Source organism: Salmo salar, chromosome 24, assembly GCF_965601325.2.
Source record: "Salmo salar chromosome 24, fSalSal1, whole genome shotgun sequence".
Lineage (NCBI taxonomy): Eukaryota > Metazoa > Chordata > Actinopteri > Salmoniformes > Salmonidae > Salmo > Salmo salar.
In genome coordinates, this window is record NC_138314.1 from 2,616,687 (window position 1) to 2,905,044 (window position 288,358).

General features: G+C 42.1%; 4 protein-coding genes, 1 long non-coding RNA gene and 1 pseudogene across 58 annotated transcripts; 4 read left to right on the forward strand and 2 right to left on the reverse strand.

Moving 5' to 3' along the window:
• Positions 1–13,674: 13,674 nt before the first annotated feature.
• On the forward strand, positions 13,675–28,943 carry LOC106584895 (histone H2A.V). The gene is made up of 5 exons (XM_014170525.3): positions 13,675–13,828; positions 15,317–15,394; positions 26,916–27,029; positions 27,206–27,335; positions 27,513–28,943. Exons 1-5 carry the CDS (start codon positions 13,700–13,702, stop codon positions 27,572–27,574), a joined length of 513 nt encoding a protein of 170 aa, XP_014026000.1. The 5' UTR covers positions 13,675–13,699; the 3' UTR covers positions 27,575–28,943.
• Positions 28,944–45,546: 16,603 nt separating this feature from the next.
• LOC106584896 (heparan sulfate glucosamine 3-O-sulfotransferase 1) lies at positions 45,547–67,907 on the reverse strand. The gene is made up of 5 exons (XM_014170527.3): positions 67,591–67,907; positions 50,212–50,612; positions 49,728–49,992; positions 49,274–49,448; positions 45,547–47,144 (listed from the first exon to the last, which is right to left on the reverse strand). Exons 2-5 carry the CDS (start codon positions 50,446–50,448, stop codon positions 46,916–46,918), a joined length of 906 nt encoding a protein of 301 aa, XP_014026002.1. The 5' UTR covers positions 50,449–50,612; positions 67,591–67,907; the 3' UTR covers positions 45,547–46,915.
• Positions 67,908–95,475: 27,568 nt separating this feature from the next.
• Positions 95,476–96,880, forward strand: LOC106584878 (E3 ubiquitin-protein ligase TRIM39-like; annotated as a pseudogene).
• Positions 96,881–116,528: 19,648 nt separating this feature from the next.
• On the forward strand, positions 116,529–216,902 carry LOC106584897 (calcium/calmodulin-dependent protein kinase type II subunit beta). Of its 50 annotated transcripts, none has more exons than XM_082968393.1 (26): positions 116,529–116,900; positions 133,083–133,177; positions 153,308–153,367; positions 153,623–153,664; positions 154,188–154,242; positions 154,594–154,659; positions 167,442–167,514; positions 172,019–172,121; positions 172,296–172,379; positions 172,624–172,718; positions 173,738–173,860; positions 174,121–174,204; positions 174,584–174,626; positions 177,228–177,320; positions 186,548–186,585; positions 189,941–189,973; positions 192,136–192,213; positions 194,905–194,949; positions 198,928–198,973; positions 202,522–202,608; positions 207,164–207,310; positions 207,660–207,842; positions 208,938–209,013; positions 209,159–209,253; positions 209,507–209,740; positions 209,879–216,902. In XM_082968393.1, exons 1-25 carry the CDS (start codon positions 116,839–116,841, stop codon positions 209,737–209,739), a joined length of 2,139 nt encoding a protein of 712 aa, XP_082824519.1. In that variant the 5' UTR covers positions 116,529–116,838; the 3' UTR covers position 209,740; positions 209,879–216,902. The 50 variants fall into 50 exon arrangements, with proteins under 50 accessions (XP_082824519.1, XP_082824531.1, XP_082824518.1 ...); XM_082968392.1 differs by lacking the exon at positions 167,442–167,514 and adding an exon at positions 160,706–160,778 and having other exon boundaries at positions 116,530–116,900; XM_082968394.1 differs by lacking the exon at positions 167,442–167,514 and adding an exon at positions 160,706–160,778 and having other exon boundaries at positions 116,530–116,900; positions 186,551–186,585.
• A 4,276-nt stretch (positions 216,903–221,178) lies between these two features.
• Positions 221,179–229,635, reverse strand: si:dkey-174n20.1 (retinol dehydrogenase 14). 4 transcript variants are annotated; one of them, XM_045706898.1, is made up of 4 exons: positions 229,333–229,635; positions 225,673–225,915; positions 225,058–225,360; positions 221,179–221,639 (listed from the first exon to the last, which is right to left on the reverse strand). In XM_045706898.1, the coding sequence occupies exons 2-4, from the start codon at positions 225,869–225,871 to the stop codon at positions 221,380–221,382; spliced, it is 762 nt and encodes a 253-aa protein (XP_045562854.1). In that variant the 5' UTR covers positions 225,872–225,915; positions 229,333–229,635; the 3' UTR covers positions 221,179–221,379. The 4 variants fall into 4 exon arrangements, with proteins under 4 accessions (XP_045562854.1, XP_014026035.3, XP_014026037.1 ...); XM_014170560.3 differs by lacking the exon at positions 229,333–229,635 and adding an exon at positions 227,428–227,848; XM_014170562.3 differs by lacking the exon at positions 229,333–229,635 and adding an exon at positions 227,173–227,318.
• A 16,613-nt stretch (positions 229,636–246,248) lies between these two features.
• LOC145863933 (uncharacterized) lies at positions 246,249–249,577 on the forward strand. 2 transcript variants are annotated; one of them, XR_014382488.1, is made up of 6 exons: positions 246,249–247,576; positions 248,109–248,149; positions 248,321–248,591; positions 248,822–248,863; positions 248,978–249,049; positions 249,255–249,577. It is a non-coding gene; the product is annotated as an uncharacterized LOC145863933 (long non-coding RNA). The 2 variants fall into 2 exon arrangements; XR_014382487.1 differs by lacking the exon at positions 246,249–247,576 and having other exon boundaries at positions 247,585–248,149.
• The last annotated feature ends 38,781 nt before the right edge of the window (positions 249,578–288,358 follow it).

Sequence of the window (288,358 nt, forward strand, 5' to 3'; positions counted from 1 at the left end):
TTGTAAAAAATGCGGAGGGCTCCGTATTGACATGATTGGTTAACGGTAGGTGGGGCGGGAGGTCCTGTATAAATACAAACTCACTTCCTTGACAACAGCTCTACTCAACATTTTTGCACTGCTTCACAAAGTACAATAAGTATGAATGCCCTGACTTCTGCAGAGGACTTATCCCTGTAAATGCTGCACAGCCAATGCAGATGTCGGATTGACCATGCAATGCCTTTAAATTCCTAACCTGGCCCCCTCACTCTGTCATGAGCATCTAGGGTGCGTCTCAAATGGCTCCCTATGTAGTCATCCATTGCTTGACCATCACTTATCTCTCTGATATCAATGACAGTTAAAGTACATTACATTAAACGTCAAATATGACTGAATTTTATTAAACCACAACTTGATTCCACAACTTTACGGCCTTTACAGTCATCATGTCAGGAGAGGGGATGGCCCAAATGCCATCCTATTTCCTATATAGTCCACTACTTCTGACCAGAGCCATAGGGCTCTATTCAAAATAGTACACTATAGGGAATAGCATTTGGGACACAGTTATGGCCTTTCATTTATGTTCTCCCAGCAGTATCAATTCACCTTCTGTCTGCTTGACGCCTATTGAGTATATCCCAAATGGCACCCTATTCCCGACGTATTGCACTACTTTTGACCATAGCCCTATGGGACCTGGTAGGCAGTAGGGTGCCATTTGGGACGCATTGACAAAGGGAGAGGTACAGCTGCCTGCTGTTCGATTTCCTCCACACCTTAGACAACCACACACACACACACACACCTTGTCAGGCTGTGGGTAACTGGTGCATGGAATCAGGCGCAGGAGAGCAGAGATGAGTGTACAAGGTAATTTATTCCACGGACAGTACCAGTATAAAACAAATACTAAAGGTGCATGAAATAACCGGTCACTCGTAAATAACGGGCGTATTAACGAACCCGGAAAACAATACCAGCCAACAAGTAACAACCTGAACATTATATACAAACATGCACACAAACATGGGGGAAACAGAGGGTTAAATAATGAACATGTAATTGGGGAATAGAAACCAGGTGTGTAGAAAACAAAGACAAAACAAATAGAAAATGAAAAGTGGATCGGCGATGGCTAGAAAGCCGGTGACGTCGACCGCCGAATGCCGCCCGAACAAGGAGAGGGACCGACTTCGGCGGAAGTCATGACACACCCTGACAACCATTTTACACACACCCTTTGCCTCTGACACCCTGATGGTCACTATTGTTCAGAAACAACCCCTAGATGCTTCCCCCCTAGTCTAGGAACTGTAGATCTGAAATTGTTGAATAGGTATAAGCAGTGTTGAATATTCCACCTAGCCTATCAGAAGGCAAGCTGCAGCTATAACCATGTTGTTTACACCTATCAAATTATTTTTGATCTACATTAATAAAGTATGTACAGTTGAAGTTTACATACACCTTAGCCAAATACATTTAAACTCAGTTTTTCATAATTCCTGACATTTAATCCTAGTAAATATTCCCTGTCTTATGTCAGTTAGGATCACCACTGCACATGAGGACAAAGATCGTACTTTTTGGAGAAATGTCCACTGGTCTGATGAAACAAATATATAACTGTTTGGCCATAATGATTATCGTTATGTTTGGAGGAAAAAGGGGGAGGCTTGCAAGCCGAAGAACACCATCCCAACCGTGAAGCATGGGGGTGGCAGCATCATGTTGTTGGGGTGCTTTGCTGCAGGAGGGACTGGTGCACTTCACAAAATAGATGGCATCATGAGGGAGGGAAATTATGTGGATATATTGAGGCAACATCTCAAGACATCAGTCAGGAAGTTAAAGCTTAGTCGCAAATGGGTCTTCCAAATGGACAATGACCCCAAGCACACTTCCAAAGTTGTGGCAAAATGGCTTAAGGACAACAAAGTCAATGTATTGGAGTGGCCATCACAAAGCCCTGACCTCAATCATATAGAACATTTCTGGGCAGAACTGAAAAAGTGTGTGCGAGCAAGGAGGCCTACAAACCTGATTCAGTTACACCAGCTCTATCAGGAGGATTGGGCCAAAATTCACCCAACTTATTGTGGGAAGCTTGTGGAAGGCTACCTGAAACATTTGACCCAAGTTAAACAATTTAAAGGCAACGCTACCAAATACTAATTGAGTGTATGTAAACTTCTGACCCACTGGGAATGTGATGAAAGAAAGAAAAGCTGAAATAAATCATTCTCAACAATTTTTTGGACATTTCACTTTCTTAAAATAAAGTGGTGATCCTAACTGACCGAAAAGGGAATTTTTACTAGGATTAAATGTCAGGATTTTTTTCCCACCACTGAATATAACGCAATTCCCATGATAATTAAATCAACCATCCACAATGTATACCAATTTACTTTTGTCATGTGTGAATCTGCTAAGTATTTGATTGTGTCTCACAGTATATGATCACATTTTGGTACTTGTTTTTCTACGTTAACATACAATAATGTTTATGTTCTACCAAATTGAGAAATGAGCTTGAGCAAAGAGCGTGATGTGGCACGGGTGGCATTTGAGGAGGCGCTTTGAGAACGCTCATTATCGCACAGTATTACAATTTCAACATGTAGCAGCTGTAAGTGATATTTCTAACCATTTTCCCAGTATATTTTTAGGGCAGTTGAATTGTGGGTACATACCACAATGTTGTTGTGTTGTAATTTTAATCACAGAGAGATTCCCATTCTATGTTTGATTTTAATAAATACTGTAAGATCAGAAGCCGTGAGCTGCAAAGCGACAGGCACCTGCTCCTGCCACTAGCCTTGTCCCTGTCCAATGGATAGAGAGGGACAGCAGAGGCAACATAATTCACCAAAGACCTGACCTGTGTTCGAATACCCATACTAACATACTACATACTTTAATGAATATATACTATATACTAGTTCATTTACTGTAAACGAATGGTATCCTTTCAGTTGAGCGTACTAACGCTTGGCCTGTCTACAGGAAGTTGGTGCTGTTGCTATGCAACCTCTTGCTAGCTTGTTAGCATAACAAATTACTAGTTAGACATTTTACGACTTTGGGCTGCGTTTCAAACTCATAAAAGACACACCCTCGTCCACTTACCCTCGCCTTATGCCCTTGGGGGAATCCCCGCAGCCATATTTGTCTTCGGTCCAAATGATTAGCCAAGCAAGGGAAGTTTGCAACCCAAGCCCCTCAGCCCTCGTTTATAATGGGGTTTGCGTGTGTACAATTATGTTCACTTCGGGGCCTGAAACTCCCCATAATTCAATTTGCGACGATTGTACATCCGCTAAGAAAAGTCTGCAAAAACTTAACCTCAACATCAATATGGAGTCAACATACAAGTGTAAGTAAAAACGAATGTAAATAAGCTAGAAATTGTGCTACTAATGCACAAATACGTCTCGTAAAAGTAATGATGTTTTTGTTTGGTTAGCTGTTGGAAATTGTAGAAATATGTTTTTTCCTTCTTCAGAAGTAGCTAGGCAGGCTAACGTTAGTTAACTAATTCATTTGCTAGCTATCATACAATAGGTGTATATTAATTAATAATTATATAGTTAATATAAGTAGACATGCTATCATAATTGACTGTAGCGCATATAAAACACCCACAAGCTACTGGTGAAAACACAATCGTCGCGGAACGAACTAGTGACGAATTTCCGGGCACTTAATTTGAGGGCTGAGGGGAGAGGGTGTGTCTGTTAAGTGTTTGGAATGCAGCCCGGGTGTGTTATTAAATTCAATCTGGAGTGCCAGAGTGCACTCTGGGCATTGTAAATTGAGAGCGTTTCCCTCTCAGAGCGCACACTGGACGCTCTGGGTGAGGAGTAGGGTTGATCTGACAAGCACGCAAGCTAACTGGCTAACTTGCTAGCTACACCCTAGCAGAGCTGGTTAGGCTGTTTTCATGTTATCCTGAGCGTTGGTGACTGTAATTGTGCTGCTGGCAACAATTTAAGTACGCTTTTTTGACAATGTTTACTGACACTGAACATATTCAACTGGTGTAGAGCATTTGTAAATTCATCAGTAATTCTGCACTCTGGCACAGGTACACTCAGAGGAGAGTGCTCTGAATTCAGAGTAGATAGCCAGAGCGAATTTACGAACGCACCTGAATGTCCATTGAGAACGCGCAATGACTATACCACTTAGCTAAACTAAGAATGACAGGAATAATCAAGTCAATAAACGTTGGCTAGTTAGACAGCAAATTGTTAATATACTGGCAAGTTCGATGTATTAGTAGCCAACTAAGTTATGTACAGTGCCTTGCAAAAGTATTCACCCCTTTGCATTTTTCCTATTTTGTTGCATTACAACCTATAATTTAAATGGGTTTTTATTCGGATTTCATGTAATGGACATACACAAAAAAGTCAAAATTGGTGAAGTGAAATAAAATTAAAATAAAACTGAAAGTGGTGCGTGTATATGTAGCCCTAAATAAGATATGGTGCAACCAATTACCTAAATAAGATCTGCTGCAACCAATTACCTTCAGAAATCACATAATTAGTTAAATAAAGTCCACCTGTGTGCAATCTAAGTGTCACATGATCTGTCACATGATCTCAGTATATATACACCTGTTCTGAAAGGCCCCAGAGTCAGCAGGGATCTCTCCAAACAGGTCAGGGACAAAGTTGTGGAGAAGTACAGATCAGGTTTGGGTTATAAAAAAATATCTGAAACTTTGAACATCCCACAGAGCACCATTAAATCCATTATTAAAAAATGGAAAGAATATGGCCCCACAACAAACCTGCCAAGAGAGTACTGCCCACCAAAACTCACGGACCAGGCAAGGAGGGCATTAATCAGAGAGGAAACAAAGAGACCAAAGATAGCCCTGAAGGAGCTGCAAATCTCCACAGCGGAGATTGGAGTATCTGTCCATGGGACCACTTTAAGCTGTACTTTCCACAAAGCTGGGATTTACGGAAGAGTGGCCAGAAAAAAAGCCATTGCTTAAAGAAAAAAATAAGCAAACACGTTTGGTGTACGCCAAAAGGCATGTGGGAGACTTCCCAAACATATGGAAGAAGGTACTCTGGTTAGATGGGAATAAAATTGAGCTTTTTGGCCATCAAGGAAAATGCTATGTCAGACGCAAACCCAACACCTCTCATCACCCAGAGAACACCATCTCCACAGTGAAGCATGGTGGTGGCAGCATCATGCTGTGGGGATGTTTTTCATCAGCAGTAATTGGGAAACTGGTCAGAATTGAAGGAATGATGGATGGCGCTAAATACAGGGAAATTCTTGAAGGAAACCTGTTTCAATCTTCCAGAGATTTGAGACTGGGACGGAGGTTCACCTTCCAGCAGGACAATGACCCTAAGCATACTGTTAAAGCAACACTCGAGTGGTTTAAGGGGAAACATTTAAATGTCTTGGAATGGCCTAGTCAAAGCCCAGACCTCAATCCAATTGAGAATCTGTGGTATGACTTAAAGATTGCTGTACACTAGTGGAACCCATCCAACTTGAATGAGCTGGAGCAGTTTTGTTTTGAAGAATGGGCAGAAATCCCAGTGGCTAGATGTGCCAAGCTTATAGAGACATATCCCAAGAGACTTGCAGCTGTAATTGCTGCAAAAGGTGGCTCTACAAAGTATTGAGTTTTGGGGGTGAATAGTTATGCACGCTCAAGTTTTCAGTTTTTTTGTCTTATTTCTTGATTGCTTCACAATAAAAAAATATTTTGCATCTTGAAAGTGGTAGGCATGTTGTGTAAATCAAATGATACACACCCCTCAAAAATCTATTTTAATTCCAGGTTGTAAGGCAACAAAATAGGAAAAATGCCAAGGGGGGAATACTTTTGCAAGACACTGTAGCTAGTTAACATACCGGTGCATTCTGCTGTAATGCTATGCGGTTTGTAAGGATAGTGTAGCTAACAAATTGTCAGCCAACATAACGTGTTAGGTAACTTGTTTGAAAAGTCATTACTTTATTTCATTGCTCAACATTTTCTTAACATTTGGCATATTTTCTGCCATTTTCTTCAAATCTGAAAACGTGAAGCCACGTCCATGTTCTGAAGAATTGCATTATGGGCCCTAAAAGCACAGATATGGTGTCCTCTGTTTGTATACTTCATATTTTGGTGACTGTAACTATATCCATACTATTGTCCACCCCTCTAAATGTTCCACCCCTCCTTTTGTGGCATTGTAATCCATTATGATTTCAGTTTTTTTTATGTTGCTGGCCACAGATTCTCCCATTCCTATGCAGCGTACTCATGAGTACCACATTTTTGCCTTTCTATGGCACGTAGGACACTAGGGACGTGTCGGCTGTGAACACAAACTTAGCTTCCTCTTCAGGAGCTCCTTCCCCAGCTTGTGAGAATCTAAAAAAGTTATTGCATGTGATTTTGTGGCCACGGAGTCCCTGTGTCACTTCCAGGACAACCCGCATCCGTTGGTTATTCTCAGGGGCTCCTCCATCTGGATTCCTTGTATACACTTGCAAGTTCCACGTATATGATGAAGCAGCATCACAGGCAGCCCCGATCTTGATTCCATATTTTGCAGGTTTAGACGATATATACTGCCTGAAGTGGCAGTGGCCCCTAAATGGCATAAGCTGCTAATCAACAGTAACGTTGGGCCCAGGGTTGTAAAACGGGAAAGCGGAATGTATCCACTTGTCCCACACTGACCTGATTGCAGCTAGCTTGTCTCTCTGCCGCCAAGCTGGTCTGGTGTCTCGGTTATCAAAGCGGATAATCCTGGAAATAATGTGGAAGTTTTCCAGAGACATTGTTGCACTATTACGACTTCCGCCGAAGTCGGCCCCTCTCCTTGTTCGGGCGGCGTTCGGCGGTCGACGTCACCGGCTTACTAGTCGCCACCGATCCATGTTTCCTTGTTCGTTTTGTTTTGTCTTATTTATACACACCTGTTTTCAATTCCCTTATTATGTTCCCTATTTAACCCTCTGGCTTCCATTTCTGTTTTGTCCGTGATTGTTCTTTGTCAGTGGTTGTTGGAGGTGTTTCTCCTCACCCTGTTATTTTGCTGTTGGAGATTTTGACTTTGTTTTTTAAGTAAACAAGACTGTTTTGAACTCAACCTGTGTCCTGCGCCTGACTCTGCTACGTCTCCAAACCAAAAGCGTTACATGCACGTTAAAGTTATCTGCCAGTTTCTGCATCCCAAAGGGATTCTGTGGATTCCCCATTGAATCTGAAAATACCAGCAAGGATAAGAACCCCAAAGTATGCATGTAAATGTGTTTGGTCCATCTCCTTCCATCTCTCTCCAAAAACATGCCTTCCCTCCAATTAGTGCTGTCCAGAATGATTTTTTTCAATGGTTTCTGGGATGAACAGTTGAAAAGAACACTTGATGTCCTGCATATGAGTAACAGCCATCTGTGTCAGCCCAGGTTGCATTCTCATCATATTGGCAGCCATACGAGGTGGCTCATTCCTTGGGCAAGAAGACCATTCAATTTCACAATTTTTTGACATCCACATTGCTCCTCCTCCAGGCTGCTGATGCTGGGGATTGCCTAGGGCCATCTCACCCTCTTCTTCCAACTCACTGTCAGAATCCGAATTGACAGAGACATGATCCTCATATTCTGAAAATTCTTAATCTTCCAAAGTGGAAGATGCTCCTTGCACACTAGCTTCTCTCTCTGAAAAAAATATTTTTAAGGCCCTCTGAGCAGAGATTATTTTTGCCAAACTGATTGATTGTGGTAAGGAGCCACACATGCAAAGCTATTTATTTGTTGTGTCCCTCCCCCAACTTGCACCTTGCTGGGGTAGAGTGTGGGAAAATACAGATTCTTTTTTTTTTTTTTACAATGTATCGAAATAACGTATTCTAATAACATTGTGCAGGTTCCCACAAGACATTATGTTGTTTCACACGCTACAAAGGGTAAAGAGTGGGAGAAAAGCAGGATACAGGCAGACAGGCAGGGAGACAGTCAGGTTCTTGGTGCTATGTTGAAACAGCAGGCCCAGGGAAGAGGAAGACAGTGAAGGCACACAGCAAATCTTTTTGTTACATTTTTACTTGTTTTCACCTACACACACACTTTTCCACACGTTTATTAACCTACGGTTAGTGAGGTTAGTATGAGTATTCGAACACAGCTTTGGACAAAAAAATGTCTAAGAAGGCTTCAAGACACAGTAAGTGTTATGTACCTATTTACTTTGGTGTGTTTGTTGTGCATGTAAAGTGTAACCATTTTCTCTATATTGATAGCATATGCCAGTTCTGGCTGCCTCATGTTAATTGTATATTATTGTCATCAAACATCACAGCGGAGGACATTGATCTTACCGGAACAGGTGACCATATTGCAGCTAATGGCGGGGGTGCGTATTGCCCTTAACAGAGCTTTACCCTGGGGCATCTGACCCTAAAACAGGGTTTCCCAACCCTCTCCACCGGCTCCCCCAGATTTTTCACATTTTTGTTTTAACCCTATACTGCCACACTTGATTTAATTAGTCAAAGGATTGATGATTAACTAACTAATTGAACCATGTAAGCCAGTTAAAAAGGGTTAAAATAAAAATGTGAAACATCTGGAGGGGCCTGAGGAGAGGTTTGGGAAACCCTCCCCTAAAGGAACCCCAAGGGAGATGCCAAGAGCAAGATCTCCCTTGGGCGATCATTACACTACTGCCTCGGTCAGGATCGAGGGAAAGATGAACTGAGCAAAGTACAGAGAGGTCCTTGATGAAAACCTGCTCCAGAGCGCTCAGGAGCTCAGACTGGGGTGAAGGTTCACCTTCCAACAGGACAACTACCCTAAGCACACGTCCAAGACAACGCAGGAGTGGCTTTGGGACCAGTCTCTGATGTCCTTGAGTGGCCCAGCCAGAACCTGGACTTGAACCCGATCTAACATCTCTGGAGAGACCTGAAAATAGCTGTGCCGCGACGCTCCAAATCCAACCTGACAGAGCTTGAGAGGATCTGCAGAGAAGAATGGGAGAAACTCTCCAAATACAGGTGTGCCAAGCTTGTAGTGTCATACCCAAGAAGACTTTAGGGTATAATCGCTGCCAAAGGTGCTTCAACAAAGTAATAAGTAAAGGGTCTGAATACTTATGTAATATATATATATATATATATATTTTTTTTTATACATTTAAAAAAATGTCTACAAACCTGTTTTTGCTTTGTCATTATAGGATATTGTGTTTAGATTGATGAGGACACATTTTTATAAATGTTATAATGAAGCTGTAACGTAACAAAATATAGAAAAAGTCAAGCCGTCTGAATACTTTCCAAATGCACTGTATCTGTCATAGTGGATTCTCATTACTTCACCCAAAAAATGAATACCTTTAAGTTAAGTTGATTAATAAATATAACACCATTTTTATTTAATAGTTTCCATTACCAGTACCCATCCTGCTGCAGTATCAATGCTCCTGCACCTATCCCACAAGATACAGGTACAGTGTGCTAAAATGCCAAGCCAACCTTAACATTTGTTATCACTGCCAAGATATTATTTTCATTCATATTTTCATGAATCTCCATGTACAGGAGCTGATGGGTAGCACCTCCTGCAATACCAACTTTTTAGTTATGCTGCACTATTTTCAATGTGTCAGTATTTACAGTCCAAATATATAGAACAATTTTTGGTGTAACAGTTTGGTTTTTAGTTTGTCTTTTGCTAATGGCTGTGCCACAGCAGTGTGGTTGCCCCCTCAGTGCCCTAACAGTGATGAGTGGCAAGCAGGTCATCCTGATTGGGATAAATGGTAAGAATTTGGTTTTTAAAGACTTCTAGTTACATGTTTTTAAAGAATGTAATTCATTACCTTCTAATAATTACTCCTGACTCAGGGCGCTACATCCTGTCACTTCCTGCTCTGAACTGCATCCGGGTGTCTGAGACATTGGACAGTGGGGGTGGACGAACTTGCAAAGAGTGGCTACTGGCCAGCCACCATGACTCACCAGACCATCTTCACAGCGGACCTCTTCAAGTCCTTTGAAGACACGAAGGTGTTGGCCCCAAGAACAAAGCACTTTGGCAGGGTAAGTGTGTACATACTGTTAGGTTCTAAACAAACAGAGTAAAATCTCAAACGGATGACTAGGAAAAGCTCAAACCAAGTTTATTCCCCCAATGGGTCAAACAGCTGCAAAAGACAAAGACATGTTTCCACCAGCACAAGTATTTATACCATGCTATTAGGTGGAGTCAACTCCTTGCACATCTAGACATCAAATACAGCTCTGTTACTAGGCAGGAACTTAAGTGGTGACTGTTCCTTCTCACTTCATCTGACCTCGGGCTGAATTCCTCACTCCGGTCGGAGGTCCTGAGCAGGTTTTCATCAAGGATCTCTCTGTACCTTACTGCTGAAAAACATCCCCACAACATGATGCTGCCACCACTGTGGGACTGTGAGTGCATACAGGGATGGTGCCAGGTTTCCTCTAGACGTGACTCTTGGCATTCAGGCCAAAGAGTTCAATATTGGTTTCATCAGACCAGAGACAAGATAATCTTGTTTCTCATGGTCTGAGAGTCTTTAGATGCCTTTTGGCAAACTCCAAGCGGGCTATTATGTGCTTTTTACTGAGGAGTGGCTTCCATCTGGCCACTCTGCCATAAAGGCCTGATTGGTGGAGTGCTGCAGAGATGGTTGTCCTTCTGGAAGGTTCTCCCATCTCCACAGAGGAACTCTGGAGCTCTGTCAGAGTGACCATCGGGTTCTTGGTCACCTCCCCGACCATGACCCTTCTCCCCCGATTGCTCAGTTTGTCCAGGTGGCCAGCTCTAGGAAGAGTCTTGGTAATTCCAAACTTCTTCAATTTAAGAATGATGGAGGCCACTGTTCTTGGGGACTTTCAATGCTGCAGACATTTTTTGGTACCCTTCCCTAGATCTGTGCCTTGACACAATCCTCTCTCGGAGCTCTATTGACAATTCCTTTGACCTCATGGCTTGGCTTTTGCTCTGATATGCAGTCAACTGTGGGACCTTATATAAACAGGTGTGTGCCTTTCCAAATTATGTCCAATCAATTGAATTTACCACAGGTGGACTCCAATCAAGTTGTAGAAACATCTCAAGGATGATCAATGGAAACAGGATGCACCTGAGCTCAATTTCGAGTCTCATAGCAAAGGGTCTGAATACTTATGTAAATAAGGTATTTCTGTTTTTTTTTTTTTGCAATAATTTCTAAAAACCTGTTTTCACTTTGTCGTTATGGGGTATTGTGTGTAGATTAATGAGGGAAAAAATGTGAAATCCATTTTAGAATCAAGCTGTAACGTAACAAAATGTGGAAAAAGTCAAGCGATCTGAATACTTTACGAATTCACTGTAGGCCCACCCACTTGGGAGCCAGGCCAAGCCAATCAGAATGAGTTTTTCCCCACAAAAGGGCTTTATTACAGACAGAAATACTCCACAGCACCCCACTCCCCTTCCTTAAACAATCCCGCAGGTGAAGAAGCCTGATGTGGAGGTCCTGGGCTGGCGTGGTAACACATGGTCTGCGGTTGTGAGGCCGGCTGGATGTACTGCCAAATTCTCTAAAACGACATTGGCGGCGGCTTATGGTAGAGAAATAAACCTTAAATTCTCTGGCAACAGCTCTGGCGACATTCCTGCAGTCAACATGCCAATTGCACGCTCCCTTAAAATCTTGAGACATCTGTGTCACTGTGTTGTGTGACAAACTGCACATTTTAGAGTGGCCTTTTATTGCCCCCAGCACATAATGATCATGCTATTTTATCAGCTTCTTGATATGCCACATCTGTCAGGTGGATGGATTATCTCAGCAAAGGATACATTTTCACTAACAGTGATGTAAACTCATTTGTGCACAAACATTTTGAGAGAAATAAGCTTTTTGTGCATATGCAAAAATTCTGGGATATTTTATTTCACCTCATGAAACATGGGACCAACACTTTACATGTTGCGTTTATATTCATGTTCAGTATAGATTTTCTACTACTAGATTTCTCTTACAATAAATTGTGCCCTCCTAATTCTATGAAATCAAAGAAAGTAATTGAAAGGTGGTATGCATCCCACTGCTGGCTTGCTTCTGAAGCTAGGCAGGGTTGGTCGCTAGATGGGAGACCAGATGCTGCTGGAAGTGGTGTTGGAGGGCCAGTAGGAGGCACTCTTTCCTCTGGTCTAAAAAAATATCCCAATTCTCCAGGGCAGCGATTAGGGGGGCTGTCTTTCGGATGGGAGGTTAAACGGTTGTCCTGACTCTCTGTGTCCTGGCTAAATTCACAATTTGACCATCATGGTGACTTAATCATCCCCAGTTTACAATTGGCTCATTCATCTCCTCTCCCCTGTAACTATTCCTCAGGTCGGTGCTGTAAATGAGAATGTGTTCTTGGTCAATTTACCTGGTAAAAAAAAACAGCTATATTTTCAAATGCGTTGGAAAACCTGGTCTGTTTTAAAATATGATACTCAGCTAAACTAGCATATACTGCTGAGTATTGAGTTAATTGTGTACTAATTAGATACCAATTTATTTTGTGAGGCAAATGTATATTTTAGGTCACGCAGTTAGTTTGCAACTTTGCATCTATGCTAGGCAGCCGATAGTGGGCGCTAGATCTGCACTATGATTGATGTGCCCAGTAATACACGTGTCCCCCGTGGACCAGCTTGTACACAAGGCTGCAAAGGCGTCATTTCCCTCCTTAACTAGCTTTAATGGCGGGCCGTAGGAAAAAAAAACTGGAAAAAGGTGTACTGTCTTAATAAAACACAATTTTCCACCACCATTTTCGGACAATTTAGGATGTTATACAACCTTGGCTGAACGCTATGTGCAACATCATAAATTGTCCAAAAATGTATAACTAAACCAACATAGACTACAGCCTGTCGTTTCAAATGGAAACAAACGAGTCAAAGTGGGAAGATCCAAGCTCGAGCTAGCGAGATGTTATTTTCGCGTTCTAGCAACATCTGCATATTTCCCTTAGGGAAGGCCTACTTCGTGAAATGCGCGTGTGCAATAACTCAATTCGCCTTTGCACTCCTTCTAAACAACGCATTTTTAAAAACAATTTTCAAAGGGTAAATTCTACAAAACGTAGTCTACTCTATTCATAACATATTCTAGTTTGGCGAACAGAAAACTGTATTGAGATCAAATGTTTCATAGATGAGAAAATGTGCAGAATTTCGGCTCAAATCCATCTTCTCTCACTGAGTGGAAGCGCCAACTTTTATGCATCCGTGAAATATCTGTCTCATTGTTCTGTCTGCGGTATACCGGCTGGGCACATCAATACTAGATGCAGACAAAGATTTTTATAACTAACCCATTGTTATAGCTGTGGTGTAGATCTAACGCACGCTATCGGCTGCCTAGGCTACATATATGCATGCATTATCAAAGACGAGTTGTGTATGCAATCTCCAGTTATGCGCATGCACGTAGTATATTTCAAAATTGTATTAGTCAAGCAAGTGAATAATATTGAGCGTCAATTAAAAAAAAAAAAAGCATACATTATGAGTGGCATTTTCTAGCTACAGTGATCCCGCCTACTTGTTGGTCTCGTGCGCAAAGAAAGACACGCCGATTTGGGTGGGGGGGGTGGAAATCTGTACAAGCAGCGCTGTGATTGGTCATAAAAGAATATTAAAATAAACAACAGGAATGCCCATTGGTCAACGTCCATTCGCGAGGAGTCCCGGGTATAGGATTGTTAAGGGTTTTATTTTTTCTCTCGGTCTTGAACCGAAATTGTTTCCCATCTCCTCAGTTCCACAACCAAATAACGAAATGGTATGTGTTTGTTATCTGTAGCGATAGTTTTATTAACTACAGATTCGTATATAATTTGTTTGTGGTTTAATTGTACATTCGCTAGCATTACCTGCTACTTCTTCAAACTAGCGTTTACCAGCTAAGCTAGCAAGTTCACGTTTCTAGCTACTAACGTTACTGTAGCTACCTAAGAGTTACTTTTTAACTTTATTTTCTGTTTGGTAATTGCTGGTGTTACATTTCCCACGTGAATTATATATTCTGCTATTTCCGCATGCAAATCATGTGGTTGATCGGCAAGTAGGCTACTAATTTCGACAGCTAACGTTAGCCTAGCTTTTTTTTTTTTTCCTTCTAGTTGGCTGGTCTGGTTGCTCCTTGGCAGTTCTGTATCATGTCAATATTGCAATATCTGTCGAGGTTATCTAACTAGATACTAATAATTAGCATTGCAGGACATTTCAGCAAATGGCTAATTCAATGGGTTTATGAAACGCTCTACTTTGCAATAGTGTTATCCAGTTTAGTTAGCTTTCTCATTTGATGCCAGCTGAGTTGTTGCTTGTCAAGAATTGGCGGGAAACGTAAACCGAAATGGGGTGATTCGCCAGGTTTTCTAGTTAGCTAACCATCTTCATAATTAGCTTTTTATATATGGACATATGAATCAGTCTTGAGTTGTTTTGTCTAGGTAACGTTAGCTATGTCAGCCAGGCAAGTGAAGCTGATGACCTGGGACAGTCAGGTTATTTGGGCTCCCTTTGGGTCCCAAGGATTAAGAAACATTGACATTCGATGACAAACGTTGACAGATGTGCAACATGGATTGGAAGAGATTATCGCTGTACGAATTCTATGGTGTAGGAATTGATAAATAGAACAATGATTGATTCAACAGTTTTTGTATTTTAAATTATCATTCAAAAATCTTGCCACCAACAATCATTTAGATCATTTATTGTTAATCGCCAAATGTACATTGTTTTTTATCACAGGTTGAGGAATGGCTGAAAAACGCATTTAAAATGAACCCTACAAATAGCAGTGTTGGGCGATTTGGAAAGTAGTCAGTCAAATATATAATACCTTTTCTTATGAGTATCTTTAACTCACACTGGATAGATACTATGCGATTTTAAGGTTTGAACTGTGTTTAACAGTCAGAGGGTGGTCTATGGAGATAGGTGGGCTGGGATTAAAAAGCTCAACGTTATTGGTTATTACTGGTAACACTAAGACATTTATGGTATACATGTGTATATAAAAACAATTTTTGTGAATGCTGTGTGTAAAATGTATATGTAACAAAATATGTCAAAATGGTTACTTTTGTCTGAAGAGGTAATATGGGTCAATAAAAAAAATGGTGGGTCAATTAACAGAGTTTGGGGATTTGTCTGGTCATTTGGGGAAGGGGTACTTGACTAGAAACCATGTGATTTGCATGCCTTATTTTAAAAGTCCAATTTTACTGGCTAATACTTTGTCTTGCACCATCTATTCCAGGCTGGTGGTAAGGCAGGAAAAGACAGTGGCAAAGCCAAGGCGAAAGCGGTGTCGCGCTCCCAGAGAGCTGGACTGCAGGTAAGATTTGAATACCACTACAGAGATCTTATATACTGAACAAAAATATAAACGTAACTTTGAAGTATTCGTTAGCTGAGAAAAAAAAAATCCTGAAATATTCCGTATGCACAAAGCTTATTTCTCTCATTCTGTGTACAAATGTTTACATCCCTGTTGACGAGCCTTTCTCCTTTGCCACGGTAATCCACCCACCTGACAGGTGTGGCTGATTAAAAGTCATGATCATTACACAGGTGCATCTTATGCTGGGGACAATAAAAGGCCACTCTAAAATGTGCAGTTTTGTCACACAACACAATGCCACAGATGTCTCAAGTTGAGGGAGTGTGCAATTGGCATGCTGAGCTGTCCATCAGAGCTATTGCCAAAGACATGAATGTGAATTTATCTGGTGGACTTTCCTGTAGTCAGCATGCCAATTGCACGATCCCTTAAAATCTTGACATCTGTGGCAACTGCACACTTTAGTGGCCTTTTATTGTCCCTAGCTCAAGATGCACCTGTGTAATGCTGTTTAATTAGCTTCTTGATATGTAACGCGTGTCAGGTCGCTGGATTATCTTGGCAAAGGAGAAATCACTAACAGGGATGTAAACAAAATTTGAGAGCAATTTACCTTTTCATGCATATGGAACACTTCTGCGATCTTTTATTTCAGCTTGTGACACATGGGACCAGTGCTTAATTTGAGCTGGATCCTGCTGGAATAGGATCTGGCACCTCTCAGTTTGGGGCTGTTTTGTTCTGGAACATATTTGGCTGGATCAGGAACCTCTCGTTGCATGAAGAATCATTTTCACGTTTTGCAATATGTCAATTCTAACAAAAGTTATCAAAGTTAATTTGAGTTGCCTCTGTTAATTATTCCCCCACACACACAAAAAGCACTTGAGAAAGTTTTTTTTTCAGGCTGGGTCTAATATTCTGAGTTTATTTGGGTTGATTTGTGCAACATTGTAACTTATGTTTGAGACCAACGCGTGGCTGTGTGAAGCGCGCCAATATGTCTCATAACTAGAAAGAAATTAACTTTCTATGAGCTCTCGACTCTGCTAGACAACTCATCTCTTTAGCGTTGCATGTCATTTATTTCCTTATAGAATCATAGCCATGTGACGGGTTCTGAATGAACTGCAGCACCCCTGATAAATGTAAACACATTTACCGAAGTTGAAGAATTATTGCTGTCCAGAAATAAATTAAATCATTCAGAATAGCATACTACACCATGAGAAGGCCTGTAATTTAGCCACAGGGATTAGTATATATTTTTGGGGGAAATAGCCTAGCTGGATTGTAGCCCAATAACAAGGAATAGCCTACAGTCAGGAATGTGTGGAAAATCTGTCAGTGGGAGAAAAAAACATGCGGACAACAGCCCATTCGCAAGATTTGAAATACATTTAAGGGAAAACGCGTTGTAAAGCAAATGGCTCCTGCTGAAAAGGGAAGAGTACGCTGTAGGCTACCAAAATATTTGCTCAACTTCCAAATATTGTTTTACGAGAGGCTTTTGGCACGAGCGCTTTGACAATCACCAGCGAGTGAGCTGGCCGTCATTGGGTGATCCTAAAAAATGGTTTACAGTTTCATTTCCCCTTCTTGTAGCCTACAGTAGGTCTCCATACATGTAGGCTATTGATGGAATCAAGACGAGGTAGTTTTTATTGTTTTGTTTGTCAGTGTCAAAGTACCCTGCCATTCCGCTCATTTGTGTGGTATTAAAAAAGATTCTGCCAAAGTCTCCAGTCATGTAGAATTCCATGAAATGCGTTTATAATAAAAGGCCACATTTTTCCTGGACCCTAGGCTACTAAAAACACTCCCATTTGTGCCACATCTGTAAGTCCCTCTACTGATCTATACCATGACGCAAATGTGACAATATGCATGCAATGCTTTATTATAAAGCTGTCGCACATTTTACTCCCCAGGTCACACCCACGCCTCTCATGCGTACTTTGGGCCAGCAAGTCGTGATTTTACAAATTAAGCACTGCTTAACACTTTACATGTTGCAGTTCATATTTGTTCAGTATGTCTAAATTGACTGACTTCCTTTATAAACTGTAACTCAGTAAAATCTTTGAAATTGTTGCCTTTATATTGTTATCTCTGTGTACAGCGGATTCGGAAAGTATTCAGACTGACTTTATCCAAAATGGACTAAAAAAAAAATCCTCATCAATCTACACCAATCCCTAGAATGACAAAGCGAAAACAGGTTTTTAGTAATGTTTGCAAATGTGATAGATGTATATTATAAAGTTCCTTATTTACTAGGGATGCATGATATATCATAATTGGCCGATATTAGCTAAAAATACCAGCATCGGCCCGATGTCAAAGCTGACGTGCCTACCTATATAACGTAGGTAGATGATGCCATGAAAAATAGTGCTAAACAGAACAAAAGCAGTTCAAGTCAAGCAGTCATTTGAAAGAGTAAGAATTTCAGGGAGACAACTCAAAGGCGAAATCCATTAACCTCTATGGGCTAGGTGGGACGCTAGCGTCCCCCCCGTGGTGCACTCCATCAACAGCAGGTGCATTTCAAGAGCGGCAAATTTGAATCCAAATAAATGTCAAAATTCAATTTTTTCAAACATACAACTATTTTACACCCTTTGAAAGATAAACATCTCCTTAATCTAACCACGTTTTACGATTTCAAAAAGGTTTTACGGCGAAAGCATAAATTTAGAGTATGTTAGGACAGTACATTTACAAGAGTTGTGTGTAATGTTTTGTCAATTCAAAGACAGGGTCACCAAAACCATAAAACCAGCTAAAATGATGCACTAACCTTTTACAATCTCCATCAGATGACACTCCTAGGACATTATGTTAGACAATGCATGCATTTTTAGTTCTATCAAGTTCATATTTATATCCAAAAACAGCGTTTTACAATGGCATTGATGTTGAGGAAATCGTTTCGCTCCAATAACCGGCAGTCAAGTCAACGCCACAAATTAAATAATTAAAATTAGAAAACATTGGTAAAATATTATATTGTCATTTAAAGAATTATAGATTTACATCTCTTGAACGCAATCAACTTGCCAGATTTAAAAATAACCTTACTGGGAAATCACACTTTGCAATAATCTGAGCACTGCGCCCAGAAAAATACGCGTTGCGATACAGACTAGACGTCATGTTGGGGAGATCTAAAATCGAAAATACTATGTAAATAATCCATTACCTTTGATTCTCTTCATCAGATGTCACTTCCAGGTATCACAGGTCCATAACGAATGTAGTTTGTTCAAAAAAGCTCATAATTTATGTCCAAAAATCTCCGTCTTGTTAGCACATGATCTAAGCCAGCCGGACTTCTCGTCATGAACGAGGGGAAAAAATATATTTCCGTTCGTTCAAACATGTCAAACGTTGTATAGCATAAATCATTAGGGCCTTTTTTAACCAGAACATGAATAATATTCAAGGTGGACGAATGCATACTCTTTTATAACGTATTGGAACGAGGGTACCCAACATGAACTCGCGTGCCAGGTGTCTAATGGGCCATCATCGTTCCATGGCTCTTGTTCGGTCAGATCTCCCTCCAGAAGACTCAAAACACTTTGTAAAGGCTGGTGACATCTAGTGGAAGCAATAGGAAGTGCCAAAATATTCCTCAGCCCCTGTGTTTTTCAATGGGATAGGTTTAAAGGTAATACAACACATCAGGTATCCACTTCCTGTCAGAAAATGTCTCAGGGTTTTGCCTGCCAAATGAGTTCTGTTATACTCACAGACACCATTCAAACAGTTTTAGAAACTTTAGTGTTTTCTATCCATATATAATAAGTATATCCATATTCTAGTTACTGGGTAGGATTAGTAACCAGATTAAATCGGGTACATTTTTTTTATCCAGCCGTGCAAATACTGCCCCCTAGCCCTAACAGGTTAACGCCAAGATAATGGAATTCATTGCCCTTTACAATCAACTGTTCTGTCATGGATGATGTTAGCTTTCACTGACTGGTCGAGCATCTCGAGCCCCGGTACACACTACAAAGTAGGTGCTATTTTTTTTCAGATGTTTCGCTACCGGAGTTACAGTTTTGTTGAAATGCACATCTAAGTCTATATACAATGTGAGCAAAAGAGGTGAGATAAGGGAGGTAAAGGCAAAAAGGGTCATGTTGGCAAAGTAAATACAATATAGCACTGCTATTGGCTTCACGACTGAAATTTGGACCAGTGAAGTCGGCCCCATGAGCATGCTGAGTCTGACAGCACAGTGGGTCGACGAAGATTTGGTACAGAGGAGAAGGCAGTATTGCATGCTCAAGAAAGTGCTGGTTCTCATACCGCTGCTGCCATTTCAATGGCATTTGAGAACGTTTAACTTGGAAACATGAACATACTCCTAGTGCAATTTCAACAACTGACTCAAGAAATAAGCTAATCAACTGCATCTGCAGCAGATGTGATACCCTCTGTCATGGCATTGAAACGCCTACTCAATTAAACTGCTGACACTAACTTAGAAAAGTACTCAAGGCTGTGAACAAGCGACTGGCGTTTTCTGAGCCTCTTTACTGTGTCGCCACCATGCTCGACGCTAGGTACAAGGACCGCTACTTCGATGCGGATAAGAAACAGGGTTTACGTGAAATGATATGTACACAGCTGGACAAGATGGAAATGGACAGTGCGCTGAGGACAGACGGAGCCTAAACTTCACTGCGTGACATCCGGGGTGAAATGGTACGTGTGTTTTCATATTGAACCGTTCGGTTCAGGGTCCACGGTGGGGTAGGCACTGAACAATACATTAATCATATATTATAGCGGGGGGGGGGAAGTTTGTATATACCCCCCCAGCTATAATATGATTAATGTATTGTTCAGTGCCTACCCCACCGTGGACCCTGTACCGAACGGTTCAAAACGAAAACACACGTACCATTTCACCCCGGATGTCACGCAGTGAAGTTTAGGCTCCGTCTGTCCTCAGCGCACTGTCCATTTCCATCTTGTCCAGCTGTGTACATATCATTTCACGTAAACCCTGTTTCCTTCCAGGCTTTTTCATCATTGAACTTATATGGTGATTGGCATCTAAACTTTCACAGTATTGCTACACTGACTGGCAACACAGTTCGTCTTTCAACTGTCTGTTAGAGAGCTACCTTACTGTAATGGCTCATTTCATTACAGCAGAGTGGGAAATAAAAAGCCATGTCCTTCAAACACGTCCCCTTCAGAGTAGTGATGAGTGTAAACTTGAAGCGCTAAGGGAAGTAGTTGCAGTGTGGAAGTTGAGGTGTAATGTAATGATCCCTATGACAACGCTATAAATATTATAAATGCATTTACACTAGATGGATTGGGGCCACAGAGGATGCTTTGTTCACATTGCTTTTGAGACGCTAGAATAACAATGTCGGTGAATCCTGTCTCTTGCCTCCAAGCAAAGACCAGGAAGGTGGTATCCTTTAATTAAACACTTGCTGCACGTGTTTTCAAGACAAAACAGGAGATGCTGGCGCTGCCAAACCACAAATTAATCCAAGATGTCCCTACTAGATAGAATTCATGACATGGTTGAGAGACCTTAAGCGCAAAGTTGCGGTGTATTCTACACTGACTGAGCAAGCTGTGAGGAATGTCAAAGATATTGTGACTGTCTGAAAATTGACAACTTCCTCTGCTAGTCTTATCAGTGTGCAAACCTCTCTCAGTCACAACACTGAGCATTCCATCAGTTTCCATGGTCCTGCCTATGAGAACAATGATCCTGAAATCAATGGTGGCATCTGATCAATGGTGGTATCCCCGCAGTAAGGAATGTCAAGACTGCTATCAGAGTTAACCTGGAGCCTAGATATGCTGACCCTGGTGTCCAAGACTTCTTACACAGGAGCACCGCTTTGGTCTCCCGGTTCAAGTCCCTGTTAGACAAGCAGCAGCATCCAGGTGTAACAGCAGAGATTATGGCCAATATCAGGTATTGTATTTTATTTATGAAGTAATAATTTTCATAGAAATAGAAAAACAACAATCATATTTTTAATGACACTTTAAGAGTAGTAATTTTCATAATTTAATTCTGCAATATCATGCCAAACGCGCCAACCCCTCTCCAGAGACTGCAGACGACAGGGGTTCTCCTCCAGAAGAAGTCTGCCATGGCTGAGCTTTTTGGGAGTTGTTCATGACCCAGGAGAAGGGGAACCGAGCCAAAGGTCAGGGTCATAGAGGTGACCTCATACAGGGACGTGGACTCTATTCCCCTGATCTACTTACATGGTGGAAGACTGGGCTAGGTGGGACGTTTGCGTCCCACCCTAGTCAACAGCCAGTGGAATCCCGTGGCGCGATATTCAAATACCTTAGAAATGCTATTACTTCAATTTGTCAAACATATGACTATTTTACACCATTTTAAAGACAAGACTCTCGTTAATCTGACCACACTGTCCGATTTCAAAAAGGCTTTACAACGAAAGCAAAACATTAGATTATGTCAGCAGAGTACCCAGCCAGAAATGATCAGACCCATTTTTCAAGCTAGCATATAATGTCACAAAAACCCAGAAGACAGCTAAATGCAGCACTAACCTTTGATCTTCATCAGATGACACACCTAGGACATTGTTATACAATACATGCATGTTTTGTTCAATCAAGTTCATATTTATATCAAAAACCAGCTTTTTACATTAGCATGTGACGTTCAGAACTAGCATCCCCCGCACTTCAGGTGAATTTACTAAATTACTCACGATAAACGTTCACAAAGCATAACAATAATTTTAAGAATTATAGATACAGAACTCCTCTATGCACTCGATATGTCCGATTTTTAAAATAGCTTTTCGGTGAAAGCACATTTTGCAATATTCTAAGTAGATAGCCCGGCATGCACAGGGCTAGCTATTTAGACACCCAGCAAGTTTAGCACTCACCAAAGTCAGATTTTACTATAAGAAAAATGTTATTACCTTTGGTGTTCTTCGTCAGAATGCACTCCCAGGACTTCTACTTCAATAACAAATGTTGGTTTGGTCCCAAATAATCCATTGTTATATCCAAACAGCGGCGTTTTGTTCGTGCGTTCAAGACACTATCCGAAAGGGTAAAGAAGGGTGACGAGTATGGCGCATTTCTTGACAAAATTCTAAATATTCCATTACCGTACTTCAAAGCATGTCAACCGCTGTTTAAAATCAATTTTTATGCCATTTTTCTCGTAAAAAAGCGATAATATTCTGACCGGGAATCTGCATTTAGGTGAACAGACGAAAGAAAATAAAGCATGGGGTCGACTCGGGCACGCGCCTAAGCCCATTGTCCTCTGATCGGCCACTTGCCAAAAGCGATAATGTGTTTCAGCCTGGGGCTGCCTCGATATCATTCAGCTTTTTCCCGGGCTCTGAGAGCCTGTGGGAGCCGTAGGAAGTGTCACGTTACAGCAAAGATCCTCAGTCTTCAATAAAAAGAGCCAAGATGAAACAACTTGTCAGACAGGCCACTTCCTGTTCAGAATCCTCTCAGGTTTCTGCCTGCCATATGAGTTCTGTTATACTCAGACACCATTCAAACAGTTTTAGATACTTTAGGATGTTTTCTATCCAAAGCCAATAATTATATGCATATTCTAGTTACTGGGCAGGAGTAGTAACCAGATTAAATCGGGTACGTTTTTTTTATCCGGCCGTGTCAATACTACACCCAACAGGTAAACTAGGCAAGTCAGTTAAGAACAAATTCTTATTTACAATGATGGCCAAACCCGGACAACGCTAGGCCAATTGTGCGCCACCCTATGGGACTCCCAATCACGGCCCGGTTGAGATACAGCCTGGATTCGAACCAGGGACTGTAAGGAATCCTATTGCACTGCGATGCAGTGCCTTAGATGTGTCAAGCATTCTCGTACAGTTAAAAGGCTGCACATTTTTTTTTTAAACTTATTTTGGCAAGGAAATATCGGTACTGGCCAAAAAGTCATATTTGTGCATCCCTATTCACATTACTATTCAGACCCTTTGCTATGAGACTTGAAATTGAGCTCAGGTGCATCCTGGTTCCATTGATCTTTCTTGATTGGAGTCCACCTGTGGTAAATTCAATTGATTGGACATGATTTGGAAAGGCGCACAAACACCTAAGGTCCCACAGTTGACAGTGCATGTCGGCACAAAAACAAGCCATGAGGTCGACGGAATTCTCCTTCGTACTCTGAGACAGGCTTGTCAAGGCACAGATCTGGGGAAGGGTACCAAAACATTTCTGCAGCATTGAAGGTCCTCAAGAACACAATGGCCTCTATTCTTAAACAGAATAAGTTTGGAAGCACCAAGACTCTTCCTAGAATTGGCAGCCTGGCCAAACTGAGCAATCGGGGGAGAAGGGCCTTAGTCAAGGAGGTGACCAAGAACCTGACGGTTACTCTGAAAGAGCTACAGAGTTCCTCTGTGGAGATGCGGGAACTTTCCAGAAGGAGAACCATCTCTGCAGCACTCACCAATCAGGCCTTTATGGTAGTGGCCAGGTGGAAGCCACTCCTCAGCAAAAGACACATGACTGCCTGCTTGGAGTTTGCCAAAAGGCACCTCAGAAGACTGTCAGACCATGAAACCAAGATTGAACTCCGGCCTGAATGCCAAGCCTCGTGTCTGGGGGAAACCTGGCACCATCCCTACAGTAAAGCACGGTGGTGGCATCAGCATGCTGTGTGGATGTTTTTCAGCAGCAGGGTCTGGGAAACTAGTCAAGGGAAAGATGAATGGAGCGAAGTTCAGAGATCCTTGATGAAAACCTGCTCAGGACCTCAGACTGGGGCGACGGTTCACCATTCAACAGGACAACGACCCTATGCACACAGCCAAGACAACGCAGGAGTGGCTTCAGGCAAGTCTCAATGTCCTTGAGTGACCCAGTCTTGAACCCAATCGAACATCTCTGGAGAAACCTGCAAATAGCTGTGCAGCGATGCTCCCCATCAAACCAGATTTTGAGGATCTCCAGAGAATGGAGAAACTCAATACATGTGTGCCAAGCTTGTGTTCTACTCAAGAAGATTTGAGTCTGTCAAAGGTGCTTCAACTAAGTAAATTGTCAATACGTATGTGATATTTGAAATTGTTTGCGCACACAAAAAACTGAAGCTTTTGCTTTGTCATTATGGGTCTAAATACTTTTCGTATGCACCTTGTCATTCATTGTAATGGACCTTGAGTTTCTGTGCTGTTATGCTCTCTTCAAAGCAAGTAGCAATTCTATTTTGCATGTTCCTGGTAGAGGTCGACCGAATAATCGGAATAGCCGATTTAATTAGAGCCGATTTCAAGTTTTCATAACAATCGTTATTTTTGGATGCCGATTTGGGCGAATTTTTATTTTTAATAGTCCTTAACTAGGCAAGTCAGTTAAGAACACATTCTTATTTTCAATGACGGCCTAGGAACGGTGGGTTAACTGCCTTGTTCAGGGACAGAACGAGAGATTTTTACCTCGTCAGCTCGGGGATTCAATCTTGCAACCTTACGGTTAACTAGTCCAACACACTAACCACCTGCTTTACATTGCACTCCACGAGGTTACGCGAATGCAGTAAGAAGCCAAGGTAAGTTGCTAGCTAGCATTAAATGTATCTTATAAAAAACAATCAAGCATAATCACTAGTTAAACTAGTAATATCAACCATGTGTAGTTATCTAGCATTCGTTGCATATAATCGCTTAGGTACACGTTGCTCCAACCATAAACATCAATGCCTTAAAATCAATACACAAGTATATATTTTTAAACCTGCATATTTAGTTAATATTGCCTGCTAACATGAATTTCTTTTAACTAGGGAAAATGTGTCACTTCTTGCAAACAGTCAGTGTATATGCAGCAGTTTGGGCCGCCTGGCTCGTTGCGAACTGTGAAGACTATTTCTTCCTAACAAAGACAGCCGACTTCACCAAACGGGGGATGATTTAACAAAAGCGCATTTGCGAAAAATGCACAATCGTTGCACGACTGTACCTAAACATCAATGCCTTTTTAAAATCAATACACAGAAGTATGTTTTTAAACCTGCATATTTAGCTAAATGAAATCCTTGTTAGCAGGCAATATTAACCAGGTGAAATTGTGTCATTTTGCATTCATTGCACGCAGTCAGGGTATATGCAACACTTTGGGTAATTTGTCAGCGTTTTATGTAATTATGACATAACACTGAAGGTTGTGCAATGTAACGTATTGTTTTCGAGAGTTTCCGGATTCGACCATATTAATGACCTAAGGCTCGTGTTTCTGTGTTATGTTATAATTAAGTCTATGATTTGATAGAGCAGTCTGACTGAGCGATGGTAGGCAGCAGCAGGCTTGTAAGCATTCATTCAAAATAGCACTTTCGTGTGATTTGCCAGCAGCCCTTCGCAATGCTTTAAGCGTTGCTCTGTTTATGACTTCAAGCCTATCTACTCCTGAGATTAGGCTGGTGTAACCGATGTGAAATGGCTAGCTAGTTAGACGGGTGCGCGCTAATAGCGTTTCAAATGTCACTCGCTCAGACTTGGGAGTAGTTTTTTTTTCCCTTCCGCTACATGGGTAACGCTGCTTCGAGGGTGGCTGTCTGTGTTCCTGATTCGAGCCCAGAGGAGCGAGGAGAGGGACGGAAGCTATACTGTTACACTGGCAATACTAAAGTGCCTATAAGAACATCCAATAGTCAAAGGTATATGAAGTATAGAGAGAGAGTCCTATAATAACTACAACCTAAAACATCTTACCTGGAAATATTGAAGCCTCATGTTAAAAGGAACCACCAGCTTTCATATGTTCTGAGCAAGGAACTTAAACGTTAGCTTTTTTACGTGGCACATATTGCACTTTTACTTTCTTCTCCAACACTTTGTTTTTGCATTATTTAAACCAAATTGAACATTTCATTTATTTGAGGCTAAATTTATTTTATTGATGTATTATATTAAGTTAAAATAAGTGTTCATTCAGTATTGTCATTATTACAAATAAATCTAAAAATATATTTTATTTTTTTATTTTTTAATCGGCTTTTTGGGGCCTCCAATAATCGGTATCGGCGTTAAAATCATAATCGGTCGACCTCTAGTTCCTGGTATTACAAAATAACTCTTCCGTTCAACTGGCTTACATTTTTTTGTTTCTCTACATGTTTCAGTGCTCATATGTAAGGCTATTACTAGAAACCACTCATTCCACGCAGAGCCGTGGTGTAGTGGCGACACTCCCTGGCAACTGTCCAACAGACTAGATTAAATCCCTATGTCCACCCTTCTCAAGGTTTCTCCCACTTGCTTGTCTCCCCACCAAATATATATATATATATATATATATATATATATATATATATATATATATATATATATATATATATATATATATATATATATATATATATATATATATATATATATATATATATATATATATATATATATATATATATATATATATATATATTTATATATATATATATATGCCTCTCATTTGTCCCCTGGTTTCTTCCTACCAGTTCCCAGTGGGTCGTATCCACAGGCACTTGAAGACTCGTACTACCAGCCATGGCCGTGTAGGAGCCACAGCGGCCGTGTACAGTGCTGCCATCCTCGAATACCTCACCGCTGAGGTGAGTTTAACACACCATCTGACACAATACATTCTGTTGGATTAGACTATTGCTGTCATGTAAACGATGTCATTTATCCATTTGTGGGATTGGAAAGATGTCTTAAGAGTGCTATTGAATAGTAGACCTCTGAATCGTTATATTTTTAAGTTTAAGGTTTGCTGATTTGTTTCCAGGTGCTGGAGTTGGCGGGCAACGCTTCCAAAGATCTGAAGGTGAAGCGCATCACTCCTCGCCACTTGCAGCTCGCTATCCGTGGAGACGAGGAGTTGGACTCCCTCATCAAGGCCACCATTGCTGGAGGAGGTGAGTTGAGAAGGCACACTGTTATTAGATCACTTGCTCTCACACAGTTATACAAACAAACACCGCATATGCACCTGTTTTTGGACAATTTCTATTGTGTAGTACACATGGAGATTGTTAACAAGAGATTAATTTTGTAACATGCACTCAATCATTCTTGTTTGCTGCTTTTTCTAGGTGTGATCCCTCACATCCACAAGTCCTTGATCGGGAAGAAGGGCCAGCAGAAGACTGCATAGACAGACCATCTTATTGACTGTGAAGGCTTGTATTCTGACTGGACTGTGTTCGGAGACACTTGTATTCAGACTGACTTGACTGACCAGAACTTCACATTGGTATTTTATTATTAATATTATAGCTAACGATGAGTGATTAAGGTTTTTCATTATTGTAATATTTCCCATAACGAGAAACTCTAAGACCAACACATTTGTATTAGGGCTGGGCGATTATGGTCTAAAAATCAGATCTTTTTTTCTTCTAACTTATGGGTGGTTCCTAAATGTAATGACAGTCTAATTCGGGGCTTGTGAAATTATACTTAGGCTAAATATAAGCCTTCCACAACACACTAATTCATTATTTTATCAAAGTAGTTTAACATGCTTTTTTGCAATCACTGATCTAGCTTTCAAGTTTATGAAAGTTCCCTTTTCTTTCAAATTTAACCAGGAGCATGCATAATATACATTCACTAATTAACTTATTGTAGCAAGCATTATAGAAAATTAACACCGGTTTCAAGCACAAGCCCACATGCTAGTAGGTAGCCAGCTAATCTTTATATTTCAAGTTTTGCTAACTTGGATCTATTTGCTAGCTAACAAGGCAGAACAGTGGAGTTATGAACACACCCTTCTGTCTCCAACTGTTTAAACAGCATGCTATCCTGTCTACTTTGTTCAGATTTTGAAATGAAGTGCCCTACTTAATCAGAACGAGACATTTCCAATCATTATTTTATCCTTATTGCAGATTTAAAAGACTCGACTGCTAGTATACGTCTTTGATAAAATGCTGCTCGCTGTACTTGGTAGTGCAATGCTGCGTGTGACAAACTGAGCATACATTTTGTTCGTGTCTGCTCTGTGTGCAATTTCAGTAGTTCAGACAAAGGGTATCGTTACCTTTGTGTCCATATGATTTTTTTTATTTTATGGACCAAACCTTAAATGCAAATGGAGACTTTTTGTCCGATCTGTCCAAAATGAGCTCAATGGTTTGAGCTTAGATTTAAGCTTGTCACCTGCCTTTGGGACAACTCCTGTTTTTAGGGTGGAGACTTTCATCTTGTCATTATATACAGTTCTCTGGTGTTAGTGGGAAGGAGCGACTAAGTTGAGACCAAAAAGACATGAGAACAAGCAGACCATAACACAAATAAAAATGAAAATACAAACATTGATTCTTGCGATATAGGCATTTGGAATATCGCTCAAATTAATTAGATCGCTCAGCCCTAATTTGTATGCCATTTTAAGGTTGTTGGGCAGGACAGAGGAAATAATCATACCTTTGTCAGATTGTGAAAGTTGAATTTGATTGGCAGGGCTTCATAAATGTTTTATACTGAAATGGAATTAAACTCATTTTTATAAAAACGAAGCTGGTTGTGGTTTTCTGTATTTGTTTGGCTAAATTATTAGAATATCCTCTAGTGTTAAGAAACTTCGGCACATTATGCTATGGTAAGTATTGTCTTTATTTGCAAATACTTCCAACAAAGACTCAAGGCTAGGGTTGCTAAGAGTGGGTATACTACTGGAAACTTTCAAGGTTTATAAAGAATTGGCCAATTGAGTAATGTTTTTATAGACATAGATATATATCTATCTATATCCACAAAAATAGTCTGGTAAATGCAGGCTTAGGAGATCTTATGTTTTAGTCTACAAGAATCAGCTAGTCACTTATTGTGAATTTTGAAGCGTTTTATGTAATCCAAGTGAGCACGTTAAGGCTTCATCATTCATGAAGGTCATGTTAACTGATCATCTTATAGAGAAACATATGATCTCCTGCGCCTGTTAACCACGCAAACTTTTCAGCATTTATCCCAATTCCTTGCCCCCATAGGAATAGCCAAACCATAAAAGATGGACTCTACCATTATAGCGTCTGACAGCATGGGCAAAGCCATTGAGCCTACAACACAGGAATCCCCACCCGGTTGACTAATTTAAAATGGTGGAAGCCCTCAATGGCCCTGCCCATGCTAAAATTGCTTTTTGGCCACTACAGGCTACATATTAATGAACCAGAGTTGACTAATTTCTGGTTTTTTAGGACTACAAGCTGGATTTACTCTATTTGGAATTGTTTTAGATGACAGTGAAGGTGGAAAGCTTCAAGTTCCTTGGCGTACACATCACTGACAAACTGAAATTGACCACCCACACAGACAGTGTGGTAAAGGTGCAACAGAGCCTCTTCAACCTCAGGAGGCTGAAGAATTTGGCTTGTCACCTTAAACCCTAAAATGTTTAGATGCACAATTGAAAGCACCCTTTCGGTCTGTATCACCGCCTGGTACGGCAACTACACCCTCAACCGCAAGGCTCTCCAGAGGGTGGTGTGGGTCTGCTCAACGCATTACCAGGGGCAAACTACCCGTCCTCCAGGACACCTACAGTACCCGATGTCACAGGAAGGCCAAAAAGGTAAAGGATGTTTTCAATCCCCAAATTCAAGAAAGCGTACTGTATTATATAGAGCCTTAGTTGCATGGAACTTCCATCTTATATTGCTCAAATAAACTGCAAACCTGGTTTCAAAAAAACGGGTAAAGCAACACCTCGCGGCGCAATGACTCTCCCCTATTTGACCTAGATAGTTTGTATGTAGGCTACGTGTGCCTTAAACTTTTTTATTTTATTTTATAAGTCTCTAGTTCTGTCTTTGAGCTGTTCTTGTCTATTGATGTTTTGTGTGGACCCCAGGAAGAGTAGCTGCTGCTTTTGCAACAGCTAATGGGGATCCTAAAATACCAAACCACCCGAACCCCTGCCTGTTAACCTCGCTATCTATTGGTTAGCATTGTTCCAGTAACCGGAAGGTTGCTGCATCGAATCCCTGAGCTGACAAGGTAAAAATCAGTCGTTGTGCTGTTAACCCACTGTTCCCCGGGCACCGACGATGTCGATTTAAGGTAGCCAGCCCCCTGCACCTCTTATTCAGAGCGGTTGGATTAAATGCGTTAGACACATTTCAGTTGAATTCATTTGGTTGGACAACTGACTAGGTATCCCCCTTTCCCTATCATCCAGAAGGTGAGGTTATTACTGGTGCATCAAAGCTGGGACCAAGAGACTGAAACTGCTATCTCAAGGCAGTTAGACTGTTAATTAGCATTCACTAACACAGAGAGGATGCTGCCTAGAGACAGACTAGAAATACCTGGCCACTTTAAGAAATGGAACACTAGTCACTTTGATAATGTTTACATATCTTGCATTACTTAAGTATGTACTGGTATCGATACTATTCTACTATCTTAGTCATTTTAATGTTTACAAATCTTGCATTAATCATGTGTATATGTAGTATTCTACTGTGTCTTAGTCCATGCCGCTCTGACATCACTCATCCATTTAAACTCAGCAACAAAAAAAAAGAAACGTCCTCTCACTGTTAACTGCGTTAATTTTCAGCAAACTTAACATGTGTAAATATTTGTATGAACACAAGATTCAACTGAGACATACACTGAACAAGTTCCACAGACGTGACTAATATAAATGGAATGTGTCCCTGAACAAAGGGGGGGTCAAAATCAAAAGTAACAGTCAGTATCTGGTGTGGCCACTAGCTGCATTAATTACTGCAGTGCATTTCCTCCTCATGGACTGCACCAGATTTGCTAGTTCGTGCTCAAATCCCTGAGCTGACAAGGTAAAAATCTGTAGTTCTGCCCCTGAACAAGGCAGTTAACCCACTGTTCCCCGGTAGGCTGTCATTGTAAATAAGAATTAGTTCTTAACTGACTTGCCTATGTAACCGATGTGAAATGGCTAGTTAGTTAGCGGTGGTGCGCGCTAATAGGTATATCTTAACACTACAGCATACAAAGACATTCTAGACGATTCTGTGCTTACAACTTTGGGGAAGTCCCTTTCCTTTTTCAGGATGACAATTCCCCCATGCACAAAGCAAGGTCCATATAGAAGTTGTTTGTTGAGATCAGTGTGGAAGAACTTGATTGGCCTGCACAGAGCCCTGACCTCAACCCCATCCAACACCTTTGGGATGAATTGGAACGCAGACTGCGAGCCAGGCCTAATTGCCCAACATCAGTGCCCGACCTCACGAATGCTCTTGTGGCTGAATGGAAGCAAGTCCCCGACGCAATGTTCCAAAATCTAGTGGAACGCCTTCCAAGAAGAGTGGAGGCTGTTATAGCAGCAAAGGGGAGACCAACTCCATATTAATGCCCATGATTTTGGAATGAGATGTTCATACTGTTGGTCATGTATTGTATATGCACTGCTAAACATACTGCAGCTGCAACTAACTCCAAGTAAACCTCATTGTCTTCTAAAATCCCACCCACAAAGGATCATTTGTTCTCTTTTTTTGTCAATGTACCTCATCAGTGTCATTCCGTCTTTTTTTTATCCCTTGATGCTGCTTGAATGGACTCATTCCCTTCTCTCACTTCCTTGGCTGCTCTCTCAAGAACTTCAAGGGGGGGGCTAGACCCCTGCTTGTTTTACGTTTGTAAACACAGGGCATGATTATGTCTGCTCTGTACCAATAAAAATGCTATCTTGAGTTCATATTCATGACACATTGCAAAAATACTGTGTAAAACTGACAAAATCTAATGAATCATAATTTGTATGGGGTTGGTGGCCATTGACTCAGGCAAATGTTTTGGCTATATTAACCCACACAGCTACAAGGATGCAGTTTCATGCTGAGTTTAGGACATATCGTAGCTTATATTTTATTTATTTAACCTTTATTTAAGTAGGCAAGTCTGTTAAGAACAAATTCTTATTTACAATGACGGCCTACCAAAAGGCAAAAGGCCTTTTGGCAAGAGAGACAACACAGCACTACATAAAGAGAGACCTAAGACAACAACATAGCATGGCAGCAACACATGACAATACAGCATGGTAGAAACACAACATGGTAGCAGCACAAAACAGGGTACAAACATTATTGGGCACTGACAACAGCACAAAGGGCAAGAAGGTAGAGACAACAATACAAAGCAGCCACAACTGCTTTGCAGAATTGCATCTTGCCTATGCGGCTTGGTCATTGCTCATCCATATATTTATATGTACATATTCTTGTTCCATCACTTTACTTAGATTTGTGTGTATTAGGTAGTTGTTGTGGAATTGTTAGATTACTTGTTAGATATTGCTGCACTGTCGGAACTAGAAGCACAAGCATTTCACTACACTCCAATAACATCTGCTAACCATGTCTATGTGACCAATAAAAATGTATTTTATTTTTAACTGTCAGTAAAAGTGTCCATGATTGAGTCTTTGAATGAAGAGATGGAGATAAAACGTTCAGTTTGAGTGTTTTTTGCAGCTCGTTACGGTCGCTAGCTGCAGCAAACTGGAAAGTGGAGCGACCCAGGGATATGTGTGCTTTGGGGACCTTTAACAGAATGTGACTGGCAGAACGGGTGTTGTATGTGGAGGATGAGGGCTGCAGTAGGTATCTCAGATATTGGGGAATGAGGCCTAAGAGAGTTTTATAAATAAGCATCAACCGGTGGATCTTGCAATGGGTATATAGAGATGACCAGTTTACAGAGTAGTATAGAGTGCAGTGATGTGTCCAATAAGGAGCATTGGTGGCAAATCTTATGGCCGAATGGTAAAGACAATCTAGCCACTCGAGAGTACCCTACCTGCCAATCTATAAATTACATCTCCGTAATCTAGCATGGGTAGGATGCTCATTTGAATCAGGGTTAGTTTGGCAGCTGTGGTGAAAGGAGTATTACGATAGAGGAAACCAAGTCTAGATTTAACCTTAGCCTGCAGCTTTGATATGTGCTGAGAGAAGGACAGTGTACCGTCTAGCCATACTCCCAAGTACTTGTATGAGGTGACTACCTCAAGCTCTAAACCCTCAGAGGTAGTAATCACACCGGTGGGGAGATGGGCATTCTCCTTACCAAACCACATGACCTTTTGTTTTGGAGGTGTTCAGAACAAGGTTAAGGGCAGAGAAAGCTTGTTGTAGAGCATTTAACACAAAATCCGGGGAGGAGCCAGCTGAGTATAAGACTGTATCATCTGCATATAAATGGATGAGAGAACTTCCTACTGCTTGAGCTATGTTGTTGATGTAAATTGAGAAGAGTGTGGGGCCTAGGATTGAGCCTTGGCGTACTCCCTTGGTGACAGGCAGTGACTGAGACAGCAGAGATTCTGACTATACACTGCATTCTTTGGGAGAGGTGGTTAGCAAATCAGGCCAAAGACCCCTCAGAGACACCAATACTGCTTTGCCGGAATGGAATGGTCTACCGCGTCAAAAGCTTTGGCCAAGTCAATAAAAATAGCCGCACAACATTGTTTAGAATCAAGGGCAATGGTGACATCATTTAGGACCTTTAAGGTTGTAGTGAGGCATCCATAACCTGAGCGGAAACCAGATTGCATACCCGAAATAATACTATAGACGTCAAGAAAGCCAGTCAGTTGATTATTTTCTTGTTTTTCCAACACTTTTGATAAACAGGGCAACATAGAAATTGGCCTATAACAGTTAGGATCAGCTTGATCTCCCCCTTTGAATAAAGGACACCGTGGCTTCCTTCCAAGCAATGTGAACCTCACCAGAGAAGAGAGACAGGCTAAAAAGGTCTGAGATAGGCTCGGCGATGATAGGGGCAGCAACCTTAAAGAAGAAAGGCTCTAAACCATCTGACCCAGATGTTTATTGGGGGTCATGTTTAAGGAGCTCCTTTCGCACCTCGGACTCAGTGACCGCTTGTAGGTAGAAACTTTGTAGCGGGCAGGGGAAAAATATTGAGGAGCATTGGGGATAGTCGCATTAGAAGGGGTAGTAGATGAGGAAATGTTGGACGTGCAAGGAGGCATGGCAGAGTCAAATAGGAATCCTGACTTAATGAAGTGGTGATTGAAGAGCTCAGCCATGTGCTCATTGTCAGTAATCACCACATCATCAACATTAAGGGACATGGGCAGCTGTGAGGAGGAGGGTTTATTCACCAGTTCTTTAACCATTTTCCAGAACTTCTTGGGGTTAGACCCACAGTAAGAGAACTGTTCCTTAAGGATAGGGGGCAGTATTTTCACGGCCGGATAAAAAACATACCCGATTTAATCTGGTTATTACTCCTGCCCAGAAACTAGAATATGCATATAATTAGTAGATTTGGATAGAAAACACCCTAAAGTTTCTAAAACTGTTTGAATAGTGTCTGTGAGTATAACAGAACTCATATGGCAGGCCAAAACCTGAGAAGATTCTATATGGGAAGTGCCCTGTCTGACCATTTCTTGTCCTTCTATAGCCTCTTTATCGAAAATACAGGATCTCTGCTGTAACGTGACATTTTCTAAGGCTTTCATTGGCTCTAGGAAGGCGCCAGAACGTTGAATGATAGCTCTGCAGTCTCTGGGCGAAAAACAGCAGGGGTTTTGGTGAGTGGTCCTTCTGAGAACAATGGCACTGGTGCGCGTGTGCATATGACGACTCCATGTTTTACTTTCAGTGTTTGAACGGATACAACGTCTCCCGGTTGGAATATTATCGCTATTTTACGAGAAAAATCGCTTGATTTTAAACAGCGTTTGACATGCTTCGAAGTACGGTAATGGAATATTTTGAAATATTTTGTCACGAAACGCGCCGGCGCGTCACCCTTCGGATAGTGACTTGAACGCACGAACAAAACGGAGCTATTTGGATATAACTATGGATTATTTGGAACCAAAACAACATTGGTTGTTGAAGTAGAAGTCCTGGGAGTGCATTCTGATGAAGAACAGCAAAGGTAATCCAATTTTTCTTATAGTAAATCTGAATTTGGTGAGTGCTAAACTTGGTTGGTGTCAAAATAGCTAGCCATGATGGCCGGGCTATCTACTCAGAATATTGCAAAATGTGCTTTCACCGAAAAGCTATTTTAAAATCGGACATATCGAGTGCATAGAGGAGTTCTGTATCTATAATTCTTAAAATAATTGTTATGTTTTTTGTGAACGTTTATCGTGAGTAATTTAGTAAATTCACCGGCAGTGTTCGGTCGGAATGCTAGTCACATGCTAGTCACATGCTAATGTAAAAAGCTGGTTTTTGATATAAATATGAACTTGATTGAACAAAACATGCATGTATTGTATAACATAATGTCCTAGGGTTGTCATCTGATGAAGATCATCAAAGGTTAGTTCTGCATTTAGCTGTGGTTTGGGTTTATGTGACATTATATGCTAGCTTGAAAAATGGGTGTCTGATTATTTCTGGCTGGGTACTCTGCTGACATAATCTAATGTTTTGCTTTCGTTGTAAAGCCTTTTTGAAATCGGACAGTGTGGTTAGATTAACGAGAGTCTTGTCTTTAAATAGCTGTAAAATAGTCATATGTTTGAAAAATTTACGTTTTTGCATTTTTGAGGTATTTGAATATCGCGCCACGGGATTACACTGGCTGTTGAGTAGGTGGGACGCAAGCGTCCCACCTAGCCCATAGAGGTTAAGCCCACACTACTACACTGTCTGAGTCAAGGACTACATGCTTTCTGGTAAGTTCTGATTACAATACTGGGTGGGGTGAATATATTTTACATGACATACATTATTTTTTGCTAACTAGTAAACAGTAGCTTACAGCAAAGTGTGTTTAAATCATTTCTAACTTGTTAACAATTTCTGCTAGTTAGTTTTTGCTACATGTGGGTTTTTGCTTGCTTGAGCCTGCTAACTGAGGAGTGTTAATTCACCTGTTTCCATACATGATTCATTTTAAAACATTTATTTTACAAAGGAGTTGTTTAATCTAACTGCTTAACTATTTATCTGTACATGGAATTGTATTTTATTTTTTTACTCATTTACTCAAAATTATTAATCGGACACCTTATCAATAGCAACAGCTCATGGTCCACCTGGAATCCAAAGTTTTTTTGACTCAATGGAGGAACGTAGTCAGAGAAATTATGAAGAATGTCTTGCTCGAGCTGTGTATGCCACTGGTTCACCTCTGATGCTCACAGGCAACGTGTATTGGAAGAGATTTCTGAATGTTCTTCGCATAGCATACACCCCTCCAACCAGACGTGCTTTATCTACTCATTTGCTGGATGCTGAGTTCAACAGAGTTCAAGCAAATCATAGAGAAAGCAGACTGTATTGCAATCATCTGATGGGTGGTCGAATGTTCGTGGGCTAGGAATAATTAACTACATCATCTCCACCCTTCAACCAGTATTCTACAAGAGCACAGACACAAGGGACAACATACACACTTGTCTCTACATTGCAGATGAGCTGAAGACAGTTATTAATGACCTTGGACCACAGAAGGTATTTGCACTGGTGACAGGCAATGCTACGAACGTGAAGGCTGCTTGGTCTAAAGTCCTACCCTCACATCACACCCATTGGCTGTGCTGCTCATGCATTGAATCTGCTCCTCAAGGACATCATGGCACTGAAAACAATGGATACGCTTTACAAGAGAGCCAAGTAAATGGTTAGGTATGTGAAGGGTCATCAAGTTATAGCAGCAATCTACCTCACGAAGCAAAGTAAGAAGAAAAAGAGCACCACATTGAAGCTGCCCAGCAACACCCATTGGGGTGGTGTTGTCATCATGTTTGACAGTCTCCTGGAGGGGAAGGAGTCTCCAAAAAATTGCCATATCACAGTCTGCTGATATAGACAGCCCCATCAAGAGGATCCTCCTGGATGTATTTTGGGAGAGTGGCAAGCAGCCTGAAACTCCTGAAACCTATAGCAGTAGCCATTGCACGGATTGAGGGAGACAATGCCATCCTGTTTGATGTTCAGACTCTGCTTGCAGATGTAAGAGAAGAAATCCGTACTGCCCTGCCCACTTCACTGTTGCTCCAAGCAGAGGAAACTGCAGTTCTGAAATACATGAAAGCGTGAAGACTTCTACCTGAAGACCATACACGCCGCAACGTACATGTTGGAGCCCAAGTATGCTGGCAAGAGCATCCTGTCTGGTGCAGAGATCAACAAGGCCTATGGTGTCATTACCGTGTCTCGCCACCTTGGCCTGGATGAGGGTAAGGTTCTTGGCAGTCTGGCAAAGTACACCTCCAAGCAAGGATTTTGGGATGGAGATGCTATATGGCAGTCGTGCCAACATATCTCATCAGCCACCTAGTGGAAGGGACTTTGTGGATCTGAGGCTCTTTCCCCTGTTGCCTCCATCATCCTCCAAATCCCACCAACATCAGCCACCTCAGAGCGCAACTGGTCCTTGTTTGGGAACACACAAAGCACGCAACAGGCTGACCAATACAAGGGTTAAAAAATTGGTGGCCATCCAGGCAAATGTTAGGCTTTTTGACCTTGACGACGAACCATCCTCAACAAGGTTGGAAAGTGACAGTGAAGATGATCCTCAGTGTCTGATGTGCAAGAGGTGGACATTGAGGAGGTTCAGGGAGAAGACATGGAAGCCTGAGAGGAAGACAACCAAAGCTTTAGTTTTTAGACTATCATTTGTTGGTTCCGTTTTCTGTGCTGCATTTTATTTACTTAACAAATAAGGAACACTCAAAATGTGCACTTATAAACCATAACAGTTTTTATCAAAATACAGCTGTACACAGAAGTCAAACATCACACATACAACTGATGTCTCTCATGAGTTCTGCCCCATAGGAAAAGTCCAAGTTGCTTTTATCATGCTTGTAGTCAACCCCCTGTGCTGTCACTACATACATCATTACCTGCTACTCCTCAGACCAAGCCCATGCATACACAGCTATACTAACTTGCAAGAGATACAATAGTTCCAGTGTTTTCTAAGGCCTCAGGAGTAAATGTCCACTCCCCCAAGTTGATTTATAGAGGTATGTCTGACTAGCCTCTTATCTCTTCTACTCCCCTGCAGGGCTCTTTGTTTATATTTGTAATGCTTTCTCACAGACCCCATTTCTTTATAAGAGGCAGAGACTTAGAAAAGATTGGAACAATTCTAAAACGATACAGTGAATATATATATTGTTATTCTGTAGTCTAGGACCCTATAAATGTAGAGGAGGAGGGGTCCCATAGCACCTCCCCTTCTATTAATACAACATAAGAATAATAAATTATTATAATACATCAAACATTTGGTGCAGCCCCTATCATGACCCCAATTTGACCCCATCACATTTTACAGATGTATGTTGAAAACTTTTTGGGGAGATGCGATGGCTCAGTTGGTAGAGCATGGTGTTTGCAACGCCAGGGTTGTGGGTTCGATTCCCACGGGGGACCAGTACGGGAGAACATTTTTTTTAATGAAATGTATGCATTCACTACTGTAACTCGCTCTGGATAAGAGCGTCTGCTAAATGACTTAAATGTAAAATGATTGGGGATCATTCAATATTCCCTTTCTTTTGTTGTTCAGTGAAATCATCCCATGTGAAGAGTCAGCTCTTTTAATTAAAGTTCAATTTGTAACTAGATTGTTTTTTTTATTTCTATTGGAAGGATTTAATCATTTGCAATTATGTCTTCTTATGATAAGGTAAAAGGTTTCTGTCTCCATATTATATGGTAAATATATTCAATGCAAAAAAACATCTACATTTAAATGGTATTAATATTCATTTGCATATATTTCTGTTAATTCCCATATTACCGTTAATTCCCACGTAAAGTTTCCACCTCTGAATATTCCCCAAAATGTGCAACCCTACTTGTGATATTGATGTCTTTCTCTCTCTCTCTCTCTCTCTCTACACAAACCTAGGCAAGGTCTGTTTCTTTGTCGTCACTTGTGACCTTTACCCTACTCAAAGTGAGGTAGTGGTAAAAAAAATAGGTGGGTAAACTTCCTACACTTTCAATACATTTTTCTGCAAAAGGTGAGTAAACTGTACAGCAAAAAGTGTTTACTTGCGTTTAGCCTCCACTACACCACTGCCTCCTCGCTGTTGAGTCTGACCCAGAGATTAACTTTCTGCTGTCAACCTGCATTTACAGTCTACATGTTTATCCAGTGTTAGACTGTCACACCAAAGATAGATATCAAAGCACTTGAACAACTACAGTCAGGCTCATAATTATTGGCACCCTTGATTAAGATGTGCAAAAAAGACTTTAAAAGAATTCTACAAATACTGAGCTATATTGTATGCTTAAAACAATTGGTAAATTATATTATTTTATGTAAATATTATTCCTCATAGAAAGAGATTTTGTTCAACAAGTAAATCTCAAAAGGATAAGGGTAAAACTTATTGGCACCCATTTTCAATATCCCTTGGCTGTCACGACTTCCACCGAAGTCGGTCCCTCTCCTTGTTCGTTCGGCGGTCGACGTCAACGGCTTTCAAGCCACCGCCGATCCACTTTTCATTTTCCATTTGTTCTGTCTTTGTCTTGCACACCTGGCTTCACTCAACCAATTACTTGTTTATTATTTAACCCTCTGTTCCCCATGTTGTGTTTGTGAGTGATTGTTTATTGTAATTTCGGTCCGTCTTTGTGGGCTCGGGATGTTACTTTGTAAATTTGTCTTTTGAGTAAAGTAGGTTGATTACTCATATGCTGTCCTGCGCCTGACTCTCTACACCAGCTACACACAGGACCCTTACAGAATCACTCACCCGAAGAATGGAGTCAGCAGGAGCAGACGCCCTCCCTGTTGCAGTGGAGGAGCGCGTTCAGCAGCATGCGACCATGTTGCAACATCTGGGCACCGCCATGGATCGCGTACTGCTGACGATGGATCGTTGGGAGAGAGGAGGAGGTTTTCCAGTACCTCCACCAGCCACACTACAGCCGGTCCCACTGTCCACCCCTCCTTCACCCGGTCCCAGCAGGATTCGACTCGCGCTCCCGAGGGAGTATGATGGGACGGCTGCCGGATGCCAGGGGTTGCTACTCCAGCTGGACCTCTACCTGGCGACTGTCCACCCAGCTCCTTCGGGGCGTGAGAGCATGTCCGCCCTCGTCTCCTGCCTCTCAGGCAAAGCCCTGGAGTGGGCCAACGCCGTATGGAGTGAGGGAGACGCGGCGTTGGATCATTACGCAGAGTGAACGTCTGTTCCACCTGAGGCAGGGGACGAGGAGCGCGCAGGATTTCGCCTTGGACTGCCGGAACCTGGCCGCCAGCGCGGGATGGAACGACAGGGCCCTGATCGATCACTACCGGTGCAGTCTGCGCGAGGACGTCCGTCGGGAGTTGGCCTGCCGAGACACCACCCTCAAATTGGACCAGCTGGTGGACCTGTCCATCCGGCTGGACAACCTGCTGACTGCCCGCAGACGTCCGGCTCGGGGGCTGTCAGTTCCATCCTCCAGCACCTCCACTCCGATGCCCATGGAGCTGGGAGGTGCTGCACTTAGGGCGACCGGAGGAGGGGCCATTCCCTGCACCATCTGTGGCCGTAGAGGGCACACTGCTGGTCGGTGCTGGGGGGGGGTTCCTCAGGGAGTCGAGGCAGCAGGCAAGGCACTATCGTGTCAACCCAGGTGAGTCGGCACCAGGCTCACCCAGAGCCCCCTGTTGCTCACATGTATGTGTTTATTTAATTTCCTGAGTTTTCCCCGCATTCCCAGCATAAGGCACTAGTACATTCAGGTGCAGCTGGAAATTTTATTGACCGTTCATTTGCCCATAGCTTAGGGATCCCCCCTGTTCCTGTGGATATGCCCTTCCCTGTGCACGCCCTAGATAGTTGACCATTAGGGTCAGGGCTGATTAGGGAGGCCACCGCTCCACTAGACATGGTTACGCAGGAGGATCATAAGGAGAGAATCAGTCTCTTCCTTATTGATTCTCCTGCGTTTCCCGTGGTGCTGGGCCTACCCTGGTTGGCCTGTCATGACCCCACTATTTCGTGGCAAGGGGTGGTCACGAGAGTGCTCAGGGAGGTGTGTGGGGGTTTCCATCGGTGCGACTACGGTGGAAAGTCCAGACCAGGTCTCCACCGTGCGCATCCCCGCAGAATATGCCGATTTGGCTCTCGCCTTCTGTAAGAAGAGGGCGACTAAATGACCACCTCATCAACAGGGGGATTGTGCGATAAATCTCCTGGTAGACGCAGCACTTCCCAGGAGTCACGTGTATCCTCTGTCACAGGAGGAGACGGTGGCTATGGAAACATATGTCTCCGAATCTCTGCGGCAGGGATACATTCGGCCCTCCACTTCACCTTCCTCCTTGAGTTTCTTTTTTGTGAAGAAGGACGGGGGTCTGCGCCCGTTTATTGACTATTGAGGTATCAATCAGATCACTGAGGTACAGCTACCCGCTGCCTCTCATCGCCAGTGCGATCGAGTCAATGCACAGGGCGCGCTTCTTCACAAAATTGGATCTCGGGAGTGCTTACAACCTGGTGCTTATCCGGGAGGGGGACGAGTGGAAGACGGCATTTAGTACCACCTCAGGGCACTCTGAGTACCTCGTCATGCCGTACAGGTGTATGAATGCTCCATCAGTCTTCCAGGCCTTTGTTGATGAGATTTTCCGGGACCTGCACGGGCAGGGTGTAGTGGTGTATATCGACAACAATCTGATATACTCCGCTACACGTGCCGAGCATGTGTCCCTGGTGCGCAGGGTGCTTGGTCGACTGTTGGAACATGACCTGTACGTCAAGGCTAAGAAATGTCTGTTCTTCCAACAGTCCGTCTCCTTCCTAGGGTACCGCATTTCCACGTCAGGGTGGAGATGGAGAGTGACCGCATTTCAGCTGTGTGTAATTGGCCGACTCCCACCACGGTAAAGGAAGTGCAGCGGTTTCTAGGGTTTGCCAGCTACTACCGGAGGTTTATCCGGGGTTTTGGTCAGTTAGCAGCTCCCATTACCTCACTGCTGAAGGTGTGACCAGTGCGGCTGCAGTGGTCGGCTGAGGCGGACAGGGCTTTTGGTCACCTGAAGGCTCTGTTTACCTCGGCTCCCGTGCTGGCTCATCCGGATCCCTCTTTGGCGTTCATAGTGGAGGTGGACGCGTCCGAGGCTGGGATAGGAGCCGTGCTCTCTCAGCGCTCGGGCACGCCACCAAAGCTCCGCCCTGTGCTTTCTTTTCGAAGAAGCTCAGCCCTGCGGAGCGAAACTATGATGTGGGGGACCAGGAGCTGTTGGCTGTTGTCAAGGCTCTGAGGCCGTGGAGACATTGGCTTGTGTGGGCTAAACACCCTTTTCTCATCTGGACTGACCACCGCAATCTGGAGTACATCTGGGAGGCGAGGAGACTGAACCCTCGCCAGGCAAGGTGGGCTATGTTCTTTACTCGTTTTGTTTTCACTCTATCCTACAGACCAGGTTCCCAGAACACTAAGGCAGACGCACTGTCCCGGATGCATGACACAGAGGAGCGGTCCATGGATCACACTCCCATACTGCCGGCCTCTTGCATGGTGGTACCGATGGTGTGGGAGCTGGACGCGGACATCGAGCGGGCGTTACGCACAGAGCCCACTCCCCCCTCCGCCCCCCCCCCCCCCCCCCCCCAGTGTCCAGCTGGGCGCCTGTACGTTCCATCTGCTGTCCGCGACCGTTTGATCTATTGGGCCCATACGTCACCCTCCTCTGGTCATCCTGGCATCGGTCAGACGGTGCGTTGCCTTAGTGGGAAGTACTGGTGGTCCACCTTGGCCAAGGACGTGAGGGTTTATGTTTCCTCCTGTTTGGTGTGCGCCCAGTGCAAGGCTCCCAGGCACCTGCCCAGAGGGAAATTACAACCCCTACCCGTTCCACAACGGCCGTGGTTGCACCTGTCGGTGGACTTCCTGACGGATCTTCCTCCCTCACAGGGCAACATCTCAATCCTGGTCATTGTGGATCGTTTTTTATAAGTCGACTGTTCAGGCGGCATTTGGCCGTCGACGTCACCGGCTTTCTAACCACCGCCGATCCACTTTTCATTTTCCATTTGTTCTGTCTTTGTCTTACACACCTGGCTTCACTCAACCAATTACTTGTTTATTATTTAACCCTCTGTTCCCCATGTTGTGATTGTTTATTGTAATTTCGGTCCGTCTTTGTGAGCTCGTGATGATACTTTATAAATTTGTCTTTTTGAGTAAAGTACGTTGATTACTCATATCTGCTGTCCTGTGCCTGATTCTGTACACCAGCTACACACAGGACCCTTACATTTGCGAGGATAATAAGCCTTTTTCTTAAATGTTTTATGAGATTGGAGAACACGTTGGTAGGGATCTTAGACCATTCCTACATACAGAATCTTCCGAGATCCTTGATATCCTTCGTCTGCTTTTATGGACTGCCCTCTTCAATTCAAACAGCTTTTCAATGGGGTTCAAGTCCGGAGACTGAGATGGCCATTGCCAAATGTTGATTTTTGTGGTCAATTAACCATTTTTTTGTGGATTTTGATTAGTGCTCTGGGTTATTGTCTTGCTGGTGTTAGACATCACACTGCTTTCTAAAAAGAAAATAGCCCCATAATATCAAAGATCCACCACCATATTTTACTGTATGTATGAGGTACTTTTCTGCATATGCTTCTGTTTTTTCAACACCAAACACAGCACAACAAATAGCTCTATTTTCATGTCATCTTACCAAAGCACGGTTCCAATCCAAGTGCCAGTGCCATTTATCAAACTCCAGGCGGTGCTATGGCCAGATGACATGAAAATAGAGCTATTTGATCACGCACACCAGTGGTGGATTTGGCTTTGAAAAATGGAAGCATATCAATGAAAGTACCTCATACCTGGGGTAGCCTAGTGGCTAAGAGTGTTGGGCCAGTAACTGAAAGGTCGCTGGTTTGAATCCCTGAGCTGGCAAGGTAGAAAAAATCTGATGTTCTTCCATTGAGCAAGGCAGTTAACCCTGAATAACAACTGCTCCACAGGCACTGATGTGGATGTCAATTAAGGCAGCCCCCCACACCTCTCTGATTCAGAGGGGTTGGGTTAAATGCAGAGGACACATTTCGGTTGAATGCATTCAGTTGTGCAACTGACTAGGTATCCCCTTTCCCTTGAAATATGGTGGTGCATCTTTGTTATGGGGCTATTTTGCTTTCTCTGGTCCTGGGGCCCTTGTTAAGCATCATCAACTTGGGTGGCCAAATAAAAACACCTGCAGGCCTCCAGTTGTGCAACCCTGGTGTAAAATAATATAATTTCACTTAAAAAAAATTATATACTTTTTTGCTAATCTTTTTCAAGGGTACCAATAATTATGGACCTGATTGTACATAATAATAGAGATTGTGGTTTGACTATATTTTAGAATAGCACATACAGGGTGCTGACCTGTAACTGTTGTAAGTGTAGAACTAATACATGTATTAGACTTACTGTTAAAAGTCAACACACTGTATGTGTATTTAAAGCCCTATGTGTTATGTATTTGACCTGCTGAGATAGGACTTATGTGTAATGAACACGATGGGAGACAGAGAGCTAGTTTTAAGCGCAGGGTGCAGCAGGTGTTTATTGCAAAGAACCACAGGAGGAGGCAGGTAGCTGGGTCCAGGGGCAGGCAGAAGGTCATACACAGGGGTCCAAAAGGGCAACAGTACAGACAGGGAAAAGGCTAGTAACGTAGTCCGGGAGATCAGGAAATGGGTAGATAACAGGAAATCTGATAGTTTTTGCCTGACTCACTATCATACAAGGGAGGAGTAAATCACGGGAAAAACTGCTCCGAAAGACGTGTGTCACAAAACAAATAATACCTTACAGTGATGGGGGCAAAGAACTGAACAAAATAGTGTGTGATAATGACATACAGGTGTGTGAACAGGTGATTAGAATTCAGGTGATTGGGATCTGGAGAGTGAGCTGCGTTCAGGGGATCTAGGTTTTTGAGAGTGTGAGCTGGAAAGTGAGCTGCGCTCAGGGGATCTACGTGTTTGATGGTGTGGGTTGGAAGCAGATGTTACAATATGATCTTTACAATACGCTCTGTCTAGGTCAAGTAATGTATTTTGGTTGGTACCCTACATTATTCTTCTCTCTCCCCCTCTCTCTCACCCCTACCCCCCATCGCTATGTTCTATTAAATAATGTTATTTTCTCTGGGTTAAAGTACACCAGTACATATTTATTGAAGAAGATTTTAGAAAACATATTTACAATGCATTACAGCTCAAACACCTTAAAATCTAAATTCAACAATCCCAAAAATATACATTTCTATTGAACATTTGAAAGAATAATAACAAGATAAGTACACATGATTATCTAAATGAGGACATTATTTTAGCTCACAGGCATACTTTTTATATTGGTAATCAATTTTGTGAAAATGGTAAGCAGTCTAAATCATCAGACTCGGTTTGAAATAGCTTCATATTGGTACAGTAGATCTACAGATGGACTTACCTTTTATGCAATTAAGCATTCAGTTATAGTGCAACAATAAGCCCCATCTAATTTCAAAACATTCTTCTACCCTCTATTTTCTGTACACTTATACATTTCCTCCAATGGTATCTGCTCTGAAACTCATTTTAATGACCATCAAAATGACAAGATTTGTTTTTAACTTGATTGTTCACGATACAATTGTATGGTACAGTTTATTGTAGTTATTTTCTTACACTCGATTACATTCCAGTTTGTGCAACCAAGGCCAACGATGACAGGCACCAGCAAGAGTCATGATCAGGTGGTATTAGGACCACCAGGCATACAGTATTAGAGAATGGGCACTTCAGTTCATGTTCTCCAGCAGGTAGTACCATAAAAAAAAACAAATCATTAGAATGGACATTCCCATTCAAGTCAATGTTCCATGATGGGTGGACCGGCTGCCATATTGAATGTACCCATCATCTATTTCTATGGGTAGTTAGAAATAGTGTCCCTCAGTGAGAGTTATCTTATACAGTCTATCCTTGTTGTGCTTTTCACTCCCAGGCCTGGCTTGGTTCAGCTCATTGACAGTAAGAGAATTGAGAACATTCAAAACGTAACACCTCTAAAGATCTTTAAAATCGTCTGTGTGCATCCGTGCTTTTATCCTTTCATCTCTCAGTCAATTCATCCACCCACACCCTTCAATTAACATATCAATTAATCCATCCGCACACTCAACAGTCTGCACACCAATCTATTCGTCCATTCATCCCATCCACCCACCTACCTGACAGTCAACACACCAATCTATCTATCCGTCCAATCAATCAACAGTAACTTCACACAGGCCCATGTCCTTTCACTGTTGACCTGCTCTTAGTGTCTCTAAGCATCTCTAAGATTACATTCTAAATGGTACCCACTCTGCCCAAAAGTAGTGCACTACATAGGGAACAGGTAACCATTTCAAAGGCATCCCAAATCTTTGCTATTATGGCCAATATCTCCAGTTGGCCCTGTCTGTCCCCTCTCTCTGTCCCATTAAAGGTGGTATCAGAGCAATAAAGGGCCTTTTGTTTCTTGATGCACAGTCAGCACCAGGAGAAGAAACGTCCCACCATTTCAAAGAACAGGCGGTTGGGTTCTTTGAAGTATCGGCAGAGCTTCCTGAAGGCCCGGGAGCTGAGAGGAGCGTGGGGCCTGCCCTTGGACTCATCCAGACACTTGTCATGGCCCCCGGCAGAGAGGAGGCAGTAGAAACCTTTAGTTGTGTTGAAGTAGAAGTTGGAGGGAGTGATGCGGGGCAGCAGGTCCAGGAACCTATAGATTATTTATTTATTTTATTTAACTAGGCAAGTCAGTTAAGAACAAATTCTTATTTACAATGATGGCCTACTACAATGACGGACTACGTTAGATGAGATTAGATAAAAAAATGTTCATCTCCTCAATAAGGCAATTGAATAGCATCTTACACAATATAAGTTACATACAGACAAAAGTAATAGGTGGGCCATGAAAGGATCCTCTCTTGGAGGTCATTTTTTATTCAGGCCCCTATTTAATCAGGCAATCCAAAAGACTGTTAGGAGAGGGAAGATGGCGGAAATGGATGTTCTGTTCGAAACTGATGGCGGGTCGGATAAAGATGAGAGTGAGAATGAGTGGGCTACAGTCATGAAAAAGAAAGGAAACAAAATAAGTAAAGTTGTGATGGAAGCTAAGAAATATAATGGGTGCATTGGGTGAGGTGGCATTGGTGGCAGCCACAAATTCTGGTTTTATTTCGATTTTTTGTGTGTCCGCAGAACATACTTTGCGCCTCAAAAAGATTTTTGAATGCAGTTTTGTGTATGGATTTACGAAGCAGGGCGCCTGTCTCTGGGGTTGCTCATGAAGTGAATGCAGATGATATACCTGAGGAAGTAGATGAAGTGATTGGTGCATGTTGACTGACCTGTGTGGTGAATGGAGTAAGGAAACCCACTTCGTTCATATTTTAAAGTCTCTCCCTTCTCATGTAAAGCTAGGCTATATGAAATATCCTTTAAGAGCTGTTGTGCTTAAGCTCCTCCAGTGTAATAAATGCAAAAGATTTGGGCATGTCTCAAGTGTATGCCGATGGGGGGAAAGAATGATATGCCAGCTGAGGTTATATGCTGCAACTGTGGTGGCCATAGGAGTTTGCTGGCACCTTATTTGGGGAGGACGGGCTCGTGGTAATGGCTGGAGAGGAATAAGTGGGATGGTATCAAATACATCAAACACATGGTTTGATGCCATTCCATTTGCTCAGTTCCAGCCATTATTATGAGCCGTCCTCCCCTCAGGAGCCTCCACTGGTGGTGGCGAACATATGGCCTAGTCTCTGGATTGCGCTGTTAGGGTGAAGGAGACAGAGGTGGGGAGAATAAGGGCTGTCCAGCTTGTCTCCTATCTGGTGGCGGAGAAAATAGTAGAAGGAGCGAGTGGCGTTGAAGACGCAATGGTAATTGAGACTGCACCAGTGAATGTTTCTCGGCAATCAAGGGATCCTGATATATAACATGTAAAAAAGATGGACTTTGCAGCATTTATTACAATGGTCATAAACTGCACAGCACAAACAAAGAAGAAATCAGAGAAAATTTGAGTTATTGTGCAGCAGTACGCTTTTTGAGAATCAGTGAGTTTACAGCCGAGGCATTGCAAGAAATCTTGTCAAGGGATGCTCCGTCCTCACGTGCCCCTGATCCTGTGTAGGGATGTGATGCTATTTTTTTTTTGTGTCCATTTTTGTTTGTTTGCATGATGTCGTTTTTATCCCCCTTTAATACAATGGATATTTTTTCTATAGTTTACCACCTGTACAGTAGGTGGCGGCATGCACCTCTAACATGTGTTCGTGGACCGCCATAATAACATATAAGATGAATAAGAAGAAGACTGCTATTTCCGGGTCCTTTCAATGAACTTCCAGTTTGTTGTGTTTGGGGTGCTCATTTCTGTGAATTTGACCAACAATAGACATTAGGTTAAATGTGTTCAAAAAGCAAGGTTGGTTAAATATGTAGGCTATGTGCATGGTGATAAAGTGTAATTTAGGCCATTTTATTGAAGTATAATTCTGTGTCCCAAATTGTACCCTTTTCCTATATAGTGTACTATTTTTGACTAGCCATCCCATTATGGAATGTCATGTTGAACAACAAAGGAGCTGATTGACTGACTATCCTTCGAAAATGTCTGCTGTGGCTTTGGCTACCTAGCATCTCCATCCCTGGATTGAGGTATGTTTTCTGAGCTATATCTCATGCCGGCTCCATGGTTTCCTGGGCAGCCTGCCGTTCCGACCTTACAGGGAAGATATACTTACAGTGATCGTAAGTTCAGAATCTTATAATGTCTACTTTTGACCAGAGGGTGTGTTTTAGGAACACACCCAAAAATTACATTAGGTATAACATTACCTCTCCGCCCTCTGGAGCTCTGGGAAGGGGTCTCTGATGAGGGCCTCTCCGTCCACCACATGGACCTGCTCCCTGGGGAAGACATCCAGCCAGCGGTCCAGGTGTTGGTGGTACAGACTCCTCTGCAGGGCTTTGTAGGCCGGGACAATGTGGCCCTGGCGGAGCAGCAGCTCTTCTACAATAGAATACATAAAATAGAGTAGAATATAATATTTTATTTTAGAGCAGAAATGTATATATCCCAACTCTTGGCACACATATAGGTTAGGAGGAACAGGATCTGAGGTATGGAGCACTGGATGGATTTACACTTTTGTTGTTAACTGCATTTCTCAAGTGAACAACGGTGGTAGTAATGATCTGACAAAAGCAGCCCCCAATTATCTATCGCCTGGGACTTGAACTAGCAACCTTTCAGTTACTGGGTCACCACTCTAACCTCGGTGCCAATTACCTAGAGACTTGTAGGGCTTGTGACGGGTCACCCTATTATGGAGGACCTGGGTGTAGTCGGAGACGAGGCGCTCAGCGGGGTCCCGGACGATCAGCAGGAGTCGGACAGCAGGGTTCATCTCCCAGACCCGCTGAGGGACCTGGGGAGAGGCAAAGTAGCCAGGGGTTTTCTCCACCGTCACTTGCCCAGGCAGGGTGAAGGGCATCTGGGAACGATACCACGCCAGCCCCCGCTGGTAGTGCTCTTCCACGTTGAAGTAGTGCACCTAAAAAGAAAGTATGTAGTGTTGTTTAATACCTTATCCCCCCCAAAAATGTACTTCTGTAAAGTCTGTATTCTAGGATTTTATCTTGTTCTTTCATTCTGTTATGCTGCATGACTATTTTCATGCCATTGTGTTAAAGCTTTGAGAGTAGTCTATTGTGTGAAAGTGCTTTACAATTTAAGTTAAGATGGTCATGATGATGTTTCTATTTCTCATTACCTCTGCCTTGGCCACCTCTACGTCCGGATGGAGGTTGAGCATCTCCAGGAGGGCCCTGGTGCCACCTTTACGCACGCCAATGATGATGGCTCCAGGTAGTCGCTGCTTGGTGGCATTACGAGAGGGGGAGGATGAGGGGGAGGAATAGCCGGCAACTCTGAGCACCCGTAGACAGACACATAGCTGGGTCTGCAGTAGGAGGAGAACCAGCAGGGCTAGGAGAACAGTCCACAGCATGGTGGACTATGGGCTCTGGAGTTGGGAGGATGAGGAGGGGGGAGGTACATACACACAGGTACAGAAAGATACCCACAGGCTGTGGGGCTCGGGCGAGGAGGAGGGTGGGGGTAGGGGCTCCTAGGTGAAATGGGTTCAGGATCCAGGGGTCTTCAGTGAAGAGCCTGCAAATGAAGAGTTATTTTCCACTGTCAAAAGCAGTTTTAAATATCTGAGTTTAGGTCATTTTAGGTCATATAAATTAGCTACATTTAGGGTAGAGAACTCATGAAGACTGGAACTTCTTGTCTGTATTAGGGTTTCAAAGCTACCAGTAATTTAGAAAGTCACTGGAATTTTCAGTAATTTTGTCAATTAACAGAAAATCTATGTCAATCTATCGTAACTTTGATCCTTTATATTTTAATAACTGTATTCATATATTATAAATGTATTATATCTGTGTCCATGTTGTCCATTAGTTTCTAGTATATAGATCATATTTTTAAATACAAAATAGCCCAATTCATGTAAAACGATTCTAGTCAACAATGGCATTATTTCGAATTAACCCTGAAACTCTTCCAGCTATTGACTGTTCACAACTGCCAGGAGTGTGACGTCAAAACATCGACAACCAATACATATTGACATAGTAAAAAAATATGTAAAGGATATTTAATGCTGAAACCCTCATATTAAACACCAATGGGATTCACTTAGTTGATGGTTTATGTTTAGGATAATGTTTTGCAGTTTTGTAATTCTATTTTTTATTTAAAAATGATTTTCTTTAATTATTTCATATATTTGACATGTGATCAGTCAATCAATCAAATGTATTTATAAAGCCCTTTTTACATCAGCCGATGTGATAAGGCCACACAGAGGGCCAGAGATGATTACAGACACCTGTGATAATCTGAAGTACCCAAAAGGGCCACTAAAATCCTTGAAAGATACCAACCCTAGTGCGTATTGTCCCTGCATGTGTCAAACTCAGTTTCCCCTCTGGGGAGCAATATTGTTAATTAAATCATTAATTGAAAGAAAAAAACAAAGTATTTGGTGCAATGTCAAATGGTAAAAGTAGGCTAATGTTCAAGTTCAATTTCTCTTTTAATAACCACATGGAAGTGATGGACACTGAACTATGTGGATATGGACTAACATTAGAGAATGAACAGTTCCACACAATTTAGATGATAATTCTCCATCTTATTAATTAGGTGGAATAAGTAGGGTATCTCTCAGTCCTGGCGTGGGTGGTTCTGTCTGTCACTTGTCCTCAACAGACAGGCAACCAGTCACAGAAGGAGGACTTGTAGAGAGCGATTGCAAAGTCAAGGCACCATGTTGACATGTTGTTGCTGTGTCTGTGTTCACCAGGCCTTAACATCACTGCACAGCGGTGTCAGTACATGTAACATGATCCTTCCTCTGACATTGTCTCTCTGTTTCTATTGTTGTTATTGTGTTCAGGCCAGTTATTTATTCACTTGTCGTGTGTGTGTGTGGGTGTTGTGTGGTCCTGGAGAAGAACCTCGTCAGTGTTCGGTTCCTGTGTTCCTTTTTAATTGCACCTTAGGGGAATGTTGTTGCTCCAGCCGCCCCGAGAGTTCGTCTAGTCTCCCTGCTCGGTGTCTCTTTTGTCATCATTACCTTCATCAAGTCAGCTATCAAGGCTGAAGGGTTTGTCCTGGTGTTTCGTTTAGTTTGTCTTTGAAGAATTTACTCTGAAAGTGGTGGCTACTGGCTAGTATTTTTCTATAATGTATGATATTACAGTTTTTTTCAATCACGTTGGTGAAATTTCACAAGTATGTGGTACATTTTCACAACTATAAGCGCAAATCAAAACAGATAATCAAAATAGCTCACGTTTCAAAACGAACACATTCACAAAGTCATTTTTTCACTGCATCAAATCACTCTTTGGATTTGGATACATATTCAATCTAAGTATCTGCTTTCCAAAACACAATATTCACTTTTGATATTATTTTCTTGTCATTTGTTAACAATATAATTAACTATTACTTAAACAAACTGCTCAAAACTGATAACTACTAAACCAAAAGCATGTAGTGCCTAGTTACCCCTATAGTTTGATAACTGCTGAACACTGTAATATTGTTTACCTCATAAATGTAGCAATTTGACATCAATATATGTTGGAAATCATATATGGATAAAGCTGTAAATACTACATGATTCTCCATCAGCCAGTGTGCTTCAATAGGACAAAGTGGGAAGAATCAGTATGTGCTACCATTAGAAATTATAGTGTAGTGTACAATGCACTGCTGAAATGGGCTACCTGGGTTGTATATAACAATATATTCCACTCATGATCTACATTTCATTGATACACTGTAAGCTGATCAATTTCAAGCAGAGTTGACAAATCATGTAAAAAGGCCATCTTGTACAATGTTGCCACAAAGTTGGAAGCACAGAATCATCTAGAATGCTGTACATTTCGGGGATCTTTTTATTTCAGCGATCTTGTGCATGTTGCTTTTATATTTTTGTTCAGTATATATTGAAATGATGTGGAAATAACATTGATTCAACCATTGTGAAGAGTGACATGTCTTGTGGGGTATGCATGGGTGTCAGAGCTGTGTGCCAGTAGTTTAGACAGACAGCTCGGTGCATTCAACATGTCAATATGTCTCATAAAGTAGTGATGAAGTCAATCTCTCCTCCACTTTGAGCCAGGAGACATTGACATGCATATTTTTAATATTAGCTCTCTGTGTACATCCAAGGGCCAGCCGTGCTGCCTTTTTTGTGGCACCTGACCACACGACTGAACAGTAGTCAAGGTGCGACAAAACTAGGACCTGTAGGACCTGCCTTGTTGACAGTGTTGTTAAGAAGGCAGAGCAGTTCTTTATTATGGACATACTTCTCCCAATCTTTGCTACTATTGTATCAATATGTTTTGATCATGACAGTTTACAATGTAGTGTTACTCCAAGCAGTTTAGTCATCTTAACTTGCTCAATTTCCACGTTATTTATTACAACATTTAGTTGAGGATTAGGGTTTAGTGAATGTTTTGTCCCAAGTACAATGCTTTTAGTTTTAGAAATATTTAGGGCAAACTTATTCCTTGCCACCCACTCTGAAACTAACTGCAACTCTTTGTTAAGTGTTGCAGTCATTTCAGTTGCTGTAGTAGCTGACGTGTATAGTGTTGAGTCAACCGCATACATAGGCACTCTGGCTTTACTCAAAGTCAGTGTCAGGTCGTTGGTAAAAATTGAAAAAAGCAAGGGGCCTAAACAGCTACCCTGGGGAATTCCTGATTGTACCTGGATTATGTTTGAGAGGCTTCCATTAAAGAACACCCTCTGTATTCTGTTAGACAAGTAACTCTTTATCCACATTATAGCAGGGGGTGTAAAGCCGAAACACATACGTTTTTCCAGCAGCAGACTATGATCGATAATGTCAAAAGCTGCACTGATGTCTAACAAGACAGCACCCACAATCATTTTATCATCAATTTCTCCTAGCCTGTCATTTGCGTAAGTGCTGTGCTTGTTGAGTGCCCTTCCTTATAAGCATGCTGAAGTCTGTTGTTAATTTATTTCCTGTCAAATAGCATTGTATCTGGTCAAACACAATTTCTTCCAGAAGTTTACTACGGGTTGGTAACAGGCTGATTGGTCGGCTATTTGAGCCAGTAAAGGGGGCTTTACTATTCTTTGGTAGCGGAATTACTTTAGCTTCCTTCCAGTTCTGAGGGCACACACTTTCTAGTAGGCTATTGAAGATGTGGAAAATAGGAGTGGCAATATCGTCTGCTATTATCCTCCGTTTTTTTCCATCCAGATTGTCAGACACCGGTGGCTTGTCATTGTTGATAGACAACAATAATTGTTTCACCTCTTCCACACTGACTCTTCCACACTGACACACTGACAATTATTGTTTTTCATAATTTGGTCAGATATACTTGGATGTGTAGTGTCAGCGTTTGTTGCTGGCATGTTATCTCTAAGTTTGCTTATCTTGCCAATGAAAAAGTAATTAAAGGAGTTGGAAATATCAGTGGGCTTTGTGATGAATGAGCCATCTGATTCAATGAATGATGGAGCCGAGAGGGCTTTTTTCCCCCAAAATGTAATTTAAGGTGCCCCAAAGCTTTTTACTATCATTCTTTATATAATTTATCTTTGTTTCATAGTATAGTTTATTTTTATTTAGTTTAGTCACATGATTTCTTAATTTGCAGTACGTTTGCCAATCAGTTGGGCTGCCAGATGTCACGTCCAGACCAGTAAAGGGGTTATTTGTTATTGTAGTTTGGTCAGGACGTGGCAGGGGGTGTTTGTTTTATGTGGTTCGGGGTTTGTTGGGCTATGTGTTTATGTAGAGGGGTGTTTGTTTAGAGTGTTCCGGGGTTTTGGTTAATGTTCTATGTGAGTATATTTCTATGTTCTAGTCTTTCTATTTCTATGTTTAGTTGATGGGGTTGACCTTCAATTGGAAGCAGCTGCTCTTCAATGCTTCTAATTGAGGGTCTTATTTAAGAGGGGTGTTTTTGTCATGGGATTTGTGGGTAGTTGTCTCCTTGTTTAGTGTCTAGCACAGTGTCGTTCGTTGTGTTTGTATACGTGTTTTGTTTGGTTTTTCCTTCTTTTCACCAATTAAAGAAGATGAGTATACACGTTCCCGCTGCACCTTGGTCCAATCATTACGACACCCGTTACACCAGACGTTTTTTCCATACATTTTTCCTCATCCCTCTTAACCATACAATTTTTCAATTCCTCATCAATCCAAGGGGATTTAACCGTTTTTACAGTCATTTTCTTAATGGGTGCATGCTTATTAGTAACTGGAATAAGCAATTTCATAAATGTGTCAAGTGCAGCGTCTGGTTGCTCCTCATTACACACCATAGACCAGCAAATATTCTGTGCATCATCAACATATGAATCACAACAAAATGTATTGTTTGACCTCGTATACACTATGGAACTTTGGTTTTCCTAGATATGGCTATAATATTGTGATCGCTACATCATATGGATTTGGATACTGCTTTAAAGCAAATTTCTGCAGCATTAGTAAAGATGTGATCAATACATGTTGATGATTTAATTCCTGTGCTGTTTGTAACTACCCTGGTAGGTTGACTGACAACCTGAACCAGGTTGCAGGCACTGGTTACAGTTTGAAGTTTTTTCTTGTTTGGGCAGCTTGATCATAGCAAGTCAATATTTAAATCACCCAGAAAATATACTTATCTGTTGATATTACATACATTATCAAGCATTTCACACATATTATCCAGATACTGACTGTTAGCACCTGGTGGTCTATAGCAGCTTCCCACAAGAATGGGCTTTAGGTGAGACAGATTAACCTGTAGCCATATTACTTCAACAGTCTCTAAGCTTTACAGGAATGTGGTTCTGAATATAGACCGGAACACTGCCCCCGTTGGCATTTCTGTATTTTCGGTAGATGTTATAACCATGTATTGCTACCACTGTATCATCAAAGATATTCAGAGAGTTTCAGAGATGTCATCTGTTACAAGCAAGTTATTGACTTCATGGACCTTGTTTTTCAGGCTGCATATATGGGCTATTTATCACTTTTCTGGGATGCTTGATTGTTTTTAATGCTTTACTGGGAGCTTATCAGAAATAGACTTACTCATGTTATTTATATTGGAGCTAATAGTGCAGGGTGTGCTGCACAAAGTGGTCTTCCTACTAGGGCACACCGCCTCAGTGCTAACAGTGTAACTCTGGTTCATAGGCTCATGATTACTGCATACACTAGCTGTAGGATAAACATAAGTATTCGGTGCAATTAGGGGCACATAAATAAAGTTACTTACATTGTGTTTGCCAATGCCCCTAGGATCATGTACATTTGATGCAGCATTATGATGACTCATTGTCACAATGGTAGGGATTAACTGAGCTGGCCTTGGATCATTGAATGAACCCTCTCTCTCGCTCTCTCTTTACAAAAGCCATTTTATAAATTATTATTGTTCTCGTTCCCCATTTCTCTATATTTTCCTCTTCTCTTTCAACATTTTCTCTCTCCTCTCTCCTTTTTGTCCTATATCCCTATATATCTCTCACATGAAGATACAGACATGAATATAATATATGATAGCTGAGGAATTACCCTAAAGCCTATGGTAACGCAGAAACCTCTTATCTACTCATCAATTCATCATTCTACAATCCCACATTGCATCACACTCAGTTCCCTGAAATGTTCTAATCTCACAACTTTTTCAAAACTATTTCGGTAAGAATAGAGTGGCAGAAACCTGCTTTGGAAGCAGTCAGAAATACAGTACATCATGAATGTTGTCTTAGCACAACACTGACAGAGACGGCTGATATGAAAGGAGTTCAGAAGTAGTATGTGTATGCACATCCAGTTACTTTTAGATACTTGGTAGGAAGGGTAAAGTCATGAAAAAAGGACACCTATCATATTAATAGTGGACCTTACAGTAATGAGTGAATGGGAAGGGATTGGTGTTTCATTATAGAGTGAGAGGAGGGCCTCTAGCCCAGGCAGATCCCAGTGCTAGGCACATGTTTTTTTATTTGTTTATCCCAAACCTTAACCCTTAACCAGAATGACTGCCTCAACTTAACCTTCAAAAACCAATGTTTAACCTCCCGTGGACAAACGTTGAATTCTGAAGTCAATTTCACAATTTTGTGAGGTCTTGTTGCTCTAGCTAGCTTTTAGTTCAGCTCTGTTCAATAGGAGAGCTTCTCTCCCTCTAGCAGACAGCAGGCTACTCCTTGTGACTCCAATTTGGCACCATGCAAAAACCACAACAACAAGGCTTGGATTGTCCATGGTGTGTGGGGCTGTGAGAGCTCCATATGGACTAACAGTATTGCTAGGCTGAGAGAGGAAACTTGAATTAATCTAATTATTTTTGAAATATAGATATAATAAACTGTCACACCCTGATCTGTTTCACCTGTCTTTGTGCTTGTCTCCACCCTCCTCCAGGTGTCGCCCAACTTCCCCATTATCCCCTGTTTATTTATACATTTGTTCTCTGTTTGTCTGTTGCCAGTTCGTTCTGTTTCGTGAAACCTACCAGCATTTGTTCCCTTGCTCCTGTTTTCTAGTCCTTCCCGGTTTTGACCTTTCTGCCTGCCCTGACCCTGAGCCTGCCTGCCGTTCTGTACCTTACCCCACCTCACTGGATTATTAACCCCTGCCTACCCTGAGACTGCCTGCCGTTCCGGACCTTTTGCACCCTCTCTGGATTACTGACCTCTGCCTGCCTTTGACCCGTCGTTTGCCTGCCCCTGTACTATAAATATACTTTTGTTTCTTTGACACTGTCTGCATCTGGGTCATACCTGAAACCTGATAATATACTATATAATATAGCAGTGCTTATTCTGTTTTCTCTTTCTCCTCTTGCTCTTTCTTGGCTAGTTTATGGGTGTGTGGATTTTGTTAGTTTGAGTATTGCATGGTTTGGTGAGATGCTTCTTACTTTGTATCTAAATCTGAATGTGTTTGCACTCTTTGTGTGTGTGTGTGTGTGTGTGTGTGTGTGTGTGTGTGTGTGTGTGTGTGTGTGTGTATGAACACACGTCTCTGTTTGCCGTCCTGTGCCTTAGAACTCTCTTTTGGTGGGTGCTGGTATTTGTGGTTGGGAGTGTCGGGGATTATCCTGCACAGAGGGACAGAGGGAGGGATGGAGGGTAGGTGGGTCGGGATGGAGGGGACAGATGTAGTCTGTGTGTGTGTGTGTGTGTGTGTGTGTGTGTGTGTGTGTGTGTGTGTGTGTGTGTGTGTGTGTGTGTGTGTGTGTGTGTGTGTGTGTGTGTGTTCTCAGCGGGAGTGTGTGTGTAACACAGGCAGAGAGATTGGCCCTAGTAGGGGGTGGCATGGTGAAATCCAGTAGATTGCCAGCCTAGCCATATCACCAAGGCTGTTGGACGGTAGATAAAGTCTCTCTATGTTTTTCTCTGTTTATGTATGTTTCTTTCTCTCTATTTGTTACTGTCTCCTTCTTTCCATTTGTTTCTCTGTTGCTCTCTCTGTCTCCTCCTTTCTCTCTCCCGGTCTCCTCCTTCCTCTCTCTCGGTCTCCTCCTTTCTCTCTCAGAGAGTGGCGTTTGCAACACCAGGGTCGCGGGTTCAATTCCCGCTGGGGCCAACCTTATGAAAAATGCATGCAAGTCGCTTCGGATAAAACCGTCAGCCAAATGGCATATATTCACATTACTACTGTGAATGTGTTATCATTCTTTCAGACAACTGTCGCAACAAACCAAAACCATATCATTCAATATAATGTATTTGCACACACAAATGACAAAGAAAATCTAATGAAGGCTTCATATAGTCTCATTATATTTTCATTCCATGTGTGGATAGACAAAAATCATCCAAGGGGGATCTATAAACAAATTCAACAAGGACATGAGAGAGACAAATCTGTCATACTCATTGCATGAGTTTGGGACTACTTCAAACATTTTCTTGCTATTCGATAAACTAGCTACCACAACAAAGCTAGCTTTCGCAACAAAGACAGAACATTTTAAGCTGTAGTCAAATGTAGGATCTGGAATACTTTCTAATTGTATGACCTGACTAATTAAACATTCGTTTTTCCTGTTCACTTCACATGGTCAGGAACAACTCCTGTCACAGGCAAGCTACCCTTTCTGGGAAAGAACTGTGTGTGCGACTTTTCAGAACGCGGCGGGAAATGTGCCGAAATGACAATGTTTGTTTCATTGACAGACTGGTCACAACCTTGAAGGAGTAAGACTAATGTCTTCTTTAGCCCATGCAGCATCTGAATTTGTTAAAGTATCTGTGTGTGTTTGTGTGCCAAAGAGGCACTCCTAAAGCCTTAAGAAGCCCCTCGGAGTGTAGTCCTCCTTTACATGAACAGGCTTAAGTTTGAACATCAGATCTCTTTCTTCAGAAGAATGAGGGTAGAAAAGAGAGGGACGGGGAAAGGGAGAGAGAAGTTCTGGAGATAACCCCTGTTATCGGGGTCCAAAAAGTCTCTATTTCCTGACCCCCTCTCTTCCTCGCTCCCTCTTGCTCTTTCTGTCTCTCTCTCCTTCTCTCCAGCAAAGACACTGACTGCAGAAATCTGCCCACTGACCCCCGACTGGGTTTCAAATGAGACTCTTTACAAAAACTCCACACCAGCCGCCCAACACTCTCCCCCCTCACACACACACACGCCACCCCAGACACCATTTTCTCCCCCTCCCCAGCCATCCGCGCTTTAAGATCTGGGTCAATCGTATCAAACACTCAAAAGAGCTCTCTATAGTCTGTGTGTGTATGGCGCATTGATAATGGATGGTGATGTGTGTGTGTGTGTGTGTGTGTGTGTGTGTGTGTGTGTGTGTGTGTGTGTGTGTGTGTCAGAGAGATGAGCAGGGGGTGTCTGGGTTAAAAACAGGGTGTTTCAGGGGAGTGTGTATGTGTTTGTAAAAGAGAGCGGGAAAGTGTGTGCGTGTTTGTGTGTGTGTTTGGGATCTAATTAAAGATGCCTTTGGCATGCAAGTGTGTCTGGGCGCAGGCGTTGGCATACACCCCATGCTAATGTCTGGAGTGTGAGTTTACTGTTCATGGCAGTCTGGCACAGGGTAGTGCATGCGTGTGTGTGTGCATGTGTGTGTGCGTGTGTGTTAACATGGCAGCCTGTGCCATTTAAATTTGGAGAGGTTAAAACAGTCAGAAAGAGAAAGAGAACAGGCTGGTTGTCAGTCTGTTTAGCTGGACCAGAAGGTCCCTGGGTACAGTCTAGTGTAGTGTGGAGCGCTAACTCCTGATGCTGAATCATACACACAGTTACATGCACAGATGCAGGCTTGAAACAAATGCACAGAGGTAGAGCACACAGATGCATACAGGCACCTCCCTTCACTCACATATCAGCCAACCAATACACACACATGTGTGCGAGCACACACTCAAACACACAACCTCCCCTCACACACACACCCTTGTTTACATGCTCACAGTCCAATGTAGCACATATGTTGGTTTTCACACAGTAACGTACTGTAGCTCTGACAGCCTGCTGTCACTATCTGGCACATTACATCACAGTGGATATAAACAACCAGGTTTGACACGTGGATCACTGATGGAGTGAAAGCAGGACACGGGGGCTACTCTCTTCTCTATTTCTCTATTTGTCTCACTTCCTCTTTTACTCCTCTTTCTCATTAAGCCGTGATGGATCTTGCGTGCTTGTGTAGCTCCTGGTACCAAAATACAGTCACTCATTTCAATGGCTGTTTGTTGTCAAGAGAAAGTCAATTCTGATCTGTCTGTCTGTCTGTCTGTCTGTCTGTCTGTCTGTCTGTCTGTCTGTCTGTCTGTCTGTCTGTCTGTCTGTCTGTCTGTCTGTCTGTCTGTCTGTCTGTCTGTCTGTCTGTCTGTCTGTCTGTCTGTCTGTCTGTGCTGGGTGTGTGTGTGTGTGTGGGTCCACCGAGAGTCTGTGTCCACCGAGAGTCTGTGACAGAGTCAATTAGGATCTGTGTGTGTGGGCAGGGTGTGTGTGTATGCGTGTACTGTACTTTATATGAGCAAGGGTGTGTGTATGTGGTTTGGAGGATGTGCATATGGGTGTTTGGAATGGGGGCACGTTGACATGTGTGGGAGGTACTACTTAAGTAGTTTTTTGGGGTATCTGTACTTTACTTTACTATTTATAGTTTTTGCAACTTTTACTTTTACTTCACTACATTCCAAAAGAAGTACTCGTTACATTTCGAATGCTTAGCAGGACAGGAAAATGCTCCAATTCACACACTTATCAAGAGAACATCTCTGGTCACCACTACTGCCGCTGATCTGGCCGACCCACTAAACACAAAGGCTTCACTTGTAAATTATGAGTGTTGGAGTGTGCCCCTGGCTATCTGTAAATAAAAAAAAAATGGTTTGCATAATATAAGGAATGTGAAATTATTTATACTTTAATTTGTCCTTTTGATACTTAAGTATATTTTATCAATAACATTTACTTTTGATACTTAAGTATATTTAAACCAAATACTTTTACTCAAGTAGTATTTTACTGGGTGACTTTCACTTTCTATTAAGGTATCTTTACTTTTACTCAAGTATGACAATTGGGTACTTTTTCCACCAATGTGGGTCCTGAACTCTGCCTATCTAAATTTAATATGAGAAGAGGATACGGAAGAGATGAAGACAGGAGGAGAGAGGGAGAGAAATAAAGAAAAAGAAAGAGTAAAGAAGATGATAGGGCGGCAGGTAGCCTAGTGGTTAGAACGTTGGGCCAGTTATCGAAAGGTTGCTGGATCAAATCCTTGAGCTGACAAAGTAAAAATCTGTCGTTCTGCCTTTGAACGAGGCAGTTAACCCACTGTTCCCCTGTAGGCTGTTATTGTAAATAGGAATTTGTTCTTACTGACTTGCCTGGTTAAATAAAGTAAAAAAATGTACTGTAGGTTGGAGAGCAAAAGGAGAGGAATGAGGAGAGACCTAAAATCATTCTTTGTAACCCTCTCACCTGGGGCCATGAGACTAAAATGGAGAGAAAGAAAGAGAGGGGGAGAGAGAAGAACCGATAAAGACAAAGAAAGAGGATTGGTAGAAGTAATATACCCGGCCGGGTATGGGCCCAACGCTCCAGCGCCATACATTTTCAGGGCTAGTTGATTCAGCAGGTGAGACGAAACGGAAGAAGGTGGCTCTTTCTTTCGTTCTCTCTCTCTCTCTCTCTCTCTCTCTCTCTCTCTCTCTGCCCTTCTCTCTCACTGTCCTTCTCTCTCTGTCCCTCATATTCTCATAGTGGTTCTCTGTGACATATCTAATAGCCTGTGTGCCTCCGTGCTTCTCCAGACTGACTGACACACACACACACACACACACACACACACACACACACACACACACACACACACACACACACACACACACACACACACACACACACACACACACACACACACACACACACACACTGAGACGAGGGGGGCGGAGGTGGAAACATTAGAACATCAGGGTTTTAGCAGGGGGGTTTTGATTGACCAAGCACTTAAGACTATTAAATGACTTCATCGCCCTCCTCACCCTCTTGCTCACCACCCTCTCACCCTACCTCTCCGCCCTTCCTCTCCCCATACCCCAAGTCCTCAGGCTCTCTTTGTGACTGGAAATTAATGAGTGTAGACAGCGATGGATAACCCCCCCTCACCCGCCCTCCCTCATCCCTCACTCCCACCTTGGGCTTTCAGCTTAAACCCCTCCTGTGGTGTTTTCACCATCAAGGTCAAACCAATGCCATTTACAGTAGTACGGTATTTCCCAACAGAGATTTGCCAATGTCAATGTCTGGTGTCCTTGGTTTGTTTTTTGGGGACAGACAGTTTACAGTTGTACAAACTGATAAATAGGATACAAATTGGATTGATTGGATTTGATTGATTGACACAAAAGCATGGAAGCTCTTTCAGTCAGTGGGTGTGTTAAAGGACTTGATCTTTAGAGTCCAGTCCTGTATTGGCATTTCCTCTCCGATGCCCTTTACCCTCCACCCTTCCACCCTACTACCCTACTCCCCTGACCCTAATCCTACCCAGGGGCTTCATGACCACACAGACTAGGCCCACCCAAACAGCCAACCCAGAGCTCCCTGAGGTCCTGACTGCCCCACTTTATCCCACTTGATCTTAACCACTGCCCAGCAACCCCAAAGAGCTAACCCCAGACCCAAAGAGCCAGACCTAGCCCAACCCCAGAAACACAGTCTGTGTGTGCATCCGTCCGTCTGTCTGTTGGTGTCTGTGTAATGTGGGACCTCTCCTGCTCCCTCCATCTGGTGGTCAGTGGGTGGTCCTGTCACCTCTCCTTAAACCAACTGGAGTGTGATGGTCAAGCAAACACCGACTCTGTCTCCACAAAGATGTGTGTGTGTGTGTGTGCGTGCGTGCGTGCGTGCGTTTCTATGATGAGCTGAGGTCATTGTGCACTTGTGCCACCTGTACTGTAAGGAGAGAGGATCTTTGCCCCAACTCTGACTGACATGGTGGATGACTGCCAGATAATGAACTTTCCCACACACTGTTAGCACTCAGCTAAATCCACACTCACTTAGTTAAATAACACTCCGCTCGATGACCTCAACATTATCAACAGTTGGCTATTTCTGGTGAGAAAATAGACTGGGAAAGGTATTGTCGATTCTATCGATTTAGAATGTAAAGTAAACAAACACTTCCTGTCCCCCCTCCCACTGTAACTTTTGGAGTGTGTAGCTGTAGCATGCGCCTCATTGCCCTCCAGAGGACATGCTCTCTGCTCATAAATAATGTCCATGTATTATTCACAGCTGCTTCGCAAGCTCCCCCTGCTAATGCCTCCTAATGTGCCCAAACACACAGTTTCCACACAGCCTGGCCCTGGCCTGCACTCACACACTCACAGTGCCAGGTGACACAGTGACGGACAGAGACCCCTTATACAGCGCAGGCCAGTGCACAGGGAGGCTGGGTGACTCTGTCATGTATGTAATTATAACCACTGAAGCATACTGTAAGTATGATCTCTCTCTCTCTCTCTCTCTCTCTCTCTCTCTCTTGTTTATGTTTATCTCTCTCACTCTCTCTCTGTTTCTTTATCTCTATACCTCTCCCCCTCATCACCTATCTCTTCATTGTCCCTCTCAAACATTTTTGTCATTTAGCAGATGCTCTTATCCAGAGCGATTTACAGGATCAATTAGGGGATTCTTCAATGATCTTAAACGCTAGGCTACCTGACGCCCTCTCTATAGCTTCCATATCTCTATGTCAACGGCAGCTTTATCAATATGGGTTCAATCAATTTTCCCACACATGCATCATAGTTTCTGACTGAGCATTGACTCAGTTAGCTTGAGGACACAGTGTGACAAAGCCAGAGTACGGTATTACGACAGAGTAAACCTCATCAATATGTAACAGTGCCTTTGTGACTCTGCTTAGGAGGTGAGTGCAGTCTGAATGAAGAGAGGTTTTAATGTACAGTACACCAGGGAACATTCTGTATGACAAAAATAACTATTTTCAAAGTACAGTGCTTTTTTTTACATGACTTTCTAAGACAGCTAAAACAAAGTAATGGCATAGTAAAAAGTTTAACCCTGAATCGGTCCTAATGCACTCTTGACCTGGCCATATGAGGATTTCGTTTTGATGAGCCAGGATGTCTTGATAAAGATAAAGCCACAACTCCTCACATCACATGGTGCTGTTGTCCCGGTTAGTGACTGATTCAGACAGAGGCTCTATTCACTGTCTCTCACCGTGTCTCTCACCCTCTCTATCTCGCCCCCTCCCTATCACTCCCCCTCCCCGTTGCTCCCCCCCTTTATCGCTCCCTGCATATCTCTCTGACCACATCTACACTTTCCAAACATTACAAAGGTCAAACATTATTTGGTTAGTTTTACTTTTACTCCTGTGGCTGGTGGTTTCCTCAAGCTTGCTGGAAATGGGAAGGGGAATTCTGAAAATATACATTTTGTGAGCTCATTTGAAATTAGCATAAAAAGAGAATGACAAAACCCCCTACTTTGGCAATTGGTTTACAATGAATCTTGAATGAGTTCGAGAGGTTGGTTGGCTTACTCACAACATGATTGATATGACAGGATCAAGAACATAATATTCACATACTGAATCAGACTGTTGTGGTTGGTTTTCACTACCCTGGAGTTGTGAACTACCACTAGTACAGTGACTGTCACACATGCCAGATTAGTTAGAGAGGTTGGCTTACAACATGACGGATATGACTATCATGAATATGATGTTCAGAGTCCGAGGCAGTTGTGGTTTATACTACGCTGGAGTTGTGATTCACTATGGGTGTGTAATATATGCAGCCCACAACACATGCTGTGTGTCCACCACTACCTGTTTATCCATATACCACAAGTCCTCCACTAGCTGTTTCTTAAAAGACCATATCATAAATCTCTGTCTCTCTGTGAGCATCTATCTGTCCCCCCTCTCTCACTCTCTCTCTCTCTTCCTCTTCCTCTCTCTACCAGCATCTATATCTCGCACACACTCACACACACACGCGCGCGCGCACACACACACACACGCACACACACACACACACACACACACCAAAGTGACATTCACAGACCACTCCCACTGGCCACCGACTTCAATTAATGTCACCATGTCATTGAATTTAGGCTAACCCCTAGAGTCGATGTCCGGACCCCTTCAGTAATGTAATTAGCATAATAAAAAAATCCACCTAACAATCTGTCCGTTTTAGCTACTGATATCAGGTTTTTTGTATTGGATGCATCTCAATCCACCGCATCCGCCGATGTCGCACTTATGCATCTGTGGTGACAGAGCTAAAGCGGTGTTTGTCAGACCATGAGACATCCCAGAAACCGGTTTTCTCACAAAATCGTATGTAGCGTCCAAAAGGTTAATGACCCTTCTATGAAAAGATGAGACTCTCACGAACACGATGGTGTTCTCCGTTTTGCTCTACGACCGCCACAAGCGTCTTGGGACTCGTCTTAAGACAATACAGCCAATCTGCCAACTTCTGTCTGTAGCGTCCGAACAGTTTGGGCTACACACTAAAATGACCCCTCTGTGGAAAGGTGAGACTCTCACAAACACGTACATGCCAGTTGAAACATTTTATGGAACTATAAACTACATGGAAACTGTTTAGTGCCAAAAATAAGGGGTTAAATACATGTATAATTTGTAAATGTTTCCTGATCTTTCCTATATCTGAGAGATATAATAAAGATCAGCAAACATTTTTTATATATATATATATATATATATATATATATATATATATATATATATATATATATATTTTTTTTTTTTACATGTATTTAACCACTTATTTTTGGTATTAAACAGACACTTCAGAACAAACTTTTTGGGGACTATCTATGGTTCCATGTAGTGAATCTGTTATTCAATGCGTTTGTATGGACTAATAGCCAAATAAGTCCAAATAAAACGAATAGCCAATTAAGGCCAAATTAAACATCAAATATGTATATACATTACCTTTCAAAAGTTTGAGGTCACTTAGAAATGTCCTTGTTATTTGAAAGAGAACCACATTTTTTGTCCATTAAAATAACATCAAATTGATCAGAAATAAAGTGTAGACATTGTTAATGTTGTAAATGACTATTGTAGCTAGAAACGGCAGATTTTTTATGGAATATCTACATAGGCGTACAGAGGCCCATTATCAGCAACCATCCCTCCTGTGTTCCAATGGCACGTTGTGTTAGCTAATTCAAGTTTGCCTAGAAGGCCAGCATCCTGGAGTCGCCTCTTCACTGTTGACGTTGAGACTGGTGTTTTGCGGGTACTATTTTAATGAAGCTGCCAGTTGAGGACTTGTGAGGCGTCTGCTTCTCAAACTAGATACTCTAATGTACTTGTCCTCTTGCTCAGTTGTGCACCGGGGCCTCCCACTACTCCTTCTATTCTGATTAGAGCCAGTTTGTGCTGTTCTGTGAAGGGAGTAGTACACAGCGTTGTACGAGATCTTCAGTTTCTTGCCAATTTCTCGCATGGAATAGCCTTAATTTCTCAGAACAAGAATAGACTGACGAGTTTCAGAAAAAAGTGCTTTGTTTCTGGCAATTTTGAGCCTGTAATTGAACCCACAAATGCTGATGCTCCAGATATTCCACTAGTCTAAAGAATGCCAGTTTTATTGCTTCTTTAATCAGGACAACAGTTTTCAGCTGTGCTAACATAATTGCAAAAGGGTTTTTTAATTATCAATTAGCCTTTTAAAATTATAAACTTGGATTAGCTAACACAATGTGCCATTGGAACACAGGAGTGATGGTTGCTGATAATGGGCCTCTGTACGCCTATGTAGATATTCCATAAAAAAAATCTGCCATTTCCAGCTACAATAGTCAATTACAACATTATTTCTGATCAATTTGATGTTATTTTAATGGACAAAAAATTTGCTTTTCTTTCAAAAACAAGTACATTTCTAAGTGACCCCAAACATTTGAACGGTATTGTATATATCTTATTTTATACTTCAAAGGATCTTAATATTAAAAGTGTGTGAAAAATTCAGAGTGTAAATAAGAGAGAGAGAGAGGTCTTACCTGAGTCACTGTGACACTGGACCTGTGTCTAGGGTTGCCTCTGTCTTCCTCCTCTTTTCCTTTTCTCTCAACTCCTCTGTGTCTGTTCTCCTTTCAAAGCCTCTGAGAAAATCTAAGTGTTAGATAACTCCATTCAATGTTTTCCCTTTCTCCTCCTTTATTTCCTTCCTTTTCTTCCTCTTTCCTATTCTCTGCTGTTTGTGGTGTGCTTGCCCCGCGTTACACTGAGAGATGTGTGTGTGTCTCTGCCTCTGTTTCAAAAAGAGTGAGTGAGTGAGAGTGTGGTGTTGAGTGTGATTCCGCTGATTGTCAGAGCGACTGACAGAGAGAGAGAGAGAGAGAGAGAGAGAGAGAGAGAGAGAGAGGGAGAGAGAGCAAAGCGAGCAAACACATCGACCCCTTAGGGAAATCCCTACTCCCGCCTCCCTCTTCCACCTGCCCCCTGCTCTCTCTCTCCATCAACCCCTCTCTCCCATTCTTCTCTCTGATTTATTTATCTTTCACATACTTTCTCTGTCAATCTTTCACCCCAACACTTTGAATGGGCATAAGACTTAACATTTGAATCTTTCCCTCCTTTTTGTCACTATGCATATTTTGATGATTTCTTTCCAGCCATGACCATGCCTTAAGACGTCCTTAGACATATTTGTGAAGACATCTTGAGACATCTTACTGTGAAGATATGTCTTGGGAATTGATGACGTGTCTTTAAAGCCTCAACTTTGTGTCTCATTCAAGATGTATCCAGACATCTGAAGGTGAAGGCTGAGTATATAACAGCGTTTGATTTTACTTGAAAACAAATGTTAGTGGGTTTTTCAACCTTCACATTTCTCATACCATTCAATATAGACAGTTATTTGAGAATGAGACTTTGAGTAAAAATCTTTGACCTTTTCAGTTTATTGCTGAGAGACTGTGCGTATCACTTGACATAAAGTGGAATTAGTAGCACTTATGAATAAGCTCTGAAGGTTTTTTCTTTCCTCAATCAAGATCATAAAGGCTTTGGGAAAGGCAAGCACATCTTAGCCTTTGTGTAATTTCCTTGATTTTGTAAGGAATGTATTAGCAGTAGTAATTATTGTAGAATAGTTTCCAATGATCGAGACTTCATCACCAATGTACTTCTCAAAATGCTCAAAGTTCCACAGACAATCAATGCATCGATTATAACTTTTAGTCAGGAATGAGTGTTCTGAATGAGTTTATTGGATTCATACAATCTAGGTGAACATCGCTAATATTGTTCAGATTTGGTTGCAGGTTAGAGCATGGTGCTTTTATCAACAGAATTGTGGGTTTGATTTGGGTAACATACAAACTGTACAAACTGTATGTTGACTGTAAGCCTGAAAGCCTTTGTTAAATTACCATAGTAATATCTAAAAGTACATGCATGGCTGAAAGACGATTGAATAAGACTAAGATCCTCAAGTGACCTTTGGGATAAGACTCCCAGACAGGTGTATTGGAGGGATCTCTTGATCTCATTCCATTGGACCGATTACACTCTTCAGCTTTAGCCCCATAATCTGTTCTTCTAATACAGTGGCAAGAAAAAGTATGTGAACCCTTTGGAATTACCTGGATTTCTGCATAAATTGGTCATCAAATTTGATCTGATCTTCATCTACGTCACAACAATAGACAAACACATAGTGTGCTTAAACTAATAACACACAAATTATAGTTTTTTTGTCTATATTGAATACATCATTTAAACATTCACAGTGTAGGTTGGAAAAAGTATGTGAACCCCTAGGCTAATGACTGGACTCAGCTAACCTGGAGTCCAATCAATGAGACGAGATTGGAGATGTTGGTTAGAGCTGCCTTGTCCTATAAAAAACACTCACAAAATTAGTTTGCTACTCACAAGAAGCATTGCCTAATGTGAACCATGCCTCGAACAAAAGAGATCTCAGAAAATCTCCCCCCACACACACCTCCCCCAACCCCCACATACACACACACCCTTTATTTGCTGCATATGCCCTTTTCAACAGTTATATTAATCTCTATTTGTGTCTCTGCGCTCTCTCTCTCTGCTGTGTTTTTTTGGTGGGGTGGGCGGGTATGTAGAGGGAGGGATTTTATGCTGGATTTTTTTTCAAAAATGAGAAGCTGCACTACTGTCGAGGTTCTCCTTGGGGGGTGCACTTCACCGAGCAACCCTGCTCCTTCTCTTCTTCTAGACCCCTGGGATTCACTCCCCACCCCTCTACTCCTCCCTCTCACCCCTCGTTCTCTTCCCCTTTCCCTCTCTCCCTCATTTGTCTCATCACCCACTCCTCCCTCCCTTCTTTCCTTGTTAGTTCATCATCTCATCCGCCTCTCTTCATCTCCTTCCGATGCTCCAGCTACCTAGAGCTCTGAGCCCAGTTTCCACGAAGGCCCCCAACTTTTCTCTTCCTCTTTGTCTCCTTATCAGACTGTATCTGGGTCTGAAGTCTACCTCTCTCTTCCCAGACACTTCTTAGCTTATCTCCTTCCTCTCTCCCCGCGGCCCTCCCTCTCCTCCTCCCCCCTCCTCCTCCCTTCTTTTTTTATCTTCTTCATGATAAACACTTTTTCACATGCACACCTCTTTATTTTTGGTAACACTTTATTTGGATAGCCTGGATTTTCCATCTGTAGATGCTCTACAGATGGTCATACTATCAACAAACTGTCTGTTGATATGCAACTGCTTGCTAAGGCTACGTTTAGGGTAAGGTTTAGAATAAGGGTTAAGGTTAGGGTTAAGTTTAGGGTTAGAATAAAGGTTAAGGTTAGGGTTAGATAGTTAGTTGAAATGTTACTGATAGCCTGTAGAGCATCTAAAGATGGTCTACCAAAATAATGTGAAAGACAAGTCAACTGTGAACATCAGGAATGAATAATGCAAGACAGGAAGCAAACCCCTCAACAACAACAAAGCACGACACACAACCACTACAAGAAGCGCTCTAATTTACAACCTGCTGTTTGTGTGTAGGTGTGTGTGTGTGCGTACATGCGTCTGTGCGTGTGTGTGCGTGCTATAAAAACATCTGTAGTGATGGCACACTGTCAGACAGTAGAATAGGTGCTATAGTTGTTAAGTTGCTTCTCCACCCTGAAGTCTCGCTTCACTCGGTTTCTCTATTGCCTCCTCCAATGAAAATAACCTTCATAACTATGAAATGTAGACCTAATTTAATTATGGGCTGCATTTGGCTGTTATGGCGTGAATTTATATAGCGCCTTTTCACTGGGTCCCAAAGTGCTTTACATTGCCATTTACCTCATCCACCATCCATGTAGCAGCACCCAGCTGCTGTTAACCAATGATGAGAAGTTGGATGTGCAAATTATGAAGATTGTTTTGTTGACTTTGGCTGGTATGTTTTACGACTAGAGTAGACAAGAAATGAGTAGATGTGGAGAGAGGGAAAAGCAACCATTCAGCAACTATTTAGAAGTAATTTTAAAAGCACTCATTGTTTCATTCAGTGCCTGAACCTAGATCAGCACTCCTACTCTGAGACCCTTTATGAATACGGCCCCTGGACTCTTTTTCTCTCTTTACACTCTTAGCATTTTCTCTCCTCAGAGTATGAATGCACTAATGATCTTTTTCTCTTCTTCAATCAGAAATGAGATCATTCAACAGTCAAAAACACAAGACAAAACCCACTCTGGGAACATTTGGTCAAAGAGAGTTTGGCCCAGTCTTACAGCAGCACCGCTCCTAGTTGGGAGTCTCTTAGTTCTATGGCATATGGTTCTCTTTAGAATCATCTATGGTTCTTTTTAGAATTCAAAGGTGACCAAAGTAAGTTCATTAGCTATTGATGCGTTGTGTAGTCGCGGCCGCTGAGCCAAACTAAAAAAGAGTCCCTAATTAGGCATAGAAACAGAATTACAGAACATTGACTTAAATGGGAATGTCTGTTCTAGTAAATATATTTCTGTGTAATTAGGTAACCACTGCCAGATGGGGTGGGTGAACTCCTGCCTTCCCTCAATGGCCTGTGTTCATAAAGCATCTCAGAGTAGGAGGGTTGATCTAGGATCAGTTTTGCCTTTCAGATAATAATGAATAAGATGATATGGTCATGGGGGACCTGATCCTAGATCAGCACTCCTACTCCTCTGAGCCGCTTTATGAACACAGGCCGTGGTGTTTTTGTGTCTCCCTGTTTGTGAATGTGCCCAGGAAGTAAGTGAGGACCCACCTGTCACCATGGAGATGGGTTCCTATGGGGCTAAGGCCTGTGTGATTGCATCAAGTTAGTTGTTTGAACTTCAAGCCAAAGCACTTGTTTGGACCTTTGTCTTTGAGTATGTTCCAATGGAGGTAATGAGCTGGGAGGAAACCATATGTGAAGGGTTGCTGGAAAAAAGGGTTGGTGGTGCACAGCAAATTCTCCAGTGTTAACTCAACACTAACCACGTTCCCATCCAACCATTTCATGTGGATGAATTACCTGACACATGAAAGAAGTCACGACCAGGCTGATGGAAACATGGAATGCCGGTACAATTTTATAAATGTCGACAGACAATTTCTTCATTCGACATGGTGTTTTCTTTTTATGTCTTTAAAATGAGTTATGCAAGAAATGTCAGTGAAAACCCCTTTATGCACAAATATTGATATAATAACCATCATATCGAAGTAAACTTGGAGTCACGCGATGATATGTTGTGTGGTCCTCCCACTACGACTTTGGAAAGCATACAGTTTATTAGGCTACAGATTAAATAAATTATGATGAACCTCACAGGGTGGTAAATGTGCAAGGAGCTTGATGCTCCTTTCCAATAAATATCAAGGGTCTTATTCTGGTGAAATGATGATTTGATGCTTGGCTGCTGTTTGACAAATGCAAATAATATCGCTCTTATCCATAATAATGTCATAGTGTAGGTAACCTACCCGCACTGTATCTGCGACCTGTTGGCTAAAGCACATTTGCCAGAGTGGGCACATTTGCTATATAATGCAACTGTTTTTGTGACAAAACCATCAGTAGAGTTGAAAATGAGATGGAAACCCATTTAACTTGTATTTTGCATTCGTTACATGGGAATTTAACGGCAAAAGTTATTTTTGTGTGCACTACGTCATCACGCACAATATTTTATTCGTAAAAAGTCAGTTTGATGGAAACATCTTTGGTGGGAAAATGTGCATATTGTTCTATGCATATTTTAGAATATTTGCATGAAAATCTGTTGCATATTGGATGGAAACCTAGCTACTGACAGTGTTAAATTGGACACTGGTCCAGTGTCTATAGCATTTTTCAGTGTTACAGTGTCAGAGATATGAATGTTGCATTCATCCATTTTCATTCCTGTGGCCTTCACCAAGTAAGATCCTAAGCTAATATATAATTAAATTGTAATTATTTAACAGAATACAACAATTATTTTAAAGCCCTAGTTCTACTCTAGTACAAGGTTTTCAGGCCTGCAAGTCACATTATGATGGCTTGCAAAGTGATGTGTAATTCCTATTGGAATCCAGCCAGAGTTGGGGTATACAACAATTACAATTTTTATTCACCTGTAACCTGTTGCTACTCTCACTAGGCGTGGCCGTTCTGCAAAGATGACTGCAAGAGCACAGAGCAGAATGCTCAATTAGGTTAAGAAGAATCCTAGAGTGTCAGCTAAAGACTTACAGAAATCTCTGGAACATGCTAACATCTCTGTTGACGAGTCTACGATACGTAAAACACTAAACAAGAATTGTTTAGAGGACACCACGGAAGGAGCCACTGCTGTCCAAAAAAAACACTTCTGCACATCTGAAGTTTGCAAAAGAGCATCTGGATGTTCCACAGCGCTACTGGCAAAATATTATGTGGACAAATGAAACTGAAGATGAGTTGTTTGGAAGGAACACACAACACTGTGTGGAGAAAAAAGGCACAGCACACCAACATCAAAACCTCATCCCAACTGTAAAGTATGGTGAATGGAGCATCATGGTTTGGAGCTGCTTTGCTGCCTCGGGGCCTGGACAGCTTGCTATCATCAACGGAAGAATGAATTCCCAAGTTTATCAAGATATTTTGCAGGAGAATGTAAGGCTATCTGTCCGCCAATTGAAGCTCAACAGAAGTTGGGTGATGCAACAGGACAACGACCCAAAACACAGAAGTAAATCAACAACAGAATGGCTTCAACAGAAGAAAATGGCCCAGTCAGAGTCCTGACCTCAACCCGATTGAGATGCTGTGGTATGACCTCAAGTTAGCAGTTCACACCAAACATCCCAAGGATATTGCTGAACTGAAACAGTTTTGTAAAGAGGAATGGTCCAAAATTCCTCCTGACCATTGTGCAGGCCTGATCCGCAACTACAGAAAACGTTTGGTTGAGATTATTGCTGCCAAAGGAGGGTCAACCAGTTATTAAATCCAAGGGTTCACATACTTTTCCCAGCCTGCACTGTGAAAGTTTACACGGTGTGTACAATAAAGACATGAAAACGTATAATTGTTGTGTGTTATTAGTTTAAGCAGAGTGTGTTTGTCTATTGTTGTGACAGATAACATTTTATGACCAATTTATGCAGAAATCCAGGTAATTCTAAAGGGTTCACATACCTTTTCTTCCCACTGTACATGGAACAATATCAAGCACATCAAACATATGGAAACCACTTTTGACTCCGTTCCATTGATTCCATTCCAGCCATTACAATGAACCTGTACTCCCATAGCTCCTCCCACCAGCCTCCTCTGGTGTGTGTGTACTGCATGTGGCCAGCCAGGTGATGTAAGAAGGTGTGTGTATGTGTTTGCGGATGTCTGTGTGGATTGGGAGTCAAACTAATTACCTGCCATGTGACTCAGGAGAGGAAAAGCAATTGTTGGCAGGAAAAGTATTTTCACAAGGTCTGAGTTTGTCAGGGTGGGTAACAATTACACATGCACAATCACACAGACAGAACCCGAGGTCTCAATGTACCGTACACACACACACACACACACACACACACACACACACACACACACACACACACACACACACACACACACACACACTCCCTTTCTCTCTCTCTCTCTCTCTCTCTCTCTCTCTCTCTCTCTCGGTCTATCTGGTGTGTTGTGGCTGGAGCCCCAGGCCTGTGAGAGCACCACTGTGATGCTCATAAGAGCCAGTAGAGCAAGGTGGAGAAAAGGAGAGATCTCACATTAATTGTATTCTGTTGTAGAACAACACAACAAGTCACCTAGAATAATAGCATACACTTAATGAAAAATCTTGAACAACAAAGGGGTCAACTACCGATTTGTTCCTTGTGGTTGTTTTTATATTTTACGTTACCTTACACAGCCTTACTTAAGCTGGAAAGCATTTATGATGTGCCACTGGGGTTGAGGCCACTTTTCCATCCAGTGTCCTTTTCAAGATAAAAGCGTGTCTTTAAAATGCAAACCTTTGCTGGTAAGGAAAAACTGTGTGTGTGTGTGTGTGTGACACTGTGCGAGTATGAGTGTGAGACTGCGTGTGTGTGTGTGTGTGTGTGTGTTTCCGATCTTTAAACCTACTCTGATGGTTGCAGATTTGAGTTCAAACACAGGATGCAGCTTTTGTTGTCGTTTACCTCAGCAGCAGTAAGAGGCTTGAGTAAATGACATGGATATCCTCCCTCTTCCACATTCATTATTAGTATATTGAGGTTAGCAGCTCAGACTTAATTCTTCTCTTAATGCAGTAATGGCTATCATCCCCTCTACTCCACCTTCCTGAAGGAAGTGATCAGTGTCCTGCTGTACAGACCACATCCAAGCTAAGTAGTCAGATTAACGACTGGCGACATTCAAAATCTGGGTAAAATATCCCTTTAAAGAGACAATTCAGGATTCGAAAAACAACAAAACGACAGTCCTACCGCTTGGTTTGAAAACGGCTGTAAGTAGCCTATCGCAGAGTGAGGCTTTAAGTTTTATGTTCATTAATTAAAATGAGCTAAATCCACAGTGTGTACACAGTAGTTGCTGATGTCACTATCCATGTGTGTACACAGACAGAGTTGCTGACAGACACCCAACCAAGTGGCTTGTATTTCCCTGAGGATGGTTCTGGAATCATTAACTAACCAATGGGCCAAGATGAAATGGCACCTAATGATCCACAGTCCAATCAGCCAGCCAGACTGGCCGACAGCTGAGTATGAGGTTGAAGCTTGGCCTGATAATGATAATAGACAGCTGGTCACAAGACTGGTACTGATCCATCCCAGACAGACTCCCTGAAAGAGAGTGAGAAAGAAAAGAGAGATGGAGAGGGTGAGAAAGAAAAGAGAGATGGAGAGAGGGAGAAAGTGTGTATGCGTGCATGAGTGTGTGTGTGAGGAGTCAGCTGGGACTGCAGATCTTCTCTTGGTCTCTTTCGGCAGTAATGATGATGAAAGGATGATGTTAAGATCGCGCCCCATTACCGACTGTCCTCTAGGGTGTGTGTGTGTGTGTGTGTGTCCAGAGTTGTTGTCAAGCACTGAACTCAGTGGGGAGTCTGGACATACCAATTTCCCAATAATTGTAGCTTTTTCCAATTTATTTACAAGCTTATTCTTCATAAACACAGATTTTAAAGAAGTTGATATGTGAAGAGGACTGGGTGTTTCACTAACAGTATCAGTTTAGGTACAGATGAGGTCACAACGTATACGGGGGACACAATGTTTCAGAGAAAATTACACCTGTGTGTATGTGTGTGTATTGTCTTATACATACAGGTCAAATGTCCTTTTCCACTTCCTCTGTCGCCATGGCGAACAAATTAGCTTTTTCCTTGAGGGACCCCTATAGAGTGTGTGTGGGAGTGTGTTTGTGCAAGTGTGCGTGTCTTGTGTGTGTGTGTGGGAGTGTGTTTGTGCAAGTGTGCGTGTGTGTGTGTGTGTGTGTGTGTGTGTGTGTGGGTGTGTGTGTGTGTGTGTGTGTAGGCACAAGGTGTGTTTTCCGGATCAGAGCGTTGCCAGGTAGGTCCCTCCTCTCCTCTTTCCAGTGATTTTTTATTCCCCTGTGGCCGGAGGAGATTGTTGTTTGATTCAGGCATCTGCCATAGCCTACAGTAACAGAGCATACTGTACCACAAACCACACGCTATGCCTGCTGTCTGGATAGCAATGACTCCACCACCCAAACATGCATGGTTGTAGTTAAAGCCTTTTTCTATGGCATTCTATTAACATTCCAATAACTCTTGCTCAGTTTTCAGATTTTTGTTGTTGTTGCATTTATGACTGAAGTTTTCTGAAATGATTATGTTGGTTTCGTGTGGTTTAGAAAAATGTTATTAATAAATGTTATTTATTCTACTACGGTCAACAAGAGGCAAAACAACATTCAGACTGTGTCTATGGGTGTAGGCTTTTGTATCTCGATGTGTATATCTGTGTGTGTGTGTGTGTGTGTGTGTGTGTGTGGAGTTACCTCAAAACCATAGAGCCCTTATTTTTTTATTTAACCTTTTTTTATTGTCGTTGGCCTTGGTTTAAGCCTCCCAATGCTCCTTTAAAATGCGTCTCCAGTAACAGCCAGGGCATAATTCAGCCATGTTTAAAAAGAGCCATAATCTTCCATGAACATGACCTGGCTTTCACTGGCCCCCCTCCGGGAACTGACTCAAAATGCCTCTCCACCAATGGCGGTCAGTGCCGTTTAAGATGAGGGAGGACGATTTGTTTTTCATGACCATGCCGTTATTTCTCTTACAGCATATTGGATGACTCTCATTCATATTCCATTCAACCAGATCAATGTAACAGGTATAGGTTTAGGCTACTACATGATACTGAAATTTTCCCTATACCCATCATGAGGTTGCTACAACCTAGCCTATGAATAAAAGTTTACAACGTAGGTGCACACAGGTCGAGAGACAAATTTGAGGTAACAGGCAGTGACACATGGACAGACAATGACATTCAATACCGCTTTGCACACTCTTGCCTAGCTGATATAGGGTGTAATCATTAGTCCAACAGTTGCAAACGAGAGTTTCTATTGGACAAATTCAGGTATGTTTATCCCCTTTTGTTTCCGTGTAAGAAACGTTTTTCAACAGAATTGGCTAAATGAATACACCCCTGATCACGTGTAAACACAGATCACTTTCATAGCAGCCACATTGTATTCCTTGTCACATCTATGTGCTCTCCTCCTCTCACATCTTCCCTTCGCTTGTGGACTTCAATTCACAACACATCAGCTGTATGTGACCAGGCGAAAATCCTTTCCGAGCCACACCGCTACACACAGCCTACATCGTTGTCATTGTTAGCTAAAGTAATGTCATAGTCAGCATAGCTAATAGAACTAACAGGCTAGTAAACTCGCTACAATCATGCGGTAATGTTACAGTGTACTGTCAGCAAGCAGTCAAACCCATGCTGGCCCGGGTGGCAATAAATTAGTAATACCAAAAGCTTACCTTGACCAGGAAGAATTCCAGTGTTGTGTAGAAAAGTCATAACCAGCTAGTTAACATAGCAACCCTCTGTTTGAGCAAGGTGTTTCTGTAGGCTAAACTAGCTAGCTGCATTTCCTAGCTACGTAAGTGGAACAAAAAAAAAATGACAATCTTTCTCTCTCTCTCTTTCTCTCTTACTTCTCCTTCATTTTGGAAGAAATTAATTTGTTCAAAACTGTTCAACTATTGTCTTTCTCTGAGTCAATTACTCACCACATTTTATACACTGTAGTGCTAGCTAGCTGTAGTTTATGCTTTCAGTACTAGATTAATTCTCCGATCCTTTGATTGGGTGGACTGATAGGCTGGAGGACGTCCTCTGGAAGTTGTCATAATTACTGTATAAGTCTATGGAAGGGGGTGAGAACCATGAGCCTCCTAGGTTTTGTATTAAAGTCAATGTACCCAGAGGAGGACAGAAGCTAGCTGTCCTCCAGCTACACCATGGTGCTACCCTACCATGGTGCTGTTGAGGCTACTGTAGACCTTTTTTGCAAAAAAGTGTTTTAATCAATTATTTGGTGACGTGATGAAATTCAGTATAATTTTATCTAAAAATGACACATTTTTTAAATGTTTTACAATTAAAAATGTTATGAAATTCACTGAGGATGATGGTCCTCCTCTTCCTCCTCTGAGGAGGAGTCTCCACTGCTTTCCACCTATCCACCTCTCTCCTTCTCTCTCTATCCAACCACTCTCTCGCCCTGCCTCCTCTTCCCTGCATGTTCTCTTCATCTCTCTTCCAGGAGAGAAAGTCATTCAAAAGAACTGAAGGAGGGAGAGAGTGAGACAACTTATTGTGTTTATTATGTTTCATGTATGTCCTTGGATATACAGTATCAGAGCTATATGTATATATAGGGTTGCAAAGCTACCGGTAATTTACCAAAGTTACCAGAATCTTCAGTAATTTTGGTAATTAACAGAAAATCTATAGCAATCTATCATAACTTTGATAATTAATACTTTAATAACTGTCTATTTTTTTATTCATATATAGTATTCATTTATTATATCTCTGACCTTATTGTCCATGAGTTTCTAGTAGATAGACCATAGTTAAATAGAAAATAGCCTAATAAGGAAAGAAAGCATCTAATCAACAATGGCCTTATTTTGAATTAACTCTGCAATAGTTGGTTGACTTTTTTCACAACTGCCACCAGTTTGACGCCCAAACATTGGCTTCAAACTGGCACTCCAGTATCAAATGCCATGTGTGTCAACTATCCTATAATATAAAACAATGTTGGGGTCAACAGCAGCTGGTCATTCCCTGCTCATCCCATAAACCTTGACCGATGCTGACCCGTCAAAAGTCACTGAAGCTGTAATATGGGGTCTGTTCAGAAGGCTTGCAACGTTACAGAATGTTCAGATAGAAAGTGTGTTGTCATTCAGGAGGAAATAAAATAAAGGCCCAGTGCAGTCAAAAATATGATTTTTACGTGATATATATATATATATATATATATATATATATATATATATATACACACATATGTCCACACTATGAGGTTGGAATAATACTGTGAAAATTATAATGCCCTTTTAAATGTAAGAGCTGTTAGGAAAGTCTGCCTGAAATGTCAGCCTGTTTTGGTGGGATGGAGTTTTGGCCTTCCATGTCGACATCTCCATGCGGTAAATTAGTTAAGAGTTCCAAATCTAATTTTCTGTTTTCCCCTCCCCACTCAGACCACTCACAGAAAGTCCTAGCAAAATTCATGCTTGAGATATTGCCCTTTGCTACGAAGCTATTTTTGTTTGTTTTAATTTAAAATTGTAAACAATTATCACAGTAATGTATTTAATTGTTACCCAGAAATTATTTGATATTGCGATAAAAACGGCTGCACTGGAACTTTTACAAGCATCAAATGCAAACAAAACAGCAATTATACAAAAAAGTATATGTATTTTCAGTGACATCTGACTGTACTAAACAGAGCCAAATTATTCACATAATATCAACAAAAGAGCATTAGGCCACGGCCACATTAAGATTCTGTCCAATTTTTGGTCCTTCAATACCGCTACGTCTTTTTACTTAGCGGTATACATTGATTTATTACTTAGAATACACTTATTGTAGGTCACTCTGAACAACAGCATCTGCTGAATGAAATGTAAAGTAAGTCCTGCAGATCTAGTTTTATCCTATCTTGATTATTGTCCAGTCAAATGGTCAAATGCTGCAAAGAAAAACCTAGAACAGCTGGCCCAGAACAGAGCGGCACATCTTTCTCTTCATTGTAATCAGAGGGCTAATATTAATACTATGCATACCAGTCTCTCTTGCCTAAGAGTTGAGGAAAGACTGAGTCACTTCTTGCTTTTATAAGAAACAATGTGTCAACTTACACACAGCACTGACATACACTTACCCCACCAGACATGCCACCAGGGGTCTTTTCACAGTCCCCGGTTCGAGAACAAATTCAAGGAAAAGTACAGTATTATATAGAGCCATGAGTGCATGGAACTCCCTTCCATCTTATATAACGCAAGTGAACAGCAAACCTGTTTTCAAAGGTATGTAAATTGTAAAGTCTTTTGTCTGTAATGTCTTTTTCGTTATGAACTGTAACGAGTGCGCTGGGAGTTGGGAAGCAAGTTCAGGGAGTGCATAATTGAATAAACAAACCAAGAAACACGAACAACACACAAACAGGAAACTGAAACAGAAACAATAACGCCTGGGGAAGGAACCAAAGGGAGTGACATATATAGGGGAGGTAATCAGGGAAGTGATGGAGTCCAGGTGAGTCTGATGACACGCAGGTGCGCGTAACGATGGTGACAGGTGTGCGTCATAACGAGCAGCCTGGTGACCTAGAGGCCGGAGAGGGAGCACACGTGACATGAATAATAAATGGAAAAAATGTGTGATTGCGTGTGTGTTTGTCACAGTGTGTGTCTAACTCTTACCAAGGTGTACGTGTGGTCTCAAATAATTCTGCTTCTTTCGCTGTTCTAGTACGTTCTTATGAGGGCGGGACGGAGTCAACCAATTCACAAACTCCAAGTAATTCAGCACATGGCTGTCTACGTTAGCCAGCCTGGAACCAATCACACACAACAGAACGTATCACACACACCCACACACAACAGAACAGAACACAGAACGGACCAATCACACACTACAGAATACAGAACGTACCAACCACACACACAACGTAACACAGAACGGAACAGTCACACACACAACAGAACAATCAGTATTAGCAGACTGTTTGCCTCCACCAGCCTGGAGCATAAACAATATTGAGTGGTCCTGCAGGTGAGTGCCTAAATGCTATTCATACACAATACATGTATTTAAGCATTATCAAAAAACAGCAGCACCTTAATGAGAGTCTGTCTGTGTGTGTCTTACATGTTAGATGTGGGATGCAGAAGTAGGGAGGGCTCCAGTCCTGCCTGGAGTAGTGGGGGTAGCCAGTAGGAGGCGCAGATCACCCCACTGAGTGCCTCACACAACAGTTCACGCAACTCCTCTCGAGTTAGTGTGCTCTTATTCGGCTGCTCTGGGCTGGAGATGCTCCTGTTCGGCTGCTCTAGTCAAGGTATGCCCCTGTGTTGGAGGATGTACTTCAGCACCTCTATTGCACAGTTGGCCAGAATATAGGACCATATCCCCTCCATAAAAGTTGCCGTGCAACTACCAACAACCGGGCTGAATCACTGAGAGAAGAAATTAGGCCAGGCTGTGTGGCAATGCATAACGGTGAGTGTGTGTGAGTATGTGCAGGGCTGACTAAGGGTTAGGGGCAATGCATAGTTGTTTGTTTGTGTGTGTGTGTGTGTGTGTGTATGTGAGTATGCAGGCTACCTCAAGATTAGGGGGTCCCGATTTAGAGGGTGTAGGTGAGCGATGATGTGGGGTCCCATTGTTTAAAGATGGAGCTGCAGTCCTGGGCATCTGGCCTAAAGCCCTCTATCAACAGCAGCTCCACATACTGGCTATCACTCTCTACAGCTGAGTACAGCGGACTCACCCCATATCTCCACGGTCACACACATGGTCCGTCACAGCAATCAGCCTAGCCAGGACACTACAGACAGATACACATATTTCTAAGCCTTACATTGTACATTTAACCTCTGGATTATGGTCCTTCTATGATATATTTCAATGTGGAAAGCATTCGAACTTGTGTTGTGTGTATACCTGCTATGGCCGGATAGAATGCGTGGATAGAAAGCTGTGGCCAGCTGATGTCACAGGGCAGGTTTGGGTTGACACCATGCCTCAGGGGTACCACCACATAGCACTCATGCCCCTCTTGTGATGCAATTAGTAGTGGTGTTGCCAGGCCATTCACATTTGCATCTACAACATTTATAAAATGTATGCAACATACAAATCAAATTTTATTGGACACATACACATGTTTAGCAAATGTTATTGCTTGTGCTTCTAGTTCTGACAGTGCAGCAAAATCTATCAAGTAATATCTAACAATTTCACAACATACACACATCTAAGGAATGGAATTAAGAATATATAAATATATGGATGAGCAATGTCAGAGCAGTATAGACTAAGATACAGTAGAATAGTATAGAATACAGTATATACATATGAGATGAATAATGCAAGATATGTAAACATTATTACAATGACATTATTAAAGTGGCCAATGATTTCATATGTGTATATAGGCAGCATCCTCTCTGTGCTAGTGATGGCTATTTAACAGTCTGATGGCCATGAGATAGAAGCTGTCTTTCAGTCTCTCGGTCCCAGCTTTGATGTACTTGTACTGACCTCGCCTTCTGAATGATAGCGGGGTGAACAGGCAGCTGTCCTTGATGATCTTTTTGGCCTTCCTGTGACATCAGGTGCTGTAGGTGTCCTGGAGGGCAGGTAGTTTGCCCCCGGTGATGCATTGTGCAGACCGTACCACCCTCTGGAGAGCCCTGCGGTTGTGGGTGGTGCAGTTGCCATACAAGGCGGTGAAACAGCCGGACAGGATGCTCTCAATTGCGCATCTGTAAAGGTTTGTGAGAGTTTTAGGTGACAAGCCACATTTCTTCAGCCGCCTGAGGTTGATGAGGCGCTGTTGCGCCTTCTTCACCACACTATCTGTGTGGGTGGACCATTTCAGTTTGTTAGTGACGTGTACGCCGAGGAACTTAAAACGTTCCACTTTCTCCACTGCTGTCCAGTCGACGTGGATAGGGGAGTTCTCCCTCTGCTGTCTCCTGAAGTCCACAATCATCTCCTTTGTTTTGTTGACATTGAGTGAGAGGTTATTTTCCTGGCACCACACTCCCAGAGCCCTCACTTCCTCCCTGTAGGCTGTCTCATCGTTGTTGGTAATCAAGCCTACTACTGTTGTGTCGTCTGCAACCTTGATGATTGAGTTGTAGGCGTGCTTGGCCACGCAGTCATAGGTGAACAGGGAGTACAGGAGGGGGCTGAGCATGCACCCTTGTGGGGCCCCAGTGTTGAGGATCAGCAAACTGGAGGTGTTGTTTCCGACCTTCACCACCTGGGGGCGGCCCGTCAGAAAGTCCAGGACCCAATTGCAGAGGGCGGGGTTCAAACCCAGGGCCTCGAGCTTAATGATGAGCTTGGAGGGTACTATGGTGTTGAATGCTGAGCTATAATCAATGAGCATCATTCTTACACACACAGATGGGATAGGGCAGTGTGCAGTGTGATGGCGATTGCATTGTTTGTGGACCCATTGGGGCGGTAAGCAAATTGAAGTGGGTCTAGGGTGACAGGTAAGGTGGAGACGATATGATCCTTGACTAGTCTCTCAAATCACTTCATGATGACAGAAGTGAGTGCTACGGGGCGATAGTCATTTACTTCCATTACCAAGATGTTGGCCATCTTGAAGCATGTGGGGACAGCAGACTGGGATAGGGAGAGATTGAATATGACCGTGAGCACACCAGCCAGCTGGTCTGCGCATGCTCTGAGGACACGGCTAGGTACTATTCAACAGCCAGTGACACATCAGAGTGCCAAATTTAAAACCACAAAATGTCATAATTCAAAGTTCTGAAACATAGGACTATTTTACACCATTTGAAAGATAAGACTCTCGTTAATCTAACCACACTGTCCGATTTCAAAACGGCTTTACAGCGAAAGCAAAACATTAGATTATGTTAGGAGAGTACATAGTCAGAAATAACCACACAGCCATTTTTCAAGCTAGCATATATGTTACAAAAACCAAAAACACAGCTAAATGCAGCACTAACCTTTGATGATCTTCATCAGATGACACTCCTAGGACATTATGTTATACAATACATGCATGTTTTGTTCAATCAAGTTCATATTTATATCAAAAACCAGCTTTTTACATTAGCATGTGATGTTCAGAACTAGCAACTAGCATACACACCGCAAACTTCCGGTGAATTTACTTAATTACTCATGATTAACGTTCACAAAATACATAACAATTACTTTAAGAATTATAGATACAGAACTCCTTTATGCAATCGCGGTGTCAGATTTTAATGAACCATAATCAATTAATGAACATGCACCTGTGGAAGAGTCATTAAGACACTAACAGCTTACAGACGGTAGGCAATTAAGGTCACAGTTATGAAAACTTAGGACACTACAGAGGCCTTTCTACTGACTCTGAAAAACACAAAAAAAAAGATGCCCAGGGTCCCTGCTCATCTGCATGAACATGCCTTAGGCATGCTACAAGGAGGCATGTGGACTGCAGATGTGGCCAGGGCAATAAATTGCAATGTCCGTACTGTGAGACGCCTAAGACAGCGCTACAGGGAGACAGGATGGTCAGCTGATCGTCCTCGCAGTGGCAGACCACATGTAACAACACCTGCACAGGATCGGTACATTCGAACATCACACCTGCGGGACAGGTACAGGATGGCAACAGCAACTGCCCGAGTTACACCAGGAACACACAATCCCTCAAACAGTGCTCAGACTGTCCGCAATAGGCTGAGAGAGGCTGGACTGAGGGCTTGTAGGCCTGTTGTAAGGCAGGTCCTCACCAGACATCACCGGCAGCAACGTCGCCTATGGGCACAAACCCACCATCGCTGGACCAGACAGGACTGGCAAAAAGTACTCTTCACTGACGAGTCACGGTTCTCTCACACCAGGGGTGATGGTCGGATTTGTGTTTATCGTCGAAGGAATGAGCGTTACACCGAGGCCTGTACTCTGGAGCGGGATCGATTTGGAGGTGGAGGGTCCGTCATGGTCTGGGGCAGTGTGTCACAGCATCATCGGACTGAGCTTGTTGTCATTGCATGCAATCTCAACACTGTGCGTTACAGGGAAGACATCCTCCTTTCTCATGTGGTACCCTTCCTGCAGGCTCATCCTGACATGACCCTTCAGCATGACAATGCCACCAGCCATAATGCTCGTTCTGTGTGTGATTACCTGCAAGACAGGAATGTCATTGTTCTGCCATGGCCAGCGACGAGCCCGGATCTCAATCCCATTGAGCACGTCTGGGACCTGTTGGATCGGAGGGTGAGAGTTAGGGCCAAGGCCATTCGCCCCCAGAACTGTCCGGGAAGTTGCAGGTGCCTTGGTGGAAGAGTGGGGTAACATCTCACAGCAAGTACTGGCAAATCTGGTGCAGTCCATGAGGAGGAGATGCACTGCAGTACTTAATGCAGCTGGTGGCCACACCAGATACCTACCGACCATCACCCCTTTGTTCAGGGACACATTATTCCATTTCTGTTAGTCACATGTCTGTGGAACTTGTTCAGTTTATGTCTCAGTTGTTGAATCTTATGTTCATACAAATATTTACACATGTTAAGTTTGCTGAAAATAAACGCAGTTGACAGTGAGAGGACGTTTCTTTTTTTGCTGAGTTTACAATGGTTAATTGCTGGATGTATTCTCTGAACTCCAGTTCTAGCTGTTCTAATGTGGGTCCGTCATTTGGTCCCCTCAGCACAGGTACAAGCATGGGTCGACCCGTAAGCATTTCATGAGGTGTTAGATGCTTTGTTCTCTTAGCTTCCATGCGGTAATACATTAGTGTTAGTGGGAGTGCATCTTCACTAGTATTTATTTATGCTGATTTTAGAATATTCGCTTGAAAATATGTCACCAATTGGATGGAAAGTCTGGATGCGAAAGAAACGCACACCTGTTTAGGCGAGGTGCTAGCTAGCGGAGCAGAACACTTGAAAAAGAAAAGGAGATCCTCACACTCTAGGAGCTCAAACGCAATAATTTTATAACCAACGTTTCGACAGACAAGCTGTCTTCATCAGGGTATAATGACATTACTTCGGGTGACTAATTTAAATTGTTTGAAAGGACACACAGGTGTCCGTAATCATGGCTGGGTGTGGCTTGATTTCATTGGTTGATTTACAGATATAAATAGAACATATAAAAAAGCATGATCATAGAAACCTAGCTAGTGATGAAGAAGACGTTCATAATAATAAGAGGTTGAGGTTCAACAACTAACTATACTGAACAAAAATATAAATGCAACAGGCAACAATTTCAAAGATTTTACTGAGTTAGTTCATATAAGGAAATCAGTCAATTGAAATAAATAAATTAGGCCGTAATCTATGGATTTCACAACTGAGAATATAGACAGGCATCTGTTGGTCACAGCTATCTTTAAAAATAAGCTAGGGGTGTGGACCAGGAAACCAGTCAGTATCTGGTGTGACCATGATTTGCCTCATGCAGCGCGACACATCTCCTTCGCATAGAGCTACTGATTGTGGCCTGTGGAATGTTGTCCCACTCCTCTTCAATGGCTGTGCAAAGTTTCTGGATATTGGAAGGAACTGGAACACGCTGTCGTACATGTCAATCCAGAGCATCCCAAACTTGCTCAATGGGGGACATGTCTGGTGATTATGCAGGCCATGGAAGAACTGGGACATTTTCAGCTTAAATGAATTGTGTACAGATCCTTGCGACATGGGGCCGTGCATTATCATGCTGAAACATGAGGTGATGGCAGCAGATGAATGGCACAACAATGGGCCTCAGGTTCTCATCACGGTATCTCTGTACATTCAAATTGCCATCAATAAAATGCAATTGTCCGTAGCTTATGACTGCTATTACCATAACCCCACCGCCATCATGGGGCACTCTGTTCACAAGGTTGACATCATCAAACCTCTCATCCGCACAATGCCATACACATTGTCTGCAGTTGTGAGGCTGGTTGGACGTACTGCCAAATTCTCTAAAAGGACGTTGGAGGCGGCTTATGGTAGAGAGATTAACATCCAATTGCACACTCCCTCAACATGAGACATCTGCTGCATTGTATTGTGTGACAAAACTGTAAAAACATTTACCTGCCTGGGAAACGTGGGACGTTTGCGTCCCACCCTACTCAACAGCCAGTGGAATCGCGTCACGCGAAATACAAATACCTCTTAACCTGTTATGGCTAGGGGGCAGTATTTTCACGGCCGGATAAAAAACGTACCCGATTTAATCTGATTATTACTCCTGCCCAGAAACTAGAATATGCATATAATTATTAGCTTTGGATAGAAAACACTCCAAAGTTTCTAAAACTGTTTGAATGGTGTCTGTGAGTATAACAGAACTCATTTGGCAGGCCAAAACCTGAGAAGATTCCATGCAGGAAGTGCCCTGTCTGACAATTTCTTGCCCTTCTTGATTATCTCTATCCAATACAGGGGATCTCTGCTGTTACGTGACACTTCCTACGGCTCCCATGGGCTCTCAGAAGGCGGCAAAAAGCTGAATCGTGGCTTTGCAGGCTCTGGCTGAAAAAAAGTAGCGCGTTTGGATAGTGGCTGGTCACAGTACTATGAAACTCAGGCTCGTGCACAAGGGGATCCCATGCTTTTATTTTCTCTCTCTTTGTACGTATACACGCTTTCCCGGTCGGAATATTATCGCTTTTTTACGAGAAAAATTGCATAAAAATTGATTTTAAACAGCGGTTGACATGCTTCGAAGTACGGTAATGGAATATTTAGAAATCTTTTGTCACGAAATGCGCCGTGCTCGTGACCCTTATTTACACTTCGGATAGTGTCTTGAACGCACGAACAAAATGCCGCTATTTGGATATAACAATGGATTATTTTGAACCAAACCAAGATTTGTTATTGAAGTAGCAGTCCTGGGAGTGCATTCTGACGAAGAACACCAAAGGTAATCAAACTTTTCTAATAGTAAATCGGAGTTTGGTCAGGGCTAAACTTGGTGGGTGTCTAAATAGCTAGCCGTGATGGCTGGGCTATCTACTCAGAATATTGCAAAATGTGCTTTCACCGAAAAGCTATTTTAAAATTGGACACCTCGATTGCACAAAGGAGTTCTGTATCTATAATTCTTAAAATAATTGTTATGTTTTTTGTGAACGTTTATCATGAGTAATTTAGTAAATTCACCGGAGGTTTGCGGGGGGTATGCTAGTTCTGAAGTCACATGCTAATGTAAAAAGCTGGTTTTTGATATAAATATGAACTTGATTAAACATGCATGTATTGTATAACATAATGTCCTAGGTGTGTCATCTGATGAAGATCATCAAAGGTTAGTGCTGCATTTAGCTGTGGTTTTGTTTTTTGTGACATTATATGCTAGCTTGAAAAATGGGTGTCTGATTATTTCTGGTTGGGTACTCTGCTGACATAATCTAATGTTTTGCTTTCCCTGTAAAGCCTTTTTGAAATCGGACAGTGTGGTTAGATAAAGCAGAGTCTTGTCTTTAAAATGCTGTAAAATAGTCATATGTTTGAAAAATGGAAGTTTTTGTATTTTTGAGGAATTTGTAATTCACGCCACGCCTATCATTGGATATTGGAGCAGGTGTTCCGCTAGCGGAACATCTAGATGTAAGAGGATAAATGCTATAACTTCAATTTCTCAAACATATGACTATTTTACACCATTTTATAGATACACCTCTCCTGAATAGAACCACGTTGTCCGATTTCAAAAAGGCTTTACAGCAAAAGCAAAACATTAGATTATGTCAGGAGAGTACCTTGCCACAATTAATCACACTGCCATTTTCAAACAACTAGCATGCATCACAAATACCCAAAACACAGCTAAATGCAGCACTAACCTTTCACAATATTCATCAGATGACACCCCTAGGACATCATGTTACACAATACATGCATTTTTTGTTCGATAAAGTTCATATTTATATATAAAAACAGCATTTTACATCGGCGCGTGACGTTCAGAAAATATTTTCCCTCAAATGCTTCCGGTGAATCAGCGCTACAATTTACAAAATTACTATTCGAAAACATTGGTAAAATATAATATTGTCGTTCAAAGAATTATAGATTAACATCTCATGAATGCAACCGCATTGCCAGATTTAAAAATAACTTTACTGGGAAATTACACTTTGCAATAAACGAGGTGCTATGCTCAGAAAAATAGGCTAGGCAATACATGTTAGCGCCATCTTGGACTCATCTAAAATCAAATATACTATTGTAAATATTCACTTACCTCTGATTATCTTCACCAGAAGGCACTTCCAGGTATCCCAGGTCCACAACAAATGTAGTTTTGTTCGAAAAAGTTAATAATTTATGTCCCAAAAGCTCCTTCTTGTTAGTGCGTTCCGAAGGCTACTCATAATGCGGGACTTGTCCTCTCGAATGTGCAAAAAAAATGTATTTACGTTCATTCAAACATGTCAAACGTTGTATAACATAAATCTTTAGGGCCTTTTTCAATCAGAATTTCAATAGTATTCAAGGCGGACGATTGCATTGTCTTACTAAACGTTTCGGAATGAAAGAGTACCCACGGGCAAGCGCATCATAGTAGTAATGGCCCTCCCTCTATGACAAACTTTCCAGGCCTCTCGTTCGGTTAGTTTTTACCGGAGAAGACTCAAACCACTTTGTAAAGACTGTTGACATCTAGTGGAAGCCTTAGGAAGTGTTAAATTAATCCTAACTCACGGTGTGTTTCATAGGCAAAGAAAGGGTTGAAAGTGATTCCACGAATCAGATTTCCACTTCCTGTTAGGATTTGTCTCAGGGTTTTGACTGCCATATGAGTTCTGTTATACTCACAGACACCATTCAAACAGTTTTAGAATCTTCAGAGTGTTTTCTATCCAAATCTACTAATTATATGCATATTCTCATTTCTGGGTAAGAGAGGTAACCAGTTTAAATCAGGTACGTTTTTTATCCGGCCGTGAAAATACTGCCCCCTATCCCCAACAAGTTAATTAACCTCTTACATCTAGACGTTCCGCTAGCGGAACACCTGCTCCAATATCCAATGATAGGCGTGGCGCGAATTACAAATTCCTCAAAAATACAAAAACTTCAATTTTTCAAACATATGACCATTTCACAGTATTTTAAAGACAAGACTCTCCTTTATCTAACCACACTGTCCGATTTCAAAAAGGCTTTACAGCGAAAGCAAAACATTAGATTGTCAGCAGAGTACCAAGCCAGAAATAATCAGACACCCATTTTTCAAGCTAGCATATAATGTCACAAAACCCAGAAGACAGCTAAATGCAGCACTAACCTGATGATCTTCATCAGATGACACACCTAGGACATTATGTTATACAATACATGCATGTTTTGTTCAATCAAGTTCATATTTATATAAAAAAACAGCTTTTTACATTAGCATGTGATGTTCAGAACTAGCATACCCCCCGCAAACTTCCGGGGAATTTGCTAACAATTTACTAACCTCTCTAGGCTAGGCGGGACGAATTCGTCCCACCTACGTAACAGCCACTGCTATTCTGTGGCGCGATTTTCAAAACCTTAAAAATCCTATTACTTCAATTTCTCAAACATATGACTATTTTACAGCCATTTAAAGATAAGACTCTCGTTAATCTAACCACACTGTCCGATTTCAAAAAGGCTTTACAGCGAAAGCAAAACATTAGATTATGTCAGCAGAGTACCCAGCCAGAAATAATCAGACACCCATTTTTCAAAGCAAGCATATAATGTCACAAAAAACAAAACCACAGCTAAATGCAGCACTAACCTTTGATGATCTTCATCAGATGACACTCCTAGGACATTATGTTATACAATACATGCATGTTTTGTTCAATCAAGTTCATATTTATATCAAAAACCAGCTTTTTACATTAGCATGTGACGTTCAGAACTAGCATTCCGACTGAACACTTCCGGTGAATTTACTAAATTACTCACGATAAACGTTCACAAAAAACATAACAATTATTTTAAGAATTATAGATACAGAACTCCTTTATGTAATCGCGATGTCCGATTTTAAAATAGCTTTTTGGTGAAAGCACATTTTGCAATATTCTGAGTAGATAGCCCGGCCATCATGGGTAGCTATTTTGACACCCACCAAGTTTGGTTCTCACCAAACTCAGATTTACTATAAGAAAAATTGGATTACCTTTGCTGTTCTTCATCAGAATGCACTCCCAGGACTTCTACTTCATCACCCAATGTTGTTTTGGTTCAAAATAATCCATAGTTATATCCAAATAGCGGCGTTTTGTTCGTGCGTTCAAGACACTATCCGAAGGGTAACGAAGGGTGACGCGCCCGGTGCGTATCGTGACAAAAAAATTAAAAATATTCCATTACCGTACTTCGAAGCATGTCAAACGCTGTTTAAAATCATTTTTTATGAGATTTTTCTCGTAAAAAAGCGATAATATTCCGTCCGGGAGTCGTTGTTTTCGTTCAAAGACTGAAAATGTAAACATGGAGTCGTCTCGTGCACGTGCGCACCAGTCTCATTGTTCTCAGATTGACCACTTACCAAATGCGCTACTGTTTTTCAGCCATGGCCTGCAAAGTCATCATTCAACGTTCTGGTGCCTTCTGAGAGCCTATGGGAGCGTAGAAAATGTCACGTTACAGCAGAGATCCCCTGTTTTGGATAGAGATGGCAAAGAAGGCCAAGAAATGGTCAGACAGGGTACTTCCTGTACAGAATCTTCTCAGGTTTTGGCCTGCCATTTGAGTTCTGTTATACTCACAGACACCATTCAAACAGTTTTAGAAACTTTTGAGTGTTTTCTATCCAAAGCTAATAATTATATATTCTAGTTTCTGGGCAGGAGTAATACAAATATTAAATCGGCTACGTTTTTTTATCCGGCCGTGAAAATCCAGCCCCCTATCCATAACAAGTTAAGTCATCTGTTGTTTGGGTAAGAGATAACCTTCCTGTGGAACAATAGATAGTCGCCAGTTCACACTGAACTCAAACAGGCTGTGACCGACACAGTGGAGAAATTAGGGGCAGTTTGTACAGAATTACATGTCAATGCAACAGGTAAAAAAGATTATGATTACAACAAAGTTGTTTACCTTAAAAGGTGCCCAATTCAGCTTTATGGGACACTCTATGATCTGATGTGTCTGAAGTATAAATGTGTCTGAAGTATAATTCTGTATATGCATGGGATTGAGACTTCCTGCCCAAGATGCAGTAAACGTGATTAATGATTAAGAATTTGTAGGACTGATTAAAATGTAGCGTAGTGAAAAGTAAGTACATGTTTATTTTCTTTCTTCCAGGGCTGATGGAATGTCTGCTACCAAGTTTTTTAAAATGTTTATCAATTATTCTATATCTCTCCCTTTGAAAGGCTTCCTGAGGCAGGTGGCTTAGGAGAGCAGTTAAAAGTGCCCGGAGTTCAGCAGTTAAGGAAACTCCCAAATTAAGCAAGGCCTTGCCATTCTGTTTGTGTTTACCCTACGATTTTTGCTACACACACATCAGCACCCACACACAACCCACCTATTAATTAATATTTGTTAGTGGTTAATATTCTGTTTGATTTAGAAGTGTGGGGTCTTTTATTTTGTTTTAGTGGGTTCTTCACAGGTTAGAAAGGATGCTGTACACAAATTAAAGTTTCTATTATCAGAGTTATGGTTGCACACATGTAAATTCTCTTGATTAGAAGAAATGTACTGAAAAACCCAATGTAAACCTGATACACAAAATGTTTGAAATATCTTTAAATAATGTCTGGGGTACAGGAAAACAAACACTCACTTAATAGGGCTGACTGACCTCTGGCTTCTGTTCTGACTTCCTGGTGAGGCCTGATCACCCTCACTAGAAAGACAGCAGACATTGTTTTGTTTTTTATGGGCTGTGCAAAAACAAAAAATTAGGAAGTTTATAATTTATCAATAGTCCTATGTGTAATTTGGACCACAAGAAGGACAGAGAGAGAGAGAGAGCTGTCTCTAGTCTATTTGACCATTACCTTATGGGATACAATTATTTCCTTACGGCTATCATTATTATTTCCTTACGGTTATCAAGAGAGAATTCATTTTTTTCTTCTGATTAGTTTATTTTTTATTTAGCAAGCAGTGTTGTTGTTATTGTCGGACGTATGAATCACAATGTGAGTCATGTGTCCAAAAGGGGAATTACTGATCCCCTGGGGCCCTTTGATAAATATGCAAATTGTTTTATTCACATGCCTGCCTGTAAAAGGAAAAAAGAGATGTTGGTAATGGTTGACAGTTACTCCAAATGATTTGAGGTTTTCCCCACCTCCAGTGATATGTGTATTGCCGTTGTTGTTTTGTTTTCATTGTTTTTGTCTTGCTTTAATAACAAATCTCACCAGATTGGGTCTGCTGGATGGTCAGGATTTATTCCTAAGGATTAGCCCTCTGACTCCCTGGCATGTAACTCTGCTGTGAGATTGCCAAGATGATAGGGGAGTATAAGCCAATTACATTTTTAAAATAATAACAAAAGAAAATTCAACAGTGTGTTGTTATTCTCTAAGACATTTGTCTTAGAAGTCTGGATTTCTTGAATTAGAAAATGCCCTAAACTAAACTGTTGTTCTGGTCTGTCCTCCAGGTTATGGCGAAGGTGACCACAGATGGTGTCTAGATGCATGGAAGATAATTCGGCAGAGAACAGTGTGAACTTCAACACCCCCTCTAACTGGCTGAAAATTGTGAAAATTGTGTTCATTATGGTCCTTAACCAATTCTACCGTGAGACCTGAGTCAAAGCCAGCATACAGAAGCTATCAACTGCCTTTTGAGTATCTGGAGCATCAGCAATTCTGGGTTCGATTACAGGCTCAAAATGGCCAGAAACAGACTTTCTTCTGAAACTCATCAGTCTATTCTTGTTCTGAGAAATGAAGGCTATTCCATGTGAGAAATTGCCAAGAAACTGAAGATCTCGTACAACGCTGTGTACTACTCCCTTCACAGAACAGAGAAAACTAGCTCTAACCAGAATAGAAGGATGAGTGGGAGGCCCCAGTGCACAACTGAGTAAGAGGACAAATACATTAGAAAGTCTAGTTTGAAAAACAGACGCCTCACAAGTCTTGAACTGGCAGCTTCATTAAATAGCACATGCAAAACACCAGTCTCAACGTCAACAGTGAAGAGGTGACTCCGAGATGCTGGCCTTCTAGGCAGAGTTCCTCTGTCCAGTGTCTGTGTTCTTTTGCCCATGTTAATCTTTTATTTTTATTGGCCAGTCTGAGATATGTCTTTTTCTTTGCAACTCTTTCTAGAATGCCAGCATCCTGGAGTCACCTCTTCACTTTTGACATTGAGACTGGTGTTTTGTGGGTACTATTTAACTTCTCTGGGATATGTGGGACGCTAGCATCCTTTGAAGATCTTCTTCTGTTGGCACTCCAATATGTCCCATAACCATCACAAATGGTCCTTTTGTTCGATTAATTCCATCGTTATATATCCAAAATGTCAATTTATTTGGCGCGTTTGATCCAAAAAAACACCAGTTCCAACTCGCGCCACATGACTACAAAATATCTCATAAATTACCTGTAATCTTTGTCCAAACATTTCAAACTACTTTCCTAAAACAACTTTAGGTATTTTTTAACGTAAATAATCGATAAAATTTAAGATGGGATAAACAGCGTTCAATACCGGAGGAAAACAATGTGGAGCGTGCTTTCTGGTCACGTGCCTCTATCAAACAGTACACTTCCCTCGAGCCTCGTTCTGAACAGCCTTACTTCTTCATTACACAAAGGAAAAACATCAACCAATTTCTAAAGACTGTTGACATCCAGTGGAAGCGATAGGAACGGCAAGCAACTGCCTTAGAAATCTAGGTTCCCAAAGAAACCCCATTGAAAAGAGAGTGACCTCAAAATAAAATCCTGGTTGGTTTGTCCTCGGGGTTTCGCCTGCCAAATAAGTTCTGTTATACTCACAGACATCATTCAAACAGTTATAGAAACATCAGAGTGTTTTCTATCCAAATCTACCAATTATATGAATATCCTAGCTTCTGGGCCTGAGAAACAGGCAGTTTAATTTGGGCACACTTTTCATCCGGACGTGAAAATACTGCCCCCTATTCCAAAGAAGTTAATGAAGCTGCCAGTTGAGGACTTGTGAGGCGTCTGACCACGGACACATACTTATTTTCTTACTTTATTTTGGTCATATTTATTTTATTTTATTTCACCTTTATTTAACCAGGTAGGCCAGTTGAGAACAAGTTCTCATTTACAACTGCGACCTGGCCAAGATAAAGCAAAGCAGTGCAACAACAACAATGTAGAGTTACACAAGAGGAAATCTTCTAAGGATGCTGCAATTCATTTTTCATTAAAGGAGCTGGCTGACAAATATGCAGGGATATTGAAAGCAGGAGGGTCCAGGGAAGGGAGGAATGATAGTTATCCAAAGGATGACAGAGAGATCATTTGTAGTAAACATACATATGAACCAACGTGGTTATGTAAGGTGAAGCAGAGAGCTGTGGGTCACAAATGTGAATCTCCTGATGACCATGGACACACATTCATACCCTTACAGCAGGCAGTGCAAGACATGAAGGAAAAACGAACATCTGTTTTAGTCACTGCAGGACAAGTAGACCAAATGTGAAGACTTAGAGGAGACATGCAATGCTCCAGGAAGCAGCTGGGAGCGACAGAGAGGCAGATCAGGGGGGAGCTTGAGAAGCTTCACCAGTTGCTGAGAGAGGAAGAGGAGGCCAGACTGACTGCACGGAGGGAGGAAGAGAAGGAGAAGGGTAAGATGATCGCCAGAGAGAAAGAACATCCAGGACCAGATCACCTCTCTTACAGAAATCATCCCTGCTGTGAAACAGAACCTGCAGAAACAGAATGTGTCATTTCTCAAGAGCTACAAACACACCCAGACAAGCTCCAGAGCCCAGTTCACACTGCCAGAACCACAGCTGGTCTCAGGAGCACTGGTAGATGTGGTCAAACACCTGGGAAATCTGCAGTTCAGAGTCTGGAAGAAGATACAAGGGATTGTCAAGTACACTCCTGTGATTCTGGACCCCAATACTGCTGAATGTAGGCTCTCTCCGTCTGATGATCTGACCACTGTGAGACATTTAGAGAAAAGGCAGCAGCTCCCTGACAACCCAGAGAGGAACAAAATTTACGCCATTGTTCTGGGCTCTGAAGGGTTCAGCTCAGGAAAAGACAGCTGGGAGGTGGAGGTAGGGGACCACTCTCACTGGTATATAGGTGTGGCCAAGGAGTAAATCAACAGGAAGAAGGAAATATTTGCAACTGCAGTGTATAGATAGTGGGCCATAAATTTGAGGAGAGGTAAATATAGTGCAGGAGATAATAGTCTCACGCTGAAGAGGAGACCCCAGAGGACCAAAGTGCAGCTGGACTATGACAAGAGGGAGGTGTCTTTCTATGACCTGAAAGACATGACACACATCTACAAATACAGTGTTTACTGAGAGAATGTACCCATACTTTTCTAATGGAAGTTTGGTGATGCTGACCATCCTGATATACATATCCGCCAATCAGAGGTCTCTCTGACAGTGATGTAGTCCCGATAAGGTGAGAGTGTGAGAGTGTGAGAGTGAGAGTGAGAGAGAGAGAGAGAGAAACATTTCTTCAACAGATGATGTAATATCTGAGAGAGGAGCTGAAATAGTACTTTGTTTATACAAGCTCTCTCTACACAGGTCTGATCTGTGAATAGGATTTTCTCCCATTACCTTCATGTTGAAGGCATTTTTTTAAAATGATGCTCTCAAACTATGATCCTACTGCACAAACTGTTAATGTTAAGATTTTTTTTAAAATATTGAATCAATAAATGGGTAGTCTTATGCCTTATCTGTATATGCTTTGCTAATCACTCTGTATCAAATCTTATTTGAATAATATTTCTGACATTTTTCGACATGAATCATCTATGTACAATTATAAAGTAAAAGTTGTTATACTTGTGACATTTAAAAAAAGTGTAAATATTAAATGGTAATATATTATTTACTAATCTCTATAACAGATGTGAACTGTTCTGATTTGAATAAAACATTTCTTCTAGTCAATAAAAACACAGGAAGCATGTCTTTGATCAATAAATCTATTTTTATTTAAATTCAAATTTTATTGATAACACCTAACCATATTTCCTTAAGTTAGAGAAACACATGTAGGCCGACACACACACCAAAAAAAACATTATCTTCTACAGTATATAGTGCCAAATAAGAGTTATTTGCCTTGTAACCATAGCAGATCCCTTTTCGGTGCTATATAGAAAGAAGCTTTTTTTCATGGTTCTATAAAGAAATGTTCATAATGTTCTAAATGGAAGCTTTATGGTTCTTTAAATAACCCTTTCCTAAAGTCATATGAAGAACCATTAATAAAAGGGCATATACAGTATAGCACCAGAAAAGGGTTCTGCTGCGGTTACAACCCTTTTTAGGGCTATATAGAACTTTTTTATATGGTTCTTTATAGAATCTTTATGGAGAATGGTTCTATAAAAGAACCTAAGTCAATCTGAAAGGTTCTTTATAGATCCTTTTGAAGAACTACAGGTTTTGTTTTATTCTGGTTAGCCATATTACAGTTGAAGTCGGAAGTTTACAAACACTAAGGTTGGAGTCATTAAAACTTGTTTTTCAACCACTCCACAAATGTCTTGTTAACAAACTATAGTTTTGGCAAGTTGGTTAGGACATCTACTTTGTGCATGACACAAGTAATTTTTCCAACAATTGTTTACAGACTATTTCACTTATAATTGACTGTATCACATTTCCAGTGGGTCAGAAGTTTACATACACTAAGTTGACTGTGCTTTTAAACAGCTTGGAAAATTCCAAACAATGTCATGGCTTTAGAAGCTTTTGATAGGCTAATTGCCATAATTTGAGTCAATTGGAGGTGTACCTGTGGATATATTTCAAGGCCTACCTTCAAACTCAGTGCCTCTTTGCTTGACATGATGGGAAAATCAAAAGATATCAGCCAAGACTTCAGAAAAACAATTGTAGACCTCCACAAGTCTGGTTCACCCTTGGGAGCAATTTCAAAACACCTGAAGGTACCATGTTCATGTGTACAAACAATAGTACGCAAGTATAAACACCATGGGACCATGCAGCCATCACACAACTCAGGAAGGAGACGCATTCTGTCTCCTAGAGATGAATGTGCTTTGGTGTGAAAAGTGCAAATCAATCCCAGAACAACGGCAAAGGACCTTGTGAAGATGATGGAGGAAACAGGCACAAAGGTTTCTATAGCCACAGTAAAACGAGTCCTATATCAACAAAACCTGAAAGGCCGCTCAGCAAGGAAGCCACTGCTCCAAAATTGCCATAAAAAAGCCAGACTATGGTTTGCAACTGCAGATGGGGACAAAGATTGTACTTTTTGGAGAAATGTCCTCTGGTCTGATGAAACAAAAATAGAACTGTTTGGCCATAATGACCATCGTTATGTTTGGAGGAAAAGGGGGAGGCTTGCAAGCCGAAGAACACCATCCCAACCGTGAAGCACGGGGGTGGAAGTATCATGTTGTGGGGGTGCTTTGCTGCAGGAGGGACTGGTGCACTTCAAAAAATAGATGGCATCAAGAGGCAGGAAAATGATGTGGATATATTGAAGCAACATCTCAAGACATCAGTCAGGAAGTTAAAGCTTGGTCGCAGATAGGTCTTCCAAATGGACAATGACCCCAAGCATACTTCCAAAGTTGTTGCAAAATGGCTTAAGGACAACAAAGTCAAGGTATAGGAGTGGCCATCACAAAGCCCTGATTTCAATCCTATAGAAAATTTGTGGGCAGAACTGAAAAAGCGTGTCCAACAAGGAGGCCTACAAACCTGACTCAGTTATACCAGCTCTGTCAGGAGGAATGGGCCAAAATTCACCCAACTTATTCTGGGAAGCTTGTGGAAGGCTACCTGAAAGGTTTTACCCAAGTTAAACAATTTAAAGGCAATGCTACCAAATACTAATTGAGTGTATGTAAACTTCTGACCCACTGGGAATGTGATGAAAGAAATAAAAGCTGAAATAAATCATTCTCTATAGTATTATTCTGACATTTCACATTCTTAAAATAAAGTGGTGATCCTAACTGACCTAAGACAGGGACTTTTTGCTCGGATTAAATGTCAGAAATTGTGAAAAACTGAGTTTAAATGTATTTGGCTAACATGTATGTAAACTTCAGACTTCAACTGTATATTGTTAGAATTCCATAGGCGTTGAAAAGTTAAATCAATGTGCAGTTCGCAAACAATTCCATCTTTTGAACGACTCGAGGACTGTGCTCTCAGATGCAATGTAGCCCTGGTTTTGAGTATCATGGAGAGGCCAGAGATAGCCAGCCTAGTAAATTGGGCTAAGGAACAGAAGTTGGGTATTTGAGAATGCCATGATAGACTCAAGAGTCATGATTAATTTTTCTGAGTGACTCGTTCGTTTGACCTGCTAGTGCTGGTCGCAATGAGTACTACAGCAGGATTAATTCATGCTCCTCCGGCTCAGCGGCTCCAGAGACATGCTTTAACTGTCTGTCATATCCTTGCAGGGAAATAGATAATTTACATTTTAGTCATTTAGCAGACACTCTTATCCAGAGCAACTTACAGTAGTGAATGCATACATTTCATACGTTTTTTTTTCTTCTTTTTTTTTCTTTCATACTGGTCCCCCATGGGAATCGAACCCACAACCCTGGCATTGCAAACACCATGTCTACCAACTGAGCCACACGGGACCACGAGTATCATAAGCATATAGAAGAAAAAAACATGTTAAGAACTGATAATTGATTGGATGGTGCTAGAATGACTGCAAATGACTGATTATTGAATGATATGGACACAGCTTTGCACAACCAAAATATACACAGCCTCTGCTCAACAAACTCGAACTTGCGAACGGCATTGTGCTTATCATCTCACGGCAGTCAAGCAATGCGTTCCGCCAAGAGTTGTTCACAATGAAGTCCAGCTGCGGCCACAACTAGACCTTGTTTCAAATGTTTCAAGAAACCTTATTTGTATGGCTAGCAATCAACAACTACATCCTGCATTGTATGAAGCACACGTTTAAAAGTTTCAGTCACAAATGACAGCTCCAATAAGCCCCTTATGGTGAATGACATGTGAACGAGAGGCTTGTAGAATCATGACTCTTTTGAGTTTTCAGTTCATCGTTCACTGGTAGAGGGTCCTGCGTGCTCTGGGCATTACTGGCTCAAATGAGTCAAAAGATTTGTTATTTTGACTGAAGGAGTCAAAAAGATCTGAGTCAGTAAAAAGAGCCAAACTTCCCATCACTACTGCTGGGGTTCCCTGAGGAGAGAATTGAGAACCACTGATTTAGTCAACTGTTCTCAAATGACACAAGGCCATAAATGAGTCCCTCACAAGACACTGTCACTGGCCATAGTCATAAACAACATGTAATGACATATGTGACGATGTGAACACATCCTCACTTAATAAAAGACTGAACATTTCCCAAGTTTTGCTGTATGTGTATTTATGAATGTACTGTATATTGTGTAAATGGCCCTGTTTTCTATCACCATTTCATCTGGCTATAGAGTGATATATTTTCCACCATTTTGCCTGAATCAGTTGATTGTCTTTAATTGAACGTGTGTGTGGAATGTTGGTATGACAACACAGGTTGGCTAATTGTAGGCTCCTCCCACTAATTGAGTTGACGCACTACAGGTGTTTAAATGTTTGTGGGAGCCTGCCAGTTTGAGTGAGAGGTGAGCAAGGAAAGACCTGTTTGTTTTATTGTAGGTCTTAATTGGTTTAGGCTGTTTTGATATATTTATTCAAATAAATCTCACATTTTGAGAAGCAACTGATCCTGATTTTCAGTGAAAACCTTTTAATGTGAAGGGCATCGGCTACCATCCTGCCCAATGGCATAGTAAGTTGATGTTTAAATGTATTTAAATGTTCTGTCTTTTTGTGCAACCCGATACAATTTGGAGCAATGCTAGTGTATGTAAAATAAAGACTTGCTTTGCTAAAAGCAGCTAGGCATCAGCCAGCCTTTTCACAGCATAACACACCAGATTACATAAACTGGAATGACACTCACGGTTGCACAACAGCTGTGAGCAAGCTACACCCCAAAATATTGTAATGTGCCTCCACATTTTAATTATCACTAAAAGAGGAAAAATCCCTTTTCTGAACTGCAAAGAGCCATTTGAAGGGCTCAGTAATTTTTAGTCATTATGGTTCCACACAGAACATCACCCTTCCCGAAGAACCCTAATTTCTAAGTGCGTAGCACCTTAGAACAGAGCGAGAATCAAATATATTCTACAAAATGAAGACCCAACTGCAGAGAAATTAGGTTTTTAAATAGAGGGACTATTTAAAAACAGTGAAATTAGAAATACTAGCTCAGTGTTGTCAGCAGGTGAAGCTGGAGGCACTTTGTATTCATGTTAAACATTTTCCACATTATCTAAAGAAACGCAGTCCACTGTGTTTTCACCTCAAGTCTTCTGGAACTGATGAAACAGCTTGCATATTGGGGAGTTACTTTAGGTGCTGTAGTGCTTTACAATCTCAGGCAATTCTACCCACTTATCAGCTAGTGGTGCTTTATTACATGTGTCCTCTAGTGGGGTTACAGTGGAACTGCAGGTGTTCTTTATGCATCCTGTCGTGTAAGCCAGGATTCAATCAGATTTGTGGTAATCAGTATTAATTGACCAAGATTAAAGTACATTTTGAATTGAGACATTAGACATCTTCTGATCAACTAGAATATACCTTTATTTCATACTAGTGTTTGACCAAAAAGATAAATACAAACCCATACTGGACTAGAATTATGAGGAACAGCGTGAGTATCAAACAGGTTCAGTCTCTATTGAGAGGTCACCACAGAGCAGGGGTGCCAAACTCTATTCCTGGAAGTGTCTTGAGTTTTGCTCCTCCCTTGTACTTGATTGATCAATTAAGATAACTGATTAGTTAGGACCTCACCTGATTTGTTAGGTCATAAATGGGAACTGCCTCCTCAAACCAACTTCTGTTTATAAATGCCTATGTGTGATCAATATGAGTCAGAAACATTAATTATAGTGTCAAAACTGACTATAAAGAGTAAATGGGATCATTTTGATCAGCCTCTAATCCAAAACTAGATTTGGAAGTGAGTGCGTTATGACGGGTATGGATGAGTTTGGTATGGATTACTTGCATGACACTTTTGCCAATGATATCCAATAGAGCCCCACAGTGGAGGTATAATAAAACCTAGCGGTCAAACAGGGAAATGGTTCCAATTTTAGTTCCACCAATTTTCCCCGTAGAGGATTTTAGAAACACTTAAGGGCTGTTTTGTGTAGTATTACCCGGGCGTGACATTTTGATAACCATGTTAATCTCTCTCGGACAAGGGGACAACTAAATATTTTTGGCTCTATTTATACTCCGATTTGGAAATGCTAATTTGCATCAAAGTAGACATGCAAAACTACAAGCTCCTGCATGTAATTTCTAGCTGACACCTTTGCTACGTAACTACCTTCTCTCGCTCTCTCCGAGGACCATGCCTGATGACTCCTGGTTGTGCTGCTGATTCAGTTTCTGCTGTTGTGGCTGTGGAACCCTGACCTGTTCACCGGATGTGCTACCTTGTCCTGGACCTGCTGTTTTTGTCTCTCTCTACCACCCTATGTCTCAACCTCTGCCTTGCTATGAAAAGCCTACTGACATTTACTCCTGAGGTGCTGACCTGCTCCACCCTCTACAACCACTGTGATTATTAGTTGACCCTACTGGTTATCTATGAACGTTTGAACATCTTGAACGATCTGGCCTTAATTCAAAACACTCATATGCATGTTAGAGCTTATGCATATGGTTATGAGCCCAGGCCTGAAAAAAAAGGAAATAACCTGAATTAAAATTATAGCCTACCGCATATTACGCATGGCAGGAAAACATTACACAACCGATTTTCAAGATGTCATTGGTCTAGACTCCAAAATTAAACAAATTTGAGTAATTGCCTTTGAGTGTGGGCTGTATTATGCATCCTGGATGGACTGATTATCTTATGCTACGCTCCAAAGTGCGTATATCTATCCATGAGTCTGGGAGAGAACGTATAGCCGTAGGCCAGGGATCATCAACTAAATTCAGCCACAGCAGGATTATTATAGTTTTCTTTGAGCGGATGGTCTGGGTGCCGGAACATAATTACTAGTCACTCTTCCGCAAGTTTAGTAAATTGTTTCTTGCGAAAACATTACTATTGATGTTACCGAACAGATTTCACTTGGTTTGCCAAATTAAGCACTGGGTAGCCCATGGCATACAGAGGACTACCTACCACCTGTCGGGCAACAGGTACAGGGGAAGAGGGGTTTTGATGGTGTAAGTTTAAAGTTGTAAAACAGTTGGCTATTGTGTTGAAAGCATTGTACACTGTAATTCCAAATGGTAGCGCATAGACACTCTTCCCAGGGCTGTGGGGGCACGTGGAGTTGTGGTGGCCGGGGGTGATGTTAAACAAACTCAAATATATTTGGGTTTTGTCGGGCAGCAAAAACGTGCTCCTCAAACAGTGGTTGATGCATGGAGTGGAATATTTATTTCTCAGCTGCTCATATTAAGCACATGCTCTGCTATAACCATTGCCATGACCTACAAAACGGTCTGGCAGGGAAGCATGCAGCCTCCATTCACTATTTGAGTGCACACCGATGAAATGTATTTTTTCCTCTGCCACTGTTCCCCATTTGATAATGGGCCATTCTAAATCAAAGCTACTTTTATACATATTAGTAAAGACGAGATTAAACAAGTCTGAATGGTAAAAATATGATCACTTGAGTGAACAGCTGTGCAGCCTGAGACAAGGAACAGAGTGCAGCCTTTGCTATTTTCTCAAATGATCAATATCCTATTCATACAACGTATTCAAATACCATGAGACCGGCAGTCTTATGCATGACAATAACCAGCTGCCAAAATGTCAAGACAGCCACAGCCCCAAGATTAAACACTATAGCTGTGTTAGAATACCCATACTAACATACTGTATACTACATACTTAATGCGTGTATATACTATTAGTTTGTTTTAGTATACTGTAAACGAACCAGTATCCTTTCAGTTGAGCATACTAGCTCTTTGCCGGTTGACCGGAAGTTGATGCTGTTGCTATGCATCCTCTTGCTAGCTAGTTAGCACAAATTACTAGTTAGACATTTTACGACTTCGGGTGTGTTCTTAAATTCAATCTGGAGTGCCAGAGTGCGCTCGTAAATTCAGAACATTGTCAGATTGTAAATTCAGAGTGTTACGCTCTCAGAGCGCACACTGAATGCTTGAGCCCTTTTTCAGGACCCTGTCTTTCAAAGATAATTCATCATCTAAATAACTTCACAGATCTTCATTGTAAAGGGTTTAAACACTGTTTCCCATGCTTGTTCGATGAACCGTAAACAATTAATGTTCACCTGTGGAACAGTCGTTAAGACACTAACAGCTTACAGACGGTAGGCAATTAAGGTTATGAAACTTCACAGTTATGAAAACTTAGGACACTGAAGAGGCCTTTCTACTGACTCTGAAAAACACCAAAAGAAAGATGGCCAGGGTCCCTGCTCATCTGCGGGAATGTGCCTTAAGCACGCTGCAAGGAGACATAGCAATAAATTGCAATGTCCGTATTGTTAGACGCCTAAGACAACGCTACAGGGAGACAGGACGGGCAGCTGATCATCCTCACAGTGGCAGACCATGTGTAACAACACCTGCACAGGATCGGTATATCCAAACATCACACCTGCGAGACAGGTACAAGATGGCAACAGCAACTGCCCGAGTTGCACCAGAAACGCACAATCCCTCCATCAGTGCTCAGACTGTCCGCAATAGGCTGAGAGAGGCTGGACTGAGGGCTTGTAGGCCTGTTGTAAGGCAGGTCCTCACCAGACATCACTGGTAACAAAGTCGCCTATGGGCACAAACCCACCGTTGCTGGACTAGACAGGACTGGCAAAAAGTACGCTTCACTGACGAGTCGCGGTTTTCTCTCACCAGGGGTGATGGTTGGATTCGCGTTTATCGTCGAAGGAATGAGCGTTATACCGAGGCCTGTACTTTAGTGTGGGATCGATTGAGGTGGAGGGTCCGTCATGGTCTGGGGCAGTGTGTCACAGCATCATCGGACTGGGCTTGTTGTCATTGCAGGCAATTTCAACACTGTGCGTTACAGGGAAGACATCCTCCCCCCTCATGTGGTACCCTTCCTGCAGGCTCATCCTGACATGACCCTCCAGCATGACAATGCCACCAGCCATAATGCTCATTCTGTGTGTGATTTCCTGCAAGACAGGAATGCCAGTGTTCTGCCATGGCCAGCGAAGAGCCTGGATCTCAATCCCATTGAGCACATCTGGGACCTGTTGGATCGGAGGGTGAGGGCTAGGTCCATTCGCCCCAGAAATGTCCAGGAACTTGCAGGTGCCTTGGTGGAAGAGTGGGGTAACTCACAGCAAGAACTGGCAAATCTGGTGCAGTCCATGAGTTGGAGATGCACTGCAGTACTTAATGCAGCTGGTGGCCACACCAGATACTGACTGTTACTTTTGATTTTGACCCCCCCCCCCCCCCCCTTTTGTTCAGGGACACATTATTCCATTTATGTTAGTCACATGTCTGTGGAACTTGTTCAGTTTGTCTCACTTGTTGAATCTTGTTATGTTCATACAAATATTTACACAAGTTTGCTGAAAATAAATGCAGTTGACAGTGAGAGGGTGTTTCTTTTTTTGCTGAGTTTATAAGTAGCGAACTAACATACTGCTGTGATGATATGCTATGTGGTTCGTAAGGACAGCGTAGCTAATAAATTGTCAGCCAACTTAATGTGTAAGGTAACTTATTTGAAAAGTCATTTATTACATTGCTCAACATTATGTTAACATTTGTCATTAGTTAAAGCAACTAATTCGTTTTCTGCTATCATTGGACTTTGGCTGCATATTTTCTTCAAATCTGAAAATGTGACGCCACGCCCATTTCCTGAAAAATTGCATTATGGGCCCTAAAGTAGGGAAATATTGAATGCGGTCCAAACACTTAAAAGACACCCTATCCCCTCAGCCCTCAAATTAAGTGGACACTTCTGAAAACGTATCATGACGTTTGATGAGTATACACTTGTACGGCAAGGGGCGAAGGAGGAAGCAATTAATTTTTTTTTGTTTTAAATGGACCACCCTTGGCCGGAAATTCATCACTCGTTCATCCCGCGGTGATTGTTTTCAGCCATATGTGCTACAGTCAATTGAGTGCATGTCTACTTATTTATATAATCCTACTGTATGATAGCTAGCAAATGAATTAGCTAACTAACGTTAGCCTGCCTAGCTGGAACTTCTGAAAAAGGGAAATGTTTTATTTCTACATTTTCCAAAAGAGAACCAAACAAAATCGTATTTACTTTTTACGAAACGTTTTTGTGCATTAGTAGCACAATTTCTAACTTATTTGCATTTGTTTTAACTTACAATTGTATGTTGACTTCTCCATTGATCTTGTAAGTTTTCGCAGACTTTTCTTACCGAATGTACAATCGTCGTGAATTGAATTGTGGGAGTTTCAGGCCCCGGAGTGAACATAATTGTACATTGGCAAAGCCGACTAAAAACGAGGGCTGAGGGGCTTACGTTGCAAACTTCCCTTGCTTGGCTAATCATTTGGACCGCCCTCCAAGATGGCAACAGGGATTCCCCCAAGGGCATAAGGCGAGGTTACGTGGACGAGGGTGTGTCTTAAAACTTCTTATGGCTTGAATCCCGTTAGCGGGATCGATATGACGACAGCCAATGAAAGTGCAGTGGCAAATTCAAAACAACAAAAATCTCATAATAAAAATTTCTCAAACATACAAGTATTATACACCATTTTAAAGATAAGATTATCCTTAATCTATCCACAGTGTCCGATTTCAAAGGCTTTACGGCGAAAGCAAAACATTAGATTATGTTAGCACAGCACCTAAACAAGAAAAACCACACAGCCATTTTCCAAGCAAGGAGAGGCGTCACAAAAACCAGAAAGTCAGCTAAAATGAATTACTAACCTTTGATCTTCATCAGATGACACTCCCAGGACTCAATGTTACAAAATACATATGTTTTCTTCGATAAAGTTCATATTTATATCAATAAACCCCATTTTGCATTGGTGCGTGATGTTCAGAAAATGTATTTCCACCAAAACGTCCGGTGAATGAGCACATCAATTTACAAAAATTCACCAGTTATTGAAAGAATTATAGATATACTACTCGTTAATGCAACAGCTGTGTCAGATTTTAAAATAGCTTTTTGGCGAAAGAACATTTGTCAATATTCTGAGTACAGAGCTCAACCATCAAAGCAAGCTATACAGATACCAGCAAAGTTCTGGAGTCAACTAAACTCAGAATTAGTATTATAAATCTTCCCTTACCTTTGCTGATCTTGGTCGGAATGCACTACCAGGACTCCTAATTCCACAAGAAATGTTATTTTTGTTCGAAATACTCTGTCCAAATACCTCCGTTTTGTTTGTGTACAGATCACTATCCAAAGGCATAACGCGTGATCGTAAAACAAGGGACAAAAAGTCAAATAGTTCCATTACCGTTCGTAGAAACATGTCAAGCGATGTTTACAATCAATCCTTAGGGTCTTTTTAACATAAAACGTCGATAATATTCCAACCGGACAATAGCGTATTCATTACAGAAGAAAAAGAAGGAGCAGGGCGCCAAACGTGCCCGCACAGTAAACAACTCACTGGTCCCAGGCAGTCCACTGATAGACTGAGCTTCTATTCTCTGCCCAGTAACAGGAGACACATGAAACAAGTTTCTAAAGGCTGTTGACAGCCAATGGAAGCCTTAGGAAGTGCAAAATGACCCCACAGACACTAGTTTGAACAGCAATTAGAACTACAAATAACTTCCTGGTTGGATTTTTTTTCTCAGGTTTTTGCCTGCCATATGAGTTCTGTTATACTCACAGACATCATTCAAACAGTTTTAGAAACTTCAGAGTGTTTTCTATCCAAATCTACTAATAATATGCATATCTTAGTTTCTGGGAGTGAATAGGAGGCAGTTTACTCTGGGCACGTCAGTCATCCAAGCGACTCAATACCGCCACCATCCATAAGAAGTTAAGTGATTAGCCCGCAGCCTGTGTCTTCTGTGTGTATACTTCAGATATTGGCAAATTTAGTACGACATCCAGAAACTTTATGTATACTATGACCAATAAGCATACGATCAGCTCAATTCACGTCACAAATAGTACGGTTAGTATGAGTATTCGAACACAACTTGTGTGATGTAATGTCAGAGGAAGATTTGCATAGCTAACGTTGCACCTGCCTATAAGGTCTGCTACTAGTGCTAAAACAACATGCCTGTTCTCGGAAGTCTATTGTGTATTTTCTAGGGTAAAAAATACATGTAAAAATGGTACTCGTCTAGCCTGAGTACCAGTCTTTTTAGCTAACATGCTACAAATTAGTGTCAGCAAGCACTCAGCAATGTAATGCTGGTTGCGTAGTCACGGCGTCAGCATTACTGGCCTGAGTCTATTCTGCACTTAGTATAATTACTTCCAAACTATAGTAATTGGTTCACAGGCTACTTAAAAAACCTGGTGGATGTCACAGCTGTCGTGGAAGATAGAATGGGACCAAGGCGCAGCGGGTTGCGTGCTCAACATATTTATTATAAAAAATGCAAACACCACGGAAAAACAAACAAACGACAGGAACAGAGACGCAGGCTCAACAAAAGCAGTGCTCTCAAACAACTACCCACAAGTGACAAACAAAACACACACCTATTTATAGGACTCCCAATCAGAGGCAACTAGAAACACCTGCCTCCAATTGAGAGTCCAGCACCCAACCTACACAGAAAAACTACCCTAGAACATACACATAGAAATACAAACATAGACCAGTGACCAAAAAAAAAACGTAATACATAAATAAACTATCCTCTGCCACGTCCTGACCAAACTACAATAACAAAATATCCTCTATACTGGTCAGGATGTGACAGTGGATTTGTTATTCAGTAGGGTTGTGGGAACCCCCTACCATATCAGGAGCAAACGACTGAGGCAGTATGTGGCTAGGTACCAAACCCACTTCACGTTGGTCACATTTGAGTATGTCAAACTACAACCAGATATCAGTTGTCTGTCCTGGAATTCACCGAACAATCATTGACAATGTAATCAGTGCTGTGTGTATCAACTCTACCTTTTCTACAGATGAAGGACAGAAGAGAAAGCTTGTCATGGAGTCCCCTGACTAAAATATAGGCTGATACAGATGTCTGAACTGAGAGGCCGTGCACTCATAAAATTATTCAAGATTAGTCTTTTTGTTTTTATTGAATCGAAGGGGAACTGTCTTACAGTGAATATGGGACATCATACGAAGGGATGACAACTAACATGTACCACCAGACAAAATGCTGATGGGTACCATATCTGTATTGGCTTGTGAATGACAATAGAATAAGAATATTATGCACATCGTTACAGTACCAGTCAAAAGTTTGGACACCTACTCAGTCAAGGTTTTTTTCTTTATTTTTACTATTTTCTACATTGTAGAATAATAGTGAAGATAAACTATGAAATAGCACACATGGAATCATGTACTAACCAAAAAAGTGTTAAACAAATTAAAATATATTTTGTATTCTTCAAAGTAGCCACCCTTTGCCTTGACAGCTTTGCACACTCTTGGCATTCTCTCAACTAGCTTCACCTGGAATTCTAAATAAATCAGTGTCACCAGCAAAGCACCATCACACCTCCTCCTCTATGCTTCACGGTGGGAACCATACATGCGGAGATCATCCGTTCACCTATTCTGCATCTCACAAAGACACAGCAGTTGGAACCAAAAATCTAAAATTTGGACTCATCAGACCAAAGGACAGATTTTCACTGGTCTAATTTCCATTACTCGTGTTTCTTGGCCCAAGCAAGTCTCTTCGTCTTATTGGTGTCCTTTAGTAGTGGTTTCTTTGCAGCAATTTGACCATGAAGGCCTGATTCATGCAGTCTCCTCTGAACAGTTGATGTTGAGATGTGTCTGTTACTTGAACTCTGTGAAGCATTTATTTGTGCTGCAATCTGAGGTGCAGTTAACTCTAATGAACTTATCCTCTGCAGCAAAGGTAACTCTGGGCCTTCTTTTCCTGTGGCGGTCCTTGTGAGAGCCAGTTTCATCAAAGCTCTTGATGGTTTTTGCGACTGCAATTTAAGAAACTTTCAAAGTTCTTGAAATTTACTCACATTGCCTGACCTTCATGTCTTAAAGTAATGATGGATTGTCGTTTCTCTTTGCTTATTTGAGCTGGTCTTGCCATAATATGGAATTGGTATTTTACCAAATAGGGCCATCTTCTGTATACCAACACAACTGATTGGCTCGAACCCATTAAGAAGGAAAGAAATTCCACAAATGGACTTTTAACAAGGCACACCTAATTAATTGAAATGCATTCCACGTGTCTACCTCATGAAGCTGGTTGAGAGAATGCCAATAGTGTGCAAAGCTGTCAAGGCAAAGGGTGGCTACTTTGAAGAATACAAAATATATGTTGATTTGGTTACTACATGATTCCATATGTGTTATTTCATAGTGATGTCTTCACTATTATTCTAAAATGTAGGAAATAGTAAAAATAAAGGAACCCAGGAATGAGTAGGTGTGTCCAGACTTTTGACTGATAATGTATATTGGGGACTGGAAATTATGCAGACAATTACATTGATAGATGCCACAATATATCTGCAATATTAAAGCTGAGCTATCCTCTAAAATATCAGCTTACAATAATTGTACTTCACAATAGTGTTATCTAATTTGTCAAAGTAAGTTACATTCTGTATTTGTACAAATGATGAGCCTGTGAAAGCTGTTGCCGCTGACAGGTGAAGGTTGCTGGCTGGATACTTGGCAATACTGTACCATTCATAGGAATGCTCACAGCAAGTGCATGTCGGCATGATGCTTATAAGGGCTCCATTGCTGGTCTTCTCTATGCTGCATGTTCTGCTGCAAACTGGACATATCTTGAAAAACTGCAGCAGGCAATCTTATTAGGTGGTGTTGACTAGGAGGGACTGTGACAGGGTAATATAATAGATAGCCAAGTGGTAAATTGCATTTTGTTCTAAAGAAAGGATGAAGCTTTTTGCTAATGCACTTCACAACCAAAATGACTAGTTGTATCTGCTTGGCTGGGGAATAAGCCTACTAGTTTATCAAGCTGGGTATTTTTTAATACAATTATTCACGTAACACACTACCTGTCGTTGTTGATTAAGCCTTCTGTGTCATCAGGGCAATACCTCAGGTCAGTATCAGAGGCCTCATGATGGAGAGTCTTTTTCTTAGGAGTTGAGGGACACTGGCAAAAACGGAGGTGGCACAGGGATACTTGTGTCGCATGATACTTTTATTCTGAGGTCTTGCCTGATAAGCTGTGAAAATAACGTTTAGCAGTGAATTCAATTATTTTTGGAGGTCGCTAAACCATTGCAAACACATGGCTGGACATGGTATGATACCCACCTTTGTTCTTTCTGGTAAGTCCCGGCATCCGTTCATGACCAAACGATCAGTCTGGCATCCAACTGTGCAATTTGTCTAACAGAAAAACAGGGTCAACGATTGTCATCATCCCTCAATTTTAAACACAGCTTGAGAAATAACAATCTCGTTTGGAAGCCAATTCTATGCTTTACAGATGTAGAGTGACTCCAGATTGGATTAGATTCAGGCCGGAGACACCGTTACCCTATGCAACCAATGGTGACATGTTTTGTTATGGGTTGGGTTTGTTGCTGCTAGTTAGTGCACTGTTGGCTAATAGCTGCATCCAGTGCTATAGAAAAAAGATTGAAACCGTCGATCGAGATTATATTCCTTAAAAGCGGCAACACTTTCTTGCCATATCAGATATATCGCCTTATATCCAATATTAGTAAAGTATTTTGCTGTCCACACGACATTCAGAGTCCACTTTTCTCATTTTCGCAGCACTCATTTTTCACGTCAAAAGTCGTCAAGCAATGAAGTGGCCCTTGATCCGGCTCGAAGGAAATGTTTCGGCTGGCGGGTAGAGCGTTGGGCCAGTAACTGAAAGGTTGCTGGATCAAATCCCCGAGCTGACAAGGTAAAAACATGTCGTTCTTCCCCTCAACAAGGCAGTTAACCCACTGTTCCCCGGAGGCCGTCATTGTAAATAAGAATTTGTTCTTAACTGACTTGCCTAGTTAATTTAAGAATGTTATTACAATTTGATCTAGCTACTGGTATACTCGTACCACCATGGCTGATGTTTGGATGATTTACAGGTGGATCTTGGCAAAAGGGGGCATGAATTGTTGCCATAATTACAATCCAAACCCTACCTTAAATGACGTGGGAAGCACTTAGGTTCCAAACTCTGTTTTAGATGAGACTGACTTTATGAGTAAAATTATCCTATTTACACTTTAGTCAATTTTGACACTAGAATAAATGTTTGACTCATATCGATGCCACACAGGCTGTTTTCGAAGCGATTAGTTGGTTTTCAGGGGAAGTCATTCTTTAACAGAGAAACGTTTTCTGATCACCTGTAATAATCGACTTTTGAGAATATTCCTTTTGTTTAAGTAATATAAAGTTAGGTGGGTTTTCTATTGAGACATCCAACAGGGGGACAGGCTGCACTGAGGGAGGAAGGGAAAGACGATCGCCAGAGATGCAGAACATTCAGGACCAGATCACTAAGCATTTCTGTGGTGAAACAGGAACTCCTGAAACAGTAGGTGCCATTCCTCAAGAGCTACAAACACATCCAGACAAGCTCCAGAGCCCAGTTCACACTGCCAGGTCCTCAGCTGGTCTCAGGAGCGCTGATAGACATGGCCAAACACTTGGGAAACCTGCAGTTCAGAGTCTGGGACAAGATGCAAGGGATCATCAAATATACTCCTGTGAGTATATAACACTGCAAACCCCTGCCTCTCACTGTCTGATGATCTGAGCAGTGTGAAACACCTTACCCCAAAACATGCAGCTCCCTGACAACCCAGAGAGGAACAGGTTTAATGCCCAGGTTCTGGCATCTGAGGGGTTCAGCTGGGAGGTGGTGGGGGACCACCCTCACTGGTATATAGGCGTGGCCGAAGAGTCAATCCACAGGAATGGGGAAGGATTTACAACCTGGACTGTACAACTGAGGAATGGTAACTGTAGATTTCACTCCAAAGAAGACACCCCAGAGGATCAGAGTGCAGCTGGATTATCAGGGGGAGGTGTCCTTCTACAACACCAAACACATGACACATCTACACTCATAAAGACACGTTTACTGAGAGACTGTTCCCATACTTCTCTAATGGAAAGGCTGGTGATGCCAACCACCCTGATATGCAAATCTGTCAACCAGAGGTGTCTGACAGTAAATTCATTTTTCACGCATCATGTTCAAAACATCTATACCTGACTTTGTTGAGCTTCACAATAAATTGTAGATACTTTTGAATGATTTGGAGATGATGTGTGAAAAAATGCTAATATTGGTCTTATGACTTGAATGGGATTTGTGCCACAAATGCTGAAACGTTAGCATGTGGAAATGGTGCCAGTGAAACTAAACCAAAACATGGATTTGCTGTCATACCTTGTCCATAGACTGCTTACAGCAAAAGGAAACCAATTTGTCATTTTGTTATTTGGGTGAACTATCCCTTTAAAGATTGAATCAATACATGGGAAGCCTTTGTATGACAGCTGTCCTGATTTGCATCAAACTGATTTATACAGACATTATTTAACATAAATCAACATCAAACTATATACAGTGAGCTCCAAAAGCATTGGGACAGTGGCACATTTTTTGTTTTGGCTCTGTACTCCAGCATGTTGGATGATACAATGAGGTTAAAGTGCAGACTGTCAGCTTTAATTTGAGGGTATTTTCGTCCATATCGAGTGAACCGTTTAGAAATTACAGCACTTTTTGTACATAGTTCCCCATTTTAGGGGACCAAAAGTATTGGGAATTTCACTTATGTGTATTAAAGTTAAGTATTTGGTCCCATATTCATAGCATGCAATGACTACATCAAGCTTGTGACTCTACAAATTTGTTGGATGCATTTGCTGTTTGTTTTGGTTGTGTTTCAGATTATTTTGGGCCCAATAAAAATGAATGGTAAATATTGTATTGTCACTTTTATTGTAAATAAGAAAGAATATGTTTCTAAACACGTCTACATAAATGTGGACGCTACCATGATTACGGATAATTTTGAATGAATCGTGAGTAATGATGAGTGGCAAAATTAGACGCACAAATATCATAACCCGAAGACATGCTAACATCTCAGCATTACAATCAGAGGTTAGCATATGTGGTGGTGGGGGGTAATGATACTGTATTTCTGCATCTAACTTTCTCACTCATTAGTCACAATTCATTCAGAATGATCTGTAACCATGGTAGCATCCACATTAATGTAGAAGGTTTTAGAAACATTATTCTTATTTACAATAAAAATGAATCAAATGACACAATACATTATTTACCATTCATTTCTAACACTTTCTTTTATTTCATGTTAGCTTGAGACTCATATGGTGAGTGGAGGCTGGCTAACCACAGGGAAAAACAACTTTATAAGAATTTTGTTAGTTTTTCCCCAAAGTTACCCAATTGTGTTTTTCTCTGGGTTGGAATGGACCATGTGGATCATGCAAGTTGTCAAATATAGTAGAGTAGGAGGTTTTCTAAACTCTCTGGTTAAGGTCACTTTGGTTAGAAATGTGACAATAGAATGAAACTGTTCCAGTATTCTATCAAGTCAGACACAGCCCTTAGACCACATCCTGTAACGTGTAAAGGAAGTTATTTGACAGCAACATGATTTACTGTTTAACTGTTGCACACCACAATCACCTGTAGGCTATTCATTGACTGTAAAGACATATCTACAAAATGTTTTATGTGATATTATTTGTTTTAAAATTGCTTCATATTATAGCATGTATTATAAACTGGGTGGTTAGAGCCCTGAATGCTGATTGGCTGACAGCTGTGGTATATCAGACCTTATACCACAGGTATGACAAAACATTTATTTTTACTGCTCTAATTATGTTGATAACCAGTTTATAATAGCAAGAAGGCACCTTGGGGGTTTGTGGTGTATGGCCAATATACCAATTCTAAGAGCTGTGTCCAGGCACTCGTCTGCTTAAGAACAGCCCTTTATAACAAATATTCAGATGAAATATATTGTGCTATTTATCACACTCTACTTTGTGTCAAAGTTTAACAAGGACTCTCTCCTCACAAGTGTCATGATTAAATATATGATCAAGAGCCTCACATACAGCATATCGTTTGGTTATTGTGCTGCCACAGAATGAATTGTGATCAAGGCCTCAAAAAAGCTTCAGAGCTGCGAGAAAATGTCTATATATTATTGAAACAATGTTGCGATTGTTTGTGAGAATGCCAACAGGTGTGGTTCCCGTGGGGGAAAGATTCTATTGGGGAAAGGTTCCCGTGGGGGTTGCCATGGAAGCCAAGAAGGGGAGTGAGGGGTGTGTGTGTGTGTGTGTGTGCGTGCTCAAACACACATGCATGTGGGGGGCTGGGAGAAGAAGTGTGTCCATCTGATGAATGGGCATGTGCCTGAACTCAATTTTATACAGTAATCTCACCCATTCATTTCTAATGATCGGTCATTTTTGACCGGGAACATCACAGGTGTACAAAGGTTAAATAAAACACACAAAATGTAATGAAAATCATCCAAATGTATATTGTGTGTTCAGATGCCCTGTGTGGACAAAGTCATGGAACTTTATGACAATCAGGTTAAACGACCTACATTTTTCAGAGAGAACTTCTAATTCGACGGAACACAGCAGGAGGGTTAACATAATGTATGTATTAGGCTATTGTTTGTACTATTGTCATTACGTTTTATAGCTGTAGTGAAATCTACATTATGCGCCTTACGCAAAACACAAATAACCTAGGTCTTAAATTTGTCCCTATTTGGAAGCACTGGCGCCGCGATTACGTTACCCAGGCACGCAGTTAAACGCAGCGCCCAATCGAGGGCAGCGCTGAGCAGATCGAGCTATAGGGCTTTGGAGCGCTTCGCTTTGCACAGTCGAGTGAACTGGTGAGGAACGATACAGTACACTACAGTAGAAAAATAGTGGGGGAGACGAGAGTAAACAGCCACCTTAGACGCACACCTGCCATCCTTATCAAACCATAACCTATCGGCTGCCGTATAAGGGTGTCTTTGAGTCGCCTGCAGCGCAGAAAGAGTACTCATATTTTGAGAAAAATCTGGCTACATACCGCGCAGGAGGATCATAACAAGCAAAGGAGCAGCCGTGAGAGAAGCACGAGATACGGAGACATGGCTGTGACAACCTGTACACGATTCACGGACGAATTTCAGCTATATGAAGAGCTGGGAAAGTAAGCCTGTTTGTTTTAGTAATTTGCAGTCGCTGACTTGTCATTTGCGTGGGTGTGGATGCGGGTTTGTGTTGTTGCGGTGGTCTTTTTCGGGGTGACAGCGGCGCAAGGCAAGGGTGACAGCTCGCTCAAAATACGCTCTCTTCACACACACACACGAGATTCTTGTTCCCTGCGCTCTTAAAAATATTATGACAGTAGATGGTCAATGTGTCTGAACAAAGCTCTCCATGGGCATTGGGTAATATTGCTTTGGTTGGCGAGCTCTCTCTCCCTGGCTCCCCCCCATCACCCTATCAGCAGGCAACAACCACAGGTAGCGGTCCGGGAGACTGACATGTTGAGCTGTCTATAAATGGGGTGGCTGTTTGGTGTTTTGCTGCGCTGCGACTTTCGAGCAACCCCCGCAGAGAAAAATGTGCAGTTTTATTGCTAATCTCATGCTATTTTACACATTTTTCCATGAGGTTGAGAGAGAATGTTGCTGTTTTAGAGCAAATGTCCTGCTATTCTACACATTTTGCCATGAGGCTTAGAGAAAATGTTGCAGTTTTAAAGCTAATGTCCCAGAATTTTAAATTAATATTTTTAAGCACTTAAAAAAATTGCATGGACCAGAATGACATGCTCCCCCACTACTAATGTTTCTGCAGTGAGGTTTCACCAAATTCAGACAACGATTTTGTAATTTATTTGCAGACAATTGTTGTTTGCAGCTCAAGAAGCAGTACCTTTAGCACCCATTGATGAAGGTATGTTTTTCCCGGGGGACTTTTGTTAACCTTCATACAACCGACTGGGGTCATTTTGACCACAGAGGTATATTTGTCATCATAGCCCAATGGTGGTTTATTAAATTGACTTTGTCAATCAACTTGTTTTTAATCAATTGAACATTCTAAATCATTGTTTAGTGTTTCTGTTAGGGCTGGGAGATATGGAGAAAACATATCATTTTGATGGTATTTGATGTTTTTGAATAGTAAAAGATCTAAATATGCTTTCTGAGTATCTCCTGACCCTATTGTGGCAACACATAAATTATAAGTGATTTCAATGGGTCTTTCTCCATTTCTACTAGAGGTCGGCCGATTAATCGGAATGGCCGATTAATTAGGGACGATTTCAAGTTTTCATAACAATCGGTAATCTGTATTTTTGGACACCGATTTTGGCGATAATTAAAAAAAAAAAAAAAATGTATACACCTTTATTTAACTAGGCAAGTCAGTTATGAACACATTCTTATTTTCAATGACGGCCTAGGAACGGTGGTTAACTGCCTTGTTCAGGGGCAGAACAACAGATTTTTACCTTGTCAGCTCGGGGATTCGTTTTTGCAACCTTCTGGTTACTAATCCAACGCTCTAACTACCTGCCTTACATTGCACTCCATGAGGAGCCTGCGTGGCAGGCTGACTACCTGTTACGCGAGGGCAGGAAGAAGCCAAGGTCAGTTGCTAGCTAGCATTAAACTTATCTTATAAAAAACAATCAATCTTAACATAATCACTAGTTAACTACACATGGTTGATGATATTACTAGTTTATCTAGCGTGTCCTGCGTTGCATATAATCGATGCGGTGCCAGTTAATTTCTCATTGAATCACAGCCTACTTCGACAAACGGGTGATGATTTAACAAGCGCATTTGCGAGAAAAGCACTGTCGTTGCACCAATGTATCTAACCATAAACATCAATGCCTTTCTTTAAAATCAATACACAAGTATATATTTTTAAACCTGCATATTTAGTTAATATTGCTTGCTAACATGAATTTCTTATAACTAGGGAAATTGGGTCACTTCTCTTGCATTCCGTGCAAGCAGTCAGGGTATATGCAGCAGTTTGGGCCGCCTAGCTCATTGCAAACTGTGTGAAGTCCATTTATTCCTAACAAAGGCCGTAATTAATTATGACATAACATTGAAGGTTGTACAATGTAACAGCAATATTTAGACTTAGGGACTTAGGGATGCCATCCGTTAGATAAAATACGGAACGGTTCCGTATTTCACTGAAAGAATAAACATTTTGTTTTCGAAATGATAGTTTCCGGATTCGACCATTTTAATGACCAAAGGCTCGTATTTCTGTGTGTTATTATGTTATAATTAAGTCTATGATTTGATAGAGCAGTCTGACTGAGCGATGGTAGGCACCAGCAGGCTCGTAAGCATTCTTTCAAACAGCACTTTCATGCGTTTGCCAGCAGCTCTTCGCAATGCTTCAAGCATTGTGCTGCTTATGACTTCAAGCCTATCAACTCCCGAGATTAGGCTGATGTAACCGATGTGAAATGGCTAGCTAGTTAGCGGGGTGCGCGCTAATAGCGTTTCAAACGTCACTCGCTCTGAGACTTGGAGTAGTTTGTTCCCCTTGCTCTGCATGGGTAACGCTGCTTCGAGGGTGGCTGTTGTCGATGTGTTCCTGATTCGAGCCCAGGTAGGAGCGAGGAGAGGGACGGAAGCTATAATATTGAAGACTCATGTTAAAAGCAACCACCAGCTTTCATATGTTCTCATGTTCTGAGCAAGGAACTTTAATGTTAGCTTTTTTACATGGCACATATTGCACTTTTACTTTCTTCTCCAACACTTTGTTTTTGCATTATTTAAACCAAATTGAACATGATTCATTATTAATTTGAGGCTAAATTGATTTTATTGATGTATTATATTAAGTTAAAATAAGTGTTCATTCAGTATTGTTGTAATTGTCATTATTACAAAGACTTAAAAAAAATAAAAAATAAAAAAAATCGGGCGATTAATTGGTTTCGGCTTTTTTGGTCCTCCAATAATCGGTATCGGCGGTGAAAAAAAATCATAATCGGTCGACCTCTAATTTCTACTGTTCAATCCAACTCCAAACAAAAATAATTTTCAGCATTTTCATACATTTCTGCATTTCCTGCACTTTTATTATCATTTCCACACTGTACCATGCTGCATGATATGGGCAACAAATCTGTCACTCAAGAAGAGAGCAGTTGCAGGACTACGGAGTCACAAGCACTTTCTTACTTTCTTGACGTTCACTCTGCATGGTCAGATGGATGCAACAATGTTGGTGACATGCTGCTTTCCACAAGCGTTCTATAATTACACTATTAGTGTGTGTGTGTGTGTGTGTGTGTGTGTGTATCTTACTGTCTGCAAACTACTGTTTGCTAGTTTATTGCTAAAATAATTTGTGTTAGCCGCTAATGGTAATCTATAACGTGCTCATCTCTCTCCTTCTTGAGTGACAGGGTGCAGGGCTTGGTGTGGTTAGCGGAATGCAGCAGCAGGAGGAAGGAGAGAATGACTCAAGTAGCAAACAGAGTAAACTATAAAAACAGACATTATATGCGCTGGAGTTGTGTATCACATTTAACAAACCAAACATTGAAATATCATTATAGAAGGTAAAGTAAAAACTCAAACCAGTCCGTTCATCTATACCGGTATATAGTAAAATACGGTATACCGCCCAGCCCTAGTTTTGGTATCAATATGGACCCCAGCCAAAAACACCCAATTCCACCTATTGTAATTTGATAGATAGGACCTTTTATTTGAATCTACACCTTCTTAATATTAAGTTGAACCCCCTCCCCCCTTTTACCCTCAGAACAGCATCAATTCGTTGGGGTATGGACTCTACACGGTGTTGAAATCAATCCACAGGGAGGCTGGCCCTTGTTGACTCCAGTGCTTCACACAGTTGTGTCAAGTTGGCTGGATGGATGTCCTTTGGGTGGTGGACATTCTTGATACGGGAAACTGTTGAGCGTGAAAACCCCAGTAGCATTGCCGTTCTTGACACACTCAAACTGGTGCGCCTGGGACCTACTACCATTCCCCATTCAAAGGCTTTCAAATATTTTGTCTTGCCCATTCACCCTCTGAATGGTAGAGGCTTAAAAAAAGGCTTACAAATCCTTAACAATCTCCTCCCCTTCATCTACACTGATTGAAGTGGATTTAACAAGTGACATCAATAAGGGATCATATCTTTCACCTGGTCAGTCTGTCATGGAAAAATCTATTCTTTATGTTTTGTATACTCAGTGTATGTTTTTCTGGAGTCATAATACCAGGTTATCCAAACACTCTTAGCACCTTTTTTTCTATCTAGAACCTAAAACGGTTATTTGGCTGTCCTCATAGGAGAACCCCTTTGAATAACTATTTTTGGTTACAGGTAGAACCCTTTTGGGTTCCATGTAAAACCCTTTGCAGAGAGGGTTCTACATGGAAGCCAAAAGGGTTCTACCATTCCTATTGTTTCACTAGCAGCGACGCTAATTCTGGCTATGGGGTAAGTAAATAAAGAAAACTAAGCTATATCTTTGGTCATTTTCTTTTAGGATCAATGGACGAAATGTTAACAATCTCCTCCCCTTCATCTACACTGATGAAGGGGAGGAATCGTTTTTATCACATAAATATGACAATGTAAATTTAGGACCCCTTTAGGTATAAAAAATATATATAAATCAATTATTTGATTAAAATATTGAATTTGGCCTTTAGTACCAATTCCCATAGAAACACATTGAATAACACATTCATAAATGGCAAAAAAGACAGTCAAAAAAGAAAACATAAGAAATAAGGTTTTGAAGTATCTGTCCTATATCTAGGAGCTATAAGAAAGCTCAGGAATTTAGTTTTTTTAATACACATATTTAACCCCTTTTTTGGGGTGTGCACAAAACTACCTCCATACTTCCATTCATTTTATAAACCGGGTACCAGTAACCTTCAGACGAGTCCCGTGACACTTTTGGGGGGTCGTAGAGCAAAACGGAGACCACCATCGTGTTTGTGAGAGTCTCCCCTTTAGCCATTTTCGTGAGACAAACACTGCTGTAGCTCAACCATCTTCCACCGCAGATGTGGAAGGCCGCCATGTGGTGGATTGAGAAGCAGCCAAAACAAAAAACTGACGGATTGGTTTTATTTTTTTTATTATGTTATTTATATTGACAAATGCGTCAATAGACTCTAGGAGTTATTGCCACACTAAATCCAACATCTAAAGCATGGATGGTGTTGTAAAGCTGTCTATAGTGTATGTCTCCAACCCAGAGAATATAAAGCATTGAGCTACAGTATAAGCCCACTTAAACCTTGTCATAAAGCACAGGAGCTGCATATACCATGTGCAGCCTTTCCCTTCTCTCTCAGGTCCAGCACCTGTGGATTATTTTGGGATGTGCAATTACACAGTTGAAGCTAAATCGTAAACCACCAGACTTGCCTTCCGTAGCTCTAACTGTAGTGCTGCTGTGGGTTGTTACGTAGGCCTGCTGTAGTCATTCCACGAAATTGGAGCCTTTTGAACATGCAAACTTTTTAAGAAATTCACTTTAAAATATGTCTTCATTCAACATTCAGTTGCATGGTGGATATGTTTAGCCTACAGACTTAGAAGAAGAAAAAATATCTCAGGCATTAACCTCTTACATCTAGATGTTCCGCTAGCAGAACACCGCTCCAATATCCAATGATAGGGCGTGGTGCGAATTACAAATTCCTCGAAAATCCGAAAACTTCCATTTTTCAAACATATGACTATTTTACACCATTTTAAAGACAAGACTCTCCTTTATCTAACCACACTGTCCGATTTCAAAAAGGCTTTACAATGAAAGCAAAACATTAGATTATGTCAGGAGAGTATCCAGACAGAAATAATCAGACACCCATTTTTCAAGCTAGCATATAATGTCACAAAAACCAAAACCACAGCTAAATGCAGCACTAACCTTTGATGATCTTCATCAGATGACACTCCTAGGACATTATGTTATACAATACATGTATGTTTTGTTCAATCAAGTTCATTAGCATGTGACGTTCAGAACTAGCATTCCCACCGAACACTTCCGGTGAATTTACTAAATTACTCACGATAAACGTTCACAAAAAACATAACAATTATTTTAAGAATTATAGATACAGAACTCCTTTATGCAATCGCGGTGTCCGATTTTAAAATAGCTTTTCGGTGAAAGCACATTTTGCAATATTCTGAGTAGATAGCCTGGCCATCACAGGCTAGCTATTTTGACACCCACCAAACTCAGATTTACTATAAGAAAAATTGGATTACCTTTGCTGTTCTTCGTCAGAATGCACTCCCAGGACTTCTACAACAAATGTTGGTTTGGTCCCAAATAATCCATAGTTATATCCAAATAGCGGCGTTTTGTTCGTGCGTTCAAGACACTATCCGAAGGGTAACGAAGGGTGACGCGCCGGCGCGTATCGTGACAAAGAATTTCTAAATATTCCATTACCGTACTTCGAAGCATGTCAAACGCTGTTTAAAATCAATTTTTATGCGATTTTTCTCGTAAAATAGTGATAATATTCCGACCGGGAGACGTCATTTTCGTTCAAAGACTGAAAATGTAAAATGGACTCTTCACGTGCACGCGCGTGTAACAGCTGTCTTCAGGAATGGACCAAGGCGCAGCGGGAATGTGGATACTCATAGTTTTTTAATAAACACAAGTAAAGCATCCACAGGGAAAAACAATAAACTCTACTCACGATGACAGGAACAGTTTTGCAGGCACACAACACGCAGTGCAAAAACAACTACCCACAAACACAAAGACAAACACACCCTATTATATAGGACTCCCAATCAAAGGCAACTCAACACACCTGCCTTCAATTGGGAGTCCCATCCCAATTAACTTTACATAGAAAACGAACCTAGAACCTATACCCATAACTAACTAACTAAACATAGAAATACATAAACACAGAGCAGTACCCAAAACCCCCGGAATACATCAATAAAACGACCTACTACCTACACCACCACCCCGAACCATATAAAACAAATACCCTCTGCCACATCCTGACCAAACTCCAACAACAACTAACCCTTAACTGGTCAGGACGTGACAGCGCGCCCCCGTCTCATTGTTCTCAGATCGACCACTATCCAAATACGCTACTGTTTTTCAGCCAGTGACTGCAGAGTCATCATTCAACGTTCTGGTGCCTTCTGAGAGCCTATGGGAGCCTTAGAAACTGTCACATTACAGCAGAGATCCTCTGTTTTCAATAAAGAGGCTAAAGAAGGCCAAGAAATGGTCAGAGAGGGCACTTCCTGTTTGGAATCTTCTCAGTTTTTGGCCTGCAATATGAGTTCTGTTATACTCACACCATTCAAACAGTTTTAGAAACTTTAGGGTGTTTTCTATCCAAATCAAACAATTATATGCATATTCTAGTTTCTGGGCAGGAGTAATAAACAGATTAAATCGGGTACGTTTTTTATCCGGCCGTGAAAATACTGCCCCCTATCCATAACAGGTTAAATCCTGTGAACTAAGAATATTTTATTTGATCTGCACTTGTACAGTACCACAATATATGTCAACCCTCTAACAGACACTTACAGTTGAAGTCGGAAATTTACTAAAACTCGTTTTTCAACCACTCCATAAATTTCTTGTTAACAAACTATAGTTTTAGCACGTCGATTAGGACATCTACTTTGTGCATGACACAAGTAATTTTTCCAACAATTGTTTACAGACAGATTATTTCACTTATAATTCACTGTATCACAATTCCAGTGGGTCAGAAGTTTACATACACTAAGTTGACTGTCTTTAAACAGCTTAAATTCCAGAAAATTATGTCATAGCTGTGGAAGCTTCTGATAGGCTAATTGACATAATTTGAGTCAATTGGAGGTATTTCAAGGCCTACCTTCAAACTCAGTGCCTCTTTGCTTGACATCATGGGAAAAATCAAAAGAAATCAGCCAAGACCTCAGAGAAAAAATTGTAGACCTCCACAAGTCTGGTTCATCCTTGGGAGCAATTTCCAAATGCCTGAAGGTACCACGTTCATCTGTACAAACAATAGTACGCAAGTATAAACACCATGGGACCACGCTGCCGTCATACCACTCAGGAAGGAGACACATTTTTTCTCCTAGAGATGAATGTACTTTGGTGTGAGAAGTGCAAATCAATCCCAGAACAACAGCAAAGGACCTTGTGAAAATGCTGGAGGAAACAGGTACAAAAGTATCTATATCCACAGTAAAACAGGTCCTATATCGACATAACCTGAAAGGCCGCTCAGCAAGGAAGAAGCCACTGCTCCAAAACCGGCATAAAAAAGCCAGACTATGGTTTGCATCTGCACATGGGGACAAAGATTGTACTTTTTGGAGAAATGTCTGATGAAACAAAAATAGAAATGTTTGGCCATAATGACCATCGTTATGTTTGGAGGAAAAAGGGGGAGGCTTGCAAGCCGAAGATCGCCATCCCAACCGTGAAGCACGGGGGTGGCAGTATCATGTTGTTGGGGTGCTTGGCTGCAGGAGGGCCTGGTGCACTTCACAAAATAATGACATTATGAGGAAGGAAAATGATGTGGATATATTGAAGCAACATCTCAAGACATCAGTCAGGAAGTTAAAGCTTGGTCGCAAATGCGTCTTCCAAATGGAAAATGACCCCATGCATATTTCCAAATTTGACACCAAAGTCAAGGTATTGGAGTGGCCATCACCAAGCCCTGACCTCAATCCCAGAGAAAATTTGTGGGCAGAACTGAAAATGCATGTGCGAGCAAGGAGGCCTACAAACCTGACTCCGTTACACCAGCTCTGTCAGGAGGACTGGGCCAAAATTCATCTAACTTATTGTGGGAAACTTGTGGAAGGCTACCCAAAATGTTTGACCCAAGTTATACAATTTAAAGGCAATGCTACCAAATACTAATTGAGTGTATGTAAACTTTTGACCCACTGGGAATGTGATAAAATAAATAAAAGCTGAAATAAATCATTCTCTCTACTATTATTCTGACATTTCACATTCTTAAAATGAGTTGGTGATCCTAACTGACCTAAGACAGGGAATTTTTACTTGGATTAAATGTCAGGAATTGTGAAAAACTGAGTTTAAATGTATTTGGCTAAGGTGTATGTAGCTAAGGTGTATGTAAACTTCTGACTTCAACTGTATGTAACTTCCCAACTATTATTTAAACGCATGTTTGCGATTAAATATTTAAAAAAATATTTGTTTAAGTATGTATCCCTTGTACAATTTAAACTGACATAATGTCAACCTGATAAAGTTACCATTGGTCCTCTAACAGGGTTGACAATTAGAGGTTTTAGGTAAAGATCGGCCATTACTCATGTGGTGAAGAGCATGGGACCACATGGTGTTCATCAAATTAGGAGTTATTTATATGTTCTAGGGCTGGGCGATATGGCAAATAAATTATCCCGACATCTATATATTTTCATTCGATAACGATAATTATCACGATATTAATCAAATCATGTTTAAAAGGTGCATATCTTCTTCAAACTCAAGAATGCCTGAACAAACCGTGGTTAGAGCGTTGGGCCAGTAACCGAAAGGTTGCTAAATCGAATCCCCGAGCTGACAAGGTAAACATCTGTCGTTCTACCCCTGAACAAGGCAGTTAACCCACTGTTCCCCGATAGGCCATCATTGTAAATAAGAAGTTGTTCTTAACTGACTTGCCTAGTTAAATAAAGGTTACATTTTTTTAAATTATGTGAGCTACACATACAATTATACTTGAAGGAAAATTGTTCCATGTTTGCGGCCAGGGAGCACGTACCTGGGGTCAATTAAATTGATAAGCCTCTTGAAACCTTTCTTTTCGACTGTGCTAATTGGTAGCATGTCCTTAGCAATCCAATGCATAATAGCATTTGTGATCTCTTTGTCTTTTCGATGTTTGCTTGTAGTGCATAAACACTCTGTGTTGACTGCTTCGGGCTAACATCCCTAGATTGGCTGGTGCTTGAGGGACGTTTATCAATACCAACGCGCAAACTAAAACTTCCTCCATGTTCCAAAGAGTGATTTTGCTTCAGATGTTGAAAAAGGTTTGTCGTATTACCTGACTTCGTAGCCACCGGTCTAAGGCACAATTTGCACCGAACATTGCTCTGCTTTTTGTCGGACTTCAAAAAGCCAAACCACTTCCAAATTACTGAAACAGTTTAACCCTTTATATCAATAATTTCTTCATTGGGAGCTGCTCCTTCTCCATGGCTATCACTGCCACTGTTTTCGCCTACATCACTCATTTTTTCGTGGTTAGTTGTGGCTACTCTATCACTCGAGGTGCTAAGTGGTTTTTAGTGGGCATATACCTCTCCAGGTGCATATTGTCACTTCTCCACACGCTCCTGCTGCGTCACAGAGGTGAAATGGACTGCTGTACCTAATTAATCTATATCGACATTATCAAAAATGATTCTAAACGTTTTGATATTGTTATTGAGGGAAGTAATTACCTCTAATTATTGATATTGATTTATCGCCCAGCCCTAGTTGATGTGTTTGACCAACACAGTCAATGATGATAAAAAAAATTAAATAGACCCCAAAAAATTGAACTTACTTCATTTCCCACCATACTGTTCAGAAGACCCAAATGATGTAACCTGCTGTGAATCATTTCTCTTGTGGGAATGGTACGTTATTTTAAAGGGGTAAAATGTTTGTGCTAATCACATGAATACAAATAATAATCTTCTGAAATTACTTTGTCGAAACAGCAAAATCACTAGGCCTTTACAATGATGGTGAAATGTAGTAATCTTTGGATTAATTTGACTGAACTCTTCCTAAAAGTGATACAGGGTTGACAGAGGGACATGTCAAAATGCTGAATTTTGGCACTTTATCAACCCTTTATTTAAATAAAAAATCAGATTTATTGAATTCTCCATGTGGACTATATTAAAGTGCACTTAATTTAGTATAACAGATTTTTAATATTGGCGCATCATTTCTACTTAAAATATCAAAGGCACTCATTTCGTGGAACGGCCGAGCTGTGATTGTAGTGTTGCTTTTAATTCAATCACTTTTTGACAGCATCCCTTTTGATTTGAACTAAACCTGCCATACATATTAGAAGTGCTTAGAAAGTGACTGTTTGGACCTGAATGCCAAAACATTCAGTTCACCCATTTTGCATACCTCACCATACCATGAGACATTCATGTCTTCATCACTGGAAAAGATAAACGGTTGAGATTGATATTTTTTAAAAGCTTACAAACAGGGTGTCAAACTATTAAAAAATAACATTCATGTCCATTATCTTGTAGCTTTCTAACTGTGTTGCACTGTGTTATGGAATAGGCTAAGTAGGCCTATGCTGTTTCTCTCTTTGGTGTGTTTATGCCTCCCAAAAAGAGACCTGGCCAAGTGTGAACTTTCCAGGCGCAGTTGTTGTTGGTCGTGGTGTCTGTGAGTCTCAAATGTGTGTGTGTGTGTGTGTGTGTGTGTGTGTGTGTGTGTGTGTGTGTTTCAGTGTGTCTCTCTCCAGTCGCCATTATATGTAGGGTGTGTGTGTGCTCGTCCATGTGTCTCTACCAGGCCCCATTACGTGCATCGAGTGTGTAGCTTTCTGATTTCCCAGCAGCCTTCAGTCATTCCAGCTATGCGGGGCGAGGTGCAAGTGGCCCAGAAGAGGAGGGGAAAGGCCACATGGCCCCCCTCCCCCTTCACCCCTCCATGCCCCAGTCGGCTGACAAGATAAATCACTTTAACGTCTCTTCAGAGACATACAGTGAAGAAACAGGAAGAAATAAAGAGCACTGTGTTAAGATATTGACTCTGGTAGCTGGGAGCTCTGCCTAGCCCACCTGCACACACAAACCAGCTGTGCTCAAGGCAGGGAAGACATGCAAGGAGTGTGGGCTCCACTCGGTCGTCCTTATGGATGTTGTTGAATTGTTTGTTGAAATATGTGACAACATGAATGTGTGTGTCTGTGAAAGTGTTAATATTCATGTCTGAATAGCTGAAGTTTAACCCTTGCTTTCCCTTTTCCAAACGGTGTAATATTTTCCAAACGGTGTAATATCAGTGATAACGTCAAGCACACTCCTCATTCTCATCGACGGGGCTGCAGTGGAGCAGGTTGAGAGCTTCAAGTTCCTTGGTGTCCACATCACCAACAAACTAACATGGCCCATGCACACCAAGACAGTCGTGAAGAGGGCACAACAAAACCTATTCCCCCTCAGGAGACTGAAAAGATTTGGCATGGGTCCTCAGATCCTCAAAAGGTTCTACAGCTGCACCATCAAGAGCATCTTGACTGGTTGAATCACTGCCTGGTATGGCACTACAGAAGGTAGTGCGGACGGCCCAGTACTTCACTGGGGCCAAGCTTCCTGCCATCCAGGACCTCTATACGGTGTCAGAGGAAGGCCCTAAAAATTGTCAAAGACTCCAGCCACCCTAGTCATAAACTGTTCTCCCTGCTACCGCACAGCAACCGGTACCGGAGCGCCATGTCTAGGTCCAAGAGGCTTCTAAACAGCTTCTACCACAAAGCCATAAGACTCCTGAACATCTAATCAAATGGCTACCCAGACTATTTGCATTGCCCCCCATCTCCCCCTCTTTCACACTGCTGCTATTCTCTGTTGTTATCATCTATGCATAGTCACTTTAATAACTCTACCAACATGTACGTATTACTTCAACTAACCGATGCCCACGCACATTGACTCAGTACCGCTACCCCCCTGTATATAGTCTCACTATTGTTATTTTACTGCTGCTCTTTAAATACTTGTTACTTTTATTTCTTATTCTTATCCTTATTTTTTTAAACTGCATTGTTGGTTAGGGGCTCGTAAGTAAGCATTTCACCTGTTGTATTCAGCGCATGTGACTAATAACATTTGATTTGAAGGAGAAAGGAATGTCATGAACTGGTGCAGTTAATACAGTTTGATTTAGTTCAAACTGATAAAGCAAGTATTTGTAACTAAACTGCTCTGATTCTTTTTGAATGTGGATTTTTGTACTTCAGCAATATTGACATGAAAAGAAAGTGTTTGCAAAACAGATTTTGCAGCGGGCATACTTGGTTTAAAAAACAACAACAAACAAAACAACACATGCTTTTGTGTTTTTAACCTTCTCACGTGTCACACTCACACACTGATCTTACAGTGTTTACTGACTTTGTGGTGGGAACCTCAGGGGAACCTATTATCCAGACTCTTATAGTATATTCTATTACCACCATTAGCACGCCACCCAAGGACAGAAGGCAGACACACTGCTGTGCTGGCAGAAAATGTTATTAGAAAATACCCTTTGTATAACATTCAGAGAAACTATGGCTCCTTCATTGCAATGTTAATGTTATACACTGTCATGACGTGCCCTGGGGGGAGGATCATAGCCCCCCCCTCCCCCTCTCTCCACAGTTTTATGAGTTTACGACAGGTCATAAATACCTGGTAGAAACTGCCATGCAGTATTGAGAGAGTCTACCAGAACTAAGAGAGACTTGGCCAAACTCCTAAATCCCCAAAATGGGAGAATTAAACAATATTTCCACTTCTGAGAATGTGGGAATGGTCCGTGGACAGATAAGGGACAGTTATGATGGTGATCTCATGAAGGACAGGAAACACACATAACGGTATCTCTTAACCTCTCTGGGCTAGGTGGGACGCCAGTGGAATCCCGTGGCGCGATATTCAAATACCTTAGAAATGCTATTACTTCAATTTCTCAAACATATGACTATTTTACACCATTTTAAAGACAAGACTCTCGTTAATCTAACCACACTGTCCGATTTCAAAAAGGCTTTACAACGAAAGCAAAACATTAGATTATGTCAGCAGAGTACCCAGCCAGAAATAATCAGACACCCATTTTTCAAGCTAGCATATAATGTCACAAAAACCAAAACCACAGCTAAATGCAGCACTAACCTTTGATGATCTTCATCAGATGACAACCCTAGGACATTATGTTATACAATACATGCATGTTTTGTTCAATCAAGTTCATATTTATATCAAAAACCAGCTTTTTACATTAGCATGTGACTAGCATTCCCACCGAACACTTCCGGTGAATTTACTAAATTACTCACGATAAACGTTCACAAAAAACATAACAATTATTTTAAGAATTATAGATACAGAACTCCTTTATGCAATCGCTATGTCCGATTTTAAAATAGCTTTTCGGTGAAAGCACATTTTGCAATATTCTGAGTAGATAGCCCGGCCATCACAGGCTAGCTATTTTGACACCCACCAAGTTTGGTACTCACCAAACTCAGATTTACTATAAGAAAAATTGGATTACCTTTGCTGTTCTTCGTCAGAATGCACTCCCAGGACTTCTACTTCAATAACAAATGTTGGTTTGGTTCCAAATAATCCATAGTTATATCCAAATAGTGGCGTTTTGTTCGTGCGTTCAAGACACTATCCAAAGGGGAAAGAAGGGTGACGCGCCCGGCGCGTTTCGTGACAAAAAAATGCAAAATATTCCATTACCGTACTTCGAAGCATGTCAAACGCTGTTAAAAATCAATTTTTATGCGATTTTTCTCGTAAAAAAGCGATAATATTCCGACCGGGAAACCCTGTTTTCGTTCAAAGACTGAAAATGAAAACATGGAGTCGTCTCGTGCACGCGCGCCCCAGTCTCATTGTTCTCAGATCGACCACTTACCAAATGCGCTACTGTTTTTCAGCCAGAGACTGGAGAGTCATCATTCAACGTTCTGCCGCCTTCTGAGAGCCTATGGGAGCCGTAGAAAATGTCACGTTACAGCAGAGATCTTTTGTTTTGGATAGAGATGACAAAGGCCAAGAAATGGTCAGAGAGGGCGCTTCCTGTTTGGAATCTTCTCAGGTTTTGGCCTGCCATATGAGTTCTGTTATACTCACAGACACCATTCAAACAGTTTTAGAAACTTTGGGGTGTTTTCTATCCAAATCATACAATTATATGCATATTCTAGTTACTGGGCAGGAGTAGTAACCAGATTAAATCGGGTACGTTTTTTATCCGGCCGTGCAAATACTGCCCCCTATCCCCAACAGGTTAAAGTGTACATTTCCCAGCTGTCAGGTTTACATCTAAATATTGTGAAATGTATGTGATTAAACATGAAACTATTTGTGAAAATATGTAATGTGATATTAACCTTCTAAATGAGAGAATGGATTTTCATATAAAGATTAACTAGTCAGTGGCCACACCCCCGTAAACCCAGACATCACATTAGCCGTCATAGAACCACCCCTTCTTCGACAGCGGATAAAACCCACTCCTGAAGAAATTCGCACCAGACTAGAAAACATGCAGCTGACGCGACATGTTGAAGTAGTTGGCACTACAACTCTACCAAAGGACAAGACCATACCACGTGGAGCTTTGGCTACACGGCTGGAAATGGTTAAACTCTGAGACTATCAATCACTACAGAATAAGAGCAAATCTTAGATGTATAATTACTAGTCTGCAGCTAGACATTACGTAAGTCTAGAACGAGAATACAGACAACCGACGAAGCATCTATTCTATGAGAAACATTTCTGAATGGTACTCTGAAGCACCCATTCTAACCACCTACAACCATGAAAGACATTGTGACTTCTGGTAAAGTTAACCAGAGACTCTGATGAACCCTACAGGACAATCGAGGATTTCAACAGAAAAGACAACATCGACAGTAAATATATATACATTGCAATTATTCTCGAATGAGCGGCCGTTCATGCACAAAGGATTAGCAGTTCAATAAATATAATTCTAAACTTTGTGTAGTGAATCCATTTTGTCTTTCCCGCTCTTTCTCAGTCCCCACCCATTTCCTTTGACTACCAAGCCGTCATATCGGCTTAGCCCACTACGGGCTTTTCTATCATTGTTGGTAACTAATATCTACTGTTTGTTTGTGATGCATTTCTGTGATTATTTAGTTAGTTAGTAAATAAATCATTAAGCCAATTTGTATATTGCTGATTCGTTATGGAAACTAGGATTCGTGCAGATAACCAAGAATTTTACTACATTTGGAATGAGACTAATGAGGTAAAGATTAATAATAATTAATAGAAGACTGTACTCGATAAGATATGAAAATATCTGAAGAGTCGATTCGGGAAATAGAGACTATAAAAAAATTATGTGGTGCCCCGACTTCCTAGTTAATTAAAGTTTACATGATTAGCTTAATCACGTAATAATAATTACACCTCGAGAATTGATTTGATAAAATAAGTCTTCACATTTAATGATAGTCCAGACACGTCAACACTATGTAATATGTCTGACCGGATGTTCTGTTCCTTTTGTCTTTGTGTACAGGGGAGCCTTTTCAGTGGTGCGCAGATGTGTCAAGCTGTGTACTGGACAGGAATATGCCGCCAAAATAATCAACACCAAAAAGCTATCTGCAAGAGGTAAGCATTTTTAAGCTCTGTGCTGTCTTTTTTTAATGTTTACATTTAGGTTGCACTGCTGTATCCTACTATCCATGAACCATCTGAATAGGCCATGATCCAGTGTTGCTCAACCTTGGGGGACCCCTATTATTAAAACTATTTACAAACACCTTATATTCATCAGCATTAAAAAGATGTATCCTACAGTACAGTATACTGTATATTGTCATGAAAAAGCATTGGCCTGTATTTCCCACTTGTATTTCCCATTCGTTGTAATGTTAATCAGTATCACACATGTTGGGTAACTGTTTTAGAAAAAGCCAAGGCCAGATGCCATGGCCATGAGATCCACTCAGGGCCTTTAGGTCCACAATGACTGCAGGGTGTGTTTCACGCCTCCAGCTGCACAGTGTAAATCTCCTGCTGCCCTCTCTGCCTCGTAACTGGAGCCCTAAGGCGGCTCTGCCCTGCCAGGTGTCAGAAGACCTGGGTTCAAATACTATTTGAAATCTTTCAAATACTTTTAGCATTTGCATGAGCCTGCCTGTGGTGCCAGATGGACGGAGTTTGCAGTGTTCTTCTACAGCTATTTAATTGGGTCCATTGCACCAGGCAAACTCAATCAAGCACAGCTAAAGTATATGAAATGATTTCAAATAGTATTTGAACCCAGGTCTGACAGACAGATGAGGGCTACTTGTTATTGTGGTGAACAAACATTTCAACAGGTATTAGTGGGGGGGGGGGGGGGGGGGATCCTCCTGGAACTTGAAGAGGCCGGTGTTCTCTCTCTCTCTCTCTCTCTCTCTCTCTCTCTCTCTCTCTCTCTCTCTCTCTCTCTCTCTCTCTCTCTCTCTCTCTCTCGGCAACTGTCAGACCAGTTTTAGAATGACACAACAGGGACTTGAATCTGGGTCGTTGGGGTCAATTCCACTTTTGACTTTGGGAATTAAAATGGCTGACCCCCACTCAGCTTGACACATTTATTTTGTCCATTTTAAATGGTTGTGTTGCCTCAGGATGATCAGATGTCATAGATCTATTTTGATACAAATTATTAAGTTTGATTTGGAATCTTTTTGGTATTCATTTCCAGGTTGTTATTTATACAGTAGCTGAATTGAAGATACAAGGACTAGTTTATCTCCAATCTTTTTAGGCAACAGTTTGTTTTGAAGGCTCTGGCTGGCTGTCCTTCCACGTAGTGGGCCTGGGGATCTAGGAACACATTAGTGAATGTAATGACATTACTGCCATGACCAGATTATCCAGCCTGCATTACCATAAGGCCCCGGCTAACACTAGTCACGCAGATTGACTTGATGAGACTGTTACACACCAGAAGTTTTAATCAGGGCAGAGAAAAAGGGGGAGAGAGAGTCGAAACAGCAGGTCCAGTCTATGTTTCAACTTGTCAACTTGTCAAAGGAGTAGGCTGTCCTTGTAAATAAGAATTTGTTCTTAACTGATTCCATATGTGTTATTTCATAGTTTTGATGTCTTCACTATTATTCTACAATGTAGAAAATAGTAAAAAATATAGAAAGATTCTGGAATGAGTAGGTGTGTCCAAACTTTTGACTGGTACTTGCTGGAACGGAAAATATAACGCTGTACAACATGACGGTTGGCTGTACAATACTGGGCTATTTAGCTAAAGAATCCCCGCAGGGCACGAGGAAGGAGTAGGATGTCCTTGTAATAAGAATTTGTTCTAGTTAAATAAAGGTTGCACTAAGAGCATAACATTCCTGCACTCTAATTTTCTAATTCTTGTCTAACCAATATCCAAACAGAGATTAAGTGAAAATAAAAATCTCATTGATTTATCAAGACCAGTCCCCATGATTGCCTCAGAGGAGTGTGAAATGGTGATAAAATAGTTGTAGACTTTTGCTTCTAACTTCAATATACTCTTTAAATAAATAAGACCTACACAATTTTTAACAGCACATTACTCAACACTAGTGAGACTCATACTGTAGGCCTACCATAAGCGAAATATTGGTGTTCTCTTTTTCAATGACGTGACTCTCTGCCAATAATTACATTTAGAGGATTGGAGGACTCTAAATTAGTATTTAAGGGGCATTTTCTGTTAGGATCTGTGACAGTATGAGAATATCTAAGGGGCTTTTATATAATTCAAAATTAATGAATATGTCATGGTTGTCGTAGGAAGGAGCGGACCAAAGTGCAGCGTGTGTGTCGTTCCACATTTTATTTTCACTGTGAAACTATGCAATACATACAAATAAACTGAATAACAAAAACAACAAACCGTGACGCAGCGATGAAACATACACTAACTCAAAGACAATCTCCCACAAACCCAGGTGGGAAAAACACCTACTTAAGTATGATCTCCAATTAGAGACAATGAGGACCAGCTGCCTCTAATTGGAGATCATCCCAAACAAAACCCAACATAGAAATACAAAACTAGAACATAACATAGAAAAACTAAACTAGAAAACCCCCCTGTCACACCCTGACCTACTCTACCATAGAAAATAACAGCTTTCTATGGTCAGGTCGTGACATAATAATAATAATAGTAATAATAATCGCTTTGTTTAAAAAGTAACAATATTTTGGAGATTTCGTTTTCATTTAACATAGAGTGAGCGAGAAAAAGGCAACTCTTGAACATGGGGTGAGACATTCTCACTAATTTGTCAATAAAACCAGTTTGTTATTTAGAATTATTTATTTCTGGAGAAACCTAACTTGATTATTTAGCAGATATCACTTGCTTATATTCAGAAGATGATGAGCGATCGGCAAAGGCAATCTGTAATCTGCTGGCATCACGTCACAACATCAACATCACTCTAATTACAGTCAGAAAACAGTTGAAGAAACTTGCGTGGACTTATGGAAAGGCTCGGTAAGAAATGTTTTATATATATATATATACACTGCTCAAAAAAATAAAGGGAACACTTAAACAACACATCCTAGATCTGAATGAAAGGAGATGCCCAGCTCGGAGAGGGTGGAGAGGAGGATCTGATGGTTCACGGTATCAAAGGCAGCAGATAGGTCTAGAAGGATGAGAGCAGAGGAGAGAGAGTTAGCTTTAGCAGTGCGGAGAGCCTCCGTGACACAGAGAAGAGCAGTCTCAGTTGAATGCCCAGTCTTGAAACCTGACTGATTAGGATCAAGAAGGTCATTCTGAGAGAGATAGCAAGAGAGCTGGCCAAGGACGGCGCGTTCAAGAGTTTTGGAGAGAAAGGAAAGAAGGGATACTGGTCTGTAGTTGTTGACATCGGAGGGATCGAGTGTAGGTTTTTTCAGAAGGGGTGCAACTCTCGCTCTCTTGAAGACGGAAGGGACGTAGCCAGCGGTCAAGGATGCGTTGATGAGCGAGGTGAGGTAGGGGAGAAGGTCTCTGGAAATGGTCTGGAGAAGAGAGGAGGGGATAGGGTCAAGTGGGCAGGTTGTTGGGCGGCCGGCCGTCACAAGACGCGAGATTTCATCTGGAGAGAGAGGGGAGAAAGAGGTCAAAGCACAGGGTAGGGCAGTGTGAGCAGGACCAGCAGTGTCGTTTGACTTAGCAAACGAGGATCGGATGTCGTCAACCTTCTTTTCAAAATGGTTGACGAAGTCATCCGCAGAGAGGGAGGAGGGGGGGGGAGGGGGAGGAGGATTCAGGAGGGAGGAGAAGGTAGCAAAGAGCTTCCTAGGGTTAGAGGCAGATGCTTGGAGTTTAGAGTGGTAGAAAGTGGCTTTAGCAGCAGAGACAGAAGAGGAAAATGTAGAGAGGAGGGAGTGAAAGGATGCCAGGTCCGCAGGGAGGCGAGTTTTCCTCCATTTCCGCTCGGCTGCCCGGAGCCCTGTTCTGTGAGCTCGCAGTGAGTCGTCGAGCCACGGAGCAGGAGGGGAGGACCGAGCCGGCCTGGAGGATAGGGGACAGAGGAAATCAAAGGATGCAGAGAGGGAGGAGAGGAGGGTTGAGGAGGCAGAATCAGGAGATAGGTTGGAGAAGGTTTGAGCAGAGGGAAGAGATGATAGGATGGAAGAGGAGAGAGTAGCGGGAGAGAGAGAGCGAAGGTTGGGACGGCGCAATACCATCCGAGTAGGGGGAGAGTGAGAAGTGTTGGATGAGAGCGAGAGGGAAAAGGATACAAGGTAGTGGTCGGAGACTTGGAGGGGAGTTGCAATGAGATTAGTGGAAGAACAGCATCTAGTAAAGATGAGGTCAAGCGTATTGCCTGCCTTGTGAGTAGGGGGGGAAGGTGAGAGGGTGAGGTCGAAAGAGGAGAGGAGTGGAAAGAAGGAGGCAGAGAGGAATGAGTCGAAGGTAGACGTGGGGAGGTTAAAGTCACCCAGAACTGTGAGAGGTGAGCCATCCTCAGGAAAGGAACTTATCAAGGCGTCAAGCTCATTGATGAACTCTCCAAGGGAACCTGGAGGGCGATAAATGATAAGGATGTTAAGCTTGAAAGGGCTGGTAACTGTGACAGCATGGAATTCAAATGAGGAGATAGACAGATGGGTCAGGGGAGAAAGAGAGAATGTCCACTTGGGAGAGATGAGGATTCCAGTGCCACCACCCCGCTGGCTCGATGCTCTAGGGGTATGCGAGAACACGTAGTCAGACGAGGAGAGAGCAGTAGGAGTAGCAGTGTTATCTGTGGTAATCCATGTTTCCGTCAGCGCCAGGAAGTCTAGGGACTGGAGGGTAGCATAGGCTGAGATGAACTCAGCCTTGTTGGCCGCAGACCGGCAGTTCCAGAGGCTGCCGGAGACCTGGAACTCCACGTGGGTCGTGCGCGCTGGGACCACCAGGTTAGAGTGGCAGCGGCCACGCGGTGTGGAGCGTTTGTATGGCCTGTGCAGAGGAGAGAGAACAGGGATAGACAGACACATAGTAGACAAGCTACAGAAGAGGCTACGCTAATGCAAATGAGATTGGAGTGACAAGTGGACTACACGTCTCGAATGTTCAGGAAGTTAAGCTTACGTTGCAAAAATGTTATTGACTAAAATGATACAGTACTGCTGGCTGGTGGAGTAGGCTAGCTAGCAGTGGCTGCGTTGTTGACTTTGAACGTGTAGCTGGCTAGGTAACCTCGGTAGTTTCAGTACTACACCTTGTCATGATACAAAGCAACTTTGTAGCTAGCTAGCTAACATAACACTAATCAAGACGTTCCTTGTAGTGTATTTAGTTTCAACAATGCTGCTCATCGGTAATAGTTGGCTGGGTTAGGAAAAATGGCGTCGCGGGGGACGGAAATAGCTGGCTAGCTAACCTCGATGGCTATATTGTCTTGGAGTGAGACAGAGATGTACAGTTTGAAGTCGGAGGTTTACATACACCTTAGCCAAATACATTTAAACTCAGTTTTTCACAATTCCTGACATTTAATCATTGTAAAAATTCCCTGTCTTAGGTCAGTTAGGATCACCACTTTATTTTAAGAATGTGAAATGTCAGAATAATAGTAGAGAGAATTATTTATTTCAGCTTTTATTTCTTTAATCACATTCCCAGTGGGTCAGAAGTTTACATACACTCAATTAGTATTTGGTAACATTGCCTTTAAATTGTTTAACTTGGGTCAAACGTTTCGGGTAGTCTTCCACAAGCTTCCAAGAATAATTTGGGTGAAATTTGGCTCATTCCTCCTGACAGAGCTGGTGTAACTGATTCAGGTTTCTAGGCCTCCTTGCTAGCACACGCTTTTTCAGTTCTGCCCACAAATTTTCTCTAGGATTGAGGTCAGGGCTTTCTGATGGCACTCCAGTACCTTGACTTTGTTGTCTTTAAGCCATTTTGCCACAACTATGCTTTGGGGTCATTGTCCATTTGGAAGATCCATTTGTGACCAAGCTTTAACTTCCTGACTGATGTCTTAAGATGTTGCTTCAATATATCCACATATTTTCCTTTCCTCATGATCCCATCTATTTTGTGAAGTGCACCAGTCCCTCCTGCAGCAAAGCACCCCCACAACATGATGATGCTGCCACCCCCGTGCTTCACGGTTGGGATGGTGTTCTTCGGCTTGCAAGCCTCCCCCCTTTTCCTCCAAACATAACAATAGTCATTATGGCCAAACAGTACTATTTTTGTTTCATCAGACCAGAGGACATTTCCCCAAAAAGTACAGTCTTTGTCCCCATGTGCAGATGCAAACCGTAGTCTGGCTTTTTTATGGCAGTTTTGGAGGAGCAGCTTCTTCCTTGCTGAGCGGCCTTTCAGGTTATGCTGATATAGGACTCGTTTTACTGTGGATATAGATACTTTTGTACCTGTTTTCTCCAGCATCTTCACAAAGTCCTTTGCTGTTGTTCTGGGATTGATTTACACTTTTCGCACCAAAGTACGTCTTCTTCCTGAGCGGTATGACGGCTGCGTGGTCCCATGGTGTTTATACTTGTGTACTATTGTTTGTACAGATGAACGTGGGACCTTCAGGCATTTGGAAATTGCTCCCAAGGATGAACCAGACTTGTCGAGGGGGGGTTCACACCTATTAGACAATTCTTTAGTAAAGGTTGAATAGTCTATTGTTAAGCTAATAGCCTATCCTGCACCTTTTCCCCTTTCCACATGTTAAAGATTCCAATTCATAGTGTTTTTAGTCACAATCGGCCCCAACCCCAATTAATACATTTGGGCACAATCGATAGCGTGCTGGACAGGGCTAGAATGTTGAGGGTTCGAAACCTTCTTCCTGCTTGTTTCATTACATTATTATGCCGGTCTCAGAGCAAATATCCTGGATTGTCACTCCCATCTCGTTCCTCGCTCTTTTCCACGCATCATTCAGCACGCTTGTGGGCGTGCTGGCAGGATGGACTGTTTTTTATTCTGTATATATGAATTACAAATCAGCCTTTACTTAAATCCTGTTTCTAGTCTATTAGTTACAATGTGTAATCATTGATGTCCCAGGAGCAAGAGTGGTAAACACTGTTGAAGTGTATAATTGTAATACATACATTCAGACACAGCATCATTCAAATAATGGAGTTTGATACACCTGGAATTGGATATGACTGAAAAAAAACGTACTAAATAGGGATTTTCGTAAATTAACTTTATGACCAAAAAATATACACAGTCGTTTGTCTCTACAGTAACTAACATTTTCCTCTCAGTTGTACATTTTTTTACTTGACTCGTTATGACGTTATAACTACTTACATTTGCTTCCCCCATAATGTTTTGTCAGCCATCTTTGCTGAAGAAAGTCACCACGGACGGGTGGCTGGAGTCAATTTCGTCATTGGAACCACTCGATATGATTGGTCATATAAAAACATTGGGACCCAAATGCATAATGAGTGCTCTAACTCCCCCTTGTGGTGGTCTGGAGCAATGAAGCCCTGACCCTGGGCACCTCTAAGTCCCGCTGTGTAAGCTTGCAACTTTTAAAGGAGGAACCACTGGATTACTTTCGATTACTAGAAAGTGTTTTACTCAATTATTTAGATCAATGGTGAGCTCACGCGTGATGTGATGAATTATAAATAGTAATTGCTATTAGCTAATTCATATTGTGGTTTCTGACAGCCGAGAGTTATCTAAATACATCAATCTTTTCTCAGTTGCACTAGGACTAATGTAGCCTACATTTTCCGGTTGGTTGATTGTGTGTGCTGTCGCTACATCTGTGAATGAATGAACACTGCATACAAAAATAAACTGGTCAGGACATAACTTTGTAAGGACTATGTTTTGTGCAAAATGTTTCTGTGAAAAAACAGTGTGACTAGCTCAAATGCTGACTGTTGAAACCGAACGTCCTAAATAGCGTTCTAATCATACGGGTTTGAGTGTATGCTGCAAGGACCACTGTGGAATCATCACACCCGTTTGTTGATACATGTGAAAAGGTTCATTATAATCCACATAATAATTCACATTTCCTGTTTCTGCAGGGTTATTTTCCTGCTGTAGAAAACTGGCTCAAATTAAGTTTCTACATCTGTATATACAGTGCATTTGGAAAGTATTGAAAGTATTCACGTTTTGTTACGTTACAACCTTATTCGAAAATTGATTAAATAAATAAACATCTTCATCAATATACACACAAAACTCCATAATGACAAAGCCAAACAGTTTTGTAATTTTTTTGCAAATGTTTTAAAAATAAAAAACAGATACCTTATTTACATAACTATTCAGACCCTTTCCTATGAGACTCCAAATTGAGCTCAGGTGCGTCCTGTTTCCATGTATTGTCCTTGAGATGTTTCTACCACTTGATTGGAGTCCACCTGTGGTAAATTCAATTGATTGGACATGATTTGGAAAGGCACATACCTGTCTATATAAGGTCCCACAGTTGACAATGATTGTCAGCTCACAAACCAAGCTGTGCGGTCGAAGGAATTACCCCTAGCGCTCCGAGACAAGATTCTGTCGAGGCACAGATCTGGGGAAGAGTACCAAAACATTTCTGCGGCATTGAAGGTCCCTAAGAACACAGTGGTCTCCATCATTCTTAAATGGAAGAAGTTCGGAACCACCAAGACTTCCTAGAGCTGGCTGCCCGGCCAAACTGAGCAATCAGGGGAGAAGAGCCTTGGTCAGGGAGGTGACCAAGAACCCGATGGTCAATCAGACACAGCTCCAGAGTTCCTCTGTGGAGATGATTGTCCTTCTGCAAGGTTCTCCCATCTCTGCAGCACTCCACCAATCAGGCCATTATGGTAGAGTGGCCAGACGGAAGCCACTCCTCAGTAAAAGGCACATGACAGCCCGTTTGGACTTTGACAAAAGGTACCTAAAGGACTCTCAGGCCATGAGAAACAATATTCTCTGGTTAGCTGAAACCAAGATTGAACTCTTTGGCCTGAATGCCATGCGTCATGTCTGGAGGAAACCAGGCACTGATTATCACCTGGCCAATACCATCCCTACGGTGAAGCACGGTGGTGGCAGCATCATGCTGTGGGATTTTTTTCAGTGGCAGGGACTGGGAGACTTGTCAGGTTTGAGGGAAAGATGAATGGAGCAAAGTACAGAGAGATCCTTGGTGAAAACCTGCTCCAGAGCGCTCAGACATTTACATTTACATTTAAGTCATTTAGCAGATGCTCTTATCCAGAGCGACTTACAAATTGGTGCATTCACCTTATGATATCCAGTGGAACAACCACTTTACAATAGTGCATCTAAATCTTTTAGGAGGGGGGAGAGGTGGGGTTTCAGGTGTCTCCGGAAGGTGGTGATTGACTCCGCTGTCCTGGCGTCGTGAGGGAGCTTGTTCCACCATAGGGGTGCCAGAGCAGCGAACAGTTTTGACTGGGCTGAGCGGGAACTGTGCTTCCTCAGAGGTAGGGGGGCCAGCAGGCCAGAGGTGGATGAGCGCAGTGCCCTCGTTTGGGTGTAGGGACTGATCAGAGCCTGAAGGTATGGAGGTGCCGTTCCCCTCACGGCTCCGTAGGCAAGCACCATGGTCTTGTAGCGGATGCGAGCTTCAACTGGAAGCCAGTGGAGAGAGCGGAGGAGCGGGGTGACGTGAGAGAACTTGGGAAGGTTGAACACCAGATGGGCTGCGGCGTTCTGGATGAGTTGTAGGGGTTTAATGGCACAGGCAGGGAGCCCAGCCAACAGCGAGTTGCAGTAATCCAGACGGGAGATGACAAGTGCCTGGATTAGGACCTGCGCCGCTTCCTGTGTGGGGCAGGGTCGTACTCTGCGAATGTTGTAGAGCATGAACCTACAGGATCGGGTCACCACCTTGATGTTAGTGGAGAACGACAGGGTGTTGTCCAGGGTCACGCCAAGGTTCTTAGCACTCTGGGAGGAGGACACAATGGAGTTGTCAACCGTGATGGCGAGATCATGGAACGGGCAGTCCTTCCCCGGGAGGAAAAGCAGCTCCGTCTTGCTGAGGTTCAGCTTGAGGTGGTGATCCGTCATCCACACTGATATGTCAGCCAGACATGCAGAGATGCGATTCACCACCTGGTTATCAGAAGGGGGAAAGGAGAAGATTAATTGAGTGTCGTCTGCATAGCAATGATAGGAGAGACCATGTGAGGATATGACAGAGCCAAGTGACTTGGTGTATAGCGAGAATAGGAGAGGGCCTAGAACAGAGCCCTGGGGGACACCAGTGGTGAGAGCACGTGGTGCGGAGACAGATTCTCGCCACGCCACCTGGTAGGAGCGACCTGTCAGGTAGGACGCAATCCAAGCGTGGGCCACACCGGAGATGCCCAACTCGGAGAGGGTGGAGAGGAGGATCTGGTGGTTCACAGTATCAAAGGCAGCAGATAGGTCTAGAAGGATGAGAGCAGAGGAGAGAGAGTTAGCTTTAGCAGTGCGGAGAGCCTCCGTGACACAGAGAAGAGCAGTCTCAGTTGAATGACCAGTCTTGTAACCTGACTGATTTGGATCAAGAAGGTCATTCTGAGAGAGATAGCAAGAGAGCTGGCCAAGGACCTCAGACTGGGGCGAAGGTTCACCTTCCAACAGGACAACGACCCTAAGCACACAGCCAAGACAACACAGGATTGGCTTCGGGCCAGGTCTCTGAATGTTCTTGAGTGGCCCAGCCAGAGCCCGGACTTGAACCCAATCGAACATCTCTGGAGAGACCTGAAAATAGCTGTGCAGTGACACTCCCCATCCAACCTGACAGAGCTTGAGAGGATCTGCAGAGAAGAATGGGAGAAACTCCTCAAATACAGGTGTGCCAAGCATGTAGCGTCATACCCAAGAAGACTTGAGGCTGTAATCGCTGCCAAAGGTGCTTTAACAAAGCACAGAGTAAAGGGTCTGAATAGGTGATTTCTAACCCTGTTTTGCTTTGTCATTATGATGTATTGTGTGTACATTTGGGGGGGGGGGGGGGGTACAATTTCATCCATTCTGTAATGTAAAAAAAATTGGAAAAAGTGAAGGGGTCTGAATACTTGCTGAATGCACTGTAGTATGAAAAGAAAGGAAACATTACGTCTAGTTGTGCTGTATTGTACTACTGTGTGTACAAAACCCTCAGAACAGCCTAAATTCCTCTTGGCATGGACTCTATGAGGTGTCGAAAGCATTCCACAGGGATGCTGGCCCATATAGTGCTTCCCACGGTTGTGTCAAGTTGACTGGATGTCCTTTGGTTGGTGGACCATTCTTGAGCGTGAAAAGCCCAGCAGCGTTGCAGTTCTTGACACATTCAAAAACGGGGTAAGTGCTTTAGCAGTGCGCCTGGCACCTTACCCCGTTCAAAGGCACATCAATATTTTGTCTTGCCCATCCACCCTCTGAATGGCACACATCCACAATCCATGTCTCAATTGTCTCAAGTCTTAAAAATATTTTTTTTTAACCTGTCTCCTCCCCTTACACTGATTTTAAGTGGATTTAACAGGTGACATCAGTAAGGGATCATAGCTTTTGCCTGGATTCACCTGGTCAGTCTATGTCATGGAAAGAGCAGGTGTTCTAAATGGTTTGTATACACAGTGTATATACTCTCTACCTATATGGCAGAAGATAGCTAGCTGTGTGTTATGTATCTACTGTACCTCAATGACCTAGTATTTGAGTCGATGGGATGTAGGCTACAGGCTTAGATCAGTGGTCTCAAACAGCGGTACTAGGACCCCTGGGGGTACTTGGCCTATCCACAGGGGGTACTTGAGAAGACTCATGAGACCATAGGCTTACTGGTAAAATGCACATGAGGGGGTACTTCACGGGTACTGTTCTTGATGTTTCACTACATGGACTTTAGTCAACATATTTCCCATTCAAAGATGCATTTCCTTTTGGTGTAACAAATGGACATGAACATGATTTTGACTTGCCAAATCGTATTTATGTTTTTGTTCAAATCAAATGTTGCAAGATATGATGAAATAGGCAATAGAGTAGGAGGATTTCGAGGAAAAGAGAGTGAGATTGACAGATTAATGTGTGTGTGTGTGGGGGGGGGGGGGGGGTGTAGAGATAGAGAAGGCACCCCAGGCACTTGGAAGCTGCGGGCCATGCGTCTGTGCTTCTACATGCCTTTAGCACGGGACTCTCATCTGACACACACACACACACACACACCCACCCACTCACCCACCCACCCTAATGCTAGCATACTGGACTTCTATTGGATATAGTAGAAGATTCAGCCTGTCCCTTATTCCCTTATTCATGAGTAAGGTGGAAAATATGGTTGCCTTCCATTCCAATACCATGATGAGTCACAGTCATAAACTCTTCTCATAGACACCATTAGGTTAGAACAAACTCAGTCATACATTACAAATGCCATATCTTAATTTGAACCAGTTTCTCACCGCAGGAAAATAATTCTGCAGCAACTGGAACTGTGAATTATTATGTGGATTATAATTCATATACATTTTTTTGTAGGTGCAAATCAAGTCTGGACATGGACGATATATTAGAGATAATATTCGACAATTACTTGAAACAATTGAACATTATGAAACATCGAAGATACCAGGCCTGCTCTTCATAGCAGATTTTGAAAAGGCGTTTGATAAAGTACGACTAGAACTTATATATAAATGCCTAGATTACTTTAATTTTAATGAATCTCTTATACAATGGGTTAAAGTTATGTACATCGACCCCAGATGTAAAATAGTGGTAATGGTAAATAATGGTTATTTCTCAGAAAGTATTGAGCTTTTAAGAGGAGTAAGACAAGGCTGTCTGTTGTCTCCATATATATTTATGGCCATTGAAATACTAGCTATTAAAATTAGATCCAACAAGAACATCAAGGGGTTAGAAATCCAGGGGATAAAAACAAAAGTGTCAATGTATGCCGATGACTCTAGTTTTGTCTTAAATCCACAATATGGATCCCTGCAGTCTTGATCACTTTTCTAGCCTCTCTGGATTAAAACCAAATTATGACAAGTGTATCATATTACGTATTGGATCATTAAAAAATAGTGTTTACACTACCTTGTAGTTTACCAATAAAATGGGCGGATGGTGAATTAGACGCACTTGGTAATGATGTCTCAAAAAATATAAATGAACTTACCACAATTAATCGCAATAGTAAGTTAGCAAAAATAGATAAGATTCTGCAACCATGGAGAGGCAAATACTTGTTTATTTATGGGAAAATCACATTGATTAACTCTTTGGTCCTATCACAGTTTACTTGCTTACTAATGGCACTGCCTACTCCAGATAACTAATTTTTTAAATAATATGAGCCAAAAAATATTTCATTTTGTTTGGAATGCTAAGCCAGACAAAATTAAACGTGAATATGAGTTTGGGGGGCTAACGTTTTAAAATATTAAAGCTTTAAACCTCTCACTAAAAGCTTGACTCATACATAAGTTATACTTAAACCTAAAATGGTTCTCCAGTAGATTATTAAGAAAGGCTCATCCTTTGTTCAAAAATGGCCTTTTTGCCTTTATACAGATTACAACTTATCATTTCCGACTAATTGAAAATGACATTTTGTTTAAAGTATCGCCCTTTCTTAAACAAGCCATACAAAGCTGGTTACAATTTCAGTTTTATCCTACAGAAAAGATAGAACAAATGTTATAGTTAAACTCAAATATACTGATTAATAAAAAAACATTCTTTATGCACAAAAAAAAGTATTATATTTGTTAGTGATATTATGAATAGAAACGGAGGAGTTTTATGTCACATATGCAGTTATCGAAAATATATAAGAATATCTGTTCAATCCAAAGTTACAACCATCTGATTGCAGCACTACCACAAAAATGGAGGTGGCAAGTGGAAAAGGGAGAAGGTAGGGAACTTGTTTGCCTGTCATATATTAAAGATACAAATTCGCTGAAAGGAACTGGCATAAATATAAAAATATACCAGTTTCGTTTGAGGACAAAATATTGACCGCTGTGCCATACAGGTTGCAAAATTAATGGGAAGAGATTTTCGATGTACCAATTCCATGGCATTTGGTTTATGAACTGGTACAAAAAACTACACTTGATTCAACACTTAGAGTTTTTCAATGTAAATGATTATATAAAATTGTTGCTGCTATATATATATATATATATATATATTATATATATATATATATATATATATATATATATATATATATATATATATATATAAAGAACTAGTTTTCCTGCTCTATCCACGCTGATTGGTGAAGTAATGTAATGAGCTAAATGTAATTAAAAAAAAAAATGATTTCACAGGTTAAAAAGGAACAGAAAGGAACAATATATACCAGTACTTTTTTGGGGGGTTGAACGAGTTCAGAATTGTATTTCTCTGGTCGGAACAGTGGAATGGAATGAAAAGAATAGTGTTTCTGTTCAGAACGACACAATTGGAAAATAATTTCAGTTACAACCCTTGGTTTAAACTGTCCAGTCTAGCAGACGAACAGTTAATGTCAGCTGCCACATGTCAGGGGTAGTGGGGTGGGGCTGTTGGCACAGCCCGCAGCCAATCCGAGAGCTTGTTTATTGATGTGGAGACTGGGCAGGGTTGCAGGAGGTCAGCTATTGGGCCAATATATTCTCAATGGAAATATGAGACACTGTTTAGGAGATGATAGAGATTGGCAATGAGAGAGTGTGCGTGAGGGTGGTGTGTGTGCTGTTTCCGAATCACCTCCAATACAGTTGCAGTAGGATGACCTGTATTTAGGCCTATTTGTGTCATTATCTGGGTGTAAAATGACTGACTGACTGGGAGAAAATGGCCAAATTGTATCATCTCCCCATATGCTTCTTATGGCTATTGTGTCTTGGCATAATGAAAATGACAAGTGGTCATATTTTGGTTTGGTATTCCTTGAAACCCATGTCAATCTGGTGGAATATGAGATGTGGTGATGTGTTTGATACAAGTGTGTGTTTAATGTATTCCTTTATAGTCTTCTCCTCTTTCTTCTCCTTTCCTCAGTGACATGATGAGTCGCAGATAGTCAGTCTTCCCTCCCACACTCAAGCATGCAAAAACCTCAAACAGAGAGCACCAAAATAATGTTTACACACACTCAATATCATAGACTTACTCACAGTATCAGACATGCATGCCCACACACAGAAACACACACAAATGTATGCACACAAGGGCAAAGTCACACTTTCTGTCTCGCTCTCATTCACTCTCACATGCATATGGACGCATGAACACACACACGTACAGAGTGGAGTTCATCGATCGCTGTGGGGTTTTTGGGCAGCAGCGAGGTCGTTTCTGTGGAATTTCTCACCCAGTGAACACATTGCTCATGCTCTCTTCTCCCCCTCCGTCCCCTCAGGACCCGTCCTCCACCTCCTTCTCTCCTCCTCTCCCTCTCCTCTCATCTCTTATTTACTCTGCTGCATCACAGAAAGGGAAGGCTGGGTGGATATAGGCTAGGCTAGCTGCTTCACAGCTGAACAGAAAACAGCTACAGCTACTATGGTGACAGCGAGGTAGAGATGTACTGGACAAGCCTAGCTTACAGTTGACCGTGGTTTAACCTAAACACACATGGTTCATATAAAATTCAGCTCGCTATGGTATTTGTTTTTTTGGTGTGGAAATCTTGACCCTGCCCAGCACACCTAACCCACACTCTCAATGTACTGTCAGTCCAAAGACTAACCCATCCTGAATGTGACATTAGTCTGACACTTTACTGTATGTCTACTAGGGATGCAACGATAGTGGGCCCACGGTTCGGTATGTATCACGGTTTGTGGGCCACGGTACGGTTTCGGTATCTTTATATTTAAGAAAAGTGTGAGCTTGTATGACTCTCATACAGGGTACAAGTTTGCAACACGTAGCTCTTCATCTCCTTATCCAGTACATAGTGAACCTTCACAGTGATGTAGCTTTGAATTGCTCTGGAGGTCCAGCTATCAGTGGAGAGAGTTAGATAGGGTGTCTGTCAATTCGTTTTCAATTTCTCTCCGTGATGTTTCATAGAGTTTGGGAATTACTTTGCTGCTGACATGTGTGCTGGAGGGGACATTGTAACGCGGTTCAATTTATTTCATCAGGTGACGAAATCCCTAGTCAGTAACCGCCGAATAGGGCTGCAAATCTTTGGCTATGAATACTCCCACTGCTTTCGTTATTTCTTTATGTTTTTCTGAATTTGTCACAAATTGTTGTTGGAAGGCAGCAGCGAGTGATTGTTGTGTTTTCGCTAACGGGTGGACTCTCCTTGCTTCAGCTCCACCTGCAAGGGATACGGCTGGGTGATGGCGACGTAAATGACACATCATTTTAGAAGTGTTTCCACTCGAGTAGCCGACAGTGTCAAAGCAATGCTCGCAGACTGTACTTTGTTTGTTTACGGTCTTCTAACCCTCGTCATCGTATTGAACGCTGAATCCAAAATGTTCCCACATAGCGGGTTTGAAAGACGGCGGTACCTCTTCAAATTAGCTTCTCTCTGTCTCACTAGCTCGCCATTGTCACGTTGGAGCTGAGAATATTTGTTTTTAGTTTCCCCTCTTTTCATGGGGCCCCTTTAGGGAGGTTTCCTACTGAAATGTCATTGCAAATCTTCCATTGGTTGTTTAAGGGGGAGGGGGTTGCGCTCACTGCGGTTCCCACATTTTGAGTAAAGTTTGTCAGCCCTCAGGAGACCCCTAACGGCCTGGGGCCTCAAGCAGTTGCCTGCCAAACCTGTTCACAAGTTGCGTGTATGGTTCTGTGGACCTGAATGTACAACGTGCGTGTAGTCTGCAGCGCAATAAACAAGTTTTGGAAATTCTAGGAAAATGACAGGCATATCGTAATTCCGCGGTTCATGTGTGCGTATTGAACCATAGGGAGCGTACCGAACGGTTCGACAACATACTGTGTACCGTTGCATCCCTAATGTCTACACACAAACACCTGCTGTAGTAACACACACAACACACACAAATAATTATATAATGTATTGGTAATCCTGTGGTCCTCAGTATATCGGGATTTAGGTAGCTGGTTTCCTAACAAGTGTCTCTGTCTGTGGTAGGATCTTAATTTGATCACTCATTTGTTGCTGCGAATTTTCCTGCATAGCAGGAAATGCAAAATGTCAGGCTTGATTTGCCCTAACAAAAAATGCATCAACCCCTACAAAAAACTCCTTAAAACTCCTTAATTATAATACACATAATAAATCACATTTCCTGTTGCTGCAGGATTATTTTCCTGCTGTAGAAAACTGGCTTAAATTAAGATCCTACATCTGTATGGGCCATTTTGGAGTAAAACATGGACTATTACGAGACCAGATCTGTCTATTGATTGAACAAGCAGATTGAGTCAATGTCTGTCTGCTACAGGTTTAGCTTTCATCGATTGACAGAAGGTGGTAAAAGACAAAATAAGATCTTCCCTGTCTGAGTGGAAGTGGGCAGTGGGTAGTAGGTACACAGTGAAATTGTATTTTAGCAGTGCTTATGTGAAGAGGCTTTGCTATTGGCAAAGACCAGCTAGAAAGAAAAAGACAATCAAAATAACTTTATTTATGAGTGCTGGCTGTCTTTGGTTGGTTTGTTGCTGGTCGATGGAGAAGCTTTTGGGTACATCTCAACTTTCTTCCTCTCAGAAACTCTTGGATGCATCTCAATAATCTAATACTCTCCTCTTCTGTTTTCCTTAATCTGCACTGATTTGATATGGTGGTTGCCTACACCACCAGCCTACACGAGTTTTCACCTGTCCAGTTCTTTCACACCAATTAGGATGAAGGCAAGGAGACAAGGAGAGAGAGACAGAAACTAAAACAGGAAACGCCCGTGCTCAGGTCTGTTCAACGCTGGTCCGACCAATCTGATTCCACACTTCAAGATTGCTTCGATCACATGGACTGGGATATGTTCCGGATAGCCTCAGACAACAACATTGATGTATACGCTGATTCGGTGAGCGAGTTTATTAGCAAGTGTATCGGTGATGTTGTACCCACGGTGACTATTAAAACCTTCCCCAACCAGAAACCGTGGATTAATGGCAGCATTCGCGCAAAAATGAAAGCGCGAACCACTGCTTTTAATCATGGCAAGGCGACCGGAAACATGACCGAATACAAAGTGTAGCTATTCCCTCCTCAAGGCAATCAAACAAGCTAAGCGTCAGTATAGAGACAAAGTTGAGTCGCAATTCAACGGCTCAGACACGAGACATATGTGGCAGGGTCTAGAGTCAATCACAGATTACAAAAAGAAAACCAGCCCTGTCGTGGACACCGACGTCTTTCTCCCAGACAAACTAAACAACTTCTTTGCTCGCTTTGAGGACAATACAGTGCCACTGACACGGCCCGCTACCAAAACCTGCGGGCTCTCCTTCACCGCAGCCAACGTGAGTAAAACATTTAAATGTGTTAACCCTCGCAAGGCTGCCGGCCCAGATGGCATCCCTAGTCATGTCCTCAGAGCATGCACAGACCAGCTGGCTGGTGTGTTTACGGACATATTCAATCAATCCCTATCCCAGTCTGCTGTTCCCACATGCTTCAAGAGGGCCACCATTGTTCCTGTTCCCAAGAAAGGTAACTGAGCTAAATGACTATCGCCCCGTAGCACTCACTTCCGTCATCATGAAGTGCTTTGAGAGACTAGTCAAGAATCATATCACCTCCGCCCTACCTGACACCCAAGACCCACTCCAATTTGCTTATCGCCCCAATAGGTTCACAGATGACGCAATCGCAATCACACTGCACACTTCCCTAACCCATCTGGACAAGAGGAATACCCATGTAAGAATGCTGTTCATCGATTACAGCTCAGCATTTAACACCATAGTACCCTCCAATCTCGTCATTAAGCTTGAGACCCTGGGTCTCGACCCCGCCCTGTGCAACTGGGTTCTGGACTTCCTGATGGACTTCCTCCAGGTGGTGAGGGTAGGAAACAACATCTCCACCCCGCTGATCCTCAACACTGGGGCACCACAAGGGTGCGTTCTCAGCCCTCTCCTGTACTCCCTGTTCACCCATGACTGCGTGGTCATGCACGCCTCCAACTCAATCATCTAGTTTGCAGACGAGACTACAGTGGTAGGCTTGATTACCAACAACGACGAGACGGCCTACAGCGAGGAGGTGAGGTCCCTCGAAGTGTGGTGTCAGAAAAATAACCTCACACTCAATGTCAACAAAACAAAAGAGATGATCGTGGACTTCAGGAAACAGCAGAGGGAGCACCCACCCCCCTATTCACATCGACGGGACAGTAGTGGAGAAGGTGGAAAGTTTAAGTTCCTCGGCGTACACATCACGGACAAACTGAAATGGTCCACCCACACAGACAGCGTGGTGAAGAAGGCGCAACATTGTATAAAAGTGATAATGCTCTTGAAGCCGGTGTTTAGAGGATATAGTATATTGGCATATTTTTCCATGCCTAACAACACCCATGGCAATATGTCCTCCAAACATCGATTTCTCGGGCATTATCACTGAATTGGAACTATATCACTTTTTTTTCTCTCCACAGAACATGTTGGTATCCATTTTTTGTTTGTCCAGAGGAAACCAATCTGTCAAAATATGCTAGCTCACGTCTAAATTCTCTTGCTTACCTATTAGCTAAATGTTTATTTTTAACTTTGCTATAATTATATTTGAGGCTCAGGATGTTGTCATGGAAAATATTTATGTTATTTCCAACAACCAATGAGCAACTTCGCCATAAACCCATCTGCATATTGAACGTTGAGATTTCAGAAAAGCCAGTTTATTTTGCAATGACATGGAGTGGAAAGTTAGCTAAAAAGACTGGTACCCAGACTAGAGACATTCAATCCCCTCCTGGATCAAGATCCCCGTTGCCCCAAAAATTTGTGGGGTGCACTTCCGGTAAGACTGTATACCTCGGTATGGTACAGAAACACTATGACGATTTGAACATCTGTTTACCGCCAAACCCTAGTACAGGCTTATGTAACTTTTATGATAATCTCCAACTTGCATTTCATGGCAGTTAGTCAGTCACTAGGCAGTCTATATTTTGTCAACTCCACTCTGTTAGAAATATTTTTATGTCTGTGTCCCTCCCTAGTCCAAGCAACCAGTGGCGCTGTACTAAAGAGATGCTGGCAAACAAGTTGTATCCATTTGTTCTGTTACACTTATGTGCATTTGTGTATTACGCCAAAATAAAGTGTAGTCAATGTATATAACTTTATATTGCATCTGTTACAGTATTCAGGTCTATGTGGGTAAGTGTTTGTTATTTCCTCCTCAGATCACCAGAAGCTAGAGAGAGAGGCCCGTATTTGTCGCCTGCTCAAGCACTCCAACATCGGTGAGTCTTTCTGTAAATAACCAATGAACCAAAGCAATGTCACCTACCTACAGTATGCTGCAATATGCTGCTTCAATCTGCCATTATCAATCTCCAATATATCTATATCTATCTATATACATACATGTATACATATATTCTGTAATATAAAGTTTGCTGATTCAATGAATCTATCATCTATAATGAATCTATATGAATCTCTAAGCCGGCACAAAGTTTTGATATCTACGTCTTGTTTGACTATTCCACATTCAGTACCATGGCGACGGAAGGCTCAGGTTCCTGGGTCTGGCCTCGGTGCGTTTTGATTTATCCTTCCGGCATTATTACTGGCCAAGTATGAATAAAAGGCTTTTTAACGTTTCTACGCGTGGCGTGCGTGAGAGTGCCTTGAGTTTACATTTTGGGGAGTTTTTGCCCCCTAATGCTTTTGCAGTGTTCGCACTACCTGATTGTTCGCACTTCTTCTTGTTGCTTGTTCCAAGTCACTCTTTATCCCCCGTTTTCACAAGAACGTACAACTCTCGGACAGCTACTTTTGTATCAAAGAAGCGCTCTTCCACTGTTTCATTGAGCCTTATACTGTACACTTTAATCCAAATGCCATGATGTGTTTGAAATCAGAAGGCTATTTGGAAAAAGGTTTTACTTGCAATGATCTTGATATGTGGTTGTTTTAGCTATTTTGGTTGAATGCACCGATTGCTGATTGATGCTCTGGATAAGAGTGTCTGCTAAATAACTAAATGTGAATGTATACAGATTTCATTTGACCCCTCCATGGCTTAGTTCTCCCTCTCTTTCTCTCTCTCTCTTTCAGTTCGTCTTCATGACAGTATATCAGAGGAAGGCTTCCACTATCTCCTGTTTGACTTGTAAGTTCTCTCTCTCCTCTCCTTTTTTACAAATGTTTTACCTCTTTACACCTCTGTCATTTGTCTATCCACTCACTAAAACCCCCCTACTCTTTTACACTACTCTCCTCTCTTATACCCTCCCTCCCTCGCTCTCTCCCATGAGATTCCGCCGGTTAACCGTACTAGTTCTAGTTTCCATGGTAACGGCTTGCACTGGGGATGAGCGGATGAGAGAGAGTACGGTTGCCAAGGGTAACGGGAGTCCTGGTGTAGCAAGCCGGCGCGAGAGGGGCTTCAGACCTGACTGAGCGGAATGCTGATGAGCTGCTCTCTGATTGGTTAATGAGCTTGTCTCTGATTTGTTGGCAGGGTGACTGGAGGGGAGCTGTTCGAGGACATCGTAGCCAGAGAGTACTACAGTGAGGCTGATGCCAGGTAAGACTGGCACATACAGTACATGTCTCTCTCCCTCTCTCTTTTTCTTTCGTTCTTCTGCTCTCGCTCTCTCTTTTTCTCAGTTTCTCTCTCTTTTTCTTTCCCTCTTTCCCTCTCTCTTTCTTTCTCTATCGCTTTCTCACTCCATCTCACTTTCTTGTTCTCCTTTCACTATCCCACTCTCCTTTTGCTTCTTCCCTCCTCTTCTACCTTGTTTCTTATCCACACCCTGAATCTCAATACCCCAGTGTTTCGAAAACCAGAGGCGCAACATTGCGAGACTTCCAGGGCCACTTGCGAAGTAGACTCTGCAGACTAGACCAGGGTTTGGGGTTGGCAAGTCAATGGGAGAAGTAAAAAATCTGTACATAGTTGTTAATTTTCTCTTTTTACATATTTTTTTTTTTTTACAAGTTTTCATTTTCATCAACTTTATATCAAAGGAGTGTTTTTGATTTAACGGCTTGCACATGCGCATTTTGGGGCGACACGACCGTTAGACCCGGTGACATGTTTCTGCACATGAGTTTAGCTAGAGCTAACGCTGCCATGACATCGCCTACAAGTGTGATCAGGGATTTGAGAGGCAGTTTTTCTGCCTATCTTCAAACTGTACTGTCTTTGTCAGTACCTTGAAGCAGCTTCCTATTCTCAGGTCTGACTTGGTTTGATAAGGTGCAAGAGAAGCACTATTATCAAAGGCTCTGGGAAAGAGAAGTGGAATATCATCGCTGTCAGATATCTAGCTCTTTGAGATAAGCAATAATAAGGACATCGGACCAAGGGAAGGAAGCCAGTGGAGAGTATTGAGATTGACCCCATCTGTGTCTCTGTAGCCATACTGTCTAGTCCAGTCAGATATGAGCTATAAGCACTGATCTGGAGACTGATATTAGAACAGTGAAGCTATACACACCCTGTCCTTCTGCAGTCTCTCTCTCTGTGCTTCCTGTATCCTCCTCTCTATCTTTCTCTCTCTCTCTCTTTCTCTCTTTATTTCTCCCTCTTTCGTTGTCTTTCTCATTCTCTTTCACTTTCTCTCACTCATTTTCTCTCCCCTTATCCCACATTCTCTCATTTTCTGTCATCTCTCTCTTCCTTTCACTGACGCAGTGTGGCTACCTCTACAGCTACCCTAGCAGTAATGTAACACTCATATACACACACACCACAGGGCAGGGTGGGGCAAGGTCACTGCCTTATCTCTCCAGTGAGTGTATTCAGCCAGTCTTTCACTCCTGATATTACAACCCACACACAATGGCTGTTTGGAGGAGGCACATCACACACATTGGTTAGTGTGTGAACTGGTAAGGGAGAGTGTGTGTGTGTTTGGACCTGTGTGTGAAAGTTGGGGTGTGTGTGAAACAAAGTATGTGTGAAGACAAGTGTGCATCTGTCTATGCACTGAATGTCAATGTGTGAATATGGAGAAGATGAGAGTAGGTGTGTGTGTCAGTCATCCAGGTCAGCCTTGCCCCCTGTTTCCTAGGAGACCAGCAATAACTGGGCCTTTTAATTAGCTGACATAATTAGTCGCACACAAAAAAATGTATAGCTTAAAATTGTAGATATATTTTTTCTGTCATGTACTGGAGTTGCCATGGCAAAACACAAAACAGGATATTAATTGTTTTCTGGCATTAGACACAAGCAAAATGTTTTCGACGTTGTTAGCTCAATGAATATATGGGCAGTGTGAAGAGTGTGAGGTTTCTCTGTCCTCCGAGAGAGAGGGAGAGTGTGCGAGCGCGCCACAAAATGTAATCAGAAAATTCCCCTCTACTCACTGATTAAAAAGCACTTAAATGTCCCCTTACGGCCTATCTAATAACCACAGACCGTCTCCAATAAACTCACTGAGCTGATCCATAACAGAGCATTATTCCACTCTAGGGTTGCAAAGTCTGCGGAGGTACTGATGGGGGTCTAGGTTTTTTTTGGGGGGGGGGGTATTTTTTTATGCGAACATGTTTTATTTTATAAACCTCCCTAGCTGCAACAGAATACCATTTGTATGTCACTGCGTCCAGTATGAAGGAAGTTGGAGGTAGATTCACGAGCAAATGCTAACTAGCAATGACTGGAAGTGTACAGGAACAGTTAGTCTGCTAGCTATTCCTTGTTCATCCAACTCTGAGGAAGTACATACATGGCTTCATTTCCAAAATCTCAAACTATCCCTTTAATATGGAGGAAATTACAGTCATTGGAGACAATGACATAGTTTTTTCTGTGTAGAGAATTCTTAGGCCAGCCGTTTAAGTGCTAATTTTCGAGATGGAAAAACAGTTTGTCAATGTAAACCACCAAAACCAGAAAGGATATTGAACTATATATATATATACAGTACCAGTCAAAAGTTTGGACACGCCTACTCATTCAAGGGTTTCTCTTTATTTTTACTATTTTCTACATTGTAGAATAATAGTGAAGACCTCAAAACTATGAAATAACACGTGACCGACCGGCTCAAATTGGTCTTATGTAGCATAATTTGAAATTGTGTTTTTTACATTGGATAAAACTAGAGACTCAGAGCTACAAAATGGTATATCATACACTACAGTTGAGGAACAATGGGAAAATAATTATGCTTTGAAAGTTGATAATCTTGTAAACTCACTTTTGAGAAAATGGCCTTTGAATATTTTGGTACTACTACTGGAGAGCCCTTTGTCTACACCCATTCAGCATCGTTCACACCGTCTTAAGTTTTAGCACCAGCTATCTCTTTAAGAGTTGATCCGAGCGTTATGTACTAACAACAGCAGTCAAGCATCCAAGCTAACTTGCCAACTACTTCCAGACACAAATGAGAGAACAGCTCATGGAACATTACTCTCCCTAGCAGAGCTGGTTAGGCTGTTATGTTATCCATAGCGTTGGTGACTGCAACTGCGCTGTCAGACTGTCTGTTCGAAAAATTCAGAGCGTTTTGCGTTGAGTGCACACTGGATGCTCTGGCCGATGAGTAGGGTTAATTCGAACGTTCTGACCTCACAACGGCAATCAAGCACCCAAGCTAACTGGCTAACATTGGCTAGCTTGCTAGCTACTTCCAGACACATAATGAGAGAACACCACACTCTGACCATTTTACTCATCCTAGCAGAGCTGGTTAGGCTGTTTTCATGTTATCCAGAGCATTGGTGACTGTAACTCTGCTGCTGGCAACAATTTAATTCCGATTTTTTTGTCAATGTTTACTGACACCGGCATATTCAACGGGTGTTGAGCGTTCATAAATTCATCAGTTATTCTGTGCTCTGGCACACTCAGACCAGAGTGCTCTGAAATTGGAGTAGATGGCCAGACTGAATTTACGAACGCACCTGAAATGGTTACTTGCATAGTGTTTGTCTTTTGTTAAGACATGTGGCTAGCTAGCAAGGTAAACAATGAACCATAATCCCTACTCATGACATTACTACCCTGCATGAATCTGCAGGTAGCTAACCAACCAGGTTCAATGTTCGCTAGCTAACATTAGGCTATAGCTAGCCAAGCAAATGGCTCTGAGATATGAATAATAAAACCATACACGTAATGTTAGCTAGCGAGCCAGCCAGCTAACATTAGCTAGCTAGCTAACAGCATACTTTAACTTAAATGAAACCACATTCTGTCAATATTAGAAACGTGTAATATCTGAAAATGTAGTTAGCTAGACTATCTTACCCTTATACATCATTCATGGATGGACGCGTCTTCTGTCGGATGCCATGGTTGTCCTTAGTTTGAAGATGTAATCCAGAGACAGGTGTTTTCTCCATCTCCTTAGCTATCATACTCAAATTCCACTGATTTCAAAACTCGGTCCTCCAGAAAGTGGAGAGCAACACTTGCAGTTTTACTACACGATAAAAAATAAAAGCCGCGTTAGACAAGATTACCTAGACATACTGACCAGCTCAAATAGACAGAAGCATTCTATATGGCAGACCAATCCAAACTTATCTCTCAGCATTTCCAGCCCACTCATTATCTCAGCCAATCATGGCTTTTTCTGTGGCTAAACCAACTAGGCTTGTAATTTAAAAATGTTATTCGTATTTACAGATGGCATACAAGTTTGTTATTGAAGGCACATGAAAGTTCACATGTTCGAGAAGGCATTTCTGCCAAAAAAAAAGTTTACATTCAAATGTCTCTCCTGTGAAGTAGTGACCCGTGACATACGCCTAGTTTCCTGAAACGGGTCACATATGGAGTCATGTAGTAACCAAAAAAGTGTTAAACAAATCAAAATATATTTCATATTTGAGATTCTTCAAAGTAGCCATCGTTTGCCTTGATGACAGCTTTGCACACTCTTGGCATTCTACAATGTAGAAAATAGTAAAAATAAAGAAGAACTCTTGAATGAGTCGGTGTGTCCAAACTTTTGACTGGTATTGTATATATTTTATTTTTATACCATCTTTGAGAATCAACAATCAAATTAAAGCTAGACCGTCAGGGAGAATCTGCTTTACAACAGGAACATGTTCTTTACGCTGCCAAGATACCTTTCTAGCTAATAGACCAAGTTAGAGTTTACATTTCCGCTTCACATGAATTGGGAGGTCAAAATAATGACTGTCAACCAGTTACTTCTACTTGCCAGCATCATTCACCTGATGATGATCAGACAAGATGTGATTTTTTTTGGGGGGGTGGGGGTGGGGTCGCTAATATGATGGGGGTTCCTGGGTTGCCTGTTTGTTCCTGTGCAAGAACATTTTGAAATCCCCTGGTATAAAGTACTTTATAAACTGGGTGGTTCGAGCCCTCAATGATGATTTGGCTGATAGCCATGGTATATCAGACCGTATACCACGGGTATGATGAAACTTTTATTTTTACTGCTCTAATTACGTTGGTAACCAGTTTATCATAGCAATAAGGCACCTCGGGGGTTTGTGATATATGGCCAATATACCACGGCTAAGGGCTGTATCCAGGCAATCCACGTTGCGGCGTGCCTAAGAACAGCCCTTAGCCGTGGTATATTGTTACAGATACCTCCAAAAACGACTTAAGTAGTACTTTATTTTAACTTAAGTACTTAAGTGCTTGCCATGTCCACTTATGCGTCTGTGTGTGTCTGCATTTTCGTGTGTGTGTGTGTGTGTGTGCGTGTGTGTGTGTGTGTCCTCCCACTCAGTATCCATCCTGCAGGCTGTCTTCCTGTTCTGCTATTAGTCACATTATATCCTGCACATTTAACTCCTTCACTGCACGCCACACACACACACACACACACACACACACACACACACACACACACACACACACACACACACACACACACACACACGAGTGGTAAGGCACATTAACCCCTTCACTGCACACACAATGCAATTTTTTCCATCCACTCGTTGGTTGAAATAACAGTTACACATCAATCCACTGCTCTCCTCTATCTCTCTCTTTCTCATTTTCTATTCTCTGCCTTGTTCACTTTTCTCATGTCAGTCTCTTACTCTCCCTATCTCTCCCTCCTCTCTTGCCCTCTATCATCTCTTATTCCCTCTTTTCTCAAGCTCCATCCCTCCTTTTCTCACCGCTCTCCTCCCGTTCTCTCTCCTCCCTCTCTTCTCTTTCTCTATGTTGTGAGCACATCTGGCTGTGCTGTTGTTGGTAGTCTTGTGTCTCATCATGTTGAAAACGGTTTTGTCTCCTCACCCCTCACTGCATTCATCCACTTCCTCTCCTCATCCCTTCTCTCTCCATCTCCCCTCTCCTCTTCCTATCGCTCTCTCTCTCCATCTCCACCTCCCCTCCCTACTCTTCCTCTACCCTTCTGGCTCCAACATATCTGCCATCTCTCCTCCTCCATTTCTCTGTTCTATCCATCAAATGTGCATTCTTTTTTCACTCTTCAATATTCCGTCCATCTCACTGTTTTACTTGCTTTTCAAAATCATGTTCACCTGCCAATATTTTTCACCTGTCCACATTTCTCCTCCACCCTCCCATCCTCTCTTCTTACACCTTGCCTCCCTCCATCTCTCCCTCTCCTCCATCTCTCCCTCTCCTCCTCTCTGTTTTGTCTTCACAGTCACTGTATCACTCAGATTCTAGACAGTGTTCATCACATTCACCAACATGACATAGTGCACAGGGACCTGAAGGTCAGTATGTGTAGAGACCAGCTGCACTCCTCTTCCTCCCTTCTTCCTCTGCCCGACATCTCCACCCCTTGCACCTCTGCCTGCACTCTCGTCCCCTCCGTCTCAGTCTCCTTGTCTGTTCGTGTGTTTTTCTGTCAGTCGTTCAGTCTGTCAGTCTGTCTGTTGCTGTGTTGGTTCTCGATGTGCTTGTTTATTTTGTTCTGAGGTTCCTGCATTTGCCTTTCTATGTTGCTCTTGTTGCACTGACTGTCTGACTTCCCCCTCCATCCTCCTCCCTAAACCTTTGACCCCTCATCCCCCTCCAACCTCCTCAACCCCCTCAACCCGCCACCCCCACCAGTGCACTTGCCCAGCTTCTCAGGTTTCAGCGACCGTTTCTCACTCCCAAGAATGCGTCCCAAATGGCACCGCCTGAAAAACAGCCATCATTCACCTTTTATGGTGACAATAATGCTTTTATTTGCTGTATACTTTGGAAGTATTGGAATTAGGCCAAGACGGTATCTAAATAGCAATGGCGAACTTGATCAAATGTCTTGTTGGCAGAATGTTTTCTTTTGCAGAGACATTTGTTGGATCAGAATGTTTCCAAAAGACAAAAAAAACTATTGCAAATGATTGTGGACCTGTAAACAGATTGTTTGAATTCAATAATGTTTTGTGTTTACTTTTAATCTAACCTAAATATGCTGCACTGCCCGGGAAATCTGAAACGTTGTCTACTCTGAATTTTTTACTACAGTAGTCTACACACTTCAATGAAAATTATCAACTGTCTGTTCACCTGTTAAATTCTACTGTGTTATAAACTGTGCTCCCTTTCTAATACATGGAGCATTAACTTGAAATTATTATAGCTTATCAATAGGCCCAATTAAATGAAAGATGCGCATGGAAATCTGTTGTAATAAGTTATTCTGCAATGGTTATGATATATGTATTATGTTTACAAATGAAGTATTGTCTACTCGAGAAATTTGACGTTACAATATTCCGAGAGAGCCTACAAACGTCAATGGAAAAGGTTCTACTGTTAAACTGCGCTTTGGGATCGGATCGCATAGAGAAAAATACTTGAAATAGCTAATCTATTTACTTCTGTAAAGTGGGTCCAATTAAATGAGAGAAGGGACGAATGGAAACCTAACTTGTTGTATGCCTGGTAGGCTATTTCACAAGTATGAAACCATATCAGTCAGAAAAGGTGAGGAATTTATTCCATGATCATGGAAATGAAATAAATAATAGGAAATAGATTACTATTTAGAATTATTTTCCAATGCAAATATAAAATAAATAGATTTTTGCTCTTCTCACGAATGGCAAATGATTGCATCTTATTATATTTAACTATCAGTTTGTTTGTATGAATAAGAGTGTCAACATATATTTCACATTTGCACAAGGCTACTACTAGGCTACTTTTGCTTTCTTGCAATGCAATATTTCAGCCAGTAGAAACTGTGCGTACGCATGGTCTGAAGTTTGTGGGAGGATAAGCACATTCTCACGTCAAGTTCAGTTTTTATAAATGCCAACTTTTGCATGAAAACTGGCACACGCATGTTTTGGCACATATTTTGTGCCTACGCAGTGTTTATAAATGAGGCCCCCAGGTCTCTAAACCTTACCCTTGTTCACTCTAATCTTCCTTGATTCCCCCTCTCTTCCCCTACTCCTTCTCTCTTCTGCCCCTCCTCCTCCCCCTCCCCTCATCCCCCCCAACCCCACGTTAAGTTGTTGTTTTTGTCCATCGAACCCCTTTTGAATCGCAGGGATGAGAGATCTTTTTCACTTTAGTTTGACAAGGCTAACACAGGGTTACAGATGATAAAAAATGATTTCACATAAAAAAAGTGGTGTGTGATCGAAACAATATTTGATTTATTTTTTATTTAACCTTTATTTAACTAGACAAGTCAGTTAAGAACAAATTCTTATTTATAATGACGGCCTACCAAAAGGCAAAAGGCCTCCTGCGGGGGCGGGGGCTGGATACATTTTTTATTTTAATTTTTTAATATATAAATATAGGACAAAACACACATCACGACAAGAGAGACAACACAGCACACATAAAGATAGACCTAAGACAACAACATACAGTGAGGGAAAAATGTATTTGATCCCCTGCTGATTTTGTACGTTTGCCCACTGACAAAGAAATGATCAGTCTATGATTTTAATGGTGGGTTTATTTGAACAGTGAGAGACAGAATAACAACAAAAAAATCCTGAAAAACGCATGTCAAAAATGTTATACATTTATTTGCATTTTAATGAGGGAAATAAGTATTTGACCCCTCTGCAAAACATGAGTTAGTACTTGGTGGCAAAACCCTTGTTGGCAATCACAGAGGTCAGACGTTTCTTGTAGTTGGCCACCAGGTTTGCACACATCTCAGGAGGGATTTTGTCCCACTCCTCTTTGCAGATCTTCTCCAAGTCATTAAGGTTTCAAGGCTGACGTTTGGCAACTCAAACCTTCAGCTCCCTCCACAGATTTTCTATGGGATTAAGGTCTGGAGACTGGCTAGGCCACTCCAGGACCTTAATGTGCTTCTTCTTGAGCCACTCCTTTGTTGCCTTGGCCCTGTGTTTTGGGTCATTGTCATGCTGGAATACCCATCCACGACCCATTTTCAATGCCCTGGCTGAGGGAAGGAGGTTCTCACCCAATATTTGACAGTACCTGGCCCCGTTCATCGTCCCTTTGATGCGATGAAGTTGTCCTTTCCCCTTAGCAGAAAAACACCCCCAAAGCATAATGTTTCCACCTCCATGTTTGACGGTGGGGATGGTGTTCTTTGGGTCATAGGCAGCATTCCTCCTCCTCTAAACACGGTGAGTTGAGTTGATGCCAAATAGCTCCATTTTGGTCTCATCTGACCACAACACTTTCACCAGTTGTACTCTGAGTCATTCAGATGTTCATTGGCAAACTTCAGACGGGCATGTATATCTGATTGATTGATTGCTTCTGTGGACAGGTGTCTTTTATACAGGTAACAAGCTGAGATTAGGAGCACTCCCTTTAAGAGCCAGAAATCTTTCTGATTGAGAGGGGGTCAAATACTTATTTCCCTCATTAAAATGCAAATAAATTTATAACATTTTTGACATGCGTTTTTCTGGATTTTTTTGTTGTTATTTTGTCTCTCACTGTTCAAATAAACCTACCATTAAAATTATAGACTGATCATTTCTTTGTCAGTGGGCAAACGTACAAAACCAGCAGGGGATCAAATACTTTTTTCCCTCACTGTAGCAAGGCAGCAACATACAACAACACAGCATGGTAGAAACACAACATGACAACAACATGGTAGCAGCACAAAACATGGTACAAACATTATTGGGCACAGACAACAGCACAAAGGGCAGGAAGGTAGAGACAACAATACATCACGCAAAGCGGTCACAACTGTCAGTAAGAGTGTCCATGATTGAGTCTTTGAATGAAGAGATTGAGATAAAACTGTCCAGTTTGAGTGTTTGTTGCATCTCGTTCCAGTCGCTAGCTGCAGCGAACTGAAAAGACGAGCAACCAAGGGATGTGTGTGCTTTGGGGACCTTTAACAGAATGTGACTGGCAGAACGGGTGTTGTATGTGGAGGATGTTGTTTACTATATTCATATGTTATATACTGTACTCTACAGTGTCATATATAACGTCATATATATTGTCTTGGAGTGAGACAGAGATGTACAGTTGAAGTCGGAATTTACATACACCTTAGCCAAATACATTTAAACTCAGTTTTTCACAATTCCTGACATTTAATCCTAGTAAAAATTCCCTGTCTTAGGTCAGTTAGGATCACCACTTTATTTTAAGAATGTGAAATGTCAGAATAATAATTGAGAGAACTATTTATTTCAGATTTTATTTCTTTCATCACATTCCCAATGGGTCAGAAGTTTACATACACTCAATTAGTATTTGGTAGCATTGCCTTTAAATTGTTTAACTTGGGTCAAACGTTTCAGGTAGCCTTCCACAAGCTTCCCACAATAAGTTGGATGAATTTTGGCCCAGTCCTCCTGACAGAGCTGGTGTAACGGAGTCAGGTTTGTAGGCCTCCTTGCTCGCACCAGCTTTTTCAGTTCTGCCCACAAATGTTCTATAGGATTGAGGTCAGGGCTTTGTGATGGCCACTCCAATACCTTGACTTTGGTGTCCTTAAGCCATTTTGCCACAACTTTGGAAGTATGCTTGGGGTCATTGTCCATTTGGAAGACTCATTTGTGACCAAGTTTTAACTTCCTGACTGATGTCTTGAGATGTTGTTTCAATATATCCACATAATTTTCCTGCCTCATGATGCCATCTATTTTGTGAAGTGCACCAGTCCCTCCAGCAGCAAAGCACCCCCACAACATGATGCTGCCACGCCCGTGCTTCACGGTTGGGATGGTGTTCTTCGGCTTGCAAGCCTCCCCCTTTTTCCTCCAAACATAATGATGGTCATTATGGCCAAACTGTTCTATTTTTGTTTCATCAGACCAGAGGACATTTCTCCAAAAAGTACAATCTTCGTCCCCATGTGCAGTTGCAAACCGTAGTCTGGCTTTTTTATGGAGGTTTTGGAGCAGTGGCTTCTTCTTTGCTGAGCGGCCTTTCAGGTTATGTCGATATAGGACTCGTTTTACTGTGGATATAGATACTTTTGTTCCTGTTTCCTCCAGCATCTTCACAAGGTCCTTTGCTGTTGTTCTGGGATTGATTTGCACTTTTCGCACAAAAGTACATTCATCTCTAGGAGACAGAACACGGTATGACGGCTGCGTGGTCCCATGGTGTTTATACTTGCGTACTATTGTTTGTACATATGAACGTGGTACCTTCAGGCATTTGTAAATTGCTCCCAAGGATGAACCAGACTTGTCGAGGACTACAATAATTTTTCTGAGGTCTTGGCTGATTTTATTTCGATTTTCCCATGATGTCAAGCAAAGAGGCACTGAGTTTGAAGGTAGGCCTTGAAATACATCCACAGGTACACCTCCAATTGACTCAAATGATGTCAATTAGCGTATCAGAAGCTTCTAAAGCCATGACATAATTTTCTGGAATTTTCCAAGCTGTTTAAAGGCACAGTCAACTTAGTGTATGTAAACTTCTGACCCACTGGAATTGTGATACAGTGAATTATAAGTGAAATAATCTGTCTGTAAGCAATTGTTGGAAAGATTACTTGTGTCATGCACAAAGTAGATGTCCTAACCGACTTGCCAAAACTATAGTCTGTTAACAAGACATTTGTGGAGTGGTTGAAAAACAAGTTTTAATTACTCCAACTTAAGTCTATGTAAACTTCCGACTTCAACTGTAGGTAGATATCTTTGTCTATGTGCATAGACACACACACACACCCCTCCCCCCTACACTCGCAATAACATCTGCTAAACACGTGTATGTGACCAATAAAATTGGATTTGACACACACACGGTGCTGCCTGCGGATGTGACCTGGCTAGTATTTATTCATTGGGAGAAGACTAGGGATCGTAATATATAGCCCTGAACTTTACTGCCAGGCCAGTCCAAGCCAGAGTCAATCAGCTAGCTAGCTCACACCAAGACACTCCCATAATATCCTCTCTTTCCTTCCTTCCCTCTCTCTCTTTCTCAAACTCTATTTCTCCCTTGTTTAAGCTCTAATATTCCTCTCTTTTTGCTCTCTTCTTCTCCTCTTCTTTCTCTCTCTCTCACTTGGTGTCATTATATCTCATAGACAGTATATGATTTCTTTATTGCATTCTGAAAAGGCAATATTCTATGTACTGTATATTTTAGACACAAATAATGATTTACTGCAGTCTATTTCAACACACATCTTCTGCAGATGTCACTGCTAGATAAGTATATTGCATCAATAGATTGAAATAACTACACACTGCAGATCGTTTTACTTAGCGTTGGCTCTTAGAATTAAGTCGTTTTTACTTTTATTTGGCATTTTGCTTGACAGACAAAGAACCCAACCAACCAACCACTGAACCTTTTTTACCCTCCCTTTCCCCCGAAAAACACACACGTACGCACATGTACATGCACGCACACACACGCCTGCATCTCAACACACTCCCTCTCTCTCACACACAGCCCCTCCAACCCAACATGCGTGTGCATGCAGCAGCACACCTCCCTGTGTTGGATCATGATAATATAAATACTACCTATCTATGCACACATGTACCTGGCCTCCTACCATATATCCGTCTCCTCCCCACATAGATACATGTTCATAAATTCTCATACCTTCTCATAAAATCATCATACATTTGATGTTGACTTCTCCTTTTTACTTGAAAGTTGACCGTTGATCTTTAATTTATTGGATGGGTGAAGACCAGTTATATGGTGGGAACTCCAGTCCACAAGGCACCACCATATTGCTCACATCTATACAATTATTTTAGATTAGTGGTCACCCAATTGCTAATTGGTAGCTAATCTTTTAGATAATTGGTCACTCTTATTGCCAAACCATTGGGTGATTAAGTTGGCCATGGGTTGGATGAGGCCACAAGAAGGTGTGTCTGTGTGATAGAAGTTGACCCCCCCCCCCCCCCCCCCCCCCCCCATCCCCTGGCCTTTGCACGGGAATGTAGCAATGCTGTTCAGACTAACATGCGCCCCCTGGTGTTTGCATGCAGTCATTGCATCCAGCAGATCCTGGAGGCGGTGCTACACTGCCATCAAATGGGCGTGGTGCACCGAGACCTGAAGGTGAGTGACAGGTATCACCTTACTGCCTGTATGTTGTCTCCTGTGTGTGTCCAATGTGTATGTGTGCGTGTGTGTAACTGTTGCCCCTTCAGCGTGTGTCCAGTGTGTGTATAGGTGTGTCTATCCTCTATTTGTGTGTTGGTGTAAGTGACATTTTCCAGCATCACTGTTTGGATTGTAGCTTTAGATAAGTATTTTGTCTCATCTGTTATGCTGTAGCTTGTCAGGCCTACCCATTAGTTTGCATATTAAAAAGCAATCAAAAGCAGTCAGTTGGCCATGGTCAGTCTCCTGTTTTCAGGTCAGATTCTCCACCTACTTTAGCACCGTCTCTCTCTGCACCATGTGTTCTGTGACCTTTGGCCTATCTGGTTATGTCTTGCCAAATGCTGCTCGCTCCCCTATCTCTCTCCTGTTGTTGAAACAGCACCTTTAACCCTTGCCAAATGCAGACCCTCTCTTTCCTGTCCTCTTGTTGAAACAGCACCTCTCCTAGTCTGTGGAGAATGCCAATATGCGTGCTTGTTACGCTAGCTGACTGATGGCTCTTCTATGCTAGGCTAGGCTAGGCTATTGTACATATGAACGTGGTACCTTCAGGCACCACGCTTTGCTTTGCTTTGCTAAACTATACTATGCTATGCTGTACTATGCCAGCCCTCTCTTGGAACAGGGTTTGTTTCTCCTACTCTTCAGCCTAGGCTGCTGTATTACAATTAGCCCCATGTTATTCTGTTTCCCAATAGCCTACAGATTTGTAAATAGCAATCGCTTTGTCCAATTTATTTGTCTCTATGGTGCTTCCAATGGAGTTGTATAGCTTCCAGTGAGACTGTATTTATAGATGAAACTACTGCAACAGAAGCGGTTGCCGTTTACTGAGTCTACTGTGATTGGCTTGCGGTCAGGGCAGTCCTTTCCTGTTCTGTCCTATCCTGTGTATCTGTGTGTATGCTTGGGGGTCTGTGAGCAAGCTTGTGTGTTATTATAACAATTATTCTATTATTCTATAGTCTATGGGCAATTCCACAGTAACAGAGTGATGCTGAGACTCATTTTTCACTTTAAAATGTATGTAAAATAAAAACCAATGATTGCAAAGTTAAATAAACCATAAACCTCAACTTTTTGCACAAGGACTACTTTGAACAATTTCCGCCATTTTTTTTTTTTTTCCAAAAACACATTTACTTGAACAGTGCAGATGGTGTCAGAATTACGGCACAAACAGAAAACAACACAATTCTGTTACCAAACTTTGTTCTGCACTGTTCTTCAAGGAAATATTTTTTTGTACAATGTTTAATGGAAATTGTTAAAGAGCAACTATCCTTAAAAAACAACTTCTCATTTAGAAAACAGCCTATGTGGCATCGATATGTGTCATACACATTTATTCTACTGTCAATATTGACTACAAAGTGTAAATAGGATAATTTTGGTCATAAAGTCAGTCTCATCCAAAATTGAGTTTTGTGAGACTTGTGGTTGCGACTCCATCCCAATGTAAATTAATGTTGGATTCCATGGAATTGCCCTTTATGCTAATGCCAGTGGCATGCCCAGGCCCCCGGGCTGTGGCAGCATTCCTCTTGAAGTAGTGTTGTGTTTATCAGAACTGTTGTGGCTATTTCTTTATTTAGCGGCCACACCTATCAGGTTACAGTCTGCAGTACTGGGGCAATTCACCTAGTAGGTCATAGTGTGATATGACTGAGGACAACCTCTGAGAGTGTCTGAGTGGTGAGAAGAACACTCCCATGTTGGAAGCGCGAATCAGCAAATAACAAATCAAGTTGGGACCAGCAAACAGTTATGAATAATTGATTAGTGTGAAAAGTAAAGCACGACTACAAAGAAGGCACACTGTTCTGTTGATATGTTTCTTCTAAAGTCCCAAAACAGAGAAATTAGGCTAAATTACTTAACCCAGTCTCTGGTTTCATAATTGGAGTGCCATTTCAATGGAGGCCTGTCTGCATCTCGTCTCTCTCTCCTCTCCTCCACTCCCTCAGAAGGAATCTGAGCAGATAGAGCCATGTCTGGAATGTTGCAACAGATCCCGCTCTGCGAAAGGAAAGATGGAGAAAGAGAGAGGGAGAAAGAGAAAGAGAGAGCTGGGAATCGTTCCATCCCAAACACCCACACACAGGCCCTCACTGCTCTCCAGCGCAGCAATCTCTCACACTCGCATTCCCTCACCTAACCCACTTTATTTAGTGTGTGTGTGTGTGTGTGTGTGTGTGTGTGTGTGTGTGTGTGTGTGTGTGTGTGTGTGTGTGTGTGTGTGTGTGTGTGTGTGTGTGTGTGTGTGTGTGTGTGTGTGTGTGTGTGTGTGTGTGTGTGTGTGTGAGGGAGGGAGGGAGGGAGGGAGGGAGGGACCTAGATTTGTGTGTTGCTGCTATTATGCGATGTGCAGAGAAATATGTTTGTCTGTCTCTGTGTCTGTCTGTCTGCGCGTGGTGAATTTCTGTGTGTTTGTGCGCGTGGCCTGGACATTGTGTGTTTGTGCGCGTGGCCTGGACATTGTGTGTTTGTGCGCGTGGCCTGGACATTGTGTGTTTGTGCGCGTGGCCTGGACATTGTGTGTTTGTGCGCGTGGCCTGGACATTGTGTGTTTGTGCGCGTGGCCTGGACATTGTGTGTTTGTGCGCGTGGCCTGGACATTGTGTGTTTGTGCGCGTGGCCTGGACATTGTGTGTTTGTGCGCGTGGCCTGGACATTGTGTGTTTGTGCGCGTGGCCTGGACATTGTGTGTTTGTGCGCGTGGCCTGGACATTGTGTGTTTGTGCGCGTGGCCTGGACATTGTGTGTTTGTGCGCGTGGCCTGGACATTGTGTGTTTGTGCGCGTGGCCTGGACATTGTGTGTTCGGATATTGAAATCTATTTATTGGAACCTTGCGGTTAATCTAAATTCCACCCACAATCATAGCAGGGATTATCCTAGTGCTTGCAGTGTTGGCAAGTTTGAACTTCCTCCATACAAATGAGTAAACCCTGAATCATATGATGTGGTTGAGGGGGAGATGACACCAAGTAAGGTAACCGCCTCAGGATTACAGTTCCTCTCTCGTTCGTTCTCCCTTGCCCTCACTCTCTTTCTCTCTCTTCCCTCTCCTTCGCTCTCTCTTTTGCTGTTTCTCTCTCTCTCCCTTCACTCACTCGCTCTCTTTCTCTTCTATCTCTTTCCCTGTCTCTCTCTTTCACTCTCTTTTTCACTCTTCCTCCTCTCTCTTTTGAGGTCTTTCTTTTCCTCTCCTTCTGTTCTCTCTCACTCGCTCCTCTGCTTCCGAGCAGCGCAGAGCCCAAGTTTTGTTGTTATTGCCTCATTTGGGGCGGCGGGTAGCCTAGTGGTTAGAGTTTTGGACTAGTAACCGAAAGGTTGCAAGATCGAATCCCCGAGCTGACAAGGTAAAAATCTGCCGTTCTGCCCCTGAACAAGGCAGTTAACCCACTGTTCCTAGGCCGTCATTGAAAATAAGAATTTGTTCTTAAATGACTTGCCTAGTTAAATAAAGGTAAAATAAAAAATAAAATGCTCAAGTCAGTATTATTATGGCTCCAAACAAGTTAGGAAGAGAGGTAGAGAGAGGAGGGATGAAGGGGAGATGAGGGAGAGCGGGAGAAGAGGGGTAGAGAGGGAGGGTGTAATAATGAGACATAAAGAGGAAGACAGGCTGCAATGACATGAGCTACTGCAATGCAGGGTCAGCACTGACACTGTTAACACAGTGTTTATACCTCACACACTCTCTACAGGCGTGTGTGGGTTTGCGAGGGAAGTAACAGAGAATGTGTGTCTGAGCTAGATAGTGCCTCACTCTCTATCATACAAACTATCTAGGTGAAGTAAATATGCCAGAAGTCATCCTTTATACCAATCCAGTCCCTTCAGATCTGCAAACATCCGAGCGATGGGAACTAAGGGAAGGGAATAGGGTGACACATTTCTATTGTGTAGAGTGATGTTGGGCTACAGTAGGTCTACAGCACAGTAGCCTTGCACACACAGAGAGAGAGAGAGAGAGAGAGAGAGAGAGAGAGAGAGAGAGAGAGAGAGAGAGAGAGAGAGAGAGAGAGGAGAGAGAGAGAGAGAGAGAGAGAGAGAGAGAGAAAAAGGGGCCAGTGGGGATAGCAGCCCATTATTAGAGTCCCCCTCTGACAGAGAGTAATGAGGCTGCTCTATCTGGGACACAGAGAGAGAGGAGAGGAGGGGCGGGGCACCACCAGCTCCCCACACCACAGCCCAAACCAATATACCCTAAACCACAGCAAACTATAGGTGTTCCAGTGTGTGTGTTTTCATGTGGTACATCTATGTGTTTTTTCTGTTACTGTTTGTGTATGTGTGTAAATAAGCTGCGTGGCCATCCACTGTTACAAACACCACAAGAGTGTTTGGATGTCTGTCTGTCTGTCTTCCGTCTCTCCCCCTCCTCCTTTCTGTTATAGTTCAAAGCAGGAGTAACCTTAGCGCCCCTCTCCTCCCCCTCCTCCCCCTAGCCAGAGAACCTGCTCCTGGCCAGCAAATGCAAGAATGCTGCCGTCAAGCTGGCTGACTTTGGCCTGGCCATCGAGGTACAGGGGGATCAGCAAGCCTGGTTTGGTACGTTCTGACCCTAGATCTGTGGTTCTGACTGTACTACACCAACATGTTTCCAACATTTTATTCATCCCACTAGGGGTAACATGCTAAGCTTGGAGTGAGGAGTTGTTTGTGTTTGTGTGTGCGTGAGTGCGTGCGTGCGTGCGTGTGTGTGTGTGTATTGTCGTGCTGCAGGATTTGCTGGCACACCGGGATACCTGTCCCCTGAGGTTCTGAGAAAGGAGGCATATGGCAAACCTGTGGACATCTGGGCCTGCGGTGAGCATCTCACACATTTACGCATGCACACAGAAACACGCACACACAGAAATTATACACACATGTATACCTTCACACCCAGACACAAATGCTTGGACACAAAAGCAAAGTAAATATTCATAAAAAATGCTGATTCTGTGTTTTTCTCCATCTGTGTGTTTCCCTCTCTCTCCCGTTTTCAATCTCACTCTCTCTCTCTCTTGCGTTCTCTGTCTCTCACGCTCTCTCTGTCTCTCTTTCTCAGGGGTGATTCTGTATATCCTGCTGGTGGGCTACCCTCCCTTCTGGGACGAGGACCAGCACAAACTGTACCAACAGATAAAAGCAGGGGCATACGATGTGAGTTATACAAGATCGGACTAGGCCTGCTCTCCTCTCCATTGCTACCTGCTGTCCTCTCCTATCTTCTCTTGTCTTCTCTCCATTTTCTCTATTCTCCTCATCCCCTCACTCTATTCCTTTTCTCCTTTTCTTTCGCCGTGTCTTCTCTTTCTTTGTCCTTTCCTCGCCTCACTCCCCTCTACTTCTTAACTTTCTCACTCTTACTGCCACACTGCTCTCTGTTTGCTCTCCGGTTCTCTCTTTCTTTCTCTCTTTTGATTTTCCTCTCTTTTTGTACACCTCATCTTACATACTTGACCCTCTCCCTATTTCGGTCGTCCACTCTCTTCCCTGCAGCGCCTCCTTTCTATCTCTCCCCCCGTTTCTTTTTTAGAAGTAACTAAATCACCTCATTAATATTGTAGAGGAGCGAGAAAGTGCCCACAGTACCTTGAGCACATTAGTCCCATTTTTGGAAAGAATCTCATGGAGATTGTCATTGAGCTATGATGACGTTTAACACCCCAAAACCTATTATTAAAAGACACATTGTCCCAGATTGCTTCCTGACAATTTGCCGTCACATCCCAATGTTATATATTTATTTGTTAATACATTATTTATATAGGACATACATTATCTTAGTAAGGATGGTGCGATAGTACACTTTTACACCACATCTATAAACACAGTCTTATATAGAGAGGAGTACCCAGTATATTTACTAAGGGTATTCCGCTGGCTGTATGTCTGCTGGCTTTCTCTTCTGCCTGATACTTAGTTATATAAATGATCATTCAATGTAATTGATTGGCCAGCGAGTGTACTCACCTGGGACCTGTTCAGAGCAGTGGAAAATTTGAAACATTGCTGATTAGAATTGTATTGATTACCACTGTAATACTTTTCAATGATAGAGTATTATATAGACAAATGGAGAGTCCAGAAGCCTAGAACCTGATCAAGCCAGTGTGTGTGTCTGTGTTTGTTTGTGTCTGTGTTTGTGTATGTCTGTGTGTGTGTGTGCCTGTGTGTAGTTTCCCTCCCCAGAGTGGGACACAGTCACTCCAGAGGCTAAGAACCTGATTAACCAGATGTTGACCATCAACCCTGCCAAGAGGATCACCGCCCAGGAGGCCCTCAAACATCCATGGGTCTGCGTAAGTACACATGTCACTGTGTATTGTAATATATCCAGGAGAGATAAACACTCACTCATATACATACACACAAAGACGCAAAGATTTAACTACGTCTCTGTGACTTTTGACTCATGTGACTTACATTTCCTCTGTTTCTTTTCTCTCTCTCTCTCTCTCTCTTTCTCTATTTATCTCTCTTTCTTTCTGTCTTGTCTCTCTCTTTATCCCCCTGTCTCTCTCTCTCTCTCTCTCTCTCTCTCTCTCTCTCTCACACACAGCAACGATCTACAGTGGCATCCATGATGCACAGACAGGAGACCGTGGAGTGCCTGAAGAAATTCAACGCCAGGAGGAAACTCAAGGTCAGTGGATCACTTTGGTATTCTGTGTCTGTTTCAATTCATTTGTGAGTGGTTTTCAGACCTCAAAAGTTTTCTTAAGTCAAGACGATTCCATGCCACTTGTTCTATAGCTACAGCCTGTTATGTAGCTATTTAGCTACATTGATATTGATTATTGCATTGTTGGGTTTAGAGCATGTAAGAAAGGCATTTCACTGTCATTAAAAACTTGAAACTAGCTATATACCTGAATCTCAAATGAACGGAAAAGATTTGCACAATATCATAGTCTGAAGTGTGGCCTGTTGACATGACTCTGTCATATCAAAGCAGTCTTGGGTTGACCATCTCTTCTCTTTTCTCCTTCCCTACCCTTTCCTCTCTTCTTCTCCTCTCTCAGGGGGCCGTTCTCACGGCTATGCTGGTTTCACGGAACTTCTCTGGTAAGTGTTGCATCAACACACACACCTACTCTTTACTTCGTGTGGAACCTGCAAGGGTGTGGGGCTCTGGCTAGAAGTTGCCCTTAGGCACAGAGTCAGGATCAGCTAACCCTCCCTAAAGTCAAGGGGTAAAAGGCCACTGACAAGATGCACACAATGTGGCATCTATTTGGAGATGAGAAGTTGAGTCCAGTAGCAAATGTTGCAAAAATGTGCATTTTCAACAGTATATAACTCATTTTCCTATGCTACACAATCAGCAGTGTGTTGGTCGGTCTGTCTGTCTGTCTGGAAGGTTGGTGCTTCAGTGAACATGAGTCACTCTGATCGGTAACAGCAGGCCTTAACCCTTTCACGCGTGAGTTCCAAATATCTCTAACGGTCGCCCCAGCGTGAGTTTTTTTATGCACGTGATGTTCGAACGTTCTCTCCATTCCAGGATGTGATTGTTACATAAACAACAACACTGAATGGCTCAGAGTGGGAGTGAGAGGTTACGGTGATTGACTGCCTAAACACGCAATTTGTATCAATAAATCACTATCAGAAAATGTTTTGTGTGGTATTATTGATATATTTACTATTTTATTTACGTTTTTCAATTACCCGTGATAAATCATGCGTTCCGATTTTTGCATAAATTGTAAAGGGCGCATAGTATGTGTGTAAAATAATGTTTTGAAGGTTGTACTGATTATGATGAGCTAAGCTAATTCCAGCTTTGTGTATGGAGCCATGTTTGTTGACATACAATGCATTCTGGGTTTCACTTGATCGTCTGTCGGACCAAAGATGCTATAACAAAATGAGGTGAGTAAGGGTTCACTCATTTTTTGAGAACTTCAGGAAGTGAATGTGGGATGTGAATGATGGTAGACCACACCCCTTCAACAACTCATCTTGTCTTCTCTTATTATCTTCGGTTTCTGTGAGGTAAAAAAGCATGGCTGCGCGCTGAAACTAATCGTCGGACTACTTTCGATTTCTAGAAAGTGTTTTACTCAATTATTTTGATCAACGGTGAGCTCACCCGTGATGTGATTAATTGTACATAGTAATTGCTATTAGCTAATTCATAGTGTAGTTTATGTCAGCCGATAGTTAGAAAATATGACCGCTTGTGTTGCGTCAATCTTTCCTCAGCGCTAGGACAAATGTAGCCTACATTTTTCCGGTTAGGATGATTGTGTTATGCTATAGATACTTCTGTGAATATCTGAACATTGCATCCAAAATAATCAGCTCACATTCTGGACATAACTTTGTTAGGACTGTGTTTGTGTAAATAGTTTCTGAAAAAAGTGTGGCCAGCTCAAATTTTGATTGTTGCGTCATTCGAAACTGGCCGTTCTAAATGAGTGTTCTAAATGAGTGTTCTAATCACACGGGGTGTGATCATACGCTTCAGGGACCACTGTAGAACGATCACACCCCGTGTGATTGTACGTGTGAAAGGGTTAAATTGTAAAATGATCTGAGGTCCTCCCCTCGGTTTATCCACACACACACACAAGCACCTACAGACACAAGCACGCACACACACACCTGTGTGCCGAATCCCCACTCCAACACCCTCATCTCCTCAGGAAGAGGAGCCATTATTAGAGTTAGGTCATCCAGGGATGAATCACAGAGAAGAGGTGGATATGAGAGACAGAGAGATGGATGAGGGAGAGCAAGGGGAGACGGGTTGATGGATAAGGTAGAAAGAGGAGAGGAGAATGATGGATGAGGGAAAGGGAGATGTGCGTGAAAAGGAGAGACGAGAGAAAGGGGGAGATACAGATGTAGGATCTTAATTTGATTTCCCTGTTGCTGGAGAACTTTCCTGCAATGCAGGAAATGTAAAACTTGTAGTGTATTTGAGGTTTAAAAAGGCTTCTGAAGTTTGTAATTTCAACTTTGATTTTCCCCTACGAAAAGTGCACCAACCACTACAAAAATGTCCATTAAGTATAGTACACATTAATAATTCACATTTCCTGTTGCTGCAGGATTATTTTCCCGCTGTAGCAAACTGGCTCAAATTAAGATCCTACATCTGTAGATAAGGGAGAGGGTGAAGAAGGCTTAAGAGGTAGAGTAGGATGTGAAAGAGAGAATGAGAGGCGAGATGGGAGGGGGTGTTAGAAGGGATGGAAAGAAAGAGGGGCCGACAAGAGAAGTGAAAGAGAAAGGCTTCAGTATCCTATCTCCTTCTAACCCTTATGAACTGTTCCATTCGGGTATTGGATGATGGTGTTAGATGTATCACTAGGATGTGTTTACTCCTTAACGTCACTTCGCAATGAACTCCATTGATGCTTTATTTCAGTGTGTTGGTGGCAGTGATGTGTACAGTATAGAGGAAAATAACCTACATTGGGAGAACTTGGACAACTTATGTCTTCTGTGTCATGAAGATATTGTGTTTCTCTGCGTGCTCTAGTAATCCGCCTCTCTTTTGGACTAATGAACCATATTTGTTTCCCTCTCTCCATTTCTTCCTTACTTCTCTGCCCTCTTCCCTCTATCCCTCCAACCTCCTCCTCTCCTCTTCCCTTCTCTCTACTATTCCTCCCCTCTTTCTCTGTGGTGACTGTGTGTGTGGGACACTAACAGTCGGCTGTCGCTCCACCGCTCCAATCAGTATCACTGCTGCTGCGGCAGCTGCATCCGCGGCAGCGGGCTCCACCACTGGGCTGGTGGAACAAGGTAGCCTGGCACACCTGGGGGTGCTACCCTCCTCACTCCCTCCCTCTTTCCTTTCCTTTTCTCTTCTCGTCCTCTCTCCTTTCCTCCTAGCATGGGTGTTCAGAGCATGCCACTTCCATCACCACACCTCATTGGCCACCTGGCCTCTTTCTCTCCACTCACGAGCTATTCCTCTTCTCCTGCTCCATCTCTCCATTCCTTCACTGCACATAGCAGCACAGTGGAGCATGCCTGACCCAACAAGACCTGTCCTTCTTATCCCTTTCTGATCTCTCTTTCTCTCTCATTAATTTTCCTTCTAACACACCATTCCATACCGCTTCAATCCCATCTTCATTTGCCTCTTTTCATTTAATACCTCTATTTCCTTCCTTGTTCCCCTGCTCTACCTCTTTCCTCAATTTTTCTCTGTTAATAACACTGGAAAGTTTACCCCCGTCATTTTAAGGATGGAACGGCCCATGTGCTGTCGGTGAATGCTGCATGGGGCACTGGACTGGTGCATGCATTCTAACACAGGGGGTTACAGGGATATGACGCGTGGTTAACACAGTGAAAGATGCAAGGTTGGGGCTTCTCATGAAAAATAGTTTTTATATCTGTAACAATCCAAAGTTTGTGTGTGACATAACAACAGAAGGATTATGGTTTGCCAGTAGTTGAGTGTGTAATTGCACCACAATTGATGAATACAAATCCTTTAGAATAACCACTACACGCTCTAGTGTAGGGAAAGTTTCCATCAGTCTTCTAAGTACATTGTTATTGTTGGTTACTGTACTGTATGTTCAGCAATACTAGCATTGGCTAACTATTCAATTGAATGTTTATACTGTTTATAGCGTAGGGATAGAGCTGATGCAATCAACTTTGCTGTCCTCTCCACTTCCCACTGTCTCCACAAGACTGATCAAATATTGGAACTTCATACTGACCTGTCTGTCTCTCTACATTAGCTCTACTCCTCCTCCACTAGAGAGACAGAGACAGACGCACAGGATCCACAGGATACAGTTAGCCTCTCTAGAGGCAAATAGAAGTTCACTGAAATGTTTCTTCTTATGAAAAACCAAAATGATTCTGACTTGATGCCTTCATCAGGATGCTTACAGACTGGCACCAGACAGACAGACAGACAGGCACAAGACAGGCAGACATATACAGACAGACACAAGACAGACAGACACAAGACAGACAGACAGGCACAAGACAGACAGACATATACAGAATGGCACAAGACAGACTGGCACAAGACAGACAGACATATACAGAGTGGCACAAGACAGACAGACAGACAGACAGACAGACAGACAGACAGACAGACAGACAGACAGACAGACAGACAGACAGACAGACAGACAGACAGACAGACAGACAGACAGACAGACAGACAGACAGACAGACAGACAGACAGGCAAAGGTTTTTACAAATCAGCCTCCATCCTTGCTTCTTCCTGTAGGGCCTGCTATTTACAGGAATGTAAGTGACCATCTTAATTAATGGGTATTAACCAATATGACCCATTGTCTTCTTCTCTTAATCTCTTCCTCCCCTCTTTCCTTCCTTCCTTCTTGCTTCTGTAATTTGTGGCAAGGTAAGGAGCCTTCTTGCTTCCTCTACAGCACGGGTAAGCAACGCTGGTCCTGGAGTGCCAAAGGCACTTCATGTTTTTGATGTAACCGATCTGGAAGACCAAGTGTGTTGAATTTAGTCAATCACTGAACTGGTCAATTAGCTCAGTTGGTCAGGTGTGGTGCCTAGTTGGAACAAAATGCTGAAGTACCTATGGTACTCCAGAAACAGGGTTTCCTACCCCTGCTATACAGGGTTTAAGAACAGCATGACCTTTGGGTTTACAGGTTGGGGCAAAACACCATGGAATTCTACTTTCTCTCTTTTTATGGAATCTATCTGAGCGATCTGAGAGTGAATGTAACTGCAACCAATGATGTATGTAAACACAAAGAGGGCTAAATATTTTTGTCTATGACTACAACTCAGTGGTTGTTCTGCAGCTCAGACCACTTCCATTCTAGAGTCTGTCTAAGCTTTCTGAAAGTGTTCCAGAAGCTTCTATTTATTCAGATAGAAGGCTCTGGTCTGTTCTATAGTGGAAGGAAAAACAATGTCAGTTTATTGGAATAAATGTTGTGTGAAAAATGCTAGGGCAAAAACATCCCTCTTCTCTCTTTCCTCCTCTCTTACTCCTATCCTCTTCCATCCCTCCCTCGCTATCTTTCTCTCTCTGAGACTTCAAACAAGATGTGAGAATGCACTTGACACTGTTATGTCCCTTAATGAAAACATGCCAGTGAGAGGCAGTGGAGGAAAACTCCACACAAATCCTACCGCTCTTGACATTCGAACAGTGCTCTTTGGATAACAGAGCTGGGCCCAGTTTCCCGATAGCAATGGAACTTAGGCTTACGAGTGTTTTAATGATGCATCTTTCCTACAATGGCCGAAAATGTAACGTGTTTCCCAAAACACCACGCAGAGAGAACGTTCGCTAAGTGCGTCGTTGAGGCATGTGTCGATACTGATAGGATCGAAAGAAAGGCAGTGCTGCTCTCGGATCAGCTTTCTCCATTCAAATCTTACCTTAACTTTATAATTATTCCACAATACTGCCGACGGATCAGCTCCTAGAAAGATATCACCTATGGCTGCAAATATGGAGGCGGCTTATTCTAATGCATATCTTATAATAATGCACTAAATGAAGATTTGTGCTCATTGTGCACGGTAGGCTACACATCATGAAATATATTGATGATAAAATGATAGACAGCCAAATAAAACGAAATTGAATGAAAACCGTGATCCAGTCGTCTCGGGTTTTCATTTGAAGCATCATTGTATCATTCACTTGTGTGTAACAATGCAAAGACATTGGTAACATTGTATTTGTTGTCCACTTTGAAGTTATCGGCAGTCACAGAAAGACAGATAAACATTGATTCTATGTTTGACAAAGATCTTCTGTGTATTAGGTGACGCGGTGAAAGGCTTGTGCGTAATGAAGAGAAATCAGAGTCGTGTTGGAGCTAGGAACACAAGCATTTCGCTACACCCGCAATAACATCTGGTAAATATGTGTATGTGACAAATAAAATTACATTTGATTTGATATAACGTGACGTGGTATGGAACGCATCGAACGGTTGAGTCATAGTAATTAGGTTTCTCCAAAACTGCTCTCTGATGCCTCTGATGCTCATTAGTAGCCTACCAAACTTGCTAATGGCCAGTCTCTAATGGCCGGTACTCAGCGCTCTATTGTCCCTCTAATGACTCTGACATCAATGCAAATGCTATTGAAAATCAAATTGAACACTTCATGAGAGCCCTGGCATTCAGAGTTTGCGCGGAATAGGGTCACCTGTTGCGCAGCGAGAGCCAGCTCCTCATAGCTGGTTGATGCATGGAATAAAATGTGTGTTCCTGTTGCGCAACATTTCTATAGGCTTATGCTATGCAATTGCGTGAGAAAACAGATTTGATGGCCTCTATTAAAAAGAGGATCCCATCAGCATTCTATAGGCCTACTATATTTATTTCTCAACTTTCCATATATTAAGCACATTTCTTCTCTTTACAACCAGAGTAGCCTAGCATGAAAAATGAACCGCGGGAAAAGCGTCCTCCATTTGCTATTCAGGTGCATACGGATTATGTATTTTTTCCCCCTGCCCTTGTTCCGACAGGTGCATGATAATGGCCCATTCTAAATCAAAACTAATTCCGCACATATTGTTTAGTTTATATAAAGACAACATTAAATTGACAATAGTCTGAATGGTGAGAATATTATTACTTGTGAATGAGGAGAATATTATTACTTGTGAATGAGGCCCAGTGCGACTTTTTCAAATCATACTGTAGTCCCATGCATCATGTTGCCTAGACCATAGGCCTATATGTTTTAATAAGGTTTGTATTGCAAATGGCCAAATAACTTAAAAAGTAGCCTATAGGCACAAGACCCCTGGAACATTGTTGGAGAGCCAATAGCCTACAGAGCCTAGTGAAACATCTTCTTATAAGCCCAGCCACTGTGCAATAATGTGTGAAAACAGAGTTTTGACTGGCCAGCTTTCTCACTCAAGGACATTCAGAGACTTTGGTACCTTCATTGATGATTCCAAATCATGTCCAATCAATAGAATTTACCACAGGTGGACTCCAATCAAGTTGTAGAAACATCTCAAGGATGATCAATGGAAACAGGATGCACCTGGGATACATTTTGAGTCTCATAGCAAAGGGTCTGAGTACTTATTTAAATAAGTTAATTCTGTTTTCTTTTATTTTAATGCATTTGCAAAAAATTCATTAAACCTGTTTTTGCTTTCTCATTATGGGGTATTGTGTGTAGATTAATGAGGGGGAAAATAATTTTATCCATTTTAAAATAAGGCTGTAACGTAATACAATTTCGAAAAAGTAAAGGGGTCTGAATACTTTCCAAATGCACTGTCTATTTTTTTTCTAAATTCTTTAAAAATTAAGCTCATTAATCCGCTTTACAAACGGTGTAGCCCACCTGGCATATCAAAAACATAATTGCACGTAACCTCCATTCGCTATTCGAGTGCAGGCTACGGATTATTATTTTTATTTTTTGTGGGCCATTCTGAATAAGAAATAAATCCACACGTATATATATATTAGTAGGCTATATGTAAAGACCAAATTAAATTGAGAATCGTCTGTGTAAGAATATTATCAAGTCCTTGTCAAACTGTGAATGAGAAACTGATGAAGTGTGTGCAGTCTGCGCAAGAAACACAGCAGAGCGCTTCCCTTTCATACAACTTTTTTCAAATCATTAGTTGCATCATGCAGGCTTAAAATGTATTAGAAATCAACACATATTTCCATAAAGTTTGTATCCCAACTAAAGTTGCATAAATAACTATGGAGGACCTGGGGCCGGATTCACAAAACCTTCTTAAGAAGAAATTTCTTCTTAACTGGCATTTTTCCCTTAACTATAGACTTAAGAAGAAAGTTAAGCAAAGTTGCTATTCCTCAATAAAGTTATTGGAAATGTTCCTAAGAAAAAAGTTAAGAAGAAATGGGATTCTTGAAAATGATGCTTTAGGATTTCTTCTTGGAAATGTACTTAACTTTAGGACAGCTAAACCCTTGTCTTGAGACGAATGGGTACTTTTGTAACCATTAATGTTTTCTTGCGCCACAGAAACAGTTGGCTGCAGTTATCAAGTCTCCCCAACAGCAACCTTTTCCTGGCTGCTATTTCCTCCACCATCACTTCAAGCTCTTGTTTACTGAAGTTTTTATTGCGCTTTTCTTGGTTATCCATTTTTTGTTTTGATGTACAGTAGCTAACGTTAGTCTGATGGCTGTAATGTGTGAAAAATAATGTTTTTTTGTTTGTGTGTAAAGGGTTCGCCAGCCAACTAAAACATTTGTATTCTCGAGACATTAAGCAAAAAAATAAATGTAATAAAATTGAAATATCAACACTTTATTATAGTGGGCCAAATCCTATCATCCCTGTCACATAGGCTTATTTATTGGTTTCAAGCACGTCACTAATGTCAATGCCACATAAGAAGATATTTACGAAGTTCTTAAGAAAGATATTTATGAAGTTCCTAAGAAAACTATGAATTCCTAAGAACATTTTAAGGAATTGCATTTACTTATCTTTTGAACTTCTTTATTTTTTTTCTCAAGCAGCTTGTTAAATTTTCTCGAAAGTAATGTTTTGTGAATCCGGCCCCTGTTTCTTTGTTAACTGCTCAACACAGAATAGCTGTATGTGCTCATTCCCTCTGAAATAGTTTGGGGAAAAATATCCTTTCTATTTTATTCACCTATATTCAATTGTATTGTTCTTATTGCATAGCCAGATCAGGGCCTGACATAAGGACGACTCTGAATATGCTATTCTGTTCTTCTGAAATTTTCTTCATGTCATAATATTTATTTAGACCTACCTAAAATAATGAATTTATTGTGAAGCTGTGGAGCTTCTCAAAGTAATGTGTTCTTCACCTCAAACGGCAAGCAAAGAAAGTCTGTTTTTACATCCATTGAGAATGACTATAGTTCCTCAATGGATTTTATTTTTCAGCTCTCTCCCTTTCCATAACCACTCAGTGTGAAAGGGAAAAAGATCATGCTCTGCTCCCTTGCACAAAATAGCCTACAGCTGTTTCTGTCGGCTTCATGGCTTTAGGCTATGCTTAGAAGCCAGAGATGCAAAACGTATTTGTTAATTAACGGTCAATTACCGTGAGACCGGCAGTTATTTGCATGACAATAACCGGCTGACAAAATGTCATGACCGCCACAGCCCTAGTTTTGGGAAATATCTCGGAGATTTAATGATGCTCATATGAAGGTTCTAGCGATGAACTTAGCCTTAAGATGCTTTTGGGAAACAGGGCCCATGTGATTATCGTGCTGCCCGATGTACCTAGTAAACTGATGAATTTGCACATTTAGCTATCTGTATGCTGGTAAAAATGAGTTTCTATATCAATTGAGGAAGATGGAAAGAGGAATGGGATACTGTGTAGGAAGGAAGGGGAAAAGCAGAGGAAAGTAAATTGCGAGTGTTGCATTATCCTCTCGTCTTTCATTCTGTCTTCCTTTCCCTCTTCTCTCTCTGTCTCGCTCTCTGTCTCTCTCTCTGTCTCTCTCTCCACACCCACCACCATGTTTTGACTTCTAAAGAGCGGGCTCCCCTGTCTCATCACCATCTCCTCTCCTCTCGTGGCCTCAAACACACTTTGAACAGGCTTCTCCTGCTTGCTTCCAATTCCTCCAAAAATGAGTTTCTCATGGAAGTCAAGCCTCTATTTAAAATTCACTGCAGATTTGTGTGCATTGTGTGTAGAGAGAGAGAGCTAGACAGAGCTACAGAGAGAGAGAGAGGGGAGAGCATGAGCTATATAGAAAGAGCTAAAAAGGAGGAGAGAAGAGAAAAATCCAGAATGCCAGAAATAGTTTTTTATGTAATGCGGTAGTGTTGATGTTGTGATAGGATGTGATTAGACTGTCAATGGGACTCAGGCCTTTAAAAGTAGCCGTGGAGCTGATGATGTCTAGTAGAGTTAGGGGAGTGAGACTGGGACAGTCTTACTCTGACAGGTATAGAGCCCACCTGCTTGACGAGACAATGTCGATTGACAGCAAGGTAAAGGATGCACAAGCGCAGTGAGATGCCACGTGTGCGTGCGTGTGTGTTGGGAGGCAGGGTTGGGTAGGTAACTTTCTAAATGCAGTCCGTTACAGTTACTAGTTACCTGTCCAAAATTGTAATCATTAACGTAACTTTTGGATTACCCAAACTCAATATTGTAATCTGATTACTTCCGGTTACTTTTAGATTACATTGCCCTTCAGAGTCATTAAAAGAAGAAAACAATTTATATTACCAATTGAACAACATTTATTGCAGGATAAATCAATGTTAGAGTGTGCATAGCTGGCCATAAATTGATGTTGCATTTTACTTTATGGGTTGGTTATGTAGGCCTCTTCTAACCCATTGCTTTCTACTATTGATAATACAATTAGGCCATATCTTTACATTAAAAAACAAAGTCTATCAGATTTTCAGTCATTCCAATGAATTGAATGACCCTTGTTCTTCAACTTGGAAATATAGATTAGCCAAATTGTTTTAGCTGAGCATAGCCCAAAAACTAAGGACTTAATAACCTACTCTGTTGTTTATGTTTTGTTGTCATGGAGGACTGATTGGGGTCATTGCTTCGAGTTGAAAAAGAAATGCTGCTCTCATGGAATGGCATGCTTTGAGCACTACCGAAATGTGCTATTTGCGTGTGAAAAAATGAATGCCATATGCTGAATTTGCTATAGGCCTATTGTCCAATTTGTAAGTCGCTCTGGATAAGAGCGTCTGCTAAATGACTTAAATGTAAATGTTTTTTTGTTTTTTTTACGTTTACGTGTGCATGTTTGAGCATGTGACCGTTAGACCGATGGATTTTTTGGGGGAATTGGCACAAATTGGATTTAGAATTACATTTGTGAACAGCCATCCACAACAACCACAAATGCGCTATATAGTGATATTCTTATCACACGTAGGCTACATGCTACATGACTGTCATTTTTACCTCCAAGCGTTTATTCAAATTGGATGTATAATCTTTGGGTGCCGACAGCAGTCGCACCATTGGAATACATAGCTTGGACTATAGCCTACAAAAGCCTATTCCTGCTCTTTTCCCGCGATCCATCAAATGCATTTGGTGTGTCGTCATAGTGGTCTCTGACTTGTGGTCAGACTCACTCAGGCAGAAACAAACTTAAACTTGCGCCTTTTTTCAATGCTGATTTGAATGTCATTGAGAAAACAGAAAGGTGTCATTTTTTTGGCAAACATCCTTTCTGAACTTAAAAGTAATCCTAGAAGTAAGCATCTAGTTTTTCAAAAGTATCCGATTGCAACATTTTCGCTGGTAATGTAATGGATGGAGGACCCATTTTGGACTCTAGCCCTGAAGGGGACCAGGGGGACAAACTCCAGAATCTGTCTCTTTCTCTCCAAAATTCGTTTTCTATCTCTGCCTCATTAACTACTTAACCAGTTCCCTAAAATGAGGTTCTGTTGCCCACGGCAACAACCCACATCAACTCTCGCTGGGCCTAACCCAGGAACAAGCATGTGTGTGTGTCTGTTTCTATTACATAGGTTCACACGTGTGTGTGTGTGTCCTGGTGAAGTAGTTGGAGAGGATACTGACTGTTGTCTGTATGACATTTCTACTCTCCTCTCCCACCAGGATGTAATGGTTTAGTCCAATAAGGGAATAACACATTGTCCACTCCTAATGTTATTGTCCTACCAACAATGGTACTTAGGAAGCCGTCTATTGTTGTGTTTTAATGAACATTGTGCTCCTCAAGCAGTTTTATACGAGGACCATGAATTTAATCATATCACAGATGACTGCCTTGTCCCCTTGGTACCATAATGCTAGCAATTAATGCCTCTAAGCTCCTACTGTCTTTGATTCTCTTTCACCTCCAGCATTACAATACACAGTCACATTAACTTTCCTATCTTGTCAATAAAAGACCTCAGTTGCCTTCTGTTTGAATTGCAGTCAAATGAACATGACTCCTACAGGTTGATGCCGTTGTCTCTATGTGATCTCTCCTGTGTTCTCGCTGCATCTCTGACCTGCTGTCTCTCTTCTTTTGTTTCCTATTGCAGCAGCCAAAAGTTTGCTCAACAAGAAGGCAGATGTCAAGGTAAGGCCCTGTTCAACTTACACGTCCCTGCTCCAAACCTTCCCTCTTCCTCCTCCTCTTTCTCTTCTCTTAACTTATCAGGGGTTTAGGCCCTGGGGCCGGATTCACAAAACCTTCTTAAGAAGAAATTTCAGTTTCAGTAACAGTTTTTTCCTTAACTATAGACTTATGAAGAAAGTTAATCAAAGTTACTATTCCTCAATAAAGTTCTTGGAAATGTTCTTAATTTTTTCCCTATGTTTCTTCCTGAGAAAAAAGGTAAGAAGATAATAAGGTTTTAGGATTTCTTCTTGGAAATGTACTTAACTTTAGGACAGCTAAACCCTTGTCTTGAGACGAATGGATACTTTTGTAACCATTAATGTTTTTTTGCGCCACAAATACAGTTGACTACCGGATATTTAAATACAGCAAGAAAACAAATTAAACATGCATTATTTAGCTAGCTAGTAATTAACAATATATTACAATATTCTAGAAGTGTTAAATATCTAGCACTATCTCGTCAATTTACAAAGAAGAACTTTGCTAACTTAGCTAACGTTAACGTCGTTAGATATGTTGGCTATAATGTCGTTACGCGTTAGCTAGCTAACATAGCTAACTAACTTACCGGTCGCGCAGTCCCTCTACCACCATCTCTATGATGGACGACACCTTCTCCAGCTGGTCCACATAAATGGTCTCTCAGCTCCCTTCTTCTTAGCAGCCGACTTGATGTCAGAAGACTTCCGTTTTACGGCGTCACTGTCTCTTGCCATACCCCCGATGGCAGAGACAGAATCGGCCACTCTCGCCCATCCTCTCTTTTTGGTCTCTGCAGTTATCAAGTCTCCCCAACAGCAAACTTTTCCTGGCTGCTATTTCCTCCACCATCACTTCAAGCTCTTGTTTGCTTAAGTTTTTATTGCGCTTTCCTTGGTTATCCATTGTTGGTTTTGATATAGCTAGTCTGATGGCTGTAATGTGTGAACCATAACAAAAAATATCCAAATCCTATCATCCCTGTCAAATAGACTTATTTATTGGTTTCAAGCACGTCGCTAATGTCAAGGCCACATCAGCAGATATTTACGAAGTTCTGAAAGGTATTTACAAAGTTCCTAAGAAAACTACAAATTCCTAAGAACATTTTGAGGAATTGCATTTACGAACTATCTTATAAACTTCATATTTATTTTGTTAAGAAACTTTTTACGTTTTTTCGTAAGTCATGTTTTGTGAATCCGGCCCCTGGTTCTTTTCCTCTTCTCTATTCCCTCTCTGGTTGTGGCTATCTTCCCCCCCTCCCTCTCTCTACATCTCTTTCTCTGCTTTTGCTTAGCTTGCGTGTTTCTGTGTAGCTGAAAGTGTCTCTTGCTCAGTGATTCGTGAACGTCCTGTCTTTATGTCAGTGTGTGCTGTGGTGGCTGACTGGTGTGTGTGTGTGTGTGTGTGTGTGTGTGTGAGAGAGAGATGTGGGAGAGAGTGTTGACTCAATTTGCAACCATCACAAAATAGTGGTTTCAAGTGTAGTGTGTGCATCCGTTCATGCCTGTGTCTCCTCACTGCACCCCGTCTTGTCCGCTTTTTTGTCAATTTTATGCCATCTGTCACTCCAGCATTCTTTCTTTCTCTCTTTTTTCCCATCTCATCCCTCTGTTCTTTTTCTTTTCCACCTCCCCCTCTATCACGGTTTCCATTTCCGGCTCACCCCATCTGCTCTTTAACCATTTGAAACCCTCTCCGGCTGGCTGACGAGCCTTAATGAATCTCTGTCACCATCCTCACCCCGTCTCACCTAATGCACCAACACATCCCACGCATTGTGTGTGCGTGTGTGCATGTGTATGTGGGCAGGGGGAAAGGCAGAGCGGATGGAGGTTGGGGAATAGTATGAGCATGTTTGTTCTTGTGAGTATGTAAATTAGGGAGCTTGTGTACTTGTAAGTGTTTGTGTGTGTGTGTGTGTGTGTGTGTGTGTGTGTGTGTGTGTGTGTGTGTGTGTGTGTGTGTGTGTGTGTGTGTGTGTGTGTGTGTGTGTGTGTGTGTGTGTGTGTGTGTGTGTGTTAGTGTTTGTGTGTGTGTGTGTGTTCAGTAGGGAATGTGACACCAGTTCCAGGAATAGACATGAGTCTGAACCCTGGAAACTGACCGGACAGAAATAGACTCTCTCTCAAACACAAACACACAACACACACTTCCCCTGCTCTTCTCTGTGCCGCGCTCATCATTGCCTAGCAACAGACCCCCCCGACACACTCAGCCTAACCGTTTTAAAATATTTAAATTGTGTTTTTCTTTCCTCCCCCCTCTCTTTCTCTCTCTTCGCTCCCGCTCTCATAATTATTTCCCTGGTTGTTTGGCTCCTCTGACCCCTCTCCTTGTCTCCTCTGTTCTTTCTTGTTCTGTAATGCAGAACAGGACAGCACCTGACATTTTCCACCCCAGTCAAACACCAGCTTCAGCCGCATTGTGCTCTCTTCTCTTCTCTTCTGTGCTGTTCTGGCACTAGCTGCTACTGCACTGCTGTGAGGCTGCTGTGTCACATGCCTCCAATAGAGTTCCAGACACTTGTAGAATCTATGCCAAGGTGCAATGAAGCTGTTCTGGTGGCTTGTGGTGGCCCAACGCCCTATTAAGACACTATGTTGGTGTTTCCTTTATTTTGTCAGTTACCTGTAGATTGCAAATGCAGATAGAGGTTATTGTTCTGCTTTTTAATCATAATGGATGCCACTTTTGAATGTGTATTAAATGGATATTTTCCTTCATAATAGATGAGACATAACAATGGTATTCATGAGTTCATCTGACTTTGGGGAAGTAGATAACGGGCTTCATTGCCAAAATCCTGAAGTATCCCTTTAACAAATCAGTCGCATAGCTTCTCTTTGCTACGTAATTGTTTCTCCTTCCTGCTCTTTTCTTAAAGAAAGACTCTTTTCCTTCTTTCCTCATCACAAAAGAATCATTGATGATTTTACTCCCAGTCAGGGCTCCTCCCTAGCTGCTCCCAAACCTTTCTCTTTTTTATTTTCCTTGTATTCCTCATGCCAATCCATCCTCTGTTCCCGTCCTCCGCTTGCGCACCCTCCCCTTTCTTTCTTTCTTTCTTTGTTTCTTTGTTTCTTCCTTGAGAAACCATAGAAGTTACATTTTCTATGTGAGATCCTCTTTTTCCTCTGCTTTCTTGAATGGGTGAAATTGAACTTCTTTATGGTGGTTTTGAGCCTATTGGTCCACCATGCTCACTAACCAGGGTTCTCATTTTATTGGACATGCTCATCCTTCAGTACTTGCCATTCATCTGTTGTCATCCATTATTTCTTTCTCTCCCTCCTATCTTTCGCTCGCCCTCCACCGCCTGGGACAGAAACGTAAGTCCAGCTCCGCTGTGCGGCACATGGTGAGCATGCCATTTTTAACATCCCTGGACCTCCCTCTTTCTCCCTCCCTCTTTCTCCCTCCCTTTTTCCCCACTCCCTCATTCCGCCTCTCCACTTTTCTCCTCGATTCTTCTCTTTCACTCTCCTCATCCACTCCTCTTCCCTCTCTCCACCTCTACTCCCATCTTGAGTTTGCCAGAGTCCTACATGGACCTGCTCCTTATATTTCTTCCCTTTTCCCCATCTTATGAGCTTGGAGTTCAGTTCATCTACCTAACCTAACTTCAACCTCTACCTTTCCCTTCTGAAGAGAAAAGTGTGCTATGTCGCAGCATTATATTCCCAATTGGAGAGGTTAAGCATGGTTTGCCCGGGCCTGGACTGCTATTTGTGTGCCGTTGTCTGTGGATGATCAGAGTGTCCTCAGAGATGTCCCAGTGGAACTCGAACCCTAGACATGAATACACACACACATCTATATGACCTCTCCTCGCCATGCTCTAAGGATCTCAGCTGTGTGCTGTATGCCACACTGCAGCTGGAGAGATGATTGGAATTTGAAAACGGGTTTTACTTAAACGTGTTAGAAAGTATCTCTTTGTATGTGTTTCTGTGTTATGGATGAGCTACTGCATATGAAGATCTGATGGTTGACGAGTGAAGCTTTGTCTGAGCTGTAGAACTGCTTCGGTTGATTTGTGTGAGTGTGTGACTGCTTATGTGTGTTTTGTGGCTATATTTGTATTTGTGTGGATTTTCTATAGATGTTGATTTGTTATCGGTGTCTGTTTGCCAGCCCTGGTGCAATTTTCGCTCACTGATGACTGTGTGTGTTCTCTTGCTCTCTGTTCTTGCTCTCTCACACTCTCTCTGTTCTCTTTCTTTTTCTCTCTGTTCTTTCTCTGTTCTCTTGCTCTCTGTTCTCTCTGTTCTCTCTCTCTCTCTCTGTGTTCTCTCTCTCTGTGTGTTCTCTCTCTCTCTTTCTCTATTCTCCCTCTTTCTCTCTGTTCTCTCTGTCTCTCTCTGTGTCTCTCGCTCTGTATGTCTCTCTCTGTCTGTGTTCTCTCTCTGTCTGTGTTCTCTCTCTCTCTGTTCTCTCTCTCTCTGTTCCCTCACGCTGTTCTCTCACTCTCTCTCTTTCTCTATTCTCCCTCTCTGTCTCTCTCTCTCTCTCTCTCTCTCTCTCTCTCTCTCTCTGTCTCACTCTCTCTGTGTTCTCTCGCTCTCTCTCTCTCTGTGCTCTCTGTTCTTTCTCTGTTCGCTCACGCTCACTCGCTCTCTCTCTGTTCTCTCGCTCTGTATGTCTCTCTCTGTCTGTGTTCGCTCTCTCTCTCTGTGTTCTCTCTCTCTCTGTTCTCTCTCTGTTCTCGGTCTCTCTCTCTGTTCTCTCTCTCTGTTCCCTCACGCTGTTCTCTCACTCTCTCTCTTTCTCTATTCTCCCTCTCTTTCTCTCTGTCTCTCTCTGTCTCTCTCTGTCTCTCTCTCTCTGTTCGCTGTTCTTTCTCTGTTCTCTCACTCGCTCTCTCTCTGTTCTCTCGCTCTCTCTCTGTTCTCTCGCTCTCTCTCTGTTCTCTTGCTCTCTCTCTCTGTTCTCTCTCTCTCTCTGTTTTCTCTGTTCTCTTGCTCTCTCTCTCTGTTCTCTCTCGCTGTTCTCTCTGTTCTCTCGCGCCCACTCGCTCTCTCTCTGTTCTCTCGCGCTCACTCGCTCTCTCTCTCTCTGCTCTCGTCCTGTTCTCTCGTCCTGTTCTCTCGTTCTCTCTCTGTTCTCTCGCTGTTCTCTCTCTGTTCTCTCGCTCTTTCTGTCTCTGTTCGCTCGCTCTTTCTGTCTCTCTGTTCTCTCGCTCTCTCTCTGTTCTCTTTCTCTCTCTCTCCATGGTTAACACACGGGTAACATCCTGCTTGACCGTCACTGCTGCTCTGTTTCCCTTGATCTCCTGTGATGCTGTATTTTATCTTACATCTTACACACCATGCCAGCTAAAACCATCACTTCTCTCATCATCTGGTCAAACAACGATCAAGGTAGAACAAACGCTCAGTGAAAGATTTCGAATAGTACTTGAACACAGGTCTGTTTGTTTTAACCCCTTCACCACCACGACCCATTCATCACCCATCCACAGTATCTCACCCCACCAGCCACTGTTGTTAACCCTGTGTTGTCTCCCCTCTACCTGCACAGCCCCAGACACCACAGACAAACAGCACCAAAAACAGCATAGTCACCAGCCCTAAAGGAAACGTCCCTACTCCTGTTCTGGTATTTACTTTTAATCCTCCCTCCTCCCTCTGCCCGTCTGTCTGTCGGTCTATCTGTCCGTTTAACCGTCTATCTGTCGTCTGTCTTTTCAGACAGTTTGTCCGTCCCTCCCTCCTTTTCCTCTGTCGGTCTCAGTTGTTTGTTGCCACTTTAGAGCAGCTGTGGTTGGCTAGATGGCTCTTCGTTGTCTCTGTCAAGTGTGTGTCAGATGCTTTCTGTAGGAGAGAAGCCAGAAATGCCAGGTTGTGTCAAAAAGTGCTTCGCTGTTAAAGATTGCCACCGTGTGTTATAGCGATTTGCCAACTGTTGCTTCACTGTAACCAACTGTTACTGTGTGCGTTTCCTTCCATAATGTTGCAGTCTTTGATCATTTTGGTATTTCAACAGGAGAGGAGCAGAGATCTGAGACTGTGGGTGGTTGTTTGTCTCGTCTGACACTCATCTCTCTTCCCTATAGCAGAGATCGACAGAACATTGGTGAACATTATGCCAATAAAACTGCTAGATGGTTGTAAACTACTTGGAGCATGGTGCAACACCAGAGTTTCAATGTGGGTTTGTTTTCCACGTTGGTTAGATATCCTGAATATATTCACTCTTAAATAACCTTGGATAAAAGTGTCTGCTAATTTACCATATATTGCTGAATCACTGCCTCTCCTGTGACTAGTTGTTAGTTTGGGTGGCCTATAGTGAACCATGTGGTGGATCTGCCTGACTACTGGGTGATATGAGGGCACTAGACACTTAACAGGGATCAGGCCAGTTAGAGAAGAGAGCTGGAGAAAAATGGGGGAAAATGACAGGCATTCTACCATACGCAACACCAGCACAACACATGCAGCCATATATCAGCATATTTTTAGGCGCCCTCACATTTGCCCTTTAATGCTTGGTGTGTGTGTGTGTGTGTGTGTGTGGGGGGGGGGGGGGGGGGGGGACTTCTGCTAGCGAAGCTCATTATTGTGCTATTTGGTGCTGTAACCTCTTCTATTATACTGCAGTTCCTGTAGTGGATATAGATACTGATACTCTAAGTAAAATCTCACATACTCTCTCTTTTGATGCAGAATATTTCCCCCAAACTTATAGACAATGGTTTAGAGGTACAGAAAGTATAGGTTATCAGTTGTTGTATTTGAAAGCCTCTGGAAAAGACCTAGTTGTTATGCAGTCAGGCTTGTGCATAAAGTATGAGGCAGTGTGAGGTAGACTAGGTTTATGAGTGCCCGGCAGTGATAATAAGCCTTATCCTCTTTAAAATATCACACAAACCCCTCTTCTTTTTTTAAACTGTCAGTCAGTGAGTCCCTCCCTGACTTGTTCTCTCTCTGCTTGTTCCTCAAGCTGTTGCCCCGGGTGACAGTAGTCATGACAATAATGTCATCCTCATGCAGGAGACAGCTGGCTGGTGATTGGTCATCGGAAGGTGTCACATCCTAGGGGGAGCGCTCAGAATGGTGTGGTTGGAAAGTGTGTGCGTGTGTGTCCCTGTGTGTCAAACACGTCTTGTACACAACTGTCAGAATAGAGAGAGAGTGGGAGAGGGAGGGAAAATTAGGTAGACGGGGCAAGAGATGAAAAGAGAGAAAGAGATGACGGGAGAGAGAAACGGAGTGAGATTGAAGAGGAAATAGCATTACAAGGATAGAGTCGTTATCTACTTAGCTGTTTAGATGTTTACAAAAACATCCTTCTAAGGCAGGTTGGGTCCTGTCAGACTGTAATGGTATTTCAGAGTAGCTGTTATTGCATTTACCATGACAGCACTGCAAACTCTTCTGTGCCGCGTAAACACACTCAGTTGCAGACACTGATGTACCCATCCACTACAGTACAACACTTGAATTGTAATGACCTCAGTTCACTCCTCAGTCTCCAGTTTTGGACAAAACCACTGTGCCGACGAACGGCTAAAAGCAGCGGATGACCTCGGTGGGTTAGTGATCACCTGCTGGGTGTCGATGAACGGTGGCGATTAAACATGTAGAATCGTCGGTAAATGCTGGCCAAAGGGAATAGGACGGCCACCCGATGCCTTCGAGTGTTCGTCATACTCTGGAAATTAACCAGCTGTAGCTGCCAAATGTGGTGACTCTATTTCGGGAAAGTTTCCATGAGATTGTGCCCATATTACCAAAATGTTATGTGTCAGATACAGTCCGTTCAAGAGCAAAACTGTAGTTGTGGCTTCTTCATACTGTATGGTTTACTGTACATTATGTGCTTTTGTGGGGCGCAACATTCCTGCAGGGTTTTTGTGACGTTATTGTGTGTGTGTGTGTGTGTGTGTGTGTGTGTGGGTGTGTGGGTGTGGGTGTGTAACTGTGTGGCACAGACTTTTCTCTCTGCGTTTCAGCAATGTTTCTCTCCCAAAATTGACTGTTCTCAGCTCATCCACCCCCTCAATATCACTCCAGAAGAATCTTCATCCCTCCTTCACCTCCAGCCTTAACCAGTTTTCTCGCCTTTTGCTTCATCATCATTCTACATACATACCTCTCGCTCTCTTTTTCACACTTTCTCTCTACCTGTTTCCCCTCCCCTCTTTTTCTTTTTTCTACCTCTACCTCTCTCTCGCATCTTTCTGTTTTCATCCTTCCCCATCTCTCTCTTTTTCTCCATCTCTCTCTCGCTCTCTCTCTCCATCTCCCTCCATATCTCTCTCCCTCCATCCCTCTCTTTCTGTAGGAGCCTCAGACCACTGTTATCCATAATCCAGTGGATGGGACTAAGGTACATCCCCCTTCTCCTGTCCTCCCTCTCATTCTCTCTTTGATCTGCTTCCCCCCCGATCCACATCTTTGTGTCTGTGTCATTACAGAGGCGTGTACTGTAGGCTCTGTGTGCCTGTGTTTGTGTGTGTGGGTGTGTGCAATTATGCACTGTTATTTATGTTTTATCCAGCACCCACTTAGCACATCTCTAATAGCGTGTATAATGAGTATGCAGGTGTGTGTGTGTGTGTGTGTTTGCGTGGAGACAATTTCAACACTCTAATGTCAATTGGAAACCAATAGTTTGATTGGTTAAACTTAGATCTTTGAATGTAAAAATGTGCTCAATATTAGTCCATACAGTTCTTCAGGGACTTAAATGTGTTACAGAAGGCGACGGACAGATTTCCAAACCATTTTTTTTATTAACACCTCTCATTCACTAACCTTCAAAGTAAACCGCTATAATTCTATCCCTTTATGATTTATTTATTGAGGTGCAAAGTTACTTTACACTGAGGCAAATTCTTACAGAACTAAATCTGTCCCTAAGTGTGCGTGTGTGTGCGTGTGTGCGTGTGTGTGTGTGTGCGTGTGTGCGTGTGTGTGTGTGTGCGTGTGTGCGTGCGTGCGTGCGTGCGTGCGTGCACAGTACTGTCCCCATGTGGCCTTGCTTAGTACACCAGAACTACAGGATTTATGCAATAGCCTGAAACCAACCAATGGCCCTGTGTAAATCATCACAGCTTTCACCCCACTGGGCACAAACTGGTTGAATCTACATTGTTCCAACGTTATTTATCAATGTATTCTGATGTGGAATCTACTTGCAAAATACATTGGATTTGAAAAAAGTAATCAATGTAAACTGTTGTTTTGAGGGTGAAATTTCAACCACAGGATTATGTCATGGTAACCAAATTTCAACATAGACACACACCTTGTATAAAACATGTTGAATTTGTACCTTTAAAACAACGTCAGATCTTCAACGTTACGTCCACTATCAGGAAAAACACTATAGGCTGGGCAGGACCTCCTACTGGAGAATTGATCTATCTACACCTACCCATTGGTCTCCCATCCAGGGTTTTAACCAAGCCCAGCCCAGCTATGATGTTTGACTATTACCAATGTGCTATCGTGAGAGTGATTGTTACGAGATCTCCACTTAAAAACGAAATAGATTCAATGTTGCTTTCGAAGTCATTCCAAATAATAGCTTTTACAGAGCAAATTAAATGTCACCATACTTTATCAATGATGCGATTTAGGTCTATATAGCATTTGCAAAGTCATCAACAGCTATTGTTTCAATTCAACCCAGAATTCAACAAAAAATGGACAATACAATAGGCCTAGGGTTTCAAGCTCTAGTTGATTTAAAATGCAATGATCCTTCGTGATCCTTTTGGTCGTCAACGCATTTGAAGGAGATGTATGTACTGCTTGGATAGTTCCATCTGTACCACTGACTTAGTCTAGCTTTAATTCCAGGTTGTCTACAAATGAATAACTGATATGTTCTCATCACGTCTCCATCTCAACCAGAAATCTTTAAAAAAAAGGTTAATTTGATTTAGTCCAGTTTTTTAACTTAGATTTTTGGTTCAGATGGAGACTTTAATCCAACATATCAATGATTAATTTGTAGACAAACTAAAGCCAGACTAAGTCAGTTGCACAGATGGAACTATCCAAGCAGTAGATACAGTACATCTCCTTTAAATGTTGATATTTGGTTGCGTTGACAACCAAACTGAATATAGGTTGTAATCTCATTGATCAATGTCTAAACTAAATATTACCCATGTTGAAATGATGTGGAGTGCCCATTGGAAACAGCCTAATCTTGCAATAGCTCACATTCTGTGAAGTGGAATGAAACATGAGCGCAGCAGTCAGTCGGTCTGCTTGACCAGGCTAGGGTTGACATTGTGAGCTTGTACAGTGTTTGTTTGTAATGTAGGCTATATGTATCAGCTGGTTTCATGACTATTTCCTTATGTCTATCTCTCTATCAATCTGTTTGATCTGTTTGTCAGTGACAGTCTCTTTTCGTGTTCTGTATGTAGCCTGTGCAATAGAGCTATGACTGCATCCCAAATGGCACCCTTTTCACTCTATATAGGGAATAGTGTGCCATTTCTGCACATCCTATGTCTGGGAGACGGAAGAACAAACACACACTCACACACTCACACTCACACTCACACACACACACACACACACACACACACACACACACACACACACACACACACACACACACACACACACACACACACACACACACACACACAGGTGACCTCTTCTCTCTTTCTCACACGACACACACTCAATCACACACTCCTCTGTGGAATTCTCCAGTGTAAAAGTGTTCCAAATGAGGGCCCAGTATCCATATCCTATCATGCTGGGGAATAGACCCATTTAATCCACTAATTGGAAACCAGAGCTCCTTAGGCTTGCATCCCAAATGGCACCCCATTCCCAACATTGTGCACTACTTTTGACCATGGTTCATAGGGCATTGGTCAAAAGTAGTGCACTGTATAGGGAATATGGTGCCATATAGGAAAAAGTCTCACACTTTTCCTCTGGCAGGTCAGGGGAGAGATACAGACACAGCATTTCGCAGAGAGCAACAGTTTAGGCTAGTAGTGTAATGGAAGATAATAGATTGGTGAATGGATGCCAAATTTGATGCCTGCCACATATAATTAATATATCTCTGTGGCCTGCCCTCACATCTCTATCCAGTGGCAGGCTGCACAGACATAGACAGATGACGTGGGAGTGAAGATAGAAATGGAATGACTAAAACGGGTATCCCCATTCAGGTCAATGTTCTGTGATGGGTGGTGATTCTATTTCTATGGGAGTGGAAGTGAACAGAAGGGGCGAATGGTTGGAAGCTGTAGCTGGGAATTCATGTTTCCTCAGGCAAGGCAAGACTATGTTAACACCCATACTCTGGTGGTATTAGAGACACACACACACACACACACACACACACACACACACACACACACACACACACACACACACACACACTTAGAGACACACACACACACACACACACACACACACACACACACACACACACACACACACACACACACACACACACACACACACACACACACACACACACACACACACACACACTGATGGGATTAGGCAGCAGGGGGACTGGAAGGTGGATGGGATGAGGGAGGGGGTCAAGCTGAGGTAAAAGGTTAGAGGTTAGATCCTGAAGTGATGCGGCTTGGGTGAGTTTACTGACATGAAACAGGTTCACGCTTTCAGCTAAATGTTTTTGTCAGATGTAATGTCATTTATTGAAGTCAAGGTCTGTTCATTGTGCACTGTGTCTCTGTGAGCCGTCCTGAATACTGTAGGTGTCTCCTACAGTAGGATCTTAATTTGATAACCTTATTGCAGGAGAACTTTCCTGCAATGCAGGACATTTTTTCCTTGTAGTGTAGTTGAGGTTTAAAAAGGCTTCTGAAGTTTGTAATTTCTACTTTGACATTTCAGACTTGATTTTTCCTTACGAAAAATCTAGCAACCCCTACAAATATTTTCGTTAGCTATAATCCACATAAAAATTCACATTTCCTGTTGCTGCAGGATTATTTTCCTGCTGTAGCAAACTGGCTCAAATGAAGATCCTACATCTGTATACCTCAATCCTCGTTGGTCCCTCTCAGACAAATATGAGACATTGACTAAACTTACACTCATCCCAAAGGTGTTTGTCTGTCATTTGATTAATTGATTTTAATTAATTGAACGTGGATTTGATTTAACGAAGCAGTAACAAGAGTGGCAATTGAGTTAGAGATTTGCATGTTTTGTGTGTTCTTAAGAAGTGTGTGTTTCAATAGCTGTGTGGGTGTGTGAATGTGTGGGTGCATTTGTGTGCCTGCACGTACGTGTGTGTGTGTCGAGTGTGTTCCTCTCTGATGGTGCTTCTCCCTCCCCTCTGTAGGAGTCATCTGACAGCAGCAACACTGTGGAGGACGAAGATGTCAAAGGTAAGAACTGGAGACCCTAGGAGACAGTAGAGAGACAGGTCAAGGTAGCGTACTGTACCCAGTAGAGTACACAGGAGCTGAGTATAGAGAGAGACAATATAATGTGGGTTGAAATAAGATCTGTGTGGACGTTGTCAGAGTTTGTGTGTATACGTGTCCTTCTGAGCTACTGTACAAAGAGGACCTGCTCAAAGCAGGTTATAAGCCGTGAATGCAGCATTTCATTGTGCGTGAAACCACTGCTAGACCCTGTCGCCAAATCTACACTGGAGTTGCTTACCAAGAAGACAGTGAATGTTCCTGAGTGGTTAACTTACAGTTTTGACTTAAATCTGCTTGAAAACAGAGAACAGAGCCTCATGTCTTGCTCTTCATTGAAATCAGAGGGCTAATATTAATACTATGCATGCCACTCTCTCTTGGCTAAGAGCTGAGGAAAGACTGACTGCATCACTTCTTGGAAATGCCTAGTTGTTTGCATAGTCAACTTACACACAGTACTGACACACACAAAACCCACCAGACATGCCACCAGGGGTCTTTTCACAGTTCCCAGGTCCAGAACAAATTCAAGAAAACGTACAGTATTATACAGAGCCATGAGTGCATCTCATATAGCGCAAGTGAACAGCACACCTGGTTTTAAAAAACAAATAAAGCAACACCTCCCGGCACAACCCCTCTCCCCATGTGACCTACTTGTTGTGTGTATGTACTGACATGTCCAGTATGTGTAACTGATAGATGCACACACACACACTACAGTACATGTAGATTGTCTGTAATGTATTTTTCTTTATGTGTCGGACCCCAGTAAGACAAGCTGTCACCGTTGGCTAATGGGGAAAACTAATATATATATAAATAAAAAAATCTAAAAAAATCTATGAAAGACTTGAACATTTCTGTTTAGCCATGAACCCCAAAACCTTGACAGATCTTGAATAATTTTTTAAAGGAAACATTGGCAAATATTGCACAATCCAAGTGTGAAAAGCTCTTAGACTAACTCAAGAAAATCGCTGCCGAAGGTGTTTCTAACATGCATTGACTCAGGTGGGTGAATACTTATCTAGTCAAGGTATATTAGTGTTACATTTTTCATACATTTAAATTTTTTTTTTAATAATTCTCACTTTGACATTACAAAGTATTTTGTGTAGATCATTGAATTTTTTTCTCAATTAAATCAACTTTAATCCCTCTTTGTAACACAATAGAATGTGAAGAAATCCAAGGAGGGGGGGGGGGGGGGGGAATACACACTGTACAGATCTGCCAGTCAGAGCTGGCACTGACAGTGATGTAGTCCCAATGAGGTGTGTATGTGTGTGTCCATGAGCTGAGAACAGTAAGACATCCCTAAAGCAGGTCACTAATGTGGTGGTCCAGTGTGAAGTATTACAGTAGAGGGTTTCCCAACTGGCAGCCCTGCAATATGTTGGACATAAAAGACTGTCAAAACCTCAGGAAACCAGCTCCAAGTGATTTTAATTTAAGAAATCTGTTCCCAAGTATTCCCACACATAATACAGAGACATATGACCGTATACAAATGTAAGCAAGGTTTGAAATGATTATGTTTTAGTCAAATGTTTGAGCTTCTTGCGGTCAATTTGCAATCTACAAATTATTTGTAATTATGTTCCGGCCCCCAGACCATCGTTCAAGAAAAAAAGTTGATGATCCCTGACATATTGAATTGTACCTTCCTTTTATGCTCCAACCCCAACACTCTAACCCCCAAAGTAAGAGTGAGCTGTTTTGTACCGTCCTTCTCTGTGCTACTGCTAGGTATCCAGCTCCCTGCACTAGTAGCCCCCCCCTTAAGCAGGCCAAGGGCACCTTGTGTGTATATTTAGCCTGTGGCAGGAAACAGAGCCGCGTGGAGGAGTTGGAGACACATTACTGTTGCAGCGCCACCTGGGATACATAGCACTAGAGCGCTTATAGATGTACTGTTACTGTAGCGTAAGTCTCACTACTTTAGTCTGATGTGATCATGAAATGAATCTACTCGATTGAGGTGAGAGAGAGTACGGTATGGGAGTTTGGTTGGATTTGTGCTCATGTTTTAATAGGTTATCTGGTTGTGTGTGTTTGGAATTCTTAGATTGTAAGGGTGTGTATGTCTGTGTGTGTGTGTGGGTATAATGTATGTGTGTGTTTGTGTGTGTGTTCATGCGTGCTTGCGATTGTGAAGAGACAATGAAGAGTCGACTGGCATGTAAAAGTGAACTGGATTTGCTCATAGTTTATTTTGGGTTGGTGGATTGTTGAACTGTGCAGAATACCTCCTCCTGTACTACAGTACACTATATATCTGTATGGTACGGTATGTTCCTGGTATGTTCATCAGTACTCTCTGAGTAGGAGATCACTTGTTGCTCTTCCTCCTGTCTACTGTATTCAACAGTATTACTGTATTAGACAGTAGACAGATCACTACTCCCAAGCAGTCCGAGGAATGACATTGTGCTGTAGACAGATATGCCTAGCATACAGATGCCGGTATTAATCTGCGTTACTACTATTCCGAATTATCATGGTCTGCGTCCAAACTTACACCCTATTGCCTACATAGTGCCCCGAGCCCTGGTCAAAACATTAAGAACATCTGCTCTTTCCATGACAGATAGACCAGGTGAATCCAGGTGAAAGCTACTATCCCTTTTTGATGTAATTTGTTAAATCCACTTCAATCAGTGTAGATGAATGGGAGGAGACAGGTTAAATAAGGATGTTCAAGCCTTGAGACATGGATTGTGTATGTGTGCCATTCAGAGGTTGAATGGGCAAGACACACTCAACAGTTTCCCCTGTGTTTCAAGAATGGTCCACCAGCCAACGCATTCAACAGCTTGTCGAGTCCATGCTTCAACAAATTGAGGCTGTTCTGAGGGCAAAAGGGAGGGGTGCAACTCAATATTAGGAATGTGTTCCTAATGTTATATACTCAGTGTATAGGGAATAGGGTGGGACACATCCATAGTCATTATCACTGTGACCATAATTATATGGGTGACAGCCTGGCCATTAACTTCCCAATAAACCACATAACCAATTAGGTACCTTATTGACATCTTACCACAACATAGACCTAAGGGGAAATGGAAAAGACATGGGGAGGTGTTTAATTCCTCACACACACACACACACACACACACACACACACACACACACACACACACACACACACACACACACACACACACACACTCACACATACACATTCTGCCTTTAAATTCGTATAATAATACATTTGTTCTACTGATACAGAAAATAAACAGAGCTTGGAAATCATCAGTAGGTTTTTTTATCCTTTTGTTTTCCATCCACCTGCTCAAGCTTGTGTTTCTTTCTTTTGTTAATTCATTCTTTCATTCATTCACCCTCTCCTTCTTTTCCCTCTATCTCTTCTCATTAATCTGCCGTCCTGTGTGTGTGTGTGTGTGTGTGTGTGTGTGTGTGTGTGTGTGTGTGTGTGTGTGTGTGTGTGTGTGTGTGTGTGTGTGTGTGTGTGTGTGTGTGTGTGTGTGTGAGATCAGGGAAGAGTATAGACAGTTCAGTTAAGACCGAGTCCCAGCCTGACACCTTTGCCCCACAGCCCCAGGTCCCCTCGCCCGCTGTGCACTGTAAGTCAGCACACCCCGATGTGCAGTGTGACGCGCACACACACACATACAGAGAGACACATATACCCACTTCCGTATAGACACACAAGACTTAGGGCTAACACAACCCCCCTGTGTGTATACTCACCATCATATCATCTTTTTAGAACACTGAAACCTTGAATGATGAGTGGCTTGACTAGGGTTGCAAAGCTACCGGTAATCTACCGAAGTTACCAGAATCTTTGTTGATTTTGGTCATTAACAGAAAATGCATGGCAATCTATGGTAACTTTGGTAATTTACACTTTAATAACAATTTAAAAGTATTCATATATATACACTGCTCAAAAAAATAAAGGGAACACTAAAATAACACATCCTAGATCTGAATGAATTAAATAATCTTATTAAATACTTTTTTCTTTACGTAGTTGAATGTACTGACAACAAAATCACACAAAAAGAATCAATGGAAATACAATTTATCAACCCATGGTGGTCTGGATTTGGAGTCACACTCAAAATTAAAGTGGAAAACCACACTACAGGCTGATCCAACTTTGATGTAATGTCCTTAAAACAAGTCAAAATGAGGCTCAGTAGTGTGTGTGGCCTCCACGTGCCTGTATGACCTCCCTACAACGCCTGGGCATGCTCCTGATGAGGTGGCGGATGGTCTCCTGAGGGATCTCCTCCCAGACCTGGACTAAAGCATCCGCCAACTCCTGGACAGTCTGTGGTGCAACGTGGCATTGGTGGATGGAGCGAGACATGATGTCCCAGATGTGCTCAATTGGATTCAGGTCTGGGGAACGGGCGGGCCAGTCCATAGCATCAATGCCTTCCTCTTGCAGGAACTGCTGACACACTCCAGCCACATGAGGTCTAGCATTGTCTTGCATTAGGAGGAACCCAGGGCCAACCGCACCAGCATATGGTCTCACAAGGGGTCTAAGGATCTCATCTCGGTACCTAATGGCAGTCAGGCTACCTCTGGCGAGCATATGGAGGGCTGTGCGGCCCCCCAAAGAAATGCCACCCCACACCATGACTGACCCACCGCCAAACCGGTCATGCTGGAGGATGTTGCAGGCAGCAGAACGTTCTCCACGGCGTCTCCAGACTGTCACGTCTGTCACGTGCTCAGTGTGAACCTGCTTTCATCTGTGAAGAGCACAGGGCACGGTGTTGGGCTGTAAGCACAACCCCCACCTGTGGACGTCGGACCCTCATACCACCCTCATGGAGTCTGTTTCTGACTGTTTGAGCAGACACATGCACATTTGTGGCCTGCTGGAGGTCATTTTGCAGGGCTCTGGCAGTGCTCCTCCTGCTCCTCCTTGCACAAAGGCGGAGGTAGCGGTCCTGCTGCTGGGTTGTTGCCCTCCTAAGGCCTCCTCCACGTCTCCTGATGTACTGGCCTGTCTCCTGGTAGCGCCTCCATGCTCTGGACACTACGCCGACAGACACAGCAAACCTTCTTGCCACAGCTCGCATTGATGTGTCATCCTGGATGAGCTGCACTATCTGAGCCACTTGTGTGGGTTGTAGACTCCGTCTCATGCTACCACTAGAGTGAAAGCACCGCCAGCATTCAAAAGTGACCAAAACATCAGCCAGGAAGCATAGGAACTGAGAAGTGGTCTGTGGTTACCACCTGCAGAACCACTCCTTTATTGGGGGTGTCTTGCTAATTGCCTATAATTTCCACCTGTTGTCTATTCCATTTGCACAACAGCATGTGAAATTTATTGTCAATCAGTGTTGCTTCCTAAGTGAACAGTTTGATTTCACAGAAGTGTGATTGACTTGGACTTACATTGTGTTGTTTAAGTGTTCCCTTATATATATATATATATTTCTGTGTCCGTATGTTCTATGAGTTTCTAGTAGATAGACCATGTGCTTCAAGAGAAAATAATGAAATTAAAATAGCATCTAATCAAATAATTAAGTTAATGTAAAAAGCATCTAATCAACATCTTTATTTTCATAATTTTTTTGTCAAAGGGCAGTGGGCCGGATTCAAAACCATTTAGACTCTGGCATACATGTGCACAAAGGCCACACAATGGCATCCTTTAAATTAACTCTGCAACTCTTCCAACTATTTACTTTTTCACAACTGCCGCCAGTTTGACACCAAAACATCAATGACAACAAATATATATTAGTAAAATAAATGTGTGTAAAATATATATACAGACATACATACATACATACATACATACATACATATACTGAGCAAAAACATCAACGCAACATGTAAAGTGTTGGTCCCATGTTTCATGAGCTGAAATAAAATATCCCATAATTTTTCCATATGCACAAAAACCTTATTTCTCTCAAATTTTGTGCTCAAATTTGTTTACATCTGTTAGTGAACATTTCTCCTTTGTCAAGATAATCCATCCACCTGACAGGTGTGGCATATCAAGAAGCTGATTAAATTGCATGATCATTACACACCTTGTGCTGGGGACAATAAAAGGCCACTCTAAAATGTGCAGTTTTGTCACACAACACAATGCGACAGATGTCTCAAGTTTTGAGGGAGCGTGCAATTGGCATGCTGACTGAAGGAATGTCCACCAGAACTGTTGCCAGAGAATTTAATGTCCATTTCATAAGCCGCCCTTAACATTTTTTATTCATGTGAAATCCATTGATTCGTTTTTTATTTCAATTGACTGATTTTCTTATATGAACTGTCACGCAGTAAAATCGTTGAAATTGTTACATGTTACGTTTTATATTTTTGTTCAGTATACTGTATATAAAGGATATTTCATGCAGAAACCTTCATATTAAACACCAATGACATTCACTTTAGGATAATGTTTAACTGCTTTGTCATTCTATTTTTTATTTAACAATTTTTTTTTCACATAATAAGGCCACACAGAGGGCCAGAGATAATAACTGACAACTGTGATCTGAAATACCCAAAAGCCCACTAGATGTCATTTTATAAAATAAAAAAAAACTTGAAAGTTACCAAAATTCTGGTCATTTACTTTGAAAGTTGCCACTAAAATACACTCCCTTTGCAACCCTAGGCTTGTGTGACCCCATATGAGTTTTTTTACTGGAACAAAAAGGGGCTTAGGTGTTGGGCATGTCAGGGAGCGTGGCAATGGGCGGTGCGGCTGAATTTTAGAGAACATTTTAGAGGCCCCCATCTTGGCGGTGTAGAGATTTTTTATAGATGTATTTTTCAAGTCAATTTCCTGCAATTCTACACATTTCTCCATGGAGCTGAGAAATGTTTGCAGTTTTAAAACTACCTTCCTGCAATTCTACACATTTTGCCATAGAGCTGAGAACAAATGTTGCCATTTTAAAGCACATTTCCTGCTATTCTTCATATTCTGCCATGGAGCAAGAGAACATTTTCCTTTTTAAAGCTAATTTCCTGCGATTCTATGCATTTTGCCATGGCTAATGCTGTTTTTAACATAATAACAATTTCAATACTGCAAAAATTATTGTTTTTGTAATTTTTTATTTTCCCTGACTGTCTATCTAATTGTGGTGATTGTTAGTTCTCAAAGATTATATTATTGAAAAAATATATAGGTTGATTATCTTCTCTACATATTTTATTTCTGGTTTATGTCGTTTAACCTTTTACTGCAGTGGGCTAAATCAGGGTAGTCTTAAACAAATCTACTTTGAAGCAGAAGTATACAACTCACACACATGGTTGTGGGCTTAAAAAAAGACACCTGTACCATGTCAGATATAGAGTTGAAATGTATTCAGTTTTGCGTTTTCATCCCAATCAATATTACACTTTATATACATCACAGAACACTGAAATATATCAAAACTTTTCGACATAGAAACACTGGATTTTCGTCCGTTTTTTTAATAACCTTTATTCATTATGAAATAATGAAAAATATTAGTAAAATTCCACCCATGAGGCCAAAGAGGGCACTTTTGGTCATTGGCTGCAGGAAAGGGCTGCGTTTACACTGAAAGTGTTTGTCCATCATGAAAATCCATTTGGACTTAGACGGCCCCAAAAAAACGCTTAGGCGGCCCACCCAAGGATTTCAAAGGCCAATATAAATGTCAAACACAGTCCTGTCCTTAGACTGTTGTGAATAAAGCCTGTATTAGGAAAAGATGACTAGATACACCACACTGTAACATTTAACTCAGTGACTAAAATGAACCTAGCCTAAAAGCATAATTTAGCCTAACCTAGCATACAATAGCTGTCTGTGGCATCCATGTAGAGAGATTTAAAGTGATCTGATCTGATGCATCTCATCACTCACTCCTCCCTCTATCTCCACCCGTCCATCCCCCTCTCCTGTCTTGATTTGGAGCCATCCCTATTCCGCCCACAATGTGTTTGTGTGTGTGGCAGCTCACTGTCTCCCTCGTGTGGACAAATACAGCACAGCAACCTTGCAGCATCATAGTCCCAATGGACGCATGCAGGGATTTTGTTTCTGCTTGTGCTATCCTTATTTATGGCATGCCGTCTTCTGTGTGAATATATTCAGTTTCTTTTTCAGTTCATTCATAATCCCCCCCCCCCCCCCCCCCCCCTGTCCAGCCACCAAGCTGTCAGACCTGTTTGGCGTTGTACGCAAGGCGTCAGGGCCCATGTCTGACGGGGAAGGGGCCACCAGCACACCTCCACCCCCTCCAGCCAATCCCTCTGTCGCCGCCTCCCCACCCTTGACTCACACCCCCATGCAGCGTAAGTAGACTATAGCAGGACCAGAGTATTTAGACAAGCAGGGCCGCATCAGAAATGGAACCCTGTTCACTCATAAGAGATGGATCTGTGTTTTGAGAGGTCTTCATGAATATGTTTCATATTCTTCCTTCTAAGTCAGTTTGTAATAACTCAATTTCGAATGGAACATGTCCCTTTTCTGGTTATACTTTAAACTTACATTTTTTTATTTCACCGTCATTTAATTTTGTGATTTTTTTTCTACCCCTACACCTTCTCCCTCTTTCTCCTGCTCCTTTGCTCTCTCTCTCTCTCTCTCTCTCTCTCTCTCTCTCTCTCTCTCTCTCTATCCCTCTGTCCCTACGACCAGTGTCCCGTCTTTCAGACCTAGTGAGCAATGTTCGCCGGTCGCCTGCCCCAGCCCCTCCCCCCACCAAACCCGCGCCCCCCGAGGTAGAGGTGGCACCAGCCCCCAGGCCCACCCCCCCCTCATCACACCCCACCTCCCCTCCTCCCTCCATGTCCCCCTCCAGCCTCTCCCTCACCTCTCAGAGTGAGTACTGGACATGACCCCTGACCCCAGAGTGTCAGCCAATCAGAAGGCTTTACTCACAGTATGGTATAGTGCATGCATGTAGTGACACCACTCGTGTTTGGTAAGCACTGCAAAGCCCTAACGAGGTTTTCTCTAGCATTATATATCAGGCGAGGCTGGCCTCTTGCCGAGCTCAGTTGGGTAAAAGGGGCCTCTAGGCTTTTTGGTTTGAATAGATTGTTTTGGTGGGTTTGCAGCGTGTTTTGAGTTTTGCTGTAAAAGCCTTTATTTGCTTTAGGGTCTTTGGATCCTACCTAGGGGAAACAAGGAAAACACAACTAACTGTGTGCTGTTTTTTTTCTTGTTGGAAGTGAAAATGGTGAGTTGTGTGGTGTGACATGTAGCAACTAACATTCACTGCAGAGTTGTGCTAGAGTTATCCACTGGTTGTGTTTGTTTGTCGTTTTGGTGATGGTTACAGGTTTTGTTTTCAATCGCTGTGGTGCATTTTCTAAAATCTTAGTACAAAACTCAGAACTTGTAACGCAAGTCTCATATTCAAAACCTTTTATTGTTCATTCATTTTGTTTGGATACATCTTTCACCGCACAAACATTAATCCAAAATATAAGTTTACTGTGAAATACTATGAGAACATTGATTTCATCACCAAAACACAACATAATGATATCTTCTCAATGTAATGTGAGCATTGCATTGTGAAAAGCAAATGCTTTATATGAACATGTATTACAATGCGAAACATGTATTTCTAGATGAAACTCTGATTTAAGTTTGGTGAAAAGGAAACCATATGAATTTGTGTGTTTTACTTATTAAATTGAACATGTGCTTAGAGGTATGAAACAACTGTCTTTTTGATGATCATTGTGAAGGTTGACTACATACTTTTGAAAATTGCACCAAAGTGATTGAAAAAAACTGCAATACAGGATTTGTTGCTTATTATAAGCGTGATCAAGATTTTTGGTTTGTGTGTTTGTGTGTCTGAGGTGGATACTGTGCACATTAACCGCACACAACTAGTTCTCTCCACTGGCGTGTGTGTGTGTGCGTGTGTGTGTGTGACTCTATGCTGTGTTCCTCCTACAGCACGCAAACAAGAGATCATCAAGATCACTGAACAGCTGATCGAGGCTGTCAACAATGGAGACTTCGAGGCATACGCGTGAGTTCATCAGTGTGTGTGTGATGGTTAGAAGAAGGATTTTATGATTGATAGTCATTTTTAGTGTGAGCATGTATCAGAATTTGTGTGTGCGTCCGTGCGTGCCTGTGTGTGTACGACATGAATGCGTGTTTCCTCTCCCCAGTAAGATCTGTGATCCTGGTCTGACCTCCTTTGAACCTGAGGCCCTGGGCAACCTGGTGGAGGGAATGGACTTCCACAGATTCTACTTTGAGAACCGTAAGAACTGCAGAGATGCTTTATATTCTATTGGGGGAAACACATGCACCTAATCCAGCACCAAGGATTGGGGGAGCACCAGAAAGCGATATCATACTGTAGTTTGGGACTCATTTTCTTGAAGGACCTTTTGATCTTTAGATATGGAATGACCGAACCTATTCTCTCAAATCACCATTTTGACTTAGTGTTTTACTTTCTGTGTCCCTTTCTTTACCATTCTCTCCCTCCCTCTCTCCCTCCCTCCCTCCAGTCCTGTCTAAGAACAGTAAGCCTATCCACACCACAATCCTGAATCCCCACGTCCACCTGATTGGAGAGGACGCTGCCTGCATCGCCTACATCCGCCTCACCCAATTCGTTGATGGCCAGGGCCATCCGCGCTCCAGCCAATCAGAGGAGACTAGGGTATGGCACCGCCGGGACGCTAAGTGGCAGAACGTTCACTTCCACTGCTCGGGTGCGCCTGCCGCGCCACTCCAGTGAGGTGTGTAGTACATGTTTGTATCATGTGTGTGTACACACATTTACAGTCATGCACAGACACGCTGTTTTGAAAACTTGTTTTCAGAAATGTAAGATGTGAAATGGAAATGTCTGTTAAATTGTGTCTCCTGTGTTTCAGGAGTAGAATGCCATAGCCACAGCTAACAAGAGTGCTCTGCTGGAGAGAGATAGAGGGAGAGCAAGTCCAGTGTCGGGTGGCTCTGAGTCCGCAGCGCCAGACGTCTCCCACACTAGATACCTAGCATGCATCTCTTCTTTACGACTACCTGTCGCCACCCGCCACTGTACCCACTGACAACCATCTCAACAACCAACCAACCATCCGACAACAATCTATTGTTTTTCCATCAACAACCCCCTTCTCCCCCTCAAGCCCAAACTTTGGACAACTCACGTTTTGCCCCTTTTCTCCAATCCCAACTCCTCCAACCCAACCACTGCCACACCTATGGCCAATATTGGGCTGTGGGTAGGGAGTGTTTCAAGGGGTATGTATGTTGGGGTGTTTTCTTGGCCTCATTGTGCATTTGATTCTTTGTCTTATGTCACATGATGTTCCCTCTTCTTCCTCTTGTGAATCTTCACTTGTGTTGCGTAACACTACACAGGAAATACAGTATGTAAAGTTTTAAGTAAAATCTATTATTATTATGATTATTAATATTACACAATTGAAATTGTATATGTAATTTGTATAATTCAAATGATTGATGCCAGTGGTTTCTAGAGTTGAAGGAAATATTTTGTTTTCTCTATCTTTTTAAGGAAGCATGTTGTTTTTCAGTATTCACAGTGGCTGTTTTCTATTGTGGCTTTTAAGTGACAAAATGGTATTGGCAGTTTTTGTATAAGCTTCTTGTAATTTAATCTATTCTATTATACTAGACCAAAGCTCATGTTTAAGAAAAAAAACTTTTGGGAGGAGGGGGGTGTTTGACGTGGTGTGGAGGAAGCGTGTGTGAACGTTAGAAGTGTGTGCGTGTGTGTGTGTTTCTGTGTGCACGTGTATGTGTGTGTGGAACCAAGTACATGGGAGTGTATTAGGTGGCCGGTTTGATCAACTGGTTTGAATTTTCAGCTTTGTAATGTGAATAGCTGGAAATGGGGTTGGCTTGGTTTGGTGTCTTCCGTCGTCCGGTCACAATCAACTGTACGAAACGAGATTCAACAGTAACAGAGGCTTTTATTGTATTTCACATTAATCATGTTTTTGCCTTTTTTGTGTTTATTATTATTAACATATCTCAGAGGATAGACCTACCGGTTCTCTCTTACTCTCTGGTGTTGGCCGTTGGTGTGTGGGAAGGCTCTGTGATCCCCAGTGCTCCCGGTGGTTCGACTAGATATTGCAGTACACTGCACTGCACACACTGCAAATGAGGCCTCTATAGAACTTTACAGCCGCTGTAGAACAAGTGAATAAACAATACCACAGCAGTATTATGCTATAGTGTCCATACATATCAGCTTCACTACTTATTATTCAACATCTTAACTTCTCTAGGGCCAGTGGGACGATTTCGTCCCACCTACGTAACAGCCAGTGGAATCCTGTAGCGCGTTATTCAAATACCTTAGAAATGCTATTACTTCAATTTCTCAAACATATGACTATTTTACACCATTTTAAAGACAAGACTCTCGTTAATCTAACCACACTGTCCGATTTCAAAAAGGCTTTACAACGAAAGCAAAACATTAGATTATGTCAGCAGAGTACCCAGCCAGAAATAATCAGACACCCATTTTTCAAGCTAGCATATAATGTCACATAAACCCAAACCACAGCTAAATGCAGCACTAACCTTTGATGATCTTCATCAGATGACAATCTTAGGACATTATGTTATACAATACATGCATGTTTTGTTCAATCAAGTTCAGATTTATATCAAAAACCAGCTTTTTACATTAGCATGTGATGTTCAGAACTAGCATACCCCCCGCAAACTTCCGGTGAATTTACTAAATTACTCACGATAAACGTTCACAAAAAACATAACAATTATTTTAACCTCTATGGGCTAGGTGGGACGCTAGCGTCCCCCCCGTGGTGCACTCCATCAACAGCAGGTGCATTTCAAGAGCGGCAAATTTGAATCCAAATAAATGTCAAAATTCAATTTTTTCAAACATACAACTATTTTACACCCTTTGAAAGATAAACATCTCCTTAATCTAACCACGTTTTACAATTTCAAAAAGGTTTTACGGCGAAAGCATAAATTTAGAGTATGTTAGGACAGTACATTTACAAGAGTTGTGTGTAATGTTTTGTCAATTCAAAGACAGGGTCACCAAAACCATAAAACCAGCTAAAATGATGCACTAACCTTTTACAATCTCCATCAGATGACACTCCTAGGACATTATGTTAGACAATGCATGCATTTTTAGTTCTATCAAGTTCATATTTATATCCAAAAACAGAGTTTTACTATGGCATTGATGTTGAGGAAATCGTTTCCCTCCAATAACCGGCAGTCAAGTCAACACCACAAATTAAATAATTAAAATGAGAAAACATTGGTAAAATATTATATTGTCATTTAAAGAATTATAGATTTACATCTCTTGAACGCAATCAACTTGCCAGATTTAAAAATAACCTTACTGGGAAATCACACTTTGCAATAATCTGAGCACTGCGCCCAGAAAAATACGCGTTGCGATACAGACTAGACGTCATGTTGGGGAGATCTAAAATCGAAAATACTATGTAAATAATCCATTACCTTTGATTCTCTTCATCAGATGTCACTTCCAGGTATCACAGGTCCATAACGAATGTAGTTTTGTTCAAAAAAGCTCATCATTTATGTCCAAAAATCTCCGTCTTGTTAGCACATGATCTAAGCCAGCCGGACTTCTCGTCATGAACGAGGGGAAAAAATATATTTACGTTCGTTCAAACATGTCAAACGTTGTATAGCATAAATCATTAGGGCCTTTTTTAACCAGAACATGAATAATATTCAAGGTGGACGAATGCATACTCTTTTATAACGTATTGGAACGAGGGTACCCAACATGAACTCGCGCGCCAGGTGTCTAATGGGCCATCATCGTTCCATGGCTCTTGTTCGGTCAGATCTCCCTCCAGAAGACTCAAAACACTTTGTAAAGGCTGGTGACATCTAGTGGAAGCAATAGGAAGTGCCAAAATATTCCTCAGCCCCTGTGTTTTTCAATGGGATAGGTTTAAAGGTAATACAACACATCAGGTATCCACTTCCTGTCAGAAAATGTCTCAGGGTTTTGCCTGCCAAATGAGTTCTGTTATACTCACAGACACCATTCAAACAGTTTTCGAAACTTTAGAGTGTTTTCTATCCATATATAATAAGTATATGCATATTCTAGTTACTGGGTAGGATTAGTAACCAGATTAAATCGGGTACATTTTTTTTATCCAGCCGTGCAAATATTGCCCCCTAGCCCTAACAGGTTAAGAATTATAGATACAGAACTCCTCTATGCACTCGCTATGTCCGATTTTAAAATAGCTTTTCGGTGAAAGCACATTTTGCAATATTCTCAGTAGATAGCCCGGCATCACAGGGCTAGCTATTTAGACACCCACCAAGTTTAGCACTCACCAAAATCAGATTTACTTTAAGAAAAATGTTATTACCTTTGCTGTCTTCGTCAGAATGCACTCCCAGGACTTCTACTTCAATAACAAATGTTGGTTTGGTTCAAAATAATCCATAGTTATGTTCAAAATATCCTCTGTTATGTTTGTGCGTTCAAGACACTATCCGAATGGTAAAGAAGGGTGACGTGCACGACGCATTTCGTGACAAAATTTTTCTAAATATTCCATTACCGCACTTCGAAGCATGTCAACCGCTGTTTAAAATCAATTTTGATGCCATTTTTCTCGTAAAAAAGCGATAATATTCCGACCAGGAATCTGTGTTTAGGTTCAAAGACGAAAGTGGCTGGAATTACATCATTCAGCTTTTTCCCGCGTTCTGAGAGCCTATGGGAGCCGTAGGAAGTGTCACGTTACAGCAAAGATCCTCAGTCTTCAATAAACAGATTCAAGAAACTCAAGGAATGGTCAGAGAGGGCACTTCCTATACAGAATCTTCTCAGGTTTTTGCCTGCCATATGAGTTTTGTTATACTCACAGACACCATTCAAACAGTTTTAGAAACTTTAGGGTGTTTTCTATCCAAAGCCAATAACTATATGCATATTCTAGTTTCTGGGCAGTAGTAATAACCAGATTAAATCGGGTACGTTTTTTATCCGGCCGTGTAAATACTGCCCCCTACCCCCAACAGGTTAAAACAGTTTTGCAGTCCCTTTAAAACAGTACAGTACCTATAACACCTCATCTTTCTGTACAGGGATGCTTTATAGAACCTTTGGTGAGCAGAGATGAAGCCTTACACACTTAAATCCATACTGCGTCACAAGGTGCAACTGTCCATTCTCTCACACGTCAACCTTGAGCCAGTTGCACTCTGAACCTATATCAAATCTGGAAACTGCATCAATACTGAGGTCCTGCATTGCATAGAGCCGTGCCTAGGGCTCCATGCCTGTTTAATATGTTTAGTGCGGTTTAATGGAGAGCTAACAGACAGGCTGTTGGATTGGAGAGATGTGGGCCTGTGCAGTCTGCAGGTAGCAGTGTTTTAGTGGTGAGGTCAAGTAAATGTGTGAGTGTTTACTTTGCATACACCTTGTCCCTCTCTCCTGTGGTCTCTAGTTGTTGCTGCTCATTTTAGAGTGTAGAAATGTGACTGAGGTCTCAGGGTATCCAGAAGACTGTGTATAAGGGGATAGCTCCTGTGTTGGTTTTCCACATGATGGAGAGGAGAGGAGAGGAGAGGAGGAGAGAGAGGCTTTATTTCAGCGGTCCTGTCAGTCCTCTGCCTTCAGTCCACGACTTACTTTTGTTATGATTTTTATGTATATTATATTTTCACATTTGTAATATCATCTTCATTGACTTGTTTTACTATTGCATGTTATTGACTAGTGTTACTACTCATTGTGTTTGTGCCACCGAGAGATGGACAGATGGATTTACATGTTTTAGGAAGAGATGGCTTCACACACCCATGTATATGAAGAAAAATCAGCTCTGGAGTGTTTGGTAATGTTGCAAGCCAACTATATCACAGTTGTTGCATTTCATCAACAAATGGTTTGCGTGTCACATCGTGGACTGTGCAGTCGGGTATCCGATTACTATAATATATTATAGGATGGGGTTAGCTGACATTGTGAGATCTGTCAGGTGTCTGCAACATATAGTCAGCCAGGAAGTTGATCGAAGTTTCACATTGTGGATCTAAGTGAGTGTTTTTTTTTTTTTGCCGTCCTACTACCATAGTTGTTATGCCTGCCTGTGATTGGCTGCCTTTGGAAGTGTCTCATCACTATTGGCCTGACAATTTTGACCATCTCAATGGATAGTGAGGCGGTCAGCCGGTTGGTTAGTCCTCAGGTTTATATTTATTTTATTATTTATTTATTTATTTATTTTATTGGTCAGTTATGTGCTTTTTCTTCAATGCTTTATTTAGTTTTCCCCTCGATATACAGCTCACGTAAATGTTAAATTACTCTCTGTTGCATTGTGATTTGGGGCGGCAGGTAGCCTAGTGGTTAGAGCGTTGGGCCAGTACCCGAAAGGTTGCTGGATTGAATCCCTGAGCTGACAAGGTAAAAATCTGTCGTTCTGCCCCTGAACAAGGCAGTTAACCCACTGTTCCCCGGTAGGCCGTCATAGTAAATAAGAATTTGTTCTTAACTGACTTGCCTAAATAAAGGTTGAATTAAAAAAAATGTAAAGGGAGGTCCTCTTCTAATGTCCCTATAAGTGTTCCTGAGTGATCGAGCTAACCAAACATGTGAACCGACCTCTTCCCCCTTTCCAAAAAAATAAGAAATAGCAGCATGTACAAAGCAGCATGTATTAACTAGCATCTTAGCTGGCATTTCTTTGCATGATAGTCAACAGGACACTAGTTTTGGTGTTAACCCTGATTTGTCTTCTAATTTTTCATTTTCTACTGAATGCTGGTATACTAAACCTTTCTCAATCAATTTTCTGAGCTTTTTAAGTGCATAAAACTATTTTTGTCTCGAGACGACATAACAAAGATAGATGAGAGGCTGACTTTGATAGTGATGATTATGACAAGGATGATGAACATGTAATGATGATTCTATAGCATGCTTTTATATGGAGCTCAATGTTGTCAATCCAGAGTGGCTTACTTTTATACATACAGTAGAGAGAGGATCACCTCTAAACCAGAAGAATTTCCAGTGACTCCTGCTCAGCTGAACTTGCATGGGGGGAAATCCTAACTTCCACTTAAGTACATTTTAGTAGAAAATGGAGTAGGCCTAGATGGGCTCAAAGATGCCCTCTGGTGGATAAAATTAGCATTAACGGCATGCACTGCGACGTACTGAATCCTAGCCACAGCATACTGCACAATATACTGCAGTATGACACAATTTTTAAATGAGGAACCACTGTAAATGGAAGTTGGGATTCAGCCCTTTGAGAGGAACAGCACTCAACAAATACTTACTCAAAAAGGATACATAAAGAACACCTGCAGTTCTTATGTAACCCCACTAGAGAGCACTCTTACATGTAATAAAGTACAACTAGCTGATAGGGGGGCAGATTTGCCTGAGATTGTAAAGGCTGTGGAAGTAACTTTCCAAAAAGCAAACCTTTAAGCAATCAGTTCCAATAGACTTTAGAGGGAAGAACACACTGGACTATGTTTCTTTTAGTTAATTTCGGAAACATTTTAAACAATAGGAATACAAAGTGCATCCATCCAGTGACAAGACCACCTGTACTGACAACACTGAGCTAGTATCTCTCTGTAGTATTTATTTAACTCTTTTCCTAGTCCCTCTGTTTAAAAACTTTATTCAATAATTTCTCTGCAGTTGGGTCTTAGTTTTGTTTTTGTCCGTTTGGGTTTCTTCTGTAGAATATATTTAACCTATATTTCTCTGATTCTTCTGATTATTGTGCTACCCCAATGTGCTACATGTGTTTCTCAAACTTAAGGAAATGTGTTAAGGTGTTATCAATAAAATGACAATTTAAATAAAAATAAGTTAATGATCATCTTAATGATCAGACATCCTCCTTTGCTTTTTATTGATGAGAGGAGAAATCTGTTTACGTTTTTCAATGGTTAATCCAATTGTCACGTCCTGGCCAGTATAAGGGTTAATTGTCATTGTAGTTTGGTCAGGACGTGGCAGAGGGTATTTGTTTTATGTGGTTCAGGGTGGTGTTTTTCTAGAAGGGCATTTGATTTAAGTATTCCAGGGTTTTGTTGGGCACTGTTTGAGATTCATGTATTCTATGTTTAGTCTAGGTAGTCTGTTTCTATGTAGAGTTAATTGGGGTGGACTTCCAATTGAAGGCAGCTGTGTGGTGTTGCCTTTGATTGGAAGTCCTATATTAGTTGGGTGTGTTTGTCTGTGTGTTTGTGGGAGATTGTTCTGTGTTTAGCCTTGTGCCTTACCTGACTGTTTTGTTGATCGTTCGTTCTTTTGTTATTTTGGTGTTCATTTTGAATTTATTAAACGTCAAGATGAGCATAAACATACCTGCTGCATTTTGGTCTCATCACTACGACAACTGTGACAGAATCTCCCACCAAACCAGGACCAAGCAGCAGAGGAAGGAGCAGAGGGAATTTGAGTTGGACTATGGTGAGAGATGGACTTGGGAGGAGATCTTGGAGGGAGAAGGCTCCTACACTTGGGAGGAGATCCAAGCAGGAAAGGATCGCCTTCCATGGGGACAGCTGGTAAGAGAGAGGGAGGAAAGGCGAAAGGCTGGTAAGGACCGGGAACGGTACCGAGGAACACGACTGGCGTTGAAGCACGAGAGGCACCCCCAAGAAATGTTTTGGGGGGGGCACAGGGGTAGTTTGGCTAGGCCAAGGAAGAGCCGGAAGCCAGCTACCCGTGGTTATATGGAGGAGCGTATGAGGTGGAGGGCGCCATGTTTCGCTAAAGAGCGCACTCTCACCCATACGCACGCACAGTCCGGTGCGCGTTATTCCAGCCCCTCGCAGGTGCCGTGCTAGAGTGGACATCCAGCCTGGTAGGAGGATGCCTGCGCAGCGCATCTGGTCGCCGGTACGCCTCCGAGGACCAGGCTACCCAACTCCCGCTCTACGCACGGCTACCATCAGGCCCCTGCACAGCCCATTCCGCCCTGTACAAGCACCCCGCTCGTACAGGGCTACTAGTTCCATCCAGCCAGGATGGGTTGTGCAGGAGGTAAGATCAAGACCGCCTGTGCGCCTCCATAGCCCGGTGTTTCCAGTTCCTGTCTCTCGTGCGGACCCGGAAGTGCGTCAGCCCAGTCCGACTCGTCCTGTTCCCGCTCCCCGCACTAGCCTGGAGGTACATGTTCCCAGTCTGGTACGTCCAGTACCAGCACCACGCACCAGGCTTCAAGTGCGTCATCCCAGTCAAGAGTCGCCAGAGCTGCCCGTCAGTCAGGAGTCGCCAGAGCCGCCCGTCAGTCAGGAGTCGCCAGAGCCGCCCAGACTGCCCGGAGCCGCCCGGAGCCGGCCAGACTGCCCGGAGCCGCCCGGAGCCGGCCAGACTGCCCGGAGCCGCCCGGAGCCGGCCAGACTGCCCGGAGCCGCCCGGAGCCGGCCAGACTGCCCGGAGCCGCCCGGAGCCGGCCAGACTGCCCCGGAGCCGGCCAGACTGCCCGCAGCCGCCCGGAGCCGGCCAGACTGCCCGGAGCCGCCCGGAGCCGCCCGGAGCCGGCCAGACTGCCCGGAGCCGCCCGGTGCCGGCCAGACTGCCCGGAGCCGGCCAGACTGCCCGGAGCCGGCCAGACTGCCCGGAGCCGCCCGGAGCCGGCCAGACTGCCCGGAGCCGCCAGAGCCGGCCAGACTGCCCGGAGATGCCAGAGCCGGCCAGACTGCCCGGAGCTGCCAGAGTGGCCCATCGGCCCAGAGTCTGCCGATTTACGAAGAACCAAGGGAGTCGAGCAGCAACCCTGAACTGAGTAAGCCTGACAATCCAGAACTTAAAATGATTAACTGTTTAATTAATGAGTCTGTATACAGGGTGGAGAGGAGGAGGTCTGCCCAGGATCCAGAGCAAGGGGAGTCTGCCTATGGTCCGAGGCTGATCGGGGTCGGCACTCTGGAGGACAATAGGCCGGAGCCTGAACCACCACCTGCATAGGTGGGTTGGGGAGGGGGGGTGTAGCACAAGTGCCGTCGGTGACGGCAGCCACCCTCCCTTCCCTCCCTTTACTTTAGGGGGATTTTTGTTGTTGTTTGGGGTTTTTGTTTTTTCTTGAGGTGCTTCTGGGGTTAGCACCTTTAGGGGGGGGGGGGGTTACTGTCACGCCCTGGCCAGTATAAGGGTTAATTGTCATTGTAGTTTGGTCAGGACGTGGCAGAGGGTATTTGTTTTATGTGGTTCAGGGTGGTGTTTTTCTAGAAGGGCATTTGATTTAAGTATTCCGGGGTTTTGTTGGGCACTGTTTGAGATTCATGTATTCTATGTTTAGTCTAGGTAGTCTGTTTATATGTAGAGTTAATTGGGGTGGACTTCCAATTGAAGGCAGCTGTGTGGTGTTGCCTTTGATTGGAAGTCCTATATTAGTTGGGTGTGTTTGTCTGTGTTTAGCCTTGTGCCTTACCAGACTGTTTTATTGATCGTTCGTTCTTTTGTTGTGTTCATTTTGAATTTATTAAAACGTCAAGATGAGCATACTGCTGCGTTTTGGTCCTCCTTTACCAACGACAACTGTGACACCAATACAGAGATGAGCAAATAATATTACAATAATATAATGTTGACATTTAATATAAAAATATATATATGTCACAAGTGTAACTAGGCTAACAGTTTATACTTTAGATTCATACTTGGTTGATGTAAAGGATGATGATTCATGTTAAATAATATCTGATATTATTCAAATCAGAATATCATATTTGATATTGATTAGTAAAGCATATACAGATAAAGCATAAGGCTACCCATGTATTATTCACTCAATATTTAAAAGTCAATATTTATTTTGAAAAATTATTTTTGAAATAACAAAAACTAATGAGATAAAATCATACAGTATGCACAGAACAGACCTCTGGAGAAATGATTTACAAATACAGACAATCTCAGATCCTCCTTATGTCATCATCTCTCTGTAAACACACACTGTCATTACTCTCCTAGAGTTAAACTTGAACTGATCAGACATTATGCCCTTGTCCTCTTAAGTCCTTTTCAGGGAAATGAGTCTTGTGTAGAAATCTGGTGACTTGTAGTACAAAGCTTATCTATTCCTTTCATGAATCTTCATAACAAACCAGAGGAGGTTGGTGCCACCTTAATTGGGGAGAACGGGACTCGTGGTAATTGTTTTTACATTTTAGTCATTTAGCAGACGCTCTTATCCAGAGTGACTTACAGTAGTGAATGCATACATTTCATACATTTAATTTCATGCATTTTTATTTTTTTTGTACTGACTAATGACTGGAGCAGAATCAGTGGAATGGTATTAAATACATCCAGCACATGGTTTCCAGGCGTTTGATGCCGTTCCATTTGATCTATTCCGGCTGTAATTATGAGCCAGAACAGTTACATGTAGATGACGGAAACCCAGCAGTGCAACATCCCCAGCATGAGAGCAGAGTTACAACCCAACCCTAAAAGCATTACTCTGTGATTCGCTACGCATAAATAAACAGTTCTTCGTGTACATTACCAAAACATAAAAACAAATTCATTAGAAACCAATGCATTAATATTTATCACACACCTCATCGGGACTACATCACTGTCAGACACCTCTAATTGTCAGATCTGTATATAAGGGTAGATAGCGTCACCGGGCTTTCCTATAGAGTATGGGAACAGTTTATCAGTAAACGTGTCTTTATGTGTAGATGTGTGTCATGTCTTTGGGTTCGTAGGACACCTCCCCGCTGTCATAGTTCAGCTGAACACTGATCCTCTGGTGTCTCCTTAGAGGAGGAGTCTTACCGCCTGCCCAATACTCACTGCTCTTCAGCCGTAAAGCCCAGATTCCATACTTTAGGCATACATATAACTCCCATCTTACGGTTGACTGACTCTCTGGCTACACATATAACCCCGTCAGGGTGGTCCCCCACCTCCCAGCTGTGCTTCCTGAGCTGAACCCCTCAGAGCCCAGTTCCTGTCTGGGTTGTCAGGGAAATGCTGCCTTTTGCCTAAATTTCTCACCCTGGTCAGACCATCAGACAGATATAGCCTACATTCAGCAGTGTTGGGTTCCAGAATCACAGGAGTGTATTGGACGCTCCCTTGCATCTTCTCCCAGACTCTGAACTGCAGGTTACCCAGGTGTTTGGCCAGTGAAACATTGCAAGCCAACAGTGTGAGGGAATGTATTTTTTATTTGAGTCATTAATATTTCAACAAACCTGGAAAACACTCCTGGACTGGAAATCCAAAACTGAATATCATACCCCTTAACCATTGTTTTTGTTTAAAAACAACACTAGTAAAACAGAGTGATATTCAGTGAGTATTCCAGGATAAAAATGTCTACAAGCCTTACGAAGCCTTCATCCTTTCTCAGGCCAGTTTGACCAGTCTCTCGCTGGCCTCCCACAGTTTTTTGGCCACACCGGCGTCTCTGGCGAAAGGTCTCAGCGTGGTGGGCTGGCAGTCGGTGAAGTATCCCCCACTGTGCTTGGCAGCCTCGTCCGACACGGCGCAGTAGACCACGGTCTGAGCGCCCATCTCACACGGCACGAAAAACATGAACATGATCACCTGCACCAGCATACGGAACAGGATGGAGTAGTGATCTGTCCAACTGCTCTGAACATAGCCTGGAAAACGGAGGGAGACGTAAGTGTGATGCATAAAATAATTCCCACACACTGATTCTGTTCCCCAAAATGGAGGTATCCAGTAGCTATCCTTGTTTTAAAATGTGTTGTCTTTTCTTTTTTACGTTTTTAATCACTTACCAATTAACAAGAGAGTTGTGCCTCCATTTTCTGAAACCATGTCTGTGTGCATGCCACTGTGAGACAGATAGTAAGCCCATCTCTTCCATCATCCTGGCCATTTCATTATGTGACTATTTGATCTATAGCTATGACTGTATTCGTATAATCTACAGTATACAGACCAGTGTTTCCTCTGAAAATTGTAGTAGCAGAGGGGGGAGTTTATTTTATTTTGTATTATAAATGCTTCAGTATACAGTATGCTGTGCAGATCAGAGAAAAAAAGTTACATCACAATAAATTGACCCATTTTGCTCAATAACTGTCTTTTTTTTAATGCAGTTATTTTCCATTAGCAGCAGGGCTCTAGACAGTTTTTCCAGTGCCAAGTAAGACATGATAGAAATTAGCTATTTCATCTAACATGAATGCATGATAAGATGTTTTATTGTCACGTACACCGGATAGGTGCAGTGAAATGTGTTGGTTTACAGGGTCAGCCATAGTACTACATCTCCCCTGGAGCAAATTAGTGTTAAGTGCCTTGCTCAAGGGCACAACGACAGATTTTTCACCTTGTTGGCTCGGGTATTCGAACCAGCAACCTTTCAGTTACTGGCCCAACGCTCTAACCGCTAGGCTACCTGCCACCATGATGGATATTTTGATGTGCAACATGTCAAAATAGGATTCAGAATTGTCAAGATGTATTTTGCCTCTTTTGAAAATATTATTTGCTCGCAACTTTTTTTGTGCATATTGGCCTAGGCTAATATATGCTACATAAATAACCACCTGAGGATGTAGGAACTCAAAACACATTAGCTAGTTTGCTAACTCTAAATATGATATTATAGCTCATAGACATTTATAATTCAACAGTAAAATGATTGTCCTACAAAAACTTTCCACGGGTAGGCCTATAAGCTACTTTATGTATTCATCGCAAATGGCGAGCTCCGTTCCATTCTGCCAGTGCATCATCTAAATTACATAGGCTACTCCGTTTGTAAGAGTTGAGAAATATGTATACTTACAGAAAGCTGAGATTATCCCCTAAAGCTTGGGCCCCCTCACCAGATAGCATATGAACATGTCATAAGCCATGGCAAAATGTTTAGAATTGTAGGAAATTAGCTTTAAAACAGAAACATTTTCTCTAAGAAGTTAGCTGACTAGGTGAGAAGGGTGAGGGTTGACTAGTGCAGGCAGGTTTAAAAAAAAATAAGTTTTACCTTTTATTTAACAAGGCAAGTCAGTTAAGAACAAATTCTTATTTTCAATGACAGCCTAGGAACAGTGGGTTAACTGCCTTGTTCAGTGGCAGAACAACATGTTTTTACCTTGTCAGCTCGGGGATTCGATATTGCAACCTTTCGGTTACTAGTTCGCTCTAACCACAGGCTACCTGCCGCCCCAAAAGGTTGAGACTTTACTAATTAAAGGGTGAGGAAGAGGAATGACAAAGTTCCTAATATGTATTCCCTAACAGTGACTGGCACGCTCAGCCTGTCTCTCCAGTGACTAGAGAGCCCTATCGAGGACGGTGTTGTACCCGGACTAAATAACCTGCAGAACGATGTTGTACCAGGACAGATTCAGACCCCTTGACTTTTTCCATATTTTGTTAGGTTACAGCCTTATTCTAGAATGGATTAAATTGTTTTCTCTCCTCACCAATCTACATACAATACATCATAATGACAAAGCAAAAACAGTTTTTTTGTTGTTGAAAAAACGGAAATATCAAATTTAAGTAAGTATTCAGACCCTTTACTCAGTACTTTGTTGCATCACTTTTGGCAGCGATTACAGCCTTAAGTCTTCTTGGGTATGACACAACAAGCTTGGCACACCTGTATTTGGAGAGTTTCACACATTCTTCTCTGCAGTTTCTCTCAAGCTCTGTCAGGTTGGATGAGGAGTGTTGCTGCACAGCTATTTTCAGGTCTCTCCAGAGATGTTTGGTCGGGTTCATGTCCGGGCTCTGGCTGGGCCATTCAAGGACATTCAGAGACTTGTCCCAAAGCCACTCCTGCGTTGTCTGGCTGTGTGCTTAGATTCGTTGTCCTGTTAGAAGGTGTACCTTCACCGTAGGGATGGTGCCAGGTTTACTCCAGACATGACGCTTGGCATTCAGGCCAAAGAGTTCAATCTTGGTTTCTTCAAACCAGAGAATCTTGGTTTCTTCAAACCAGAGAATCTTGTTTCTAATGGCATCAGAGTCCTTTAGGTGCCTTTTGGCAAACTCCAAGCGGGATGTCGTGCAATTTACTGAGGAGTGTCTTCCATCTGGCCACTCTACCATAAAGGCCTGATTTTTTAAAGTGCTGCAGAGATGGTTGTCCTTCTGGAATGCTCTCTAATCTCCACAGAAGAACTCTGAAGCTCTGTCAGAGTAACCATCGGGTTCTTGGTCACCTCCCTGACCAAGTCCCTTCTCCACCAATTGCTCAGTTTGGCCGGGCGGCCAGCTTTAGGAAGAGTCTTGGTGGTTCCAAACTTCTTCCATTTAAGAACGTTTTTGGCACCCTTCCCCAGATCTGTGCCTCGACACAATCCTGTCTCGGAGGCCTATGGACAATTCCTTTGACCTCATGGCTTGGTTTTTGCTCTGACATGCACTGTCAACTGTGGGACCTTACATAGACAGGTGTGTCCCTTTCCAAATCATGTCCAATCAATTGAAATTACCACAGGTGGACTGCAATCAAGTTGTAGAAACATCTCAAGGATGATCTAAGGAAACACGATGCACCTAAGCCCAATTTCGAGTCTCATAGCAAAGGGTCTGAATACTTATGTAAATAAGATATTTGTTGTTTATTTTTAATACATTTGCAAACATTTATAAAAACCTGTTTTTGCTCTGTCATTATGTGGTATTGTGTGTAGATTGATGAGGAACATTTTGTATTTAATCAATTTTAGGTAAGGCTGTAAGGTAACAAAATGTGGAAAAAGTCAAGAGGTCTGAATACTTTTCGAATGCACTGTCTGTACAGAGGAAAAGTGAATGTGCATAACAAAACTGTATTGAAAGTACATTTTGTAGAAATACTATGTTTTTGCAGTGGCAGCAATGATTTTGCCATGGCGCAGGACCACAGCTAAATTAATACATCGGAAACGCTGACACACAGTAATGCATCAAGCCTCACCAGGGTGCACAGCGTAGGTGGTCACCCTTTTCCTCTGTCATCTTGGCCATTAGATTATTTTATATAGTCATAATCTATCATTGTATTAGTGTGACAAATGTAATCTCAGTTTACAGTAGTGCTTCAAGCCTCACCAGGGTGCACAGCATATGCCGTCACTCCTTTGCCCTCCATCATTCTACCCAGCTCCTGGCTGAAGTAGATGTTGGCCAGCTTGCTGCGGCAGTAGGTGAAGAAGGGCAGCAGGTTATAGTTGAGGTCCTGGAAGTCTAACTTCTGGTACTTGTAGTTGGAGCAGGTGAGCGTGACCACGCGGCTGGGGGCCGAATCCTTCAGGCGGCCCAACAGTAGGTTGGTCAACAGGAAGTGGCCGAGGTGGTTCACACCGAAACACATGCTGAAGTTGTCCTCCGTCCAGTCCAGCACGCTGGGCATGGCTGTGAGTGGAGAGGGGAGGTTAGCTAGCAAGATTTCTTAATGTTTGAGTTTACTACCTCTGAATGCCAAAGAGTCTAAGGCAGGTGTGTCAAACTCATTCCATGGAGGGCCTAGTGTCTGCAGGTGTTTCCTTTCAATTAAGACCTAGACAACCAGGTGAGGGGAGTTCCTTACTAATTAGTGACCTAATTCATCAATCAAGTACAAGGGAGGAGTGAAAACCCACAGCCACTCGGCCTTTCGTGGAATGAGTTTGACACCTGTGGTCTAAGGGCTTCTTTATGAGGGTATCACAGACTCCTCTCTCTCACCAGCATTGTTGATGAGGATGTCCAACCTCTTCTCTCTCTGAAGGAAGGTCTTACAGAAGTCTTGTATGGAGCGCATGTTGGCCAAATCCAGCTCCATGTGATGGACGTTAACGTTGTGACCCCTGATCTTGATCTCCCTCACCGCCTTCTCAGCCTTGTCCACGTCACGGCAAGCTATGATGACACGGGCACCTCGCATCGCCAAAGCAACCGCCGTCTCTTTGCCGATGCCAGCATTGCCACCTAAAAGAGACAGGTAGGGAGGGAGAGAATGGATGATGATTATTATTACAAAGCCATAACGTCCAATGATGTACCTCTAATGTACAGCAAATGATGTGAAATAGACTACAGTCTAAAAAACCAAACGGTAATATATGAATGTGAAATAAGAGGATATCATCAATTAAACATCTGAATAAGGGGGGGTGGTAAGGTTGCTAACAGCACTCAGTGACTTTAAAAAATACATTAATCCTCCCTCTGAGAGGGTTTACACTAGATAGCACAGCCACAGTCAAAATTGGCTATATCGTAAAAATTTATAAAAACAAAAATGCGCTTTTTGGTCTTCATTTCAAGTAAGGATTAGGCATAAGGTTAGCAGTGTGGTTAAGGTTAGGGTTATAATTACATTTTAAGAAGAGAAATTGTAGAAAAATAGCAGGGTTTATGCCTTTGTGCCTGCGGTAACTAGTAACAACCCTAAGAGGTGTTACCTGTTTTATTTCATGTTAATAAATCAATTCATGCATCTCTCAACTTCATTGCCAAAATCTCAAACTATTCCTTTAATACGGAGGAAATTACAGTCATTGGAGCCATTTACAGTTTTCTTCTGTATAGAAAATTCTTACGCGGGCCATACAAGTGGTAATTTTCAGGATGGAAAAACAGTTTTGGTGTCAACTTAAACAACCAAAACCAGATAGAAAGCATATTGAACTATACATATTGTTTTACAATACCATCTTTGAGAACTAACAATCAAATAAAAGGTAGACAGTCAGGGAGTATAGAAAATTCCCAAAACAGGGGAAATGCCCAATGATTTTGGTATATTGCTTGAGCAGGCGAACACAGCATTACCCTTGGCAAAATACATAGAATTGCAGAACATTGTCTTTCAGCTCCATGACGAACTGTAATTCCAGGGAATTAGCTTCAAAACTGCGAAATCTTCTCCCAGCTCAATTGAAAAATGTTTAGAATTGCAGAAAATGTGCTTTACAGAAAAATGTCCTCTATGCCACCAAGATATCTTTCTAGTTAATAGACTAACAGTTACCTGTCACTCACAGGAGGTTGGTGGCAACGGCTGGAGAAGAATATTTGAAATGGTAGCAAGTATAGCAAACACATGGTTTCCATGTGTTTGACATCCCATTATCTCCGTTCCAGCCATTATGAACTGTCCACCAATGCGGTCACAATAACGAAACTGTACCAAATCTATTGATTTTACAATGTTTATTACTTCTTATTGCCATCATCATTTACCTGATGAGAAGACACGATTTCAATTGTTTTGCTAATGGGGTTCGACTAGGTGGCGGTCCCTGGGAAAGAAAATCTTGAAAACCTCTGCGCTAACAGACGTACTGCCAGACACTGTGGTTCTGCTATGATTGTAGCTACACTATGTGCGATTGGCGATACGTCTATATAGCTAAAACGGTTCATATCGGCGCATGCGCGGCTACTAGCTAGCCAATTTGCTAGCTAGGTAGCTAGCTATCTATCCTTCTGCCTTACCAGTAATGACAACTGTTTTCCCATCCAGTCTTTTCAAGTCCGTGCAATACCTCCTCATTTTCATCCATTTCAAAATCAAATAGCAAACTAATGAAGTAATAATCGTGAACAAAATATACATTTTTCAAGCGAGCTGGTTAGCCACATAAAATAATCATGGACGCTCTTCTTGCAAAGACGTCAATGAATGAACTGAAAACTAGCTAGAGGCTAGTAAACTGTAGTTAGCATTCTGGTCGACATCAGACACGATACATCCATGGCGTACATATAAATGATTCGTCTTAGTAACAGTTCATAACGAATTCCCATTTCCCTACCAAACAATAAAATAAAAACTGCTCCAATAACGTATTTCAATATATATTAATAGCCAGTTGCTAGCTCACAGACAATGTGTAAATGCGCATGCGTGGAAACATTCCGCAGTTCAGTTACGCCACAATTTGTTCTCTATGGCATCAAGGACGGAGCTACCTACTAGAGAGGGCTGAATTCCTGTGGGTTTTTCATGCTGCGCGCTGTCAAACAGAAGATTTTGGGATTAAAATATTGTTGTTGTCCCACAGATTATTTGGAAACGGCCGTCTTTCTGCTTTGTATGCGTTAGCCTACCTATTGTATTAAAAGCACATTTTTCGCATTGTTCACACTAGTTTGGTGTGCGAGTTGAAGCGCGTCTATGTGTGGTCTCATTGAAAAATAGTAGACTGCCTACATGTATGGAGTTTCACGTGGCAGTTCAATTAAACATGAAATGTGTCTGTAAATACATATTTGATAATGGAAAGAAGTGAAGGGCGCTCAACCAACGTGAGTCGAGGTGCAATACATTGTTTTTATCATTATTGAAAAGACACAACTCGTGCATAGGATGCGCCTTTCATTTTCAATACCCTAAATATGGATTACCCATTTATTTGTCTCTGCCTGTAAATCGTTCTCCTAAAATGTAGGCTATATCCTATATGCAAAACGTAGCAAGTGTCGCGGTCATCATTCTTGCTGCTTCGAATTCAGTAGCCATAACTGCGATATCACATGCGCGTGTGCATGAGCCGAGAAGCACCGGGAAGTTATCATTCCAAGGAAATGTACTTCCTAAATATGATTAAAGTATAGTTTAGGCTACTACATTGATCACCTATATTTGGTGTGACAGGTAGTCTAGTGGTTAGAGCGTTGGACTAGTAACTGAAAGGTTGCAAGATCGAATCCCTGAGCTGACAAGGTAAAAACCTGTCGTTCTGCCCCTGAACAAGGCTGTTCCTAGGCCGTCATTGAAAATAAGAATTTGTTCTTAACTGACATCTTGAGGACCCCTTCGAGATACAATCCCGTTAAAAGGATTGGTTGGACAACAACCAGTGAGATAGCACGGCGCGAAATTCAAAAGCAAAACATTAGATTATTTTAGGATGGCACTTTAAGCAACAAAAAAAAGCAATTTTCCTAGCACGGATAGCCATCACAAAACCAGATATACAGCTAAAATGAAGCACTAACCTTTGACAATCTTCATCAGATGACACTCCTAGGACATCATGTTAGACAATACATGCATTTTTTGTTCGATCAAATTCATATTTATATCCAAAAACCCAATTTTTACATTGGCGCGTGACGTTCAGAAAATGTTTTCTCCCCATAACTTCCGGTGAATAGGCACATTCATTTACAGAAGAACTCATAAACGTTGACAAAATTTAAAACAAATATTTAAAGAATTAGAGATAATCTACTCCTTTATGCAACCACTTTGTCAGATTTCAAAATAACTTTACGGAAAAAGCACATTGTTCAATATTCTGAGTACAGAACTTAGCCTTCAATGCTAAGCTATACAGTTAGCCTACAACCACGGCTCGACAAATCTCAAAAAATATGTTCGAAATATTTACTTACCTTTGCTGATCTTCGGCGGAATGCACTCGGAAGGGCACCCACTTCCACAAGAAATGTTCAGTTGTTCTGCAAACTCCAAATAAGTCAGTTTTGTTGACCCATCCAGAACACTTTACAATGCCACGTGGTGTGGACGCAAATCCATAGACGAAATGTTCAAAGTTCCATTACCGTTTGTAGAAACACGTCAAAGGATGTTTACAATCAATCCTTTAGGGTATTTTTTAACGTAAAATTGCGATAATTTTACAACCGGGCAATAGGTATTCATCCCAGAAGAAAAATAAAAAACAACGAAGTCACGCACACGCGCGTCACGAGACACCTGTCCTCAGACTGGCCACTGATTGACTGAGCCACAATTTTCTGCCCGGTAACAGGTGACGGATGAAACCAGTTCCTAAAGATTGTTGACAGGAAGAGTTAGGAGGTGCAACGTAAATCCCATGTCATTGTAGTTTTTCAAGGGATTCAAAAGAAAAACTACATTTCTAATTTCTCCCACTTCCTGATGAAATTTTTCTCAGGTTTTTGCCTGAGGGGCAGTATTGGGGGCAGTATTGACACGGCTGGATAAAAAACATACCCGATTTAATCTGGTTACCACTCCTACCCAGTAACTAGAATATGCATATACTTATTACATATGGATAGAAAACACCCTAAATTTTCTAAAACTGTTTGAATGGTGTCTGTGAGTATAACAGAACTCAAATGGCAGGTCAAAACCTGAGAGATTCCTTTACAGGAAGTGGCCTGTCTGACCATTTCTTGAACTTCTTTTCCATCTCTATCATTTACTAAGGATCTCTGCTCTAACGTGACACTTCCCACGTCGTCCATAGGCGCTCAGAGCCCGGGAAAAAACAGAATGTCGTCATTCCAGCCCCAGGCTGAAACACATTATCGCCTTTCTCAAGTGGCCGATCAAGGGACACTGGGCTTATGCGCGTGACCCCGACCGCCCCCGCCTTTGGGATTTTTTCCTCTGTTTGCCGAAAAGGAGATTCCCTGTCGGAATATTATCGCTTTTCTACGAGAAAAATGTCGTAAAAATTGATTTTAAACAGCGGTTGACATGCTTTGAAGTACGGTAATGGAATACTTAGAATTTTTTTGTCACGAATTGCGCCATGCGCGCGACACTTCTTTACTATTTCGGATAGTGTCTGGAACGCACGAACAAAACGCCGCTATTCGGATATAACGATGGATTATTTTGGACCAAACCAATATTTGTTATTGAAGTAGCAGTCCTGGGTGTGCATTCTGACGAAGACAACAAAAGGTAATCAAACTTTTATAATAGTAAATATGATTATGGTGAGTGCTAAACTTGCCGGGTGTCTAAATAGCGAGCCCGTGATGCCTGGGCTATGTACTTAGAATATTGCAAAATGTGCTTTCACCAAAAAGCTATTTTAAAATCGGACATATCGAGTGCATAGAGGAGGTCTGTATCTATAATTCTTAAAATAATTGTTATGCTTTTTGTGAACGTTTATCGTGAGTAATTTAGTAAAATGTTAGCGAATTCCCCGGAAGTTTGCGGGGGGTATGCTAGTTCTGAACGTCACATGCTAATGTAAAAAGCTGGTTTTTGATATAAATATGAACTTGATTGAACAAAACATGCATGTATTGTATAACATAATGTCCTAGGGTTGTCATCTGATGAAGATCATCAAAGGTGAGTGCTGCATTTAGCTGTCTTCTGGGTTTTGGTGACATTATATGCTGGCTTGAAAAATGGGTGTCTGATTATTTCTGGCTTGGTACTCTGCTGACATAATCTAATGTTTTGCTTTCGTTGTAAAGCCTTTTTGAAATCGGACAGTGTGGTTAGATTAACGAGAGTCTTGTCTTTAAATGGCTGTAAAATAGTCATATGTTTGAGAAATTGAAGTAATAGGATTTTTAAGGTTTTGAAAATCGCGCCACAGGCTGGCAGTGGCTGTTACGTAGGTGGAACGAATTCGTCCCGCCTAGCCTAGAGAGGTTAAATCTCCATCTTGTGTAACATGTGTTGGTCCGCATATTGGTCCGCTAGGGACCTGTTGTCATTGTATTAAGTTATAATCAATAACCTAGGGTGTGTGTGGTGTGTGTGTGTGTGTGTGTGTGTGTGTGTCTGATGTTAGTGAGACCTGGGTTTGTGCAGATTTAAAGGATTATGCGACGTTCAGAATGAGACTGATATGAGGAAATGATTAACTGCTATAATATCGAGATTCTGATTTATTCTTGAGTTCATTCGGGAAACGGTAACTCATTAACATCTTACATCTAGACGTTCCGCTAGCGGAACACCGGCTCCAATATCCAATGATAGGCGTGGCGCGAATTACAAATTCCTCAAAAATACAAAAACTTCCATTTTTCAAACATATGACTATTTCACAGCATTTTAACCTCTTACATCTAGACATTCCGCTAGCGGAACACCTGCTCCAATATCCAATGATAGGCGTGGCGCGAATTACAAATTCCTCAAAAATACAAAAACTTCAATTTTTCAAACATATGACTATTTCACAGCATTTTAAAGATAAGACTCTCCTTTATCTAACCACACTGTCCGATTTCAAAAAGGCTTTACAACGAAAGCAAAACATTAGATTATGTCAGCAGAGTACCAAGCCAGAAATAATCAGACACCCATTTTTCAAGCTAGCATATAATGTCACAAAAACCCAGAAGACAGCTAAATGCAGCACTAACCTTTGATGATCTTCATCAGATGACAACCCTAGGACATTATGTTATACAATACATGCATGTTTTGTTCAATCAAGTTCATATTTATATCAAAAACCAGCTTTTTACATTAGCATGTGACGTTCAGAACTAGCAAACTTCCGGAGGAATTTGCTAACAATTTACTAAATTACTCACGATAAACATTCACAAAAAGCATAACAATTATTTTAAGAATTATAGATACAGAACTCCTCTATGCACTCGATATGTCCAATTTTAAAATAGCTTTTTGGTGAAAGCACATTTTGCAATATTCTAAGTACATAGCCCGGCATCACAGGGCTAGCTATTAGGACACCCGGCAAGTTTAGCACTCACCAATATCAGATTTACTATTATAAGAGTTTGATTACCTTTTGTTGTCTTCGTCAGAATGCACTCCCAGGACTGCTACTTCAATAACAAATGTTGGTTTGGTCCAAAATAATCCATTGTTATATCCAAATTGCGGCGTTTTGTTCGTGCGTTCCAGACACTATCTGAAAGGGTAAATAAGGGTCGTGCGCATGGCGCAATTCGTGACAAAAAAAATCTAAATATTCCATTACCGTACTTCGAAGCATGTCAACCGCTGTTTAAAATCCATTTTTATGCCATTTTTCTCGTAAAAAAGCGATAATATTCCGACCGGGAATGTCCATTTAGCTAAACAGAGGAAAGTAAACAAAGCTTTCGGTCGACGCGGGCACGAGCCTGAGTCTCACAGTACTGTAACCAGCCACTACCCAAACGCGCTACTTTTTTTCAGCCAGAGCCTGCAAAGCCACGATTCAGCTTTTTACCGCCTTCTGAGACCCTATGGCAGCCGTAGGAAGTGTCACGGGACAGCTAAGATCCTCACTCTTCAATAAACAGAGACAAGAAGAACGACACCTTGTCAGACAGGCCACTTCCTGCATGAAATGTTCTCAGGTTTTTGCCTGCCATATGAGTTCTGTTATACTCACAGACACCATTCAAACAGTTTTAGAAACTTTGGAGTGTTTTCTATCCAAAGCCAATAATTATATGCATATTCTAGTTACTGGGCAGGAGTAGTAACCAGATTAAATCGGGTACGTTTTTTATCCAGCCGTGAAAATACTGCCCCCTAGCCATAACAGGTTAAACAAACTCTTCCCGTGGTGCCCCAGGTAACTAATGAGTTGATTGTTACAGGATTAACTACGAACAGCTCTTCATTCAGTAGCCATGATTGTGTTAAATAGACATGGGCTGGGGCCTCAGACTGTCCTCTGCTTGGGGCCTCCAAATCACTAAGTCCACCCCTGCAAGTAATGTCAGGGCAGTGTGGAGTGGTGCCATTGTTTGCATTTATAAATCAATAAATACATGTTAAATGTTTTACTTTAGTGAACTATCCCTTTAAAAATGCTAACAGTACATATCTGATGTTAGAGAAGCTTCCATTGAAGAATACTCTCCGAGTTCAATTTGATAGTAACTCTCCAACCATGTGATTTAAAACCATAACAAGTTAATAAAAAAATGATGATCAATAACATGAAAGTCTGCACAAAAATTTAACAATACAGCTTAAACTATCATCTTATTATCAATTTATTTTAGCCAATCATCAGTCATCAGTGCAGTACAAGTTGAATGCCGTTCCCTGTATGCATGCTGAAAGTCAGTAGTTAACTTGTTCTTTAAAAAAATTGCATTTTATTTGTTCAAACACAAAAATGAATTGGGTTTTCTGCCCATAATAATTTATAATTTAAGGTGCTCCAAAGTTTTCCCATAGTTTTTATGCCATTTATTTTGTTTTGGTAATATACACTACATTACCAAAAGTATGTAGACACCTGCACGTCGAACATCTCATTCCAAAATCATGGGCATTAATATGGAGTTGGTCCCCCCTTTGCTGCTACAACAGCCTCCAATCTTCTGGGAAGGCTTTTCACTAGATGTTTCAACATTGCTGCGGAGACTTGTTTCCATTTAGCCACGAGCATTATTGAGGTCGGGCACTGATGTAGGCGATTTAGGCCTGGCTCGCAGTCGGCATTCCAATTCATCCCAAAGTTGTTTGATGGGGTTGAGGTCTTGGCTCTGTGCAGGCTAGTCAAGTTCTTCCACACCGATCTCGACAAACCATTTCTGTATGGACCTCGCTTTGTCCACGGGGGCATTCTCATGCTGAAACAGGGCCTTCCCCAAACTGTTGCCACAAAGTTGGAAGCACAAAATTTCCCTTCACTGGAACTAAGGGGCCTAGCCCGAACCATGAAAAACAGCCCCAGACCATTATTTCTCCTCCACCAAACTTTACAGTTGGTGCTATGCATTCGGGCAGGTAGCGTTCTCGTGGCATCCAACAAATCCAGATACGTCCGTAAGACTGCCAGATGATGAAGCGTCATTTATCACTCCAGAGGACCTGTTTCCACTGCTCCAGAATCCAGCAGTGGCGAGCTTTACACCACTCCAGCCGACGCTTGGCATTGTGCATGGTGATCTTAGGATTTTGTGTGGCTGCTCGGCCATGGAAACCCACTTCAAGAAGCTCCCGAAGAACAGTCCTTGTCCTGAGGCAATTTGGTCTCTACAGCCAATGAGAACTGATATTGCTTTGGAGTAAAGCTCTGCATCATTGGTGAAGATACGATCATTACAAGTAAGTGTATTTTACAGATCCGACACTATTGGTATACACTGGTTGAGTGATAACCTGGGTCATGTTACAGGCCTTAATCACAGTAAGAAGCTTCCTCTTGAGAGGACAACTAGATGATAACCAGTCAGTGTGTAGATCGCCAAGAAAATGTATTTCTCTGTTAGCATTAGAGACTTTATCTAATATTACTGACAGTTTGCAATTGGTGGCACGTTAAAATAATAGATGGGTCTCTCTTGAAAAGTATATTTGTATCTCAATGAGACTTAAATAAAGGTTAAATAAAATAACAAGAATAGAAAACTGTATAGGTTGTTATGAGGCAATGCGTATATCATTTAGTTGTGTTAATAAGGGAAGCCGTTTTTAGTCTGGTCTCTCTGTGCATCTCTTCTCAGTTTTTATGTGCTACAGGTGTCATATTGAATAATGTGCTGCTTTATCTCTTCAATACAAAACAAGTGCCAGTGCCAAACTGCTATTTCTCCCTGTAAACAATTCTTCTTCTATTTACTCTACACCCTCCTAGGTGCAGTCCTGGGGGACCCCCATTTTATAATGTTTGACGGCGTGAAGTACACTTTCAATGGGAAAGGAGAATATTACCGTGTTGACTCCCCAGGCAAAGGGCTGAGAATTCAGGGCCGGACAGAGCAGGTGAAACTAGAGAACTGTGAGTTTTCCCTCTGCTGTGAAAGGGCCAGTAGTGTCTATGCACCCTCTCATCCCTAGGGTGGCTAGACTGGCTACATCTCTGTCAGCCTCTCTGTCTCCGTTTCTCTCTGCCTCTGTCTATATCTCTGTTTCAGCCTTTCTATCTTTGTCTCAGTCTTTGTTAAGGTGCTCAGGGATTCAGGCTCATCTCGAAAGATAAATAATTCTGTAATAGTTTGGTGGTTTGATTGTGTTGTAAAGATAATGAATGCATTCAGACCTACATGTGTTTTAATGGTAATTACACCTTTTTACTTCTAAACAAGTTTTAATACATTTTATTCTACAGAGTGCTAGCTAGCTCTTCTTCCCAGAGAGGTGTCATCTCAGTTCATTTTCTCACACACACACACACACACACACACACACACACACACACACACACACACACACACACACACACACACACACACACACACACACACACACACACACACACACACACACACACACTCTCCATGTATTCTCTTTTACACAACAACAGAGCGAAGCAGTCTGGGTCTTGAGATACTTCTGGGAGTGAAAACATTTTGGCGATGTAAAAAACATCTTATTTCCTCTTGCTTGGGATCTGAGGACCCATTGCTCTTAGCTAATCTCTCTGGGGGTCAATCTGAGTCTAGCACAGCTGCTATGAAGCTACGTTGGTTAGGAGCTCCTACAAACCCAATACTTTATATAAAGCCAATCCAAAGCCAAATCAGTGAAGAATGCCAGATGTCAGTGATGTTCAGCTCATTATTTTTGACAGATCAGTAGAACATCTGGATTGGGGCTGATGTTGCTGAGAGCTGTCAAGTTAATATTACATTATATCTTATGTACATTATATTTGAGGTTATGCTATGTGTATGAAATGTAATCCCTTACAGTAGGTTATGTTAAAGTGTGTCCACACTTTAGGCCTACAGTAAAGGCAATTTAGCGTTCAAACAAGTGTCATCTATGGTATCTTAGCCAATATTTTTCTGTGAATATGCTATTCATATGAATCTCTTGGTCCCTTAGCTCAGGGTTTCCCAAACATGGTTTCCCCCATGCATATTATGGTATGTTACTGTAATGTGTCTGTGTGCAGCTGGTGTAGATGAGTCAGGCGCAGGACAGCAGATATGAGTAATGTAAGCAATTTTACTCAACAGTAAATAACAAAACACGTCAATAAATCCCAGGCCACAATTAAGGACCACACTACAATAAACAATCACTCACAAACAAACATGGGGGAACAGAGGGTTAAATAATTAACAAGTAATTGGGGAATTGAAACCAGGTGTGTAAGACAAAGACAAAACAAATGGAAAATGAAAAGTGGATCGGCGATGGCTAGAAGGCCGGTGACGTCGACCGCCGAACGCCGCCCGAACAAGGAGAGAGACCGACTTCGGCGGAAGTCGTGACAGTACCCACCTCCCCCTTGATGCGCGGCTCCAGCAGCGCGCCGACACCGACCTCAGGGACGACCCGGAGGACGAGGCGCAGGGCGATCCAGATGGAGACGGTGGAACTCCCGCAGCAATGAAGGGTCCAAAACATCCTCCACCAGCACCCAGCATCTCTCCTCCGGACCGTACCCCTCCCACTCCACAAGGTACTGAAGGCCCCTCGCCCGACGACTCGAGTCCAGGATGGCTCGAACAGCATGCACCGGGGCGGAGGGGGGCGGAGGAACCTCCCACACCTCAGACTCCTGGAGTGGACCAGCCACCACCGGCCTGAGGAGAGACACATGGAACGAGGGATTAATACGGTAATCTGGGGGAAGCTGGTACCTGTAGCATACCTCGTTCAGTCTCCTCAGGACTCTGCCCAGGGGATGAACGCCGCCCACTCCCCCGGCCGGTCCTGGCAATATGACCAGCCTATGCTACCCTCCAGTCCCTCGACTTCTTGGCGCTGACGGAAACATGGATTACCACAGAAAACACTGCTACTCCTACTGCTCTCTCCTCGTCTGACCACGTGTTCTCGCACACCCCGAGAGCATCTGGTTAGCGTAGTGGTGGCACTGGAATACTCATCTCTCCCAAGTGGACATTCTCTCTTTCTCCCCTGACCCATCTGTCTATCTCCTCCTTTGAATTCCATGCTGTCACAATCACTAGCCCATTCAAGCTTAACATCCTTACCATTTATCGCCCTCCAGGTTCCCTTGGAGAGTTCATCAATGAGCTTGACGCCTTGATAAGTTCCTTTCCTGAGGATGGCTCACAGTTCTGGGTGACTTCAACCTCCCTACGTCTACCTTTGACTCATTTCTCTCTGCCTCCTTCTTTCCACTCCTCTCCTCTTTTGACCTCACCCTCTCACCGTCCCCCCCTACTCACAAGGCAGGCAATACGCTTGACCTCATCTTCACTAGATGCTGTTCTTCTACTAATCTCACTGCAACTCCCCTCCAAGTCTCCGATCACTACCTTGTATCCTTTTCCCTCTCGCTCTCCTCCAAAACTACTCACTCTGCCCCTACTCAGATGGTATTGCGCCGTCGCAACCTTCGCTCTCTCTCTCCTGCTACTCTCTCCTCTTCCATCCTATCATCTCTTCCCTATGCTCAATCCTTCTCCAACCAATCTCCTGATTCTGCCTCCTCAACCCTCCTCTCCTCCCTTTCTGCATCCTTTGACTCTCTCTGTCCCCTACCCTCCCGACCGGCTCAGTCCTCCCCTCCTGCTCCGTGGCTTGACGACTCATTGCGAGCTCACAGAACAGAGCTCCGGGCAGCCGAGCGGAAATGGAGGAAAACCAGCCTCCCTGCGGACCTGGCATCTTTTCACTCCCTCCTCTCTACATTTTCCTCTGTTTCTGCTGCTAAAGCCACTTTCTACCACTGTAACTTCCAAGCATCTGCCTCTAACCCTAGGAAGCTCTTTGCCACCTTCTCCTGAATCCTCCTCCCCCCCCCCCCCCCTCTCTGCGGATGACTTCGTCAACCATTTTGAAAAGAAGGTCGACGACATCCGATCCTCGTTTGTTAAGTCAAACGACACCGCTGGTCCTGCTCACATTGCCCTTCCCTATGCTTTGACCTCTTTCTCCTCTCTCTCTCCAGATGAAATCTTGCGTCTTGTGACGGCCGGCCGCCCAACAACCTGCCCGCTTGACCCTATCCCCTCCTCTCTTCTCCAGACCATTTCCGGAGACCTTCTCCCTTACCTCACCTCGCTCATCAACTCATCCTTGACCGCTGGCTACGTCTCTTCCGTCTTCAAGAGAGCGAGAGTTGCACCCCTTCTCAAAAAACCTACACTCGATCCCTCCAATGTCAACAACTACAGACCAGTATCCCTTCTTTCTTTTCTCTCCAAACCTCTTGAACGTGCCGTCCTTGGCCAGCTCTCCTGCTATCTCTCTCAGAATGACCTTCTCGATCCAAATCAGTCAGGTTTCAAGGCTGGTCATTCAACTGAGACTGCTCTTCTCTGTGTCACGGAGGCTCTCCGCACTGCTAAAGCTAACTCTCTCTCCTCTGCTCTCCTCCTTCTAGACCTATCTGCTGCCTTTGATACTGTGAACCATCAGATCCTCCTCTCCACCCTCTCCGAGTTGGGTATCTCCGGCGCGGCTCACTCTTGGATTGCGTCCTACCTGACAGGTCGCTCCTACCAGGTGGTGTGACGAGAATCCGTCTCCGCACCACGTGCTCTCACCACTGGTGTCCCCCAGGGCTCAGTTCTAGGCCCTCTCCTATTCTCGCTATACACCAAGTCACTTGGCTCTGTCATATCCTCACATGGTCTCTCCTATCATTGCTACGCAGACGACACACAATTAATCTTCTCCTTTCCCCCTTCTGATAACCAGGTGGCGAATCGCATCTCTGCATGTCTGGCAGACATATCAGTGTGGATGACGGATCACCACCTCAAGCTGAACCTCGGCAAGACGGAGCTGCTCTTCCTCCCGGGGAAGGACTGCCCTTTCCATGATCTCGCCATCACGGTTGACAACTCCATTGTGTTCTCCTCCCAGAGTGCTAAGAGCCTCGGCGTGACCCTGGACAACACCCTGTCGTTCTCCGCTAACATCAAGGCGGTGACCCGATCCTGTAGGTTCATGCTATACAACATTCGCAGAGTACGACCCTGCCTTACACAGGAAGCGGCGCAGGTCCTAATCCAGGCACTTGTCATCTCCCGTCTGGATTACTGCAACTCCCTGTTGCCGGGGCTCCCTGCCTGTGCCATTAAACCCCTACAACTCATCCAGAACGCCGCAGCCCGTCTGGTGTTCAACCTTCCCAAGTTCTCTCACGTCACCCCGCTCCTCTGCACACTCCACTGGCTTCCAGTTGAAGCTCGCATCTGCTACAAGACCATGGTGCTTGCCTACGGAGCTGTGAGGGGAACGGCCCCTCCGTACCTTCAGGCTCTGATCAGGCCCTACACCCAAACAAGGGCACTGCGTTCATCCACCTCTGGCCTGCTGGCTCCCCTACCTCTGCGGAAGCACAGTTCCCGCTCAGCCCAGTCAAAACTGTTCGCTGCTCTGGCACCCCAAGGACAGGACAGCGGAGTCAATCACCACCTTCCGTAGACACCTGAAATCCACCTTTAAAACCACTTTAAAACCTCTTACATCTAGACGTTCCGCTAGCGGAACACCTGCTCCAATATCCAATGATAGGCGTGACGCGAAATACAAACTCCTCGAAAATCCGAAAACTTCCATTTTTCAAACATATGACAATTTTACACAATTTTAAAGATAAGTCTCTCCTTTATCTAACCACACTATCCGATTTCAAAAAGGCTTTACAGCGAAAACAAAACAGGACTTCTACTTCAATAACAAATGTAGGTTTGGTTCCAAATAATCCATAGTTATATCCAAATAGCGGCGTTTTGTTGTGCGTTCAAGACAGTATCCGAAGGGTAACGAAGGGTGAAGCGCCCGGCGCGTTTGTGACAAAAAATGTCAAAATATTCCATTACCGTACTTCGAAGCATGTCAAACGCTGATAAAAATCAATTTTTATGCAATTTTTCTCGTAAAAAAGCGATAATATTCTGACCGGGAGTCGTTGTTTTCCTTCAAAGACTGAAAATGAAAACATGGAGTCGTCTCGTGCACGCGCGCACCAGTCTCATTGTTCTCAGATCGACCACTTACCAAATGCGCTACTGTTTTTCAGCCATGGCCTGCAAAGTCATCATTCAACGTTCTGGCGCCTTCTGAGAGCCTATGGGAGCGTTAGAAAATGTCACGTTACAGCAGAGATCCCCTGTTTTGGATAGAGATGATCAAGAAGGCCAAGAAATGGTCAGAGAGGGCGCTTCCTGTTTGGAATCTTCTCAGGTTTTGGCCTGCCAAATGAGTTCTGTTATACTCACAAACTTTGGAGTGTTTTCTATCCAAAGCTAATAATTATATGCATATTCTAGTTTCTGGGCAGGAGTAGTAACCAGATTAAATCGGGTACGTTTTTTATCCGGCCGTGAAAATACTGCCCCCTATCCCAAAGAAGTTAAAGGTCTTACTCACATCTGCCAAATTACTGTCACATCTGACGAGCGTCGGAGCCTGTGTAGTACGATTGAATCTTAGTCCTGTACTGATGCTTTTCCTTTTTGATGGTTCGTCTGTGGGCATATCGGGGTTTCTTATAAGCGTCCGGGTTAGAGTCCCACTCCTTGAAAGCGGCAGCTCTACCCTTTAGCTCAGTGAGGATGTTGCCTGTAATCCATGGCTTCTGGTTGGGGTATGTACGTACGGTCACTGTGGGTACGACGTAATCGATGCACTTATTGATGAAGCCAGTGACTGATGTGGTGTACTCCTCAATGCCATCGGAAGAATCCCAGAACATATTCCAGTCTGTGCTAGCAAAACAGTCCTGTAGCTTAGCATCTGCGTAATCTGACCACTTCTTTATTGACCAAATCACTGGTGCTTCCTGCTTTAGTTTTTTTCTTGTAAGCAGGAATCAGGAGGATATAATTATGGTCAGATTTGCCGAATGGAGGGTGAGGGAGAGCTTTGTACGCGTCTCTGTGTGTAGAGTAAAGGTGGTCTAGAGTTTTTTCTTTGTTGAAATTAGGTAAAATGGATTTAAGTTTCCCTGCATTAAAGTCCCCGGCCACTAGGAGCACCGCCTATGTATGAGCGTTTTCCTGTTTGCTTATGGCCTTATACAGCTCATTGAGTGCAGACTTAGTGCCAGCATCGGTTTGTGGTGGTAAATAGACCGCTACGAAAAATTTAGATGAACTCTCTTGGTAAATGGTGTGATCCACAGCTTATCATGAGATACAAAACCTTGAGACTTCCTTCATATTAGATTTCGTGCACCAGCTGTTGTTTACAAATATACACAGACCGCCACCCCTTGTCTTACCGGGTGCATGTGTTCTATCTTGGCGATGCAGCGTAAACCCCGCCAGCTCTATTTTATCCATGTCGTCGTTCAGCCACGACTCTGTAAAACATAAGATATTACAGTTTTTAATGTCCCGTTGGTAGGATATTCGTGATCGTAGCTTATCTATTTTGTTATCCAATGATTGAACGTTGGCTAATAGGGCTAATGGTAGAGGCAGATTACCCACTCGCCGCCGGATCCTTACAAGGCACCCCAACCTACGTCCCGGATGTCTCTTTCTCCTGCAAATCACGGGGATGAGGGCCTTGTCGGGTGTCTAAAGTAAATCCTTCGCGTCCGACTCGTTAAAGATTTTTTTTTCATCCAGTACGAGGTGAGTAATCGCTGTTCTGATATCCAGAAGCTCTTTTCGGTCAAAAGAGACAGTCGCAGAAACATTCTGTACAAAATAATTTACAAATAATGCGGAAAAAACCCACACAATAGCAAAATAGGTTAAGTGTCTGTAAGTGCCATTCACTATCTACAGACAATGCTTCTACAAAATGATAGCAAGGATGGAGTTCGATAACATCTGCAGCTCCACAGTGTGACTTTCACCATTTTGGAATGTAAACAATTCTTCTTCTACAGGGTTTAGCATATTAAACGAACAACACACATCAACACAGGACATTTGCCCCAAAGTGGTCAACAATGGAATTACACAATAGCCTAAAGGAACTCAAACCCAAATACGGGGGCCAGAACACCAAAATTGAGAAAACTTAGGCAAAAATTCAGGAAATTTAAAATGTGTTTTCTCAACTTGTCTCATATGTTCATTGAACTATAAATTATTATTTGTGCATCTTTACTAAAAAAGGCTGTGCAACTGGTTACACGCACAGAAACAGTGCTTTTAACATACAATGTTTTAAATGTACATATTTGACACACATGATTACATTGTGCATTTATACAATAATTATTATGTCCTCACCTGAATTGTCATACCCAAGAAGACTTGAGGCTGTAATCGCTGCCAAAGGTGCTTTAATAAAGTACAGAGTAAAGGGTCTGAATACTTATGTAAATGTGATATTTCAGTTTTTTTTTTTTTTTTACTATATTTGCAAAAATGTCTACAAACCAAGGGGTTTGAATACTTTCCGAATGCACTGTATGTTGAAAACATTGTATGTTAAAATCACTGTGTGTGTAACTAGTTCCACAGCCTGTTTTAGGTAAGATGCCCAATTTATAATTATTTTTTTCTGGGGGGGGGGGGGGGTGATTTCACATATGAGACAATTTGAGCAAACACATCATTTTAAGTTGACTGAATTTTGGCTTACATTTTCTCAAGTTGAAGCTAAGCACATATTTTTCTTTTAGTTCAGGTATTTTTGGGGGTTCAGGTAATACACGAAAAGTTGAAGAAATAGGCTGTGGAGCCAGTTACCTTATTATAATTACATTAAACTATGAATTATAAACAGCAATTTCTCCATTTAACTGTTCACTCTCTCTAACTAAAATATTGTCAAGGAAGAAAAGAGAAGTTTTGCACTCCCTCCCTCCCTCCCTCCCTCAGCCCAGCCAACCACCTGTTTAGAGTTAGAGGTCTTCTAAAGGGTTTTAATAGATGACACGAGAGATATCCAGGGCAGGCCATGACCACATGGTGTGAGAGAGTGGGACCAGACTACATGGCAGGAACCCAGTGGTAGCCTGGCCGGCCTGAGCCACAGACACACATCATGATAACATTCCACACAGCCCAGAGAGATGAGGAGAAACGAACAGAGTTTCCCTCATACGCTCAGATGCTCAAATTATTTTACTTCTCATGCACTTGCCCTTGGATCAAAATCTCTTGTTTCAGTTCAGTGTTCCTGATAACACTTTCAGTGAACCATCTGTGTAATGGTTATATATTCATTTACAATATACTGTCTAGTATAATATAGTATTACATTTGGCTTTAATACACACTGTCATAAGGAACCATGAATTCTTATGATAATGCACTATGCCCTTTTGCAATAGGTTTAAGTTCCTTTATAATAGTATTCCATTAATATTTTCTATAAGGAACATATGGGAAGCATTTCATCTAATTAGTCCTTATTTTTCTTTGTCTTGTGGAAACTATGTTAGTGAAACTATGTTAGTGAATGAGTGCATGACCCTGCACCTGTGCAGTTTGTTGCTCAAAACAGGACTTCTTTGTAGTTAAAACTAAGTAAACACCAGATGATGATCCGAGCCAGTATTCATAAAGAGGCTTGTAGGAATGCTGATCTAGGATCAGTTTGACATTTTAGATCATAATGAATAAGATTAAATTGACAGGGGCGTCCTGATCCTAAATCAGTGCTCCTACTGTGAGATGCTTGATAGAGTATGGACCCACGTTCCCCCTGTCTTATTCATTATAATCTGAAAGTCAAAACTGATCCTACATCAGCACTCCTACTCTGATAGGCTTCATGAATACAGCCCCTGATCTTAGATCAGCACTCATTATGAATACGGGTGATGTTGTATTCTCCACAGGGAATCTGTTCACCTTCGGCAATAAGTACCTGTTGGACACATACTACTATGCGAAACACGACCCAGCCTTCGTTCCGGCCTTCTCTGTGTCCGAAGATGCAGCTGATCTTCTGGTTATGGACATGCTGAAGATGTGCTTTGGTGAGGGAGCTCTTTCTTTCTTCCTTCTAATATATATTTTAATTGTGTTTATGTATTCTATTGAGATAGGAAAGGTAGGAGAGATTGACAGTCAGAAGGGCATGGGTTGGATTCAAACCCATGCCGTCTTAATGTTAGCCTATGGTGTACATAGGCATTAACCACCGGACCGCACATGGCATGGGAGCTCTTTCTTTCAAACAGTGTTATATAGGCTGCTTCCTAAATGACACCCTACCCTATTCTCTTTATACCGTACTATTTTCGACCAGGGCCCATAGGACTTAATACAGGTATCACCAAATAGCACCCTATTCCCTTTATAGGGAAGAGCTCCCAAAAATGCTCCCAAAAAAGCCAACTGACATTTACTCTTGAGGTGTTGACTTGTTGCACCCTCGACAACTACTGTGATTATTATCATTTGACCATCTTGGCCATGTTCTGTTATAATCTCCACCCGGCACAGCCAGAAGAGGACTGGCCACCCCTCATAGCCTGGTTCCTCTCTAGGTTTCTTCCTAGGTTTTGGCCTTTCTAGGGAGTTTTTCCTAGCCACCGTGCTTCTACACCTGCATTGCTTGCTGTTTGGGGTTTTAGGCTGGGTTTCTGTACAGCACTTTGAGATATCAGCTGATGTAAGAAGGGCTATATAAATACATTTGATTTGATAGTACACTATATACAGGAATACAGTACTGTTTGGGACGCACCCACAGTTTTCATTATATGACAATCAACAACATTCAAACACGGAATAACATACAACATAACACAATTAAATACTGTTTTACAGTATATTGACATTTTCATTTATAGGTGAGGGGGCCCAGTTCTGCAAATATGACACCCTGACCACCTGTAGTCTGGCTGTGGGCAACGCCACCCTGCAGTCCTTCCAAAGTCACAAGGCACTCAGGCAAGACCTGGAGTCTGGTATGTCACTGAAATTGACATCTCTTTCATTGTGAAATGAATGTTTAAAGAGTTAGAATATCTACTCAGTAACCCCAACACCTTAAACTACAGTCTAGTGAATGTAACCTAATGCTCTTAAAGATGCTGTCTGGGATCTTAAGCACAACAAATGTTTTAACATTGTACGAATTGTATTCGTAACATATCATACAAATATTTTTTGCAGGATGTAACATATCATCCGAAATGGATGACGCTGTACACAATTTGATGATGTAGTACACACAAAAAATAGGGATCCGTTTTTGCTCGTGAGCACCACTGTCAAAACTACTGGCTGAAATTCTACAAAAGTTTGGAAGCATCACTTTAATTGCTAACCTATTTGAATACCATGTATAACAGGAAGCTTGACTAATGCAAGTTGCAACACATTTTCCCCATAGCATAAACAACTGCTCAGCAACTTACGGTAGCTCCTCAAAATGTATATTGTGCTACAGCCATTTCTGCACTGCCAAGAGTGTGCAAAGCTGTCATCAAGGCAAAGGGTGGCGACTTTGAAGAATCTCAAATATAAAATATATTCTGATTTGTTTAACACTTTTTCGGTTGCTACATGATTCCATATGTGTTATTTCATAGTTTTGATATCTTCACTATTATTATACAATGTAGAAAATAGTCAAAATAAAGAAAGGCCCTTGAATGACTTTTGACTGGTACTGTACATCGTAAGATGGTTCTATCAACGATCTTAACGCTACAAACGTCCTGGGAAACAAGGCCCTGACCTCTTAAATAAGTAAGGAGGTATTTTTTTTTAAATTAGTTTGACATAAAAATGTATCACTCGTTATTAGTAGATAACATCCTTCTTTCCCTTAGTCGTGTCCTGTGGTTGGCTGGCCACGCCAAGGTACAGAGAGAAGAGACCCATTACCTAGAGGAGGCGACAGTGAGCTTCTTCTGCAACAGCGGCTACGTCATGTATGGTTCTCTAGAACGAACCTGTCTGTCCAGTGGAGAGTGGACCGGAGAGGAAACCTACTGCGACTCAGGTAGGTCCCTATAGTCCACTAGATAAGCTCTAAAAATGATAAATTTTATGTAAAAGCCTGAAAAACGTCACACTTGTAGAATGTTTTAGGTCCATAGTCAAATGTTATAGAACATGCTAGTTAGGACAGATGTTTCATGCTTTCTACAATGCTTTCCAGACATGTTTTAACCACCAAGTTTTACCTTTAACCCATACCCTAACCTAACTCATAACCCTACTGACATTTGCTATACAAGTGTGCCTCATGACGTCTGCAGGCGAAGTTAGGGCCCTATGATGTCCGTGATGTGGAAAACGTGGACGGAATCGCTGAATTTGGTAATAAAAATGGAAAACTGTGCAATGTTGTGTTGCATCATTACAAATTTACTGTTATATATTTTTAAATTGTTGACTTATTTATTCATTCACATTATTAGACACTTTTTCTTATAATAAAATTTGCGCAAATTGTAAAACACAGAATTCAGAAAAATTTAAACGGATAAAACGGAATTTGGGAAAAAAAATTAACGGATTTCATAGGGCTCTACAAAGTGTCTTGTATACTCTGCTTTTAATAACCCACCTCAGATGTTATGCCTACTTGGTACTACTATATGTGTTGCCTGTTTCACAGTTTGTTTTGTTCAAATCACATGCTTGAGTATTTAAAATAAAAGCCATTGGCAGTGAGTGTGCTGAAATGTTTATTTTACCTTTATTTAACTAGGCAAGTCAGTTGAGAACAAATTCGTATTTTCAATGATGACCTAGGAACAGTGCCTTGTTCAGGGGCAGAACGACAGATTTGTACCTTGTCAGCTCGGGGATTCGATCTTGCAACGCTCTAACCACTAGGCTACGCTGCCGCCCCACCCGCTGGCAACGCTAGTGACTTTCAAAAGCCCATTTAACGTGACTCATTTTACGGTGCATGTACACTAGATAGCGGTAAATTGCAGCGTGTCGCTCTTAGGCCGCCCATTGTGACTCGCTTGTGGGCGTGCTGGCAGCATATGTTTGATTATGCGTCAAGAATTCAGCATAGCAAGTTTATATGAAGGTCTGGTTAGTAAATGGGTACATAGTTCAATAGTAATATCCTCTAAAAGGCTCTGGTGACAAACAAACTTTGCTGCCCTGTTTCCAATTGTCCACATGACTGGGAGAACCTATTCAAGTAAGTAAATACATTTCGAAAATGTAAAAGAAACCTATGTATTATTGGCTAACTAGCTACAGTGGAGGCTAACTCAAATGAGCTAACTCACTATCTAGCCAACTTCACATACTTTGTAGATAGGTAGCTGGTGATATTTAATTCAGTTAACTAGCTAACTTCGTATTAGCTATGTATCTTGATGTATTTATCACTGTAAAAAACAAACTCCAAATGCATTTGTAGGTAGCTAGCTAACAACCATGGAGGAGGGTGAAAGGATAGCAGCCCCAACTGTCAAAGTGAGAGAGTTGGCTATTCAGGATAGGGCAGGTACTTTTGTGTAGTTCCTGTCCCTAGAAGTGAGGACGGAGATAATAGTAACATAATATTCAGTGTGGTGTAATTTGACTATAAGGAAGTCTGTTTCTTGTGAGGTTTTCTGTCCTCAGAGAGAGCTATGAAAGCCTACATGTCTACATATGAAGAGCAGTGGTTCTCAGTCCTGGTCCTGGGGACTCAAAGGGGTGCCCATTTTTGTTTTTGCCTTTAGCACTGCACAGCTGATTCAAATGATCAACTCATCATCAAGCGGTATTTATGTATTAATTTGTGATGCTATCCTTGATACGATCGTGTTATTGCACATATGTGTGCTCATGCATCTATCAATCCAATGTTATCAGGAATATTATATTTTAGTAATCCACAATGACCTGGTGACGTAATAGTCTAATAATTACATTGTCTTCCATATTCCTACAGATACCTTGCAACTGGAGATTCCTTCAAAAATGATTGACTACAGTTATCGTGTAGGGCACTGCAAGGTTGGGTGACCAGGACCATTTTGGACTGCCTCCTGGAGGAATTCAGGTGTATGAAGGCTACCTGTGTCCTACATAACTTCATGAGGATGGACACGAGGACCAGGAGGGGATCTGCAGCTCGCCGTTGTGTGCCAGAGGAGAAGTCTGCTGCTCTGCAGGATGTTTCAAGGCTGGGGTCCAACAACGCAGCAAGAGAGGCAATCTGTGTGAGATCTTCACCTCCTACAATTAGACACCCTATAACCCACACCTACACACTCATGTATCAATCTGATTGATAGATTGTGTTGTGCAGTAAGCAGGCTCAGGTGTATAACTGTCTCCTTCCACTTTCAAAGAATATGCAAGAGGGCCAACCATGAAGAATAGTAAGACACTTCATTATTTTGAGAACTACGATATATTGTTTGTCCTCGTGTCTGTTCATGTTTTTCAGCATAAAGTACTCTGCAGCCACTTAGTGTGGTTTGGACACCAGGTGAGGCCACACGTACAGATTCCTGTTGAACACTGTCCCTTTAACTACCATATTTTCTCAATAACAGTCTCTCTCCTTCACTTCATCCCTCTCTCTTCTCCCTAAATCCTCTAGGTTATATCAGCTGTGTCGGTGAACCCCTCCCGCATCTGAACTGGCTACATAGAGGGTACAGCATGATCAGAGGTGAGAGGTCACTTGGTCAGCTCAACATGAAGTATTATTAAAGAGGTGCTTTACATTGAACTATAGATAGCAGTAGTCCCAGAGTTAATGATCCAAGGTCAGTTTTGCATTTCACCTGATTATTATGATGAGTAACAATGTTAGAATAAAAACTAAAAACACAAAGCAAATTCTCTCTCTCTCTCCATCTGTCTCTCGTCTGCAGTTATGTTTTGATGTGAGAGAGGATGCCAACCCCCAATCCCATCATCGCCACCTCACCCACTTTTATGATGACCTTCGGGCCGACTAGACACTATTATGTAATTGTGATGAACTGAGAATATTTTGGTAGTTCTGATTCATGGATCATATCCCTGCTCCTATGTTCGTACCTCTTTCCATTTCTGTCTTTTACACCTCTCTCGCCACCTCTTTCTTCCTCTGTTTTTATAATGCACAACAGATGTGCATTGAAGTACAGACTGAACTTGCATTAATATTATAATTGTAATATTATAAATACATGCATTTATAACACTTGGATAATGAACTTCTTTCAATGAAGTGTTTCACATTCTCTACTGGTTGAAATTAAGTCTCTCATTTGATGAAATACTACACCTATCCTGTGTTTATCAGATCAATGCAGATGAAGGGCATTAGATATTCAGATTTTAGAGTATTTACATGATGCATAGGAAGTGGTGTACTGTTTATTTTTGAAATTCTATTTCTGTATATATGAATTACAAATCAGTTAATAACTAGTTAAATCCTGTTTCTAGTCTAATAGTTACAATGTGTAACCATTGATGACCCAGGACCAAGATTGGTAAACACTGTTGAAGTGTACAATTGTAATACATACATGCAGACACAGCATCATTGAACGACTGGAATTTGATACTCCTGGTATTGGATATGACTGTAAAATAATCTAAAAGACATTCATACCTGAACTGCACCTTTATTTGCCAAGGTAGAGTACATGATCAGGCTAGATGTACAGGCTACAATGTGAGGATCTAATGCATGGTAATAACTACATGTCTATATACGACTTGCATCCTTGGCACAAAGTTATTATATACTCAATCCATAGGCTTCATTAATGTAATTCAGACTGTTTTTAAATTGATACAACTGGCTATGATAGCTGAGGTTCATAGATAGGTTCTGAACTAATATGTATACCAAACGTTTGGGTCCATACACAGATGGCTAGATAGCTAGCTAGATAGCTTGCTACACATCCATAGGCATACAGGTCTTTTTATCCTCCACTGCACAATAAGCAAGAACATAGCTAGCTACGTTATTTAATCTATCTGCATGGCAAATATTAGGAAAATAAGCTTACAAATGTGTACTTTCAATTTGCAGTAAATGCTTTAGCTAGCTAGATTCTTTACATCCACTGTTTCACAAGACGACAGCCTGGTTTGTTGGTTGTTTCAGGAGTCACTAAAACATTAAACAACCAGAATTACAATTTATCTGGGTAATGTTAGCTAGTCAGCTAATGTAAACTCACTCACTTTTGTACATTGCCTTGGTCCGTACAATTGACCTTATTTTAGCGCCCCAAAAACGTAATACTTCCAGATCAACTGTTTGTGTCGAATTTGAATCGGGTTTTTAGGGCAGTGCTAAAGTTATCTTCAGAAGTAAACAGCGACTTTGAAAGTCATGATTGCTTACAGTGATGACGCAAAAAATGACTAGGTATCCCCCCCACTGTCCATTTCTTGTTTTTAAATGATGAGAGAAGTGCTACACCTGGTGGAGAAAGATTGTAAGACAGAAATAATTTCTTTATGCGTGCTGTACGTTACGGCATAACACGTCACGATGTAACGGAGGGTCAGTTTTTTCTACTTTTCTCCAATACTATAGAGCCATTACCATGTCGATCAACGCTTGAATAGAACCGTAGTTCACACCCCAGATTTTGAAGTCAACAGTCTCTTACAGTCCCATTAGTTTTCTTTGTAGACTCGTTTGAATGTCGCGGTTGCACACATTTGTACGGAATGGGGTGAGATTACGTTAGCTTGCTAAATCACGATTTTCGTAAATTAAATTTTGATAAAAAATATATACTTAATCGTTTGTCTCTACATTAACTAACATTCCTGTCAACTGTACATTATTTTCATGATTCGTTATGAAGTTCTAATCACTTACATTTGCTTCCATCCTAGTATTTTTGTCAGCCACCTTTGCTGAAGAAAGTCTCCAGCCTTGGGTCTCATAGCGTCATATTCGTCATGGGAAACACTCGATATGATTGGTCATCGCCCAGCGGTCGCCACTGGTGATTTGCAGTTGGGAAAAGTTTATCTTTTTCACCGCCTCTCACACCACTTTCCTTCCATTGATATGAATGGGAAGCGGTTAGAAGTAGAGATTCCAGCGACTGACCAACCCAGGCGGTGCTGACCGTACAGTACCGAGTCAATATGCTGGGGTACAAGGTAATTGAGGTACAGTGCCTTCAGGAAGTATTCACACCCCTTGACTTTTTCCAAATTGTGTTGTGTTACAACAGTGGTCACCAACCAGTCGATCGTGATCTCCAAGGCATTTCTAGTCGATCGCCAAACATTGTTGTACACACCCAACGATAAAGCCTTGTGTTCCTATTTTAAGCCTTGTGTTCCTATTTAAAAAAATTTAGTCTCGGGCTGTTGGTTGTACGTGCAGCCATTTCATCTGCCCTGCGTGCCGGGTAGGCAAACTTGCCATTTCATGTGTCTGAAGGTACAAACTCTGCCTTCCCGGTGGGCCTGGAGAGGAAATCAATGCCACCGCTTGCCAATCAGATTGCTCAGATGACCAAGTCTGCAGCAACGTAGGAGGCATAAAAGAAAGCTACGGCAAAATTGATAGGGTGAGATTTCAAAACCATGACTAGAGAGAGACTGTCAACGAATACAGCAAAGAGCTGCTGTTTTTATGAGTGAGTTCATGTTTAAGTTCTTACTCAGCACTGTCAACACTTTGTATTAAACACTTTTGTAACCCATAAAAAAAGCGCTACAAGCAGTGCAGCAGTAATGAATGAGTAGGAAAGTGTATCTATAGGCTTGCGTTGTTATTATTAGCGGCTTGGGTCTTTTGTAATATCAAGGAATATTTCACTTTCTCCATTCATAGGAGTAACAGCATGAATTTGTGCATGAGGCAGAAATAATGCGGTGCGACTCGAGTTTCGCCATCAACTGGAAGACGGTGTCCGTTTTTGGTGTCAGTGAAGGAAAGGGAGAGCGGAGGGATGTTGCGAGACGGACCCTCAGTCTGCTGCTCTCTCCCTCCTCTGAGACTGGCCGTCAGATGTAGGCACAGCCCAGTAAAATAAATCCAGTAAAATAAAAAGCAAATTATTTAAATGTATGCTCACTCAGCTGTGCCTCACAAGTAATACAACAATGGGTATATTACCGGTGTGATCATATAGCCTACCTCAAATGTTGAAATAATTTTAAAAAATGTCCCGAACAACAATGCATTGGCAGGTAAATTCAAGCGATAATGGTAATGTATGGGCCGATAGCTTACTGCACAAACTGTAATGGCTGTCTGTAAGAGGGAACCAAGGTGCAGCAGAGGATGTGTTCATCATTAGAATTTTAATTCAACAAACAAGAGAACACTACAAAATGAACAAAACCGACAGCAAACAGTCCTGTTAGGAAAATATTCTAAACAGAAACAATTACCCACAAAACCCAAAGGAAAAACATGCTCCTTATGTGTGACTCCCAATCAGCAGCAACGAGCTTCAGCTGTGCCTGATTGGGAGCCACACACATGACCCAAAACAAAGAAATACCAAAACATAGAAAAAGGAACATAGCCTGGCCTAACCAAAAAAAAGAACAAAAAACCCCTCTCTATGGCCAGGGCGTTACAGTACCCCCCCCCCCCCCCCCAAAAGGTGAGGACTACGGCCGCAAAACCTGACTCTGAAGGGGAGGGTCCGGGTGGGCCTTCTTACGGCGGCGGCTCAGGTGCGGGACGTGGCCTCTGCTCCACCCTTGACGTCGCCCTCTTAGGTGGCGCACCTGGCCGCGCCGAAGGTCTGGTGGGCGACGCTGACTGCGCCCGGCTGGCGGGCGGCGATGGTTGCGCCCGGCTGGCGGGCGACCCTTGTTGCGCCCGGCGATGGTTGCGCCGGGCTGGCGGGCGATCCTGGCTGCGCCCGGCTGGGGGGTGGCGATGGTTGTGCCCGGCTGGCGGGCGACCCTGGCTGCGCCCGGCTGGCGGCCGGCGATGGTTGCGCCCGGCTGGCGGGCGACCCTGGTTGCGCCCGGCTGGCGGGAGGCGAAGGTTGCGCCCGGCGATGGTTGCGCCGGGCTGGCGGGCGATCCTGGCTGCGCCCGGCTGGGGGGTGGCGATGGTTGTGCCCGGCTGGCGGGCGACCCTTGTTGCGCCCGGCGATGGTTGCGCCGGGCTGGCGGGCGATCCTGGCTGCGCCCGGCTGGCGGGCGACCCTGGCTGCGCCCGGCTGGCGGGCGACCCTGGCTGCGCCCGGCTGGCGGGCGGCGAAGGTTGCGCCCGGCTGGCGGGCGTCCCTGGTGGCGCCCGGCTGGCGGGCGTCCATGGCCCAGGATTTACCAGGCTGGGGAGACAGGACAGAGGCCTGGCCCTAGGCGTAGGCACAGGACTCACCGGGCTGGCGGGCGTCCCTGGCCACTCTGGCAGTTCAGGGCAGTCTGGCCACTCTGGCAGTTCAGGGCAGTCTGGCCACTCTGGCAGTTCAGGGCAGTCTGGCCACTCTGGCAGTTCAGGGCAGTCTGGCCACTCTGGCAGTTCAGGGCAGTCTGGCCACTCCGGCAGTTCAGGGCAGTCTGGCCACTCCGGCAGTTCAGGGCAGTCTGGCCACTCCGGCAGTTCAGGGCAGTCTGGCCACTCCGGCAGTTCAGGGCAGTCTGGCCACTCCGGCAGTTCAGGGCAGTCTGGCCACTCCGGCAGTTCAGGGCAGTCTGGCCACTCCGGCAGTTCAGGGCAGTCTGGCCACTCCGGCAGTTCAGGGCAGTCTGGCCACTCCGGCAGTTCAGGGCAGTCTGGCCACTCCGGCAGTTCAGGGCAGTCTGGCCACTCTGGCAGTTCAGCGCAGTCTGACCTCTCTGGCGACTGTTGACTGGCGGGCAGCTCTGGCGACTGTTGACTGGCGGGCAGCTCTGGCGACTGTTGACTGGCGGGCAGCTCTGACTGCTCTGGACAGGTGAGACCCACTGGAGGCCTAGTCCTGGGAGGTGGCACAGGACGGACCAGGATGGGGAGACCCACTGGAGGCCTAGTCCTGGGAGGTGGCACAGGATGGACCAGGATGGGGAGACCCACTGGAGGCCTGGTCCTGGGAGGTGGCACAGGATGGACCAGGATGGGGAGACCCACTGGAGGCCTGGTCCGAGGAGGAGGCACAGGATAAACTGGGCTGTGGGGGAGCACTGGAGTTCTGGTACGGACACTCTTTACCCACACTCCAGGCTGAATGCCCACTTTGGCCCGGCACGGGCGGAGAGCAGGCATTGGGCGAACTGGACCCTCCCAGCGCTCTGGAGACACAGTGCGCAACGCCGGCGCAGGATAACCTGGACCGAGGAGGCGCACTGGAGACCAGACGCGCTGAGCTGGCACCATCCGCCCTGGCTCGATGCCTGCACTCGCATGGCACTTGCGGGGGGCTGGTATGTAGCGCACTGGGCTTTGAACGCGCACTGGGGACACCGTGCGCTCCATAGCATAACACGGTGTCTTACCAGTACCACGCTGCTTCCGGTAAGCACGGGGAGTTGGCTTAGGTCTACCACCTGACTCCGCCAATCTCCCCGTGTGCCCCCCCCCAAAAAAATTGTGGGGCTGCCTCCCGTGTCCGTTGCGCTCCCTCTCCTCATACCAGCGCCTCTCAGCTCTCGCCGCCTCGATCTCCCACTGTGGGCGGCGATAATCCCCAGCTTGAGTCCATGGTCCTTTCCCGTCCAGGATTTCCTCCCAAGTCCATGACTCCAGATAGCCTTTCTCCTGGTGCCTCTCCTTGTGCTGCTTCTTCCTCTGCTGCTTGGTCCGTTGTTGGTGGGTAATTCTGTAACGGCTGTCTGTAAGAGGGAACCAAGGTGCAGCAGAGGATGTGTTCATCATTAGAATTTTAATTCAACAAACAAGAGAACACTACAAAATGAACAAAACCGACAGCAAACAGTCCTGTTAGGAAAATATTCTAAACAGAAACAATTACCCACAAAACCCAAAGGAAAAACATGCTCCTTATGTGTGACTCCCAATCAGCAGCAACGAGCTTCAGCTGTGCCTGATTGGGAGCCACACACATGGCCCAAAACAAAGAAATACCAAAACATAGAAAAAGGAACATAGAACGCCCACCCAATGTAACACCCTGGCCTAACCAAAATAAAGAACAAAAAACCCCTCACTATGGCCAGGGCGTTACACAAACCTCATTGCTACAGTACTGTTTTTAATTGCTTATTGTTGCATAGGTTTACATTTTTTAAGTCATGTTAATGATGTCATGTTACTGGATATCATAAGGTGAATGCACCATTTTGTAAGTCGCTCTGGATAAGAGCGTCTGCTAAATGACTTAAATGTAAATGTAATGTAATGTTAATAAAAAAATCAGAGCGGTAGATCTCGGCATGCATTTTGACTCAGAAAGTGATCTTGACTGAGAAAAGGTCATGTTTTTGTCAACAATCTACACAAAATACTCTGTATTGTCAAAGTGTAAGAAAAATTCTGACATTTGTAAAAAAAAATATATATATATTTTTTAAATTAAACACTAATATATTTTGATTAGAAAATTATTCAACCCCCTGAGTCAATACATGTTAGAATCAACTTTGGCAGCGATTACAGCTATGAGTCTTTCTGGGTAAGTCTCTAAGAGCTTTACACACCTGGATTGTACAATATTTGTATATTATTATTAAAAAAATTCTTCAAACTCTATCAAGTTGGTTGTTGATCAAATCAAATCAAATGTATTTATATAGCCCTTCTTACATCAGCTGATATCTCAAAGTGCTGTACAGAAACCCAGCCTAAAACCCCAAACAGCAAGCAATGCAGGTGTAGAAGCACGGTGGCTAGGAAAAACTCCCTAGAAAGGCCAAAACCTAGGAAGAAACCTAGAGAGGAACCAGGCTATGAGGGGTGGCCAGTCCTCTTCTGGCTGTGCCGGGTGGAGATTATAACAGCACATGACCTAGATGTTCAAATGTTCATAAATGACCAGCATGGTCAAATAATAATAATCATAGTAGTTGTCGAGGGTGCAACAAGTCAGTAACACAAGAGTAAGTGTCAGTTGGCTTTTTCATAGCCGCTCTTTGAGAGTATCTCTACCGCTCCTGCTGTCTCTAGAGAGTTGAAAACAGCAGGTCTGGGACAGGTTGCACATCCGGTGAATAGGTCAGGGTTCCAGCAGGTCTGGGACAGCAGGTCTGGGACAGGTAGCACGTCAGGTGAACAGGTCAGGGTTCCATAGCTGCAGGCAGAACAGTTGGAACTGGAGCAGCAGCACGGCCAGGTGAAGTGGGGACAGCAAGGAGTCATCAAGCCAGGTAGTCCTGAGGCATGGTCCTAGGGCTCAGGTCCTCCGAGAGAGAGAAAGAGAAAGAGAGAATTAGAGAGAGCATATTTAAATTCACACAGGACACCGGAAAAGACAAGAGAAATACTCCAGATGAGACAGACTGACCCTAGCCCCCCGACACATAAACTACTGCAGCATAAATACTGGAGGCTGAGACAGGAGGGGTCAGGAGACACTGTGGCCCCATCCGATGAAACCCCCGGACAGGGCCAAACAGGTAGGATATAACCCCACCCACTTTGCCAAAGCACAGCCTCCACACCACTGGAGGGATATCTCCAACCACCAACATACCATCCCGGGACAAGGCCGAGTATAGCCCACAAAGATCTCCGCCACGGCACAGCCCAAGGGGGGGCGCCAACCCAGACAGGAAGACCACGTCAGTGACTCAACCCACTCAAGTGACGCACCCCTTCCAGGGACGGCATGGAAGAACACCAGTAAGCCAGTGACTCAGCCCCCGTAATAGGGGTAGAGGCAGAGAATCCCAGTGGAAAGAGGGGAAACCGGCCAGGCAGAGACAGCAAGGGCAGTTCGTTGCTCCAGCCTTTCCGTTCACCTTCACACCCCTGGGCCAGACTACACTTAATCATAGGACCTACTGAAGAGATGTGTCTTCAGTAAAGACTTAAATGTTGAGACTGAGTCTGCGTCTCTCACATGGGTAGGCAGACTATTCCATAAAAATGGAGCTCTATAGGAGAAAGCCCTGCCTCCAGCTGTTTGCTTAGAAATTCTAGGAACAATTAGGAGGCCCGCGTCTTGTGACCGTAGCGTACGTGTAGGTATGTACGGCAGGAACAAATCGGAAAGATGGGTAGGAGCAAGCCCATGTAATGCTTTATAGGTTAGCAGTAAAACCTTGAAATCAGCCCTTGCCTTAACAGGAAGCCAGTGTAGGGAGGCTAGCACTGGAGTAATATGATCACGTTTTTTGGTTCTAGTCAGGATTCTAGCAGCCGTATTTAGCACTAACTGAAGTTTATTTAGTGCTTTATCCGGGTAGCCGGAAAGTAGAGCATTGCAGTAGTCCAACCTAGAAGTAACAAAGGCATGGATTAATTTTTCTGCGTCATTTTGGGACAGAAAGTTTCTGATTTTTGCAATGTTACGTAGATGGAAAAAGTTGATCATTGCTAGACAGCCATTTCCATGTCTTGCCATATGTTTTCAAGCAGATTTAAGTCAAAATTGTAACTTGACCTCTTAGAAACATTCAATGTCATATTGGTAAGCAACTCCAGTGCCTTGTGCTTTAGGTTATTGTCCTGCTGGAAGGTGAAATTGTCTCCCAGTGTCTGTTGGAAAGAAGACTGAACCAGGGTTTCTTCTTAGATTTTGCCTGTGCTTAGCTCTATTCTGTTTATTTTTTTATTCTGTATATACTGTACTTCCTTCTTTTCACCCTGTCAATTAGGTTAGTATTGTGGATTAACTACAATGTTGTTGATCTATCCTCAGTTTTCTGTTATCACAGCCATTAAATTCGCTTACGGTTTTAAAGTAACTAAATAACAAACTGGCTTTATTTACAAATTATTTACAAATTAGTAACAATGTCTCACCCAATGTTTAACTATGGCCTTTTTCTCGCTCACTTTACGTTAGTTGAAAACGAAATCATCTCCAAAATATTTTTTAAACAAAGCAATTATTATTAAGAGCAGCACACAGAAGACGGGCCTAGCCAATAGGGAAGGGAGAAGGAGGGTGGGTGGACCACCGCCCCACTGGGGAGCACAGAGCAGACGCCTCACAAGTCCTCAAATGGCAGATTCATTAAATAGTACCCACAAAACACCAGTCTCAACGTCAACAGTGAAGAGGCGACTCCGGGATGCTGGCCTTCTAGGCAGAGTTCCTCTTTCCATTGTCTGTGTTCTTTTGTCCATCTTAATCTTTTCTTTTTATTGACCAAATCTGAGATATGGCTTTTTCTTTGCAACTATGCCTAGAAGGCTAGCATCCCAGAGTCACCTCTTCACTGTTGATGTTGAGACTGGTGTTTTGCGGGTACTATTTAATGAAGCTGCCAGTTGAGGACTTATGAGGTGTCTGTTTCTCAAACTAGACACTAATGTATTTGTCCTCTTGCTCAGTTGTGCACCGGGGCCTCCCACTCCTCTTTCTATTATGGTTAGAGACAGTTTGCGCTGTTCTGTGAAGGGAGTAGTACACAGCGTTGTACGAGATCTTCAGTTTCTTGGCAATTTCTCGCATGGAATAGCCTTCATTTCTCAGAACAAGAGTAGCCATTTTGAGCCTGCAATCGAACCCACAAATGCAGATGCTCCAGATACTCAACTAGTCTAAAGAAGGCCAGTTTTCTTCTTCTTTAATCAGCACAACCATTTTAAGCTGTGCTAACATAATTGCAAAAGAGTTTTCTAATGATCAATTAGCCGTTTAAAATGCTAAACTTGGATTAGCTAACACAACGTGCCATTGGAATACAGGAGCTTGCTGAGGTTGCTGATAATGGGCCTCTGTACACCTATGTAGATATTCCATTAAAAACCAGCCGTTTCCAGCTACAATAGTCATTTACATCATTAAGAATGTCTGCACTGTTTTTCTGATCAATTTGATGTTATTTTAATTGACAAAAAATGTGCTTTTCTTTCAAAAACAAGGACATTTCTAAGTGACCCCAAACTTTTGAACGGTTGTGTGTACAGTTGAAGTCAGAAGTTTACATACACCTTAGCCAAATACATTTAAACTCCGTTTTTCACAATTCCTGACATTTAATCCAAGTAAAAATTCCCTGTCTTAGGTCAGTTAGGATCACCACTTTATTTTAAGAATGTGAAATGTCAGAATAATAGTAGAGAGTGATTTATTTCAGCTTTTATTTCTTTCATCACATTCCCAGTGGGTGAGAAGTTTACATACACTCAATTACTATTTGGTAGCATTGTCTTTAAAATTGTTTAACTTGGGTCAAACATTTCAGGTAGCCTTCCACAAGCTTCCCACAGTAAGTTGGGTGAATTTTGTCCCATTCCTCCTGACAGAGCTGGTGTAACTGAGTCAGGTTTCTAGGCCTCCTTGCTCCTTGCTTTTTAAGTTCTGCCCACAAATTTTCTATAGGATTGAGGTCAGGGCTTTGTGATGGCCACTCCAAAACCTTGACTTTGTTGTCCTTAAGCCATTGTGCCATAACTTTACAAGTATGCTTGGGGTCATTATCCATTTGGAAGACCCATTTTCCACCAAGCTTTAACTTCCTGACTGATGTCTTGAGATGTTGCTTCAATATATCCACATCATTTTCCCTGCCTCATGATGCCATCTATTTTGTGAAGTGCACCAGCCCTTCCTGCAGCAAAGCACCCCCACAACATGATGCTGCCACCCCCGTGCTTCATCGTTGGGATGGTGTTCTTCGGCTTGCAAGCATCCCCTTTTTCCTCCAAACATAACGATAGTCATTTTGGCCAAACTGTTCTATTTTTGTTTCATCAGACCAGAGGACATTTCTCCAAAAAGTATGATCTTTGTCCCCATGTGCAGTTGCAAACCGTAGGCTGGCTTTTTTATGGCGGTTTTGGATCAGTGGCTTCTTCCCTGCTGAGCGGCCTTTCAGGTTATATTGATATAGGACTCGTTTTACGGTGGATGTAGATACTTTTGTACCTGTTTCCTCCAGCATCTTCACAAGGACCTTTGCTGTTGTTCCGGGATTGATTTGCACTTTTCGGACCAAAGTACATTCATCTCTAGGAGACAGAACGCGTCTCCTTCCTGAGCGGTATGACGGCTACGTGGTCCAATGGTGTTTATACTTGCATACTTTTGTTTGTACAGATTAACGTGGTACCTTCAGGTGTTTGGAAATTGCTCCTAAGGATGAACCAGACTTGTGGAGGTCTACAATTTATTTTCTGAGGTCTGATTTCTTTTGATTTTCCCATGATGTCAAGCAAAGAGGCACGGAGTTTGAAGGTAGGCCTTGAAATACATCCACAGGTACACCTCCAATTGACTCAAATGATGTCAGTTTGCCTATCAGAAGCTTCTAAAGCCATTATATAATTTTATGGAATTTTCCAAGCTGTTTAAAGGCACAGTCAACTTAGTGTATGTAAACTTCTGACCCACTGGAATTGTGATACAGTGAATTATTAGTGAAATAATCTGTCTGTAAACAATTGGAAAAATTACTTGTCATGCACAAAGTAGATGTCCTAACCGACTTGCCAAAACTATAGTTTATTAACAAGAAATTTGTGCAGTGGTTGAAAAACGAGTTTTAAGGACTCCAACGTAAGTGTATGTAAACATCCGACTTCAACTGTATATATACAGTACCAATCAAAAGTTTGGACACACCTACTCTTTCCATGGTTTTTCATTATTTTGACTATTTTCTACATTGTAGAATAATAGTGAAGACATCAATACTATGACCTAACACATATGGAATCTTGCAATAACCAAAAAAGTGATAAACAAATCAAAATATAGTTGATATTTGAGATTCTTCAATGTAGCCACCCTTTGCCTTGATGACAGCTTTGCACACTATTGGTATTCTTTCAACCAGCTTCATGAGGTAGTCACCTGGAATGCATTTCTATTAACAGGTGTGCCTTGTTATAAGTTCTTTTGTGGAATTTCTATCCTTCTTAAATGAAGTCATTATAATGAAAACATTAACTTGGAGAGTTTTCATAATGTGTATATGATGATTACATCCTTTTCGTTATGTAGAAAATATCCAGATTAAAGAGAATGTTTTTGTGACGATGAACTGTGATTTTAGTTGTCTAAACGAGATCATAGTAATTTCTAATACTTTGCCTCGTAATGAGCTACGCCCCAGGAACCCAGAGAGCGTATCATAAATACGGAAACGCCCCCTTTTGACCCGAGGGTATAAAGCATGTGAGTTAAGAATTAACATACTAGACTAGAGGACCAGGCGCTGCAGCCGAGGTCCACGAGTAGTCACGACCCCGAAACGCAACACAAGGTTGAAGAGGACAAGGAACCTCTTGACAATCAATGCTATTGTTGAGTACTGTATCTAAGAAGGTAAATTCAAGAAGGACCACCCGATTATTCTCTTGAAGTCCCCGGTTGTCCACACGGCTCTCCTATCCATGCTGGGAGCGTCGACATGGCTGATTTAGCCTCCTCAGAAGACAACTCTTACAGAACGAATGCAAGTTAACAGACAACTAAGAGAAAGGACATTGTGAAATCTTGTGGAGAATCAGACTTACACCCGATAACGAAGGAGACGGCCATCGAAAGAACAAGGCATCGGCCGAACCTATCCCACTAAGCGGATCTCGGCCCACGAAGAGATACCCAACAGAGACCTTCAACACGTGAATGCAATCCATTACAATTTTTACCCATAAGAGCGGCAGTTCGGGTCAAGGTGTTAGGGCTAAACTCAGTATAGTTTACAAATGTAGTCAGTTGTTGCTTTTCTCTCTTGCTCTCTCTTTAAATCTCCATCTTGTGTAACACGTGTCATATTGTGTTGGTCCGCTAGGGACCTGTTGTCATTGTATTAAGTTCTAATCAATAACCTAGACTGGTGTGTGTGTGTGTGTATCATATGTTATCATTTAGCTTGTTAGTAAATAAATAACTCAATTTGTGTGGTAAGGAATGATTAGTGAGACCCAGATTTGTGCCGATTTAACGGATTATGCGACATTCAGAATGAGACTGATATTTGGAAATGATTGACTGCTTTGATAACGAGATTCTGATTTATTCTTGAGTTAATTCGGGAATCGGTACAGACTTTTCCTGTGGTGCCCCAGGTTACTGAGTTAATTGTTACATGATTAATTTTACCACGTAATAATAAACACAGTCAAGTATTCGATAAATAGCATATCATCACTTTAACAATAGCAACGTCACGACAAAATGATAGTCACACTAAGCGCAAACCAGATGGGATGGCGTATCGCTGCAGAATGCTGTGGTAGCCATGCTGGTTAACCTGTTGGGGCTAGGGGGCAGTATTTTCATGGCTGGATAAAAAAACGTACCCGATTTAATCTGGTTACTAATCCTACCCAGTAACTAGAATATGCATATACTTATTATATATGGATAGAAAACACCCTAAAGTTTCTAAAACTGTTTGAATGGTGTCTGTGAGTATAACAGAACTCATTTGGCAGGCAAGACCCTGAGACATTTTCTGACAGGAAGTGGATACCTGATGTGTTGAATTACCTTTAAGCCTATGCCATTGAAACACACAGGGGCTGATTAATGTTTTGGCACTTCCTATTGCTTCCACTAGATGTCACCAGCCTTTACAAAGTGTTTTGAGTCTTCTACTCTGAGATCTGACCGAACAAGAGCCTTGGAACGGTGATGGCCGATTAGACTCTGGCGCGCGAGGTCATGTTGGGTACCCTCGTTCCAATACGTTTTAAAAGAGAATGCATTCGTCCACCTTGAATATTATTCATGTTCTGGTTAAAAAAGGCACTAATGATTTATGCTATACAACGTTTGACATGTTTGAACGAACGTAAATATATTTTTTCCCCTCGTTCATGAAGTGAAGTCCGGCGGGCTTAGATCATGTGCTAACAACACGGAGCTTTTTGGACATAAATGATGAGCTTTTTTGAACAAAACTACATTCGTTATGGACCTGGGATTCCTGGAAGTGACATCTGATGAAGAGAATCAAAGGTAATGGATTATTTACATAGTATTTTCGATTTTAGATCTCTCCAACATGGCCGTTTGTCTGTATCGCAAAGCGTATTTTTCTGGGCGCAGTGCTCAGATTATTGCAAAGTGTGATTTCCCAGTAAGGTTATTTTTAAATCTGGCAAGTCGATTGCGTTCAAGAGATGTAAATCTATAATTCTTTAAATGACAATATAATATTTTACCAATGTTTTCTAATTTTAATTATTTAATTTGTGGTGCTGACTTGACTGCCGGTTATTGAAGGGAAACGATTTCCTGAACATCAACGCCATAGTAAAACGCTGTTTTTGGATATAAATATGAACTTGATAGAACTAAAAATGCATGCATTGTCTAACATAATGTCCTAGGAGTGTCATCTGATGGAGATTGTCAAAGGTTAGTGCATCATTTTAGCTGGTTTTATGGTTTTGGTGACGCCTGTCTTTGAATTAGAAAAACATTACACACAGCTATTGTCAATGTACTCTCCTAACATAATCTAACTTTATGCTTTCGCCGTAAAACCTTTTTGAAATCGGACAACGTGGTTAGATTAAGGAGATGTTTATCTTTCAAAGGGTGTAAGATAGTTGTATGTTTGAAAAATTTGAATTTTGACATTTATTTGGTTTCAAATTTGCCGCTCTTGAAATGCACCTGCTGTTGATTGGGTGCACCACGGGTGGCACGCTAGCGTCCCACATAGCCCCAAGAGGTTAAGTGTGCCTTGAATTCTAAATAAATCACAGAGAGTGTCACCAGCAATCACAGAGAGTGTCCATGCTTCACGGTAGGAACAACACATGCAGAGATCATCTCTGCGTCTCACAAAGACACATTGGTTTGGAACCAATAATCTCAAATTTGGACTCATCAGACCAATGGACAGATTTCCACTTGTCTAATGTCCATTGCTCGTGTTTCTTGGTCCAAGAAAGTCTCTTCTTATGTCCTTTAGTAGTGGTTTCTTTGCAGCAATTTAACCATAAAGACCTGATTCACGAAGACTCCTCTGAACAGTTGACGTTGAGATGTGTCTGTTACTTGAAGTCTGTGAAGCATTTATTTGGGCTGCAATTTCTGAGTCTGGTAGCTCAAACATCCTCTGCAGCAGAGGTAACTCTGGGTCTTCCTTTCCTGCGGCGGTCCTCATGATAGCCAGTTTCATCATAGCGCTTGATGGTTTTTGCAACTGCACTTGAAGAAACTTTCAAAGTTCTTGCCATTTTCCTGACCTTCATGTCTTAAAGTAATGATGGACTGTCATTTCTCTTTGCTTATTTGAGCTGTTCTTGGTCTTTTACCAAATAAGGCTATCTTCTGTATAACACCCCTACCTTGTCACAGGACAACTGATTGGCTCGAACGCATAAAGAAGGAAAGAAATTCCACAAATTAACTTTTAACAAGGCACACCTGATAATTGAAATGCATTCCAGGTGACTACCTTATGAAGCTGGTTGAGAGAATGCCAAGCGTGCGCAAAGCTGTCATCAAGGCAAAGGGTGGTTACTTTGAAGAATCTCAAATATAAAATATATTTTGGTGTGTTATTTCCTAGTTTTGATGTCTTCACTATTATTGTACAATGTAGAAAATAGTAAAAATAATGAAAACCCCTTGAATGAGTAGGTGTGACCAAACTTTTGACTGGTGCTGTAGGTCGTTATGGGAAACACGAAGAGATGCATATAGAGTATGTCCAAAAATGGCAACAGCAAACATATAGTCCCCTATGAATGATGCGGAGCCCCCATTGGGCCAATCAAGGTCATTTTGTAAATGCCAGATCTCTATGGCAAGACACATCATTCACCCAAGTTTAGTCAAAATCGTGCCAGTGCTGTCTGAGATATCGCGTGTGACTAAATGATGGACAGAGAGATGGATGGACGAAGACAGATTCACAGTCCCCTCCCTGATTTCATCGTGAGGGACAACAATCACAGTATGGTTACCCTGAAATCGTTTGATATTGAGATAAAAATGGCTGAAATGGACTGCACGTTTTCTGCAATTCTACACATTTGGTCATGGGGGCGGAGAGAAAACGTTACAATTTTATAAGACATTTCCTGTAATTCATCCCATTTTGCCATGGGGTGGAGAGACATTTTAGCAATTTTAAAGCTAATATCCTGGAATTCTAAACATTTTGTAATGACTTATGCCATGTTAACATGATATCTGAGTCAGAATGAGTAACAAAATCAATGTCGGTGCCATGGAGTATAGGGCCCCTGGGCACGTGCAGCTTGGTATTCGGCCATGATTACTACAAGTTTAGATATCTGGCTAGACTAACTACCAATATAAAAATTGTTAGCAGACATGGCTAATTGAATTACTGTCAGTGACTGAAATAACAACAGAAAAACTGCTGATGCATAATAACATTTTGGAAATTGCACCTGGTGTATTCTACTATTATTACTCTCAATAGAAAGTTGAGGTCCCGACTGAGTCCCCCCCCAAAAAGAAAACGTCCAGGGGCCCAAAGCGACCGCTTATGTCACTTAGGCCTGGGACCGGCCCTGACGGTCAGCAAGATGCGTGGTCAAATTATGAGAACATCGGTAACCTGCACATCATTAGAAGTGCCAAGTGTGCTTGATAAATAGTGAAACTCAGCACAAATAATGACAATAAACTCAGCATTATAATGAATATAAGTGTCGATTTGACAACAGTTAAAAATAGTCAATTGTTTTCAGCTCGTGCTTACATGGTGTTCATATTCACACAATGGCATCAGTTGGAGCATGTACATGTCACATAAACAAGGAAAGCTGGTGACTGCGTTGCTGATGTTGTTTTTGCTTGAGATTACTTAAATAAAGATGTTTTATTTTCACATACACCAGATAGGTGCAGTGAAATATCTTGTTTTAGTAGCACGGCGCCCCTGGAGCAAATTAGGGTAAAGTGCCTTGCTCAAAAGGCACATTGACAGATGTAGGGCCTGCTCTCTCAGTGATGACATTTTGTGCTGATAATCGTCCAGTAGCATTTTCACCAGTTGTTCTATCCAAACAGTGCTGTCCCTTCCGCTCTCCTGTCTCACCGTTTCATTTGGTGGTGGTGTGAATACCTGCTCAGTGCGCACCGTTCTTGCTTTTTTGCGCTTAGGCCTGGAGGTGCTCAGAATCAGAAGAATAATCATCAGAGATGTCACCATAATTATTTTTTTCATTCAGATTTTGAAGCAATGCTAATGTCTTGATCTTCTTGCCATTGTAAATTATGCACGCTCTCACTGTGTACTCCAAGTAGGCCAGTGTAGACTGATAAGACTGCTTGTATCCGGTGGACTGATATAGGGTACCTACCATTTTGAGATTATAATTAGAATAGATCAATACAATAGAATGGCCTGCCCTGTTCTTCATTCACAATTGGTGATAACCCACTGTGCACACACTGGTTGAATTAACATTGTTTCCACGTAATTTCAATAAAATGTAATAGACATTGAATTGTCGTCCACTCGCTCATCAACTCACCCATCTCCCCTTTTCTCTCCCATCATACTTTACTTAATTTATCTGTTATTATACAAAGAGTGTACAAAACATTAGGAACACGTGCTTTTTCCATGACATAGACTGACCAGGTGTATCCAGGTGAAAGCTATGATCCCTTATTGATGTTACCTGTTAAATCCACTTCAATCAGTGTAGATGAAGGGGAGGAGACGGGTTAAATAAGGATTTTAAGCCTTGAGACAATTGAGACATGGATTGTGTGTGTGTGCCATTCAGAGTGTGAATGGCCAAGAAAAAATATTTAAGTGTCTTTAAACGGGGTATGATGGTAAATGCCAGGCGCTCCGGTTTGAGTATGTCAAGAACTACACCGCTGCTGGGTTTTTCACGCTCAACAGTTTCCTGTGTGTACCATGAATGCTCCACCACCCAAAGGACATCCAGCCAACTTGACACAACTGTGGGAAGCATTGGAGTCAACATAGGCTAGCAGCCCTGTGGAATGCTTTCGACACCTTGTAGTCCATGCCCTGACGAATTGAGGCTGTTCTGAGGGCAAAGGGGGGTGCAACACAATATTAGGAAAATGTTCCTAATGCTTTGTACACATTAGTTTTATATTGTTTAGGTTCAGTTTCGAGGCAATTATTGGGATGATTATCAACTGGGCACGTCACCTTCAACTATTGGGAGAAGGAGGGGAGAAGTAGAGGCAACGGGGAAAACCATTACAAAAATGTCATGCCCTCCTAAAAGTTATTTTTTTTACATTTTAGTCATTTAGCAGACGCTCTTATCCAGAGCGACTTACAGTAGTGAATGCATACATTTCATAAATTTAATTTATTATAATTTTTAATTTTTTTGTACTGGCCCCCTGTGGGAATTGAACCCACAATCCTGCCATTGCAAACACCATGCTCTACCAACTGCGCCACAGTGAAGACCAGTTTTCTCAGTGATATAAAGATTCTAACGAGAGTGTGTTTTATAGGCTTATTTCGGAAAAGTCAAGGAGGGCTTCAATATTTCTTTGTCTCTGAACAGTCCAAATGACTGCTTCAGCAGTTCTAGTGTGGGTTTTATAGTGAAGACATGTAATGCAACTGTAAAAATGTATTATCTTCTAATGAATGAAACCAGTCATGATGTTTTCTGATACAAACAAATCACTTCAAAAAGTAGGTTACCTTTGCACGTTCCTTCAAAATAATTCCACCATCCGAACAGTGCACTGTGCACCCGCAAACGTTCCTTCAATTCGCAACTATCTCACAAGAGAAAGCATCTGAACGAGTGAAACATCGCCCCCTCTGTCTAACTATATGTATGCCATACTGTTTTGGTCCAGACAGCGTCAGAAAGATGGGCTACATCTATTGAGATAGAGGGGTGCTGTTTCGTTCGCTCTAATGATTTATCTGAGATTGATGCTTCTTTCTTTGTCTCTGTCAAAATAAATGATCAATATAAAAATATTTTTACGGTTGGGTTGCCCAGGCCCCCTAAGGCCCCGCCCATAACGCCGTCCCTGTGCTAACTGGGAAGTGTTTGTTCTAGAACGTTATGTATAGCTATGTCCCTTATCGACTGAGGTCAATGAATGAAGCTACAGCAGCCAAGGTGATAATGGCTGTTTTTGCTGTTCTCCAAAAAGCATTTTAAAGCTTTTAAATTGTGTAGAAATGCAGTAAATCAGCTTCAACTTTCAAAAAATTCCTTGAATGGGAAAACAAGTCCTTGGAGGGGGAGTTACCACCGAACATGTATCGAACTTGAATATGGAGCAATATCAATCACTGCAAATGGATTTATTTGAATAAATTAGGACAGATAGAAATTAACAATTTAAACAATTATTCAATACAATGCATTGTAGTTTAAATTGTCAATGCTATTTGATACAATTTGCAGGTTTTCCATGGCCACACATGACTGATTTTTGGTCCCTCCTTGGCCACCCCATTAAAAAAATCCTAGAAACACTCCTGGAAGTCAGTCTCAGCCTTGAGTGAGAGCAGTTCCACTGACTGTGTTTTGTTGTAGTGCTCTAACATGGCCAGGAGATAGCAATGTTTTCCTGGATAAATTCCTATCTGTCTGGTGGAGAAGCAAGTTAAGTCCACTTATCTCATTTTTACCCCCTGAAGGCTACAACTGCTCAGTCCCTCATCTGTTCCATACTCAGACTATAGAGTCAGTCTTTATCTCCATCCTCTTTTCATTAGTCCTCTAGCAGAGACTTCCTCTTGACAGCTGTCTGATCATGCTGGATGTGGATAGATTTCATATCAGACCTGGACCGGGTCACAGCTGGATAGAATGGAACAGAACCTGATTTCATCTTCCTGGTCATGCATTGTAGTCATGCATTGCTATGTGGACCTATGAGTCTTATAATGTGATTTATGCCTAGTTTCAATTTGAAAACATTACTTTAAATAGAATTTTGAATAGACCTGTAGGAAACGTTATGCTGAAGTACTGTAATGCCCACAGAAGAACGTTGTTCCTTAACATTCTTGGAACAATTTGAGAACATGACTTTAAGTAGAATCATAAATAAACCTGTAGGAAACGTTATGCTGAAGTACTGAAATTCCCACAGAAGAATGTTGTTTCTTAACGTTCTCTGAACTATTTGAGAACATTCCCAATGTCAAACTAGTTGAAGAACGTTCCTAGAACATTAACAGGATTTATATTAAATGTAACCATGTTTGAGCTTTTAGGAAATGTTCTGTAAATAATGAAATGCCAAGAAAATAATGTTTTTTTTTGTCAAGTTCCTTAAATGTGCTGAGGATGTTCCAAAACCAACCCAGCTAGCACATTTGGTTCCTTGGAAGTTGTGGAAACGTTTTTTTGGTTTCCCAGTGGCTCTGGGAACAAAACCATAAGTTTCCTGATCGGTAAAACAGATATTTTTTTAAACATTCTCAGAACGGATGTGAAAATTTCTGGGAACGTACATTTTTAGGTTGTAGGGAGGTTCTGAGAACGTTTTACTATGGTTCCCTGAAAGTTTTCCTGGGAGGTATTATCTGTCATGTCTGTGACTATCATTAAATGGGAAGACTGTATATTATCAAATAAATTCTCTGTGTAATTTAATTACACGATTAAACTAATCATGTAACTTTAATTAACTAGGAAGTCGGGGCACCACGGAAAAATGTGGTTTTCACACACACTCATGAAATACTTAATTACATTTCTTCCCAAATGAGCGGCGTTGTAGCACTAAGTGATGGGGACTTTGTTTATGGCTCTATCACTTCCTAAGTGTCAAAGGAATTGAAACAAAAAGGAATGAAAGCATAAACAAAATATATACAAAATATATTTATCACACCAAAATCATCTAATTGGACTGTATTCTATATATGTCCAACGTCCTGGCAAAATAACCCTATCATGGCATTGTCTAATGTCATATCTAGGGCATTCCTAATTTGCAGTGTGTTGCTTAGGGCACTATCCTAAGTTGATTACTACATGATAAGTCTACAGCTGTAAGGCCCCAGCTTCGGGCAGTCTACAGGGATGACCTATGGACCCCTGTGGAGAAACTGGTGAGTACTGCAGCTGTAGAGTCAAAAGGCCTAAGAGTAACTTTTCAACTTTACTAAGGCTGGTATTTTGTTCGGACCCTCAAGTGATCCGAGCATAAATCCTTATTAAATGTTCCGCTGTACGTGTGTGTTTGTGCTTACACCAGCGCACAAAGAAACCAAGTATCCGGGTAGGCTGAAATGTGTTCAGAATGAGTCTGATGTCATCAGATAATTTCCAGGTCAATGCCTGGCGGTCAGTAAGAATTGACGTCGACCTCAAGACATTTGTTAAGGGGACCTGTAGTAGTTTTACTACACGTCAATGTGTCTTACACCATTGTAGTGGTGGTAGGTATGAAGGAGTCTATTTCATAGCTATGTCATCCACAGAGGAGCTGTGGCAACCTCACGACGGAAGTACTCTCTAAGCCCTGAACCAGTTGTATGCAGTGTGATCATGGTTCATGACTTCTAATAACTTTCCTCCTGAATGGGGGGTTCTATTTATTAGTGGCATGTGTGTTGTATTTCAACCTACACATGGCAAAGAATGACTATTTTTGCCATTTGTTTTGGAGGTGGAACGTCCACTGGACATCTTTTATGACCAGTTTGGTACACCTCCGTAATATCTTCGATGTGTTCTAAGATTATCCCCGTCTAGGGGCCTGTCTGCTCCTCACTGTTCTCATAGGGAAGTTTACAACTAGATTTGTTTTCTCCTCTGGTGGCCTCGTACGGTGTTGCATGTAGCCTCGACCCCCCCATCGGCCTCGATGAGGCTCATCATGGGTCTGGGCTACTATTCCCCCCTTTGTGTCTCGGGACTCCCCCACCAGCGGTTGATGTTGGTATCCGAGGTACAAACGAAAACATCGGACCCTATGTACGAGTTGTCAGCGGCCGTGTTGTTATGAGAATGGCTGTAACCTTTTCACCAAATCTCCTGGTGTTTGTGCTTCAAAACGCTCAGTGGCTGTCGAGGCCTGTCAGTCACCACAGCGTCCGCGTGTGGCAACCTCTTCAGTACCTGCGAACTGAGACGAGGATATCTGTCTGTGAAATAGCAAAGTATTTCACCAGTGGGAGTCATTAGTGTCATTGTAAGGGGTGACAGTCCCCCACAAAGCAGAAGATGTATCATCGGAAGCAGAGTACGCGCTGCACATCTATGTTTTTCTTGCTGAGACGGCCGCAGTGCTTACGGAAGTGTCCGAAGGGCAAGAGAAGTTCTCAACTACCGTAATGCACGACTTCAAGGAGGAGGGAAGTTGCTCATTCACAGAGACTGCTAGCTCGAAATCATGAACATTTATGGTCAATCAGGTTTGCTGATGGAATGTGTCGCGATATCGTAATATCTCCTTGGATCGGATTCTGCACGAGAGGATTCGAAACGTCTTTTTCCCAAGGGGTGCTTTTGACAGATACCCCTCGTGAATGACTGTGTTGCAGCTAGCGTTAGGAGAAGACAGTGTGGTCAGTGGAGAAGGAACTGTGACCTGTGACCATACATGGTTGGTTTTCCAATCCATCAGTGGGAGAAACTGATCCATCAAGTCTGCTGCGAGTAGCAAGGGTTCAGATTCGAGGCTGGTAACATACACAGGATGAACGAGCGATACGTTCTGGAAGTGTAGTTTCAGCATGACTCTCAATGTGAGAGGCAAGGTAGTCTGAGTGAAACCTTGAAGTGTAGTGTCGCATCGTTCCACTTTAACGTTTAGTTGGCTTCAAAACCCTTTTGAGATCATCGAACAATGTTTGAGAGATGAGCGATATTGTTCAATACGATGTGATGTGCCATTTCTGTTCACGGTGAAAACAGATTGACTTTTCTGATTTTTAGTGGGCTTTGTTTTAGTGAAGCTTTTGATCTGTTTTTTCAGAACCTTTGTATCAGAGTCTATAGACAAAGCCTGTGGGCTTGTTTCTTGACCGAGCAGGCCCTGGATAGGATCTCGAGTGAGAGCAGGAGAAATGTGATTTTTTAACTTCCTTGCTAAGGGTGTTAATTCCTGCGGACCTGGTGTCCGGCAATTCCCCGTCTAGTCCTTGTGACTTATCTTTTACCCTTTTCTCAAATTTTTCTTGCTTTAATTCTTCACATAGTGGAACTACTAGAGAACATTGGTCTACGTTTTGATTGTCCTTGAACCCTTGGTTACCCTTGTGCTCTGTCACTTTGTGTGAGTTGGGTGCAGGAATGTAGCGAACAGGTCGATTGTAGCGGTAGTTGTTTCGATGGCGACGTACTTTACAGTTATTTAGACCGTGGTGGTTATTGGATTCATGGTTTTGTGGTAGAAACCGTTGTTGTGACTCATCTTTCAACGCTCCAATACCTGATAATGCACCCTCTAACTGGATTGAGTGCTCCTGGTCAAACTTCAAAACCAAGTTGTCAGGGCTCTTAGCATGGCGAGCTTTTAATGCCTCAAAAGCTGTGCTTGCAAGCTCTCTGAGTTGTAAGATAGGCAAGCCAACGTGGGCTGTAGGGCCCAAGTAGGTAATGAAGGTGGGATACATGTTCGACAGAAACATTTGTTTGAATGGTAACAGCTCTTCCATTCTTGTTTCAGTGAGTAGTCCAAAGTAAGCTGAACGAAGCCTATGATAGTAAGCTTGTGGGTGTTCATTCCAAGCTTGTTTGACAGTGTTAGCCAGTGAGCTATTGTGTTTGTGAGTTGCAGAACCACTGAATTCAAATTTCAAAGCTGTGGTAAGTTTAGCGTAGTCATTTAGCACGTGTTGCTGTTGTAGACGAATTAACCGCATCACGTGTCTATTCGATGTTCGCTTCAACAGGTAAACCCTGACAGAACCGGTAGCGTTCGGGTAGCCATCCGATGCATCCTCTATGTCAGCTAGGAACGTCTCAGTATCGTTTGGCTGACCTGGAACAGGGTCAAAGGTGGGGAAATTTTTGACGAGTTTGTCAAGGCTTGTGTGCCAAGCAAGCAGAGAGGGTTGGCTTCATCCTGTGGGGAAATTGGGGCCGAAAGGCCAAGAGGAGAAGCCAGCTTTGGCTTTGTTGGCGAAGAGGCGCCATATTACTCAGTGCCGAATGGCCAAGAGGAGAAGACTGGAGGACTCATGAGGGAGGCAAAGTCTGAAACCTTCTATCGTCTTCATTCCTTTGAGTACCGGGCTCCGGTTGCTTGGTTGGGTAGTCACGCTGTAGCACGTGACCATTCTGGAATTCCACCAGATTGTACCTAAGGGTGGTATTCTGCTGCATTGCAGAATTGCTTAGAGTACTGATTTTGGACACGTAAGTGTCACACTTGCTCCTTTCGGTCTCATACTTATCTGTCATGGTTTGCAGATAGAAGTCTTGAGTACGGTGCGAGAGATTCAGTGACGAGATTTCCTCCCTTTGCTTAGATATCAATATTTCCATCTTCATCACTCGAGTTCTCTCATCATTCATTAGGTCGGCGACTTCAATGAGTTCTGCTGATTTGTCATCCAACTTAGTCATTGTGTCCGTTAACTGATCGTCTTTGGTCTGCAGCATTTGGAGTAGAACATTGTTACTTTGAGTAACGTTCAACAAAACTGCCTGCATGTTATCAAATTGCGCGTTCCTGTTTGTAGATAACTCAAAAGATTTATCTAGTTTGGAGTGGACTACATCTTATTTAGTTTTGGCTAAATCAAGGAGTTCCTGTAGAAAACTATTTTGTTCATGAGTTTGTGCTCGTTCGTTGTCATAAGTATTTGCAGTTACTTTTAATTGTTCAGATTTCAAATGCAGTTCCTCGGTTAGCAGAATGCATTCATTTCCTGCTTTTGTCAATAGTTGCTCGGTTCTCTGTACCTGTCCCTTCATGTCAGCCATGTCTTGCACGTGCTTCTGCTGAGCACTGTGGTACTGGACTGATGCCAATCTTTGATGGTGATACATAAGGGCTAAAGTGGAGAGAACCGTTACAAAAGCCTGTGTTCGATGGTTGATTTTGGAGAGCGTTGTTCGCAATTTCTGCTGTTTTTCCCCTAATGGCATAATTAGGGTTTGTATCGCTGCTGAGGTCAGAGATCAATCCATTTATGGTTGAGGGTTCACTAATTAGCAGGGGAGTGGGGACTACTGCCTCTGAAAGCTTGCACATTATTAAAACATTTTAAATTAAAAAAAATATTAAAACCTGTTGGGGCCCAATTTCAACAGGTTACTACTCTGGCCCAGAAACTAGAATATGCATATTATTAGTAGATTTGGATAGAAAACACTCTGAAGTTTCTAAAACTGTTTGAATGGTGTCTGTGAGTATAACAGAACTCATATGGCAGGCAAAAACCTGAGAAAAAGTCAAGCAGGAAGTGAAAAATCTGAGGTTGTAGTTTTTTCAAGTGATTGCCTTGACTGTATACAGTGACTTAGGGTTAATTTTGCACTTCCTAAAGCTTCCACTAGATGTCAACAGTCTTTAGAATGGTGTTTAAAGATTCTATGGTGAAGTTGATGGGAATAACAGCACAAGGAAGTAGGTGTCCCATTATAAGGCATGGGCTCAGTCACACGCAAGGACTTGGGCGCGAGCTGAGTTCATATTCACTCCTAAAGAGAACGGATAGGTCCGGTTGGAATTTTATTCAAGATATATGATAAAAACAACCTAAAGATTGATTCTATACATCGTTTGACATGTTTCTACAAACTGTAGTATATATTTTTTGACTTTTTGTCTGGACTAAGTAAGCATGCGCGTTGTGGATTTGGATAGTGAACCTAACGTGCGAACAAAATTGATTATTTGGACATAAATATGAACTTTATCGAACATTTATTGTGGAGCTGGGGTTCCTGGGAGTGCCTTCTGATGAAGATAATCAAAGGTAAGTGAATATTTATAATGTAATTTCTTAGTTGTATTGACTCCAAGATGGTGGGTTTCTGTTTGCTTGTTATTGGTGTCTTCTGGGCTGTACTCAGATTATTGCAAATTGTGCTTGCGCCGTGAACCTTTTTTGAAATCTGACAAAGCGGTTACATTTAGGAGAAGTGTATCTATAATTCTGTGCATAACACTTCTATATTGATCAGAGTTTATGATGAGTATTTCTGTAATATGTGTGCTCATTGTGCTCATTCACCAGTTGGTTTGGAGGAAAACATTCCTCAACATTACGCGCCAATGTAAAATGCTGTTTTTGGATAAAAATATGAACTTTATCGAGCAAAACATACATGTATTGTGTAACATAATGTCCTAGGAGTGTCATCTGATGAAGATCGTCAAAGGTTAGTGCATAATTTTAGCTGAATTTCTGGTATTTGTGACGCCTGTCCTTGCTAGGAAAATGGCTGTGTGGTTTTTCTTGTGTTGGAACTGTCCTAACATAATTGTAACGGCTGTCTGTGGAAGTAGACCAAGGTGCAGCAGAGGATGTGTTCATCACAAGAATTTTAATAGAACAACGTGAACACTATACAAAAAAACAAGAATACTGACAGCCAAAACAGTCCTGTCAGGTGCAAACACTAACAGAAACAATTACCCACAAAACCCAAAGGAAAAACATGCTCCTTATGTGGGACTCCCAATCAGCAACAACGAGCTTCAGCTGTGCCTGATTGGGAGCCACACACGGCCCAAAACAAAGAAATACAAAAACATAGAAAAAGGAACATAGAACGCCCACCCAATGTAACACCCTGGCCTAACCAAAATAAAGAACAAAAACCCCTCTCTATGGCCAGGGCATTACAATAATCTAATTTTATGCTTTCGCCGTAAAGCCTTTTTGAAATCGGACAATGTGGTTGGATTAACGAGAGTCTTATTTTTAAAATGGTGTAAAATAGTTGATTGTTTGAGAAAATGGAATTATGAGATTTTAGCTGTTTTGAATTTGCCGCTCTGATTTTCCACTGGCTGTTGTCAAAATCAATCCCGTTAACGGGATAAGAACGGGAAGGGGTCCCCTAGAGGTTAAAAAATGTCCTATTTTTCAAAAGTTTGGTTTTGGAATACGTTGGAAGCAGTGAAGATGATTTTAATCTATTTATAGACATTAATGAACCATCACTACTGTATCCGTAATGTAGGAGTTGAACGTGAATGAATTTGCAAAAGCAAATTGAATTGATTAATCAATGATAATGATTAATCAGACCTGGATAGGCTATCTGGGAATTAAACTTGAATTAACCTGAAAGCGTTGCTTCATCTAGGTTAATATGGAAAAGTTTAAAATGTCTCATTTACTTGGAAGAACCTGAAAAGGTACACTACCTTTCAAAGGTTTGAGGTCACTTAGACATTTCTTTGTTTTTGAAAGAAAAGCAATTTTTTATCCATTAAAATAACATCAAATTCATCAGAAATACAGTGCAGACATTGTTAATGTTGTAAATGACTATTGTAGCTGGAAACAGCTGATTTGTAATGGAATATCTACATAGGCGTACAGAGGCCCATTATCAGCAACCATCACTCCTGTGTTCCAATGGCAAGTTGTGTTAGCTAATCCAAGTTTATCATTTTAAAAGGCTAATTGATCATTAGAAAACCCTTTTGCAATTATGTTAGCACAGCTGAAAACTGGGGTCCTGATTTAAAAAAGGATCCCCTTAAACAAGGAAACGTTTTTACTAGTAATCGCCTTACGTTCAAACCTTTTCGGCATTCTTCTTTGCTAACACTAAGTTACCAGAATTTGCGGTAATTTTAGGAGAAAGACATGTCTGTGCCCTACTCATGCTACTGAAAACGCGGGGGACCGAGAATTATTGCTTGGCCAGCTAATATCTCCTCAAATTTCATTCGGCTGGCTCTGTGTCCTCGCTCGAGAAATTAATAATGACCGAGTCTACCTGATTCTGAAACGCGGGAGACAGAAATAGCAGATTTGGCCAAACACGTCTATTTCTCAAATTTCTATAATTGCTGGATTGTAATCCATGTACTAGAAATTTAATCAGTAACTTTACCAACTCATAAGACACCCTGACGTCATCAGATACTGGGACAACTTCTATGGGAAAACAAACACAACCAATAATTCGTGTCTACAACTCCCATGCTGTATCACGTAATCCGGGTGTATAATGCAATCTACTTTTTAATTTTAGATAGGCTGAATCAAAATAAATGTCTCATTCTATCTTAGATTCCTCACAAGGGGCACCATAATGTTGTGTCTGACTTAAATCATTAAATGTGACTGTATATTATCAAATACATTCTCTATGTGTAATTTAATTACGCGATTAAACTAATCATGTAACTTTAATTAACTAGGAAGTCGGGGAACCACGGAAAAATGTGGTTTATAGAGTGTCAATTTCCCAAATATAACTCTTCAGATATTTTCATATCTTATCAAAACAGTCGCTTATTAATGTATTATTATTACCTCATCAGTTCTCATTACTGAACGTCGCAAACCCTTGGATATCTGCACAAACCCTACTATAAATTATGAATCAGCGGTACAGCGGTACAAATTGGTTCAATTATTCATTTACTAACTTAATCAATTACATAATCACACACAAGTAGTGTGGGTTACATGGGTTACTACATGATACAAAGAAAAAGTCTCTAGCAGACAAAACTGATATGACGGCTTGGTAGACAAAGGAAAGCTCAAGAGCGGGAAACTCATAGCTGATAACTACACTCATAGAAATTGCTAATACTTTACATGAATGACCGCTCATTTGAAAAGAAATTGCAATTTACATATTTGCCATGTGTATGTTTTTTTGTCTCTCTCTGTGGTCGCCGGTCCGTCTGCTGGAGAGTCAATAGACAGAAAGTCTCTGGTTGTGTTCATAATGGATACGTCAGACGTAGTTTTTATAATGGCTACTTCAGAGTACCATTCGGAAATCTTCTTAGATTGGCGGCATTACCAGACTAAAGTACTTAACAGCTGCAGTCTGAATAATTATTCTTTAGTTTGTAGATTTCTTCACCATTTCAACGTGGGAATGATCTCCACGTTCTCTGGTCTTGTCCTTTGGTAGAGTTGTAGTTCAAACCACTTCACACACCAGCGTCACCCAGCATGTTTTGGTCTTAGAAATTCAACCATCTGCAACCTTAGCCTAGACCGTGGTTTGCGTGGTCTGGTGTGAATTGCCCTTTAGTTGGGCAGTAAAGGGCCGTCTCATCATGTTTGTGCCCACCTGGGTGTCGCTACTGACTGTGCATAAGTTACCATAAATCAACCAATTCTCAATTAGAAGACTAAATAACATTGTTATCTTTTCAAAAGTATTCTTATACTTATTCATCCATCATCTACAACGTTCAGAAGTAAACTTGACAGCTGGGAAATGTACACTTTAAGAGACATAGTATGTGTGTTTCCTGTCCTTCATGAGATCACCAAATGAAACACACTCGACATGACTGTCCATTAAGTGTCCAAGGACCACTTCCACATTCTCAAAAATATAAGTATTGTTTAATTATTCAAACTATTGATGTTCAAGTGGCTGTCTGTGTTCCACAGTTTACATTCCAATTTTGCACACTACAGAACATATTTACAAAAAAAGCATTTGTGTTTAGTGAGTCTGTGTGGTATGTCACAAAATCATGCTACGACCACACATCAATATTAATTTTATATATCAATATTTTGCTAGGTGGATGGGTCCCTACAGAAGGTGTAAACGGTACAGCCAAATGGTTACTTGCATAGTAGCAATATCAGAAATAGATAGTTTCAATATAAATAAAATATACAGTATGTACACAAACAATATCAATAATAGATGAGGTAGTTGTATGCATACAATCAGGGGTAAAATCGCTGAGCAGCAGAATAAAAAAATAGTAGCAGCAATGTATTGCGTGTGTGTTAGGAGAGAGTCATTTGAATAGAGGCACTGCAGATAGTGCTGATGACTGGTCCGTCCGAACCACGCATGAACAAGGGAATATATGTTCGGAGAGCCTGCTTCTGTCCTGCCCTTGACTTTGGTGTAGGGCATGTGATGTCCATAGCCTCTTCGTCGCAAAACTCCCTGATCTTCTAAAAAATATATGTTTGTCCAGCTGTGTCCAGTCCAGGTGGTGCTTGTACAGACAGACCATCTATGGGAGGAAGGATGTCAGCATTGCACAGCAGCTGAAACCTGGTCCCGACAGTCTGAACGCTCCTTGGCGACAACAACACGAGGCTCCAGAGCATTGAAGCTGTAAAACAGGAAATAAATGTTTTTAAATGTGAAGGCATTACAACCTTGCACAACATCAATTAACCTCCCAAATTTAGATATGAAGCATAACCTCATACAATGCAATGAAAATGATATTCACCTGAAGTGCTGGTACTGCTTGATCTGTGGCAGTGGCCTGAAGTACAGAGTCAGGTGTTGTTGCCAGCCATAGCTTTCCACCAGCACCATACCATCCTCCAGTCCAACCAGCTGTGGGATGTTGACCCCTGTCACAGTGTTGACCTTCACAACACCAGCAATCTCATACAAAGTGTTCACTCTGGTCTTTCTAAAGCGCTGCTTGATGAGGCCAAAGCACCAGTCGGGGGGAAAACTTGGTGTGGCCTGTGATCAGGAAGTGAAGGTCCATACTGTGGTGGAGCTTGTGCATGGTCCGCCAGGCACAATACCAGAGCACAAACTTGTTCTTGTTTTGGCCACCGCAGTTATCACAATTCAAGTCCACACGTGTTTTCCCAACTCCGTAGTTGGAGAAGAAATGGTGCATGTAGTTGATGACTGCGCTGCTGCCTTTGCTGGATGACATGCCTTCATCAATCAAGTAGTTGACTTGTGGTATTCCTTCACAGCAGACACCAAACAAGCCACACTTGCGAGGAGTTAAAAAGTAGATGGGACCTGGCTGCATAGAGTCAGAAGGATAGTGCACCTGCAACTGCAAACAACAAAGAACATTTTAAGATAAATTACAATTAATTGTCTCACCCCTGTCAGTCTGTCTTTACACCCCTCAATGAAAGGTATTTGCCTGCCTCCCATATATTTTTTTTAATGTATATTTTTGTATGTATATCTATCCATCTATTGTCCTTAATCAGTGTAAAGGAGGAAATGTTGCTTACGTGTTGAGCGAAATCAAAGCTGTAATAAATCCTGATGTCTTTGCTTGCTGGTTCAGTAGGAGCCCCCCAGAGACAACTGAAGGTCTTGACAGGTGGTCTTGCAGTCAGCAACCATCTTCTGGTAGACAGACCACTCACTCGGAACAAGCAGGAGATGCTGCTCTTGCATCTTCAGCTAGGCTGACTTAACAGCTTCTGGCAGATTGGCAGATCTGAAGACCTGATAGTTGTTCCTCTGGCACTGCCAGCACAGGTCTGTCCTCGGCTTAGTGCTTGAGATGTGGGGCAGCAATTTTCTCCACAGATTCCTGAAGGAAGACAGCCCGACTACACGTAACTCTGGAAAATACAGAAAAAATGTGAGATAAATAAAAGTAGTGTCAATCATGCTGGAGGTCAATTAAATAATCAAAATGTGTTTATGCTTTACATACCAAGTGTTGTCATCGATTCCTTGTCAAGATGCCACATTTTGAGACATGGGATGGCAGCAGCTTTCCACCAAAGTGTTTGTGTCCTAGCAAGCCAGCCATCTAACCCCTGTTAACCTTAGCTAGCGAACAGCAAGTTTTAACTTGGGGTCTTTTGTTTATACATGTCACACTAACGTTAGCTAGCTTGGCACAACTTTTTCCCACTGACCTTTGTCGATAGCGCCTGATAAATTCAGGGCAGCAATGTAATTGAGAGCAGAAGCAACATATTTGCAGTTCTCCATGGCTAATGCTATAGCTTTCAAAATTACTGCAGTAGAAAGGATTATCTACGCATTACGAGCAGCTCATTTTATAGACACAAGATGCTACACCACAGACCAATCCAAACTCATCTCTCGGCATGTCCAGCCCATTCATTATCTCAGCCAATCATGGCAGGCGGGAAGGTTACTTACTTTTTCTGTGACTGAACCAACAAGGCTCGTAATTTAACAATTGTATTCATACTTACAGATGGCATACACGTTTGATATTAAGGCACATGAAAGTTCACATGTTCGAGAATGTATTTCTGGCCCCCAAAAATGCATTTTGATAAATAAATGTTTTTTAAGTTCAAACGGCTCTCCTGTGAAGTCGTGACTTGCGACATATGCCTAGTTTCCTGAATCGGGTCACATATATCTATTGAAACAGACCCCATTTCAAAGGAAACAAGCAGTCACTAAGATCAGGTGTGGCCAATTAATGGGAGTGGCCAACACACCTGAACGCACTTAACAAGATAATGTTTTGTTGACGCTGAGAATGTAATGTACATGTTTTTAACCTGTTGGGGCTAGGGGGCAGTATTTGCACGGCCGGATAAAAAACATACCCAATTTAAACTGGTTACTACTCTTGCCCAGAAACGAGAATATGCATATAATTAGTAGATGTGGAAAGAAAACACTCTAATGTTTCTAAAACTGTTTGAATGGTGTCTGTGTATAACAGAACTCATATGGCAGGCCAAAACCTGAGAAGATTCCATACAGGAAGTGCCCTGTCTGACAATTTGTTGTCCTTCTGTTGCATCTCTATCAAAAATACAGCATCTCTGCTGTAACGTGACATTTTCTAAGGCTTCCATTGACTCTCAGAAGGCGCCAGAAAGTGTAATGGGGTGTCTGCTGTCTCTGGGCGAAGAACAGCAGGAGAATTTGAGAGTGGTCAGCCTGGGAACAGTGACACTGAGAATTCTCAATTTTTTTCTTTCAGCCTTTGAATGAATACAACGTCGCCCAGTTGGAATATTATCGCTATTTTACGAGAATAGCATAAAAATTGATTTTAAACAGCGTTTGACATGCTTCGAAGTACGGTAATGGAATATTTTGAAATTTGTCACGAAATGCGCTCGCGCGTCACCCTTCGGATAGTGACCTGAACGCACGAACAAAACAGAGCTATTTGAATATAACTATGGATTATTTGGAACCAAAACATTTGTTGAAGTAGAAGTCCTGGGAGTGCATTCTGACGAAGAACAGCAAAGGTAATCCAATTTTTCTAATAGTAATTCTGAGTTTAGGTTGTCCCAAACTTGGTGGGTGTCAAATTAGTTAGCCGTGATATGTACTCAGAATATTGCAAAATGTGCTTTCGCCGAAAAGCTATTTTAAAATCTGACACCGCGATTGCATAAAGGAGTTCTGTATCTATAATTCTTAAAATAATTGTTATGTATTTTGTGAACGTTTATCGTGAGTAATTTAGTAAATTCACCGGAAGTTTGCGGTGGGTATGCTAGTTCTGAACATCACATGCTAATGTAAAAAGCTGGTTTTTGATATAAATATGAACTTGATTGAACAAAACATGCATGTATTGTATAACATAATGTCCTAGGTGTAACGGTTGTCGTCGGATAAAGCGGACCAAGACGCAGCGGGGAGATGTACACTCATCATCTTTTTTATTTAGTTGGCAAAGAAGGTGAACCAAAAAATAAACACGTACACAAAAAGAAACAACGACGAATAACAGTCCTGTAAGGCTTGAAGCTATACACAGAAACAATCTCCCACAAAACACATACGTATATATAGGACTCTCAATCAGAGGCAACTAAAAACACCTGCCTCCAATTGAGAGTCCAACACCCAATTACCTAGACATAGAAATACTAAACTAGAGAGAACATAGAAATACAAAAAACATAGAACATAACCCAAAACCCGGAAATAATAAATCAAACACCCTTCTAAACAAACCATCACCCCGAACCACATAAAACAAATACCCCCTGCCACGTCCTGACCAAACTACAATACAAATAACCCCTATTACTGGTCAGGACGTGACACTAGGAGTGTCATTTGATGAAGATCATCAAAGGTTAGTGCTGCATTTAGCTGTGGTTTTGGTTTTTGTGACATATATGCTTGCTTTGAAAATGTCTGTGTGATTATTTTTGGCAGGGTACTCTCCTGACATAATCTAATGTTTTGCTTTTGCTGTAAAGCCTTTTTGAAATCGGACAATATGGTTAGATTAATGAGAGTCTTGTCTTTAAAATGGTGTAAAATAGTCATATGTTTGCGAAATTTAAGTTATAGCATTTTTGAGGTATTTGTATTTCGCGCCACGCGATTCCACTGGCTGTTGACTAGGGTGGGACGCAACCGTCCCACCTAGCCCAGGGAAGTTAAATGACATTCTTCGAGCGTTTAGGCATTAGGTTTAAGAGGACTTAATGTAATGTGCATCCTAAATGGCACCCTATTCCCTATGTAGTGCAATACTTTTGACCTGGGCCCATAATGTGCTATATAGTGGGAATAGGGTGCCATTTGGGACACATCCGTAGTCTGATGACACATTTTAATGTACTTCTGTATGGGAGACGATAGTAACAAAGAGGAAGGGGTCGTTTTTAAAAAGAAAGAAAGCAATTCCTTGAAATGTTTTTCATCTTCATAACTTAAAAAATGGGAGATAGAATGTATAATGTTCAAGTTGTGTAATTGACTAACTGGGCCGGGTCAAGTCACGCTCAGCTCTCCTGGAAAACAATTTCCGAGCTGGCAGAGGAATAGATGCATACAAATCAAACACTTTCTGTGTTTGGGATAATGGTGTGATGATTTTAATAGAGTTCCCAGAGAGGAGGAAGAGAGGAGGAGAAGATGATTAAAAGAGAAGTGACAGCAGCAGAGGACAGAGGAAGAGGAGGTATAGTGATGCTGACTGAAAAATGCAGAGGAGATAAAACAATGAATAAAAGTCTCACTCATTTTATTTCCAGTCTCAATGGGAACAGTGCAGAGAGAGAGAGTGAGACCCTCAGCTCACAGGGTTCAAAACACCTACCTGGAGGTGACAGCATTCCCTCCCCCATATTTCCCCCTAGACACAACTACAACAACATAACCAACAAAAACGGGTCACAATACCTGCAGCTCTGTCTCACGCTGGGTATGTACATAGTCAATGGTAGGCTTCGAGGGGACTCCAGTAATTCACCTACAGCTCATCTTTTTACATTAGTACTGTAGATTCATTTATCACTGCACTCAACCCAGAGTCTCTCAGAGCGTTCACAGTCAGCCCACTAACACCTCTATCAGATCACAGCAAAATCACAGTGTACTTGAGGCATCAAAGCCAAAGGAACTGAATAATATTAAGAAATGCTATAGATGGTAGGAAAGTAGTGTGGAAACCTACCAAAAAACAATTAGGCAATAGCAAATACAATCCCTTTTAGACAACTTCTTGGACAAAACATTTCACTGTTATATTGAAGGTTGTACACTTGGCAGAAGAAAACCTAAACAGTATATTTGACATATCAGCTTCCCTATCAAATCAAAACATTTCAAGCAGACACCCTAAGAAAATGATCAACAATGACAAATGGTTTGTCCAACCAAAAACAAAGATACCCAGAAAACTTGAGCCTTCACTATGGTGAATCACTAAAACAATACAGACAAAATACAAACCCTCCAACCCAAAAAGGCCTTTGGTGTTGATGGTATGTTAAATGAAATGATAAAATATACAGACCACAAATTACAATTGGCTATACTTAAACTCTTTAACATCATCCTCAGCTCTGGCATCTTCACCAATATTTGGAACCAAGGACTGAGCACCCCAATCCACAAAAGGGAGACAAATTTGACCCCAAAAACTACCATGGGATATGCATCAACAGCAACCTTGGGGAAATCCTCTGCATTATCATTAACAGCAGATTCATACATTATCTCGGTGAAAACAATGTACTAAGCAAATGTCAAACTTTTTATCAAATTACTGTACGACATACCACATATTCACCCTGCACACCCTAATTGACAAACAAACAAACCAAAACAAAGGCAAAGTATTTTCATGCTTTGTTAATTTCAAAAAAGCTTTTGACTAAATTTGGCATGAGGGTATGCTACACAAATTGATGGAACGCGATGTTGGGGGAAAAACATACATGAAATCCATCTACACAAACAACAATTATACGGTTAAAATTGGCAAAAAACACAGTGCTGTGGGGTGAGACTGGGATGCGACTTGAGCCCCACCCTCTTTAACATACATTATTCAGTGCATTCACTTTTTCCACATTTTGTTATGTTCCAGCTTTATTCTAAATTTGAAAAATGTCAAATTCTTCATCAATCTACACACAATACCCCATAATGACAAAGCGAAAACAGGTTTTTAGAAATGTTTGCAAATGTATTAAAAATAAAAAACAGAAATACCTTATTTACATAAGTATTCAGACCATTTTCTATGAGACTCGAAATTGAGCTCAGGTGCGTCCTGTTTCCATTGATCATCCTTGAGATGCTTCTACAACTTCATTGGAGTCATCCTGTGGTAAATTCAATGGATTGGACATGATTTGGAAAGGCACACACCTGTCTATATAAGGTCCCACAGTTGACAGTGCATGTCAGAGCAAAGACCAAGCCATGAGGTCAAAGGAATTGTCCGTTGATCTCCAGGACAGGATTGTGTCAAGGCACAGATCTGGGGAAGGATACCAAAAACTTTCTTCAGCGTTGAAGGTCCCCAAAAACACAGTGGCCTTCATCATTCTTAAATGGAAGAAGTTTGGAACCACCAAGACTCTTCCTAGAGCTGGCCGCCCAGCCAAACTGAGCAATCGATGGCGAAGGTCCTTGGTCAGGGAGTTGACCAAGAACCCGATGGTCACTGTGACAGAGCTCCAGAGTTCCTCTGCGGAGATGGGAGAACCTTCCAGAAGGACATCCATCTCTGCAGCACTCCACCAATCAGGCCTTTATGGTAGAGTGGCCAGACGGAAGCCACTCCTCAGTAAAAGGCACATGACAGCCTGCTTGGAGTTTGCCAAAAGGCACCTAAAGAACTCTCAGACCATGAGAAACAAGATTCTCGGGTCTTAGGAGACCAAGATTGAACTCTTTGGCCTGAACGCCAAGCGTCATGTCTGGAGGATACCTGGCACCATCCCTACGGTGAAATATGTTGGTGGCGGCATCATGCTATGTGGATATTTTTCAGCTGCAGGGATTGGGAGACTAGTCAGGGTCAAGGAAAAGATGAACAAAGCAAAGTACAGAGAGATCCTTGATGAAAACCTGCTCCAGAGAGTTCAGGACATCAGACTGGGGTGAAGGTTCACCTTCCAACAGGACAATGACCCTAAGCACACAGCCAACACAATGCATGAGTGACTTCGAGACAAGTCTCTGAATGTCCTTGAGTGGCCCAGCCAGAGCCCGGACTTGAACCAGATCGAACATCTCTGGAGAGACCTGAAAATAGCTGTGCGACGATGCTCCCCATCCAACCTGACAGAGCTTGAGAGGATCTGCTGAGAAGAATGGGAGAACCTCCCCAAATACAGGTGTGCCAAGCTTGTAACGTTATACACAAGAAGACTTGAGGCTGTAATCGCTGCCAAAGGGGATTCAACAAAGTACTGAGTAAAGGGTCTGAATACTTAGGTAAATGTTTTTTTAATTTTACATTTTTTGAAAAAATGTCTAAACCTGTTTTTGCTTTGCCATTATGGGGTATTGTGTGTAGCTTGATGAGGGGGAAAAAACGATATAATACATTTTTGAATAAGGCTGTAATGTAACAAAATGGATGAGCCGTTGTTGCTCCTAGACGTTTCCACTTCAAAATAACAGCAGTTACAGTTGACCGGGGCAGCTCTAGCAGGGCAGAAATTTGACAAACTGACTTGTTGGAAAGGTGGCATCCTATGATAGTGCCATGTTGAAAGTCACTGAGCTCTTCAGTAAGGCCATTCTACTGTCAAGGTTTGTCTATGGAGATTGCATGGCTGTGTGCTTGATTGTATTCACCTGGCAGCAACGGGTGTGGCTGAAATAGCCAAATCCACTCATTTGTGTGGTGTCCACATTCTTTGTATATACATTTGAAGTCGGAAGTTTACATACACTTAGGTTGGAGTCATTAAAACTCATTTTTCAACCACTCCACAAATTTCTTGTTAATTAACAAACTATAGTTTTGTCAAGTCGGTTAGGACATCTACTTTGTGCATGACACAAGTAATTTTTCCAACAATTGTTTACAGACAGATTATTTCACTTATAATTTCCTGTATCACAATTCCAGTGGGTCAGAAGTTTACATACACTATGTTGACTGTGCCTTTAAGGAGAAGTATATCTTTAATTCTATGTATAACACATGTATCTTTCATCAACGTTTATGATGAGTATTTCTGTAAATTGATGTGGCTCTCTGCAAAATCACTGGCTGTTTTGGAAGCAAAACATTACTGAACATAACGCGCCAATGTAAACTGAGATTTTTGGATATAAATATGAACTTTATCGAACAAAACATACATGTATTGTGTAACATGAAGTCCTATGAGTACCATCTGATGAAGATCATCAAAGGTTAGTGATTCATTTTATCTCTATTTCTGCTTTTTGTGACTCCTCTCTTTGGCTGGAAAATGGCTGTATGTTTTTTTTGTGACTAGGCGCTGACCTAACATAATCGCATGGTATGCTTTCACCGTAAAGCCTTTTTGAAATCGGACACTGTGGTGGGATTAACACAAAGTTTATCTTTAAAATGGTGTATAATACGGGTTTGTTTGAGGAATTTTAATTATGAGATTTCTGTTGTTTGAATTTGTCGCCCTGCACTTTCACTGGCTGTTGTCAAATCGATCCCGTTAATGGGATTTCATCACTAAGAAGTTAAACAGTTTGGAAAATTCCAGTAAATTATGTCATGGCTTTAGAAGCTTCTGATAGGCTAATTGACATAATTTGAGTCAATTGGAGGTGTACCTGTAGATGTATTTCAAGGCCTACCTTCAAACTCAGTGCCTCTTTGCATGACATCATGGGAAAATCAAAACAAATCTCCCAAGACCTCAGAAAAAAATGGTGGACCTCCACAAGTCTGCTTCATCCTTGGGAGCAATTTCCAAACCCCTTGAAGGTACCATG

Bases quoted from the DNA above. Each gene is read 5' to 3' on its own strand.
- LOC106584895 (XM_014170525.3), top strand. From the start codon at position 13,700: ATGCCCATTGGTCAACGTCCATTCGCGAGGAGTCCCGGGTATAGGATT. The intron at 27,030-27,205 runs GTGAGTTTAACA...ATTTGTTTCCAG, and splicing joins TCGAATACCTCACCGCTGAG to GTGCTGGAGTTGGCGGGCAA. The intron at 27,336-27,512 runs GTGAGTTGAGAA...TGCTTTTTCTAG, and splicing joins GGCCACCATTGCTGGAGGAG to GTGTGATCCCTCACATCCAC.
- LOC106584896 (XM_014170527.3), bottom strand. From the start codon at position 50,448: ATGCTGTGGACTGTTCTCCTAGCCCTGCTGGTTCTCCTCCTACTGCAG. The intron at 49,449-49,727 runs GTAATTGGCACC...ATTCTATTGTAG, and splicing joins CAAGCCCTACAAGTCTCTAG to AAGAGCTGCTGCTCCGCCAG. The intron at 47,145-49,273 runs GTAATGTTATAC...AATAATCTATAG, and splicing joins GAGCTCCAGAGGGCGGAGAG to GTTCCTGGACCTGCTGCCCC.
- LOC106584897 (XM_082968393.1), top strand. From the start codon at position 116,839: ATGGCTGTGACAACCTGTACACGATTCACGGACGAATTTCAGCTATAT. The intron at 186,586-189,940 runs GTAAGGCCCTGT...CGCCTGGGACAG, and splicing joins ACAAGAAGGCAGATGTCAAG to AAACGTAAGTCCAGCTCCGC. The intron at 198,974-202,521 runs GTAAGAACTGGA...GTGTGAGATCAG, and splicing joins GGAGGACGAAGATGTCAAAG to GGAAGAGTATAGACAGTTCA.
- si:dkey-174n20.1 (XM_014170560.3), bottom strand. From the start codon at position 227,548: ATGTATATTTTGTTCACGATTATTACTTCATTAGTTTGCTATTTGATT. The intron at 225,916-227,427 runs GTAAGGCAGAAG...TGTCTCTTTTAG, and splicing joins GAAAACAGTTGTCATTACTG to GTGGCAATGCTGGCATCGGC. The intron at 225,361-225,672 runs GTGAGAGAGAGG...CTCCACTCACAG, and splicing joins CATCCTCATCAACAATGCTG to CCATGCCCAGCGTGCTGGAC.